General features: G+C 42.9%; 1 protein-coding gene across 1 annotated transcript; it reads left to right on the forward strand.

The window, feature by feature from the left end:
* Positions 1 to 14,799: 14,799 nt before the first annotated feature.
* On the forward strand, positions 14,800 to 200,125 carry LHFPL3 (LHFPL tetraspan subfamily member 3). The gene is made up of 3 exons (XM_072863552.1): positions 14,800 to 15,268; positions 197,179 to 197,415; positions 200,121 to 200,125. The coding sequence occupies exons 1-3, from the start codon at positions 14,800 to 14,802 to the stop codon at positions 200,123 to 200,125; spliced, it is 711 nt and encodes a 236-aa protein (XP_072719653.1).
* Positions 200,126 to 288,358: the final 88,233 nt, after the last annotated feature.

Genomic DNA, 288,358 nt, shown 5'->3' on the forward strand with positions numbered 1-288,358 from the left:
TAAGAAGACTGCAGAGAATGAACTGATCTCCTGCCTGGGAGCTGCTCCCTGCTTTTGTATCAATGAGTCTTTAAAACTTACGGCTGAGTTTGATCAAACGTTTCAAAGTTCAGGGGAGTCGCTGTGAATGTGCCGGAGTGGTACCTGAGAGGCACTGAGAACGTAGTCTAATGTACACAGTCATCCTGGCATTGTTCTTCTTTCCAATTAGAAAGAAATGCATCACTTTTAGAAAAAAAAAGGCTTTTTCAGTCTATAATTGCTATAGACTTGAATTTACTTCTGACTAGCAAATATTATCATGTTTCACTTTCATGTGATATGTAGGAACTAAGAACAGTCTCCTTTTTTTGGTCACTTGTCTAAGTATGTCTTTGAACAGTTGCAGCAGGTATTTTCTCTTCTTTTGGACTCTTACAAAGGAAGAGTTTTTAGGGTTTTACCTTGCTTTGATATAGTTATGTATTAAAAATAAAAAACCTGCAACAATTGTGTTTCAGCAGTCACACTGCACAAAACACAAGTAAGGAGTAACTAGAGGAGATTCAGTAACCTTCTCATGCAAGATGAAATATTTAAACTTCATATCATTCAGGGAACAAGGGCATACTTCACACTGAGAAAAGAGGATGTATCACAGAATCATAGAATCATAGAATGGTTTGTCCACTGCACTCCTGTAGGAAGCATTTAAACCTCTGCTTAAGGGCCAAATAATATCATACACTGTCCATGTAAAAGAGCAAGGAAGAGGCAGTTGACAAAAAGACTTTAAGGAGATTTCTCTGCAGGCAGATTTTTATTTGATCTTCCCTGCTCTGCTCATCTGGACAATAGCAAAAAACCCAAGGGTGGGGAGAAAACTTTTTGCTCAGCTAAAGTTTTCTTGGTTTCAGGGGTTTCAGGGATTTTCTTGGTTTCATCTATGCAGAAAGCCAGCTCAGCAGATCTGCGTGCTCCTGAACACAACTTCTGTGGGCAGCATTAAACCTGGTAAACAACTTCTTTTTCCAGTCCTTTTTCTGTCCTGCGTACCTATGTCACAATCCTGGAGCTGACAGCACGTGAGCTGCTGAGTTCTGAAGCTACCAGAGCTCTGCAAGCACAAGCCACCCACATTTGGGGTTTTGGGTAAGGAAAATGGCCCACATTTGATGTGGCAGCAGCTGGGATTTAGGAGGCATAAGTAGGATGTTTAGCATGGTGAAGATTGGGCTCCACCAGTGGAGGTTTGGGATTTCTGCTTTCTCCTGGAAGGTAAATGCTAGATAAATCACAGCCTGATGAGGTTGGACAGTGGTCTGTTGATAACCACCAGACCATGGACTGTTTCTGAGGCGTCTGCAAAAAGCGACAGAGAAAAGTGAGTCTATCGTCAGTCCGTCAAAACTTGCTATACCAGCTCTGTACCTTCCCTGGGAAACGTTTATGGGTCTGCAAGCTGGAAAAGGCTGGGGTTCTGTGCGTGGCTCTGTCTGGAGCACAGTGACTGTTCTGCGGCAGCACTACTGAGAAAACCACCTCAGGAGTGTGCTTCATTCAGCCTGTGCAGGCAGCAACGAGTAAGGATTCCCCAGCATACGGCAATTCAAGAGCTGGAGGAGAAATGTGTGAAAGCGAGAAGGGAATCAGCCGGTTCTCCAGGTGGCAAAGAAAACCTGACGTGTAACTATTGAACAGTTAGGCAGGTTCAGAGGCACAGCTTGCTCCTTCTCCTGCATAACTAAGGGATAGCTCCGGTTCCGCTTATTATGAGAAGCCTGCAGCCTCCATGTCCTCCCCCAGCTTGCCAACTGCTCTTTCCCAGGACGCTGCCACTGTCACCGGCTGCCACAGAGGCAGCACAGGATATGCCATATGACTCAGGGTGGCAAGTCACCAAGGTGCTTGTTGAGACCAACTGTGGCCTGAGGTGAGGACACCCACTCTTCGGGGAAGCAATTTTGCCGAGCATCCAGATGGCTGGGAGGAAGCTTGGTAGCAGGAAAAGAATACGGAGCAGAAAGTGCAGCCCTGGAAAAGAGAAAAAATACCCTAGAATAAGGAAAAGCAAATGTGCAGACAAGGATACCAACCTAAAACCAACCAAAACCAAAACCCAAAACCAGAAGAGCAGGCTCCAGCTGTCCTGCAGTGCACACCACTGAATACAGAAGAGGGGCCAGAAGCTGCAGTGAAGCTGTCAGCTGGGTCAGGTTCGCCAAACAGAAGGGACAAGGAGTTACCTCGGGCAACAAAACATTCGTAGCTGCTTATGAAGGTGGCTGCATCTTTGCAGCAGGTCTGACAGTCTGCCTGCAGCAATGGCCATCTCTGCTTGGCAGCTCCAAAGGGCAAACTGCTGCTGCCAGCACGGCTCATCAGCCCCAAAGGTAGGGACGGGGCTGAGGGTATGGCAGCGCTCGGCACTGCTGCCCTTTGAACCAACTCAGAGGTGCCAGGATGTATTAGATAAACACCTTCATCCAATTTAAACAAAATAATTTATTCATAAATGTCTCATGAGAAAGGAAGGCACACCTTATTCAATATTTTATGTAGCTGATGTGGTTTGTGAAGGATTTGTAACTTACAGGTTAAGTAAACAACCTTTTTCAAACTCCTGCGGAAGAAGTGGGCAAATGGTTGCGTTCAAATTCCTGCAGAGAACATTGGGACCCCGGACACTGTCATGTCTCCTCCGTTACTTTTAGGAAAAACAGAACATGTTTACAATTTTGCAGAATGTACAGCAAAAGAATAAAAAAGTTAGGAACTGTTTTCTCTAGAAATGCAATTGTGCTGAACTGTGTTAAAGGAGCACACCAATTTCAATTACATTTGAAAGAAAAATTCCTAAAAGTTCAAGGCTGAGATGGAATCTTCCTTATATTTAATTCCTTATAATTATCTTTGCTACTGATATATTTAAATGTTTATATTACACAATTACTATTTTTCTTACTTCATTTTGTGCAAACGAGGCAGTTCAATAAGGTCATGTCAGCATTTATGAACTGAATTATTCTGTGATTGCAAAATTTTCACTTTTGTTACCCCTGGGCACAAAAATCAATCCCATCGTCAATATTGACCTTGGTGGTGGAGGAAACTGTGGATGCAGAGTGCAACCCAAAGCATAGATAGAGAACGTGGTAAGGTCAGGAGAAGATCGTACTGTGGGACTTCACAGTTCCTTATTCCTTGTCATGCATCCGGCATCCCTGGGAGCAGACTGGAAGAGACAAAAAATCAAGCGAGCTCTGTGCAAAAGAGGCTGTCCACAAATAATTGGAAGTCATTTGTACTGAGGTCTTTAATTCCAAGTCTGCCTGCTTTATAGAAGAGTTGGGATTTAATTATACTTGTTGCAAAGCTTTCCCGACATTCTTGAGATTACTGAGCACATACTTAAAGCAGCAAACTCTGCAAACCACTAATGTTAATTTTTCTTTATAGATCCTGGAAAAATGGAAACACTGTTTGAAACTGATGTGGCATTTTTTAATCATGCTAAACGGATGGCCAGCAAATTGTGGGTCAGTCAATGTTACAGTGATTCCTAGCAAAAGAATGGGAAATGGGTTTTTGTTAGATTAGTGTGTCAGGGTGAGAATTCCATACAGCATTTAACCTCCTATTGTGTGACATTTTGATTTAAAAATTAACACTATCCAATATCAATATTGTAAGTACTAAGTGGATTAAAAAGCAACTGGTATGTTTTATGGGGTATTTCTTAAAGAGAATGCTTAATGGAAGAAGGTGTCTCTGAAAAGCTCTGCAGTGACGAGTGCCTGGCCCAGTACTGTTCTTTTTTTTTTTTGGAAACAATATAGGAACTAGCTAATGAAGTTTGCAAAAATTCACACACTAGCAGAATCGTAAATCATGATGAGAACTTACACAACGTGATTCTGAACCACTCTATAAACTCAACACATATTGCAGGGAAAAAACCCAACAACAACAAAACCAAACAAAAAACCCTACTGCAGCCAATGGCAAGATCCTCGCTGCCTTTTGACAGAGACAGGGTTTTACATGACTTGTTTTAACAGAGTCAGACAAAGGTTAACGTATCTGTAAACACAGATTGCAGTTCTGCCTGTGAAGACTGGGGCATTGCATTAGGATAAACAGGACTGAAAATATTCATGGGCCACGATCGATCAGCTGAACAAAAGCACTGATGATAACTCTGCCGCTGCAAGGCTGGACCGGGAAGCAAGAACATTTTAGCCTTGCTACAGTGGAGTCCTTGGTTCGGGAGCATCCACTGTGTTACCAAACAGCTGAGTGGTCCCAGGCCAGATGCTTCACTTTTTCTGTCATTCATTCTGTATTTCCTAGGTAATGATGCTGTGGCCAGCCTGAATGTTTCTTCCATCTCAAAAGTCAAACCATTATTGATAAATTGGCAAAGGTTCAGAAATGAGACAGGCGAGTAATCCAAAATCTGGGAAGTGCATATTACAGTGATTAAGCATCTCTGGCAGCTTGGCTTTTTGAAAGAGTAAGAAGTAACTTGATCAAGGTCTTTAGTTATATATGTGTGAAGAAGATAGCATCTGATACATCAGAGCTCTGTCACGTCATAGACAAAGTACAACAAAGTCTAATACCTGGAAGCTGAGTCTAGACAAACAATTACCATTATATGATATTCTAAATCTTGTTTGGGGTCTTGTCACAGGCTGTCCCTAGACACTTTTCTGGACAAGTAAAGCTGCAAAACAGACCCAATATTCCAGTGTAGCATCTTGATTTCAAGACCCACATTTAGCTTCTGATGAGTTACTGTACTTAGCTCTGGTCTCCGCCGGCCAGGCACAGCAAGGAACACTACAAAGGAAACAACCACATTATTTTTTTACTCAGAATCGTTTTCAGTTACGAGCTGCAACATTTGAAACAGCCAAAGCCTGAAAGCAGCCTCCCTCTGCCGGGTCTCCCCAAGCCCAGGCACGCCAGCCCTTTACATCTCCTTGGCCAGGGCATTTCCCGTGGCGGTGGCAGGCACAGAGGTTCCTGGGTGCCGTGGGATGAGAGCAAGGGCCAGCTTTGGCCTCTGCCCACCACGGGCTTCTGCAGAGAGACATCCCGCATGGCCCTGCGCTAAAAACCTCCCTGGTACAGCAGGGAAGAGCTGTGTGATGCTGATGGCCCTTGACAACTTTGTCCCTTCTTCTCCATCCCTGGTGACTGGCAAGGACCAAGCCAGCGCTGTCAGGTGGGGGCTCCAGCCCACGGTGTCTTCTACAGGACTTTCTCAAGACAAAATGGGATTCGTAGCTGGACACGGAGAGCCCCCAAACTGACAGATGTTTTCCTAAATAGACGCCCTAGATACCAACCACAAGTTTTTGGTGTGGAGGCAGGGCATTCTGGGTGAATTGTTACAACCTGTGTTTTGCAAATGAGTCTATTATATTCATTTCTCAGAAAGACACATTATGAATCAAAAATCAATTCACATGTTGAGAAATTCATTTTGAGTAATAGTACCAGGGGAAAAAAAACAAACCAGAAGTGCTCTGTTTCAATATTTTCAAAATTAAATGGTCTTGGTTTTGTTATCTGATACTGCTTCATTCTAAAATTGATCTAAGTTTAGTTTTAATAAATGATAAAAATATGTGAAAAGCAAGTAATGTATCTGACTGGATATTAGTTTTTCCTAATTTATTTTCGGTTTGGCCACCAAACAGAAAAATCAATTATTCTCACAACTCCATTCACTATAAATAAGTGCCTCTCTTTGAATACACTGCTCTCCACAGTTTTCTCCTATTTTATGGAGACTCTTACTTTGACCAGATATAGTAAACTTGTGGTTTTCCCCAGATGATATCTTCTGATATTTTCATTCATATAAGTTCCCCTTAATTTTTTCTGCTGTAAGTGGTGATTATAACTAGTTAGCCTCTACTGTAAGCTTCATTAACATGATGTTTATTGCTTCCTTCAGATAATGGAGCTATTAATTAAAATTGTATCTAACAAAGATCCACAGGGTATGTGACTAAATACTGCTCCAATGTGGTTAAATGTTGGTTTTGATTATTTTTATTGTCTTTCAAAAGGTTTTCAGTACACATTGTAATGAGCCCATCCAACTCACTTAGAATATTTTGGACAAGATATAAAAAACACAGTATCACGTTCTTCAACGAAATCAGAATGCTATCACCCTTCCCTCCTATTGCCATTTAACTGGCAAGAAGTATGTTGGATAAAACATATACTGTGTAAACTCCTACTGTTTACTGCTCATTGGCTTCATTAGCCTCTTCATTTTAGTGGCCATCTGCATCTATTTTCCCCATCATTGTATGCACACTTATTTTATGCAAAGAGTGTGTAATATTGCCAATTTCCCACTGTGAAACTCTTGATACTTTTTTCAGAGCTATTAAAGTGTTGGCTCCACTCAACAGCTGTTTACCTCAGTACCACCATTAAGATGAGAAATTAGTTTAGAGACATTTTTGAGCCAAAGATCATTTCGGCAGTACACGTGAAGTAAACATTTATTCAAATGACAGCCTGGGGCTAAAAACAAGGAGACATTCCAGAAGTCCGTTAGCATCAGGAGAAAGACCAAAAGAATACAGAAAGTGTTGTTTTACTTCTCGGTGGAAAGGGAAAATTTATAACAGATGACACAAGGACTGAAATTTGGTTATGGTTAACGCCGTTAGCATCATTATAAAGAAGTAAAACTCCAGGTGTGGAATAGGAATAGGAATAGGAATAGGAATAGGAATAGGAATAGGAATAGGTTAAAGGCAACTTAGATGGGTTTGCTGATCAGGGAAATTACTGAAGGAATTGTAAATCTTAAAGGCAAGAGGGTGAGGCAATATCATGGTATGCATGGGGGATGAGAAGTTTTTGAATATTAGAAAGACTATAAAAAGACAAATATGGTGTCTGTGTTTAGAAAAGGATGAAGGAGGAGTATGAACATGGAAAATAGAACTGAAGGAGTTACAGATTGGTCTGCCAAGCTTTAATTCCTAGAATAATATGGAAATAAACAATGTTTTTTATGAATACATGGAAGATAAAACAGGGATGAGTAACACCTAACATGGATTTATCAAGGAACAATCTTGTCAAATTTAATTTATTCTGTTCTATTACAGGATAACTCGCCTTGTAGATAAAGACAAAGATGCAGGTGTCCTATATCTTGACTCTTTTAAGGCTTTTAATGCTCTTTCATGTAATATTTTCATAGCCACGTGAGGAAAGCTGGTATAGATGAAGCTCCTGGAAGGTGAACGCATACGTAAGTGGTAAGGAACACTTTAAAAGAGTAGCTACTCGTAGCTCACTGATATATTGAATGTGTGTATCTTTAGCAGTTCCACAAGAGTCTGCCTTGGGTTTGGTGTTAGTCAATATTGTTATTAATGGCTTGAACAATGAAATGGGTTATATGCTTATTAAATCACTAGATTATATTAACCTAAGTGAGCTGCAAGCACTCTGGAGACTTAAGCAGTTAAGTACATAAGCATGATGCTGTGCCCAGGTTAGTATAACCTGCTTGTCATCAGGGCTAATTAATCATGTTAGCATCTTGCTAATGTGATCACACTGCTTGCGGTAGCTGTGATATCCCTGAATGGTACTGCATTATGCCACAGAGATACTCTGAGAGAGAGAAATTCCATACTTTCTCCATTTAATCTCCTTCCCCAGTCTGCTCCAGGTCAAGATGCTGATTTACTGGCAGGTCATTTAGGCATGTTTAAACATTTTACCGTAAATCCTCCTGAAAACACAGCAGACTTAGTTGTGTGGTGTTGTGTAATGCCAGGGGGAAAGCTCACTTTATGCTAGAACATCATCTTGTTGCAGCATCAAAATCACCCTCTGCAGCTCCCAAGCTTCCCTTGCAGATTCCTCTATCCAAGTATTGATCAGGCCCTGTGTGTTAGGTCTGCATAGTCCCTAATACCTACACTAGAGAAGTGCCAATTTTCCTGTTATTCCTGAAAATACGTTAGATTGCAGGACTGTGATTCTAACAGATCAATGCCAGAGGAGTTAATATCACCTACTTTTGCCTCCCTGCTGTATAGTTCTAAAATTAGAAACAAGCAGAAACACTATGCAGCATCCTAATTGGCTTGTCACTAGGGTAAAGTAACTGGCCAGCTTCTGACTTACTGGAGATCAGAAGGTCCTTCTCTTGCTACATCCTCACTGGTCTGTTGTTTAACCTCTCAGGAAGAAATATTTGAAAGTAAATGTAACATATATTTAATTGGATTAGAATGTTAATCTATTTAAAGCATCATTTTTTATCCAGTGTGATGTAAAATATTTTTAGTCATTCTCCACTGTGAAAAAAATTACCTCTAAACATCATAAGTCACACCCTGACTGCAGTAATATTACCTGGTTAAGGGCAAAGAAGGGACTTCAGCACTGGCAGGTCCAATTTTTGAAAGCCTCATCAATGTTATGTTTAGCATCATATAGTCCTTACTCAAATGACTGAATGCTCATGGTAGTAAAGTTGCAGCCACCTACACGATGCTTGGGGCTCTGGAAAGAAAACCTAAAATGCATCTTGTGGGCAGAAGAGTTTATGTACTTATCTTAAACTAGGCTGGTCTAGAGAAATATAAGTCCTTCTCCATGTGAATTCCAATCTAGGAGACATATCTTAACTAAACTTTTATTATATGAAAAACATGTCTAGACACCAGCCTTAACTGTACAGCTATCTTTGAAGATGTACAGTATATAGCCTGCAGCACAGTATTTCATTGCGTCTTTTGTATTGAATCTACTGACCCTCTGGCAAACAGCTGCCACAGCAAGAGAGGCGAAATTTCCATCATTTCAGGAGGAGTCTCTGATGGTGCCTCTGAACGGCACAACACAGCAAGCCACCTGAAAGCTCTGTCTGGGTTAATTAGCAGCACTGACAAGCAGGCTAGGCTAGTGAGGCAGAGTGCTGCACTGTGTGGTTGCTGTTGGGAGCGAGATGACTTGCTCAGAGAAGCCCTAGACGCTGCACTGGGCCATGCAGAATGCCCTTGGCATTGTAAGATAGCTTAGCAGGCCCCGAGAGGAAGCATTTATTGGTGGGCAGGGACTGGAAAGTTTAGATCCCAAGCTCCCAAGTGGCCTATAAAGTGTTTTATTTTAGCCAGTGTGTTTCAGAGTCATTCTGCAACTCCTCCAAGTTAGAGAGCCTGAGGGAAGGAAGCTGAAGCAGGTCTTAGCTGCGTTGTGTGTCAGAGTGCACTAAGATCTCTTCTTCTTCGCTGTGGATCTCAATAACTATGTTCCCGCTTTCCCTGTACTTAGGTCATCAGGTTCATCTGCACTCCCAGCTGCTTTCCCCTTCAACAGCCACTGTTCATCCTGCTTTTTCGCAAGTGAACCTATCCTGGGTTATGAAGTCCAATCTTCTGCTGTCACTGGGAACTCTGCTACTTAATCCCTTTCCCATGCTTTTCTTTCTTTTAAAGGCTGGTGGGATCTTTTCTTCCTTTCAGTCTCTGCAGCCTGCTTGGGATGTGGCTCCAGCATGGCCACGCTATGCTTCCCAGCTCTGCCCTGCTTTATGGGTGCTCTACGGGACTCCTCCTCTGCTATCACCAGCAAGAGCAGGACTAAGTTCAAGAGAAGTGAGGCAAATCTTCGAAGTTACTCGCTCTCTAATTTTTAAGGTAGGCCTAAATTGGACCATTTCTGACTGAAACAGTGACGGCAACAGCAGTTTCACTGACACTGATAACAGTAATTCTAGCCAGCCCTTTGCTGTGCCTCTCCCACAGTTGTAAACGCTACAGAAATAGAAAGAAATGCCATTTCCCACTCCCCAAGAAGGAACATTTCACCAGTGCAGCCGGGCCCCTGGGGGAAAGGAAGCCAAAATGTGCAGAAACTATAATAAAAAAGACATAATGTAAAAGTTAATGCTTTTTGATAGACAGCAAGAGCTCATCAGTGGCGAGGCTGTGGGTTGCCATGGCGACGGGGCTGCACACCGGGGCTGCCTGGGCTCCCAGCGCTCCCTCCACCGCCCCGGTCTCAGGCTTACAGGGAATCGCCCTGCCGCTGGGTAAACACACCAGCCACTGTTCGCACCTGCTCCAGACAACGTGGGACAAGGGAAAAATTGATCCAGGCTGACGCATGTTTTAAGATGCTACCTACCGGTGCTGGCACCCAGGTAAGCTGTAACCAAGGCAAAAACATGCTTAGGTTATCTCGGTCATCAGTGAAATGGCACAAAAATTCCTGCTTGGCCTTTAGCGTTGTCCCAGCTTCAGCTCACACCGAGCGCAGGAAAGCGGGGAGCAGAGTGGAGACCTTCTGCTTTTTCAGCTTCTGCTTTGGGTGCCCCATATATCCTTGGACACAAGCTGGAACAGCCTCAAGGCTACCATGACTTGCCTTCCTCCTCTTCCAGCCTCAGGATCTAGACGAGTCCAAATTAGAAGAGTTTGTTCTTTGGACATATCTATATCAGTTGTGTTAAAAGGTTATAATGGCTATATGTAGCTATTTAAGTGGGCTCAGAGTGAAATTACCAGTGTTGATAGGCATTGGGTGAACATGATAGCCAGTGATAGCACAGAATCCCAGGAGGAAAGTCCCGGAGAAGTGGAGCAGTTCATGTACTCTTATGTGCAGCAACAGATATGAAAGCCACCTGGCAGCTAGACCCCTCTGTGAAACGGAGGAAAAAGAGCCTCCAAGGCAGAGCTGCATTTTAAGAGGGCTGGACGGGGGAAACTGCTCGGAGGGGTGGGCGAGAGGCAGTCGTGTGCCTGGACGGGGGCATCTCCCTCCCATGGAAGTTTGCGTGTGTCTGTGTGGGCACATTCTCATGCACCCAACAGTTTTTCCCAGTTCTCTCAACTGTCACCCTAGCAGGGTCCAGGACCACCAAAACTGATCATTCATTGTCAGACACCTTTATTGCTATTTATTAACACATAACTTCCTACTACCCCATTCCCTCCTCACAGGCTTCTTTCTTTCCTGTGTAAGTCCTCTCTCTTGCTAACTCTTCTCCAACCATACATTCACTCCTTCTCCCCACTATCTTTCTCTTAGTTTCATACCACATGAATATCAATGAATTCCCAGATGTGCATTTCTTGCCAGACATCGCCCACAGCCCAACAACTGCATTCATCTGTTGTTCTTGCCCACCGTATCCAAGGGTTTCCCCGGCACAACACCACAGTCCTTCCCCATAGCACTCCAAACAAAATGTTTAAGCAGCTCTCCACTGCTGCTCCACCACTGCAAATAATTGACTAGTTCCAAAGAGAAGAGCTGCAAGTGATTAGAAGCATTAACCAAATAACAAGCTTTATTTTGTGTTTTCTGTAATGATTTATATATACAAAAAATGAGCACATTCGTGGTTATATAAAATGATCAATAGGATGGTCCAGGCCAGTTTGGGGCACAAAGTATAGTTCTAAAGATTATATAAATTATCTTTAAACTTGCCTATTGTATAACCACACATGCACACACAAATGTTTTTAAAAACAATATTATGGTTGTAAAATCCGGTACTAAACAGGATGTGCCAAAAAAAGAGCTGTCTGTGCCACTTGATTTACATCCCCTTTGTTCTGTGTTGCATGCTCACATGCTAATTGGTAAACAGGATTGTGCCTTATCAGGTGCGTGAGACAGCATCTGCTGTCTGGAAAGATCAGGATGATGAGAATCCTGTTTCAGCTGTTGAAGCAGCTTTTGGTGAAAATTCTGGCTTAAGATTCCGACTTTTTTAGATGAGACTAGATGGCAGCCACAGGGCAGAGACCCAGTTAATTCCCAGGGAGAAATAGTGAAGGTACAAGAGGTTGTTGGAGAGAAAGGATAATCTTCTGAGGATTAAGACGATGAAAGCTGTCCTGAAGAGCTGGAGACTATCCCCGCTTCTGCCACAGAATTCTTGCATGATGCCAGGCAAGATGCTTAAAACTTTTTATAGATGAGCAGCAACTCAGTATGGCTCCTTCTGAGGCCTCGTTTGCAGAACTGCTGCAACCAAAATCCATGGGAGCTCTGCTTTGAGAAATGAGGTCCCAGCTGCCTTTTAACTGTTCTGTCCAGAATATACCAACCTTCTATCTCATAAAGACATGGTATTTTCTAAGACTATGAAGCACACATAAAAAAGATTCCTAAGCCTGTCTTTGGGTATTCTGAAGAAATTTGTGATACCAAAGAGTGAGACTAGAGGATTCAAAGCTCTAGAGAGGGACACAACCACAGTGATTCAGGTGCCCCCCAAAAATAGACATCTAATACCACTTTCCCATTTTCAGTGCATTAAACTGAAGGACTAGTGGCTATCACTAAGAGTCCATGTGAAATCTGTGCCCTTTTGGTGCCAGAGAGCACATCCTAGGACAACCAAACCGGCCACTGACTGAACACAGACAATCACGTCTCCTTTCCCACACTCTTCTAGTCAGCTTGTCAGCAGAATCCTAGTTTCTTCCTCTGCTTCTTGCCTTTCCCTTTCTTGCCCAGACTGGCTCCCACATTTCCCTACCCCAGTCTGACTCTCTTCCCCCTGGCTTCTCTAATCTGACTATTTCCACCTTCCCAGTTCCCTTGGCCCATCTCTTCTGCAGAGCACCTCATTGCTCCTCTACTGGCTCCTTTCAAGGTCCAAATCTCTTCCTCCTGCCATGCTGATTCCAGGTTTCATTTTCCTTGTGTGCACATTCACAGGTCCACTATCCCTAAACCTCTCATTTGGTCCAGACCCCTTCCCCATTTTCTTTTTGAGCTCTCAGAACTTTTTGCCGAACCCTCACTCCAGCCTCCATCCCTAAATTGTTTGTCTTGGGCCACTTCAAGTCTCCTCCTGCCTTCTAGGTCTGGCTCATACTGTCTTCACCTCCATACCTGATGGCCCCTTAGAGCACAGCAGACAGGCGTCCTGCACCGAGCCCTGGGGCACAGCTAGCCTCAGCCTGGAGAAAACAGGACCGAGCACTGAAGGGAAAGACCATCACTCCTTCTGCCACTCGAGGCTGGAACAAGTTCAGTTACTCTCTGAACGTGGTGTATGAGCAGTCTGGTCACGCATAGCAACTGCAGTAGGAGAAAGATGAGGCAGTGGAGCACACGCGAGCACCTCTGTCAGCATTGGACAAAGCACCCTCGGTGGGAACTGAATCTCCAGGAATTTTAGCTGTAGTTTGCACGCTTGGACCCACCTCCCTAAGAAAGTGAGGCAAGCGTGAGTATTTGGGGTCCACACTGCCCACGCTGCCTGTGTCTGAGCAAGCCCATGCCATGTGTGCCATCCCATTGCCCTCCAAGAGGGGAGCGCTCCCGCGTGCTGGGCAGTAACAGCGTGACTGCGCTGAGGTGGCTCCCCCTGTGCTTCCACCCTTCGGCAACAGCTTTCAAAGCTCTGACTCTGCCCCCGACGTGAGCATGGGGGCCCGAAAACCTGTCAGCAGGTGCTGCCCCTTCCTAGCCCCTCTGCAGCAAACGCGGGAAGGGCTGGCGTGCTCGCTCCGTTGGGCTGTGCCTGTTTTTTGGCAGTCACGGGGCAGAAATCAAACTTTGTCTGAAGCGAATGAAAAATTCTTAATGAGTGCCGGGAGCAATTTCCACACGAGTCTCCCTCCTCCCGGGCGCTGATGAGCGCTAATATTTAATTGAGTGCGGCCCTCTGCCGGCACCGAGCGGCAGCCGCCGCGGCCGCTCTCCCGCCAACCTCCCTCCGCTCCGGCTGCGAGCGCGTCCCGGGAGCGGACAGCCCTCAGAGCTGCGTGTCTGCCGTCATTTACCGTTATTAACTCGGGCTCGGCGCGTAGGTCGGGGACTGCAAATCTAAGTGTCACTAGCGTAGGAATGATTATTACGAGATGCTAATTGCTTATTAATATATGCTAATCACTGCTGTATGCCAACATGCTCAACGCCCCCAGCGCCAGGCCAAAGACGGGAGCGGAGCTGCCCCCCTCCACCGGCGCCACCTCACCCACCCACGCCAAGAGCTGCTGCCACCGTGGCCCCGCGGCTGCTCTGCCTTCACGGCCGCGGTCCTCTCCACGGCCGCCATCCCGCCTCCTGAGGTGAGGAGCAGCCCCTCGTTCCCGCGTTCCCCAGCCCTCGCCCTGGCGGAGGTTGGCCTCAGGCGGGGACAAGCGCCTCCGGGCTCCACCTGTGCCGGGGCAGGAGGCCGCTGCTCACCCCACCACGGCGGATTTAGCAGGTGCAGCCCCCGGCCGAAGACGGGCCGGTGTTTTGTGAGGGAACGGATCACAGAGGTTTCTAAAAGACCCCCCCCCCACGGGTTTTAAACTTTAAAATCCCTTGCCTGAACACGTCTCCCAGGACACGCACCATGAGCAGCTCGGGCAGGCAGGGGCCCAGCGGCCCCTCGCCCCCTCCCCGGCCGCCGCCTCTCCTCACGGACGGCGCCTCAGCCGTGCCCCCAGCCCGCCGGCGCAGCGCAGGGCGGCGGGCCGCCTCCGGCCCCGCGGCGGGCGCTGTGGCGGGTGGCGCCCGGCGCGGCGAGGAGCCGCGGGCGGCGGCGGGAGGGCGGGCTGCGGGGCGGGCAGTGCGCGGCGGCCGGCGGCGCTGAGCCCCGATAGGCGGCGGCGGGCCGTGTTGGTGCTGCCGCCGCCGCCGCCGCTGCTGCTGCTGCTGGCGCGGAGCCGCTGAAGCCCGGCGGAGGGGCTCGTCGGCTCTCGCACGCAGCGGCGGCGGCGGAGCGCGTCGCGTCGAGCGAGCGAGGGGGGAGGAGGAGGAGGAGGAGGAAGGGGAGGGGGGATCTTCTCGGCGAGGATGCCCGGAGCGGCTGCAGGGACGGCGGCGACAGGAGCAGGCTCGTCAGGAGCGGCAGCAGCGGGGATGCTCCCGGCTCAGGAGGCGGCCAAGATCTACCACACCAACTACGTGCGGAACTCGCGGGCCATCGGCGTGCTCTGGGCCATCTTCACCATCTGCTTTGCCATCGTCAACGTGGTGTGCTTCATCCAGCCCTACTGGATCGGGGACGGCGTGGACACCCCGCAGGCAGGCTACTTCGGGCTCTTCCACTACTGCATCGGCAACGGCTTCAGCCGGGAACTCACCTGCCGAGGCAGCTTCACGGACTTCTCCAGCCTGCCCTCGGGAGCCTTCAAAGCTGCCTCCTTCTTCATCGGGCTCTCGATGATGCTCATCATCGCCTGCATCGTCTGCTTCATTCTCTTCTTCTTCTGCAACACAGCCACCGTCTACAAGATCTGTGCCTGGATGCAGCTGACCTCGGGTGAGTGGGGGCGGCGGCCCCGGCCCTGGGGGGGCTCCGCGCCGCCCTGCCCGGCCCTGCCCTCCCCGGCCCCGCGGGGGGCACAGGCGGCTCCGGAGAAACTTGCGGCGCCGGCGGCAGCCCGGGCCGGGAGGGGGCAGGGGGAGCGGCCGGGGGGCGGGCGGCGCGGGCCCGGGGTGCCCCGCCGGGGCGGGCGGGGAGGTGATGCTCGGGGGGGCCGGGACGCGTCAGCAGCGTTGCAGAGCGGTGCCGGTGCCTGCCCCGGGCCGCCCCGCCGCCCGCGTGGGTACCGAGCGTGGGCCGAGGTCGGGCTCAGCCCTCAGCCCCTCGCACCCCCCCCCCAAGGAGTAGGGGTGCCCGGAGCGTTTGTCCGGTTTCGGCCTGTGAACCGACCCGTGAGCATCAAACGGCCCCAGGGAGGGCTGTCGGCCAGCGGCAGCCCCAGGCTGTCCTCCAGCGCTCGGTCTGTCGCTAAAGGTCAGGAGAAAATGGCAGTGGGGGCCGTGGGGACGCCTCGAGCGGGCGACGGTGGGTGAACGCAACTGCCAGCCTGTTGAAGGTTAGTCCTGAGCCCTGGTTTCCACCTGGTCAAGGCAGAGCCCACTTCCGTTCAGCCGGAGGGGATGGTGAGGTCTTCTGCTGGCCAACTGGAAGGGCAGCTGAGGTCATTGGATGTTAGATGCATGAGTTTTTGTTGGGGTCTGTTCCCCCGTTCACAAGGTTTCTTTTCCTCTGTATGTTAGGAGTGTAAAGAAAAAAGATTCATTTCAGTTGCTGGTTTTGACTCAGAAGGTCTCCTGACTTCATTTGACTTTCCCCATCACAGCCAGTGTCTCCCCGGGGGAAAGCGCATGATAAGAAAGAGGGAGAACACCAGGACATCCCTTTCTGCATTTCCAGCACAGCTTTCCTTCTGAGTTAGTAGAGAACTGGTGATTTCTGTGCAGCTGGGAGGCAGAGGAGGAGAAAAGAACGGTCTGTAGAGTTGAGATAGTAATAAAATCAGTTTTAGCGAGATAGAAAAGATCAATTCTTCAATAATTTGGGGAAAAAAGCGCCTAAAATCAAAGCATACCTTCTAGTTGTCCTCCTGACAAAACCCAGAAATTGAGAAGTTTTGGCTTTGTAGGAATAAGCTGTTAGGGAAACAGCAAAATGTCTCCAAAACGGGCTCACAATCACTTTTTCAGTCCCCTTAATTGACCTACATTCATTTCAGTTTCCGAGCAATAATTCTTCTGAGTTGTTTGCTGAGCAGCTTCAGCATTATTCAATTTGCCACCTAGTCCATGAGGCTTAGTGGAAATTTCTGGTTTGTATGAAACAGCTTTAACCATTTCTCTCTGTGGTGCTGTTTTTATGTGTGTTATATATATTTTTATTCTCTTTCTGCCACTTAAGTTTCCATATGGTTTCTTTCACTGGGGGATTGATCTGCAGTCACTTGAGGTTGGTAGATTTTTCCCTGATTCCAGTGAAACTAGGTTTGGGTTCATTATCTCTGCATTGGGAATCCTCTTTGATGCTGGTGGCTACTTTGTTCAGGAATGTGCATTCTGATACAGTCTTATTAATTGTACATGGTCATGTCACTTGGCTCCAGGCAGAGCAAACTGTTTCATCTTTGCACCACTGATGTCTCCTCTGCTCCATTAAGGACTTTTGATTTCAGCTGTCTCCTCTCCTTATGGCTCTGCTGGTAAAAGGTGGCATGAATATTCACTGGTTTGGTGCATCCTCAGCCTGTTTTGTTCATGTCCAGTATGCAGTAGGACAGCACAATTTCCAAATCCCTTACACTTTCCAGCATCAGAGATAATGGTGTTTTCTTTATATGGTTCTACTACTTCATGCCAACAGAAGCTAGTGCAAGGCAGATAAAAATGAATCTGATTCCTTTACTGCATTTCTGCACAGGTGAATAGTAATGTTTAGAAACCACTGCATGCAGCTGATCTACAGGAGCTCAACCAGTCTATACCATGCTGCACATGCGTAGGTGTGACGCCGAAGATATGTTTTCAGGCAAAATAACACAGAATTTTTGTCATCTCCAAAGCTGATAGATGCACTGTTGGCATTAAAAGTCAACAAAAGGAGTTTTACGTCAGCAGCAGAATCACTTCAGACTGCTTACCTGCAAAATTAAAATAATAGCGGAATCATGTATAGCCAAGTGGTTATTGGCCATCTTTCCCGGTTTGTACATGAATGCCCTGGAAGAACTGGTAAAATGTTGGGTGTTGAAAGAGCCTGACTTTGTTGTTCGCTGAATGTTGTACCTTAATTCAGCATTTACCTGACTCTTCATTTCTGTATGACCTGAAAAACATTTCCTCAAAGGGAGAGAGAACTACCAGAAAATCCATATTGGTTCGGGTTGCATCCTTTGAAGAAGAAAGCAATGGTGGTGGGACAGAAGCATAACTTAGAATAAAATGTGCAGGATGAGAGTTATAATGAGTTCTGATAGGTTTTCTATGAGCTATATGACCTACTTCTGTTATTATTTTACTATTTTGAGGGTATAAGTAATAGGCAATAATAAGCTTAAGATGCTTAACTCACAAATAACAATATAGTAATGTCATCTACATATGCATATAGTTCTGCGTAGTACAGAAACAAAATTGAACCTGAAGCAGTAAAATAAACAAGTATGTGAGTATAGCTTTGATTTTGCTTGCTGTTATGTACCTTAGTAGTGTTACCATTCAGTTAGATCATATAATAATACTTAAAATTGAAGTAATTTAAATCTCCTTAGAAGCAGTTTCTCGACCTGGGATCATGCTTGATTTAGGATTGCAAATAAAAGCTTAGGAACTAATTTCTTTAAAAGAAAGATTTTGATCACATTTTGTCCTGCATGAGTCATTATAAATTGTCAGCATGATATAGCTCTTGTTTTGAAGAAGTGTTTTTTAAATAAGGAAAAGATAAACAATATCTTGGACACATGCATTTTCAATCCTTGTTGCTGTCTAATCATGTCTATGACATGATTAAGCAGAAAAATCCTAGGAAAAAAGCTATTTCCTTTGTGTACGTGAGGATGACATATATTAGACTCCCTTATGATTTTGCCATGGCTTAAACTGCTTTTTCTGTTCATGTGCATAATGCTGTCAGGGTACACTTGGTATCTTGAGAGCCAGTGTTGGCAGCCTCGTTATCCATCCCCTAGCCTCCCCCTCTGCAATTTCAAAATTATGTGTACAAACACTTGCGTGTACACGTACCTAAATTGAGCAGCTGCATGAACACAAACACTTAGTGAAAGCATTAGAAATGAGGCATTATCGCTCTGTACTACCCTGCATCTAAAGTTTGCAAGAAACCTCACAAATAAAGATATTTCTTGAGATTTATTCCTTTGTAAGTTAAATAAATTAAACACTTCAGTTCTGTCATTGTGATTTTTTTTCATTATTAGATATTTGTCATGACAGTTTTTCTTTACTAGGATGTTGCAAGTTACAGGAAAGAAAGAAAGTAGAGAAAGCAAAAGAAAGGCATAGAAGTGTCCCATGGACAAGTAGGATGAAACCAATATATATGTTTTTCAGGAGATGCCTAAGCCCATGCCCACAATAAGCGGGCAGTGGAACAAAACAACATAAAACCTCTACTTTGTCAAACCACAGGCCCAGCTAGTCTGGTGATCTCCAACAGTGGTCTGTAACGTGAGCCCACAGGAGCATCAGAGCCGTGAAAGCTCATTTTGCCCTTTGTACTCTCTGTCCTCCAGCACTTGTGTTCAGGGATTTCTTGAGATAAGTCTTGGCATTTAAAAGCTCTTGCTGGAATTTCTTTTTTATGACTTTGGTCACTTTTTGAACCTGTGTAAACTTTTAGCATTTACAGTGCCCCAGAGCAAGGAGTTCCACTGCTTAATATGTGTTGTGTGAAGATTCAGTAGGGTTTTTTATGTTTTAAACCTTGTATCTGCCCATTTCATTTGATTCCCCCCCAGCTCATGTATTGGAAGAGGCTGTGAACAGGGGACTTCAAGACACCTTCCCTGCGCTGGTCCTGATTACACCTTTGCTGTACCCCCTCAGTTACGTGGTTTTGAGACCTGATGTATCTTTGGCTTCTTAGTTATTCCTTAGTTGTCAGGTTGTATCATGCCTGTGTTCAACCCTGCTGCTCTGTCTGAAGCCATTTCCAGTCTACTGTGTCCTTTCAGAGGTGGTGGCACCAGAGCTACACGCAATATTCAAGACAGACAAACTAGCCATTTATACAGAGGCATAATAATATTCTCTCTTTCATTCTTTGTTCCTTTCCTAGTAATTTCTAATACTCACTTTTTCACTGTTAGTGAACAGTGGGCTGATGTTTTCACAGAACTACCTATTATAACCCCAAGATCTCAGTCCTGAAGTGGTAATAGTCACCTTGGAGTACATCATTTTGTGTAGTTAGGTTTTTTCCCTTCAAAGAAATGACTTCATATTTGTTTATCTACATTGACTTTAATTTGCCTTTTTATTGCCTAATCACTCAGTATCGTAAAGTCTTTCTTCACAGTCAGCCCTTATCTTAGCTACCCTGAATGAATATCAGCAGCAAACTTTGTCACCTCACCATTTACCCTGTTTTCCAGATCATTTATAAATAGGTGAGCAGCTCCCAGGTTCCAGCACAGATCCCTGCAGGACTCCACCACTGACCTCTCTCTGCTTGGAAAATTGACAGTATTCTCCTACCATCTGTTTCTAATTATTTATCCTTGCAAGGACATTTATTTTTATCCTCTGGGAGTTTAGGTTTTTTAAGACTTATGAATGACAGATTTATCAAATGTCTTTTGGAAATCCAAGTGGACTTTGTTAATGAAAATTTCCACGGTACGCATTGTTTTTTACTTCTTTGGAGAACTCTAGTAGTTTTGTGAAAACTGACTTAACATAGGCATGCCGGTCCTACCTTACTCACTTCCTTTCATCACACAAATATGCCATGTTTGTGCGTGTGCTGACATACTCTGTTGTCTTTCATAGTTCTTACTGATTTATGTGGTGCAGATATCAGTCTTTCTGTGGTTCCCTAGGTTTTCCCTGGACCTGTTTTAAACCAGTTCTTAAAACTGGTTTCATATCACTCAAATGCCAGTTCTTTGGAGCCAAAGCAGCCATAAGAGAGAGGTTATTACATGCCACAGTTAAAAGCTCATTTAAAACAGGGAATTGTTTCAGAATGAAAAGGTGAAATTCTTCATTGCAGCTGTGTTGTTGTTTGCATTTATACTTGACATTAGTCTGCAGGACCAGGTGACTTTTATATAAGAGTCTTAAAAGGCTTGACCTTGATACTCTGAGCTTTTGTTACTGCTGTTTGTCAGATGTTGGTATAGGGGTAAATTCCAGAATGCTAGAAAAAACCCCAGTCTTGTGCCAGTGTTTGAGCAGGGTGGTGGAGTCAGACAAGGATCTTGTTTGTAGCCTCAGTATCCTTAACAATTAGTTGGGAGAGTAATATACACTTATGGCTGCTGAACTTTGCAGGTGGCACAAAAATTATTTGTTTAATAAATTATAGTTATTTGTTTAATAAATTATAGTAAGGATAGCTATTTCCATAGGCTGATTTGGATGTCATAATAACCTGGGCTTGCTTCAACAGCCTGTATTTTAATACACCAAATGCAGTGTAAGACTTCTGGGGATCAAAATGTAGGAGGCGTCCTACTGATGGGAGAATTATGGAAATTATGTGTTATGGAAAATAGTTATTTAAAAGAGAAGTTAGAAGCTGTGGTAGATGGGCATCTGCATGTGAGCTCTCACTGCAGTGCTGCACTTAAGAAGTCCAGTGTGGTCCCTAAACGTGTATGCAAAAAATGGGACTGCCCTTGCCCACAGGGGTTCCTGTGCCCACTCTGTCCGGGTCAAACATCTGTCAAGACTCCCTTTCAAGTACAAAGTTGAAAGCGTTTCAGGACTGATTTAAATAAATGAAAGAAAAAGAGCTAAAAGGATGAAATTTCTTGCTATTCAAAAGAAGATTAAAAATTGACAGATTATGGTGTGTGAGGACCTACAGGGGAAGATTTCAAGTCATGCAGTGCTCCTTAACTTGACAAATGCTGTGTTTGGAACTGAAGTTACACCAATTTGCATTAGCCATGAGGTATATACATTTGTAACCTGTTAAGTTTCATTTGTTAATTATCTTTACAATGGTTTCTTCTTCACTTAAAGTCTTTACATAAGATTGGGTGCCTCTTTCTAAGAGGCATGGCCTAACTCACCAGAAGCAAAGGACCTTAACCAGCACTGCTGCCAGCTTTTGTTCCCACCATGTACCCCAGTTGTAAAGCAAGAGGCACACGGGAGGCCAAAGGGAGAGGAAGGCAAATCCGGGAACATCGAGCAGGTTTTTGAACTGAGTTTCAGCATTGATGCTGATGTTAGTAAGAGCATTAACACCCCTCACCCCATCCGCAGGGTGAGGTGACTGAGATTATTTAGTGGCCTGTGAGCAGTAGTGGGGGTTGGACCTTCGAGGAGAAAATTCTGAAAAATCGGGGATATTGAGGCTTCTGACCATGGTAAAATGAGGATTGCCTCCGTGTCTTGGGGAAGTGGGGTGCTAGAGCTGTGTGAGCAGGCAGGGAGCAGGGAAAGAGCTGAGTGCTCTGCTTGCCAAAAAATAGACTGTCTCATCAAGCCTATAAGGACATCTCCTAATTCAAGCGGGCCTGGTGCATGTGCTTCTTTTTCCCAGAGGAGAAATCGTGCTGCCAGTATGATTTTCTGTCTGTTCAGCTCCAGAGGAAAGTTTCCCGTCGAGCTTAATAGAGATCCCCAGTGCCTCCCTCATCCTTGGGCTGGGAGTGCCCCATGGTAGCCTCCGCTCTGCTCTGCTGCTGTCACGCTGGCTGTGATGAGTATTGCCATACCGGCTTGGGAAGTGCTCAGATCCTAATGTGAGTCAGAAAGTTAGCTGGGTAGATTGGAAAGATGAAGAACTGAAGGTTTTATTGGGAAGTTGTGGGTGAAACAAGTGATGGGGCTGTGCAGCCTTTTTGGTTTCATTGCTTTGTTTGAAGTAAACATTTTAATGTATTTCATACTTTGGCTATAAAAATGAAAGTAAAAGGTATATCCTGTGAACAGTGGAAATGAGGGAGGAATGCTGTTCCCCAGTGTCCCCTCTCCAAGTAATTTCTTTCCCCAAATACCCTGTGCCCACAACATCACAAGTTCTCTCCTACATCCCATCATCCCCTGCCTTTGGTAGCTAAAGTCTCCAGCTTCTCACAGGCACTTTATCTGTGTGGTTGACGAGGACACAGCATGTGTTATAGCTGGCAGAAAGCTATTTTTGTGTTGATTTGATGTCCTCAAGTTGCTACCTAGACTTGTTGAAGGATAAACTATCCCAGTCTTTCTACTGGTGGGAATTTGGGATCGTTTCTGCTCTGCCTGGGAACCAGCTTTTTCACAAAAGTTGCAGAAATTTCGTATCTTGGAGGCTTGTAGCATCAGTCAAATTTGGTTGAAATTGGTCATCAGGCTCAGAATCACACAGCCACATCAGTCTTGATCCCAGGGGGAACCTGGCTAAAATGTATCATGTAAGAAGTGTATATCATTTATTGGTATGAGTGATTTGAGAGTTTGATAGCAAAACTTGTTTTTGAAGGATAAAGTGTTTTGGGAATGGAGAAGAGATATTTTCTTTTGGTTTAGAGTGTAATAAAAATTTCAGCATCTTATAACTCTCCCAATTGCCTTTTATGAACAACCTGGGGGCTGTGGTCCACCGTTTGAAAAACACTTAAGATAACAGAATAGTAAGATAGAAAAGGAAATGCATGAAGTTATCCAGGCGATTTGAGGACAAATTCCATTTCACTGAAAAAAGATGTATGGGAGGGGAGAAAGGAAGGGAGAAAGAAACTGGGAGAGAATTTGAAAGAGGGGAATTTCACCTATTGAAATGTGGGGAGCTGAGAACTTGAATACTGTTGGGAAAGAGAAATGGGAGTGGAGTTTTTGAAAGCAGCTGGTGTTGGTGCAGCTCTACTTTCTTGCAGCTGAAGGGGCTTCACTGGCATAGGATATGGCTGCTGCTGAATTCTTTCAAAAATTCCTTCTAAAAGTTTAATGAAGGAAATTGCTATATGGGAAAATGAAGCCAGGAAGAGGAGAAGCATATGGATATTATCAGTAGTAGAAGGCATGGAATAAAAGAAGGCTAGATTTCAAACACTAAGGTTATTTTACCTTTTGAGAAGTGAACCTTTTTAGCACCATGGTATAAACAGCATTAGCTTTGATCTTGCAAACATAAAGACAGCAAACATATCGGAACAGAAAATCTGTGGTGTGATCAGACAGCGTGGACTCAATATTTGAAAACTAACAAGATCCAGCTGTGAGGAATGGCAGGGTCACAGTAGTGAGGCATCACAAAGGAAAAAATAAAAACATTTTTGCTCAGAAATGGTGAAATGAAAAAAAAAAAAAAAAAAATGAACAAGCCTAGAGCCTGAGAAGTCCGCAGAATTCGGTAACAACGGTTGCTATCAGCATTGTTAAAAATGCAGTGGCAGCATGACGGAGTGAATATCTAGAATATGCATTACTGTGTGGAACAGTGTGCAAATCCCAATTACTAAGAGAGAATTATGTCTAGAATCCTTAAGAAGGGGAATATAATAGACTTCAAGATCTATCTATTCTAAGAAAGATACTATCCTTCTTCATGTTGGCATTCAAAGATGCAGAAGACTTGAAACAAGCTGGCCTTAGAATGAGAAGGTCATACGTACCAGGGGAAAAGGTTCCTTTATTTTCTCCTTGAGAAGCCAGATGTAAATTTATGAATTTCATTGATTTTAAAAGGTAGCTGATGGCCTCTGTAGAGAGCCTCTTTGACACAAGCACATCATGTGCTATTTCAGAGAATATTATTCAATCAAGTAATTGAGACTGCATCAGAAGGAGAGAGCTACAGAATAAATGGTTAGAAATAAATTATTACAAACAGTTGATGAGTTGTCACACATTCCACTTTCCTTATTTTTCTGGTTATCTTTCAGAAAGGAAAAGTTTATAGAGAAGAAAGCTAGACATGCTGTACTTGCAAGGTCAAAGACAAATATTCTGAGTTGAGAGGTTTAGAAAATGCTACTTGTGAAACCTTGGGAGGTTCTTTTGTTTACTGCTAAAAGTCAAAAGTCATGCGCCTTACTTGTAGAAGTTCATTGAATAAGGTGAGTGATCTCATACCATTAACATGGCCAGAATGTGTCTTGTACTGCAGTGCTAGACTGTTCCTCTGCAACCTCCGCCCCACAGGACTTTATTTGTCGTGATGAACTCGGTGTGCCGCAGAAGTGTGAATAAAATAGGACAAGGTCTCTTAAGATCAGGGAAGATTTTAGCAGGGAGGGGAGGAGGGCAGGCTAGCAGCAGTGTATTTTCCTCCTGTCTGACCTCCTGCCTCTTCCTCTGCAATAACAGGCTTCTGGAGTGGCTGCAGAAAAGCTCCTCAGCTCTTTGTAACATGGAGTCCCTTGATGTGGGCAAGAGGAGTCTTGGAGAGGGTTGTTTTGCAACAGCCCAGGTGACAGCATGTAAGCGTGAAAGACCTACATAAATGATCCTGTGCTTCTCAGAGATTAACAGTCTTCAAAGTTAGGCTTAGACATTTCTGTACCAAGTCATCTTCTCAGCTTGCCACGGCCCACCAGAGGGATGCAGTGGCTATGCCTCTACCTGCAAATTAAGCATGTCCAGAACCACGCTCTGGTGCAGAGTCAGCTGGCACACTGGCTGGTGTCCATACTATTACATTCTTTTACCTTCTAAAACTGGGTCACCGGACTCATACTGCCTATTGGGAACCATTCCTGGCATGTCCTAACTTGCAAACTGTGCCCTGGCAATATTTTGGAAGATTGTTAGTTGGAACAGACTAAAAACACTCCTGTGACACATGCTGTGGGACAATTCTAACAATTTAATAGCGTAGACAGTCGAGTTTCAATGCCTGGGAATGCTCCCTGGCACTGCTTAATTTATCTGTGTAGACATAACCAATATGTAGCAAAGTCTCAAAATGAGGAGCTCAAGAATTATCTGTGCAGGAAAGTTAAGGTGACATAGGATTTAGTCCTTTAATTTAAACCAATTTGTAACTGCAACTCAGTGCCATAGTATTCATTTCTGATTTTCTTTGTTTAAATTACCAATAAAAAATCTGTGGATGAAAAATCTGCATGAAATGTAGTTAGCTTTGAAAATAGACTTAGTAATGACCTTGAAAAACAAAGATGTTTGTAACCTTTGGCAAGAGGAAGAAGTGATCAAAAATGTAGAACAAACCACAAAAAAGTTTTTCACCTAGAGACAGTGGGAGAATGTTACCCATGAGCGTAAAAATCATAAATGAATCTTCTCTCTGATGTAGATTGCGTGTTTCAAAATCAGATTTTCCCCAGGTATCTTCAACTTGGCTAATACATCTTTGAACACTATAAAACTGTTATGCAATGCGTCTTTACTTGAGAGACATTCAGTGTAGCTTCGCAAAGAGTTAATTCAAAGTTTTAAGATTAATTCCGTGAGAGAAGTATTAGACTTTCCATGAAAATAAAATTATTCATCCTTGTAGCTTTATGTTCCTCTAAAGAAAGTTAATTATTACTTGGTTACTGTGTCTTAGTATTTAGCCTTCCTATTACTGGGGAAATTATATTAGAACATCAGTAAAATAAAAAGCTTGAAATTGCAATTCATGGTCATTATACTAGAAAAATATAGTCCAAAATAGTCCAAACATGCTGATGGCTTACCAGCCACAATCACTTGCGTTTAGTTCATGTCAGGCATTTGTATTTGATCGGATTAATCAGTTAGTATGGCATCATTAGCTGGCTCACCAACAGTCATTTCCAAGCTGACACTTCACTGTTTGTCAGCCTTGAGGAGCGAGGTGATAGTGGTGGCATGGGCTCACTGGAGCAGAATGAAAGGCCATGCAGCTGAGGACAGGCAGCAATGAGTGAAGAGAGGACCTGAGTATATCTGTTCACCAAAGGATGGCAATGGGCCATTAATGTGATGCAGCTGTGAAGAGGGCATATGTGATCCTGGCATGTATTTCATGAAGTATTTCCAGCTGATTTAGGGCAATGTTGACATCATTACGTGAGGCACCGTGATATTTCATGTGGGATTCTGGACACTGATGTCCAATTCTGACTGAGACAGCAATAGCTGCAAAAAGGAAAACCAGTGACACTTCTTGCAAGGAGAAAACTAGGAAAGCTTGGTTAGTTTAATGTACAGAGAGGAAGGTTGATAAAATGTCCATGACTGCTGTCTAAAAACATATGGAAGGGCTAAAAAAACAAGAGGAAAGGAAAACTGTTTAAGGCAGTGATTTTCACATTGATTTGATTGCCTAAACTTTCTCCAAAGATGATGCTACATGCCCTGTAGCATTGTTAGAGCAAATTACAGCCTGTTAGGCCTGCTTTGCTTCATGACACTTTAAAAATCTCAGTAGTAGTTTATGAACCCCTCCTGAGTCCATGGACCATAGAGTGAAAACTAATGATTTTAAACTTGTGGCTAATGGTGGGACAAGAACAAATGGATATTATCTGGATATAAATCACTTCAGCCTGGAAATTAAAAGAAGGTTTCTAACTATTAGAGCAGCAAGGTTCTGCAACAACTTTCTAAAGGGAGGAGATTTGGTAAAATACTGAGCTGTACACTGGAAACAGATGAGTGTCTGAAAGAGATTACAGAATGTGATGATGTAACAGCATGCCTTGTTCCTCTCTTTCTCATTTCTCAGAACTGATTCATCTGATTCATTCTCTTTTCTAGTCTACTCCCATTTGCCCTGTTTTTTAAACAGTATCACTCCTATCTTGGTGCCTTCTAGGATTAAAAATAGACCGTGACCAAGATCTGTAGATCTGTCAAGTGGGGCTCCATTCCTGCCTGGCATTCTGACCAAACAAGCAAGGGTGTTCCTTAAATTCCCAACAGAACTGTAAAACAGTGTCAACAACAGCTGCTGCAGTAATGTGCTTCACATTTTCCCTTTGCCTTCAACATTATCATGTGACTTGGATATTTAATTTCCTTTAAGAAAATTTAATTTGTCAGCTAAATACTGATGTCTAAAAGTGGAAGTAGTTGAAAAATAAATCCTTAAAATATTTTAAAATACCAAGGTTTTGGGGAAAAACAGTTTACAAATCATCAGTTCTATGACTAACCTGAGGTCTAGTTTTGCTAAGGATGTTTCCTAAAGAAGTTGTCCCTTGTTATCTCTCCATGCACGTAATTATTTTTTGATGCCATGCTGCTACATAAACAATCTTCCTAAATAGCTAAGAAACATGTAAAATCTCTTCATCTTGTTGATATGCTACTGGATGTTTCATTTTTTGTGTGTATAGGTTTGTGTCAAATGCATTGAATGTTGTAGAAAGAACAGGCTCATCAAGTGGTCTTTGCTCATGCAGGATGGGAAGCAGAGCAATGCGGAGTTCCCTGTTCTGTCCTTGCCTCCTTTCCTGCCTCCTGTGGCAGTTTGAGAGGGAGGGAGAGCAGGGAGCACTTTGTCAATGGGATAAACAAGTGTTCAGTGCATCAAACTGTATATAAGGCACACCTTGAGCTTCAAACTAAACACTTCTAATCTTCTACATTTCTATGAAAGCTATCGCAGGCAGTGTGCATACTCAAAATGTCTGTTTGGGATTTTACACCCTTAAGGACAGATCTGCAGATACAAGTATCTGGGTTTAAATTTAGCCTCACTGAATTCAGTGCATGTCTATGTGAACCTAAGGTGGTATATTTAATAGCCGAATGTTAAACTTAAAACACAACATTTCATTTAGTTTTAATTATATGGTATAGTTGTAGGTTGTCTGGGAAATGGTAACTGCATTTTTGTCTCTTCCCAAGAGGCGTAATTTATTTTATTCCTTGGGGCTGCTTTTTCCCAAATCAAGTCTGAACCAAATGCAAACCATGCTTCTACAGACAGCTTCATTTTACTTTACACTACATCAGGTGATGGGTGAGCATAGATACAACAGCAGGGATGTGCCAGAGAACGTGCAATGAAGTACCTGACTACATAGATCTGGCTTAGCTTGTCAGACTGCAGTAGGCTGGTATCACCATTGGCCTTGGCAGACCTAACTTGGCTCTGGCAAGGCCAGTCAAGTGTTTCTGCAGTGAATCCGGGAGTGTTCAGGGTCTTAGGATATGATGTCAGTCTGTGGAGGCCAACCATCAAGGAGTTGCCTACATCCAGGTGTCTGTGCTTAAAATGCCTCAAGGATCCTGTCTGACCTCTAACTGCTTTTCCAGAAGGACACAGGTCTTCTATGGGTTCTCTGTCATCTACACACGGATCTCTCACAAGTGGTAGAACAGCTCAAGTGGTATTAGGCACCAGCGTGCTGGCAAGTGAATCAAACCCTAGCTTCTACTCTTAACTTGCCTGTAAAACACTTTCATTTAGGTTTCTCAGTCTGGAGTTGAATCCCATTCTCTGTGGTTATGAAGCCAGCCTGGTCTCAGGCACCTAATTAGCCGTGGATATGAGCTGTTCTGAACGGAGCCACCGTGCATGGGTGGCATGGCTGTTCTTTCATCTGGATAAGCCTTCAGATAAGCCTTCAACTCCAATCCTGGAGTTGACCAAGTGCCTATGCAGCCAGCTTCGGCCAGTGGTCTGCAAGGGGACCATCCATGGGGCTGACTGTAAGAGTGTTTTAGTTTTGGTCAGGAGTGCATTTTTAAAGTTAATCTTAGAGTTGTCCCACCTTACTACAATTTAATTCACATTGTGGAGCAGTCTTGGGATATGCAAACTGTGTCTCTTTCTAAATAAACTGAACCAGATGTATGTCCTCCAGGAGTACACCTGATGCACTTCTACCACTAATGTGTGTGCCTTCCACAGGACCAGATGAGGGCTGGTCCAAAGTGAAATGTCTGAAACACAGACGTTGTGGATATTAGGTCCTAAGCACTGTTTCACTTTTTAGATCCTCTCTGTTGCAATACACAACTTGCTAATGTAGACATAGGCTATGCTTTCATACATTGGATTTTATTAAATTAGGCTTGCCTGTGTCTTGGATTTATAACGTTGGGTTTAGAGATGATTAAACAAGTATTTTTTCTAAATTAGCAATATACTGTCAATCATAGTTCCTTCTTGATGTGCTTTTGCTTGGGATTAAAATAAAGCCGCAGTGTCATAAATGGAGGTATCAGAAAAATGATAAAGGAATTTGAATTACCTGATGCTGAAGGAGATTAGTGGATAGTGTATGAAGAGCTGCAAAATAAGTATTGACAATTGCTAAACAAAGCTGTTGTTATTTATTGCTTCCATTTATCATAGTTCTAAAAGTCAGGTTCTAATCATTTAAATACCTCAGTTCTGCTGAGCTTCAGTGATACCTGTCAGAGAGGAATAAATGCAGGTAATAATGCATACCTAACATCATTTTCTAAAAAGTTTTAATAGTCTGAAATGAAATCGCATTAGTATTTTTTGTGTAAATTCTGCAATGCCTTAGTTTTTGATGCTGTATCCTCAACAGACATTGTGATAGGTCATTAATTTGTATGTAGATTTAACCAATTGAGAATAGGAGCAAGGAAAGTCATTGTAAATGAATGCTCATTCTTTCGTTCTGTAAAATAGAGTATTTAAATTGTGATTTCTCAAGCTCTGCTAGAGTACATTATGGTATTATTGTGCTGATCTAGAATCTGTTGGCGTCAGTGAAAAGCTGCCCATTTTTTCAATGGACTCCATCAGCTGAGCAAGGATTTAAGCACATGCTTTGACGGGTTGGAAACATGTTTTAAATGCTTGGGTTAATTGAAATCCAGAAAAAATACCCACCCATCTGAGGTTATGGATGCCAATCAAATATTTCCTGTATACCCTTTTTCATTATTTATACAAATACATGCATTATAATAAATAACAGGGTAGCGGATCCATACCAGAAAACTAAGGGGTTAACTTCTAAGGACCATTCAGCAGTCCTGACTTGGTACTGAGCAGTCTTACTCTTGCAAATAATCCCATTGTGTCTATGCCATTTAGTATTAGAGGAGCTATTAATTCTCATATTGTATGACATTATATCGAAATCTCACTGCACACTTGTAATGTTCAGTATCCTGCTGTATCATCAGATGAAACACAGTGTGACTCCACAAGAAAAGAAAATTTGTCTGTACGATGTAAACATAAAGCGAGCCTTGTGCAATCAGTTTTATACCCAGTTAAGTCTTTTAAAGAGGAATGGCTATATGGTTGTTTGGTACATAACATACTGCTAGCATGGAGCCACATTAGGATGCAGTGACAGACAGTAAGGTGGGAGTTAATACATATTATACTACTGCAGAGCTTAGTAAAAGTTAGCATGAGTGAAATGATTTTGTTAGCTTATAGCTAGTATACCAAATTGTCACATGCTATAAAACGTATAAGCACATATAGTATAAAAAGGTCTACAGCAAGAATTGCCCTAGCAGCAGATTAGAGAGGGAGTTGTAAAATTAAGTATGATATCACTCTTTAGAAAGTACAGTGTAATGTAAGTATGGGGTTAGTGCAGTGTGAGTCAGTCCCCCGAAGAGCCAATAGCAGGATCCAGTTGCTGTCTGGCAATGTAATCAAAGACCATAGGAGTGGAAGTGTTTGTGCAATTAAGATTATGGAGATAAACTGCTACCTAAGTAAGTACACAGGTGGCTGTCAGTAACGTGCTTATATTTCTTACCCACCTAAATAATTTAAGTAATAATAAGCTTCCAAACTTCACAGTTATCCAAAACAATGTGAAGCCTTACATTCACGTTACTGCCTTGTGTCCCTCCCTCTCTCCTTCCCTCCCTTTCATTGCATTTTGTGTTCCCACAGAATTATGTCCCTATTGAGACTGCAAGCCCCCTGGAGCAGGGACTGGGTTTGATTTGATGTTTGAACCGAGCCCAGCATAAGCTGAGTCCTGATTGTGGCCTCCAGCCTTGACTGCCCTGCAAATTGCAGTAAAAGTAATAATTATTGTTTGAATTTTATTTGAGTGGTGTGAGTAGCATGAGCTTGATGAGCTACCCAATTTGCAACAATAGTAACTATGTACTGAACAGAGCCTGCTGTGCGACCTTGGGTAAGTAATTTCACCTTTCTGAGTTTTGGGCTGTAAAATGAGAGTGAGATAATTCCTTAAAAAATGCTCTACGAGCATGGGCTGTTATTACTGCAAAGAACTGATTGTATGCGGATTCTGGGTCTGCTTTGTGCAGTGTGACCCCTCACCCTTAGAAAAACCCAGAGATCTCTCGGCCATCTTAGCAGTAGTCAGTGTAAACAAGGAAAAATGGTAATTACCTATAATAGGAAAAAGCAAAATTAAACATATTTGTGGATGTACATCACTGTGAGCAACCATCTGTAGGACGATAAATAGTGGCATACATATATAAACACACTGGGTTGTCATTCCAAACAACATATTCTGTGTGTTTATCTCTGCATTAATGAGGTACTCAGCTCGGTTTTGACATCTGTCACTTTGCAATCGTGGCAGTGCAGTTCTGAATTTGAGAACAAAATTCATGGGGATTATTTTAGCCTTTCATTCTGTGCACTGGCAATACGTGTGATGCAACACATTTGGCCAAACCAGGTTTTTCCCTTGGATGACAAGACCAAAATGACTGGGTAACGTAAGCAGATGACCTGGCTTGAAATGCATCAGTTGAGGAACCCAAGCAAGTACATGATCATCATGGGCAGGCTTGAGAGGACTGCTGTCATACAGGGAGGAATGACTGACAGATAAGCAAGGTTTAGTTGATCCTATTTATTTGGTCACTTCAGCATTCAGCAGAGTTACACTTCCTTTTTGACTTGCTTTTTCTTTTAGAAAAGAACTGCAGCATATCCAGATATATAGCTCATGGCTCATTTACTCCCAGTGCCAGTGAGTGCCACCACAGTGATTCTCTTTTGAACTTACAGGAGTGACATTGTTCAGACCACTGGTTTTCAGCACCCCCAGCATAGTGGCGTGCAGTAGGGTTTTCTGTTGGCAAGAATTGCTGCAGGGAACGGAAGTACAGTTGATACCCAAGGAGTTACCAAAGATATTCAAGCCCCATCCTGAGACCATGCAGATGAGTGCACTAGCTTTAAGTTCCCACAAGATTTAGCATTTCACTTTTTCCTTCTTCCTATACGTGTTCTGGTTGTTCAGCTATGACTGCTTTGAGTGGATAGATGGTGGCATGCAGGAAAGATGGCATACATAGAGAAGAGGATCTGTTTATGGAGTGACTTAGAGGAACAGCAGCCAACACTGATTTTCTGCAGCTGGGTGGAGAGAGGCAACCTCACCTTGATCAGAAGGACCAAATCTTGGAGACTTTCAGGGTTCTCCACTATAAATCAGAATTTAGTTTAAGTCTTGATGAAGAAGGAAGACTTTCTCCTTCTTCTCTATTGGCTCTACTTACTGAAGTATTTTTCTTAGAAATATATTTGCCCTTTTTGTAAACAGGCTACGCAGTTGAGCTAATTCTTTCACAGGGCATGCTCATGAGAAAATGCAGGTAGCACAGAATTACAGGAATGGCTAATTAGGCGCCCGTTGTCCAGTCATGGTTGATGGCTGCCTAAGTGGGTTCCACTGTAACATTTTAAAAGCAAATGGGTAGTCATTTGTGGTGCATTGCTGCAAGCTAGTTTCCTGGTGTCTGAAGAATAGAGAAAAACCTGCAAATTGTCTCTTAGAAATTCTCAAAGGCTGTTCATGCTATGTATGCTTAGTTGTCACTTTACTTGCGATTCTGACAGAAAAACTGATGTGAGCCTGGAAGTAAAGGGATAATAGTGAAACTCAAGGTAAATAATCCTTGCTATTGTACTACGAGTATATCTGTTTCTTCTCTAATGCTAATACCCATCTGGGAAGAGTTTCCTTCCAAAAAGCACGAAAGCAATAAGAAGATAACAGTTTTCACCCAAGGGTAGTAATCTGGCAAAGATCTGGATACTATTCCTGAGCTGTGAGTTTTAGTGCTACCTGCAGAGATGGTGGATGGATAATTTCAATCACAAACACTTAGAGAAATCTGACGTGGGGCACTGTTCCAGGAAAGCAGTGCCAAGAAGGATAATTTTATTCTTCAATGAGTTTTTGGGTGGTACTTACCTTATGCACTGAGAACCCTTTATAGGTTGTTTCTTGAGCCACATTTTGTCGATGAAACTTCTGCTCCACAGCCAGGGAATGCTTCTGGCTGGGGGGAAAAAAATCCATAGTGTTGGCAGCAAATTTTATGACATATTGGGTGATGTCATTAAGGGAGCTGTTAGCAATCTGTCATTTAAGGAACAGCTTCGGCTAGTCCAACGTAAGGGAAGTGATTTAATTCCGTGTCTGCTTGGATTTCTCCTATATAATCAGTGGAGGCTCAGGAGAATTAGGAGGCATAGCATGATACTCTCCTGATTACTTTGCTGTCATCTCCAATTTATGGCCTAAAATGCATGAGAATAAAGTGTTCATGCCCAGAGGAGCTCATGAGGGCTTGTTACAGGGTGCTCCCCTGATTCATTTAGCTATGGTGACTGTACAGGGTAAGCATACTTGCGCAAGGAGTAACTGGGGTGACTGTAGCATCTAGCTCAGGTTATGCAAACATGGTTGCTGATAAATGGCAGGGGCTACGGAACTCTCCAGGAGCGTCCACGAAGAGGTACATGAGGAAGTGCTCTTCCTGGTCGAGGACTGCACACTAACCCAGCTTGTACCCATCCCCTGAAGTTTATTGTGGCTGTTATAGCTTTCTATCAGCCTTCATTTCACCTCCAGGTGACTTGATCTTGTCTCCTCTGAGTTTTGCTATGAGGCGGGGAAGTGAAGGTATGCATGTCCCACAGAGAGGACAGCTCACTAGGAATGGAAGGAGGGCATGTTGTTATGTTGCCTCTTGGAAAGCTCCTCAGCTCTTCAGTGCAATATTCTGCTTCTGTTTATCTGTGGTTTAGGTCAGAGAACAGAACAGCACAAAATTGTCCCAGATTGTGGTTTGGACATGCTGCATAACACATCCAGCCTCCTCCCGCTTTTACTGTAGGACACAGAAAGCTGGTTCGGGAGTACCACCATCAGGAACCAAGCTGATCCTTCTCCCCATCCCTGCAGGGTGCAGAGCACAGTGCTGTGATGCTGGTGTGAGGATACAGGGTGATAGCTCCAGTTTGTTGCCAAAGGATGTGGAAAGCAGAAGCACAGGTTGCTTCAGAAAGGGATTAGACAATTAAGAGAAGAGATCCAGTGAGGGCTGTTGAACTTACTGGTCTGCATGTTAGTCACTGATGCACCCTCTGGGGAGCAGACTGGTGGGAGTAAGGAGAGTGTGATGGGGGAAAAACAATTCATGTTCGTCTTGCTTCTAAGTGTCTGATATTGTCTGCTCTTGGGAATGTCATTCCAGGCTAGATGAAGCTTTAGCCCACCAAGTTGCCCACCTGTTGTTGTGTATTAATTGCTCCTTTGCAGGTAGGTTTAAGAGAGATTATTTGTTCTTTCTGTGAGCCATGGCATATTCCAGCATGAAGTACCAGTCAGAGGATTGCCAGACCAGTAGCAACCTGGTTTGAATCTTGAAAGCGCTTCAGGAGACTTTTTCTCTTCATAAAATGAATTCACAGATCTACAAACTTTAAGGCTGGACAGGTCCATTAGTCAGCTTTACTGGATAACACACACCATAGAGTTTTACCAAGCTATTGCTGTACAGAGCCCAAGTATGGTAATATTTGTTCCTTTACTCTACTAGAAACTGTAATGAGATGCAGTGAGTGTTTGCTGCCAGAGTCAGGATCATTCTTTTCCATTCCCAAGAGATGGCCACTGAGTTTATCTTCTTCAGATATCCTATGATTTAAAAAATACAGTTGTGGCTGATTTAGTAAATGGTTTGTGCATAACATCTGTGCATGAAAAAGTGCCCTAAAGTAGGAGCGGTATTTAATAATCCATAGTTAGCATTTATATAGTGGCTTTCAACCGTTTCAAAATATTTTGTACATAAGGATAGGCATGGTTATCACTCTCCCAGTTTTTTTGGTCTCAGCAACTGAGGACAAAATGCTTTGCTGTCTGCCCATTCTTGTGTTTGTACATCAGTAGCAGAGCCCAGAATAGAATCCAGACTCTTCCTCTGCTCTGTTGTCATCTGGGTCTAATCAAACTGGTACAATTCAGGCACAGCCTTTTATAGGGCCAGTGATTCTGCAGGTGGTTGAGCTTGAAAGGAGTGGAGGACCATAGTCTCAGTGACTCAACTTCTGAAATGCAACTGTTGTCCTTGCAGTCCCCGGGAGGTGGTGGGAAAGATGTGGTGAGGATGAGAGGTCAGAGGTGGGAGTGGAGCACGCTGCAGTCATGACAGCTGAAGATGTATTGCATAGCAGGAAGCAGAATGGGCAACAAGTGAACTCAGATGCAACTGTTGATGATACTTGAATTCTTAAATCTGATTGTAAACTAACCATGAGTCAAAACCCTCTAGAATCAAAAGTCTGCATAAAAATACAACATCACAAAACCCAAATACATTTGGTAAGGACTAATTGCCATTTAGAGTCATATCCTTTCAGATTCTCATTTCCAGAGTTTGGTCTATAACTTCTGAAGGTTAATGTGACATTCTTGTGTACTCATAGATCTCCAAGAACCAGCTCTTTGATAAATCACAAAATATCTGAGATACTTGGTGAAATTCTGAGGGTGAGCAAAATGACAATTACGCTAGGAACTGCAGCCTGAGCTTCAGTGGTAAACAGTTCCAAATGTACTATTTTAGGGGGGAAGAGTAGTTTTTAACCTAAGTAGGAAAACCAGTTAATGGGAGAAAAAATTGGAAATCTAGGTAAAATGACAGGGCTGGATGATGATCCTATTTAAAAAAAAAGTTTTATGTGGAGGACAGAAAAATGGCAGAAAAGGTAAATGTGTCTACAAGAAAATTTATGACAGTTAAGTGCTAGCATGTAGGGGAGTGTTAGAAATTGGAAAAATACCTGCCTAAGAGAGATAAATTTGACTATGCAATGATTGTCTGTAAAAGCAAAGTTTAGTACAAAAAATCAGCTCTTGTAGGTTTTTTAAATAAATCTTAATTGTATAATTTCTAATAAGCTGCAAGGCTTACATCCTTATCATAAAATTCCTCTAAGCAGGAATTAAAAAAAAAAAAGGCAGAATGAGATTTTTCAGCTTCCAAAAATAGTTTGCCAAGAGTGGAGGTTTTTTCTCCTCCTGATTGCAAGAGAAATCACTCTGCAGTGTTTTATTGAAGAACAAGTGGTATTGAGTAAAAGAATAATTGATAAGTGATTTTTCTCCCTTTCTATTCTCTAAGCTGGATTTTGTTGTGCTGTCTAGCTGAAATATTCATGATGGCACTGACCCCTTTCTTGTGCAATTTGTCCAATGTTTGCTTGGAGATGTTCAGAAGTAGTGGAGCAGAAAATCCCTTGCTACAGCCAGCATTTGCTGGGGATTACTCTTCACACTGGCGTATGTTGAAGGAGATTCACTGGACGAAGTGATGAAACGGCTGTATGGTTTCAAGACTAGAAATCTTTTGTGAGTGTGATCCAGCCAAACACCCTGCCCAAAGATGGAAAGCTGTGTTCTATTTTTATGAAAGGGGTAAAAATACAGAAGATGTTGAACAGTTCTTTGAAGCATGCACATCTGAGCTTCAGGTTAATGAGAGAGGTGAAGATAGTGCTGCCTCTTTGCTTCTTTTCAATTCCTGGGAAGAGTATTTTTGGGGTTGACTGGGCGTCCCCATTTCCTGAAATAGTCCCAAGTGATTTGCTGGTGCATTGTACTTGACTGTACTGACTTCACTGCATCACTGCTGTGAAAGGCATTCTTAAGCATGGGGCTTAAGTCTCAGTTAATTAACTATCAAGATAAGTATATATAGAAATATGTATGTGTCTTGCAGAGTGACCAAGGGATTTGTGTTCTCTCTGTTGATAATTGGCCAATTTTGCTAGAACTCAGACTTGGGAGCTCATCCGAGCAGTGACTTCTCCTGTTTTTTGAGAAGCACATGCTTCTCTTTGGGTACTCAGAGCCATACTGCGAGGGAAACTGTGATCTGAACACTTAATTACTTATTAACTTCTCCTGCCTCTGCAGCCTGTCTCCATTATCATATTGTCGCCTTTTGCTCGTTACAGACAGCTAACGATGGCTGACAGCAGAGCAGGTGCAACCTGCATCCTGAGCGAGCCCCTTGGCTGCTCTGTTCTGCCTGTCGGATGTGTTGCAATGGCCACCTGGCTCCAGTGCTGGCATTTTGGGAGCTGGAAACAACGGTGTTATCCCTTCCAGCCTAAGCAGCTGTGTCAGAGAGGCAGAGACGACAGCATCTCATGTCCTGCTTCCTCTCTGAACTCCTCTTGTGTTCCCTAGATCTCTCATGCCATTTTTATTTCTCTGTACAATCCTTCCCAAAAAGTCTCTTCTCTCTTTTGACTCTGTTCTGCCAATTGGCCAAAAGGATTTGTGGCAAACACCTGGGAGGGCAGGTCTTACTGAATTCAGCACCAGTTACAGGAACTTACTGCCTGGCCGGATAAAGAATGTTTCCTGAGGGGAAGGGTACCCCTTTGGTGATGATGGAGGTCAGGGAAGCTTTCAGTCATAGGCTTGCATCTGCCATGCTGTCCTGGGACTGTAGGCAAGTAACGTTCTGAATTTTATTTCTTACAGTCAGCCAAGCAGAAGAGGCTGTTATTCCAGCAAATTCTCAGTTACACCAGGTAGTGGGGAGGTTGTTGAGATAACCTGGATGAAGCAAAAATACAGATTGTATCAAACATGCAGATAAGGCAGTAGGAACACGCGCATGGAGGAAAAGCAGGCCTGTGATGTTGTGGGTTGCATGGTGGAGTAGTCCCCAAGTGATCTCAGGATAAGTACATAGAGCATGGTCCTGTGTGAACGCATGCTGTTCCTTTTGTGGGATAACCATGGTATGCAGCACAGAAGGTGTCCGGCTGGGATCTGAGCCCTGTTGTGCTGAGCCCTGTCCAGAAGGAGGTACAAAGAGACCACTGTGTCCCCAAAAGTTCCGTGTTCAGAACAGGCAAGGCAGGAAGGGAAGCAGTGGCAGAGAGAAGAGGGATGGCGTAAGCACGGTGTCCCAGAGAGCCGAGAGCACAGTCTCCATCTCCTGGCTCGTGCTGCAGTCCCAGCCACTAAGCTCTGCTGCCCGAAAGTGGTCTTGGGAGGGTTCTTTGGGCTAATGTGCATGGATTGAGCTGAGGTGTTTTTAAAGAATGTTCTACCAAACTTTGCTGAGAGATATTAGCGGTAATTACATAACATCTTGCTCCACGGTCCTCATTTCTAATTTCTTGGTCTCTTTCTCTACATCACTGTAGCACAGCTTGGCTCTGCATCCAGTCCATCTCTGCTCCACTGTATTCATGCCTGCTAGAAGTTTTTGTACTGAATAGCTGCCATAAATGTACAGTATCAGCTTTCCTAACCTGGTTAACTCAGTATTTTTTTCATTATTTGATTATTACAATATCAAAAGGTCTGAGTGCCTTTGTGGATGGATGACTAGAGAATATCTTTTTGTGAAAAGGATCTCATTTTTTTAGTTAGGAAGCAATTCTAAAAATGCCTGAAAAATCCTTAATGATATTTATTCTACTCATCTGACCTAAAAATAGCTAAAGCAATTTGAGTAGGAATGAAAAATCACTTGCATGTGGAGTTTCAGCTCTAAGTGGAAGGCAACCTACTCTCAGATCAAACAGTGAGGTAAAAGTCAGGATTTCCTAGTTTAGAATCGCAATTTTGATACTTTGCGTGGCTTTGAGCACATCATACAGTTTCTCCTTCTTTAAGTCAGGTATACGGATTACTTACTACCTAGGTCTGCTATAGAAACGTGATAGTTAACATTTCTAAAAGTGCTTAGTAAATCATGTTGTGCTACTTTGTAGTTGGGATGCGTTTGGATATAACCTATAGCTTCATTTCATGTAGATCACACCATGTTGGGTGGGTTTCCTTGAGAATTATTGTTGGAGAACAAGAGGTTAATATGTAACCCTCTAAAAGCCTGTTTCGGCCTCAGGAAGAAAAAGTTTTCTCAACCTGTGCTTTGCTCTCTGATCTGAGAGCGTTGGAGCACTTTGCAAACGTCCATGAGCTGAGCCTCTTAACCCCAGCAGGAGAAGGGCAGCTCTGCTGCTACTTAATGAGGGGAAAATTGAGGTTCAGAGAAACTTAGACCAACAGTTTAGACTCAAGAGTCTAAGTCTCAAGATGCTGTTTTTCTGAGACTGGGTCAAGGTCGCTTGGGAAAGATGTGACACGTCCAGGTCCATAGCCTATAGCTCTAGTCTCTTAATAACCAGATTACCCCTGCTATGACTGCCAAACCTTCCTCTAAATGGAGCTTCATGCAGAGTTATAACTGCCTGAACCTGCGAAGACTGACACTGTATTAGCTAGAACACAGCCAGTGACCCTGACATGAAAATACAGCCTAGATTAACCAAAAATTCAGTGCTGTCTTTTCAATGAGGTATTATTTAGTATTGAATGACCTTTTCCATCACTTTCTTTCCATGACTTGTAAGTGGAGATGAACCCAGGTTTGTCTAAGGTCACAGTGCTGTGGTGCAGCTGATGACAATCTTAGAGTAAAACTATGTAATCTTGTGTAAACTACAGTCCTCTTGTGTGCATGCAGGGAGTTGGGGACCCCTGTGTGGTGTGGTCTGTAGGAGTCTGATGCACAGGGGCTAAACAAGCAGCACACTATCTATCTGCAACGCCAGAAGGACTTTACCTTAGCTCAGCGTAAGAGCCTGGAGAATAGCGCAAGGTTGCAGTGAGAAGGGAGAAGTGCCTTCTTTGTGACTAAGACATTGGGCACTGGTCTCCAAGCTGGTCTGTGTGCTAGAATCTGGTCCAGGGAGTGAAGTGCCTTTTCTTTCATCTGGAAATTCCATCTTCGTTGATTTTCACAGACTATAAGGACAAAGGGAACCACTTTGAACACCTGGTCTGACCTTCTGGTTGATGTGGCCCACAGGGCTTCCCAGAATTAATTCAAGTTTGAATTAAAGCAAAAAAAAAAAAAAAAAAAAAGAAAAAAACTAAAAAAAAAAAAAAGGAAACTGGCTTCTCCTGCCAGTCCATCAGATTCCTAACCAACTCGTATTTCAAAACTTTTAATCATACTACTTCTACTGCAGTTACTATTTCTTTTCCAGTTTCTTTCTAGTTAAGACCTGGATTGCAGAATACCGTGAGTGTGTGGTTTTTCCATTCCTACCAAAGGCTTTGCCTAGGCAGGGGGCTGTAAGGAAGGGCTTGTTGCAGAAACACTGGAGGACTGAGTAGGGGCAGGATGAATCTAGTTCACTTTGCTGTCATGTAGCTGGGAGGGTGTAAGGGAGAAAAGGACTGTGAGAAGACAGAGGCCAGGTGTGCTTACAGCGAGATGAGCTAGAATTCCCATCCCTAAGACCTGGAGGTGAAGAAGGAAGCTACATAAGTAGCTTGTCAGCTTAAGATTATTTTTATAAGCTCTGAAGCTAGTCAACAGATGAGAAGGGTTAGGAAAAAGATACTCTATGGTGCAGCACTTGCTGAGTTCTGACCAGAAAAACCAAAGCTCAGGGACCTCAGAACCTACCTATGGCTTCTGCCCTCTTTCTTTGTAGGAGGAATGAGCCAACAGGCAGCTGGACTGTCTGCAAAGTCAGAGGTCTGTTTCCCATTTCTGCTCTTGTCCATCCCTTCTTTTCAGGGGAACATGACTCAGCAGCCCTTCAGGGGCAGGGCTGCACTCAAGCCTGAAGCACAAGGTCAAGACGCCTGGCTTGGCTTGGCTGGGCTGCTGAAAGCAGTACATTCCTCTTGACAGGAAGCAGCAAGGATCAGACTGCACAAAAGTCAGAGTAGTCCGCTCACTATGTGACATAAATGTCTAGGGTAAGTATCTCAACATCTGACTGTTTTTTGCAGTGTGAGCATACTTTAACTGCTATATGTGGGACAGTTTTTTCCCCACTGATGTGTGCTTCCCAGCAGGGAGGAAGAATGCAAAACAAAGTTTTCATAGATGGAAGGATGCTGGGAGCTCCTGCTCTGCCATATCAGTCATAAGAAACTTTTCTCCTCTTATAGTTCAACATATCCTGAAAATGCAGCCTTTTTCTGCACCCTGTTCAGCTGCCAGAATTCTCCAGTCGTCACCCTGGTGCCAAGCCACTCACTCATCCTGACCACGTATCTGATTCACTCTCCTTTCAGTGATGATGATCCATGTCCTCATTCCTGTGTCCGCTGTGGTCAGTGAGCTACCTGGCTGTCAGGTCTGTCCAGCTGAGATGCCAAAGAATCAGTCCAACATTAATTGCTAGTATTTTATAAAAATATCTTACTGTTCAGTGAGTAAGAGTTTTTCTGCAGTTAGCGGCATTTAGAAGTGGTGCATAAAATGCTGGCTTCTAAGGAAGACCTCATTTCCAAACGAAAAATTGATTGGTTTTCCTGACTCTGTTTCCAATATATACATTTCCTGCAAATCCCTAAAGTGATGCAAAGTCATGCAAAAAAGGCCACAGAATATTTACGTTAGGACGTGCATATTATTTTCTTCCTGTTAAATTTTAGAAGTCTCTTTAAAGAAAAAGAAGGCTTTATTGGAAAAAAAAAACCAGAGAGGCTCATGGGTACTCCACTTTGCTGCAGTAGATAACAGAGCACTTGCAAAAGGCACTGACACCTTGGGGCAGATCGCTGGGGGTTAGCAGTGTCGTGACAGAGTCCATCTAACCTCTTAACTGACTGTGCTCTCCAGTCTCCAGCATTGCTAATTACCATGTAGCACAACTAAATAAATAATGCATGCTGCATTCCTCTGAACTTATAAATAGGCGAGTGTTACACAATCATACAGACCTTCCCATTAATGGTGCTCTATAGTGTACTGTCTGCTTGCGTAGAAAGTTGTTAGGGCATCTGTCCTGCTATTTGGTGAGAGACTCTGTAAGAGGTGAAGCTTTTCAGCTTTCTGCATTTCCCAAATACATGCTAGTAATGCTGTGTCTCACATCCCTAATCCATAATGATATGGCTGGGAGCTGTTGATTTACATGAATCACTCACGTTCTGGCTTTGGCCACTATCAGTTCACACTGTAAAAGGTTTGCAATTCCTTCCATGACAAACAGGAATAAGGAGACATTTCCCATGTCTGTTTGTAGAATTTAGTAACAACATTGGTTCAGAAGTAATGTATGCAAAGGCATTTCCAAGTCCATCAAAGGAAACATCCTGGGAGAAACTGGTTCTTTTCTGAGCTAACCTCATGGTGTAATTCCAAGATAATCCATATAGCAGATTAGAAATTTTAACAAAAAGATTTTTCATTAGAAAATGCTGATTTCCAATGATCAAAGTCACATGTAGCACTGTGCCACTTCCAGCAAAACTGAAGGTAATGGGAAATGTGTAATGGGAACACACCTGAGTCTTAGAAATTCCTCCCTGCCCAGGAGGATGCCCGGACAGCCACCCTGTTCTGTCCCAGGATGTCTCTCCCTTTTACGGAAAACTTCAGAAAGGTTTTGGTTGCATCACGATGAGGAGTGGGTGTCCTTCAGGTTTTGCAGAAAAGCCATTCCTTCTCCAGGGTGACACACGAGACCACCCTGCCATGCTAAATGCCAGTGTAAATCATTGCTTCCCCCTTCACCTGCAAAACAGCCACTGGTGGCGGTGCACAGGAGCCTCTGAGATGTCGTTCACTGAGCCCCTGCATGTGCTGTGCTGCTGGGGCAGCGGAGCCCAGCGCAGTGGGGCAGGGTCCCGGGCAGATCTCTGCCCCCGGCCGTGCCACCTCTGGCTGCGCTCCTGCCCCTGCATCGCAGGCAGGGAGCAATCCTGCCTCTCGCTCACCAGTAAGTTGGGAAAGGAGGAGAAGTTTTCTTGCATGCACTTTCCTGCTGTGCGGCTCCACGGAACCAGGCCTTAAGGCTATTGTTGTGTTTGCCCCTTATGGAGGGAATAAATAGACCATATAAATAAATGAAAAAGGCCAAAGGCTTTTTGTCAATGGTTGTTCTTTAATTGTGTTTGGATCCTTTTCCCTCCTGCCTTGTAACTTGCAGGAAGCCCTTTAGTACCAGTTCTCATTAATAAATGAACGAGTCCTTATTAAAGATCATGCATTCCCATACACTTTTCCTGAATTTAATATCTGTCCTTCCTGGCCTTTGTAAGAATTCAAACTATTTCTCGGGGTGTTAGTGTGGTGTATAGCATTGACTTTTTCTGTATGAGGATAATAATGAAAGCTTGCTATAACCCATATTTTGTCTGTCTAAAATCTCATTACTGTTGACTTCTGAAGGAAAAAAAATTGTAATGTGCATACTTTCCTCACTGAAAATTAATTTCCTTGATCACGGAGAGAGAGTAACGTTACCTGTAATTATATGACTAAGAGCTACAGCCTTTAGCCATTTTTGGAAGCTTTTCAGTATCATAACATAGATGGCAATGTAGTCAGATTAACTGTAAAGAGGAATGTTTTATCCTTTATCCTTTTGTGCCTGTGGATGTGTCACAAGGTCACATCCATATTATTAGTATGTTTGGCCTGTGTTTTTCATTAATTAATTCAGTCCTTATTACTCTAACTTGTTTAGATAGTATTTTTTGTTTTAGTCGGTGCTTTCCCATTAACATTAATATCTGTTATATTCCAGATAAAATACTACAATGAGTTTGCTGACATAATAGATGCACTGAGGGTGGCTCTAAGGAGCTCCAAAGTCACAGCTGCCCATCGGCACATGAGTGACTACATTTGGTTTCAGGAATTTTTCTATTTTGTTAATTTGTTATTACTACATATGCTTGATAAATAGATCAGATGGAAGGCTTTAAAAGATGTACAGGATCCTAACAATCCTTAGCAGTTCAGATAATTCTGTTTGGCTGCATACCGATATAGGAAATTTAATTGGAATACTCTCCCATTTCCCAGGCCATTTGAAAACATGATGAATTTGGTGTTCCTATGAATGCTGGCCTGATTATGTGGCCCACATATTAAGCTAACCTTGATGCCACTGAACTGGTAACTGTAGCACATCATCTTCTGTCCTGTGAAGGCAAGTCCTGAAGTTCTTAATGCAGTTCATAAATTCAGCTGACTAGCGACCAACCTGTTGGGTTGCACTGTGCAGACCTGGCGAGGTTTGACATGAGGCAGTTTTATAAAACCCAACGTGGCTGATTAATTTCTTCTGTTTCAGTAGCGCCAGCAGTGTGCTAGGTACTGTACGGGCAGTACCTACCCCAAATAGTTTGCTTTCTTAAGTCAGCAGGTGACAGATAAGGGAGAGGGATAGAATATATTTTCAAGGGTGTCTCTTAAAAATATTTTAATGGTTTCTTTATTTCATCATCATTGCTTGACTATATTTCTTGTATATGTCAGTGTAGAAATGAGTCTAAGGGGGGGCTCAAAGAGTAGATTCTCTGCCTGCTCTGTAAGGATACAATCTGCTATATAGCCAAAGGATGGTGCCTTAATCATAAACATTATGCATAGGATTATTTTTAACTTTCTGTAAAAACTTATGACAGCAGAGCTCTGAGCCATTTGTATTGACTTAAAAAGGGCTAGGCATAACAGCAATAACTGTGTTGCAGAAATGAATCACAAAAGTTTGCTTTTGCAAGTTTCTTTGCTGTGGCTGATCCAGATTCAACAATCTGTCCATGGGCTTGCGTGTGCAGGGTGGGATTCTGTTTGCAAGTTAGGCAAGCTTATAAAGTCTGTCCTCAGGGATGCCTGGGCAAACCTGTGATTTCCTCTTTGTCTCACTCTTATTCAACGTTTATCAAGGGAAATAGTGGCTGCAGTGAAAAGCGATGAGATCCAACTTCATCAGTGTGTAGAGAACCTAAATCTAGCTCTTCCTGTGAACGCAACCATTGTGAGTCTTTGCTTCGTGAGGGAAGTATCACATTTAAGAGAAAACCTCACTGACTGCAAAACTGCTAATGCTTAACTGAGCTCAGCTTTCCAGGGTCCTACATTCACTCTTGGCCACAGTCTATTGCAAAACTTTTACTGTTGGGTTGAAATCTTTGACCAGTTTTGGATCTGGCTGTCTTAGAGACTATCTTTGCCATTAGCTTGCACTGCATCTGCTGTGGTGGGTTGTTGAGAGCACGCAGGCGAAAGGTGCTTGTCCCAGCTTTGCTCATGAGCTGCTGCTGGCTGTTGATAAGGAGCGTTTCCTCCTCAAGCCTTCACTTCTCTCTTGCCCTTTTCTGTCTTCTCCAGACTGTGGGTCCGTTTGCTCTTTGGCTAAGCAACATCTAAGTCGATGAGACCAAAGTCTGGACAGGGACTTTTGAATGTCACATATGTGACCATAAAAACCCAAAATGCACCGATTTATTAATGTGTACATTTCTGTTGTAAATGCTGCAACTTTGCACTTCCCTGCTTATAACTGTTCTTTTCTCCTTTTAATTATTTGTATCTTTTTATATCAAAACAATTTGAATCTATTTCTGTTGCAAGATGGTGTAGGGTAATGATAGGCATTTATGGGTTTCTTTGTTGAGCTGCAGAAAGTGTTTTAAAAGCCTCATAGCTTTATTTTTCTCTTGGAATGTCATGCTACTTGCAAACTAACATCTTCATCAAGGCTCACTTATGAAAGGACAATGCAACTTCCTGTGCTCATTGACAGTCCTTGGAGCTTATTTCACTCCCTGCTTTTTTCCGGAGACTATATTTGAAGTAGGTAAGATCACTGAAACCATGGTGAGATGTGAGACGCTCCAGATAAATTAGATGGCTGAAATAACAGTGATTGCTTTTAACTTGATTTCTCTTTTTCTCTGTTTGCAGGCAGATGGGAGAAAAGGTCTGTACTGCAGTCATTTACATGATTGCCTACTTTATCCCTTGACCTGAGAACATGAGTAGTGGTAGGTAGCATAAGCTCTAGTCAGGCCAAAGTGAACAAGAGGTTTCTTTGTTTAACCCTTCCCTACTGCTTTTACTGAATACAGCTAATTTCCGTCACTTAAAATGTCACAGAGACATTTTAAAGTTGAATAGTGATTAAAGGGGACATTTTAATCTATCCAGATTTCTTTGTGTGAAAGATCTGCATTTAACAGTTGATTTTATTAACAATTCAAATGTAACTGATGAGTTTTCTGTATATTGTGTCAGTCTTAGTGGCAAATAAACATTTATGCAAACACTAAAGATCTCAGAAGGTACATGTGGTGTATGTTTATTACTCATCTGAATTAATCTTTTCTACCTGTAAATGGTGGTGGGTGGGAGTCTTAGAATTGAAAACAAAAGTATTTAGCAAGATAAATTAGAGATGACAGCAACATTCTGGATTAAAAAAAAGAGATACAGAAACAGAAAAATTCAGTGAAGAAGGCTGGGAACAGACTTTGTGGGAACAAGGAAGCTGGAAGAGAATTGGACAGGAAAATCTCTATTTCCCGGAAATCTAGGACAGGTGATGAAGTTGGTTGTGCAAACAAGTGTATTTGATTTCATGCCTAATGCATATACGGAGCAAGGAATGATGGAAGCAGACTGTGTGATGTCAGCCATAGCATCGCTGAGCTGCTGTTCAAAGATGCTGATGATTACAGAGATCAAGCCAGTGAAACAAGGAGCCTACTAGTCAGAAGGGAGCCCACCTGAGGACAGCCACCAAACCCTAAGGGCCATGGAGGGAGAAGTGCACTGATAAACATGCTTTTGGGTGTGTCCCAGATTGACTCTAATGCTCCTGTGTGTAGGAGTAAAGGAGATTAGCTTTGCAGCTACAGACAAGTAATTCAATGGTAGTTATCTTTCCCAGAAAGGTTGTTGAACAGGATTTGTTTTTCTAGCCAAGCCCACAGCTAAGAAGCTAAAAGGCAGGTTGGGTTTTTTTGCCACAGAGCTAGTGATTTGTTGACCACCTTAAAATAAGTTATCTAATAAGGGAAGCCACAGTTTAATTACTTGCTGCTTTTAAAGTGTATGATTTGATCTAATATTAGAAAGGAAAAGATCATTCTAATACTTTATTACAACCTTTAAAATTGCAACCATAATTTCTACTGCTAGGGCCAAATAACTTTCTGCTGCTGGGGTGAGATAACTTAATTAAATACAATTCATGACTTAGGTAATTTTATATAAAAGCAGACATGCTTGAATTTTTAAAAATAATTAGAATAATCTGGAAGATAACAAACAAAATCAATGAGTGTTTTAGATAATGAGCTCCTGTTATTTTAAATCTGAACATAATTCTAAAAGTCCTGGACCAAGTAAGTATTAGACACATGGAACAGATGCATATTTATATAAATCATAATCTTTGTCATAATCTTTTCAGAGTTCAGGTAAAGGTAAGTATCTTTGGTGTCATATCCAAGTACTGTGTAACTATTTTGGGGTAACTTGTAGAAATCTTGACGATTTTTGTTAGGTAGTTTTCTGAAAGCACGTAAAAGGCCTTCAGAATTTACCATCCCTGGGTGCACAAGCACTCTGATGTTTGAGTAAAAAGTTTGGAAGCAGAAATGATTCCTCGCCCTCTTAAAGCCCATGCTCTTTTGCTCATTAGAGTGTTCCATGAAGACATCGTGCAGTTTGCCACATTGCTAATTCCATTTATACAGTTGTCAAACACAATTTATTTCTAAAGATTTTGAAATACCTTGCAAACTGAATGTTCTCTTGCTGACATAGTAAATCTGAAACCTGGAACGGCAGAATCCATACAATGAATGAAGTGAGGATAACCAGGATCAGCCAACCATCAGTAACCACCAGACACATCCATGGTGAGGATGTCACCGAAATCAGGAATCAAACTCCTTAACACCAATGTAGTATTAAGAAGCAGGCATTCTTTATTACAGGGCCGGATCCACGAGGGATCGTTCCACCTAGTGTGCATACCGCAGGTTACATCAACCAAAACTTATATTGTCCGATTACATACATATGCATCAAATTTCCCAGAATGATCATGCATATTCATTCTGTTTCCCAGAACTAATTATCATATTCCTGTGGTCATTACGCATGCGTCCTTGAGCTCCGAGGGGCTTCTGTGGGGATCTCTGGTGGTCCTTGGTGGTCGTACAGGTGGGTCCTTTAGTTGACCCCTTCTCCTGGACATCCGCAATATCACCTTGCTTATGTAACTTGCTTCCCTTCTTCATGGTGCATGGTCCCTAACAATGATTTGGCACCCTTAACATAAACCAATTATTCTAACTACCCTCGACTCGTTGTCAAGATGGGCTGGGGCTGTACTGGGAACATAGCAGCATGACCGTACTACTCCTCGCCCTATTGTCTTTGGGCACAGTAGCATATCCATAGCCATAGATGTACAAACACAACATTAAAGTATTGTCTACCCAGCTCCTATCTCTATGTTGCTTAGTTACAAAAGAACAAACTAATCATTTTGGTTACATCTGGTTACAAGGAGGCAGCTCCAAGGTCAGGTGAGTGAGGGTTGACATGGTACATGGCCAGGCACTCCCATCCATATAGCATAGCCCAGCCATGGCCAAGAGGAGAGGTCTAAGCCCAAACACAGCTCCTGAGGCAAGCCTTCTCAGCTTCTCGACACAGCCCTTTCCCACAGCTGAGCTGTTTTCACAGCAGTCATACCCAGGGTCACATTGCTGGGCTGTGCCAGAGTGGACCTGGAACAGAGCCTCTAAACCCCTGGGAGGAGGAAGAGGGGGCTGCAGAGTCTGTTGGTGCACACAGGCACCCACACGTGTGGCAGATCGTGCTGGTCTGCACGTCCCTGTTTCTAAATCTATCAAACGCAGCTGCAGTTCGCAAGCTGGGCTCCTCAGATAACTCTCCTGTCAGGTGACATCAAGTCTTGGGAGCCCCCAGGGTTACAGTGGAGTTCTGGGATTAGGCTACCCTGCTTTCCTCTCTCCAAACTCCCACCAGTGCCTCCCCTTCACCCCCATTACAGCAGGGCAGCAGCTCTCCACTTGCCTGGCCCCGAAGGCTGCTGCTTGGGGGGCATTCGCAGGTGCTCCCCATCCCCAGAGGAGGCTCCTGCCAGCTGCACCTTCCAGATTGCTATTTAAAAAAAAAAAGGCAATTGATATTTGTGACTGCTGCTGTTTTCCATTGAGAAGACTTGTGTAACCTTAAAATTCTTGCGGGTGTTTTTTGGGAAACTCTAATGGTTTCCAAAGTGCTCTGTGTGCTGGTTGTTACTCACACGAAGTCACTGTTCAGAGAGCTTTTAGTTGCGTCCTCTCTGGAGTACATTTGCTGAAATTCATCTGAGCTGATGCCTATCTCAAGGTACATGCTGGTCAGGAAGATAAAACTGGTCAGTTTGTGGATACATATTTCACACTGGATTTGATAATGATTGTGAATACAGTTTCCATCCTTTTAGTGAAAAGATCTACCTTTCTGAGTAGGCAGAAACTAGAAATGCTAACGGATAAATTATATCCTCAGAAAATAACCTTGACTGTTGTGGATGAAACTTACCTTTAGGGAGCTGATGAATTCAGTTGTTGAAGACTTCTTTAAAGAGCGGATATGCAGAACAGGGATTTTGTTCATTTTATTCTAGAGCATTGCAGTGGTAAAAGGTCAGGTTTCTCAAAAAATGAACAGACCAAACTCAGGGTTCAGTAAAGAGACAAGTGAATAACTGGGCGTAATTCCTTCCACTGCTTTTCTAAGATGCCCTTCTTTATTCGTTTAAAGGAAATCCAAGAGCAAGACCTGTTGATGGGAATCCAACAGATACACCAGGGAAAACCGGATCCTTGCATTTTTGTGAAGTTAAACCTTTTTTTTTTTTTCCGAAGAGGTAGACATAAGATGTTTTGTTTAAGAATTCAAATGTTAAGTAAAACTAAATTGTTTGAGTTCTAACAAGTCTTGGGTTAACAAGAGCAAGATGTAGTGAGATTTGGATGTTGTAAAAATAACAGAACAAAAATTCCATGTACTGGAGCAGTTCTTCTGAGCTGGGAAGGAAAGGATGTGAAGGAAATTATGAATATAAAAATGCTAGCCCTTCAGATCTGAGTACACAGGCAAAATCCAGGATCGAGCAGGTCATTTTCTTCAGTCTGTTTTGGGATGTCTCTCCGCTTCTCCAGCTGAGCTCTCACTTTCTTACTTCCTTATTGCACACATCCCTGTCCAGAACAGTGCTCAGCAGAGCTCTTCCGCCCAGGTCATCCAAGTCCCTGTGTACACCCTTGCAGATGAGCTCATCTGGGCTAGTACTAGCCAATCTCTGCCCTCTGTCTGAAAGGCAAAACAGTGTCTAATTTTGCCACTTTCTGCAAAGTTTAATCCAGGCGTTGTAATTAAGGCTCTACATTTACTTGCCATCATTGCCCGCTGGGCCTGGAAGGGTGATACCATGAACAATTTGCTGAACAGAATACAGAGAAATAGTTCAAAACATGAGAGGTGGAATTAATATGCTGACAGGTTCTGTCTGCCAGATGATTTCTTGTAGTGAACCCAGACAGCTCTAACCACTGAAACCTCTGTAGGTACTTCCAGTCCCTGCTTATTTGTCTTCCAGCCTCCAGAGAAGTGAAAGATTCCATTTCTGGGTCTGGCTGCAGGGCCAGGGGACAGTGTGGTTGTCACAGAGACCATGGTACTTCACTGTAAAAACTGAACCTAGCTAATACAGCTAACGGTGGTCATGGAGACAAAGCATTGGTTTCAGCTTAGGACCCTTGTCCTTTGCAAAACCCTCTTGAATCACCATCTGTGTGTGCATCATTTGGTTTATTTTATCAGAGGCTGTCCTCTCATACAATTCCCTCTAGAAATCTGCAAGTTTTCAGTGGTTTTAAAATTATGAAATACATTCATAGTGTTGTGAGAAGAGAGGAAAGGGTTGCACTTGTATTTTTTCTTATTCTTATGCAGCCCTGAAATTGAAGCCCCTATACATAGGAATCATCTAGCTACTCTGGCATCTGTTCTTCCAGTCCCACTTCATCACCAGTGGATAAATCAGCAATATTTGCCGTTCTGCAGATTACAGGATGAGAGAAGACAATAATTTTTTTCCTGAGTATCTTGCTCCTTTGAGAAATCAGGTTTTAGTTTCCTACTTAGGGCAATGTTTGCAATCTGTCACTTCAACGAGGCTATCTTGACAAGGCATCAACATTGCTTTCTGGTGCCTGTGTGAGGCTGCACAATCACAGTGGTACAGTTTTTCTGACTGTGCAGCAAATTACTCCTCAGATTTGCAGAATCTGTTGGAGGCGTTGTTGGGGTGGATGCTCTGTCTTGGTCAAAAACTGCCTCCTCTACAGGTCAAGCTGCAAACAGTCTCTGACTGCCACTCCTGTCAGGGGTTTGTTGCAGGTTGTACAATGATTTTCCTCCATAGAATTACTCGTTTGCTGTAATGGGTTGCCATCCACTTCAACTCGGCATGTTTTTGTGTCACTAGTTTTCCAAATTGTTGCTAGTTCCCAAACTAAGACTAGTTTATTCCATCCAGTATAAGAATGATAGGAAATATGAGTAAGCCACAGCAGGGACAATCACAGGAGTCCTTGTAAGTCTGAAAGTAGCAAATTGCAGTCTGCTGATGCAGAATCTGTTTCTCACCCAAACCACAGAGAGTTTCGCAATAAAGGTAATTTATTTTTTAAAAAATACTTTTAAAAAATAATAGGAGTAAAGTCCTACAAAACTCTACATATCTGTGAATGTTTGGAGAGCTGTGCAGTTCAGTGCACAGCCTGCTTTCTTTATGGTGATGGAAATTTTTGTTTTGCTGATAACATACCTCCAATAAACTTCCAGGCTTTGGAAACAACTCTCAGTCCTTTGGCTTTAGGTCCAGATTAGCAGTTGTCAGTTTATCTCAGACCAATTTGAAATATTTCAGTTCTTGCAGAAACCTTTTTTAGCTGGCCTTAGGCTATCATTTGCAGGTAACGTAGGAGCTGAGAGAGGTGGACTATGTAATACTCCCTCTGTAAGACTGTCGGATACGGCAGGTACACTGCCCAAGCCTGAAGTGTCACTGTACGTTGCTGCAGTCTGTGTTCAGCTGTGAAAACACTGTTTCCTCTATCCTTTCTGTCCACTTCACCTTGCCAAGACCCATTTTTATATCTCACTGGGCTGAACCTGCTACACAGTTAGGTTATCATCTATCTGCAATAATGGATAAGAATAATTTCAAATTCATTTTCACAGACTCATAGAATAACCCAGGTTGGAAGGGACCTCAAAAGATCATCTGTCCAACTTTCGTAAGGTATCTTCTCTCCACTTCTAATCTGATTTTACCATATTTTTTCTTAACCAGAACTCTAGATGGGCCCAGAGACTGGTTAAACTCAGTTATGCATTTCCTCCGACTGACTAGCAATGCTTTTCCCTCTTGGGTATTGCTGTATGGAAAGGTGGAAGGAGAATGGGTTGATGTCCTCCAGTGTCATTCCCTTGCTGCCCCTCCACAGGCAAGCTGAATGGGATTGGGAGAATGATTCCTGGTTATTAACCAGAAGCATCTTAGACTTCTGTGCTGGAAGAAGCCCTGTAGGTTATGTCTTAAATGACATAGAGAAAGAGCTGTTAGCTCTTGGTGCATATCCTGGCTGCATCTTAAACCTGCACTGGGGTAGGACTCAAGTACCTTGCTTTCCAAGGGAAGGAAATACTGGCACATAAGCCATATGCTCTAGTCAGGCCTCTTATCTGGAAAGCTCATGGACCAGGACCTTTGGACATCACGTGTACTCTTTATGGTCAATATTTAGTCATAAAATCTCTTGAAGCTTAAGCTTCTCCTCTTTATTCCCCATAGTATTCCTTTACACCAATCAGGGCGACTGGTTTGGGTTTTTTCAACTTTTCTTCCATCTTTCATGATCTTTCATAATCTTCTTCACAACAAAAATGTGTCCCTGTTCTGTTCACCTAAAAGGCAGTAGCACCCTCAAACTCCCCAACAGCCTAAGTCCCAAAGCTTCTCTATCCTATCTTTTTTCCTCTGGAAACTATCTAAGTAGTGGATAACTATTACATGGGTTTTTCCCTTGAATGAAGAACAATTTGTTTGCTGACATCCAACTGTGTATAATTTGTTTCATCTGACCCACATCTCTCCTTTCTTTTTTATCTTTTTTTCTTACAATACAAAATAACAACTGTCTAGCTGATTCTCATATATCTCAACTTTGGTGCCCTATCTTCCTCCATTTAACCATCTGCTTCCTGAACAGAAGAGGGACTTTTGCCATAAGCATGTCTCTTTTCTTATGCTTAACTATTCTTATTTTTCTAGCTATTTTTCCACTGTGCAGGCATTAGCTAAATGAGTTCCTATAATTTTTCTACTAGGTCCCTATTCCCTTTGGCTTAGAAACCACTTTTAGCTTCTTTTTTTGTCTACTAAATATCATGAATCTTTCTTTAATCTCATACATATTAAACACAGAACTGTGCTTACAGGGCTTGTGGCAGTTGGTCTTTCTCACCAGTGCTGCCTTCCTATTATGGGATGCTATTACAAGGAAATACTGAATGTCCTCTCGGAGGCCTCCATTGCCTGATACTCACCAGTAAGTCAAAGCCTAGCTGATAAAGTACATGCTGATTCACTGACACTTCATCCTGTAAATTCTCAATGGTGCTGGGAAAGTCTTTTGCATCCTTTAGCCTTTTTAGTTCTCCCTAGACAGTTCTGGTTTAGAGCATTTTTCCCTGTACTTCAAGCTGTCTGGCTGGACGCTGTTCCTCTCACATATGGGAACTAGCTCCATAACTGACAGAAAGGGCAGGATCCCAATCTGCATCGTTCAGTCTCTTCCTAAAGCATAAATCCTTTGAGTGGCCCAGATGGGCATCCAGTGGCTCTCTTCCATTCTTCTCTCTTGCGTATCCTTTGATTTCTTCCCAGAGCTGATGTTTGTGATGTATTTTCTAATATCCTTGCTATAGCTCATCTCTGTATCAAATTCCAAATTGACCAAAGTCATTTTCCATGTACAGGAGGAACTCTTAGCCTGCAGTAGATACACAGATGTCTTTGCTTTGCTTACTGTTCCAGTTGGGAGTTTTTATCAGAGCTCTGCTCTTACTTGCGTTGTCCAACACGGCCATACCCTGGGGTTGTTTCTGTCGGATGTCCTCCTGTTTCTTCACCTATACGGTTTCCCTTAAGCATGCATGGCCATGCAGTCCCACCTACACACGCACACATACCCCCATATATCCCTGCACCCAAAATACTCAGCATTGTTGTTTCTTTCAGAACATATGCACTGTGCTTAGATTTTAACTAGAAATGTGTGTTTCTCTGTCATCTTTAATGATGTGAATGGTGGTAGCTAACCCTACTGATTTCAATGAAGTTTAACCCAATTTGAAAATACTCTTTTCTTTAATTAACTTGAGACAGTCAAACCACATCCTAAAAACAGGCACCACCAACTGTGGCTGTTGGGACAGCCGCATTTCAAGCCTAAGTGTGACTTGACAGGTGGTCAAAATGTCCTCTCCCCAAGTCGAAGGGAAGAAGCATTTTACACTGAGAGTTGCACTGGAAGTGGCAGAGTACCAAGGAGGTGGATGAAGGAGAGGTAAAGGTGTCTAAAGACACCATAGTAGGCTCTGTAGATAATTTTTTCTGGAAGCAGAATAAGGCAGTGACTTGTCTACTGTTTCAAAGATGATAAATGTAAAGAAGTGGGTGGATAGATTTGTTTTAAAATGCAGAGGAAAAGTCAGTTGTACATCAGGATATAAATGAGAAGGTTTGAATATAAATGAGATGGCACAGCAAATGACAAGATGTAAGAAGAGGAAGCTTTTTGCCAACGAAGGTAACATGTTTTGTTCTCTTAGTCTGGAGACTTGAGAGACTGAAAGAACAAAAATGTAAATGAGCACTTGGGGTTTAGTGATGGGTACAAACCACAGGCTGGAGTCTTGCTCAGCCTGGTGTAAAACCAGAGGTACCAAACTGAAATTAGAAAAGCTGCATTAACACAAAGCTGACAAAAGTGATAATCAGGCTCTGTATGAACAATCTGGAGTTCATCATGATAATCTGGGTTCATCATGACAGCTGAAGGGTTCATACTAGACAGGGATATTTCAGGTGGCAATGGAAGCAGTTCAGAAGAGCTGTTTTAGACAAGGAGGAGATAATTTATCTAAACATTGTCATACATTTTCTGGCTTACACTAATGGCTGTAAACATTCCAGTAGTGAGTCAGTAAGTGACTTCCATGGCCAAGTTCATTAATACAGGGATCTGGAACATCTGTTTGCACAGGCAAATTAACACCCCCCCATTGGTCCTACTGAGCTCCATAGAAGTGTTTGCCTGAATCAAAGGCTGGGAAAAGTGGTTTATTTTCTCCCCTCAAGTGTGATTTACCTTGTAGCCTGTTCTATTTAAAAATACTATCCTTTGAAATTCTTTGCCATCTTTTTTCCTTCAGATGTAGTTCATGTGGAAAGACTGGTGGTGGAAGGAAGATGGTATCAGGCATGATACGGCAATGTGACTCTCATGCAAAATTCTGTTACACAAATAATCTATAATCAGGAATTCTGTTATTTCAAAGATTGTGATGAAAAATTTCAGCTTTTCTAAGGGAGGATTCTAATTCTTAGAAGATTTTATAAATTTTTTTGATTACCAGAGCAATTCTGGACAGAAGCAAAAAACAAAGAGAGTAAAGTATGTGAGGTCCTGATTTGTGTGTTTGTGTTGGAAGTGTGGCTATGGGCAGGATGAGTGGAGGTAAAAGTTATTCTCTCCAGCAACAGAATATTCGTTTTCCTTTGTTCCTGAAAAGGTTCTGTTGAGGAAATGGGAACAGAGCAGCCCCTCATGAAATCTCTTAACCTTTTTTTTAATCCTTTCCTCTTCAGTGAGGTTCCTTTTCAGTTAAAGGAGAAATATTGTACTGTTGTGTACAGAATGTGTGACAGAGCAACCTGGAAATGTACTTTTTGAGTATGTTTACAGTCTACTGCAGTGTGGGTGAGTGAGACTTTAATGCACATGCACGAGATAGATTGTCTTTGTATTTCCACGAACATCAAGAGTTATTGTTCCACAAAGACATTATTGACTGCAGGTTGCTTTGGTAAATATTTACCCTGAGGTCAATAAATCCTGATATACACCTCAGCAGAAGTAAATATCTAGTTATTAGTATTATTTTTTTAAAGAAGATTATTGATAAGAATACAAAATAGCCAGGTGTAGGTGACAGGCTGCTGATAAACATCTTGAAGATGTTAAATCAGAATTGTCATGCGATAGAGAGGTAACCTACTAATATCTAGAAGATAAAGTCTAGTTTTTAAAATATATCAAGTACATTTGAATTGTAGTGAACCACAGAACAGAAGTGCTTGCACCTCAGGCATCTGGGAAAAGAGGGAATTACTTAGATATTGTATGTTTACCAAGTAGAAAATTTACATGGAATAGATTTTGAAATTCAGCAAAATAATAATATGTGGGATGGTTCATACATTCAATGGTATTTATTATTGTGCATGCTTCTTATAAAGTAAAGCTAGAGTAGCAAAGAGCCATAAGATCATTAAATATCTTGAACATGTGCTATTTTCCCTGATAATGTGGCAAATACTGTATCCACAGATAGTCAAGAATATTGTGGTTACAGCCAGGAGAAAAAAAGCCTAGAGAACTAAAAATGTCACCTAATGGAGCCTGTTGGCATTTCTTGTGGACTTTTCATTGTTGAAGCTTTCTCAGAAGCAGGATAGAATTTCTAGTCAAAGCAAGGAGAAATAAAGAAAAGGAGAAAAAAAGAAAATAAGCCTACATTTTGCTTTCTTTTCGTCAATGGAGATCAATAAAATGCTTGGTTGGATGAATTTACACACTCTCTCTCTCTCTCTCACTTTTCCTTCAAAGAATTACAGAAAATAAGGCAAATTTTATTTTGATGATTCTTGTTTCTCCTTAATTCTACAGCACAATAGAAACCAGAAATATTTACAAAGCATCCAGATCCATCCTGGACAAAAGGCTGCATGTTGTTTGAATTGGTAATAGTCATATTCCAGGATACCTTTTATGTTTCTAGAGCATGAACATCTATAAGGGAAGTAATAATAGTATTTCATTGTATTATATCCATTTGTTGACTTTTTTGCAAGTCACAAGGGAAAAAAAAATTTAAAATACTGGATTTTTAATGGTGCTATGCTTCTGAAGATAGGAATTCTCAAGAGAAGGGTCCAAAGTGGTAATTGAAGGAAACTACCTCATGATACCTTTGATAATGTAGGAAGGAGGAAAAATCAGATGGAAATAATTATTTGCCTTTAAAAAGACACATAAAGATAGAAGATTCTTCACAAGAATACAGGAATCAAAAGCAGTTCAAGTCACATAAATGTAAAGGAAAAACTTACTATATACTGACTGAAAAGTGCAACAAATAAAACTACCTGAACCACATTTTGTGAAGAGAGTATCAAAGCTGATAAAATTCTAGTTTATCTACCAGGAAGGAGAAATCATGAGGAAGAAATTTGTTAAATAATAACTGAAAGGAATGTAGTAAGACTTTCTAGATCTATTTAAATCTGCCTTTCAGGGTTCCTCACAAATGTGTATGTATCATGAAACAGAAAATCTACTGGAGGATTTAAACAGTAAAAGTTTTGAGTTCTGTCAACGTCAAGAAAGTTGCAGTTGCATTAGAGAAGTCAGTAGCTTAAAGAAACTGAAAGGGTTGTTAACAGTTTAAAAATTGGGGAACGGCCCAGGACAGTACTTCTATACAGTAACAGTCTGTAAAATTACAGACCTAATTACACCAGGTCTTTGTTAATGTTCTGACAAAGACGTTCGCCTAGAAGCATGCACTGACTTACTATCAGATGACTCACAGGAAAATAATGCCACAGATGGGAATGCTTTTTTTATTGCCAGTGTCTCATAAAAAATTAAAAAAAAAGAATTACACTGTATGCTGGAGAGAATGGCCACTGGCCTTGTGAGCGCAATGAGGCAACTTGCATCTTAGGACATCTCCAAGGTAGACGTCTACATCTGAAGCTTCCTTTATAGCTGAGTAAGAGAGAGAAGTTGCTTTGTCCTATTTTCGGATGAGATAAATATCTACTCAGACACCTCAGAAGTGTCTGTTTTTTTCTATTGCCTCCTTTTGTTATTGTCTTTAAACAAAGTCTAAACAGCAAACTCAGATGTACCTATTCACCACCTTGAAGTCTACATTTGAGCGGGTGAATACTCCTCCAAATGCTTTAGACTGCAAACATACTTATTTCTTGGAGCCACTTTTCAGATAATATATAATACATATTGACCTGTAACCTTATAACCAGATCAGAAAAAACAGTTCAGCCTCTGCTTTACTCTCCTGATGCAGTGAGGCCCTCTGACTTAGCCGAGAGGCTGATTTTAAACTTTAAATATTTCTGTCTGTGGCCCCTGGTGTAACAGCAGCTAAATGTTTTATACTCAGTCTGAGATCTAATTTTCCAGCGAAGGGCTACTTTAAAAGGAAAGAGAGTAAAGGTGATCTTTTAAAAACTTTTATTTGCCTAGTTAATAGAGCAACTAGTGGGGAAAAAAAAGACATCTTGTGTGTCTGCAAAATGATCTGAAACTGAAGTGTAACACAAAATGACCTTATACTTAGATGACATTTTACTTCATTTTACGAAAGTTGTATCTTCTGTATCATCTCCTTTCTGGGACAATTTTAGTTTTAGCCAAGTATTGAGCTATAAAGTAGATATTTCTTAGAAATGTTATTGCTTATACTGATGAAAGAGAAAGTCCAAGTTCAAAAGTTTCATCTCATACTACATAAGCCACTACAAAAATTATTTTTTAAGTAGATATGTACATCATTTAACAGACTACTTACTGAGTGTTCCTCCTTTTCTGAAGTGATCACACCAGGGAAACCTACTATCTAGAATAAAACATATATACATTGGCTAGGCAGATAACATACTCTACGTATGAATTATTTGCCTCATGTCTTACACTTTTCCATGTGGTCTTAACACCTCTAAGATTTCTACCTGGAAAGTAGAAAAGGAGGGTGTGAGAAGGAGACTGCAAACTGAATTTAGGATTAATATCTTCTAAGAGTCATGGTTTCTGAAGGAGAGTTTGAAGAATGTTTGTCTGTTTCCAATAAAATAATTCTCCTTTGGTAAGTATTTAACCAGCAATCATTTAAGGCAGATAATCCTTTAAGGACAGAGAACATACACCACCTGGGGAGGAGAGAGTAGGCAGCTGTTTGGTGGTAAAACTTCCAACCTCCCCACTGTGGCACCTCAGTTTTCATAAAACATCTTTTTGAGTCCATGTGTTTACACCATAATTGGCTTAGAGGGGTTGGGTTGCAAAATGACTGGATAGATGGCAGGGTGATAGGTGTGATTTACATGCCACAGCCTTTGAAGTAAATAGCCATATAAATTATGGCATCTGTAGTCATCTCAGGTTAAAGGAGATAATACTGTTGTTTGTTGAGCTCCTTATATTTGTTGTGTTGCTTTAATATAGGCATATGCTGCAACAATCTGCTTAGACATTGCTTTTGAGTAGGTAGGAGCCCAAGCAAAGCTTTTTCTATGTTAAGAACCAAAATGGATGTGCTTTTGCTGAGGCCTGAGGTACTGTGGCACAGTGGATGCTGGAGAGGCTGTGGTGCCCTTAGTTAAAGACTAAGTCAAGACACCTAACAGTGTGTGAGGTTTCCAATTCTGCTCTGCTCTTACGAGTTTCCTGTGCATGATTTTGGTCAAAATCCAGAATAAGTAGGGTTTATTTGTAATTGGGCTTGAAATTTTACCTTGAAAAATTAAGAGGATCAGCCTCAGAAAGCTTCTTCATTGAGTTTACTTCTGGTGGAGTTTCCCTGCGTTGGCGGCTGTGCATGCTGTGGAGCGAACCGAACCACTGGCTGTGCGGTGGCCTCTGCTCACACTGCAGCGGGGTTTCACACGACATTTTGGTTTATTCCCAGCTCAGTCCTTCCAGGTTTCTGAATGTGTTTGTTACAGCCATTACAGCTGATTAAGCCCTCTGCTAAGAACATCAGCTTGGTTACCGATGAGAAACATTCAGCCATGAAGTATGGTACGAGCACTTTCTTTCAGTAGTTTTTTCTACACCTGAGATCGGCCACAGCCAAAAAAAATCAAAGAACTTCCCAGACAAGCTCTTTCTACAATTGTGCAGCTTGTTCTCCTATTCTGATTAACACGGTACAACATTTAGGCCTGTACTTAGCTTAGTAAAACTTGCTATATACATCTGTTGATCATGTCTCTCTGAAGCTTCTGGAGGAGGAAATGCAAACTCTTGCTCTCACTCTTTGAAGACTGACATTTGTAATGGGTTGAGCTACGTCAGTCCTTGTTGACCTATGCAGGAACGGAGGGTTCTGCCCAGCTTGCATCCTGTGCTCACCCACCGGCCTCAAGCAGGCGGAGCGAGTCTCCGCGGACTTCAGAGGCAACGCTGCAAACAGCAAATTTACGTGAGATTAATTACCCTTTTTACAAGGAATACTTGATAGCATCCTAATCTGTACTAGATGCAGGACTGTTGCTGAATATATTCTACTGTTGCTGGATGTTTAATATATCATTATATTTAATGACTGCCATTATTTGTGTTAAAATGGTGCCGAGAAGCTCAAATTGAGTATCTACGCCTATCTTAGTTTTGGCATTTCCTATCTATGGTATGCTTGACTTTGCAAGCCTAAACTTCTTACTTATACATTGGGATAATTAGCATTATATTTCATAAGGGAATACACAAGAATAAAGGATTCAACAGAAACTATTATCTTTAATTAAAATAACAATTTAACTATTGAATACTTTTCCTGTAGCTTTGCTTGCATTAATAATGCTGGTGGGCAATGTTATTGGAGCATAATAGCAATATATACATTGAAATCGCTAAATGAAAATAGATGAGTCAGTTTGAGTTAACTCTACTAAAAGAATTAGCATTTGTTGGAAGAAAAAAGGACAAAAATCAATATGGAAGAAAAATATTTACACCATCCAGAAGGGATTGAAAAATGAAAGGAAAAAAAAAATCTTTAGAAAAATGCACTTTCAAGTGTCTTTGAGAAATGAATAAGAAACAAAGTAAACAGCCATTGAATGTTCAGAAATTCAATGTGGTGAAAGTGAAAATCTTTAGGAATAATTAAGGTGGATAAAATCTCCTTGCATTGCAAACAGTAGAAACAAAACCTTAATCACAGTAGGAGTCAAGCTTGATAAGACAAAGACATCACTAATGGTGTCACAAATAAATCATTACCGGGCTGTGATCTTACTGTCACTCCACAGATCAAATTCTTAATTTTTTTAACTGAGAAATTTGTTTGCATGGGGACTGCACAATTCTGCTGAATGTTTTTAGAGTGTTTTTACTCATGCAAAGTAAGGAACATCTAGAAGCCTGGATGTAAAATAAAACTCAGTGGCATAAATGAAAATATATCAGAGATACCTTAATAGGAATTTACCTTCACCCCCACAGTAACCATTTTGATAAATTTTGGTATGCTGAAGTCAGGGATGGTCTTGAAAAACTTAGCTGAAAATAGTGGGAGTTTGGTGTTTTTTTTAAGAGAATATATTGGGCAAAAAATGTTTCATAGCAATTGTAATGCGTACAGCTCAGGGAATATGTTCCAAAGAAAATCTGTTCAAGTGAGAAGCATCAAAGCATTCAAGCAAGACCTTGAATGAGTTATTAAACAGTAAATAGCCTGGGAATGAAGGTAGAAAAATAGATATGAAAGGGAAGGCAGTGGATGTGATGAGCCTTCTGCAGAAGCTGTTTTTTCCCCTGGCCTGTAATTTAGATGTGAATTTATTCTGCACTGCACATATTTATATCTTTTCTCACCACCTTTTTATCTCATGATTTTGGGTTTGGAGTGACTTTAATGGGAGCAAGGAACAAGACTTAGCATAAAGTAAAGATGTGATCCTGAGAGGCAGGCCAGAGTTTGGCCCCTGTGGGGATCAAGTCCTGAAATATTAAGGGTCATAACAGTTGCTGATTGCCTGCTGGAATTTCCCCTAAATTATTGCCTTAAAATACTCCAAGTTTAAATGGAAAGTGTCATTTTCCTCCAAGTAAGCTATTTCTCTTTAGCTATTAATTGGAGAAAGAATACTGTGAGCCATCTGTTATTCTGCTCAATTTCTGCAGGTTATATAGCAAATTTTAGTGATTTTTTTTTTCCAGTTCACTGATTTCTCTAGTGTTATAATGTTTTGGGGTAATTATTTCAGCTGCTAAAGATCATTTGAAGTATAGGTTTGCTATAAATATACACATGCACAAAAAGCATAGCTTGCTTAGAGGGCAAGTAGAAAGTGTATTGATAAAAAGCATTTAATCCCTAGGTTATCAATATAAATCCGGCCAAGTCCTGTAATAACTTAAAGCTTTAAGATGGGCATTTATCAGCCTATCCAGCCTTGTTTAGGAGAATAGTCTTTTTTTCAAACAGCCTGGGAGGAGGAGTCAGAACTGAGGTCTCTTGTCTACAGCATCCCTTTCTATCCTTTCTCTCTCTGTGAGTCTTGCAGGTTTTGTTCTTGGTAGCCCATTTTCATCAGGACTTTGCAGCCTTGTGGACACTGGGATTCAGAATAATTTGTCTACAACTGGCATCTTAAAACTTTGGGAGTGGGTGAAAAAGAAGGATGTTGAAAAAGAAAAAGAAACTTTTCCAAGAGAAGGAAAACAGAAAAAAAGAACTTTTTTTAAAGGAAATTTATATCACTGTTAACATTTTTGCCTGATAAATAGACACATTCGTAGAGTGGTAGGTTTTCAGGCTCCAAGAACAGCTAATCTAAACCCCTGGATAACACAGGCCACATGTTTTTCTGAAATGAGTTTAGGTTGAAATAGGACATACTTTTCCGAGAAAAATCCTGTGAAATGTTTAGTTTCTAGTGATGTGACATTTGTCACAGGACTGAAAAGGTGTTCTAGTGGTAAATCATCCTCCCTGTACAAAGTATACACCATATATCTGAACGGATGATCCTGACTCAGTTGCTGGTTCTTGGGTCTGTTTGCCAGACTGGGGAACCCTCTAAATCCAGTTTGTGTTCAACATGGGTTCTTGGGCTGTGAGCAGATACTTTTTCTTCTTAAGTACCTTGAACCTTTTCACATGAACCATGTTTTCCAACTCTTTCATCATTCTTTTGGCTCTTTTCTGAACTCCCTCTGTCGACTCAACATCTGTCTTCAACTGTGGGCATCAAAGCTGCACGCAGTATTGCAGGATCAAACACTAAGGTAAAAGCCTGGTACCCCATTCAGCATTTCCACATACAGGGATCACATTTATTGCTTTAGCAGAACATTTTACTCAAATGCCTGTTCAGTTGTAAACCCCTCAGTACCCCCCAGCTCTGTTCAGATTTGTTTTTTTCTGATAATAGAGCCCCCTCTGTTAATAGCGTGGTCTCTGTCTGGCTCCATTGGAGTTGATGTTGGTTCATGCTGGTTCCCAAAGCAATCCAACCCCCTCTATACCACTGGCTCTGTCTCCTCATTATTCAGCCACTCCTCCAACCTTTGTCCCATCTGCCAACTTTATTAGTAATGATTTTATGTTTTCTTGCAGATCAGTGATAAAACATAAAGAAGAGTAGGGCTAAGAACTAATGGCTTTAGGATCCCACTGGAAACACATGTTCAAGAACAATTCCCTAATGAATGATCAATTACTCAGGCTTTAATCCTTTTAATGTATATCATGTTGATTTTTATATCTTTCACATTAATCAAAACATCATGTAGTAAGCACCATCTTAGGAGTCTATTATACCATCATGGTTACTTTTAGCAACTCGAAACTCCATAAAAAAATCAAATTAGTTTGACAAAATCTGCTTGCTATAAGCCTGTGTTGATTGGCAGTAATTATATTAGCCATCTTTATTTCCTTATTAATCAAGTCCCTCTCAGCCATTTCATTATTTTCTCTGGGATCACTGTCAGGCTGACAAGCCTTTAATTACCTGAGCTGCCTGTATACTACCTACTGAAAATACTGGCACAACAGGAGTTTTCTTCTAGTTGTCTGAAAGTTTATGTCATCACGTATGAAGAACAATATTAATGGCACAAGCACCTCTTTTAAAATTCTTTGTTGCATGTGGAGCAGATTATTTAAAATGTTGAAAAAACTAAGAAGGAGAACATATAGCTTTGTTGCTTACAGGGTACATCCTTAGAGGATAACAAAAGTACATAGTGGAGTTCACATTGGATGAGCAAGTAGAAATAATTAGTAGACGTTAGCAATCAGGGCACATTACAGGCAGGCAGAAAGGTAGCATGTGTCTCATATGGAAAACAATTTTCTGATTGCAGAGGGTTTTAATATTACCTCATTCATTTGGAAATATGAGAAACTTGATAAGTGGGGAAATGTTACATGAAAGTAGCATTTATAGGTTATTACTTTCTGAGCATTTCTCTACTTATATCTGGGCCTGTCAATATTTTTTTCTCAGTCAGTCATCAAAAATATAAACAAATTAGAAAATTGCTGGAGTTTTCTGCCAGAGGAACTTTACTAGAAGTCCTTGCTTATATATTCAATTTTTCAAATATCAAAGTCTCTCTCCAAATTAGAAGTTCTTTTTGCTCTCTGATAGAAGTAAAAAATGCAGCTTTAGTTACATTTATTCATAATTAATAGATACAGATTTCCAAACCCAATATCCTCAAGGAGAGATCCCGCTTTCTTCCCTTCCCACTCTCCTGGCTGCAGTGTCCTCATCAGCTGGACGTTGTTAGCAGGGCTCTTTGACAGAGGCACTCACCAGGATTGTGCAAGGTCAGCATCCCACAGGCTGGGCTGTGTTCGTGCTGGTTTTCTCTGGCAGGGGTACTGGCCAGTAGGCAGGTCCCAGACCAGTGCAGGGTGGCAGTTGCTTTGTCTGAGCAGATGCAAATATCAGCTCAAAGCTAGGAGCTTGCCTGCTTTGCTGGAGACTGCGAGCCTACAGGAAAAATGGACGAACAAGGACAGGACCCTGGAGGATGTGTGCTGATCTTCTTGCAGACCCACACAAATGAGGTTAAAATGATGAAAAAGCTCTGCTGTTCTTTGCCCCCAGCTGTGTAGCCATTTACTGAGGACCTTCTCCATGGAAGTCCGCCTGCCAGGGCTGTCCTTGCCTGGCTGCCCAGTGTCCCGGTCAGGGGCAGGACATCAGCCACCTTCAGCCTGCAGACACAGCACGAAGGTGAGGCTGGAGAGAGCCAAAGTAGGAAATTGAGGGGTTTTTTAGAGTCTTCGGTGAATTGTGTCCACCTGTGAGCTGGGGCATGAAGCCGTGCAACAGGAAAGCAAACCCTGCTCTGCTGATGGGAAGGAGATGCAGAGGCAAACCCCTGTGAGGACATCTTCTCTCCTTTTGCTATCTCTGCATGCTGTCCTTTGCAGATAGAGGGGTTTATCTTGGCATTAATTCATTTCCAAAGGAAACCAAATATCAATAAAATAGTTACCCAGTTCTGCTTTAAATGCCCATGGGGACAGTACTATTGCCGCTGCATCTGGAAGCCCCACCGCTGCCAGAGGACATCTGTGCAGCAGGGCTGCGTGACCCGACGCTTCATTAGGGGTGCCAAGCAGTTGGAAAACAGATGCTGGAAAGGAAATTGGTTTTCTGAGACGGCTCCACCTTTTACAATACCAACTGCTGCAACTGGTATTGTAAAAGGTGGAGCCATTGGGGAAGAGTGGCTGGAAAGCTGCTGGGTGGAAAAGGACCTGGGGGTGCTGGTTGACAGACGGCTGAATATGAGCCAGCAGTATGCCCAGGTGGCCAAGAAAGCCAACAGCGTCCTGGCTTGTATCAGGAATAGTGTGGCCAGCAGGACTAGGGAAGTGATCGTGCCCCTGTACTCGGCACTGGTGAGGCCGCACCTCGAATACTGTGTTCAGTTTTGGGCCCCTCACTACAAGAGAGACATTGAGGTCCTGGAGTGCACCCAAAGAAGGGCAACGAAGCTGGTGAAGGGTCTAGAGCACAAGTCTGATGAGGAGCAGCTGAGGGAACTGGGGTTGTTTAGCCTGGAGAAAAGGAGGCTGAGGGGAGACCTTATTGCTCTCTGCAACTACCTGAAAGGAGGTTGTAGCGAGGTGGGTGTCGGTCTCTTCTCCCAAGCAACAAGCAATAGGACAAGAGGAAATGGCCTCAAGTTGCGCCAGAGGAGGTTTAGATTGGATATTAGGAAAAATTTCTATACTGAAAGGGTGGTTGAGCATTGGAACAGGCTGCCCAGAGAGGTGGTGGAGTCACCATCCCTGGAGGAGTTCAAAAAACGTGTAGATGTGGCACTTCAGGACGTGGTTTAGTAGGCATGGAGGTGTTGGGGTGACGGTGGGACTAGATGATCCTAGAGGTTTTTTCCAACCTTAATGATTCTATGATTCTATGAATTAATGCAATGTTTTAGTAATACTCTCATGCAGTTTTAGGATGTTTGAGCTCGAGGAAGGTGCTGCTGAGGAGGTGGCTGCCCTGATATTGCATGTTTGTCTGTTGTTTTCCTTAGCTAATAGCAGGTATTTTCTTGTGCACCAATCTGCCAAGCCACATTGTACTTAGAGGTTCATCATGACACCCTCCTCTGTGGTTGCAATAGCGATCTCCCAGCAGAAAAAAAAATTACTCAGCCAAAGCATGGGAGCAGACTGGCATTAATTATAATCAATTATAGTCTATACGATAAATGTGCCTCAATGTTCTGGCACTTACAAATGTGAAAATATTCATAAAGACACTGAGCTTTAAGAAACAAAAAAGGAGTGGTATTATTTACTCTCAGGTTACTAAAACCTTAGTTTTATAGTATCCTTACTAAAAAGATGTAACTTTAAAACTTCAGTCTTTGGTCTTGACCTTACAGTTGATGGAAGCAGACTGCTGTGCTCCCCTGTGTTGTGTGAACAAACACTTGGTCAAAGTCAGAGGGGGAAAAACCCCTCTCAAAATCATATATTGAAAGTCTTATATTTGCATCAGGACGTGGTGTTATCTTTGTGGTGGGGGATCTTATTGCCACTTCCTGGCCTGTATCACTGCCATTCACTTGCAGCAACTATGACTTAACCATGACATTGAAGAATCGTTCTTGCTTAGGAAGAGGTTTTATCACGAGGATTCTGATTTACAGTGCAAGATTGTCATGCTTTTCCTTGTACTAAACGTGGAAGTATGTATATTTTTAGACACTTTTACTTTAAAATGTTCATTCCTATATAAAACCAAGTTTTAATTCCTAATTACTTCTTAGGTTTTCTCATATCATGCCCATTATTTTTATCTTATAAATAAAATGTGCTCAGGGACAGACGTTTGCCCAGATGGTATATCTTAATGGGCTTTGTACCAGCCTGGTATTAGATACTGTTGCCCATAATAGTTAACTTTCAGTTTTGAAATTCAGAAGTAGTAGCATTTTACCATGGCCGGTCAGATACAGTGACACTGGAATCCTGTAAAGTTTATTATTATACTCACTGCTCTTTATATTAGATTTATTGGTTATGTCATTTGGGGTTTTCGGCTGCCTACTTGACATTTCTTTGTGTATAGCACAAAATGTGCTAATTTTTATATTCATAAAATAAAATGTGCTGAGAATATGACAGGTTCTGTATAGTCATATCTGAACACAGCATTTTTCTTCGTATTTCAAGTGAAGTCAGTACTCAGGCAAAATACTACATTAAGAACCCAATCAAACAGCTTTGGAAATCCATTTGTGGTTTGGATTTCCAGCACCATTCCCTGTATCCCCTGTTCTCCTCTAGCTCACAGGCTGGTACAGCTGGAGGAGTCAGTCCTGCACATCTAGAGTTTGCCCAGAGCTAAAGGAAGAGGAGAGTGATGCTGCTGTGTTCATATCCTAATTCCCCATTGCGTGTCAAGCAAGTATTTCTTCCACTCCATAAATATTCAAAAGCAGAGGGAAACTCCTTATCTTTGAAATTATTTGTCAAGCTGTCAAAATTTACAGAGCGTATGAAGGATTTTTTACAGAAATCGTCTTCTGCATATTTCACCCATTTAATTTATCAGATCAGTCTTACCAGATCTTTCTACTGACTCAGGCTGTGGTGAGCATGTAATCCTATGAAATGTTTACAAAACCCACAGTTTCAGTTTGTTGCAGAGAAATGTACAGAGTATAGTATGTCTGATACAGGGATTGATCACTGTTCTAATAAAAGGAAATCAAACGTTCAATGATTTTTCTTAAGTGCCTATGAAAATGGTTTATTTGACTTGATCAACTACTCTCTGGAACCAAATCCAGTCCATTTTACTGAGTGCTTATTGCAAACAACTCCAGTGAGGTTACCTGTGTAAATGACAGGACATGAAGGAGTTGGCCCTAGATACGAGGAGGAGCCACCATAATTCATTAGCCCTGGGTAATTTCCATCTGCCCCTTCTTTTTTATTTCTTGTACTCCAGAGCAGACACCTGTATGCTCATGTTTCATGCTGATCGGTGCACAAGAGATCCCTTCTTTGGCAGCATTTGCTGTGTTTGGGCAGTGGGTGGCTCTTCGTGGAGAGCAGAATTCCCCCAGCAGTGAACGGGGTCTGACAGCAGCCTCCAGGTCCGCAGTGATTTTCTTGCATTCATGTATATAAGTACCTGCTCCCACAAATGAAGTTGGAGCAATGACTCTGGTGTCCTCACATTCACTGGTGTGGAAATTGGGCTCGTAGCATTCTCCAAGTAATTCTTGTTGAAGACCCCACACTTTTTTACAAGATAAATAAAGTTAACACATTGTGAGGTCAAATGATCAATAAATTATTAATTTTTGCTTTCTTATCAACTTCTGTGGGAGCCAATGAAATACTTTCCTGCAGGTCAGATCTTGACAAGCTATCTTTGATTTCGTTAGGAAAGGATGTGGAGTTTAGAATCCCCAGATGGGCGTCTTTCTGATGATGTTGTACCTGATTTTGGTATCTAGGAAAAGGCTACAAAGGGAAGCAGGCTGGTGTTAGGTCTATCAGGACCATAAACCAGTACTCCTCAAATGAGGAAGAAAAGTATGGTTGGGAAAATATATTTGATTTCTAAGGCTTCTTCAGAAAATATTGAAAATAAAGTGAGGAAATGAACACCAGCCTATTACCATAATGCAGTGTAGCACCGCACCAGGCTTTCATTCATGCGAGTTAATTATTTTGGGAAAACGGGTTTTCACAGACCGGGATTAGTGTGGCTAGCATCTGCAGGTGCAGACTTCTCTTTTTCTCCCCAGCATCACTACAGAGCAGGCAAACACCCCTGTAGCCCTGCTGGCACTAACCTGCTCAGGGGTACACCCCAACACCACGAGGGACGGGTTTGCAAGTCGAGGCACGTGGCAGGTGGTATTCCCTGTTGTGTTTGTCAGTGCACAGATGGGATGTGCTACATTATGGCTGACGGAGCAAGTGCTGTGATGTGTACTTGCAGTGGACTATACCTGTGAGAAATTACGGCAAAATTCATCACGTCCTGTTGCTGCTACTGTCCCTTCACCCAGTGGAGGGTGGCACTTCTCAGGCACAGTTCGGACTGTCACTTGAACGACGACCCTGAGTGCTGCTGATGCACGTGAATAGGTGGCTCAAAGGGATCCCAGCCGGGGGGTCTTTGTGCCGTGATGTGGGGGATGCTGTGCAGAGGGGTGAGGGGGTGCAGGGCTCTGCGCAGGAGGGGGCATTCATCTGGGGGACATCCTCATCCACAGCCTGGTTTGTCTGTGAGTCTGTGGAGGCTGCTCTCCAGGGGTGCTGGCAGGCAGGGAGGAGGTGCCCAGCTTGATTTCAAGGGGTGATAAAGCCAATTGCAGCCAGGATTCTGCTTTTTTTTTTCCATTTGATAAGTGATAGTTGTGTATACCCATCACTGGCTCTGATGAGATCCTTTTTTGTCTTGTTTTCCCTTTGTTGTTTTTCCCTTTATTCTCTCTCTCCTTGGACATACCTTCCAGGATGTTCAGAGAGCAAATGTACTGGCCTGGTTGTCAGCTCCATTCAGTGTTTATTTAATCAGTGATCATCTTGGCTTGAAAAGGTTTAGTTTTCCTGCTCAGGCTCTGTCTAGAGCTTTCTTTCGTTTTATTGATGAATTTCTGTCCGATCCAAGTTTTATACCTGCTTTTGATACAGGATGGGAGGAGTCAGCATTTGTATTTTTAAATATTTGGAGGTGTTTGGCCAGAGGGTAAAATCCTGTTAGTTTTTCTCAGCTGGTGAAGTTCAGGTGCATGGACTGCCCAAGGATGAGGAGCAGGATTTAACGGTGAGCTTGCATATTGTATCAAAAATAACAAGAGTCCATCAGAGAAATCGGTCATAAGTTCCAGAAAATACCATTTAAAATTCAGGGACACCCTCCACAAATCATGTCCTGTGGTCAGCCATCAGAGTGAATTACAGATACCTCCCAGCAGGATCACTCCTCTTTGGTGTACTTTTGTTGACTTTAGAGCTTTTATGATAGAGAGAGATTTTTTCCCCTTTTGAAAGTCTCCAGCTTTGTCTAATGGCTAGGCTCAGAAAATCACAAACTCACTATTTCAGCTGCGGCATCACCCTGTAGAAATGTCTGGCAAAGCAAATGAAGCCAGAGTATTTTTGGTTTTCTTTGGTGAGAGCAGTGGGGCAGTGAGTCTCTCCCACTCTCTGGAGCTGCCCCCCTCTGCCCCTGTACCTCCCGGCTCGCTGGGTGGGACATGCAATCGCGGCCACTTCCCACAGCATCTACCTACACTTGGTTTGATTTATGACAGCAAGGAGCCCAGTATGATTAGTCCTGGTAGTGTTAAGAAGAACAGACTCTGTCATTTGGAAAACTATTGCCAATCCATTGTGCCGAGAAGGCACTTCTGTAGCAAACCTTGTATTTCCAGCAAAGAAAAACCTTTGTGCTCCAGTGGGGGTTACCAAACTTCAGCTCCTCAGCAATCAAAGGGCATGGAAAAAAGTTTTCTTTAATTTGTTAAGAAACTCTCTTCACTTTGTGGTTGCCATTACAAGTCGGAGGCTGCATGGGTTCTCCATGGGGGGAACTGGAGAACTGGGGGGGGTTGTGTGTCAGAGGAGAAAGGGATGGAGAGGTACAGCTTTGTGACCAGAGTCCTCAGACATCTTCGGGCAAGCTGGTGGCACTGCACACCAGCTTCATTTCACTTCACTTCACGTGGACCCTCAAACAAGGAGCAGTGCACCTCAGCGTGGCATTTTGTGTTGAAGAGAGTGTGGCACATGGGACTGGTTCCTCCCTTTGCTACTGCTCACGGTATGAGTCATAATTGCACCTATGTGTAACAGTAATGAAGGACTAAAGTCTGCTTTATTAACATTGTTTTATGGGAGATGGGCATAGACACTGCAGTTCTGGAAAACACTGCATAGGCAATTAGTATTTTTTTTTAACCTCCGGTTCACCTTCCTCCTTCTTAGCGTTTAAGTCTTGCTGCCAACAGATCTAGTTGAATCAAAACCTGTGATGGAAATTAAACATTCAAAATACATGCTGGTCACAGCAAAATAACCATTATCCTTAATGGGAATTGTGCGTGCATATTGAGTGAGGGATTCACTGCTTTGCTTTTAATTCCATGTCATTTAGAATTACCGAATGAATAGGAGTGTATGTATCTGGGCTTGTTTTCATCCCCCTAATGTACAAGAGATCAAATCCTAATTAAGGAGAAATAATTATCAGTCCATCCTCTCGCAGTTCTCCTTTCTGTGTTCCACTGATATGGTTCTGAATACGTAGAAATGGAGTCAAAGATTAGCGGTGGTTTATGGCCAAATTCTGATTTTTAATCTTGCAGCAGGTCTCTCTCGTTCACTGGCGAGCTCATAAAACAGTAAATATGATGGCTCCATAATTAGCCTGGTTTGTAAACACGTACTACTATTTAGCTGGTAGTGAAAAATGCTCTTCAGCAGCGTTCATCAAATAAACACTTACTTGGGTATATCTTTTGAAAAATGTGGATTATTTATCTAACAGCCTGAGATTTCTTGTCAGACCACAGCATGGAGCTAAATTGCTAGCTTGTGTCTTCAAACCACTGCCGCCAGTGAGGGGAAAACGGGGTACCTGAGGGACAGCAGGTCGTTGGAGGGTGCACCTACAAGTACCACATCGTTGTTAGGACACCTCGTTTGCACAGTGCAATGCTCCTGTCTATCCCAGAGCTTATCAGGCATGCTTGTCTGTTCTACAGTCCTTCCATTCTTCAGTCCTCTTGCTTCTTGTCAGCATATGACAATCACAGCGTGAAGCAAAGGCAAGAGGCGTGGGTGCCTCTCCCTTCTCCAGGCACCTACTCACCTGTCTGGGCTTGTGGAAGCAACCACGGCATCTCATTCTGCCCTCGTTCATGTCCGCGCGACAGCACTGACATCAGCTGCCTGTACCACAGCCAGTGATGGAAGTAACGATGATTTACAGCAACTGCTCTGTCTCGCAGCTTTAGGAAGATCATTCCATAACAGGAGCTACAACGCATGAAGCATCTCTTGTCTTGTAGTCACCATACTGGAAGAGTACAAATTGTCCTGAAAAATAGCTTTAAAAAATTGCATCCTCACTGACAATCGTATATGCCAGTTTTAACAAATGTTTGTGAGTGAGCTGGAAGGAGATGTGTGCAACGTGGGCACCTTTAAAGCAGCATCGGCAGGGGTGCGGATGCCCTCAAATGCAGTCAGGATGACCAGAATTACTTTTTCCAGCCTGGAGTATGGCAGTGATTTCTTTTATAAGAGGCAAGTTATTTATTGTTTTAGGAGGAAGGACTGTGTCAGTCTACCTGGAGGAAGAGAGAGGTCAGACCCATGGGATTTCTCTGAGAAACCTCCAAGAGAAGCAGAGGGGGAGAAAGCTCACATTGCCCCTTAAAATTTTGTAGATGGCAGTTCATGGGAGAGAGAGTTCAGCTTGATTCTCAGGTTGCAGTGGGAGCTTGTGAGGTGCAGGATTATGAAAGGAAGTTTGCTTTTGTACTTTGTGAAATGAGCATATTTAAAATGGAAAGAAAAACTTGAAATGCCACAGACCATGAAATGAAAATTTCAAATGATATTTCAGGACAGAATTACGTGTTGGATGCTGTGCAGTCTGGGGATCGTGCTGCTGCCCTTGGTCCCACGGCCCACCTATAGTGGCCACAAGCACTTCTGGGTTTTCCAGCTAGCAAAGACGTTTTGGCTTGTGCCACCGATTTAGTGACCAACCCAAAGAAACCTATGAGTGTATCACCATGAAAGCAGGGGAGCATTACAATGCTTTTGGTTTGTCATTATTTAGGAAACACTGAGAACACTGGTGACGGTGGGCACAGAAAAGCAGGGTCTGGAGGCAGCAGGTTAATGTGGGGTTGTCTGCTGTGTTGGCTCACATGGAGAGGTGAGCAGTGTGGGGCCCAGCAGGATTTCAGTCCTCATACCTGCTGACAGTTGACTCTAGCTGTGGGTACAGCATGTTTTTGTGTTCAGTTAGCTAGCCGGGGCAAAGAGAGCATCTTACACCCATGCACTTCAGCTGCCTTTAACTCATCTACTGTTGGAATGAGAGCAACTAAACAAGATCTTAATGAAAAAAGACTGTTGTCTGAAGGTTGTTCTCTTCCTGTGGGATCCCTTCAGCCTCAGTTATCTTGTGCATCGTAATTAAAAGAGCCCTCTGGAAAAATTAGAAAGAGGTGGAAGCAAAATCTCTACTGGAGCACATCGAAGGCAAGAGCATTTCCTCCCAGTGAGAGTCATGCAAAGGCCAACCCTTAATGTCACAGAGCAGGCTACACATTTGCTACTGCACTAAAAATTATTGCTGAAAGATTTTTTATAGCCTCATTTCCATAATATCCAAGTGCCTTACAATCCTTATTCATCTTCATCCCCAGTTAGTGAAGAACAGAGCAGAGCAGGTTCTGTGTAGACATAGTCAGAAAGATGTAGTAGACTAGAAGACTACTGTAGACAAAAGGTAGATCGCTGAAGGTATTTAAGCACATCATTTTCTTTAGCCTAAGGGATCTCTCTAAGGTCATATGGGATGATTGGGCCGTAGCAGGGAGTTGAATCCAGGTGCACCGAGTCCTCAGTTAACCCCTGGATTATCATGCTGCCAAAGCGGGGAAGTTTAGAAATGCAAAGATAAATGGATGTCTGTGTGATCCTTATCCCAGTTTGATACAGTGAATTTAGAAAAGATGGGGTTTAGGTGCAACCTTTGATTTCATAATGTTGTGATCAGCATATTTAGTACTTCTGATCCATGCTAGTAACACAAGAATGGTATTTCAGAGATGCAGAACAGCGGGCAGAGTTTCTTATTTTCAAGCCATGTTTTATTCTTAATCAAAGCAAGGACAAATAGTCCATCAAAATTCCTGCCCTGCATCATCTGAGCAGAGAAACTGGAATGAATGATGTGCCGATGATGAATAGGCCTATTACCTTGTAAATTGTACTGTATAGTATCTCTCATAACAACACAAGATGCTGATGCATTTTTTTTATTTGATGATTTAATGCCTATTATGTTATTTTAGTTCTCATTCTGGAGGCAATATGGACAGGAAGACATGTAGCTGATATATATTGAAGTTAAAGTTGAAAAGTTTGTTTCATATAACCATGTAAAAAAGAACCATACTTTATATTAGTCATCATAATAATAATATCAGTCTATAAGTTACAATTTTCTGGTACCAAGTTTGGAAAATGTCAAATAAAGCTACTTGTCTTTGTCACTGTGGGATATTGCCTAGTTATAGACAGTGGAGAATTTTGAGGATTATGAAATTAGGATAAAAGTTGATGATCTAAGCTAAAGTTTTGCCATCCCTATGATGTTTGGATACCCTCTGTTCTGGGATACCATTGTTGCAAATAATTCCAGAAAGGAATGCTAAATAATCCTTTCTATAGATAAATTAGTGATATTTTGGTCTACTTAGGTCACCTGGGTGTGAGGTGGAACCAGCTAATTTACTGCATTTGGTGTAGAGAAGAAATTACTACATTGGATAAAATGGCTAAATTTGATGAATTTCTTTCATCAGAAAGCCAGGGTTTCTCCTCCTTCAAAAAAACCCCCTGCAAAACAAGTTATTTGTATGGAATCATAATCAGGGAATTTTTTTAGGTCCAAGTAGCATCTGCAAGAGGTCACATGGGAAAAGTCCCACTGGACATCAGAGCTTTCTGCTCAAGCTCACAGTGGAGCTCAGGCACCAAAAGATGCTCCGAAGGGTCCTCCAGCCCGTACGGTTGCTGGCAGTCATCTCATGCAACTTCTTCCATATCTGTATCACCTTCTGTCTTAGAAGTAGTTAGCTTAGTGGCCTCACTGCTCAGTTTGTATGTTGATTAGAAGTGCCCTTCTTACCTTTGGTATAAATATGTTAGCAATACACCTATACCTGTTTGTTTTCTTAGTGTCCTCTAGCTTTTCCAGCTCTTTTTCCTCCCTGATAATAAATATGCAAATTCTTACTCCACTACTGTATTTATACTGAATAATCATAATCTGCTCTCTACTGCCTCTTGTTATCCAAACAGTGTTCTTTTAGTCTCTTCTTGGAAGTCAAACGACTCAATCTTCCATAGCATCATAAATGCCCCATCTCTCTTCTTGTTCCACTTTGAGATAATCTTTCTTAAACATGTAAGCATGCTGTATTTTCATACACAAGATTGTGGGGAATGTCTCACCATTTCTTTGTGGAATGCTCCTAATGCTTCCCTGTCTCTGTGGAAATACTTCTGATATGTTCTAGGATCTTTTTTGTAATTTCTGCCTCACGTTGGTGGTTTGCAGTGACTCTGTGATCAGCCAGTGCTTCTGGATACCTAGAAGTGTCTGTCTAGACATTGAGCTGTCTGTCCTCTACCACCTCCAGATGATGAGCTCTCTGCTTATACCAGAAGTGCTCATTATTAGTCCCTAGCTGTATGGCCTTGCACTTTGCACAATTGATTTCCATCCGTTTCTATTAGTTCAGACCTCAAGGTCATCTGGTTATTACTGTGTGCAATCCCAGTTCTCTTCTGAATTGACAGAACTCCTCCTAACTAGGGATCATCAGCAAATTATTACCACCCTCTTGCTTTTGGTTACAGTCTTTAATGAGACTGATCCCCAAAATGAATCTTTGAGGAAATCCCCTGGTAACCCAGAGGTTTGCACTCAGGTATCATTGCAAAGGCACAACTGGCATCTGCTGGAATTTATCTGCATCTTTTCAGATATTGCTGTCTGGTTTGTGGCAGTGTCTGATGACAACCAGCTGCCCCTCCTCAGCTCCCCTCTCTGCCACGTTGGCAGTCCACAAAGCGATTTGGGAGGAGGCAATGGGATGCTCCACCCCAACGCGTCCACCCCCAGCCGGGGTTTTCAGGCACCTCCTTCCCTCTTCTGTTTTCCCCTGCAGAATTTGTCCTTAACATAAATACTTACACTCTGTGGTAACTTTTAATTTGCTGTAAATATCAAGATTGACTTAAAGTCAACACATTTTGCCATAAATAGAGTGCATTTCATGACAAGTATGTAATTAGCTTTTTCCTAATTAGTCGTTGGCTGCTTGCCAAATTAATTCAGTCACAATATGTATTATTATTTAGGATGATACCAAGCAAATTACTAGTGTGTCAACTAATTGAAAACGTTCAAATGTCAAAACTTCAGCAGCCTGCAGTTTCCATTCATAGGCAGGTTAGAGTGGTGCTGCAGTAAGTTAAAACAGATGATAGTTTTTTTGTAGTTTTCATGTGAGCACCATTTGTTACCTAGGATTGATGCCATCCTTAGAAGTTACGATCTAAGTCTGTAACTGGGTAAAGCTCAATCCTGGAGTAACTGGTTTCGATGAAGTTAGCTTAAGGGTGAGTTTAGCCTTCGGCTTATATACATAGAGTGCTTCCAGCATGACATGGTAAGCCACACGCTTTTGTGCAGTAATGATTGTTATTACCAGGTGGCAAATGACTGACTTTAGTTAATAAAAAATACAAATTAAATTGGTACATCTCAATTTCATTATTTGAAAATAACAGTTTGATTAGGCTTGGAACAAGCCCCATTCAGTGCTCTGCTGGGAAATACGGGGCTTTCCTTTCCCTGGTTCACTCCTGTACTTCAAACTCCAGCCCCGGCATTCCCGGCTCACGCCACCGTTCCAGCAGGGAAGCGAGGGCACGGATGAGGCATCTGGCTGCATCGTCTTACATTTAGTGACTGGTGACCTTCAGCTGCTAGAGCAATCCCACCCTGCTGTGTTTTCCAGGCGATCTCATCGGCAGCAGGACTGGCGCCCGGCGTGCTGCGGCATTCCTCTCCAGCAAGGCTCGGCGTCATCTCACGTGCTGCTCAGGCAGGGTGATGTGACCTTGGCTTGTTTCTCTCTCACCCCCTGGATGCAGGGGCTGCCAGCAGCCTGCTGCCCCCCCCCCACCTGCTTTCAGTGTGGTACAGGCAAAGGATTTCACATCTAAAGAAAACCTTTTAATGCTTAAACCTTTCTGTGGGGCTTGCAGCAATCACTGTCCTTTAGTTTTCCCATAATCCTGGAGCATTTAGAAAAGGTAATGATGAAAGAGGATTAATGTAGGCAATGCATTGTTGGTATTGATGGGGCAGTTACAGTGATCATTTTTGTTACTTTTGCACATGTTAAATTAGAGGGCAACAGGAAAGAAATGCTACGCACCAGTGATGGACCTGTATTTTCTTCCATTTCCCTCCTTTGCACTTCATCAGCCTGGCGTGTGTTGACGTGGCCACAGTAACAGCCAGCACATGAGACACCTTTCCTTCTCTTTCAGCTTCCAAATCATAATTCTCCGTGTACGGCAGCACCCGGAGCACCTGGTCTCTCTTCGCATGGGCTTGCTCCACACAGGCTGAGCACTCTCGCAGCCACATCTCTGCCAGGCTGGAGGGGAGAAAGGTGCTCTGGGCCATATGACAAATAAGTGTCCCCCTGTCTCCCAGCCCAGCCATTACCTGCCTGGGAACTGGAGGAAGGCAGGCATTAGATAGCCATTAAGTCCAGCGGGCAGCAAGAAATGAAGTTCATAGACGCAACGTGTATTATTTGCCAGTAATTGTCATTTGAGTGAATGCTAGCAAATCAGCCAGAGAGCTCATGTCATTTTCTTAGGAGCTTTGCTGTGTGGTTAGGAAGTTAATAATGGCAGGAGGTAGCAGAAATACTCTGGAAGACCTTAGAAAATGGGCAAAATCCAGGTTGGAGGGAGGAGTCTGAACAGAGGTATGCTGAGCTTAATGTCACTTACAAACCTACACCTTTAATTGCCACTTAATGTAAAAGGGCGGTAAAATCTGAGCAAAGTCTGGCACCACAAGGTGTCTAGAGGATCAGAAATTGTTTAGAAACATTAACCTGAGCCTCACCGCTGACAAGGGGCCTGCACCCCTGCAGTGCAGGAGATGTCCCTGCCGGTATCAGCTGGCTCTGGAAGAGAGGACCTGCCGTGCACTGGGGCTTGAGTTTTTCCTTGACCAGGAGGTATTTTCATGTGACATACTGTCTAATTTTATATTTCAGCTGTAATACCACATAGGTGGTTTTTTTGGTTGAGTTAATCTAAATCTGAATAAACAGACTAAACCACTGAGACCATTATTTGGCTGCAGTAATCTCTGTGTGCAGCAGCCACCCGTCAGAGTTGCAGTGTTGAACCTGCAGGCTTTGTGCTGTTCTGTAAGCAGATCTATTGCAAAGATGAATCGTTTAAAATCTCATCAGTTTAGATGAAGCAAAGAGCATCCCAAAGGGCTGGATTCTGGTCTCTGCTGCCTCAGTGTGGTTTCATAATTGCTCACCGTCCTGGTGTCTCTGGGCTCTAGTTTTCACCCCAGAGTGAAACCATTGATTTCCACTAGCACAAACGAGACCTGTGTCTACACCGGAGGCGAGTGCCCACGCATGTGAGCAAAGCCTGCGCTGACGGAGGACGGCGCTCCCCTCCCCTTGCGTGCCCGTGCAAGGTGCGTTGTGCACCTCTGGGAAGACAGGAGGTCTGGCTGTTAGGGTTGGCAAAAGTAGGGGACTTTGGATTTTCTGCTAAAGATGGCTTTCTGCAAAGCAGAGATCAGATTAACTGCATCCTCAAATTATATTTCTCTCTATTGACTGTATGCAGCCCTAGAGTGATTTACTTGAGTATGGAGTTAGGTGAGGTGAAAATATCCCTGTTTGATATCGGCATTGTGGATATGATAGAAATACCATATCTGCCTTATGTCTCTCTTTTCAAGTATAAATTACAAACTTTTCAGGACAAGGTCCATCTCTTAGGGCCCCATGTACACACCTTGCACAGTGGGTCCCTGAGCTTATCTGAGGTCTCAAAAGGTCACTGTACTGTCTCTTCACCTATTTTATCACTTCTCTATGAAGACTAATATTATCATAATATGATCAGTAGAAGAACTGATACATTACACATTTGCATTCTGTTAATGAACATGTCAGTCTTTAGTCATAAAGAAGTTGGGTTTAAAATGTTTAGCAAATGTTTTTTAAGCTAATGTACTGCAGTGGTCCCTTTTAAGTTAGCCACCATAGTATACATTAAATGTCAAAGTGCTCTGGACTGAACAAAACAATATGTCAACATTATGCAGCAGCTGAATGCTAGATGCATTTTAGATGCCCAGCAAAGGACGAGAGATGCTACATCCCTGGGAATTCTTCGTGACTTTCAATCAAATAGCTGATCTGAAATGCCAAACACAAACTGCATTTCATTTAAAAATGCTGCTAGGTAGTCCTTGATTGAACACTTTGAACCTGATCAGAATCTAATTTGGTTTTGTATTACAAAAGACACTTATATTAGCACCTCTAGGAGATCAATAACAGATTTTAATGCATACTAATAAAAAAGGTCCTAATTTCAAATACAGCTTTAAGTTTCACAAGAGCAACATAGTTCTTGCTAATCAAATATCTTTGTTGAACAAGAAGCAGTGAAATGGAGTACTGTTTTCAGACAAACATCTCAGAATTATACTAACAAATGCCACAAAAGGAAACCACACTAATCTATTTTTCACAGTTGTGAGTGCAATTAAATGGTGCGTTTTAGGGGAAAATGCTTCCTTCCTCATGGGGGAATCCTGACTTCTTCCTGACCGTTAGTGTTGCTGCTCAGTGCGTGCTGCAGTAAAAAGTTTCCCTTTATGACAATAAAAACTGTCATCATCTGTAGAATTAAGAAAATATGGAAGAAATTATGTCCATACATGATTGCTCATACTAGCAAGTAGAGTATTGACTGGCAGAATGATTTTGCTCGAAGGATTTGCCATGGCTGTATAAACTCCATATTCAGCTAATTGATAATGAAGACAAGCCTTCGTCTCTCTCTTCCATCATACTCCAGCCAATGCTTCCTTGGCAGACTGGAGCCCTAGGAGTGCTGCTGCAATAATAACTGTATGTCAATTTAGTAATAATATGTTCATTCAAAATTCTATATAGATAGGATGCAATTTGATTTTTTAGGATTTATTCTTATTTTCTTCATTGCTCTGTTAATTACATTACTGGATTTGGTGAGGAAACACTCAGCCTGTCTCCCAGATTTCAGCAGCTAATGCAAAACTCGAGAAATTGATCTCAGTGGTTTTGTGTAGCACTGCAGGCAATTCACTGGAGGAAGATTTTATTGATCCTGTAATGTCATTCCCCATACTTTTATCCTCCCACTGAACTGACCATTTCTTCTCCGCTGCAATCATCCACGTGTTGCAGAGCCACGCTCCTCTCTCTGGTGTAGCACCAGCCTCTCACAGAAAGACGCTCATGACCCCTCTTCACTTTACTGACCCACATCTATTCCTTGGGTCTTGTATTCTGACTCTGTGTTGTGGCTGGTTGAGGTTTTGGGGTTTTTCTGTGTGCATATAGTCATACTCATTCAAAGTATCCGGGATTATTTTTACTGGGCCTGCAGGAAGAATTACACCTGTATAGTTTATCATAAAAACATCAGGCATGTAAGTCTGTATCTGTTCACCAAAGCAAACAAAATATCCTGAATGCCCAGGATTATATTCATAATAGGACAAGGAGGAGGCAGACTGTGAATATAAATCAGTATTTATACGTTGGAGCCCCTGCTTCTGTAGTTTAAGCTTTTTCATTCTAGAGAAAGCTATAGTGATTTTCAATTAACAAGGCAAAATTATTTCTGCAGTTACATAATTGAACCTCACAGCACGGTCGTGTTTCCATAGACCGGGGCCGTGGCGGGTGGAGCGGTTGTGTCTGAGCTCCACCAGGGAACTGGGGAGGGACAGTCTGGAGTCATTGGGAGATGTCCCCGTCCCGCCACGTGGAGGTTGCTGCTGCGAACGAGGTGATGGGGTATGGGATGCCTTGGGTTTAAAACATTCAACCTTTTCCCTTCAGAAGTAACAAAATGCCCTACCTAATATTGTACCTAGAAAGCAAGCGTCCAGCGTCAGTGTTGTCCTAATGGGGTCATTCCATGAGTGCTCTCCTTCCCTAACTAGACAACACCCTTTCCCTCTTCAGCTGGCACTGGAGGGAGGGGTGCTAGCACCATTTTGAGACAAAAGTTTGCTGCTCAGCTCTTGGCTAGCTTTTGCATGCCATCACCATCAGCTGGCCTGGACTCCACTGGGCGAGACGGCCCTGCTGCCATCAGAAATGGTCTTTGCAGCTGATGCCGCCAAAATGAGCACACAAGGTCCTCCAGGCAGGGAAGCTGCTTACACCTGAAAAAGAGAAAGAAATGGTCCCTAGAGAAGATGTTCCTCAGGTCTGCTTTGGTCTCTCTCCCCACCACCCTTCCGTGCCTGATCTGCCAGGCTGAAGTTACAGTTCCCAAGGCTGAGCATGGCTCTTGCTCCCAGGCTGGCTTGGCAAGCATGTCTCTGGCTCACAGCACACTGGAGGACACCAAGCCCATCCCCACTCCGGGGACAGCTGCTCCGGGGACGAGGTCGGCTGCAGGCTGGGACTACCACATGCAGCACATCCAGCAGTAAAACGCAGCAGGAAGTGTCTGTGGTTTGGTTGGCTTGTAGATTCATGGACATTTTATGTCACAAACCATCGCACATCTTGGCATAACTGAAATGTGGGCTGCTTTTGAAATAGGATGAGCAGATGTAGAAATGGATGGATTTCCCTAACCACAGGTCATTGGCAGTGCTCTACTACAGCCGCCCCTAAAGTTTCCACTCATCTCAAAAGAAGTTCGGTTGCCAAACTGTGTAGAATATTTGCTACTGTGGGATTTGTTCTCCGTACAGGTACTTTTTGTTACTCTATCTTAAAAACCAAAACAAAACAAGGACAATAAACATATTAAACATGTGTAGCTTGTATATGCAATGGGATGGTCAGGATTTTGCTTGAGATTAGAGGCTGCACAAATGGTTACAAATCTGATAAGGAAGTGTCACTGATGGAGTGATGTGTTACTTATGGCCAAATTTGCTTCAATTTCATAATTGTGGATTTCTCAACATTTCTCAACAGTTTTTAATATTATTTGCCTACTGATTTTGTTGTTGTTGTTGTTGTTGTTCAGGAATGCAGTGTCTTTTTTGCATTCATAGTTCATATGAATGAGGGTTTCTCACTTAAACCTTTTTCCCCTTGCTGTTATTTGCTATACTGGAAACTCTATTCTTTGAGAAAAATAGATTTTGGTTATTGTTCATTCTGTAATAGCAAGGTTACTAATGCAAAAAGAAATCTAGATACAGTCCAGAAGTTTTTATTGACATTTTATTTGCTGCTGACTTAAATCTAGAAAGGTTATATCAAGTTTAAACTACATTAGCATTTGTATTGAGCACTAACTATTCCCTAATGCCTTTAGAATTACAGTTTACTGCTGTGAATACTTAATCTTGCTTACTCACTTTTAAATTAGTAGAATAAATGCTGCTAAAAAGAAAAAAAACCAATTCAAGTTGGGTACATGGTGGAGGTTGCAAAACTATACTTTATGATTAAATCTGCCATAGTATTTGAAATTTATTTAGGACTCAAAGGACATACTTATTTTTCATGGAGAACTATATATGGAACATAAATAATTCTAAATACAGTTCACCCATATATAAATCAGTAAGAGGGAGAAGAGGGGGCCCTATATTATATCTCATTGCGTTTTGCTGCCTTCTATATACAAAAAGAAGCACCAAATTTTTAGCTTTTATTATTTCAGGCATATGTGCTGTCTTAGTACCCTGATACCAGGGTTGTCCATGTCCATCTGCAGCTTGGGAGTCTGAATTCATGGAAGGCAATGCCTAATTTCCCCAAGAGAGCATAGCTGTGGTGTTAGAGGTGCATGTTTCACTCTGCTAGCAGTGTATCATCAGGATGACTGTTACCAATTTGTTGCATCCAAGCTACAGAATAGGTTGCTTGAAATCCTACCAGTTTGTTAAACTCAAAATCTTGCTAGGTGCAAAAGGAACCCACGTTAGATGTAAAGCCAATAATTTAGTCTACTTAAAGTCCTTAGAGCCTGATGAAAGAGTTATTATTACTCCAGTTACAATGATCGCAATGAACACAAGTTCAAATTGCTGAAATTATATATATGCGAAACTTTCTAATACCCATCTGTTTCTCTGGTGTTATGTTCATCCTTCCATTGCTCTGCTGGGTCCCACTTTCGGTGGCTTCAGTCTTGGAGTCCTGAGTTGCATGATGTTGATGATTTCCTCCTAGGATCCTCTTGGGATCACTTTTGTCTTTACTAATGTGTACTGCAACTTGCCATTTCTTCACTGGCTTGAAAGTCCACATTAGATCCAAATTTACTATCTTTCTTACATGTGGTGGATATTTGGTCTTTGTTCTTCTTGTTACTCCTAAAACTGGTTTTACTCAGCTCCCAGGTTGCGGTCCTTTGATGACCAGTAATGCTCCACTGGTGAGCTGCTTATAGCCCTGGGGCCACTGGTATCATTGCTGTTCTGAATTTGTGATCATTTAAAGGGATTTTTAAAGAATGTTCTTACTTTTAAGTGAATTTTACTCAGGGGCTGCTGAGAAAACTGATGGGGCTGCTTTGTTAGGCTGAGAGGTCCTAAAACCTAGAATATTTTGAAACTTTAATTGCAAGTAATTCTTCTTGCAATGCTTATCACGTGAATTGTACGTATTATATAACATGAAACACTGCTCTAATCATAGCAGTGATTATTATGCAAAGCCTTTTTCCAAGGCAGGTCTTGAAATGCCCTAAGGACACAACAGGGAAACATTGGGGAATTCAGGATGCGTTTTCACACTTTTCTTCTATTTTATTCCCTCACATTTCACATCACCCCATGCCAATCATTTGTTAATGAAGAACAGGGACTTTCCTTATTGTCATTTGTTCTTGAAATTGTACCTTACCGCTGAGATATACACTGAAGGAAGAACTCACCACTCAGATGTTGCTCTGCTTTCAATCAACCTTTGTAGATCAGATACAAAAAGAAGGTGACCTTGCAATGCAGTGACCTTCTTGGTGCTGCAATCTCAAATCAAAAAACATAGAAGAAAATAATTAGGAACTCTTTTTCAATATCATGGGGCTGTAGTATTCAATTTGCATTTTTTTCCAGTGAAAACATTGAAAATTATGATACAATGATGCTCACATAGAAAAAGCAAGAGTAAGAAGGTACAGGATAATAATACCATTGCCTTCTATGACTAGGCTAGCATCTAGGTTTCACAATAATTGGATTATTCCACAGCGTCGTCACTCTAAGTAGACTATTACCCTATACTAGAAGTGGAAGCCTCCATCACGGCAGCATGCAGTGAAACCCAGCACTGCTCACTGCGGCCAGGCTGTGACTCAGGACAACACAGGTCCTGCTTCCAGCTGCCTCCTGGTACTCAGGAGGACCCCGGTCTTTCCCCTCCACTCACTGTTGCGTGCATTTAATTTTGCTGACTGCAGCAATTCCCAAATTCAGAATATTCTGAATTCTTCCATGACAAATGATTGCACATTTGTACCATAAGAAGGCAGTTTATTCACTTACCCCGTGATGCACCTGGCATAGCAATGGAGTTGGTTCTCTGGCCAGTTATTTAGAGGAGTGGATAGTTAGGTACATAGGGAATGGACTGTCAACCATTAACTCAATGTATTTCCTAGGGCGCATGGTTGGTCAAAGTTCAAAATGTGTGACTTTTTAAATACTGGGAGTTTTTTAAAACCTCATCTCTACTTGTAGGGTTGTTCTTCTCTTTGGTTTAGTTGCTCAGCTGTTGAAATGATAGTATTCAATCCTAAGGTCTTTCTTCAAATCACAGCTGTCGTGCCTTTCAGTTAGTGATGTCTTTTCCTGGAAGAGATAAGTAAATGTGCATCTAAGCATGCAATGTTTTATGGGTGAGAGTTTGAGAGTATAGTAGGTATCCAGTCTGCCTGTGGGGCGATCAGACTCACATTTCTCACCTCCTAGGAAAGCTTCCCACCTCCTTCACTGTGGTTACAGTGATAGAAAGCCTTAGCCCTTGTGGAAAGGTGAGAACTCAGGTCCCCTCCTCCTGGGCAAGCAGAGAGGAAGATATATTTCGTTTTGCTCTCTCTCTCTGTCCAGTTAGTCTCCAGTTACGTTCTGCCAAGTACCAGTGTTTCCCATGGGGCAGAGCACCTCCTGCCTGCTGAGGACTTGATTGCCGTCACCCACACAGGTCTTCCAAATCCTCCACGGCCTGGACTAGTGCTGTCACCCCATGACATTTCAGGATGGGGAAGAGGTCAGGGATGTCCCTGGTCCCACCAACATCAGCCACATTCATGGGGAGGTGTCTGGACACCTCTGCTGTATGGGAATGTCTCCAGGCAGGATGGGTCAGGTGCATCCAGAGAAGTTGTTTGCACCCATCTCCTCCCAGGGCTGGCATGGGAAGGTCTGGCTGAGGCTCTCAGTCACACTTAGGTCCAAAGGAGGCACTAAGCTGTGTAAATCTGCCAGAAGAGCACTCACTGTGTGGGACAACTCCAGATGCAGGCACCTCTTAGGGTTTGGCCTGATGTTGAGTATTGCATCCACGGGCTGAGGCACATAACTTCAACAAAAATCAACTGTAACCACCAAGTCCTTTTGTTGCTGTGGGCCTAATCCATAACAGGGCTTGAGCTTCTAGCTCTCACTGTAACCCCTGACGTCCCACTAACCCCTGTGAAGAAAGCAGGCTGCCCAGGCTGGCATTAGGAACCTGAATACTGTTGTGGTTCGTGGCCCCAGGGAGTTAGCTTCCTACTGGTAAAACAGCAACAGTTGTCCTCCCCTTCCCAGGCATGCACTGACACTGGCTGATCTCTGGAGCATGAGGGCGGACCATATTTCATCCATCTTCCCAATTCTAGATGGGGCAAAAATCTACTCCAACATTGAAAGCCTAAATAAGCACGTTTATCAACAAGACCATGGGCACATCCTTCTTCCTTTGTCATGGTGGAAAATAAGTCTTTTAGATTCCTCAACTCATACTTCGTATTTTTTTAGTAGGTCAGGATTCTCCTTTTGTTTTTAACGTGGACATTTATTTTTGTGCTGTTTCTTTTAGCCATGCGTGCAGGGATGCTGTGGGATGGTAACCATAGTAACTGCAGAACATGGAAAATGTAATTTCACCCCCAAAATGCATATTACTGGGTTTGTATTTGCTGGAAATGAATAGTCTCATTCCCTGAACAATAGGAGGAAGTGAAAAGAACTTATTTGTTTCACAGTGATTAAAGGAGAAACTCAGACAGTTAGCACGCAGTGGGAGAAATATGCATTCGGTGCTGTTCTGGTATGTCCAAGAAGCCAGTATAGACAGATAAGACCAAACAGAAATCTAAGTGTTATTTCCATACAATATTTAATAACAATGCAATAATCTAGTCTGAGGCTTTCTTATCCACACTGGGCATTTCTTCATCTTTGTGAATGCTGTCAGGTGATCTCAGGGGTCTGGTGCAGGGGGCTTCACTGATACGATGCCAAAGCCGTGGTTCTGCGTTACAGGTAATGTGTAACTTGCCCCTCACTCCAAAGCAGATGCACCAAATACAGTAATAATGCAGTGTGGGGCTCAGCCCCTCATCTTTGGTGCCCAGCTTTGAACGTTCATCTGCAGCAGGGGAGCAGGGGTCTCCCAGGGGTTGCCCCCAGGTGATGGAGCTCAGCACTTCAGGAAATGATCCTGAGCACTGAGGCCCCAGGAAGGGGAAGGTGAAGTTGGGGAGTTAGAGCTGGAGTTTGTTTCACGTCATTTAAAACTGCTTGGGAGGACATAAGAGTATGAAATAATACTGGAAAAGCCAAGAAGTGATTCTGCTGTAATGACATCTCCAGCCTGATAAGATTGGCCTGTTGTGTGACAGGTCAGATACGATGTTCTGCGCACGACCAAAACCTGTTTACTTACTTGACAGAGGTCCCCATTTGACCCAGGGTGTTACATGATATTGCTGCAGAATGCTTGTTGCAAAAAATCTAGTGCTTTCTCTCCCACTCCCTTTCTCTGTATAAACAATCCTATTTCTCCTGCGCATGAGTGTCCCAGAAGAGGCAGTACGGGCCCCATGACTGCAGTGGTTTCCATTGCCAGCTACACAACAGACTTTTGTATTTCAGGGACCAAACCAAAATCATGACAGTAGGTAGTAACGTGAGTTGTTATCATCTGTCTTCCCCTTGATAGCACTTAGACAGATAGCTGCATTTATTGTTGAATAAAATCACTTATTATAAAAGCACTTCAGTACTAAATAGTTCTAGGGATTTATTTTTATGTGCATTTGAAAAATTAATGCCTTGATGAATCACACACCAATAAATAGTTTATTTTCCTAGAAATACCTTTGTTCAGGGGACTGCTAAACCCAACCCTGAGGAACTTAAAAAATTACTACACTGCTTAGAGTAATGAGATTATATTTATAATACCAAATTTGTAATAACTTAAAAAATAAATTACCTTTTGCTTTTGAACTGATATTTACTTTTTCTTCCTCTCAGAGGGAAACAAACTTTAAAATGAGAGAAGCTGAGTTTTACAGAATAATGAGACTCCACAAGTCAGATGATAATGAAAAACAATAATGGTGAGAACTGTTGACTTAATAAGAAAAGAAAAATGAGGCAGCTTAGTACTCCTTAGCTGGTCTAACACTGAAATTGGATTTACTTATTTATCTTTTTAGGAACCTCCTCCCATTATGACTTTCCACAGACTTGACTTTGGTATTAGTATTTTCATCATGTGGAAAGACTTGTTTCTCTCCATTACACTCAAAAAATGTTACTTGGGGTCAAACAAGCTTTTTTGCAACAATGGAGAAGAACAAGCAAAGCAACAGACATGTAACAGCAGGCACCTTTCACGGCCACACTTTTTTGCACTTCCACATTGCACTTTTTTGCACTTCCACAGCCTGGATAAGCAAGGGCACCTACAACTCCACAGCGAATGTTTCAGGGTTTTGCATGCTGCATTTCTTCCCTACTTTGATCTGTGGTACACATTGCTCATGAAAATGTTGGTATTTCCCCAGGTTTTGCTCATGGGCCTAAAAACAATGAGCTAATTCTCTGTTATTCAGCAGAGAAAGTGGGAGGATACTGCAACAGCTGCTGCAAATTCAATAATAATAATAATAATAACAACAACAAGAATATGAATGGTTATTCACTTCATAAAACAATTACAATGAAACTGCTAAAATGATTTTTTTGCCTTAAAGAAAAAGAAAAAAACGCATCCCTTAGAAGACTTCCAATGTACAGTAGAGAGTGAACAATGCAACAAAAATATTTAAGAAATATAGCAATAGTTGATGAATAAATTGATTACAAGAAAAAATATGCTTTAAAGATTCATGAATAAATGCAGTTAACTGAATCACTCACCATCACAATTAGCAAACCATGTCTGTGTGAAAAATGTATTGTCAATTAAATGTTTTGTAAGAGAAATCAGTAAAGGAGGCTGGCTCTTGTACAAAAAGGAAAGAGGATTAATTGGTATTTTTAACTGAATTGAAGAATACACTTTGTTCTCTGGAAGAATTTGGTTTCTTACCTCAAGCTTCAGAGCTGTTCCCTTTCAAAAGGTTGTGAAAATATTTTTTCCAGCATTCAAAGGATGTCTTTCCATGTCTCTTCCTCCCAGCAAAAAAATAACAAAAACATCTAAAGTTCAGATGTTTAGAAAAATATTGCCCTGAGGTCTGAAACAGAATACAAGAAATTTCCTGCTGAAAGCATTTATTCTCCCTGCACGGTAGAGGCAGTGACAGGTGTGTTTATTTTAAAGGGAAGGTGCCCCAGCCTGTCTGCAGCACAGCTTGGAAGAAAACCCTGATAACTCCAACTTCAGTAGCTGGGGAGAGGGAGACTTGGCAGTTGAAGTGGCTCCTGTGTAAGGAGTAACGTCACAGGAGTAACATCATAGGCATCCCACAGGTGGATGAGCAGGAGCATAGCAGGTTGGATGTCAGATCTACTGCTGGGTTATTTGGTCCTCTTCCTCAGAGCCTGGCAGTCAACAAGCAGGACCAGCCCTCGCTTTGAAATCTTGGAGGCAGATATTAAATAATCTGCTGATCCGGCTGATGGAGGCATTAGTTTCAGTGGCGTTTGTCTCTTCCTAGATGGCATTGACCCGACATGACCAAAATGGGACCTGGCAGCTGTTTTGTGTTTGCGTTGATTACCGTAATTGCCTACCATACACATCTGCTGAGAATGAGCTGAAGCATGGATGAGCAAATATGTTCTTAGCATGTAATTTCTCATAGTAATTAGAAATATCCCAAAAGCTCCTTGATTTTGTGAGTTGTCCAAGCTCGCCCTCCCTGCTGGTTTAAGACTTCATGTTCAATTTATTTTGGTTTGCAGTGTATCATTTGTGCTGACATGGTTTGACTTGGTTTTGACATTGTGTTATTGTCTTCCCAGCCTTGCACTGCTGGCTGTATGAGTGTCTGATGATACTCAGTGGCATGCAGATAAATAGACAATTACAGCTGGTACAAACATCCATTGTATTTCACAATGTGCAGGCTCCGTAGCTGATTTCCAAACCTAAACGTGTAAGTGGTTTCAATAAGCAGTTTTGTGAAAATACCCATTACTGTCAATCCAGGCTACCCCATGGAAAATATCCTTTTAAAATGTCTTTATTCTGTAGTTAGTGCTTGATCGGCCCAAAGATCTGAGAAGGGTCATGCCTACCTGCTGGGTTGCTGCACTGCTCCTTCAGCATTGCTCTCTCTTTTGGGTGCTTGCCCACAGGCCTAGCTCAAACAACTTTCCATGTTATGTTTCATTTACGTTTAAAAACTTACAATACTTTGGTATGTTTCAACTCATTTATACGGGGAGAATAATCCCAGCTATCCTTCCTCGTATGTCCCAACTGCATATTAGATTATAAGAAATGGAGTTTTTTCAGACTTTAAATATCCAGTCCAACATGCCAACAGGCTTTTGTGTTTTATTACCGCTCTGAAGATGTGGTTCATGCCATGATATTCTCCATGCTGAATATTAGATGGCCTGGATCCATTATACAGGATCTATTTCTCTGCCTCTGTGCAGTGTTGCCTTCAGGCTTAATGAAGGCTCTCCGGAAGGGCTAACCTAGCCCAAACCTTAGTCTGGCTGTCCCTGGAGGAAACTTTCTTCTACATGTTGGTTTTAGTTCCTCCCAAGAATCTTCAGTTTGTTTGGGGGTTTCTTATACGATGTAAAAAAAAAAAAAAAAAAAGGAAGCAGTGAAAGGAAGCAGTGATGACAGAACTGAGAGAACTGGGGAGTCAAGCCTGAGTGACCACTAACACTAGTGGGCTTTCTCTACTCACTGCAAGTAGTTTTCACTCCCACAGTTACTCTCATCCATGCTAACAGTACGTTGTATAGATTAGAAGAGAGTTACTTTATTTCATGGTTGCTTTTGGATCTTTGTCAGGTCATCTCCTGTTTATAAAGTTCCAGGCATCAGAAACAGGAGACTTCCTTTAGTGCTTTCCAGTCCCTCTCAGCATGAGCAGATGCTCAGTTACAGGTGCCACCAGGGAACTGGTCTGCAGCAGCAGCAGCTCAATCCGTCTGAAGGGCCCCTCCATCCAAAGAGGAGCACCTTTGCAGTTTTGGTACAAGCTGGATTTAAATGAAAGGCACTGTGAAACCACAGTGCGGTAGTGTTAAAATGGATAGTCATGTACAAGCACAGCACGATCTTGCACATAGACATCCATGTTTCTTTCCCATTGACCTAAGTTGCAAACAGGAGTGGTAGAATTCACCTCCGTTAGCTGTTTGTGTGGTTGTTACTGCAGGTTGCCAGAGGATGCTGTGTAGAGCGATCAGGTCCTGGGATAAGAAACAACATGATATAATGGTGCTGTTTTCCAGTAGATCCCAGGACTTTTTCCCTGGCAAGAAGTGTAGAGGAGAATCTGACTCTTCTCCATGGACGGTAAAGTTGTTTTAGAGAGCACTGCCAGAAAGTTGTAGTGTTTGGTGGTGAGATTCAGGAGCCAAGCTGTATGAAATTTCAGTGCTATCCACCAGAACTACATGGTACAGCCCATCTTTGCGCTAGTTTTATTCCTGGGCTTAGCGACATTCAGCCAAATCTACTAATAAAACTTAATGGATCAAATTATCTATTCCACATTAAAAAGTTGTGCATGCTCAGAGAGCTAGAAATAGAGCAGTTAAAAAAGACAGTCGACTGAAATGTGGAGTCAAGTGATTGAAGAGCTTTGTAAACACTCAAGTTTCACTTTTCTGGAACACATCATGAGAGAGCTCATCATACATGTCCTCAGGCCTGCAGATCCTGCCGCATGCCCTGTTCTTCCTCTTCTCTTCTCTTCTCTTCTCTTCTCTTCTCTTCTCTTCTCTTCTCTTCTCTTCTCTTCTCTTCTCTTCTCTTCTCTTCTCTTCTCTTCTCTTCTCTTCTCTTCTCTTTTTTTTCTCTTCTCTTCTCTTCTCTTCTCTATTGTAAGTATCTTTTTCATGTGCTGTAAGTAGGATCTTAGCTCATGAAGCTCAGCTTATTGAGCACTTTCCTCCCTAGCTCTCCATCCAGCTCTGCCTGCCCAAGTACAGGAGCTGATCTGCTGATCTGGTAGTCAGTTCGAAGCAGCAATGAGACAGCTGACTGAGACAAATGGCGCTGATTAACTATCAATTGTCTATCACTCAGTAAGCTGAGGTGGAGAATGTATGGAGATGGAACAAAGAGATTTAACATGAAGGCAAAATTCACCTTGAAGAAGCAATTAAAGAAAACTGAAGAAGATTGAGGTTGGCCAGTCAGAGAGAAAGCATTTGCCTCAGAGAAAAACAGTCACAATGGAAAATAAACCTGGTGTGGGCAACTGAAAAAATGATGGAATTGAAGATTTGAATCCAAAGTTGACAATGGGAAGAAAAAAAAGATAGAACCACTGCCAGGTAGTCAAAAACAGAAAGGAAAGATGAAGGAGAGAAACAGAAAAAAGCACGGAAGAAAACTGTAGCCTAATTGAAAGCCTAAGCTGCACTTAATTAATGTCCTAAATTGCTTCACATGTAAAATAAACTGATGGGAACCAGAGTAACATATCCTTACATGGGGATTTGCCTTGGTTTGAGTAAACTGATTTAAACATGCCTCCAGTTAAATTGTCTGAACAGTTTGAACATGGAAGAGTCTCAACAAACAAGAAAGCAACACATGAAGTTGTCCTTAAACCTTCCTCCTGGTTCTGAATCCACTTGTGGTGTCCAGAAGTGCAGTGGGACTGACAGTTTGTAGTGTGAAAGCAATCTTTCAACAAACTAGTTAATTTTAATATTTGGATTTTGAAGTAATGTGTTAAAATCTCCACTGTGCTTCGTCTTAAATTCCCTTCTGTGCAATAGAGTAGCAGAAAACAGGAAAACTCTTCAGCAGAAGTCTCCAAGACTTGAATTCAAACACAACATTTTCATGCTCCTGCACCCTATTCCCTCCCCTTCCAGGTTTTCCAACCCCTAACAGAAAATTTCAATAGTAATAACTGTCCGTATATCAGTCATTAACCACATCAAAGAAATACAGTTTAATACTAAATAGGTGTTAGTTATAGAAAGGTCACCTTGAATAATGAAATCCCAAGCACAGTGGCAGTAACGCTAATCTTCGTTTTGCAAATATTCCCCAAGGCCTTTTTCAGTAAAGGAGCTAAATGCTCTTCTGCAAACATCAGGTCTGCTTTAATTTCTTCCTTCATTTTCCCTTCTGTTTTTATAGCCACCATCTATTTTTTCTTTCCTAACTATGTGCTTAACCTAGCGGTTTTGGTTTGAACTCTTTATGATGGGCTTGCACGGTTAAATTTAGCAATTACAGACCCTGCAGCCCCAGTAATGTTGGTTTGGCTATGTGAATGTACATTTGTGTTTGTTTATGCTGAAAAGGTTAGTTTTTGAAGAAGGAAAATCACTGTTTGACTGCCCAGCAGCTCATTGATTCACTGAGAAATACAAACGGTCATTTGATTTGTCTTTATGTGGTTACAACTCTGCCCCTGCTTCTTGGGGAGGTGTTCAGCAGGGATCTTGGAAGAAGCAGGATCATATACCAACTTCCTTCCCCTTCCATGTGAAGAGTAGTGCTGGCTTTATGGAAATGTGTTTTTTGCAAAGGAGTATGGCTGTGTAATCTTGCTGTGCGTGCTAGAAAATCCAGAATGGCCTTCACGATTGAGTGGATCTGTGTTGCCTAAAACTTGGGGCAGTATCCAAGTCTTAAAATACTTTTGAACATATTTGTAGTCAGAAGCAATATCAAAGGTGTAATATGAGGTTGCAGCCCCTGTTGATAGCTCAGTTTTAAATATCGTAATCTAGAAAAGTAGGCATAATGGTTTGGGTATTTCAATTAGTATTCATATTGGATGGACTTTCTTACTTGATCATAAAGTCACAAATCAAAGCTTATGCATGGTTGCCTTTTGGGATATTGATCCATGTCCATGCAGGCAGCCTGGCAAAGCTTCTGTTAAATTAATGCAGCTCTCAAGAGTGACTGAGCAAAGGATTAATGTAGAAGACTGTTAATCAAATTAAGTGTTTCCTAAAATTCTGTAATACATTTTATGCACAAAGAAAACTTTGGTAAGAACTTGTTATTACAACAGAAATTATGTATTCTATTGTATTTCATAATACCAAATGGAAATTTGTTCTCTTCTTCAATGAAATCTGGTGTTCAAACATTATAGCATGAAGCCTGGAAAAAAGCCTGTATGCATAATGATTTGCAGCAGGAAAAGAGGATGTGCAATATGGAGAAAAAGGTGAAATGGAGGTTCATATCTTGTTCAGTCACTCAGATGTCATAGGGAGAAATTTATGGGCATGTGTCGTTATAGATCTTATAAAGCTGTCTTTGACCTGAATTTCCCAGCACTTTGAACAACTTCAGTGGTTGCTTTGTGCAAGGCAAGCAGGTTCTTGGCCCAAAAGAGTGGACTCTGGTCTGCATGAGTAGGGACAAGAGAGCTGAACCAGCAGTGCTCTCCTCTGTGCAAAGCCCTTGCTACTGCTCTACCCAAGCATCTGAGCTGGGCAGGCATGTGGAAAGGGATGAAGCCAGATTACAGCACAGTGGTGCTACACAGCTGCTCTGCAAAGGCTTGAGCCCATGGGGTAGCCTCCAGGTTCCCAAATTGTACACGTCATATCAGGTGATGACAGCTAGTCTGGTGAACTGTGCTAGTCATATTTGAGAGAGTCGGTTCCGTGCTGCCACGCTGGCAATAACCATAGGAGAGCTTGTGGATTAACAGTTGTCCATGGACCACAGGTTCAGCTGTAGCCCAGCCCTACTAGTGGTCAGCCAGTTCATGAATCATTGGGATGCCCTTGTGCTGGCGAAGGCAACATGGGTTCTGGGCTGTGTTAGTAAGAGCAGAGAGACCTGATTATCACCCTCTATTCAGTGTTCATGAGGCCTCATTTATTACACTGTGTCCAAGGTTGAGCTCCCCAGTGCAAGAGAGATACGCTGGCACTGACATACTAGAGTAAGTTCAGTGGAAGGCCTGCAAGATGGTTAGAGGGCTGGAGCACATGACATCTGAGTAGAGACTAAGGGAGTTGTGTTTGCTCAGGCTGGAGAAGAAAAGGCTAAGTTGAAGACAGATAATTCCTGTCTTCAGCTACCTTCAGGAGGCTGTACAAAGGGCCATATTTTTCTGAGGCACACAGGAAAAGGATGAATGGCAGTGGACACAGTGTGCTCACTGGAGAAATCCAAGAAGATATAAGGAACTAGTTCTTGACAGAGTCGTTGGACATTGGAGCAGGAGCCCAGAAATGTTGTGGAGTCTCCATCCTTGGAGATATATAAGATTTGGCTGTTCAAGGCCTTGAAGAGTTTAACTAAGCTTCAGAGTGGTCCTGCTCTGAGTAGGCGATTGGCTCAGATGACCTCCAGATGTCCATCCCAACCTAAATTATTCTGTGACTCAATATTCCTCTTACTGTTCAACTCTCCTGTGGGGCTGGATGGAGGACTCCGCTGAACAGAGGCATGGACCAACTTCTTCCCCTTCCTTCACAGAGGGGATTGTTATTTTTTCTGTCCCCAAAAATTATTTTGTATATTCACAGAGAAAAGGGATGAATTTTCCTTTTAATGTATAGGGTTCTGGAACAAAGGCAGAGGTCCTTGTTGGTAGCATAAGTATATATCTGTAAATAAGTGAGTAACAGTGTTATTCACCACTACGCTCCTTAAGTTTTTCCACCAAAAATATACCCTTTCTGTTCCCAAGATATTAGCAAGTAATATCTTTTTAAGCCACTGATCAACATTAAAAAGGGCAAACTAGTTCCCATGTAGGCTGAATTTCATAGTCAGTTATGGCACACTTAGAAATCCTTTCTCTAATACAGGCAATGTACAGTGACACTGCCCTGTTGGCAAAGGGGTGATCCACACAGAGATTATCGTGTTTCTTACAGGAGACACACACCTGGCTCCCGCCCTCATGCCTACCTCATGCCCAGGCTGAATGCAAGCATCAAATGAGTGATGGCAAGGGTTTTGGCACCATCATGATTATCTGTCGTTGACAGCAGAGTCACAGTCACCCCTGAGATATGAGTCTCCAAAGTTGCCCTCTGGCAGTCTGAAACCCTCACATATTCTTGAGAGCACTGTGGATCACCTGGATCCCAATGGGCTCTTCCAATTCTGCTTCTCACCTCTTGTGTAATGTTAATGGACTATTGCTGATAATTACGTCCGGATTACCAGAGCTAATAAAGCTCATCTGGTCTGGTGGGTGGATTAATTAAGTAGTGCCTGTAAAGAAATGCAAAAATGAAAATACTATTCAAGTTCTAAATAGTAATAATTATGTTACCAAAATCTTAGGAGGAGTATAATGTTGCAGTGTGTCTGTGTGGGCAGAGACTACCTGCACTGGCCAAAGGGATGATTCCGATATATCACCACTTCTGACTTCACAGAGAGTTCTGGATGTTCACTGCATACATGAGTGAGCTTTTCATGTGTGGCTTGACATATCACAACAGGTTCATCCATTTTTTTTTTATTTCTTCACTCCTAATTTACAACATTTACTCCAAGCCCTGTTTTGATCACTCATGTTCCCAGATTGTACAAAAATACATTGGACTTTAAGAAAAAAATTCAGATACATGGAATCAGTACGCTCTTTGCATATAGGAAACCACATATTAATTTTAAAGGCAGCCATTTGATACATGAAGAGTTTATGATATACATGAAATTTACATAATTTAACAATTACATATATCTGGGTCTATGGTTGACAAGCCTGACTTATTTGGGCTGATAAATTACAGGCTGCATTAAGTAATTGGAATGATTTAAGACTATTCTGCAGAAATGCAGCTGAGGGGCATTACAGTGGGTCTTTTTATTTTTAAAGCGTATATTTTAAGAGCTTAAATTGCTACCAAAAACAATGCTTTAAACTTTAACCATACAAGTAGGTCCGTTTTCAAAGACAGTCATTTATTTGTCTAGCAATAAACAATAATTTATGATACTCAGTGTTGGTTTTCATTGACTCCCCAGCTCTTTGGCAGTGACATAATGCTGTTTAGTTGCTTTTGCGAAAAAGACTACATCATTATCATTTGTGTTATTATGCGAGACAAAAATACTTCCTGTGTTTAAGAAAATAATGATATGAAGGTTGGAGAGAGGCCTGGGATTTATTTCGGTTTGAAAGTCCCTGTCCGTGGCAGAAGTCTGTGGGGAGACTTTCCCCTTCTTACAGGCTGACGGTGGTAATGTGGAGGGCTGGAGGACAGATCCTCCCACTCCTGCAGCGTCTCTGGGGAGATCGGATTAAATCTCAGCTCTTGGGGCAGGTCTTCTCCCAGTCCCACACAAGGAGCATCCAGGGGACAGTGTATGTCTGGGTGTGGTTTCTGAGCGCTCTTTTAATGTCAATGCTAGCATGAGATTTTTTTCTTCGATACATAAACCACCTAATCAATTGCGTCTTGAATGTACGCAGTATTTCTTAAGGTCAAGTTATGCCACTCCCTAATAAAATACAATCAATAACCATTGCGAGAAGCCCGTATGGTAGTGTGTCATTTATCTTGAAACCTTCTGCTCTGAATAAGAATTCTGACTTCACTTTTCAGTATAAATCGTGATCTCTCCTAGCTTCTGCCAGGGATACCATAAAATATGTTGTTATATTAATCAAAGTCCCAGCATCCTGGCATCCAAACTATGAATTATTGCTGTAGTACAAATGCTCAAGAAAGAGTACCACATCTTATCCTAGCCTTGCTGAAAAGCGTAACATTTACAATGTGATGGCAGAGAGGGCAGGAGACTTTGTAGAAATGCTAATTAAACCCTCTCTTTGGAGATTAGATTGATTTGATAAATACACTTTAACACTTATTTATGTCTTTATTACATGCCCATAAACTACCTGTGACCCTTTTTAATGCTTTATAAATAAATTAATGGATTAATTAAATATTTCCTATGTACTTTCAATACAGACTCATGAAACTCTTGAAGTTCACCAGAAAGATTTACGGACCTTGCTGCATAATGCAGTACTTGATGTTATTATTTAAAATTTTTTTCAACACTTGAATAAATGTTCAAAGGAGTTCGGAGGCAAAATCAGAGTTGTAATTTTTGGAGCCAAAGCCTCCTCAGCCTTTGGAAAAGGCTGCTCCAGGATTTTCTGTGAGTGACTGGCCTCACAAATTAAGTCTCAGCTTTTTACTTCATTCGCAGGGAATTATCTTATTTAATTTGTGCAGGGAGCAGCTATGTTAAGCATTTATGTGGAAAGGATCAGAAAAACACAATAATGTGTCTCTGTGTAAATATTTTTATGAACTGCTAGGAGACTGCATTAAAGATTAGGTAGGAAATATTTGGTTAATTCATTTATGTATTTATGAAGTTCTTTCATGTGTTTGGAATGGATTTCAGAGGGGTAATACAGAGTCAGGAAAAAGCCAACATCAATTTGTCTAGAACAAATCATGTCAAAACAAAATAATTCCTTCCTAGGACAAAGGCAGGAGACTTTGTGGACAGAGGGAAAGCAAGGGACATCACATAAGGCTTTCAGTGCCGTCTCGCATGGGGATCTCAAAGCAATCTGGAGAGGGAAATCTCATCTAGGGGAAACTGTGGTAGGGCAGGTGAGCACTGGCTTCGATAACCATGCTCACAGAATGAAGACCATGGTTTAATTTCCAACAAGGTGCTCCACAAGGCTGTCCTGAGCCTGAAACTGCTCAGTGCTTATATTGATGATGTGAATGGGGAACTAAGGAGGGGGCTTATAAAATCTATATGTGATGAAGGAGCTGGAGGACAGGTTTAGAATTCAAAATGATCTTCCAGATTGGGACAAAATTCTGAAATATGTAGCATGCAACTCAGCACGTTTCTGTAACTTTTTCCCCAGCCTCCCTCTCCCATCGGCCGCTGGCTGCACGGCACGTTGCTCACCCTCCAGGCACAGGTGCCTCTTCCAGGTCCTCTTTCTAATTCAGTTCTTCCAGGCAGGGGGCCTGTCTGCTCACAAAAAAACCTGACTTGGCACTGGACCCATCACTTGGATTTCTTTATCCACAAAGCATGGCAAGTGGTGAGCTTGACTCTCTGCAGGAGACTGACCAGAACACGCTGAGCCCAAATGTTCAGCACTCTGAAACAAAACCAGCCCCAGCCACAGCTTTCCTTCCTGTACATCTAAAGAGTTCCACGTATGTCATATCATGCATTTCTCTCATGCGCTTTTAAACCATGTAACTTTGTTATCCATATGCAATGCGTACAATCTCCTACCAGTAGCCACACTATCTGTTTTGCTCATACAGTTTGTCTTCATGTTTAAACATTCCCTAGGTGCATGTCCCTCCATACAGTGGTATATGTGTCTGTGTAAACCTCTGTCAGCGTTTTCATAAGCTACACACATCCAGCTTGTCAGTACATGATCCAGTTGCACAACTACAGTAACGAGCCTGCATATTTTTCAAGCTCCATAGCATTGCTATACACAGCAGCAGCAGCTCTTGCAAAGCAGTGAGCACAGGTAGGATCCTGCTTAACTGTGACTTTGTTACACAAATAGTCCAAAATGCGGCAGCAGAGTCCTCTGGGTGGCAGAAAATGATGTGAGAGATGCAGCGGATCTCAAGCAGAACACAAGTCAGCAGTGTCATCATTCTCCAAAAAAAAGCAACCACCATTGCAGGGTGCAGAGCCATGATACATATAAGACATTAAATAAATAACAAAAGAAATGTGCCACTGAGAACTAGTGAAAACTTAGCTGGAGTAATCACTCCAGATTTGGGCACCACACTTTCAGAAACAAGTGGATATGCTGGAGAGCAACAAAGGCAAACAATAAGACTAATCAGAGATTTAGAAAATGTGGTGTAATAGGAAAGCTTGAGAGAAAACTGGTTGTTTAGTCCAGAGGAGAGATGGCTGATGGAAGCCATGTGTCGCTTCACACCAGAAATCTCCTGTCCCCTTTTCTGCTGCCTCTCTGGGAACAAGAGTCTCCATATCCCCTGTAAGCTGGATAAGAAGCAATTTGCTTAAATGGAAAGACATGGCGAATTAGGTTTTATTTTAAAATACTGAAGCTCTGGAAGAGTTTGCTGAGGAAGATTGTAGTATCTCCATCACTGGACGATCCTGGTAACAAGTCAAAGATCAGCCCATCTCTCAAAGACCTTGCCTTCCTCTCCACAGGAAAACGGGCCTTTATTCCAAGCTAAACACTGGCCATGTTACCAGCACTTACGTTGCTCTCATATGTGTCCTGAGGCTCCTTTTCTTGGAGAAGCAGGTCATCACAAAGCCAACTTTTAGTTTTTAAAAAACTAAGATTTTGTCATTTTTATTTTCAAGGTGGTGCTTAAAAAGTGAACCTAAAAAGTGCAGTTGTCAATAGAAAATTAGCATGTTAAAAGAATCTTTCAAATCTCATAGTTTCCAAGTTGACATTATTATTTTTCATGGGACTTACTCATGTTTTTGAAATGCTTGGAGTTGTCAGGCTGGTAATCTGGTACTTCATACTCACACAAAAAATTCATGGTGCCACTGAAAATTAGAGGCAGTATCACTGAGTAAGAACTTCTTGTGTGTGTGACTTGGGTCTTTGCAGAGTTAAACCCTTCTTTGCAAATTCATGAGAACTGTCATCCATGGACCCCAAAGTAATTTAGAAACATTATTTAATGTTAAAAATCAACTCGACTCAGGCCATAACTGAGTTCAAGCAGCTTTGTGGAGCTGGCTGCTTTCCGATGGAGAAAAATAATCCCTTTAGAAAGCAATTGGGCTGAGTGTTTGTAGTATTTGGTGTGCTAAAAATAATTTAGGGTAGATATTCTTAGATCCACACTGGCAACCATCTAAGCCAATTCACTGATTCAGTGAACCCCGGGTAACCCTGTCAGGGCTTATTACCACAATGTGAAGGGAAGGCTGGGGACAAACAAACTGTAGCTGGTGTAAACTCTTCACTCACTTTTCTGGCTGTAGCTCCCATGCAAAGTGTCCTGTGTTTCCATGCGTAGGAAGCACTCAGCAGTCCTGACAAAGTGGGCCCTAACACGCTTCCCCTTGTTGCCACCTTCCTGCTCTGTCCAAACCACCTAAATTGAATGGTGGTTTGAATCTTTCCAGTCACGTAATAAGGATTCATATCTTCAGATGCGGAGATACTACATTTAGTAGCAATTCATCCAAGAGGATGGATCATAGGATCATTCAGGCTGGAAGGGACCTCAGGAGGTCACTTGTCCTGATTTCGGCTGGGATAGGGTTAATTTTCTTCCTAGTAGCTGATAAAGTGCTGTGCTTTGGATTTTAGTATGAGAATAATATTAATAACACGCTGATGTTTTGGCTGTTGCTAAGTGGTGTTTACACTGGTCAAGGACTTTTCAGCTTCCCCTGCTCTGCCAGGTGCACAAGAAGCTGGGAGGGGGCACAGCCAAACTGGCCAAAGGGCTATTCCGTACCATATGGCGTCATGCTCAGTATAGAAACTGGGGGGAGTTGGCCGGGGGGCAGCAGTCGCTGCTCAGGGACTGGCTGGGTGCTGGTCGGCGGGTGGTGAGCGGTTGTATCACTGGGGTTTTTTTCCCTTGGGTTTTGTTCCTCTCTCACTCTCTTATTGTTTTCCTTCTCATTACAAATTATTATTATTATTATTATTATTATTACTATTGTTTTGTTCCAGTTATTAAACTGTTCTTATCTCAACCCACGAGTTTTCTTACTTTTGCTCTTCCGATCCTCTCCCCCATCCCACCGGGGAGGGGAGGGTGAGCGAGCGCCTGTGTGGTACTGAATTGCTGACTGGGGCTAAACCACAACAGTCCTTTTTGGCGCCCAACGTAGAGCACTGAAAAGGACTGTTGTGGTTTAACCCCAGCCGGCAACTGAGCCCCACGCAGCCGCTTGCTCACTCACCCCCGGTGGGATGGGGGAGAGAATTGGAAGAGTAAAAGTGAGACAACTCGTGGGTTGAGATAAAGACAGTTTAATAGGTAAAGCAAAAGCCACGCACGCAAGCAAAGCAAAGCAAGGAATTCATTCACTCCTTCCCATGGGCAGGCAGATGTTCAGCCATCTCCAGGAAAGCAGGGCTCCATCACGCGTAGTGGTTACTTGGGAAGACAAACGCCATCACTCCTAATGTCCCCCCCTTCCTTCTTCTTCCCCCAGCTTTATATACTGAGCATGTCATATGGTATGGAATAGCCCTTTGGTCAGTTTGGATCAACAATCCTGGCTGTGTCCTCTCCCAGCTTCTTCTGCACCTGGCAGAGCATGGGAAGCTGAAAAGTCCTTGACTAGTGCAGCAACAACTAAAACATCTCTGTGTTATTAACACTGTTTTCAGCACAAATCCAAAACATAGCCCCATACCAGCCACTATAAAGGAAATTAACTCTTTCTCAGCTGAAACCAGGACACTTGTCCAACGTCCTGCTCCAAGCAGGATCAGCTGTATGGTCAGGTGAGGCTGCTCAGGGCTTTATCCAGTCAGGTGTTGAAAACCTCCCACAGACTGTGCGACCTCCCTGGGCAGCCTGCCCTGCTGCTTGACGTCCTCATGGGGAAAAAGTTTCCCTTTATATCTAGTCTGAACTTCTCATGTTTCAGCTTATGCCCATTGTCTCTTGTCTTCCTACCATGCCCCACTGTGCACAGCCTGGCTCTTGTCTCCTCGATGACCTCCTCATAGCTACTTAGGGGCTGCTATCAGGTCCCCTGATGCTGTCTCTTCTTCAAGCTGAACAAGCCCCAGATCCTCAGCTTCTCCTCACAGAGTACTTGTTCCAGCCCTGACCACCTTGGTGGCCCCTGCTGAACTCCATTTTGTCTATGCCATTTTCCTTTTGGGAAGCTTCAAACTGGATTTCATATTCCAGATGCGGTCTGATAAGTGCTGAGCAGAGGGCGATAATCACTTGTTTTACTGGCTGTGCTCCTGTTAATTCAGCCCAGGATGCTTTGGCCTTCTCTGCTGCCACTGGCTCATGTGCAGCTTGCTGTCTGCCAGGACCCTAGGGCCTTTCCCACAGAGCTGCTTCCCAGCCAGTCAGTCCTCAGCTTGTATCACTGCAAGGTTTTCTTCCTTCCCAGATGCAGGACTTCACACTTGTCCAGGTTGCATTTGATAAGGTTCATCTTAGCCCATTCCTCCAGCCTGTTTGGGTCCCTCTGAATGGCAGTTCTGCTTTCAAACATATCAACTGGTCCCCAAGTTTGGTGTCTTCTGCAAATCTGACCAAAGGGCACTCTGTTGCCTCCTTCAGGTCACTGGCAAAGATGTTAAACAGGTTGTGTTCCAGGAAAGACCCCTGTGCTACCCGACTTGTCACAGGTGTCCAGGTAGAGTGCAACTCATTAACTACTGCCCTCTGAGGCCCACCACCCAACCAGTTAGTTGCCTATATCGTTGTCCATCTATCTTGTACCTACTTGGATACAAGAATATTGTGGGAGATGGTGTTGAAAGCTTTGGTGAAGTCAAGGTAAATAGCATCCATTGCTCTCCGCTTGTCCACAAGCCCAGGTATTTTAAGATAGATGGCCATTGGGTTGGTCAGGTATGCTTTACCCTGGGTAAATCGATGCTGGCTGTTCCCAGTCACCACCTTCTTCATGTGCACAGAAATGTTTTCCCAGAGGGCTTGCTTCATGATTTTCCAAAGTGGGGCTAACTGGCCTGTAGTTCCCCACAACGACCTTTGTCTTTTTTGAAAATGTGTGCAATCTGCTTTTCCCCAGTTGTTGGGAACCTCTGCTGATCTCTGCAGCCTTCCAAAGATTATAGATAGCAGCCTTGCAAGGGCATTGGCCAGCTGTGAGCTTCCTTGGGTGCAGGCATAAGGTCCCAATGCACTTGTATGGGTCAAGTTTTCTGAAGTCATCCTGGTCTTAACCCTCACCCACTGCTGGTAGCAGCTCTCTCCTTAAACCCTTTCACTACACAGAGACCTGGGAGACCTTATTGGTGAAGACTGAGTCAAAGAAGGGACTGACTGCCTCAGCCTTACCTCTGTTCACTGTCAGTATATCACCAGAATTTGTAGAATAAATAGTTTCCCTCCATCAATCTCTTGGTTTAGGAACCAAAGATGCTTCTGAGTATGGGTGGGTTGCTGGAATTAATTACTTTTTTTCAGCTAACGGTGGCTATTAGAGGTGTTAGGAGCAAGCCTGACCCAGACCAGGAGTAGTTAGAGAAGTTCACAGGCACTGCTGGGTGCTCTAAAGATTTAGGTACTTTGGATCCAAATTTAAGAGGCCTGATGTGAATTATCTATCTATTTCAGAAGTTTATCCTTCACTGGTGCTATGGGTTTTTATGATTTAAAGGCTGTTGGGAAGGAGGAATATTTAGTTGGTTGGGTTTTTAATGCAAAATAATATACTGAGGCTGCAGTTCACACATTTTGCTTCCCCACTCTATAGGAGGAGAGGTTGGCTCAAGCTTAGCAACAGGGAAATGGAGATAATGCACACTTAGCAAGGAAAAATCTGTGGCTTGCATTAGTGCAACCATGTAAAGCATATGAACTGAGAATGTCACAAGTGTGCACTTGGGGTCTGTATTCAGTATGCTGTGTAGTCCATGTTCCTTTATCTGAGCTCTTAAACAGAGCCAGAAACTACAGTGGTTTTGTTTATACATGGCTAAAAAAAATAGAGGCAGGAAGAATTGTAAGAACTAGGTGTTATCCCAAAATTTACTGTTCCAATATCATCTGGCACGTGCTGTCATGAAACAAATTGAATAGCACAGTGGTGTGGAGCAGATCCTGGAAAATGAATGAAGGGTCTGGAAGTGACTGCCGTGAAGTACAAGCAGGGCACCAAGCACTTGAGGACTGAGAGCATTCCTGGGAAAAAACATGGGAGGAAATTCTGTAATTCTTTTGTATGAAGAATTTACAAAGGAAAACATGGTGAAGGTGTTAACACAGGGAAAGACAAGCTGCACATACAGGTGCAGATACTAACAAAGTACTCTAGGAAGAGGTATGTGCGAGCACTGAGATCCCACCAGAAGAATACCTGCACCAGGAGGATAGGTACGGCATGCCTTCTGACAGTGTTCCTTAGATTAACCAACAGTAAAATGATCCAGGAATATATACAAACTCAGCCCGAAATCCTACAAAATTGCTAGCAGTAAAACATCCCTAAATCAAAACAGATTCAAAAATACCTTTGAAAATGCATTTATAACATCCTGGGAGATAAAAGTAGACAGGAAGATAGGCTGAATGTGATTGCAAAAGTGTGGGTATTTGGATTTCTGTATTATATCCATCACTATTACAAGTTATTAGAAAAACAGGGAAGTCATCAGGGCTTCATGACAGCACTTGTTTGAAATAAAATTATAGTGGTGCTTTTATAACCCCTTCTGAATCTTGTGAAGCATTTTGAGGTGTAAATCTTGGTGTGCCCCTCTTGGTCCAGAGTTTGGTTGCCAGAAGGTCAGCACACCTGGACATGAGTGTCATGCAGGTGTTGATGCGGGGGAAATAACCCCACAGCTTGGTAAGGTACCATCACACTGGTACCGCTCTGTATGTTGGGACTCAGCTTTTCCTAGAAAAAAAAGCTGTTTGCTGAAACCCTGGCTCCACTGTAGTCAAATGACAAAACCCCCACTGATAGCCATGATTTCACCCTCTAGTCTTCCCAAATTGAGCGACTGTCTGCCACACGGAAGATTTCACCCAAAACATCCATCCTGGGCTGCCTTTTTAAAGATCTCTTTAGCTATTATGAATGCTCACTGCCTTCCCTGACATTTCTTCTGGCATTGAGTTAGCGTGGATCGTGATTCCCAGCATGCAGAAATTGGAGAGCTTTTTCTGACCACCTCAAAGACACATTTCTGCTTCAGGATCTGAAAAAAATCTCCATGAAACAGACCTGTCACAGTTAGACCTATTGTGGTCTTCCCACTAGAAACTTTTAGGGTTCCAGGATTAAGCTCACCACAAACCTGACGTACCCTGGCCTTTGTTCTTCAAAAAGCAACTTCCTCGCTAGGTTTAACCTTCTGGTATCTTTGTCAAATATTCCCTCAGATCTATTAAAAGTGAAAGAACATTTCATGCTGTATTGAAATAGAAAATTTTATTTGTTTGTCATTTAGCATCAAGGAAACACTGCAGAGAGTAATCCTACCAAGGATTATAGAGTATTTTGACAAGTAGTAAGCGCTCAGATTCAGCTAAAGCCTGCTCCTTCTCAAGCTCCTCGGTAATCCTGGTTTAGATCAGCAGAATAATTAAGATGTTGCAGGAAAACCAAAGAGTCCTCAAAAGGAAAGATACAGATGAATTTGTAAAGTTCAAGAGCAACTGGACCATGAGAGGTAGCAGAAAATGCAAAAAACAGTGAAAGGCTTGAAGAAATACCATTTGAGGGAGACATTTCAAATTATTTGTTCTGAAAAAATTCTGAAATCCTAAACTTTTTATTAGAGCAACTAATCCTCCTCCACCCCAGCACTAAAATTCCAGGTGTTACATACGATAGCTATTAAAGAAGAAACCACAGTTTATTCTCTACAAAATGCATGTTGTATAAAGGCTGAATGAAGAAACAGGTACCAGCAGAATCATTCTGAGAAAGTTAGTTTGCCTTTATGTTGAAATTTGCCAAAGGAAAACATGCATTTGCAGCTCTTTATCCCCAAGTTCTGGTTATGGTATTCAACCGTTCTTGACACGTTTTGTAGCGGTTATTGCCAAGTGAAAAGATTTGATGCTAGATTCAGCAATAGATTGTTTAGAGTGTAATTACCAGTCTTACAAAAATTTAAACAGGGTTATTGCTTGTGAAGCTGAAATTATGTCTAGCATCTGGACACACTATCCTCATTCCTCTTTTTCCTGCCCTTCCCTATTCTTCAAAGCATCAGTGTCATTATTGTTGTTGGGAATAAAAATGATGAAAATTGGTAAAAGTATTTCCAGAAATGCCTTTCTCTCATTTAAAATTTAAAAAAGCCCAACAAACAAACTGAAAACACCAGATAACACTTAAAAGCTACCAATAGCTTCCACTGGCTTTCATTTGAGGAAAGATCTTTTCTTACTTTTTTCATTACTGCCTATTGACAGTATTTGATAACACAAGGCCAGTCGTCGCTGATGGTATACAACATGCAGAAATGCAGCCAGCTACCTAGTACTGGGGTTTGCTTTCCTACAAAGAATCACACTGAAGTTACATTAGTTTTCCAGAGGACATGTGAAGTGGCTTGCTAGTGCTTTGATTTATTCAGCCTGAAACCATTTATTCAGCCCATTCCTAGTGAACATATGTATGATGCAGATTCAGCAAATGGTCTGTGGTTCTGAGCAACAAATCCTTTGAAATAGATAGTGGTACACCTTGCCAGACCATTATAGAATCATAGTATCATAAGATGGTTTCGGTTGGAATGGACCTTAAAGATCATCTAGTTCCAAGCCCCTGCCATGGGGGGTTCCCTTCCACTAGACCAGGTTGCTCAAAGCCCCATCCAACCTGGCCCTGAACACTTCCAGGGCATGTGCAACTTCTCTGGGCAACCTGTTCCAGTGTCTCACCACCCTCACAGTAAAGAATTTCTTTCTAACATTTAATCTAAACCTGCCCTCTTTCACATTAAAACTGTTACCCCTCCTCCTATCACTACTGATAAAGAGTAGTGATAAAGAGTCCCTCCCCATCTTTCCTGTAGGCCCCCTTCAGGTACTGGAAGACTGCTATAAGGTCTCCCCACAGCCCTCTCCTCTCTCCTCTAGGCTAAACAACCCCAACTCTCTCAGCCCGTCCTCACAGGGGAGATGCTCCAGTCCCCTGATCATCTTCATGGCCCTCCTCTGGACCCACTCGAGCAGGTCCATGTCTTTCTTATGCTGGGGGCTCCAGAGCTGAACACAGGTGGGGTCTCACGAGAGCAGAGTAGATGGGAGAATCACCTCCCTCAACCTGCTAGCCACAGTTGTGCGGTTTCTGCATGGCCCAAGTGTAAGTGGCTCTAGTAGAAGTTGTCCTTACTTGTCCTTGCTTGTCTAAGACGATTGGAGGAAAACCTCACATGAAGGCAGTAAAAATTATAAGGGTGAGTCACAATAGGAGTCACAATAAAAAGGCATAAAATAGGAATAATATCAAGGAGTTGAAATGGCAAGTAGAAGGGCGTAGTCAATGAACCTGAAAGAGGGGGATTCAAAAGAGAAACTAGGAAATACATTATTGCGTTGTAAGTAGTGAGAATTGACATTTCTATGCCATTAAAAATTGTTGAAGCCAAGAGTTTAGTAGGATCCAAAACCAGATTATATATTTATATGGATGAAACTTGGAATAGTAGGGCTTTGTAAGTTAAAGCTAACACAAACTTTTGGGAAACTGCAAATCCTCAAGTTTCAGTACTAGTTTTCAGTACCAGCAGGAAAGTTTCCCAGGAGAAGGAACACTTCATACCAATTTAACATCAGGCCTTCTTGTAGCTTGTCCCAAAACATCCGGTATTTAGCATTACTGGCAACAAGATTTAGATGAAGTGGCCAATAATAGTGTGATGTAATCTGGCAATTTGCATGAAAGGAAGGAAGTCCAAAAAGTATTTGGTCCTATGCACACGATTTCAGTTTTGGTTTCAGATCCCCTGTGTGACTCAGCTTGGCTAGCCAAAGTGATAGGCAAAAAAACCCCAACAAACCCTCAGTAGAGATAAGCAAAGATTTTAATCAGTCTGACTTTATTCTTTAAAAATGTTTTGCAGCAGTATAGCCATACCAACTTTACAAGCCAAACTGCATTCACAAATAGCACAAGGTAACTGTATGGAAAGCATGGTTTGCAGACAAATTCAGAACTATGGGAGAGGCAGAGCAAGCATTTATTGGGAAAACTATTTGATCTTTGCATTATAGTATTTTGCATCTTTGGCAAATGTGGCAATGTGGAGTATTTGGAGTGCTCGTTTCTGGAATGGCCTCAGTCCTTGCCAGTCAGCAGAGCAGTTTCAGTTTACATTCCAAATAACCATGTACCTACTATTTTCTACTTGGTGTATGTTCAGGCAAAGCTTGCTTTGTGAGTAAAACCAATTTTACCTAACCTACTCTTTACCTTTGCTTTTACCCTTTACCTGAGCAAACATAAGAGATCTGAACATAATACAGGTTATAAATACCTGCTCCCACCATTTCCTTAATGCATCCTTTTAGCTTAGGCTGGAGTCCTCTACGATACTTGGGTCCCACTTGTACAGCTTATAGCTTTTTCAGATCACTGGAGTCTCTCATATGCATGTCATCTCCTCAAGCTGGTTCCTTATCCTCTCCTTCTGTGGCCACTGCCCTTTCTCTGTCCAGCAGAAGCTTCTTTTCTCTCACTTTGTGCGTGTCTTAAGGTAATAAGCTTTGCTACGTGTAGATCCACAGTCACATAAAACCCAGAGGCAATTTAGAAAGTTTAGGCAGAATCTTGGTAGGTAGGACCTACCTAGGTCCAAGAGTGTGAATCTCCTCTTCCCGTCTCCTCTTTTTTGTATGGGTCTGTTGACACCTGAGGTTTTAATGCACACATTCCCTGGAGCCAGGAACAACTCCAGAACAGCTTCAGCCATGGCAGGTTAAGCAGTTTGGTGCCCATCTCATGTACAAAATAGGAGACACGCAAAATCTATGTGAAACCAGACCCTGAAGTGACTGCTGGGTTGTACTGCACCTTCATGCGGGCATCTGCTTCTATGGTTTCCCACAGGTCCCGTTTATCTCGGCCATTTTTCCCCTGAGATAGGAGATGGTGCTGCCATCCTTGAATCCAAACACCCAAATGCTCAAGAATATGCCAGAATTTCCAGTGTAGGTGACTTAGTCACAGATTTCTTATCTTCAGGAGGACAGGAGTGAACCACCAACCACAGTCACCGTTGAGGCCATGTTGCTTTACAGCAGTGAAAGGAGAATTTATTTGACCCAAGGGAGGTCCACCATGGCCTGAAGGAGGGAACGCTTGCAGTGCTCTCCACAGGCTGCTGCCATGAAGCAGTCCCTGGATGAAAGGCAGATTTCTGATGTGCTCTACCAGCCAGGTCATACTGCTGTCTGAGAGCCACTCATGGTCATCCCTTTCAAAGGCACGTTTAAAGTGTCCACCTCCCTGCTCCTCAGCATGAGGAGCGTGAAGGGCAAATCTTTGAGGCCTTTGAAATAGCATCAGCACTGACCCATGGGCAGACCTAACACTTATTTTAAAATCTATTTTTATTTTAAGCTTTTAATTGGGTATTTTTGGCACAGTGAAGGCGTATGCTTTACGGGATCACTAACAGAAAATTCAGTCTCTCACCTTTCGCACATGAGCATAATTCATCTTTGAAATTGCCTAGATTGGTTGCCAAAACTCAGGAGGCCTGCCACTCATTAATTACTTTTGCAACACGAAAAAAACACACGGCATTAGAGTAATGCACATCACCACTCTTTAAAGGCTGAATTTTTGCAAGTGATAAATTTTAATCCTAGAATAAACTTTTCCAATACTGGAAGAACCAAGTGTAATGAAGGATTTGGACCAGATCCAGAAAAGAAGGAGGCATCTACCAGTTAAGTGCTGCAGTGCCTACCCATAGGGGTGCCTGATCCTGGCAACTGGGTCCAAAACCCAGAGTCACATAACTCCAGTTCCTCTGCAATGCCTTGCAAAAGACAGGAGGCACAAAGACATACATGCTTATGTATGTCTCATGTACTTATGTACTTATGTACAGACTCAAAACATATTTCATCTGTCCCAAGGAGCTACTTCTCTGTGGAAACTGTCTTTGCTCTGAAATGAAGAGGATGAGAGGACCATAATGTGCAACAGAGAACAGTTTCTCTGTAAGAGGTTGAAATCAGGAAAGACAACATTACTTTCCCTCAAGTTTCCCTCAGCACCACATTTATGTAGAAACCAATTTTTCATCCATTGTATCAGATTCCATCAAATTCCCTTGTAATGTCCTTGTTCTGTGCCAACTTCTTTGCAGGGGCTTTGTTATACTAAGTCTCTATACAAAGAATCGCCCTGAATTTGGATCAAATTTAACGAGCGAAGGCAACTCTGTGCAAGAAGTTGATTCTCCTCCCGGCAGGTATAATCTGTGCTCACAGGGCAGAGGATCATAGCTGGTACCTACTCTCTCTGGTTTTTTAGAAACCTTTTTGCTTTTATGCGGTTTTCCATGGGTCTTAAGCAATCCAGAACTTATCCTATCAAAACCAGTCTGAAATGTATATTTCTTCAAAGTGAATAGAAACCTAAGTTCCCATGGGGCTGTGACACAGGAGTCAGGAGGAAAATGAAAGAGTGAAAAAAGGACATAGCAGCTAATGGAAAATGTTACGAAAACAAGGAGAAACAGCTAAATTGAAGAAGGATCTTGCAAAGGCAAAAGTACAAAGTGAATTTTGTAGGCACACTTAAGTTCCACATCACTGAATTATGATGAGACGTAGATGAAACTTTCCCCTTGATTTCTATCTTGCTGAGTGCCCGTAATGAAATGGTATTCAGGCTTTGGAGACCATTTGATCCTTGCAGAGAGTTTCTGGCTGTTTCCTATAGCCACTCGATCGGCCGTAGCATTACTGCCTGGAAACAGCCTGGGCTGGCTTTCCAGGAGAAATATGAAAACCCTATAATTTTGTGGTTAACTTTTCTGTGTAAGTGTATTGGGTTTGCATGGCAAGGTTTTGGTATTAGGGGGACTACAGGGGTGGCTTCTGTGAGAAGCTGCTAGAAGCTTCCTCTATGTCTGATAGAGCCAATGCCAGCCAGCTCTAAGATGGACCTGCCGCTGGCCAAGGCCGAGCCCAGCAGCGACGGTGGTAGCGCCTCTGTGATAACATAGTTAAGAAGGGGAAAAAAACCTGCACAACGGCAGCTGGAGAGAGGAGTGAGAATATGTGAGAGGAACAGCTCTGCAGACACCAAGGTCAGTGAAGAAGGAGGGGGAGGAGGTGCTCCAGGCGCCAGAGCAGAGATTCCCTGCAGCCGTGGTGCAGACCATGGTGAGGCAGGCTGTCCCTGCAGCCCATGGAGGTTAATGCTGGAGCAGATATCCACTGCAGCCCATGGAGGTTAATGGTGGAGCAGATATCCACTGCAGCCCGTGGAGGTTAATGCTGGAGCAGATATCCACTGCAGCCCATGGAGGTTAATGCTGGAGCAGATATCCACTGCAGCCCGTGGAGGACCCCACACCAGAGTAGGTGGATGCCCGAAGGAGGCTGTGACCCCATGGGAAGCCCACGCTGGAGCAGGCTCCTGGCAGGACCTGTGGACCCGTGGAGAGAGGAGCCCACGCTGGAGCAGGTTTTCTGGCAGGACTTGTGACCCTGTGGGGGACCCACGCGGGAGCAGTCTGTTCCTGAAGGACTGCACCCCGTGGAAGGGACCCACGCTGGAGCAGTTTGTGAAGAACTGCAGCCCATGGGAAGGACTCACTGGAGAAGTTCATGGAGGACTGTCTCCCATGGGAGGGACCCCACGCTGGAGCAGGGGAAGAGTGTGAGGAGTCCTCGCCCTGAGGAGGAAGGAGCGGCAGAGACAACGTGTGATGAACTGACCGCAACCCCCATTCCCCATCCCCCTGTGCTGCTCATGGGGAGGAGGTGGAGAAATTGGGAGTGAAGTTAAACCCGGGAAGAAGAGAGGGGTGGGGGGAAGGTGTTTTAAGATTTAGGGTTTATTTCTCATTATCCTACTCTGCTTTGATTGGTAATAAATTAAATTCATTTCCCCACATCGAGTCTGTTTTGCCCGTGACGGTAATTGGTGAGTGATCTCTCCCTGTCCTTATCTTGACCCACGAGCCTTTTGTTATATTTTCTCTCCCCTGTCCAGCTGAGGAGGGGAGTGATAGAGCGGCTTGGTGGGCACCTGGTGTCCAGACAGGGTCAACCCACCACTATAGGCAGAGCATCCTGACAGCTGAAGCAAAACTTTAGAGCCATTTAGCTTTTTATCTTCAAGAATGACTATGGCAGCACACTATAGCAGTATTTAACTGCAGTTGTGTCATACCCCACTGCACAAAGCTGCTGGACACTTGCTGTCATGGGGGGGGCAAAAAACTGAGGTTTAACACTAGAGGCAAGAGCTGGGGAAGAGTGAGCTGGCAGGGAGCACGGGAAAGAAAAACAAGCAAGGTGGTGCTCATGAAATAGTGCTGGTATTTATGTTGGCATATACAGTTGATATTAAGGGCTAGGCGAAGAAAGCCTGTGCCTTACAATTATTCTTGAATCTTGTTTCTTGTGGTTTGTCTGGTAGTTCTGCAATATGAAATATGCTTTTGAATCTCTGTGTATGTGTTTGCTGCAGGAGTGTGACAAAAAGACAGTGAAATTGGCAGCCCAGCAGGGTCAGAAATGTTCCAGGGCAAATCTAACACTTGAACAACCCAGCTGCAATAAATTGATTTGTGCAGGGTGGAAATGGAAGGAAAACATTGTCCTTTTCAAGGCTTTTGGTAGGGTTTTTTTTTCCATCTGTTCACTCATTCCTGTGACTTACACTCCTAGTTTAAGTTATTTTCCCTTCCCAGAGCCCTGTTTTTCACTTTTCCTTGGGTTTCATTTTACTCTATACTTTACTCTATATTTTACTGTGGTCAGACTTCACCTCCAACCACAGACTTCAATATCAAAGCATTTTTCCAAGAATAAAGCACTTTACAGGGCTGTTCCGAGGCTCAAATAATGTTCAGCTTTCTGATAAAACCCAGCTTACTAACTGCTACTGAGTTAGTACAGAAAAAAGAGTGGTATATTCTGAGAAGTAAAAAAATGAAGTTTATCTCTCTAGAAAAATGAATAATACAGATATGGCCAACTGATAAATTCTGCACTAACAAAAAGTGGACTTGAAAGCATACATAATTTCTCTTTAATACAAATGGATATGGCATACTTCGTAACATTTTAGCTCCAAGTTGACTTTAGAAGTGTAAAGATCAGTTGCATAACTTCAGAGATGCATTTAAGCCCAAAGGATGACAAGTATATCACAACGTCTTAAATCACGAGAAAAGCTCTAGGCTGGCCTGGGACTCCTAAGTTCTCAGACAGAAATTAAAGCTGTAAAGAGAAGTATCAAAATCCTCCTACGCTCTCCAGAAGTCCGCTTTGCTTTCGCACTGCTGTCCAGCCCAGGTGGCAGGGCTCCCGGCAGCAGAAACAGCGAAGACAGCCCCACAGACGTGCTTTAACAGCAAAATCTGTCCCCTTTGTACCTAGCAAGCTAACAGCAAGGGTCAATGTGCCTCGTGCTGTCCTGTCCCTTGGAGCTTTTGAAAGGTGGTTTTAAGGCCTCTGAGCTGTCTGCAGAGAGTTAATCATGCTGTGCTTCTGGGGAGGGCAAAAGTCAGCAACAGGGAGGTTTATACTTAATGCAGGTTCACCCACAGCCTGCAGAGAGCTCAGCTCTATAACATACCTAAAAAGATGCTCCCAGTGATCAGTAATTTCTGCCCTGGTAAAACGGTGTGTTTCTGCCGCAGCCTGTTATTATTTCTTGGCTTTGCTGTTGTTCAGAGGAGCCCCAGTCACATGGCAGGACTGGGTACTGCACAAACACGGAGCATAAAGGCAGCCAGGTGCTGCCTTTACAAGACAGCGGATGAATGTATTCAGAGGTGTACAAAAAGCAGTGAGATAATACAGTTCATCAAATGCCTTACTGCTGTCAAGGTGGATTTTTTTAAGACATCCCGATAAAAGGAAAGATTTGTCTTGCCGGGTTTGGGCTGAACTGGATGTAGTTGTCTAAGTCACCTGCTCTCTGTAATCCATGGGGAGAAATGGGCCAAAGAATAGTAATAATCTCTCTCTGTCCAGTGTCTGGGCTGATCAGGACGTGTCTTGGCCAGGACGAGTCCTTGCCAAGGACTCTGTCTTGGGGTCAGAGACAGGGTTCACCAGGTTTAATTCTCAGCTAAAGTTAAAAAGTGATCTCATACCTGTGGGAAAAATGCAGAGCGTCAGCATAGCCCTGGGCACTGCTGGTAGCAACACCCCCAAAATGTGTCGACTGTCATGTTCTGCAGTCCTGTTCAGTCCTGTCAGTCTGCAATACCCTCTTGGAGCTGCCCAGAGAAGATTTTGTAGCTGTCTTGCCTTCACACCTTCTGGCTGAAGCAAATCTCCTTCCCGAAGGACCTCACACTCTGTGCTTTTATGCTCTGGATAACGGGTTGATGACATGTGCTCCAGATCAACTTCCTAACCATGTTCACTAACCTTAATTGTGTCTTCTGGTCACAGTGGTTTGATCTGTCACCCTTCCCATCTGTGGGGCATTTTGGTATTGGTCTTGGATGCAGAAATCTCAGGACAATTTCAGGAAGTTTCCCTTTCTGAGGGATTCCTGGAGATATGGTGATAAACTCCCAACCGACGCAGCAGAAACTACTCCAACTCATTTTTTAATGAAATACGCAGCAAAGGCACCCTTGCAAAGAGGAGAGTGGATAATTATCTCAGAGCTGAAAGCAAAGAAAGATTGCAGCATTATTCTTCTGAACACAGGCACTCTATGCAGAAAAAATGATGGTTCTTGGCTTTTATCCCTCAAAGACGGTTGAAAAGCCACAAGCTTCTTTCATTATCACTTCTTCAGCTTTGTCTCGGGGAGTGTGATTGAGCGTCCCCACAGACTGCCTGGCGGCACTTGCTGGCCGGCTGCTCCTGGCACCGGGGAGCAGACCTGGGCTCCCCTCCCTGTGCAAAGAGGTAATGCCATCCTGGGTGCAAGAGCCTCATGCCGCAACAAGATCCACCACCCGTCTCCAGCTGTCTTACATCTAACGTGGTAAGAAACCAAATGTCACTAGATCCATGTAGACCCCTATTAAATTCTCCCTTAAACTGAAAATTTTTGCTCTCTGCAGCTGTCCAACCTCCCATCCCAGTGCTTGTTGAAGCAGGGGGGCTGTGAGCTTCCTGGAGGATCCATCCAATTTTTTCTATTTGCAGCTGAATACAGAAACCTGTTCCTTTGCTATCAGGAAATAGCGGGTAAAACAATTTCTTGACCTCTCCTGAGCCGGTGTGAGGCTGTCCTGGTTTCAGCTGGGATAGGGTTAATTTTCTTCCTAGTAGCTGGTAAAGTGCTGTGCTTTGGATTTTAGTATGAGAATAATATTGATAACACGCTGATGTTTTGGCTGTTGCTAAGTGGTGTTTACACTGGTCAAGGACTTTTCAGCTTCCCCTGCTCTGCCAGGTGCACAAGAAACTGGGAGGGGGCCCAGCCAAACTGGCCAAAGGGCTATTCCGTACCATATGGCGTCATGCTCAGTATAGAAACTGGGGGGAGTTGGCCGGGGGGCAGCAGTCGCTGCTCAGGGACTGGCTGGGTGCCGGTCAGCGGGTGGTGAGTGGTTGTATCACTGGGGTTTTTTTCCCTTGGGTTTTGTTCCTCTCTCACTCTCTTATTGTTTTCCTTCTCATTACAATTTGTTGCTATTATTATTATTTTGTTCCAATTATTAAACTGTTCTTATCTCAACCCACGAGTTTTCTTACTTTTGCTCTTCCGATCCTCTCCCCCATCCCACCGGGGAGGGGAGGGTGAGCGAGCGGCTGCGTGGTACTGAATTGCTGACTGGGGCTAAACCACAACAGCGGCTTTCCTCAGCCCTGCACCAGTCTCTGGTGGTGGTTTTCCCTGGGAACAGGGCAAGTTGCTTTTAAAAGCCTTCAAAATGCTCAAGTGACACCTGGGCTGCTTTAGCATATTAGTGGAAGCTGTTTAGGAGATCAGCCAGGAAGAAAATTCAGATTACAGTCAGTCTTTCTGACTAGATATTATTCAGAATATAAAGAATTATTTAAACCCCATCAAAATGCCTTTCCCAGTGAAGATCCCATGCATGATATATAGTGTTGACAGCGTTCTGTCCTCAGTGGATATATACTGCTAATATTATTTTTACATTAAAAGATAAAGTCTACCTTTACAGCACTGCGGGCAGAGCCATTCTCCGCTATGCTGAGGAAGCAGCTGAAGCTGTGGAGGACAACAAGAGTAGGAAGGCATTGCCCTTCAAGGGTGGCATTGGTGCCCTCTTCCAGGAGGTTTTCCAATGTTTTCTGAGGACGGCTTGCATGGAGCAAGAGGAGAAGATTTAATAAGCAAGGGGGAAACCCACTACCGAGCCAGCCAGGCACTGCTGCTAGCCCATGCCTGGTGAAGGTGAACTGGCTACTGCCTGCACTGTGCAGGGTTCAGGGGACGGTATGTCCCAGGGCCAAAGCGGCATCCCTGGCCTGCGCTGTCGAGCTGGTGTGGGCTGAGTGGCTAGGGCAGGATGGTTTCAGCACAGTTTTTGTGCCTTTCCCTCTCCTTGGTTCAGAGAGGAAACCGCGTGAAGGTTGGGCAGGCTGCACTCCCCCTCCAGCCGCCTCGAGCATCCCTGAAAATACGTTTAGTGCCTCTGCACTGGGCTTGAGTGTGGACTGACAGCAGAAGGGACACAGATTGGATGGAGGTGCCCTTTGCCTGCGGTAGTTTTCAGGGCCACAGAAAGCTATTTAGCAGTGTGGCTTCTCTTGCAGTGAAACACAGTTTTTCCTGTGTTATCTCCTGTAACTGAAATGCTGATGGTCCCCTATGAGTGAACAAGATGTCTGTATCAGTAACCCTGCGGCACATGGAACAAGATTGCTGCAGGAGCAGTTTCACACCAAGGCCAGCTACACCGTTTATCTGCACTCACAACTCGCCAGCTTCAGTGGATGGCTCCCTCACAGAAAATTACTGGATATCCAGGTTGTGTTTTCCATGGTTTCTAACTCTGATTAGTTCTTGTGAGGCTGTGACATTATTTTTTTCTGCTCAGTAGCATTTCACTTTGGCATCTCAAGTGTGAAAACATAAACATAAGACATGCCGCACTAGGCAGAAAAGGGGTTCATGTCGCCCTGTCCTCTCAACTCTGTAGTGGCAAAATGACTTGGGGAGAGCACGCAAGTCTGGCCACTTTCTCCAGCCACTGCCTTGCACTCCTCCAGCATCCCCTGCCTACTCCCCTTCCCCATCCACTAATGGCCCTGCCCCATCTCTTCTAAAACTCATTGGTGCTGCCTGCTCCGACAGCCTCCTCTGCATGAAGAGTGCTTGCTTTCACCTCCCAGTGCCTGCACTGGATGTCTTCTGCTGTGGTGGGCTTTGGTAAACAGCAGCTCTGCTTTCATCTTCCCTGCCGCTGTCCCAGTGCCGTGCCACCAGCCTGGGCACAAGAACATATCCCAAAACCTTCCATCCTTTTCTCCCTCAGTCCTTCTCCAGACAGATTGTCCTGAACTTCACCAGCACCTACCTCGTTTCTGCAACTGTCTTAATGGCAACTGAGAACACCCTCAGTGGGAGACGTCTTCAAGGACTTCCCAGTTTGGCCCCATTTTCAGAAGATGATGTGATAAATTCCTTTAGCTAACGTTGTGCTTAAATATCTAATATATCTGAAACTGCTATCTGTGTCAGCCTCTTTATTTTTACAAAAGTTTGATCCTGCAGTAAGAATATTCAGTGGCAACCACCACTAACTAGACGTGTGTAGGAAGTTTTAGCTAGAGTGCAAAACCCAGCTATTTTCCCATTGAGTGATCGTCAAAATAGGCATATTTAAAATTCTGCTCCTCTTGCAAAAACACCAGGATAACAAAGATTACATGAGTTTTAACGCAAGCTGCTCATGTTCTGTATCTGATCCAAGGTATCCATTCAATCTTTAGCTTTGTCAAACTTTGCCAGCCAAGAAAATTTGTGAGCAATCTGAAATAATCTACTAACTGGAGGAAGGAGCTGTTCTCCATATTGCTTCCTGGCCTATAAGCTTATTCGTGGAGCAGCTCATCTGTGCAAGGTTTACAGCAAAAATGAAAGGAGATAAATCCAATAAATTAATCAGGAAGCCTTTTTAAATTATTAAAATATTTTGTTATTTCAATTAACTTCTTAAAATGATTTAAGAGCTGCAGAACATACAAATTAGGAATGCATTTAAATTAAGGCATAATTTTTTTATTTATGCATTCATTTACAAGCTCCCTGATATTGAAGCTTAAGATATTTTCTAGGTTCTTGAATGACTTTTCAATGCTAAAAATATTTTATTGTGTTAGTAATAAATACTTATTTATATACTGGGAATTCACCTGTGTATTTAAATGCTGTCATAAAGATACAATGAATAAAAATACGACTTTTGTGCTTTCCTTTATTGTCAGGAGACTCAGCAAGCTGTTGTGCTTTTCTCAGTGCTGAATAGTAATTTCCATCCTGGCAAAGACTTTGTTAAGGAAAATAAGTTTGGTGTCAGTGCATTGAAAAAGCTGGCAAAATGCTGACAAAGTGGAATGCATTTATCTTTGAAAAGCTACAGATTTTTAGATAATGCCATTATCCTCTGAGGCCCAAAGATTTGGAATCAGGGAACTGTACCTTTGCTATCCTCCTCCTAAGTAAGTATGAAGGGACAACAGTTATTAGATTTAGCCATTAGATTAAGAAATAGCAGTGCACAACTTGTAACTACAACGGAAGATGACAAGATGCAGAACAAAACCAAAGGCAATCCTTTTCTTAAGTTTCTGGAAGAAAGTTCTTGCTCTCAAGAAAGAAAATGCCCTGTTTGGTAAAGCACAATATTATTCAAAGCAACAAAAATATGAAGACGTAGGTGTGACAGCATATGACACCCACGTGTCTACCATCACGTCTTCTCCATCACCTTCACTCCCTCTTTTTCTACTTGCTGGGTTATGTTTGGAACAAACTTTCCCCATGGTCATCATATTTTCTTCATTTTCCTTGTATTTTTGCCAGTTTGTGTATGTATCTAATGTTCAGAAAAGACAGGTTAAGCTTAATAGCATTCTTTACTATGGTGTTGATTAAGAGCTTTTAGCCGTTGTTGGAGCAGTTTGTGGCCCATCAAAATCTCCCTCTGTAGTTAAGATTAAAAAGCTTCCAAGCATTCAAGTGGAATGGAGAGAATCAGCCATCCCGGCAGAGCTAAATGGAGCCCCTTATGTTTTACATTAGATGATGTCTAAACCCAGGCATCCCTTAATGCACCCAAATCCTTACCTGAGGGAACTCTCTGCATATATTTCCGAAGGGTTTGTGTATGAGTTAGGTCAGGGATAAAAATATTTTGGGGTCTAGTCAGCCCCAGTGACTGCCTTGATAAGGTCTCTCTTATGAAGATGAGTTGAAGCTCTTGTTTTCTGAATGCCTAATGCTGAAGGTATTTGTATCCATACCTTACTTTCACAGACTCTGATAGTGAAGTGCAACAAATATCTCCTTGCCTCTTACAGTAGAAGAACTTTCAAAACCAACAGGATGAAAAATAGATCTCGAAAAACAGCGTATTCTGAATATTTCAGTTATTCGTAAAAAATATCACAAATTTTAAAGTGTTGGTCATGGATTAAGATGCTTTGCTAATTAAGACCTGTTCTTGTTTTGTGGCACAATGTAGTTGCTGCATAAACGCTTCGTTACCAACATCTTGCTCATTTTCCTGCTTCTGGCTCTCTCAGCAGTTACATGCATCTCCTTTGTATCCAAACCCACTTAAAAAACTCTTACCTTAGATGAGATTGCTTCCACTTTAAGGGAGATTAGGGTATCTTTAAGGGAGATTAGAGTATCTTACCTCAGGAATCTGGTTTATTTTGCTCTCCCATCTGGACACAAATTTCTGAAAGGGGTTTTTAGTGTCAGTTTTGCATCCCTTAAGTATATGTTAGCTTGGATTTTGGTGTTGCCTGCAAAGTGATCACAAAATACATTAAAAAACATTATGGGTGGTGTGATATTACCATTGCCCAGTCCTTCCCCTACGTATATTCAACACATAATATTAAAACAGGTCTCACTCTTTTATCTTTCATTACAAAAAGCCATGTGTTGTGAATTCCATATTCAAATGTTTTCAAGTTGTATAAATACAGTATTGCAATGCCCATAACTCACAGTACATTAAAAAAAATAATACTCAAAGAGATTTTAAGGCAAGGACTCATTGCCAGCCAGCTGGTGCCAAGGCTGTGGAGAGAATTATAAACTGCCTTTTCTAATCCACACCACGTGGTGACTGGGGGGAAACTGATGCATGGTTAATTTATGTGATGTGTGTTGAGGTAACCCAGTGAGTAGTAAGGGCTTTAGAAACACAGAAAGTGACAGGTGAATTTAAAAGTCTCTGTTCTGATTTACTGGAAAGGAAAGAGACAAAGAGGTGAATATAAGAGAGGGGGTGTGTGCTGTGAGAGGGGAGTAGCTGCAGGGTGGGCTCTGCCATGGCACCGTGGGTCCCACCAGCCCTGTGACGGCAGGACAGCCATGGCTGCGGTGTCTTCTGTAGGCTGCCTTTCTTCTCTGTCCTCCAGCCATCTCGCTCCAGCCTACTCGTAATACAAACCCTTATGAAATGTATATTGGAACCAGCATTTTGCTGTTTCATTTTGAACTTCTTACATTTTCTTTCCCGCTGTGTTCAAGGGAATTCATTGTTTCACTGTAATTTGAGTGCCATTGCAGCTGAAGCTTGCAATAAGAAGTATATATGCGTATATGCAGTTGAACTGGCAAAAAAGGAGACTGACTGGCACTGGAAATAAAAGCTTATTGTTTCCTCTCGTGAATGTATTTCTTGATAAATCAGATCTTAGGAATATCATCCAGAGTTTTTCAGGAGAACTCAAGAGCATCATGTTTCTCAATAAGTTGTATATCCAGTAGGAATGCTACATAGCTCACAGTGTGTATGTTTTAAAAAATTAGGAATTTCAAACAACATTGAAGTTTAATTAAGATAATGATGCTCCATTTGTGCAAATTTGCTGTAGATATTTTTGCCTGTAAATGTCTGACACATTGCTATTTCCAGGACTTGATTGATACAGGAATATGTTACAGAATAATAGAAATGCAGGCCTGGAAAAGACCTAGGTCCATTTCACTGCACTGACACAGAAAATTAATGACTTAAAACATATTAATTAAAAATATATTTTATCAAACAAAGCGTTATTTTTTATCCAAAAATTTGTCTCTGAAGTTTTTTGTCCATTATCTATTATTTCACTATTTAAACTGGTCCAGTCAGGTAGCAAAAATAACACCATGTAGCTTAGATAAGGAGGTACACACAATAATTGAAGTATGATTGTGCATTTAAATACACTGCTTTATGGCAACTGATGTGTTGCCATAAACTTCACGTTTAAGTGAATATTGAGCACAGTTTGAAGCAGGCAGACTCTTTTTTGGAATAGGGCAGAGCAAATGGACGCTGTCTTCTCCTGAGCTGAGACCAAAGCCAGGCTGACCAGTGAGAAATCCTGACTTATTTCTGTAGATCAATTTCTCTGCATTGATCTAACAACAGGACTCATTAGCAGATGTTTAATTGGCTCTATGGCTTGTAGAGAAAACAACCTCAAGAGCAGTTTGAACATACGCAGATCGTAACTAAGGGTGGAGTTGAAGCTGTTTCTGGTGGCCAGCTAGCAAGTGCTCAGAAAGCTCTGAACGTTATTGAACTTGCACTGTCACAGCTTTTTGTGTGGGTCCTGTTTGCTGGAGTGCGACCTTCACATTGCAGACCCACAGGGCAAGTGTCCCAGCATTTAATCGGCCCCGTTACCTTTGTGCTCTGGCAGGTGATCAGCACTTGCTCCCATAGCACTTTTTCCTAGACAAACTGCAGTGGCAGACAATATCATGTGCAAACGTGCTAGTTTTAGAGGAACAAATTATACTCATTATCCCAAAAAGCTAAAATGATAAATTGTGTGCATGAATCCCTGTTATTACTGAATAATTGTTCAACATAAATATGACAACCAGATTTTGGCCTAACTTCCCCCTCCTGGTTCTGTAGCGAAAAAAAAATTGTAAAAAACCCCTTAGAATAAAGTAGAGTAGCATAGCATAGCATAGCATAGCATAGCATAGAATAGAATAGTAAAAGCTGGAAGGAACCTACAACGATCATCTAATCCAACTGCCTGGAATATGGGTATGAACTTATCCTCTGTAAATTGATTTGTCTAGCCCCTTTTCTAATTCATATATTTATCTTTTACAGCATTCTGCAGTGTTGCATTCACAGTTCAATTACTCATTTTGTAGGAGGAAAAAAATCATTCCTTTTATTTGCTATAAACCTCCTGCTTGATGATTTCACTGTATTCTTTGTAGTTGTTGTGTTACTAGAAACAGCAAAAATGCATTCCCAATGCACATTTTTCATGCCCTTCATTGTGATCAGTCTCATCAGCACAGGAGCGTTCCCAGTGTTGTACCCAGCCTAGCTGTGAGATGGGACGGGGGCTCTCCTGCAGTGTAGCTTGGACAGAAACCAAGGGTGCGAGCCTCAGCTTAAATGCAGCTCCTGAGCAAAGCAGAGGGACCTGTGCTAAGGCTTTCCGCAGCTCTCTTCGAGGCTGGACGCCTACAGCCTATCTAACCTGGCTCTGAGCCCAAGCAACCAAACCTCAGGGTAGAAAGGTCCTCAGGGCCCTGACACGGAGAGAGAGGGAGACCAACCCCCAGCTACAGTCCTCTGAAACTCAGTGTCTTGTGTGTTTAATAGTACCACAGCACTTGATAGTATCATGATCCTTTTCTGTTACCTATGCCATGAAAGACTCAAATATGTGTAGATTACTGGACCTCAAACCACTTCATTTCTCTGGGTCTTTTGTTTTTTTTCATGTTTTCTCTGCAGTCCTAGTTGGGGTCTTCAGCATGTAGTTTAAATGCAACTACAGACGTGGTATTTAGAGCTGCCCAATAGTTCTTTCCTAGGACTTTAATTCCATGAAGTGTACTGCAATTTACTGGCAAAACCACAAATTCTGCTAGGCCAAAGGAGCAAGTTTTGGGAAGAAGGAAAGCAGTGGTGTTCAAGAGATGGCCCAATAAAAAAAATGTAATTCATATGGGATACCAGACTGCAAAATCATGAAGCATAGTCTGGGAAGATCTTTCTGATTTTGTCCCTTCAAATGTGATTACCTTTTCCCTTATTGCATCCTCCAATCATTGGATCTGTCTTGGTAACTAAAATGAGCCGAGGACCATTCTGTGGCCATGTGGCGAACTGGCTGGACATGACTTACAAACATATAGCTAATCTACGAGACCCCATCCAACAGCCTACTTGAACCGGTGGTGGCATGCTAAGCCCTGAGCCATTCCAGAGCATTGTATGGGAGAAAAACAGATGGTCATGCCAAAACCATGCCAGGAATTGAACTAACAGTGAGAAATGATGGACAGTAACAAGCCAGTGCGTGTGCCCACAGCCCAGCAGTTTAGTTTACTTGTATCGATGTAGCTTAAAGTATTGTTTCCTCGACTTACATTAATTAGATGTTTCAGTTTAAAAGGTCATTGGAAGTCATTGCAATTAGTAGCCAGAGACTTCATATGAAATAAATACAACAGCAGCACACTCCTCAGAGAGTTGTCTTCTAGCCTGCTGGCCATGTGCTTGTTACAGCTGACTGACATACCGAAAAGTATATTTGCACCTGCAAGATCTACAACCTTAAAAAACAAACTCAAATTCTGAAGGATTCTCTAGGGTAAAAAAAAAACAACATTGCCTCCGTAACCAGCTGCATGCTGAGAAAGATCTACAGCCATTCAACAGTCTGCTCTGTACCACCCTGCTGGAAGAAAGGGTGGTGGCAGAGGGATGGGAGAAGGGCAAGGGAGCACCTTCCAGCCCTTGCAGAAATCCTTCTATGCATGCACAGATAGGGAGATTTTTTTCTGGGGGCTGATCAGACACTTCTGCTCCTGCAGTGGCCACTGCCACTGCCCAGCACCAGCTCATCCTGTTTGTAAGTCTCTTCATTAGCATCTATCACAGTAGAGAATGGGTTTCACTCCCCTATACAACGGAAATTGGGATAAATTTGCACTTCCCTGTGGAGCAGCCATTCCTTCAACTCATCCTTTCTCCAGCAGCTCTGCCTCACTGGCTTAGCAGTTTGTCTTTGGAGCTGCCGTGCTCTGGCATGGGTCAGAAGGATGGTTTCTACAGATGCTGCCTCTACCTTAATGCCTGTTCTTTGGGGCATTTCTATTTTCACAGCCCTTCAATATATGCCATGCAAGGAAGCATGTAGCCCTAATTCCCTACTCTAATCTGTAATTTGAGCCTTTATTAACATTTATGAAATTTTAATGAATATTGCTTTCTACTACCCTTGAAGTAATACACGCAGAAAAGAGCTGGATGCCAGTACAGCTGTCAGACATGCCTACAGAGGAGAAGTTGGAAATCTCTGCTAGAGAATTAGTATCTGCAGTTCCTTACACTGGGTCATTAATGCAACACATTGCTGCTCAGTAACGCTATGCACTGTCTTTTACACCATTACCATCCTCCAGCACTTTTATTTAAGCACGCTAGCATCAGCTATAGGTGACACCAGTCACTGAAAACTGCATTAGCATGCCTCTTTGGTCTCCAAGAAGTTTTGAAGTTAGGTGAAGTCTTTACATGTTGACTATTTTGGCAGGCTACATTGTTCTACAATTTATCAGTTGATAACTTTTGCTGCCTCACAGTCATTGTGTTTTCCCAAGTGAAGAACCTTTGGCTGAGCTCTGGAAATATATGCGTTTCACAGAAATGAAAAGTTATTAAATCAGTACTGCAGGGGAATGCAGAGGAATGATCTGTTTGTAATTCTGGGAAAAAACAATTTAGAACACTGTTTTTAAAGCTTAACGAAATTACTTAAAATCTTTCACAAAAACAACCAACCTTTTTCATCTGGTCTCTAAGGATTTTGTTTATCTTTCAGATCTAGTTGCTGCAAAATACTGATAACACAGAAATTCCATGAGGCGTTAAATCTCCATCTACCAGTGGCTTGCAGAATTAATCAAATTACCTTTTAAAGTTAATGCAGTTGGTGAGAAGAGCTTAATGATATTCAAAACCTTCATGGTAATAATTACAGATGAAGAGGGTCAGTCAGTTGAGAATTAATGCAAAAAGTGCACAGAATGATAATCTGAATTAATGTATCAGACTGTGCAGAAAGCATGGGGAGAGTGAGCCATGAAAATAAAATTCATTTGCTTCCATTCAGAAGAGTGAAATAAACTTGCATGTGTGAGAATTTGAAGTAATGGATGAATTTGAGGCTTGAGCTATGCTAGAGAGGAGGTGTCTGGTTGAGAGAGGTGAAGGAAAGGAAGAAAAGGAAGAGAGAAGATGAGCAGGGATTAATCTGGATTATCTTACAAAGTTTCAAGCTGTCAGTCTCTCTACCATGACTCAAAGACAGAACTTTTGCACAAATTTCTCTCACCCTAAGGCTCCCTCACCTTTTTGATTTTCTCTATTCTGCATGAATATTTTCTCCACAGTTTCAGAAATGATCAAATACTCAGTGAGGACGGTGTTTTAACTCTCCTTTCCCACGCAGTTCATAGTTCTTTCACTAATGAACAAACGGAACAATCCTGAAAGGACTTTCTTAAAAATTAATACAATGTGCCCCCACTTAAGTTGAATCTGGGTAAGCTCAGGCTGCACTCAGGTCTCACAGAAATGGGCAGAAGACCAGCCTGTGTCCCAGCGAACCTGGAGCTGAGAGTGTGAGCAGAGAGCATTGCCTCTGAGCACCTCTTCCTTCTGGTGCCAGGCATCAAAACCTGCTGTCATTGAGGATGTCACGGTTCCTGGGTGCCTGATTTGAGATATCACACAGTGACATTGCTGTCAGAGGAAGGCTACTCAGCGTATTCTGAAAACCAGGCCTGTATTATAACTTGACTACCCCAAATATCTTCAAATTGTAGTCAATTTTTGAAAACCTTGACCATCTTGATCATTTATTTCCTACTTACCATTTTTGTCACATGTCTGTGACTTAAATATACCTGTGTTTTTTCTGTTCCTCTGAGAGACATTGTCAGTTGTTGTCTTTTCCATACAATTAAATCAGCTCAGGGATCATAGTGTAAATGCTCCTAAAAACTGAGGCAGTGTTGCTTTTATGGTTAATTGCATATTGAACTTCCCATGTGCTGTTTTCACATTTCAAGCTTCACTACATATCAGCAGTTCAGATCCTTATTTTGCAGGTATGAACGGATTATCTAGTGTGCCCACTGAGCCCCCTGTGGAGAGCCTCTTTACGTAGCAATGCGATTATGCAATTGGACTATGAGGGTTTAAGTGATGTTTCTGCATGACTATATACTGCACTCTTCAGATCAGCAGTACTCAACCTGCAGCAGCCAGAGAATTGCATTGACATTGGAGATTTTCAGAGACCCAAGTTGATCGTGGATCGATCCTTCAGTGCAATCGTGAAGCCGTATCAACTTGTGATTATGTGCTATCATTGCAACTCGGGTTCATCTCTTGAGGCTGCTTTGTTGTCCACCTGCCTCCCTAGGGGACTGCTCTTCTGCTTCTGGTTTTGTCCTCCAAGCGTATTCCCAAGAGAAATCTCAGGAGCTTCTCCCAACTCTTCCATGAATCTCACGGTGTGGCTGTGCTTTCCTGGGGCTGTTCTTGCTGCTTTATGAAGCAACCGAAGGACAAATTGAGCACATCATACTTTGGCTTTGTGCTGCAGTAGTCCCAAGTAGTGACATAAGGACATACATTGCTGCAAAATCAGAGGTTGAATATGGTTCAGCTTCATTCAGCGGAGCTGACCTTGCAATAACACCTGACATATTTTCCCATTGAGAGTTATAATTTTTAATCAAAGCACTTAAAAATACTGCAACCCTTGTTTTTCTGTTTCATTACAAAGAAATTTGGCACTTTCCTTGCTTTGCTGCAAATATTTTTGTTTGCATGGTTGTCATTTGAGAATTGTAGATAATTGGTTTGGCTGTGTTTGATCTCACAATCTGGCAAAAAAAAAAAAAAATTAAAATTCCTGTGGTGTAAAGGGGTTTTTATGAACTGCTGAGAAGCAAAAATGATGTAATTCTAAAATGTTATAGTTAATCCCTTAGTGATCTTGACATTTGCAAAAGGAAAAAGTGTGCAAATACTCTTGGAAGTCCTCTGATTAGAGAGCATATTCAGCATAGGTAGATAGTTGTTTTAAAAATAAGTATCAGTGTTTTGTGTGACACACAGGTTATATGGGTAGAGGTTAACTCCCTCTTCTGTACTGATTTCATCTGGAAATAAGATTTTCCAAATGAGAATTTTGTTGTTGCAGCTATCAAATCTAAGGATTTGCTTTGAAGGACTCTCTGTAAGACTGGTCAAGATCTTCCTTCAAACCATTTTCCAGTAGCTTTTTACCTAGGCTGAGACTCTGGTGAAAAGTGGCTGTAGACAACATAAAGTTTTCTTTAAAAAACTGAGCATGGAAATAGTTTTAGCCAAAAATTAAAATCAAATCCAGATTTGTGATGCTTCATCCCTAGATATGCTTCAACCCAGTTAGAAATGCCTCCTTCCCCCTTCCTCCTTCCCCACTCCCATCACCTCCTTCCCAGCACTATTTTGCAGCAGTTAAGCAATGGAGGAGACTGTGCTGTAGTGTAGGTGCAGGCTGGTTTGGTGTTCTGGTCCAGATGTTATCACAGGGTGTGAGGTGACCAAATACGAGCATCTCCTGTTGTGTCATTGGCAACAAAGAATTGACCTATGAGAAATTAGGTCTGGGCAGATAGTGCTGATCTTTTATTTACTGCTGCCCAGTCGGTGCTTCCTCTGGAGCAAAGCGCTTCGTGGTGGCGGTGGAGTAACTTGCAAAGAGAAGTCACAGCAGTTGCCATGTAGCCAATAGACTTCCCCTGTTTCATATGTTTCATAGAACCGAAGATCAGATTTACCACCTTTAAAGTAGGTTTCACAGTTCTGTGTTCTTTAATAAATGTCTTCAATGTAACGCCTTTCATTTCTCACCGTTTGTGATAGCAATACATTAAAGTCAGCCTTATACTTTTGTTGAGGAAGTTCACCAGCTCCCACACATAAATTCTCCTCAACAGCCCTTTGTTCTGATCATGGGGAAGAAGAAAACTAACAGTAATTTACTTCCTCCTTAGAAAAAGATGCTACTGATTTGGGTAATAAATAAGCAAAGCTTTCCAAGTTCGCGTTACAGCTTTAACTGCTGACATTGCACGAGATTTTCTATAAAAATGCCAAAGGTAATGATGCCTTTGGCCACGTGTTTCTCACTCGTGCCCTCTCCATCTCTCAGGGAAGAGTCACCGTGCATCCCAGGTGTGTTACAGGGTGGCAAATACCGGTCCTGGCCAGGTCCGTACAGGCAACACACCCCAGGGCTCGCAAGTCCCTGGTGGTACTCAGCTAATTTCCTCCTTGAGCTGGGAATGGAAAAGGGCAGTTAACATCTGTCCTGAGAAAACCCATCCAACTCCAGCCTTAACGGAGTTTAATGGTTAACTGAGAGTTTTCTAGCATGCTTGAAAGTCACTGCCACAGCTGGAAACCTGTGCTCAGCAGAACATTGCAGGGTTATTAAAGTTCAGGTGTGCTGGTAGGGCCCTGAAGGGGAGTTTGTCTGTGCAGACACAGAGCAGGTACACTCGGATTTATTAGTTTCTCAGTTTCATTTCTGACTTGTGCATGGCCATGACAGCATGTACACTTTGTATAACATGATGCAAGTTCTTTTAACACTTACCAGTGCATGTCAGCCTTGCCCAGGGCTGGGCCCGTAATGAAAGCAAAACCCAGAAGCTTTGTACCTTCCCATTTCTCATTTTCAGCGGGTGTTTGATCCCAGCCCTGCACTTTCCCAGTGCCATCTGCAGTGCATGAGCAGCTGCCTCAGCTGCTTTCTCTTTGCTAAACCCAGAAAGTCAGTTTTCATGGCATATGATACATGTACCTCCTGGCATCAATCATAGAATTATAGAATCATAGAATGGTTTGGGTTGGAAGGGACCTTTAAAGGTCATCTAGTGCAACCCCCCTGCAATGAGCAGGGACATCTTCAACTAGATCAGGCTGCTCAGAGCCCCGTCCAACCTGACCTTGAATGTCTCCAGGGATGGGGCATCTACCACCTCTCTGGGCAACCTGTGCCAGTGTTTCACCACCCTCATCATAACAAATGCCTTCCTTATATCTAGTCGGAATCTACGCTCTTTTAATTTAAAACCATTACCCCTTGTCCTATCACTACAGGCCCTACTGAAAAGTCTGTCCCCATCTTTCTATAAGCCCCCTTTAAGTACTGAAAGGCTGCAGTAAGGTCTCCCCAGAGCTTTCTCTTCTCCAGGCAGAACAACCCCAACTCTCTCAGCCTGTCCTGATGGGAGAGGTGTTCCAGCCCTCTGATCATTTTTGTGGCCCTCCTCTGGACCTGCTCCAACAGGTCCATGTCTTTCCTGTGCTGAGGACACCAGAGGTGGATGCAATACTCCAGGTGGGGTCTCATCAGAACGGAGTAGAGGGGCAGAATCACCTCCCTCGACCTGCTGACCATGCTTCTTTTGATGCAGCCCAGGATACAGTTGGCGTTCTGGGCTGTGAGCACACATTGCTGGCTCGTGTCCAGCTTTTCATCCACCAGTACCCCCAAGTCCTTCTTGGCAGGGCTGCTCTCCATCACTTCATCCTCCAGCCTGTATTGATACTGGGGGTTGCCCCAGCCCAGGTGCAGGACCTTGCACTTGGCCTTGTTGAACCTCATGAGGTTCACATGGGCCCACTTCTCCAGCTTGTCCAGGTCCCTCTGGACGGCATCCCATTCCTCAGGTGCATCAACCACACCACTCAGCTTGGTGTCATCTGCAAATGTGCTGAGGGTACGCTCGGTCCCACTGTCTATGTCACTGATGAAGATATTAAATTGTACTGGTCCCAATACAGACTGCTGAGGGACACTACTTGTCACTGATCTCCATCTGGACATTGAGCCGTTGACCACTACCCTGTGGATGCGACCATCCAACCAATTCGTCATCCACTGAATATTCCATCCATCAAATCCATATCTCTCCAATTTAGAGAGAAGGATGTTGTGGGGGACCGTGTCAGAGGCCTTACAAAAGTCCAGATAGATGACATCCGTAGCTCTTCCCTTGTCCACTGATGTAGTCACTCCATCATAGAAGGTCACTAGGTTGGTCAGGCAAGACTTGCCCTAGGTGAAGCCATGCTGGCTGTCCCGAGTCACCTCCCTGTCCTCCATGTGCCTTAGCATAGCTTCCAGGAGGATCTGTTCCATGATCTTCCCAGGCACAGAGGTGAGGCTGACAGGTCAGTAGTTCCCAGGATTCTCCTTTTTACCCTTTTTAAAAATGGGTCCAATGTTTCCCTTTTTACAGTCACCGGGGACCTCACCTGTGTGGTGGCTTGACCCTGGCTGGACAACAGGTGCCCACCAAGCCGCTCTATCACTCCCCTCCTCAGCTGGACAGGGGAGAGAAAATATAACAAAAGGCTCGTGGGTCGAGATAAGGACAGGGAGAGATCACTCACCAATTACCATCATGGGCAAAACAGACTCGATGTGGGGAAATTAATTTAATTTATTACCAATCAAATCAGAGGAGGGTAATGAGAAAACAAAAACCAAATCTTAAAACACCTCCTCCCCCACCCCTCTCTTCTTCCCGGGTTTAACTTCACTCCCAATTTCTCTAGCTCCTCCCTGCCAGTGGCTCAGGGGGACGGGAATGGGGGTTGTGGTCAGTTCATCACACGTTGTCTCTGCCGCTCCTTCCTCCTCAGGGCGAGGACTCCTCACACTCTTCCCATGCTCCAGCGTGGGGTCCCTGCCATGGGAGACAGTCCTCCACAAACTTCTGCAACATGGGTCCTTCCCATGGGCTGCAGTTCTTCACGAACTGCTCCCACGTGGGTCCCTTCCACAGGGTGCAGACCTTCAGGAACAGACTGCTCCAGCGTGAGTCCCCCATGGGGTCACAAGTCCTGCCAGAAAACCTGTTCCAGGTGGGCTTCCCATGGGGTCACAGCCTCCTTTGGCCATCCACCTGCTCCAGCGTGGGGTCCTCCACAGGCTGCAGTGGATATCTGCTCCACCATTAACCTCCATGGGCTGCAGTGGATATCTGCTCCACCATTAACCTCCATGGGCTGCAGGGGGACAGCCTGCCTCACCATGGTCTGCACCACAGCTGCAGGGGAATCTCTGCTCCAGCGCCTGGAGCACCTCCTCCCCTTCCTTCTTCACTGACCTTGGTGTCTGCAGAATTGTTCCTCTGACGTATTCTCACTCCTCTCTTCAGCTGCAGTTGCAGACAGGGCAGAGAAAATATAACTAAAGGCTCGAGGAATTTGAGATAAGGATCGTAACTGGGAGAGGTAATGGGCAAAACATGGGCTGAACACAGCTAGAGAGTGAAAAGTGGAATGACCATGAGGAATTTCTGTTGTTGCAATTGTGGTGAAGGGACAAGGAGTGGACTGTGTGTAAATTGTCCACTTTTGTTCAGTATTGTGATGATGTTATTTTGATTTTGGTGTGGGGAATTCTTTTTTTGTTGATGTGAAGTTTGTGAAGATTGTGGAGATTGTGTGATGAATGTGGATCTTAATGATAATTCTTAAATAAGTGATTCATAGAGGCAAGGGGTGGAATGTATTGGGCTTCCATGGCAAGGTTTTGGTATTAGGGGGGCTACAGGGGTGGCTTCTTTGAGAAGTTGCTAGAAGCTTCCTCTATGTCTGATAGAGCCAATGCCAGCTGGCTCTAAGACGGACCCACCAGTGGCCAAGGCCGAGCCCATCGGCGACGGTGGTAGTGCCTCTGTGATAACGTATTTAAGAAGGGGGGGGGAACTGCTGCACAATAAAAACAGCAGCTACAAGAATGAGAATATGTCCGAGGAACAGCTCTGCAGACACCAAGGTCAGTGAAGAAGGACGGGGAGGAGGTGCTCCAGGCACCGGAGCAGAGATTCCCCACAGCCGTGGTGAAGACCATGGTGAGGCAGGCTGTCCCCCTGCAGGTTTGCTGGCAGGACTTGTGACCCCGTGGGGGACCCACGCGGGAGCAGTCTGTTCCTGAAGGACTGCACCCCGTGGAAGGGACCCACGTGGGAGCAGTTTGTGAAGAACTGCAGCCCATGGGAAGGACTCACATTGGAGAAGTTCATGGAGGACTGTCTCCCATGGGAGGGACCCCACGCTGGAGCAGGGCAAGAGTGTGAGGAGTCCTCGCCCTGAGGAGGAAGGAGCGGCAGAGACAACGTGTGATGAACTGACCACAACCCCCATTCCCGTCCCCCTGAGCCACTGGCAGGGAGGAGCTAGAGAAATTGGGAGTGAAGTTAAACCCGGGAAGAAGAGAGGGGTGGGGGAGGAGGTGTTTTAAGATTTGGTTTTTGTTTTCTCATTACCCTCCTCTGATTTGATTGGTAATAAATTAAATTGATTTTTCCCCAAGTCGAGTCTGTTTTGCCCATGATGGTAATTGGTGAGTGATCTCTCCCTGTCCTTATCTCGACCCACGAGCCTTTTGTTATATTTTCTCTCCCCTGTCCAGCTGAGGAGGGGAGTGATAGAGCGGCTTGGTGGGCACCTGGCATCCAGCCAGGGTCAACCCACCACAACCTGACTGCCATGATTTTTCAAATATCATGGAGAGTGGCTTGGCAGCTACATCGCCAATTCCCTCAGGACTCTGGGATGCAGCTTGTCAGGTCCCATACGCTTATGTATATTCAGGCTCCTGAGCTTCTCTTACAGTGGGAGGCACTTTGCTCCCCGAGTCCCCGCCTTGTGGTCCGTCCACTCGAGAGGTGTGGGAAGAGAGGTTGCCAGTGAAGACTGAGGCAAAAAAGTTGTTGAGTACCTCAGCCTCCTCCTCATCCTTTGTTACCAGTTTGCCATTCTTGTTCATCCGGGTGGGTATGCTGTCTTTGACCTTCCTTTTTGGTTGACATACCTGTAGAAGCCCTTCTTATTATTCTTTGCATCCCTTGCCAAGTTCAGCTCCAGCCACACCTTGGCCTTCCTGACCCCATCCCTACACAACCGGGCAGTGTCCCTATACTCTTCCCAGCATACCTGTCCCTGTTTCCACTGCCTGTACATTTCTTTCTTGCCCTTTAGTCTGACCAGCAGGTCTCGACTCAGCCATGCTGGTCTCTTGCCTTCCTTTGCTGATTTCTTACACCTGGGTATCAAGAGCTCTTGTGCTCTATGGAAAGTGTCCTTAAAGATCTGCCAGCTCTGTTTTGCTCCCTTGTCCCTGAGGGCAGTTTCCTAGGGGGTCCTATTGACTAACTCTTGAACACCTGGAAGCTTGCTTTCCTAAAATTCAGGGTCCTGACTTTACTCGTTGCCTGACCCATACCCCTCAGGACTGCAAACTCCACCAGTGCATGATCACTGCAGCCCAGGTTGCCTCCAATCTTGATGTCACCGATTAGCTCACTTGTGTTGGTGACCAACAGGTCCAGTAACGCATCCCCTCTGGTAGGGCTGTCTATGACCTGGCCTAAGATGTTATCCTCGATGCCCTCCAGGAGTCTCCCGGATTGCCTACAGCTCGCCGTGCTACTTTTCCAGCAGATGTTGGGGTGGTTGAAGTCCCCCAGCAGGACGAGAACCTGCGAGCATGATGCCTCCTGTAGCTGGAGTAAGAAGGCTTCGTCAAAAGGCTCCCCTTGATCAGGCGGCCTGTAGTAAACACCAGCCACAAGGCAACATCCCTTTGTTGCCTCGGTCTCTAATTCTTACCCATAAGCTTTCAACCTGCTCGTGGCTGTTCTTCAGAGACAGCTCTTCACAATCTATCCATTTCTTGATGTAGAGGGCAACCCTGCTGCCCCTCCTTCCTCACCTATCCCTTCTTAAAAAAATAAATCTAACAGAAAACATCAGCTTTCCTGTGCTCCTTGGTTTCTCATGCCACCTGAGGTTGAAATCCAAAACTATGGTCAAGTATTCATATCTAGTTTTGGTGTTTGAGACTTAAGCTTCAAGAAAATCTTAAAGAAAATACTTGATCTATGGAAAACAATACTAAGAAGCACTTATTGATGCACAATATTAACTGAAAAATAGCTTTTGAAGGGAAAAATTTATTTTTTAGGAAAGGGAAAAATATTTTTTAGCCAGTAGTTAACAAAGAAATTGTCCAAGCCTGCCGAAGAAATGATCTGCGGGTATGAGGGATAATTAATTTATACCAGTTCAAAAATCCCTCCTGAGATGTCAGCTGGTGTGCTGCAGTACAGCATGAAATATTTAAACCGTATAGTTTCAAGAACAATCCTAGAAAGTCACAAAGAGTCCTAAGGACAAGATATCTGCTTACTGGGCAGTGCCGTATTTCACTTCATGTCCCAGTTTCTGCAGTGGGAAGAAGATCGTGCTTCTGTGGTGAAGGTGTGGCTGGACTACCCCAGCCACAGAGACCTTTCAGACCAGGCTTGGAGACCTGAGCATGGGGAATGCTTGATGGTGGCCAGGGGCACGAATGTTTCTGCATTGGTCTGAGCTCTGGTGAGGTGCTGGATCTTCCACCGCTGCCCTTGTGCCACCAGGGATGTCTTTGGGACAGCAGGTGGTGGTGGTGGACTTTCAGGTACTACGGCACTTGCCCAAATCTTTTTGCATTTCCAAGGACCCCAGCAGAGCTGCAGGCAGATTTTTTGGGAGGCAGTTTGGACACCCTGGAGCGAAACGCAGTACAGGGTTGAACATCTGCGTGTCTCGGGTTCCTCAGCTGTAAAGCAGGAGAGTATCTCCCTCACGTGGGCAGTTTAAAAAGAATAAAGCTATAACCTATTATAGAAAATCCTTGAATAGACAGTACTATGGAAGTGTGCAAAGTATAGCTTTTCGTGTCTTCATGTCCTTGAGTTGTGCCTTTCCTGACATTAATGCAGGGCAAGTTTGTGGTAGGAAGTCCTCTGTATTTAGAGCTTTGCATTGCATGTCCATGTCTCAACTAGCACCTGCTCCCAGCTTCAGCGGGCAGCTTGCAGTCTTCAGGCCTTCAGAAATAGCTTGTTTTAAAAATTTTCATTCCTATTCCAAATAAGTGTCACCTCTTTCATCCTCTGTGCGGATCCAGCACCTCTCCTGGGGCAATTACAGCAGCTCTGTGTATGGGACATCCCACCTTAGCTACACTGGCTGCTATCCCTCCACTTCAGCACTGGTTCACCTGAGCTATGCAGCTGAAACTAAAAGCATCACGTGCTTTGTCTCTAAACTGAGGCAACATCACCACACTCCTCAACATGTGCATTCCCAAATCTCTATACCTCTATACAAAAATATCAGTATTAATGGGGTTTTTTTGAAGCAGTAGCCTTGCCTGTATTAGGCAAACAAAAGTTGCTGTTTGCAATGTTGTAGCTACTGGACTGCAAAATCCCAAGAGAAGGCGTGGTTTTACAGGTGATGGTGCTCCAAATCTGCTCTCGGGCTTGAGCCTTTCCACCCCCTCGACGGACTGTCCCTAGAGGAGAAGGTTGTAGCAGTCCACCACATTTGCACTGGCAGATTGTGAGTGTGCATGTCACTGGGCTGGACATGAGGCTGCAAGGAGGGGACTCTCTGAACCATGCCCTTGCCTGAAACCAGGGAATATAGACTCTGAGGTCACCATTTTTGCTAGCTAATAGCTTGCTAAGAAAAGGCAAGTTAGATATTAGAGCCTTTTCAAGGTCCCCAAAGACTTGGTGTTTCCTTGTAACTGGTGAGCCTATTACATGGTTGGGCTATTGCATTTCCTAAGGGTGCATGGTAGGGTTTAATTAGTTAGCTGTACCAAATACTGAGAATGTATGATACTCTGGACGTGATACTTGGTACTGATACCAAGTTATATCAATAGGAAAACTTTAAAATCCAGTCAAGAGTGTGAGCTCAAATTTATATATTTTTTGCTTAAATCAAGAATAATTTAGCTCTTTGTTGACCATGCTACAAAACTGAGCACAATAAAAATGCATGCTTGCATAATACTGTACTTTTATCCTCATCTCTGCATATTGAAATTATGGATTAATTAATTCTCCATAGCCTGTTTTTTAATTTATTTTTTGTGAACAATGTATTGCTCTGGAGACGGAAGCCTTTTTAAAGCAGAGAACAGGCAGAGTTTAGCAATGACTGTGTGGATTTCCCAAAAATACACTGACAGTGAATTGTAGCTCCAGTATTTTTGATTAACAGGTTATTTAGCGTTCATGCTTTTTTGATCTTTGGCTCTTCACTGAGATTGTCAGCACAGCTTGCAGGAAAACATGACTTATGGCAGTGTGTTGTCAGGGGACCATTGTATTGGTAGTAAATCATATCTTAAATAAAACCCACCTGAACGTAAATTCTTAAATACTTGGTCCATTTGCTAAAACAACTTATACATCAGAGTAAAGAAAAAAATGTTAGTTCCAGTTCTTGAAGAGAAAAATTGGAATTTGGCTTTGTTTGGGAGAGGAGCTCTGTGTTCAGGGTGGAGATGTACACAGCAAAAGAGAAATGTGGTGGAAATACTTCAATCCCTCCCTAAATCCCTTCTCGTTGACTGGAAGCCAAAGTGCCACCATCCTGGCAACTGAAATAGCAATAGCTACACTATGGTGAGGTTAAGTAGTAAGGGCAAAGATAAAGTAATGAATTTAATCAAGGAAACCACAGCTCCCCTCCAGGGATGAGCACCCAGACCTCAGTACTGTTGAAGTCCTCATTTTTCATGTCCCTGTGTGTTGCATTTTCACACATACACCCTGCACCCTAGGTAACCAGCCTTTGAAGCATCTCTTCCTTCAGGATTGACAAGAAGGAGCCGGCTGTAGGGGAGCAGAAGAAATGCAGGGGAAATACTGGGTGGAAAGTGGGCTCACGGTAAACCTTCCCTTGTGAGACTACACGTAAAACCCCTTTTCTCTGTGAAACTGTAGAGAATCAGTTTTCTCTGCAGATCACTTGTGGTTCGTATGCATGAAAATGCAATATTTCTGCTGCAGTAAAGAGCTTTCCTATGTAGTTTTACAAATTGCTTTGTTGTATTCATGCCTTTTTTATTGCTTTATTCTCTTCTTAGAAGGAGAAATAAGGCAAGTATGACTCCTTATAAGCTGCCCACAGATCACAACCTGCAATCCGTAGAATTATCTCCCTTCGAGTCCTTCATGAATCTCAGTAACTTTGGACTCACGAAGCAGTAGATCTTTCGTATGCAACTCGTTCATAAAAATGTCATGTGATATCCTACCACATCCATTAATCATGTGTTCCTGTGCTATACTACTCTCTCCATTACAAATGCATGAGTTATTTCTAGTTCTGTTTTCACCAAAGATTCATTTTTAGGAACGGAGACCATTTTTTAAAGGAAAAACCCTAGAACTAAAGTACTTGCCTCAAAAAAAAAAAGGATGGGATAAACAACTCTGCATTGTGTGTGTGTCTGGTAGCCTGGATCAGAACAGTCCCATGATCCAGGAGATCCAGGAGACCCAACAGGTACAATAGAAGCACCCATCTGCTCCTCCTCAAAGGAGGAGGAGATGGGTTACATACATTGTGGAGAGCATTCCTCCATTGGGGCCTCCTCACGGGCACGTTTTCTGTGGCTTGTCAGCTCCCAGTGGCAGACATTCAACTTTTGGGGTAGAATCTGCATTTTGCAGCAAATATGTAAATAATATCCAAGCCCTGAAAACATCACCTTTCATGCCTTTGTTATATGTACTTAAATCCATGTTTATTGAAATCTACGATCGTTGAAATACTTTGGTTTATCCAAAAATCCTGACATCCCAGAAACATGCATTGAAATGCATGAACACAGCTGTTATTTGGCTAGACTGACTAATTGCTCGTAAACTACCTGACAACCCCCACTCCCTGCTGAATTCAGGGAAACACATTATTTAGTATAACTAATCCTTTCTCTTTCACAAAAATAGATCAAATAAATTCATACTGTCTCTGTTCAAACATCCCAGTCTCTCTTTGGCCTGGAGGAGGTTGAGTCGTTCTTTGCTGTTAAATGAGGTATTGATTTCCTATTTCTGCTGGCTGACATCCTGTCATATGAAAGACTTTAATCAATAGATCATATGTCAGCTGTAGTTATTTCACATATCATATTATTATTAACATCATCATCATTTTTATTAGTTTACATTTCTGCCTGGGCTGCTCCAGAGTATTAGCGTGTCTTTCCTCTTGTTCCTTCCTCTGATTCCTTTTCAACGTAGGAGACCTCCCAACATAAACTGCCAGAGCCTAAACTTGTGCCTCCTTATGCCAAAAACAGGCAGTAAAATGAGGGATTAAAGAGAAAACTGCCCTTCCCCAAAAGCCTACTGCTGCCCCACCCTTTCTGTGTCATCTTGAGAAAGCTGTTCCATCTTTCCTTGCCTGGTTTTTGCTGTACTAGAGAAGAAATAAGCTTCTCTCCTTCACATTTGTGATTGCAGAACTTCTCCTGGCAAGGTAAGAGCATTGGCCCCGTCCTCTGTGGGACACGAGTTGGGTTCCCCGCTGCTGTCCGTGGCCAGTGCCTGCTTTCCTTTTGCCCATCTTTGCTGCCCAGGGACCACCTGAAGCCCCAGACTTCGATTCACTACAGCATCGTTGTACTGGAGTAACCACTGACGTGGGTCGTCCATATATCTGACAAAGTGCAGTAATTAACAAAAGGACATTGGCCCCTTAATTCTGATCTCATTCCCGCTAGTTTTTCGCACACCTATTGGCCTAAGGAGCAAGACGCTCCTCTGTTACATAAAAATGGTTGAAAGCTGGATCGAGTCTTCATTTCAGGAGAGAGACATTCTGCTGCCCGTATTGTCAATCCACACGCCTCATTTTTCACAGGATCCGCTGGGACTCCAGGCTGCTCAGAATTAGCCCATGTAATTTGTCATATCTCCTTTTCCCAGGCTTTTCTGTAATGATGCGTTTCTGTTGTGTCTAACACATTTCTGTCAACTTTCAGTTCATTATTGGCAAAAGGCACAGCTGGAATCTCTAACAGAGGAATAGCACACAAAAATTCATTTCTGTAGTTGCATCCTTTTTTAGCTATGGTGTCCCTTTGCACATCTAGCACATAATTAATGGCAAGCTATTCTTTTAGAAAGAAGTTAATGGCTGGTTTTGAGCATTTTCAGAAGATAGGGATATTCAGTGAAATTTATTCACCTTGTTTATGAATATATTTTTTTCATGTACAGATACATAATCTTTATTTTGGTCAAGAAAACAGTGACGGCTTATGTTAGAGAAGTAATTGATGAAATATATTTAACTTGTATAATTAAGAATATCTTACGAAAACTTGCATTTCTATTTTAAACATTTTTTGGTGGCTTACATTCAAAATAAATTAGCTGCATAATGAATACATTTTAGGACATCTACTAATGAGTTTTATGAGTCTTTTTCCTATAGAGTCGTAGACATTTTGGCTTTTAATTGATAGCAATTCTACCGTCTCGTACTTCCAAGAGGGCAAAGCATAGTTCTCTGAAATACAAAGAAATACTGTACAACATCTGACCTTCAGGTCTTGCAAGACACAGTTATCCAAAACATAAAGCTTTGCACTAGAACCCAGAGCAATTCTTGTGATGCAGAAGCAAATCCTTTCATTCCACTGCCTGCAGCTGATAGTCTGATGATGAAATATTTTAGTTTCAGGCTGTTTAGAATTCCCATTTAAATGACAGAGAATGTAAGGAGTTTAAATTCTTTGACTTAGGAGGAAAATAGGAGCTAGCAAGATCCTAAGCTATATCCTAAGAAACTTTAATTTAATTGTGTATATCCATAATTTAAATTTTACTTGATATGTGAAACTGTACATTATGTACTCATCCTACATTTTTACAGTTTGTTTTCAAGTTATGACACTGGACTTCCATTTCAATGCAATCATGAAAAAACCTCTATACCTGTAATTTGATGTAATGGGGCTGTGATGGGAGCTAATGGACAGATAAAATACCTTTTGACAGCTTTTCACAATTCATGGGGAAGGGAAAATACCTGTTCTTTTTACGTAATTTAATCTATGACTAACAATTGTGATTATGATACTCATAACTGGGGGAAACATTACCTTATACCAGGATTGCTCCTACTGAGCTGAATGAGGCTACACAAGAAATTAGTCTCCCCAGTCTGAAAAAGGGGTTATCTGACATTTTAGCTTTCCCACTTTCACTTGACCTTCAAAATCATACCCTCATGATTTTTCCTTCTGACTTTGCAATCAACCTCTCCTAATTTCCCTGAAATTCTTCCTTTCTCTCCACAAACTGTTTATTGGTGAAGATGAAACCTTTAATTTCTGTCCTTTCAGAAGGCATCAGTAGTCAGCCAGTGATCAACAGCAAAATCATTGATTATTGATACGAAGCAGTTAAAAATGTTGGCTTTCTGAAGTCAGTAGGAATTTTGTCTTCATTACTATTTTAGGATTTGCACCCAAATAAGTTACGTGCTTTCACAGGGAAGGAATGTCCTTTCAGATAAATCCAAGCCCAATGACAGGTAATACAACTTGTATATTTCTTTGTAAAGTAAGGTCTAAACCTTAACTGTTAATTCAGCCAAAACTCCCCATAACATGAGTAAATCTGTATTTTTTTAAAACTATTTGAGTAGCAACTGGTTTAGGTTATAATTCAAGATTGTAACCTAGTTTAGCAAAACTCTTAAGCACACATTTAAGAACATGCTCATGGGTTTTGATAACATAAACTCGGGACTAAAGTGCCCTGCGCAGTTGCAGAGCTACTAATGCTTTCACTGGCAATTAGTGTTAACCCTTCATAGATGAAACTTCCATTTGAGCCAGCATGGGAAGAAAAGCCAGCTGGGATACCTTGACTAAAGAGTTTAGTCTGCAGTACACCATCAGGAGGAGCATGCAATGCTGGCATTATCACTTTATCCTGTGCATTTTCAGTTACTGTTTTGGTCTGTAGATTCAGGCAGAAAATAAACATTCACACAAAGATTATTAACAACACATAGAGAATGGCTAGAAAACTTAATTTGCTAACAAGCAGTTTTGCAAGCACCTGTTTTAACAAAGCCTAGTTTCCTACAGATTTATGTCTCTTGCTTGATTGGCTTTATGACTCAATTATAGTGAGATTTTCTGTTGTCCCTGCATATATGTACAGTCTCCTCCTGCAGAGTAATTCGACAGCAATGTGCAGGCAACCATTTGACTGCACATCTCAGCTGAGACTCAAAAGTGACTGGGGTAAGCTTGTGGGTATCTGAGCCATAGTGTCTCCTCTGTGTAGCTTGCAACTTTCTATGGAGTCTGTAAGATCTCAATTCTCTTTGAGACCTTTGCTCTTTTGTCCAATATGGTTGAAACTTGCCAATGGATTGGGAAGTTATTTGCAGCAGAGGGAAGATGGGGTCCCATGTAAGTATGCTTTTCAGTGCAGTCCAGAGTGATGTGACAATAAACAGGAGCTAGTCTCCAGAAGGAGTATTTCCCAGATCTGCTGGAAAGTGGAAATATGTAAATAAAATATTCAGGATCACTCAAGTTGTAGAAAACCATGGCACATTTTACCAGGGCAGAGCTGTGTAGCTCCAGCTGAGCCCAACCACGTTTCCTCCTCCAGAGGCTGCTGCTGCTGTTGACTTGGAGGATGATGCTCTGTGGCTGGTGGAGACCCATCTGGCTTTTCTAAGTGATTTGCAGACAGACCCTTTGGAGGCTGTACCTCTAGATACTTTTTTAGCACAGAGGAGATGAGTGACAGGAGGCAGCACTTCACTCAAGCTTGCCCTTCCTTCATATCTCTAGATGTTTTCTACCCCCATCACTCTTTTCCAGGCTGAGGACTTTGAAGGTGTCTCTCCCTCCTGTGAATCTGCTGATGTCTTGTACAATTAGCACTTCAGCTCACTTGCCAGACGTGTTCTGGGTCCTGCTTTCATTCCTCGATGTCAGGGAAGATCAGACTGCAGCTGATAAGCTTCGCCTTAAGATTAATCATCCTTGCTGGATGGTGGCATTTCTTTTCTTAGTCTGAGCCTGGCTGCCCCAGCAGTCCCACAGCTCCTAATTGAGGAGGTACAACTTTATTCATCTGAAGGTTTCTCCCCCATAATGTAGTCAAGGTCTTTCTTCCTCTGGATCACATGGGAGGACCAATGTAATATTCAATTCAATTTAAAAAATGAATCTAGATATTTAAAAACATTATTTAAGAGAATACTCAGTGTAAGCTTTGGATTTTCTTCACGAGTCTGCTTGCAGTAAACCAAGAAGCAGTTTAGATTTTAATTTATTTCTCTCTCCTGGACATCCGTCACTTCACAGGTTTCACCATCAGGATGGGTTTCAGAATTATGTCTGCCATTATTTCAGTGTTGTCTCTGACACTGAATCATACAGTGTATGCAGGATTGTAACTGAACTGTGTGTTGCTTTTTAAGGTTCTCTTTATGACTGTGCTTCAACAGTCTTGCTGCAAAGAGGCAAAACTCTTTCCCAGTTAACATTATAAGGATTTTTTTAATAATAGTCATGCCAGTTATGACAAATCTACCTGAACATACATCAAAATTAAATTACTTCATTGTAATTTTTTCTCCTAGTCAGGGAAGCTGTGGAGGAATGTCAGGGCTACTCAACATCAGTTTTCATCATTTACAATCCCTAACACGTACCTGAGTTTTCTACCTTTGGAAAAAACATCGTAAACCTTCATCTTTCTATGTTGCTACTAATAGCTGTAGGAAAGGCAACAGAAATCTTATCTCAAAGCTAGCTACATCTAATAACTATGGTTTGTTATGTTAGCTCAGACTGGAGCCTTTTACTATTTTAGAGTGAGATTGTTGGGCTAATTTCAGTTAGGTACTCCCATAGGAAGTCCCCTATACATCCTGATTGATGGAAATCTTTTTCCTATGCAAAGAAGGTTGTAAGAATTGCAAATTTCTTGGTCTGTGTCTCTGGAATTTCAATAGTTTCTGGAAGATTTCAGAGGTCCTCACTCCCTGGCTGGCACTCCTGCAAAGATTGTAAACGCTGCAAGCAGAGACCTTCTGGTCCAGGTAGCATATAGAGCTTATAAATTTTATGGCAAGAGGGAGAAGTGCTGGAGGCAGAAGTCGCTCTAGTACTCCAGCTTCATAAATGCCTCAGGTGTCATTAAGCTGTTGGGTATTCTTGATCCTAGGCAAAATAAGATCAAAGAGGGATACCTTTTGATACTTCAATATGAATATATTTTACTCTCTTCTTGGTTTCTCAGCCCTGAACTGTAAAATAAGTGTCAGCTACATTGGAAAAAAGTTCTGTCTTTCTGATTGTCTATACAAAGAGAAGAGATTTCTTGTGAAATCAAAGTAACCCATGAAGAAAACAGCCATTTTTGTAAGAAAATGGTTGTGTACTATATGTGAATATGGATGTGTGTTTTCATACAGCTGCTAAGCAAAGTGGTAAGTTTCTATTTTAAGAAGAAAAGAGACAAAAATAAACGATACAAGATATTCCCCCAAATTGCCAGACTTGTGCAATGCATTTCATTCCTAGTAGCTCAGAGGTTCTTCTACAACATCCTTTTTCTTCGGGTACATTGATGCCATTGTCCCAGCTGCAGATGGGGCCCATTGGGACACACCGGAGCTCGGTCCAACCTACCAGGGGTATTGATGGCAGGGTAGCCACAGGAGCACAGAGGGTAGTGCAGGCTTGAGTATTTTGAGCAAGTTTTGCTTAAATTTGAATTGAAGATTTACAGCAGCCAGTAAAGCTAACCTGGGTATGCCTACAGTAGGGCCGATGGACCCCACCACACAGCTGCAGGGGTGAGGTTTAGTTTGATACAGGTAAGTATATACACAGCAGGCACCTGCGGCTTGAGAAAATCAGAGCATCAGGAACCATGGTAAAAAATGATTGAGGTAGAGACTAGCTTCTTAATTTCACATACATTAATTTCTCAAGCAATAATCAACCAAAACAGATTCACATTTGACAGAATCCATTCAAATGGAGGTTACACATGTTTTGCAGAGTTGAAAGCATTTCATTAGTACTGTTTAGAAAGCAGGATACTATGCTATATAATTTATCAATTTAAAAGGAAGTCGTGCAGCGATCCAAGAAAATTTATTGGCTTCAATAAGGCTGTTAAGGAAGCAAAGAGGTTTTGGCCAAACCAATTGTAACAGCGATTATGACTTTTACTGAGATGGATCCCAAGAAATATAAAAAAAATGTTCCTGGAGATTAATTGTCATTCGTTATGTACGGTGCTATCATCTTCATCTTTCAGACCTCAGATTACATTCTGTTGATATTTTACGTCTCTGGACCATGGTACTTCCTAATTAGTCACACATTGGATTCACTTATTTTCATTGCTACATTGCTCTGCTCTGTTGTACCTGTCCATTTTCAAGCTTTTAAGTAAAATTTCAGGTCTTTCTTACTGCAATGTAGCTGCTGGAACCTCTAAAAAATACTGATATTCTGGAAACTTCAATTAGAGATTCATAATGAATTCTTAGCCCCACACTAATCTAAGCTCCAGCTTCACTGGAGCTAATTCCTACATATGCTATTGTTCCGAAAGAAAATTAATTGCTCCTTGCATTAACAGTCCCAGAACAAAGATTTGCTTCAGTCTTGTGTCTGCCTATATCTAAGCATTGCGTTTGCTGTAGGAGGTTATTTTCCCATCAGTTTTTTTCCCTCAGTGTGCATGCAACACAAGGAACCAGGCAAAGCCAAAAGGAGGGCTCTTGCTTCACCCCCATATGATGTGCCTTTCTGTAGAGCTCTCAGGAGCATTTTGTGGTCAGCCCATCCTTCCTGGCAAACAGGTCCCCTCCTGTGTCCGCAGCATGATGGATGTCAAGTGCACCCATGCCTTGGACCCATGTATCAGCTGCAAAATTATGTGATTCTGTCATCTGCCACTCTTCACCCATCAAGGGCTCTGGGAACATCACCACCACCAGGGAGAGTGGCCAGGGACCCTCAGACCACCTGTATTTCACACCACGACCTGGTACCTTCAGTGAAGAGACATACACCTCTAGCTGGTGTAGCTGCCCTAGAAGCCTCTGGCCACATCTCTGTGCATTCTTTGCGAACGGAGAGTTTTGGAGCGACTCGCCAGGGCACCTGTCTCTCTCCAGGGACTGCAAGGAGAGCACAGGATAACAAAACAACTCACATTGTCACCCCAGGTAGGTGGCTGAGCTCTGCTGCAGGCTTAGCGTCTGCCTCCAGTCACCAGCTAAAGATTGTCCCACCGGTTATCTAGGTGCATAAGTGCAGACTCCTGCAGGTAAGCATCCAGGTGCTGAGAGGGTCACTGCTTCTCCCTGTATACAATTTATCTGCTGCACAAGTAGATAAACATCACTTCAGCTCTCTGCTATGGGCAGGAATGGACTCAGACAGCATCAGCCCCATAATATGCAGTGAATCAAATAAATAATGAGACTAAATAATGATGTGTCACGTCCTCCACTGCTTTCACAGACAACACTATCAGGTCCCACTTGGGTTAGAAATGCCACAGCTGAGGGGCATCTGTCAGGAATAAAGGGAGAGAAACACAAGAGTTTCTGGCAGTGGGTGGTATCAGTTATATCAGGGATGTGTTACAGAAAGCTGCGGGTTTTATACACAGTAAACATACAGAAAATGAGTGTGGAAGCCTATCAGACAAGCAGTCTCTCGTTCTGGCTCCTGCATGACTGATAGAAGCAACTGAAAATACTGGTTTGTAACTGCTGGCTCTAACAGGTGGAGGAGAGGTGAGACTGGAGGTCTTAGAGAAACCATATAACCTGCAACCGTGCCCTGGTCAGGGCCACCTCTTTCTGCTAGGAGATGGCTCCTTAGATTTGTTGGGAGAAAAGAAATCCGTATCTGATATTGTACAAAAATTGCAGGCAAGGTTTCTCGTCACAGGATGATTAGGCAGCATATGAATATGATCCCATACTGTCTCCTTCAGATCAAAGTAATATAACCTGTTCCTCATCCCCATGGAGTCAGGATCAAATGGATCAAGCCGTCACCTGAAACCTCTAACGGGTTCCCTGGTGGGCATCACCAGCAATTCAATAAAATAAATTCAATAAAAATATTCTGAATTGATAATTCAGAATATTATCTGAATTTATTGATTCTGAATTGAATTCTGAATTCATCAGAATTCAATAAAAAAGGTTCTTCATTAAACTGAAAAGCAGATGTGAACCCTTCCAGGAGATACATATTTTTCAAGCTAAAGGGGAAAGGTTCTGTGTTCCTGTCTTCTCCACAGGTCCAAAAAAGGGATGTTTTGAACTTCAACATTTGACACCGTCTCATGCACTGGCAAAAATAGCTAATTTCAGGAGGGAGAGGCCAGGATGAGCTGTAGCCTGGTTTTGAACCGTGCTGCCAGGGGCCGATGACCACGGGAGCACCACATCTTGCTCTCCCCAGGCATGATGCCAGAGGGCAGCCATCCACCAAGGTCAGCATGGCTCCTCCAGCGCAAGGAGCTACCAAAAGAGGAAAATCAGCTACAGGCACGAGATAACTGAGGAAGAGGGCTAAAAATACCGACGGAGTCCCTTGCTATTCCTGCCAGGGTTCAGGTGGCAGAGCTGGTAGTCCCCAGCTGGGTGCCAGGTCTCCCTGGCCCTGGCATAGGTGGGACTCCAGCCCCAGCCCTGACCTTCCTTCGGCTGCGTGAAAGCGGGCTCCTTGTGCTGCAAGTGCTTTTGATCCATCTCCAGCCACGGCCAGATCTCTCTGGGGTTCTCAAACTCACCTTGTTACAAGGTTGCAAACATAGCCTTGCTCGGTTTTTCTTCCCAAAGTCCTTCAGTCTTTTTCAAGCTTCTTTGAATGAAGGACTTTGCTATGCACAGAGGCGTTTCTGGGTCAGCTTTATCAAATAATCCTGGTACTGGAGGAACATTTTATACCAGTAAGATAACTTATATCAGTTTCCCGAATGAAATAAGTTTTAGTAGCAAAGGACTTTTTTTTGGTATAACTATTTCTGACCTTATTTTGTTAATTGTGGGAATAGTTTTCTTTTGCACTGCCAGGTGGGTCATAGAAATAATCATTTGAGCTCAAGTGAGGTAAATAGTCTTTCCATGCTGTTTTTTATGGGAAAGGGCTGCCCTTTGGATATTTGCCAGCAAATATCGCCTACATCTGAAAAAAGAAAATAGAGACCATGCTTCAGAACATGTGTTTCCCCAAACCAGGCTCAGTTATCACAGGGTAATCACATGATTTAATCATCACGATCTTTATCAATTTTCCACATACACAGCTTTTGAATGCACTTGTTTGCTCTCTGTGTATTCTGAAAGCAGGGGATTTTTTTCCTTTCTGCTCCCACCCTCAGGAGCAGAGAGCACAGCATTTCCAGGCATATCCCACTTTTGCTGCATGCGGCAGCCGTGGCGGCGTGGAAACCTAAAAACTTCCAGATTGGTTAAAGGCCAAAAGGGTCTGTGGGTGACTGTGGGGCACTGAGGGGTTGCTGTGTCACTGAAGTCCTAACGATAAAGCCTTTGAGCTACCTCTCAGAAGATTTAACTCATTTCTCCAGACCCATGTAACTGCTTAGCAGCTGAAAGCCCCATCAATATGCTTGCAGCGTTACTGGTGCACTTACAGTGTGCTGTAAAAGAGATGGGAGCCTTCTTCGCTCCCAGGCAGCATTTTCAGACTGCTCCAACGATTGTGTAAAAGTGGGAATTTACATAATTTTCCCATCTGACAGGGAAATGGTACCTGGAGAATCATTTTGAAGGCATAGTTTTTAGACAGGAAAATCTAAAAAGATTTACTTTAAAAAGTAAGGGGGTAACATTCATCTGGATGTGGGTTCCACCAGAAATTTAGGCTTCGATTCTGAATCACAGATGTTCTTCAAAATTGATGTTCACTCCAAATGAAGCCATATCTCCAGCTTAATACATTTTTTGTGGTGAGCTCAACCATCCATCTCGAAAGTTGAATACTCTAATTCAGAGCATTCAAGATTTACTAATGTAGCTCTCAAATTGTAATGCAGATAACAGTGCCTCTCTGTGAAAGCATTCAATTTAGAGATAAAATAGAAAAGGACTCTATTCTGCATTTCAGTATTGATATAATTTAAATGCCGCAGCAGTGCAATTCATTCTTGCATGCCTTTGGCTAACTGCCAGCACAAAAATGGTGTGTGGGGAGAGGGAGAAAAAGAGAAGACATTATAGAAAAATAAAGTATACTGGGAAAAGGGTGATTTTGATGGTAGGAACTGTACCTATGCTATTATTTTTGTTGCACAACTCCAGTAAAGCTCTGCCCATGAATTGTCCATGGGCAGGCTCGACCCATTAAGTGCATCGTTTTTCAAGGTCTGCCAACTATTTTCCTGTTATCAATTTTAGTAATTATTGCATTTGCAAACAAAGAAACAGTAGTTTTGAGAATTGAAGAGCAAGACTCAGAGAGATTTCCTAGGTTCAGAGCTACCTTCAAAAGGCAGCTTAAATGTTCTGACGTGGAGCAGCGCTCAGGGGGCTCTCATCTATGTGTGCTGCAGGGCTGGGAGTAAGGGTGGACCGGCTATTTGAACAGGAGAAGCTGGGGTATTTTGCACTGAGATTTCCCCAGCTGGATTGTTTTAGAATAGTTCATTCACATTAGAGTTAGTGTGAATAAATTATTTTAACTAACTCTAAATATTGTGACACATGCAATGAAAAGAGATGTATACTTGCACTTTAGCAAACCTGGGAACAGTCTCATAAATATTAAAGAGTGGTACACTTAATGCAAAGTCCTTTTAAGTAAGCCTGCCCATTTCCATAGGTCAACCATGTCTCAAGTCTGTTTAAATGAAAATTGGCGATCATGTTTCTTTTAAAATAAAAGGTGGATTAAAAGTTTCTGTCAGAACTCGTTTCCAATGTAACTTGCTCATTCTCAAGCCAATACTGCAGTCCAAAACAAATGTTCAGGTCATCCACAAAGTATATCTGTCAAAACAATGAAACAGCTGTCAGTCTTCACCATCTGTTTTCTTACAGTAATTCTTCTTTTCACTTGAATTCCCATCTTACGAGTCTTTTAGGTTGTCCAGAGACAAGCTGGTTTCTGCAGTGTGCAAATGCTGTGTGGTTCACTTAGAGGAAGCCCCAAGTGCGATCATTTGAAGTTGGCGAGTTTTTAGAACACAGAATTAAATTGCAAAATATTTTGGCTGCATTACAGTGAGAATTGCAGCAATGAGGAGTGCTGTTTATTTTTGATTAGGAAAATAAACAGTAAAGTGAAACAATGGAAGAATGGAGCTAGGGAGTTGGGCTTGTTCTGACTGTGTCCTTAATAGAGTCTGACTGCTGTCTCTGTGTCCAGGGGTAGGGTTACTAGAGACATAGTGTTGATTTCTATTGGAAACAGAGAAAGCATCGTATGAAATAAGGCTAGATGTAAACCTCGTCTGTCAGGTATCCCTGAGTGCATGTGCCTACAGTGAGGTGGAGCGCAGCAGAGAGTTGGTGTGGAGAGGGTGGTGGAGCAGTGCTTGGTGGTCTTCAGTGCTTGCAGCCAGATTCAGCGTGGCCGTGTGAAGCCAGCATTAGCACTCTTTCGTTTAGGCAAAGCACTGCACTGGTGTGGCTGGACCACACCTACATCAAAGACGGTGAAGTCCAGGGAGTGCTGCGCTGCACTGCAGCAGCACAAGTCTCTGCTCATGCAGTCGTGTCTCCGTCATACGCCACTTTGTCATGTATATTCCTAGCAGCCCCTGAAACTGTAAAAATCTTAGCTGTCAGGCTAATGGCTAGCTTAGAAAGATAGATAGAAGTTTATATCTCGGTTTTATTTTACCTAATGTCAGTGTGTGCTACTAGCTCTATAATTGATGTTCTTGTTAACTCTGTAAGGCTCTTCCTTTGTTACTTGATACCTTGAAATAAGGACATCTATGGGTTATTTAGCCATTTTGTTTCTTAATTAAAAAAAAGACATTTCCTCAGATGTAGATAAATGCTGCCTTCCAAATACTTGAAATTTTACTCTGCTTTTGACTTATGACAGGGCAGAGAACAATATTCTTCGATATATCTGATTTTGTTCGCTTATTCTCTAAATAGTCACAGGCTTTTCAGTTTGTCTCTGATGCAGGAATTATTTTCTACCTTTATTGCCCTATGTACATTAGTATTTGCACTATTCCCTTCTGAACTCTTTCTATTTAAACTTTATTCTTTTGAGATATGAAGCTCAGAACAGACGCACTGTTAAAGGCAAGGGTGAGCATTTTGTTTACCTAGGGACCTTATGAGTTAAGAATTGTCTGTCCTGTTCCTTGTGCATCCTAACATTTTGACTGTTTCTGTAAGCAGGGGTTCATACTAAGCACAGACATGGGTCTTTTTCCCTTGTGGCTGCAGTTCCTAGCTAGTAAGGCAGAGGAGTTGTTCAGACCATTTCCTTCGCATTTGTCTGTGTCCTAGCTGTCAAATCACTTTGTCAGGACTCTCTTGAGGAGTTCCTCCTGTTTTTTTCTAGTTTTGATTAATCTAAAGATTTTTTTTATTATTTGTCTATTCTCTAGTTCTTTCAGGTCATGTATAAATATAATTAATACCACTAGTTTCAATCTGGGACTTAAGCGCGCTCGAGTGTAACCTCCGTCATACTGAGAAGCGACCCTTTATTGATGCATCTGTTCCTACAGTGTTTGCAGGCCATGTCACTGCTTATCTTTCACACCATGATTTACTTATCTTCTTGTACAGAACTCTGCCAATGGCTTTTTGAAAGTGCTGCTGAACTACGTCAGCTGCTTCTGTTTCCATCTGCTATCTCATAGGGTGGTGAAAAATGAAGTGATCCCTCCGAGTCCCTCTGTCTGAGCAGCAGTTTAAGGAGTGCAAGAATCATGGTTGTGACCGATCCATTTGCCTTTTGTTCCTCTTACTCCAGAAGAGGACAGCTGAAAAAATCTTCCCTGCTACAACATTTGACTTATGCCTTTCTTGTTGACTGATTCTCACTTTTACAGCCTTGTCTTTCTCTATCTTAAATTAAATCAACTGTAGATGTCATTGAAGCCAGACATCCTTTGAAACTTCATGCTGATAGGCAGAGGCAGATATCAGCTAAGCAGCAGGTATTAAAATACCAGGATCAACTTTAGGAAAGGAAGATATAGCCACTTTACAAATGCATTTTCAATTTTTTTTGTTCTTCCCTGTGCTCCTAAAAGGAAAGCAGCAGCACTCTTTGATCTTAGAAGACTGCAACACATTGAGGAGTGTAAGAAAACTGTTTCCTTGCTTATTATAAGAATCCAAATGTTTTATTCTTTCCCATCATTTTAGTATTAGATTGCCCTGCAAATTGCAGAACAAAGCAGCTGATATTAAAAAGAAATAATTAATCTCTGCTCATTACATGATTCAAAAAGGGACTGGAGAAATGCATGGCATAAAAAATCTGTTGAAGCCATTAGACACTGTCTCTGGCTCAAGAAGTCCCTGACCTGCAACAGCTGCAGAGTAGGGAAATATCCCTATATATTTTCCCTGTTTATGTAGTCTTTCCTTTCTTTCTGTGCTATCTGCTATCGGCAGCTGTTGAAGAAAAGGTACTGGGCAGAATGGAGACCCTCTGCGGGGTCCCACTCTCCTGGGGGATGGAGGAAGGACAGTTATTGAGTGGTGGCACATGTCTGGTTGTGGATGGAAAGCCAGGTTTGTCCTGGAGAGACGAGAGTGAGTCGGTACACCTTGTTGTAAGGCAGTCTGGTCTTCTCTCTTCCCTTACGTGGAGCACGGGAACTGGAGCTGCTGGACAATTATCTGATCCGTTTCCTCCTGAGCAAAAGCAAAAGCTTCCCTAAGAAGGCAGGTGCTTCAATACAAAGAGAGGATATTGTTGCTTTGTGAAATTCTTTAACAAAGATTATAGAGACTGTATTCAGCATCTTTGAAATACGATGTCTTTGATCAGCTGCATGTGCAAAGATGGGCTGAGGTAAAAGACAGGGCGAGAATGCACAGTTCCTTTTAATTAAAATGATTGATTACTACAGTGTGTGATAGTCCGAAACTGATTAATGTTCTTAATGAATTACTTTAATCTATCTGTGGGTTTCTTTTTAAGGCTTTTGTGGATATACATTATCAATACCTTCCTTTGCTAAAGCAAATTAATTTTCCTCTCTTTTTTAGGATGGTTTATCCAGATAGCCACATTCAGAATTACAGATGTTAGAAATCTGAGGTTGCTTATTCATAGGCAGGAGATTTAACTAATTATTATCGAAAACATACGACCTTCTAATAACCTTCCCCAGAAAGGCAAGATACAGAATGAGACAGTAGCAATTAGAGAAGTCACGAATGTCAAATTACGGCTTCTGAATAACAGTTTAATCACTGATTAGTTAATGCTGGTCAGTGTCTTGCCCTTTAGGAGGACAAAGTATAAATCCCAGTTGATTACTGACCATGCTATCCTCCTGCATGATGGGCTCCTTGCCACAGCCTGGTCCTGCCCGAGCATCCCCTGCCTCCTGTGGTGCTGCCCAGGAGGTGATGGTCCTGCATTCGCCCTGGGACTCAGCAGCCCTACTCAGTGGGGGGATGCTAAGGGACCGGGGGCTTTTCAGGGGTTGCTGCTCTCAGCTGAATCAAGAAGAGGTGGTACATCCACACCTAGGGTTTGGCAGAGGTGATGGCAAATTGGTCGCCTGATTGATATTGTTTCTGCTCTATTAGGAAAGCATGAAAACAGCATGTCTTCACTGCAGTCTCTGGTCCCATCGCGCATCCCGTACACAGTGGCAGTGCTGTGCTGAAGGTCCCAGTCTCTCCGGGATTTCTGTCTCTTCTCTTTAATGGAAGTTGCTGGAAGAAAATATCTCTTAAACCTCAAATTTCGTACCTCTGGAACAAGATCTTTGAATCACCCAGCTGCTCAAGACCTGGTTAAACACCGCTCACCTACTTGGCATTAGTTAAATTCACCTTCATTAGGGAGACTTGATGCCAGTGCCACTCTCCCTAAGCTGCAGTCATCACCAGTCATTATTGGTCCCTTTAAAAGATCCCAGGACATGTCTCACCGAAGGGGCTGCCTTGGGTCAGTCATTCCAGGGAGGACAGAGGATCCTATAATTTTTCGTTTATCACTCATCCTTCCTTCCTAAAGCTGAGGCATCTCCTCCTGTGTGGTGCAGAAGCTCATCTGCTTCCTGTAGGTCGTCTTTCTCGTTTCTTTTTAAACATGCCTCTGTGCTTGCAGGAGCCTTTCACAATACAGATGTGTGATGTCTGCGTACCCAGTGTAACTCTGGGATGCTGTGGAGACTTGGCTATGGAAAGAAATACTCATTCTTCCCAGCACAGGGTGGTCTGCTCCTTCCCCATGCCAGCCAATAGAGCAGCGACTGGGAGTTGTTAGATACAGCCACCACTGTCAGAGCTGCCCATGACTTTGGGTGTCTCATTTTACCTGGAGTACTGCGTCCACCTCTGGAGTCCTCAGCACAGGAAAGACATGGACCTGTTGGAGCAGGTCCAGAGGAGGGCCACAAAAATGATCAGAGGGCTGGAACACCTCTCCCATCAGGACAGGCTGAGAGAGTTGGGGTTGTTCTGCCTGGAGAAGAGAAAGCTCTGGGGAGACCTTACTGCAGCCTTTCAGTACTTAAAGGGGGCTTATAGAAAGGTGGGGACAGGCTTTTTAGTAGGGCCTATAGTGATAGGACAAGGGGTAATGGTTTTAAACTAAAAGAGGGTAGATTCAGACTAGATATAAGGAAGGCATTTGTTATGATGAGGGTGGTGAAACACTGGCACAGGTTTCCCAGAGAGATGGTAGATGCCCCATCCCTGGAAACATTCAAGGTCAGGCTCTGAGCAATCTAGTTGAAGATCTAGTTGAAGATGTCCCTGCTCATTGCAGGGGGGTTGGACTAGATGACCTTTAAAGGTCCCTTCCAACCCAAACCATTCTATGATTGCCTCACGCCTCCGACAGAGAACCTCCAGGCAGGTATTCGGTGTTTTGTTGGCTGGAGGAGGACGTGGATCAGCTCCATCCATCCAGAAGCCTTCAGCATTAGATATTTGTCTTCTGCTTTAAATTCAGCCCATGAAGGTGGTAGCCCTACCTAGAAGGGTAGTGCCCATGGCGTGATGAGTGATCGTGTCCGGGGCTGGCAGATCCCCACTGCAGTCACCCATGCTTTGAGAAGGTTAAGGAATATTATACAGTGAGGAAGCAGGCTGCTACACCCCCTCCCCTGCCCCCGCTAAGTTCTCCATGCTCATCAAGTTTGAAAGCCTAGGGCAAGATTAATTAAAATCAATGGAGCAAAGCAAATTAAGCACTTAAAAGTGCTCTTTGGGGGCTATCAAAACCAGAATAATTCAAAATAAATATTCAAATGTCTGGGACTTGTTATGAGACTATTTTATCGTTCAGCCCATTCATACTCTCTCTCTCTCTCCCTTATTTCTTTATCTGCTTTTCACAGGGCTCAGCGGATGCTCTTTCCCAGCGTTTCACACCAGCATGTCTCTGCAATCTCAGGACTCTGCTCCCACACACCTAGAATAAAAATCACACTCCAAACACACAGCCTAATCCAGCGACTCTCACTCACACTAGTAAGCCTTGCAGAGATATAAATAGCACTGTTCAGGTTAATGGGATTGTTTGTGAGAAAAAAGAGTAGACTCACCATTCTAAGTAGCAATTATGGGATGAAAATCTGCATTTTGTTTTGGCTGGAAGAAGCACAATTTTGTATTGTGTATATAAGATTATCAGGAAAAATCCTATGAGTTGCAGGTATCTTCAAATGCCTTAAGCTGTCTCCCCAGTTGTCTTCAGGGTGAGACTCAGCATCCTCCATGCAGGAGGAGTTGTAAGGGTAGATATTCACTCTATGAAATCTACCAGCTCTGTTTGGTTTTTTAATTCAGTCTGTGCTTCTGTGCCACCTGAGTGGTCCTATATGACCCTGTCTGGTAGGAAAATCTGCTGATTAATATACCTGCTTCTGCTTGAGGTCTTAGTGACTCTTTTAAAGTGATTCCAGCCATAGAGTCAGTCACTTGTGGATGGACTTATTCAATACCGTCTAGTATAATTCCAGACGTTATGGGAGGACTGTGAAGGTGATCATTGAAATCTCTAGCGAAATAGTCATTGTCTACTTAGACTGTATTCAGCCTGATTACACAAGGTGAGCAGTGGCATTCAGAACTACATTGCATATTTAGCAAACCTTATACTGAACTTATCACTTGAAGGAATAGGAATCTGGAGATAAATCCTCCACTTTACACTGTGTCTTTGGCTCCATGTGGTAGGAAGAAGACTCTGAATCCCCAGGGCCCTGTCTGCTCTAAACCATGTGCTGCACTGGGCTGTGTATATTCTGAGTGACCAGGCTTCTCTCAATGCTAAAGCAGTAGTATTGCATAATAAGTAGGAAACACAGTTACCTGCAGCCCAAACTACACTCTTCTTATCTTTGTGGTATCAGAAAACGGATCAACACACATCTCAAGCTACCACATAGAGTTGTTACTTCAGATCTTTTTTTTCCCCCCTCCTAAATAATTTTCTAAGTTCCCTCCATTTAGCTGGGTGATTGGAGTGACACTGAAGGGTGCTGCACTTGTGCTAGCCAGAATCAAAACTTGCTTTCAGAAGGCTCCTTTGCTTCCCGAGTGTGAGAGATACTGCTACCCGCAACAGATCTACTGGTCCTCTGGCTCATGTAATAATATTGTAGCCCCTGAATACAATTTTTATTTTGGAAATATTTCTAGGTTTTGTTTGTTTTTCTCTGCTATAGTTAAATCCATGATGGTTTGCTCAAGCCAATGGGGAAACATCATAAAAGTTGTGTGATGTGAGCCACTGCACAGAGAGACTGCACTATGGGGACAGTGCAGCGTTGACCAGGGCTTTGTTATGAGGATACCATAGTTTTGATCCTTACTGAATTTGTCTTTTTCAAATGCAGAGATCTAAAAGTGTGAGGTGCAATTTTGTACGTGAAGCTTGAACAGAAAATAAACTGATGGCTAACGTGTGGCCTGGGTGAATGAATACATACACTAAATTCACTTAGAGACACACCAGTCTAAAAGGTTCAGCTCAATGATCTACAATTAACATTTTCTGGATGAATAAATTTCATCATGAAGCCTGATGGAAGGCCAGCAAAGGTAACACAAGTGCTTCCAGGGACTTAGCAGCTCTGATCGGTTGCTGGATTTTGCAGGTGTAGTTGACAGACAAGAGAAATAAAGGAAAAAAGTAACTAATTCAGATAAAAAACCTTTTCAATGGCAAATTTCACAGCTGTTACTTTACTTTTAGGACATTTTGATAGAAAAATGAACAACTTCATAAAAAAAGTGTATACTTTCAAGGTTTTAGTTGAAAATCTGGAGAATACTGAATCTAAGTCTTCAGAGACCTTTTCCTGTGATTACCTTTACAAATTATTTCAAGGGGTATTGCTAGCAAAGAATACCTGTTAGCTGCCTGCATGGGAGAGAAAAAGACTTTTTGCCACTTCTCACTGCTTTTAAAACACAGGAAGCTAAAAAAAAAGCAGTTTACCTAGATGTATTTCTGCATTAGGGACTAACAAATCTTTCTTAGTTCTAAAGAGCCCTTTCAAGATTTGGGTCTTGTATTGGCGTGTTACCCTTACAAAAACTCAGCTGGATAGGGAAGGGCATACTGAGAATTTGCCTTCCTAAGGAAAGTTTAGATTTATTCCAGTTAATAAAAATTAGTCAAACATTACAGAAAAATTCTTTCTGATCAATTTATACTTTCAAGTAACTAATTCAGTTGGGGCTGACTTGCATCCAGTGTTTGCTTTTCATAAACATTTGAGTCATGAAGTTTCACTGGCATGAATGCTCACAGCAAGTGAATACATACACTAAATATTCAACTAATATTACTTCCTTTCACATAGCGATTAAAGGCCACCACTGGGACTGGAGCCCTCAGGAGCCAGTTTACATGAGGAAATGTCCAAGACCCCATCCTATAATTCATGGCTTCTTTTTCAGGGCCAGGGTCTCTGCCCATCCTCCTTAATTCCTTCTCCCCTCTCTGGTCCCACATTTAAAAAAGGTCCCAGATAAAAAATAAAAAATAAAATCTAAGCTTCTTTCTTCCTATGCCCTGTCCAAAACTTGTTTTGTCCATGTACCTCTTTCTCTATTTTTAATGTTGACACAGACATTTGGTTTCTTTGGAAAATTCTAATTCTGCAAATTTAAATGTTCAGGTATTTGTCGAGGAAAATCTATTTTATCTAGGAAGCATTTGCTCTTCTGCTGTCCTCTGAGGTGATGTAAATATTACAATCATGTACTGACAGGTAGACATACAGCTGCTGTTCTCCCATCTAATAAAGAGGAATATTAAGCAGAAAGGCTTCAGCATATATATTTTATTCTTTAGAAAGGTTACTAAATTATAGACTAGTGGCTTCCTCAGACCACCAAACTGACCAGCCTTGCTCAAATAGCAGCTTTTGGCAAGAAAATGTCACAAAAGGGCAGAGGTAATGCAAAGGCTGTGGGAGCCCTCTGTATAGTCTTGTAAATACTGCATATTTTGGTGCCAGGAACCCCACAAGAAGCTCTGGTTTCTGCCAAACAGCATCAGTTACTGGCAAAAGGCTACTGCTGAGCCCCAGCAGCACATGGGGTCATCGTGCCCAGGTTCAGGTGCCCTCCACAAGCCGATGACTGGGAAGCGTGAAATGGGAGACAGGCAGCCTGTGGTGGGAGGACAGCAGATGTGGACCCCTGGGTCAGCCCTCAGAGAGGCAGAAACTGCTGGGAGGGGTCCGTCTCTCTGTCCCGACGTCAGCAGATCGCTGGGGGAGAACCTGCTTTGTTCGGCAAGAGAATGCTGAAATAATATGCAAACAGTATTCGCTATTTTTCCTAATCTTGCTTTTCTGGTTGTCAAGTTGCTACCGGTGTTGTTGCCTGTGTGCAGGTCTGTCACAGGAGAGCACCGCTAGCTATGGACGGCACTCTCGAAACTGCTGTCAAAGCAGGGCTCCTGTCCTTCCCTGCATTACCAGCTGTAAAAGTGACTACCAAGAACATTTTAAATATATTCTCATGATTCAGTCGTAGTTGACGGTTGCAGAGAGGAAGGAAAATGGCTTGTGGTGGTAATCCTGCCCACAGCCCAGCTCCTGTGTCTGTTAGCAGGGGACTCTGCTGTAAGCATCGTCCCCACGTGCTTGCCAGACAAGAATATCATCCATCATGGTCTGTGACAAAGGCGTTTTCATCTATAGCAAATCTGATCCATTTAGAAACTCTGTACAGCCCTTGCCAAAATACTTGCCTTTGAATACTTCTCTCTAGACACAGAATTCTTCCTCATCACCAAATTAAAAATAATGTTGAAGTTACAATGAACTGCTATTGTTCAAAAGCCAGTATCCTGTAATAATGATATTAATTCTCCCCCCATCCACGCTTAAATGAAAACCTGTCCATGCCACTGTTTGGTTTCCCTGGTTACAGTGACTTTCTGTTATTCAGGTGCGAATTTCTGATGTTAAACACTGTGTCTTATTGCTTTTGAGCTGTGGTAAAGGTTAGAGGGGATGGGTGAGCTTTTTTCTGAGTAAAAACAACATATTCTTATTAACTTACATTAAAATTGTAGCATTTACACTATGTACATATTTGTATTTTTTAAACAATGAGAGGATGTCATGGTTTAACTCTGGCCAGCAACTAAGCGCCTCACAGCTGCTCGCGCACTCCCCCTCCAGTGGGATGGGAGAGAGAATCGGAAGAGTAAAAGTGAGAAAACTCATGGGCTGAGATAAAGACAGTTTAATAGGTAAAGCCAGAGCCATGCATGCAAGCCAAGCAACCCAAGGAATTCATTCACTCCTTCCCATGGGCAGGCAGGTGTTCGGCCATCTCCAGGAAAGCAGGGCTCCATCACGCGTAATGGTTACTTGGGAAGACAAACACCATCACTCCAAATGTCCCCCTTTTCTGCTTCTTCGCCCAGCTTTCTATGCTGAGCATGACGCCATATGGTATGGAATAGCCCTTTGGCCAGTTGGGATCAGCTGTCCTGGCTGTGTCCCCTCCCAACTCCCTGTGCACCCCCAGGCTACTCGCTGGTGGGGTGGGGTGAGAAGCAGAAAAGGCCTTGACTCTGTGTAAGCACTGCTCAGCAGTAATGAAAACATCCCCGTATTATCAACACTGTTTTCAGCACAAATCTGAAACATAGCCCCATACTAGCTACTATGAAGAAAATTAACTCTATCCCAGTCAAAACCAGCACAGAGGAGTACTTCTTAATCAACAGGGGAGTGAAACTGGGAAAACTTTATTGTGCTTGGTTACCAAAGATATAGTTTCTATATAAACTTTGATGAATATTTGATTTACATCTTGTAATCTTAAGCAAAGCAACTGGATATTCTGAATAAGTAGGAAAATTTTACTTTTGGTGGTCATAAGGTACATTCAGTATTGCTGCTTCAGCTTCAGCAATGAATGAAAGGTGGCAGCTTTTTTACCAGTAGCACTGTGGGTTGGGACAGTTAGGGAACAGTTTCAGAATCCCCTTTGCCAGCCATGCGAAAGCAGTGGGGACAGCTTGCAGGATGAAACACTTTCTCACATTTATACTTCCATTCCACCGCCTCTTCCAGTGCTGGTGTGGATGCAATGATTTCTCTTGCCCAGAGGCTGCATTTAGACCATCCCATTTTAGAAGGTTACAGCTGAAAGTATTGCAAATCTCATTCCTTCTTCCCTCTCATAATGTATGCTTAACATACATTGCCTTTCATTCCACTTGGACCCTGAAAATTGGTTACACGGAGAGTTTTGCAACATCTGCTCCAGCACTGGAGGAGAACGGTTGGAAGTAAGCATCCTTAAATGTTGGCACTGTGTGGTTCTTTCCATGATAGCATTGCTTTGGCCAGCAATTTTTTTTTACTTAGAGATTGTTTGTGAATTTGCTTATTTTACAGATATTCCTGCTGTGTAAAAGGGAAAAGGCAGTTTATTATGAGTTTTACCCAATTATGTTACATAAACCCACAAAAGACAGAAATTAGTCTCTTCTGTTTTGTCAACTACTAGATCCTGTTCTGACACCAACATTACCTAACATGTTCTGTCCTGGCATATATCTGTTATAGAAGCACAGAAACTGCCATTTTAGATCAAAACATAATTTCCTTGTGTCTGCTATCCTCTCTTTGACAGCTGGGTGCAGAAAAAGTATCAGTTAAGATGAATGCCTTGTGGTTTGGGGATTTTTTTCTTACCTAAAAGAGTGCAAGGTGAGCTTTCTGGATTAGGAAACAATTTTGGTTTCCCAAAATCCGTGCCTGGCATGGGGTTATTGACTAATGATTGTTTATTTTTAGGCTTAAATAAAAACGTTCCATCCAGAAATAGTAAGGAAGATTTTCTATGTGATGGATCAGGAGTTGATAATCTTTAACTAAGAGATAGCTCCTCTCTCCTAAGCAAAGGGCTAATTTCTCGATACCAAGATACCACAGTGAAAAGTCAACTGCCCATCCTAGCAGTTAAAGCGAAGCCCCTGCTCTGAAGGCAGTCAAAGGGTATGGACATCTTGTGCAAGCACTTCCATCTTACGGACACTCAAGATGGGACACACTCCACACAAGCTCACCTGTACAAACACAGCATGGTGCTGCACAAAGGTAGTGGCTGGCCCTGTAAGTCGTAGCCACGTTAGTACCATGCTATGCCCAGGCTCATCATCTCTGCTCATCATCAGGGCAAAGATCCCTGGACATAGGTCCACACTGACGACCTGTGTTGCTCCCCATCTCAGAGCTTGCTACATCAGCATTGTCTGGGGAAACTCTGCTCTTTCTTGTACATCCGGCGCATACCTTGGGAGAAGTGTGGATGTGCTTCCTGACAAGCAAGCTACAAAGCAGCTGTGCAACATCCCTGACCAGGCCAGTATAAAAAGTGCATCTCCAATTAAGAGTCACTATTTTCCTCCCCAATGCAGTTTGCACAGTGGAATTGGGTAACCCGCATATGCCCAGCCATGCTAGGTTAAATTTCCTTCAGGCATTGCCCAGTTTCTGTGAGGTCTCTGTGGCTGCATGTACTTGTGTTAAGTGCAATGGTGTTAAGAGGAAGCTGCAGCTGGAGAGCTGGAGGGAATGGGAAGAACAAGGAGACGGCAATAGAAACAAAAGAGTCTCTGGGAGCAAAGTCTCATGTCAGTAGCTCATAGTCTTCAAGAGGCATCCAGTGAGTTGTACACACATAGTTGGCAGGATGAGAGCCTTATTGGTAAAAATAACCTCAAAAGTAATACTACAAAAGGTTACACCAAATAAAATTTGATAATGTAGTGTCTTTCTTAACACTTACACAGTCTTCTGTACATTAAAGACACTTTCTAAATATTTAAAATTCAGTCACACAAGTTAATTTGGATGAGATTCCTTTTACCTAATTGTAGCTGTCTAGGTGGCTCTCCCCCAGTAATTACTGGAGGGAGAGAGAAAGGTACTCGCAGGGTGATTCATTCAGACAACCTCTGATTTGGGTTCCCCTACAAATGCCCAGCTAGGCTGTCACATTCAGCTTATCAACATCATACGACCCTGGGAGAAACACATGAAAATCGCCTAGACATGCCACATAAAGCAAGAGGTACAGAGAGCTTTCAGTTTAGCTTTGTGTGATATTTAACAAAAATACCCTATGGACTCTTCTGTATAACAAGATTTTTAGCCTGGTTTCCCCTTGAAATGAGGCATATGCAATCACGCTGTCTTCCTATCTGTCATGTCTTTCTCAGAAATTTTATTATCAATGGGTGTACTTCAGTCAGATCTAACAGAAGAGACCCAAATGTCATATCTTCCTGAGAGGTCTGACACTGACTACTTTGACAAAAGAGTCCCAAATTAGTATATTCACTGGATGAAAAACGGCAACAAGAGCTCAGTGGTTATCGGTTTGACCTCGTGGTTGGCTGGTGACAGCCTATGTACTGACAACTCAATAAACACACATGGAGCTGAGAACCAGTTACAGCATCTGCTGCTTTTTATCTGGTCAGCAGTTAGGGGATAAGGGAGTAAGGAGATATCTTTATGCTTGGGAAATTTGAAGAGGAGGAGTAAGAGACTTGGAGATACTGAGGTATTGCGTCTGAGAGCTAGTGATATAGGACACAAAGTGGTAAAAAGATTGCCTAGTTCTGCTGCTCCCAAAAAAACCTTTTAGCCTGTATTTTTAATGTCATCAGATTAAAGACTAACCAACATTTTCACTTCACAGCACTTACCTTAGAAGTGGCACACAAAATAATGATAGAGTATTCTCAAATTATCCTCTCATGTATCTGTATGCACATTGTTCATGTTGAATTCTCTGAATTCAGCATCCCTCCAGGACATGATTATTTAAAGCACTGCCCATATACCAATTTCTCAGTATAACCTGAATGTTAATATTTTGCAAGTTTGAAATGGTTGAACATCAACACAATTTACAGAGTCTATTTTAATTATCTTGAACAAACAGTTATCATTTCAATTCTGTAACTATGGAAATGAAAAGAATAAGACAGGATGGAAAAATAAACAACAGAATCACCTGCGCAGAGATGATAATACATGGGTTAAATACAGGCCAAGAGAGCAGAACGGTGGAAAGTGCCAAATGGTGACCAAGCTTCCAGAAAGATTCCAGTAAGGGCCATTATTTTGCTGTTCAGTTTGAAATGGGATTCCCCATTGACTTAAAAATTGAGCCATGATATTGCTAGGATATTCCCATTACTGTTTTACTTATCTTTTGCTGTTCTTGAGGAGTACCCCCTTGTTGGCATAATATTTTTTACTGTTTTTCTTTTCTTTCCTCCTCCTGGCTACACTTTCTGAGTTTCTTCTACCAGTCTTCTCTCCAGCAGGTCCTCCTCCGTCAAGACAGCCTCTCATTCCTCCTCCTTCCCACTCTACCCAGTCCAGTCTCTTTTCCAGCAGCCCACTCACTCTTTGCACTCTCAAAGGCCAAAGGGTTTGTCAACAGTTCAGCTTTTCCCTTCCTCACTCAGCACCGTCCTGAGCATTCATTTCTGTCATCTTCCCTATGTAAAGTGAGAGAAATTTAAGCAAACAAATGTGATAATATCTTCATGTCCCACTGAACTATCCCACCCTCATCTTTATTAGCTTTCCCTTCTACCATTTTTCTGCCTTGTCTTGGGTCGTAAACCACATGCAGTCCTAGGCAGCAAACTCTTTGAATCAGCAGAAGTATCTTTCCATTTCAATGCTCTATGACAAGTAATGTAAGTGAGAGTATATTCCATACTGCTAACTACTACATATTTCACAAGCTCTGAATTTGATGGGTCGACAGCAGGGAAACCCACTATTTTTCTGTTCCCTGCACAGTGTGTTTAGATTTTACTGTTTAATCAAGTGACGCTTAGCTCATTTGAACTGACTTATGTACAATTCTAAATTGTCAATTCCCACAATCTAATCAACAGCTTAATAACACGCAGTAAACAGTCATCACACTTGATCCTAGCAGCACACTGTACGTTGAGGCAGTGATCTTGAATTCAAGGACAAAACTCATTCTGGGTCCACACTTGTTGGGCCAGAGACTGATTTTCATTTTCGTTGGCAACCAGGAGGAAAGCTAGTCATACAGTGCGGTAGATGTGTAAAACTGCCCTTTTTTTTTTTTTCAGTCAAAGAGCAAATTTGGCACAGGTTTGTATTTTCTGTACAAAAAAATAGTACCTGGAGGTAGTTAAATGAATGCTAGAGAAAACGGCTGTAGCTCAGTAGGCTTTATGAGTTGTAGAATGTTTGGGCAAAAGCCTGCTTGAAAAGTTCTAATGCAAGTAAATTTAAGAGTGACTTCTGAAGCTGAATGCATCAGTTATTCCCATTAGAGGTCACAAATTGGAAATATATACCATCCTCCTGAAAATACATTATGTAGCTGTTTCTTTCCATTACAGCATTAACTGAAACATCTATATGAAAATATTTCAAATTATTTGTAAGGAATACACAGCTCTTTAATTTGTTCAGACTTCTCATAATCTCACATTATAAGACTAGATGTCTTGAAGAATAAATTCACCAGATAGATATATCAATGACACCAGGATGTACTTTTATGTGTTAAGCTGTAATGGCATCGTTATGCTGTAATGACATCAGCGCCAGTAATATCCCACTAAACAATATTTTTAGTTGAGGAACACTAACTCTGTAAATCTACAGGTTAAATTTACCATTTCAGTCAACATACATCACAGGCAAAGCTATGTGTGTGTGGGTGTGCAGGTGCTATAGGCAAAACACTGCCTGTAGTAACCTGCCTTTAGTAGCTAAAAATCTCTGTGTGTTATGGTTGGTGAGTTAGAGATGTTGCTTGAATTCCATCTTTAATTTTCTAGTTCTGAATTACAGTCAAAATCATAATGTTGCGGTTAATAACTAGCAACAGTTTGACAAACTGGATGACACAGTTTGTTGCTGCGATAAATAATTTCTTCCAGCTGGAAAACAGAACATCACTCATAATCTAAAAGAATTGTGTACAGAAAATGTATCTTTTAATGGGAAAGTGGCACTGATATAATGAGTGTATAATTACATTTTTTTAAATTATTTCCGAAACTGCTCTCAGCAGGGGGACGTCTGCTCAGATTGGCATTTATATGCTTTTTATTGTTTAGGTCCCGCTCCTGGGGGTTACCTTTGCATTGCTGACAGACAAAAATCACTCTCTATTCATAATTTTCCATTCAAAGAAAACAAATTTTGATCAGAGGAAAGTTGTACTTTTTGAGAATGTAAACTCCAAAAGTGTTAGGAAATTTGGTTATGGTCTCCACATCTGGTGTGACCTACCTCCCTTGCAGTTTCAGTGCATTGTGCTTTATTGTTTAAATTTGCTTCAACGTTTGCATGTGATGTGTCTGAGATACCATGAATGGTTTGGTATTAATTAAAGAGAAAACACAGTTATATGAATTACTCTAGGGCAGGGGAGGCAGATGAAAAGAAGGAAAATCCAAAGTTAACAAAATTTTTCACTCCAATTTTGACAGTATTTCTGAATTTGGAATTATCAGACAGAGTGCATTTGCATTGTAAATGTTTGGACACAACTTATCCAGAAGCCAATAGTTATTTGGGGGCCGTATTGAGCATTTTAACAAGGCTGAAGGATAATAGAATAAATCTCACGCTAATATATATCTTACTTAACTCCATCAGGGATAAAAAAAATTGCAAAAACATGGGGCCAATGCCTGTAGTAATATTTTTCTTTTCAGACACACTGTAACAAAACGGTGTTTCTATATTAGAAATATTGGCTTAACCAAATCAAATATTAAAATCTAGTTAAATTGATACCGCTTCCCATGAGCACACCATGTAAACCTATCTATCTAACACGTGAGTATAAGCACACAGTTTATTACACGGCAGATGGTCACGCAGTTTGTGATGGAAAGGTGTGTGTTGCCTAAATCCCTCTAAGATATCTATCTGTAGCTGAAGAGGACTTTGACTAGAAAGAGAAAAATAATTTTTGAGTAAAAGTATCTAAAATATCCCTTGGCTGGATAAGATGAACTGCCATCCTCTATCTCTAAAGCTATCTGTCTTGTAATTCCTTCCAGCCAGATCATTTTTCTGTGGCCCGGATTCTGTTAACATTACATTAAATTTATTGCACATTCATTATTCTATTTAAAATATGAGACTAACTCCAGTGTGACTGCACTGTGTGAGATCAGAATTCCTCTATGGTTGGTGTATAAATGGAAACTCACGTACTTTGGAAATAGATATGCTGAGGGAACTGAAAACTCTAAAGATATAAAGAGAGTTGTATTTAAGAAGGCTTAAGTAGGCTTTACTTTTAATCTTTTTTTAAAAAATAGACATGCTGAACAATTATTCACTCAGAAATGGTAAACCATCAAAAAAGACAATGCTATAGGTAAGGACTATAAATGAAATAAGGCCAAAATCCCTTCTAATATGATTATAGTTACACATTAGGATATTCATGATCTATCCAGAGCATAAGAGCATCCAAACCCTGGCTCATCTATACACAGTTATATTTAACAGAGCAGAGAGAATATTGAACACAGCTGGAGCCAAAATATTTCTTTTCTTTTACAATAGTAAATGTCTACCTTTGCTGCCCAGCTTATTATTTCTATAGAAAAGGAAAATAAATCCCTGGACCGTGGAGTGGGAGACAGAAAAGAGGCATGACAAAACCTGTTAGGGTGATGAATAAATTTCTAATTAAAGACAGAGCTGTTGGTAGTGCATGGGTACTCTGGCCTTCCTCACCTACAGTTAGCACTTTATGGCTTTCTTCATGGCACTTCATGCAGTTTGCATTTACACTGCAGAAACATTATGTTAGACAGACCAGAAGAAAGACTTCAGAAACACTAGTTCAGAAAAAAATGGTAATACACCTTGGAAGAAAATGAAAGTATCTTCCAATTCACTGGCATCTGTATAGTACTTCAAGAAGTCTCTCTAATCAAAAATCACTTGTGACTTGCTTCAGATAATATGCAGGAATGTATTCCAGTTTATCATCTTTTTCTTGACCAAAATTTAGTTTTGTCCCAGACATAGTCAGAACTGTGTTAGTCCCTCATTTGCTTAAATGCCAGTGCTAATAAAACCAGGGGAGATGCACAGGACAGGATTCAGCTTGCGAATTAATACTTCAGTTTAGATGTCTATACGTGGAGGGCTATGTGTGCACTCAGTACCTCCCAGTATAGTTACTGGAGGTGTAGTCAATACAGTCAGTGGAACCTGGAGAGCTATTCTGCTCACCTGGAAGCAGGCACGTACAATTGATGAGTGAATTGCTACCTAGACTCCACTGACTGTATTGACCACATTTCCATGGACTACACTTGGAGTGTAAACAGTTCAATTTAGCTGTCCTAATCTTTGTGTACATTGCCGACGTGAGTGCTGGTTGTTCTTACTCATGTCAGAATGAATTACTGAATGGAGCTAAAAAAATCCTGAATTATGTCGATGTCATTTGGTAATATTATGAGCAAGAACCTCTTACGTAGCTATGGAGTTTGGCTGCTTAACCAGAACTGCCTGAGTGTTTGAAGCACCCAAAACTGATGTGCTTAAAATCACCAGTTGCAATTTTTTATCTTTCCATACCTAATTTCTCATGGGTTTTTAAAGAGCCAAAGGACCATAGCGATCATCTACATTGAGTCTTTGCTGAACACAGATAATTACTGTGTCAGTAGATCAAGGGCAAAGATTTAAAGTCATCATCCCCCCTAGTTTCTCCCCTTAATGCTACTAGATACGGATCCACTCCAGGTCATGGACTAAGGAGGACTCACGCAGCTGCGCAGCCATGTACCTCCCACCATAGGCTATGGCTATAGCCAACCCTCCACGTATGGAACAAATGCATCTCAAAAATTTTTAGTCTCCCTGCACTGGTTTGGGGAGGGCATGAGGAGGGGAATGGCTATGTTCATGTTAGAGCCTTTGAAGCTCTAGTGTTTGAGACAAGGATTGTATTTCTGCAGCTTGAACCTGGATGCTGAAATACCAAAAAATGTCCTACATGTCCCTATGAATAACTGTTCAGTTTGAATATTTTTGAGTGAAGGGACCTAAAAAAATTGTCTCTTGTAACAATTTTTATATGAATTTGATGAAACAAACTCCCTACTTCTTCACAATGTGTGCAGAGGGACTGACCCTGCTGCCATTTAATCAATTTTGCACTTGACTTCAGTAGAAGCAAAGATGGGCCCACAGTGAATGCACATCCAGGGGAAATTACACCCAGGTGCTTTTCAATGAAATGTTTGTCCAATTTAAAATAAATTCCTTATTTTGACAGACAGTACTCTCAGTACTTCAGGCTGGCTTATACATGTTACCTTTCTCTACAATATATTTACGTAGAAAAATCTAAGCTCCGCTGCAGCCTTTGATGTTGAAGGAGGTGTTTATACGTGGCTTTACTTAGTAAATTCCTTCCCAGCCAAGTGTACTGAAGTACTAGAGTGTCACACTGTGAGGCACAGTCTGAGTAGTTAATATTACCTGGAGTGCACAGGGGAAAGAATGTTTTGACGATATTCATGCTTGCAGCTTTTCAGGTCTTGTGCGTATGTATTTACAAACCTTAGATATCTTGCATGTATTTCATCAGTGTCAGCCATAATATAAATCTTCCCTGAGCAAATTATACAATATTATCTACATAGTAAGTAAAATGTACTCATACATCTGAAAGTGTTGCCTGGAGTTTGAAGCTGTTACAAGCATTATGATCCTAGACACTATTATTAACCTACCAGGGTGTTTAAATATGTCAAATTAGAAGTCTGACAGCAGAAGGCTGGTTAACATTGCAGAAAGGAAAAAGGCATGTGTTCAAACATTTCTCCTTACATAAAAGCTTTAGAAACAGTGTTATGTATGGGGCCTGAAATTAGTCTGCTCAGGTCTGGTGTGTTTTAGAAGAACAATGAGTGAATTTCATGTGTTTGAAAGTGAAGCTCTGATAACACTGTTCTTGCTTCCTCTCCTGCAAACCAGCCCTATGTGTGCTGGCACCAGCACGCTTGCACCAGCAGGTCACCACGGTGGTGCAAGGAGGGTCTGCCCACTCTGAGAGAAGGCTATGCCTCCAGGGCTGCTTTTTCCAGGGCAGGGCTGAAGTGCAGTCTTTAGATGATGTGTCTGTGCAGGATCCAGAAAGTTTCCTACCATAAATGTCAGGGTTTGGGGTGCAAAACATGGTGCCCTGAAGGTTTCCCTTTCTACACAAGGGTGGGATTTAGGAACAAGATGTAATATGTAGAGCAGACCTTACAACGTGACCGCCAGGTCCTACCGCCTGGAGAAGGAATGATGCTAACAGTCAGAAGTGCTTTCCTGCTTGTGGTGAGCATCTGGGTTGAACAGGGTCTCTGTGGCTGTGGGAGACCAGGCTGGGCACAGGTTCCTGTGTGCATTGGCCCCGGTGCAGGTCCCAGCAGAAGGCTGAAGTGGTGGATTTGTTTTAACTTACTTTATCAAGTATATACTATATCAAGTAATATCAAGGCAGATATCATGGTGGGAGTCTGTAGCCCACCCAACCAGGATGAAGAGGCAGATGAAATATTCTATAAGCAGCTGGGAGAAGTCTCACAATTGCTAGCCCTTGTTCTGATGGGGGACTTCAACTTACCAGATGTCTGCTGGAAATACAACACAGCAGAGAGGAAACAGTGTAGGAGGTTCCTGGACTGTGTGGAAGATAACTTCCTGACACAGCTGGTGAGTGAGCCAGCTAGGGAAGGTGCCCCGCTGGACCTCTTGTTTGCAAAGAGAGAAGGACTTGTGGCTGATGTGATGGGTGAAGGCCATCTTGGGCACAGCGATCACAAAATGATAGAGTTTTCAATTCTCAGAGAAGTAAGGAGGGGGGTCAGCAGAACTGCTACCTTGGACTTCTGGAGGGCAGACTTTGGCCTGTTTAGGAGACTGGTCAACAGAGTCCCTTAGGAAGCAGTCCTGAAGGGCAAAGGAGTCCAGGAAGGCTGGACATTCTTCAAGAAGGAAATCTTAAAGGTGCAGGAGCAGGCTGTCCCCATGTGCCTGAAGACGAGCCAGAGGGGGAGACCACGGGCCTGGCTGAACAGAGAGCTTTGGCTGGAACTCAGGAAAAAAAGGGGAGTTTATGACCTTTGGAAGAAGGGGCAGGCAACTCAGGAGGACTACAAGGATGTTGTGAGGTTATGCAGGGAGAAAATTAGAAGGGCCAAAGCCCAACTAGAACTTAATCTGGCTACTGCCATAAAAGACAATAAAAAAATATTTTTATAAATGTATTAGCAACAAAAGGAGGGCTAAAGAGAATCTCTCTCCTCTGTTGGATGTGGGGAAAACATAGTGACAAAGGATGAGGAAAAGGCTGAGGTACTTAATGCCTTCTTTGCCTCAGTCTTTAATATTAAGACCAGTTGTTCTCCGGGTACCCAGCCCCCTGAGCTGGAAGACAGGGACAGGGAGCAGAATGAAGCCCCCATAATCCAAGGGGAAATGGTTAACGACCTGCTACACCACTTAGATACACACAAGTCTATGGGGCCAGATGGGATCCACCCAAGGGTACTGAGGGAGCTGGTGGACATGGTCACCAAGCCACTCTCATCCTTTACCAGCAGTCCTGGCTAACCGGGGAGGTCCCAGTTGATTGGAGGTTAGCAAATGTGATGCCCATCTACAAGAAGGGCCAGAAGGAGGATCCGGGGAACTACAGGCCTGTCAGCCTGACCTCAGTGCCGGGGAAGGTTATGGAGCAGATCATCCTGAGTACCATCACACAGCACGTACAGGACAACCAGGTGATCAGGCCCAGTCAGCAGGGGTTTATGAAAGGCAGGTCCTGCTTGACTAACCTGATCTCCTTTTATGACAAGGTGGCCCACTTAATGGATGAGCAAAAGGCTGTGGATGTTGTCTACCTAGACTTTAGTAAAGCCTTTGACACTGTCTCCCACAGGATTCTCCTGGAGAAACTGGCTGCTCATGGCTTGGATGGGCATACTCTTCACTGGGTAAAAAAATGGCTGGATGGCCAGGCCCAAAGAGTTGTGGTGAATGGAGTTAACTCCAGTTGGTGGCCAGTGACAAGTGGTGTTCCCCAGGGCTCAGTATTGGGGCCAGTTCTGTTTAATATCTTTATCAATGATCTGGATGAGGGGATTGAGTGCACCCTCAGTAAGTTTGCAGATGACACCAAGTTGTGCGGGAGTGTTGATCTGCTTGAGGGTAGGAAGGCTCTGCAGAGGGATCTGGACAGGCTGGATCGATGGGCCAAGGTCAATTGTATGAGGTTCAACAAGGCCAAGTGCCGGGTCCTGCACTTGGGTCACAACAACCCCATGCAATGCTACAGGCTTGGGGAAGAGTGGCTGGAAAGCTGCCCGGCAGAAAAGGACCTGGGGGTGTTGGTCGACAGCCGGCTGAATATGAGCCAGCAGTGTGCCCAGGTGGCCAAGAAGGCCAATAGCATCCTGGCTTGTATCAGAAATAGTGTGGCCAGCAGGACTAGGGAAGTGATCGTGCCCCTGTACTCGGCACTGGTGAGGCCGCAGCTCGAATCCTGTGTTCAGTTTTGGGCCCCTCACTACAAGAGAGACATTGAGGTGCTCAAGCGTGTCCAAAGGAGGGCAACGAAGCTGGTGAAGGGTCTAGAGCACAAGTCTGCTGAGGAGCAGCTGAGGGAACTGGGGTTGTTTAGTCTGGAGAAAAGGAGGCTGAGGGGAGACCTTATTGCTCTCTACAACTACCTGAAAGGAGGTTGTAGAGAGGTGGGGGTCAGTCCCTTCTCCCAAGTAACAAGGCATAGGACAAGAGGAAATGGCCTCAAGTTGTGCCAGGGGAGGTTTAGATTGGATATTAGGCAAAATTTCTTTACCAAAAGGGTGGTCAAGCATTGGAACAGGCTGCCCAGGGAAGTGGTTGAGTCACCATCCCTGGAGGTATTTAAAAGGCGTGTAGATGTGGTGCTTAGGGACATGGTTTAGTGGTGGACTTGGCAGTGCTAGGTTAACAGTTAGACTTGATGACCTTAAAGGTCTTTTCCAACCTAAATGATTCTATGATACTATGATAATTATTTTATCTGTATACCACCCTTCAGGTGTACTTTCAATACTTCTTTTTAAGAAAATATCAAAATCTTTCACATTGAGGTAACTATTTAAAAACATTGTAAGATTCACAGTGAAATCATGAGAGCTGACAACACTGCTTGAAATGAAGGCTGCTATCAGACCCTGCAGTGCTATCGCACAACATTCCCACGCATTAGGGGCGGTCAGCCAGAGGCAACATTTGAAGACACTGTGATTATTCTCCAGCAGAAGCAAATACACAGTTTCTCTCATGCTCTAAGATAAAAATTTCACTTATTAATGTGTCTCACAGAATTTTCGACTGCTGCATCAGCAGAGATAAAATGCAGCAATCATGGACTAAGATATTGCATCTCCTGTAACAGGGTTTGGGATAGCAAATTTACTGATTTTTCTTTTCTATGTATCTTGGGAGATGCAAATACTCAACAGCATCTGAGTTTGCAAACCTTTACTATGACCATTCATAAGAGCAAATGGAGCACTGGGCCTTTACCAAGTTCAAATATTTCCTTCAGAATTAGGCCTACAGCTGTAATCTGTGAATGCTGGAGCTTGGGAAAAAAAACAGCTTTAAACCCTGGCAATTTGACTTTGAATTCAAGCATAATGAGGCAGAACAAAAAAAACAGATTTGAGGAACAGCTAGTAGAAGGCATAAAAACTACTAATCCTTCTGGAAAAAACATCAGAAGGAGGAAATCTGCCAGAAGTCCAGGAAGATGATCAAAGTATAAAGTCTCTGAGAAGTCTCTGATAAAAGTCTCAGAGAAGACAGGGATATTCTAGGAAAAGAACCTAAAATAAATTTTCTGTACACACAGTTACTTTGGAGGAGTTTGGAGAGGTTCCCACACTGGAAATCTTCCTTCCAGGAGACTTATCGGGTGCTCTTTTTCAAACTGAAATGGAGATAGCGAAGTTCATGGAATAAATAGACAAAATGAATGATAATGTGTCAGAAGGATCAACAGGAACAGATAGGCCAAAGAGTTTTAAAGGAATTCAAGGATGAAGTATTCAACGTTTCAACAGCAGTCTAACCTCTTGTTTAAAATTGCCTTGGTACCAGAGGCTGGGAGATAGTTAATTTGGTACCAGGTTTCAAAGAGTTCAGAGGAGGAAGAAGGAACTGCAAAAAGTAACTTGATGGCTGTATTGGGCAAAGTGGTAGAAATTTTGAATTAGTGGCCACATTGGAAAACATGACAAACATTGGGAACAGTCAGCACGGATTTTAGAAACAGAAATTATGATTCAGTACAGTAGCTCTGAAAATGCTCAGACAGAAGCAGCAGAGATGAGCAGAGACAGCAAACCTTTGCCATACCAGGACAGACTGAAGAGGCCAGGACTCTCCATCCTTGCAAAGACATGATTCACCAGAGATAAGGGAAGGGTCTATATAAAAGTACGAAGTACATGGGTAAGTCTGGTAGAAGAATATTGTCCACTGTAATTTCCAATACAGGAATTAGGAACCATTAAATGAAGCTAGCAGCTGAAGATTTTGAAACAAAATTATTTCTTTTTTTTTTTATCATCTAATGGATAACTAAGCTGTGGAACTCTTTACCTCAGGACATTGTGGACACTGAAAGTTTACAAGAATCGGCTGGACAAATTAATTGAGGAAGGAAAAATTCATAAAATCTCACTAAGTATAAAGATACCTCCACTGAAATGCAGATTGTTTGAGACTGGTAGAATGTCCTGGGGAAATGCTGCTGCATGTTTGCGTTGTGCTTGCTGTCTTCTGCTGCCCACTGCTGGGGACAGGGTAGGGGGAGGTGGGAATGAGGACAATGATATGGGGTGAAATGGCTGACCTAGTGCACCTGGATTTATATTGTTATATTCTGAGCTTTTTGATTACAATGTCTCCCTCAATTATGCACACACAGATATGTGGAGAACCAGATCAGTAAAGATACTTGTGTTACCCATTCCACTGATTTTCAAAGAAGCTAAACCAGTAAAATAGTGGTAGGCACCTAAATAATATAGACTCATTTACTGTCAAAAGAAATTATTTTCCTTTAAAAAATAGCATCAGCAATGGCATTTATTCAAATGGAAGCTTACAGACCTTATCTCCAAGTGATATAGAGTCTATTACTAAAAAGCTACATGTCAGCAAAGGGCTGATACGTAAAGCAATCAGCAAAAGGCTGTTGCTTCATAGAGGTTAGATGCATTATTGCAAGTGACAGGGCTGTGACAACACAGCACTCCTGCCTACCAGCCCTGGAAGAGGGATGTCCCTGCGGGACCCCTTGTCGCCATCGAGGTGAGTGAGCCAGTGAGGTGTCTCTTGGTTCATGCACTAATATTTTGAAACAAAAAGAATTAAAATGCAATGATAACAGAAACTGTTAGAGAAGTCTTTATCACTTATATTTGTTACTGGTTTGTGAGGATTTTGATGCATTAATAATACATACTAAGGATAGTCCAGGCCCCAAACATATAGGTACGTTAAGCATTCAGATACAGATAAAACCCTGGAAACTCTAAATAAAGCCAACTAAACCCAGGTCCCAACAGGAAGATTTGAGTTTTTGAAAAAATATGCAGCTGCAGCTCACTAGAAAGGGAAAGCAGGAATGTGTCTGACAGACTAACAAGGACCAAGGGAGCGATCAGCCTGCAAATGTTCCTGACGTGTTCAAGGAGGAAGACAACAGGCAGGAGAAGACAGAGAAATACCTGCAGGAGGCACGTGGAAACATTTGACTGAGAAGTGGGGCAATTCATTGCAGAGAGGTTAGAGAGGTAACATTTAAACAGAAAAACAAGAGAACAGAATGGAAGACTGAGAAGAAAGAGAAGAGAGCTCAGGAGCACTTCCCAAAGTTAGGAAGACCATCAGATGCCACCTCTTATCCCACCCTCTCATACTCTAGATTTGTTCACTGTAGTCCCTCTTAAATCTCTTGCATCTTGAGTCCTCACCAGTGCATAGGGATTCACACCAAAACCACGGCAAACTGTTCATTTTTGTGTCCCCATTCAGCTCCTTTGGAGGGGTGGAGATCTCACTGCAATAACTGTGGAAGCCATGGAAGCTGCAGCCAGACAATGCTCCTACCTGCCTAATTCACTATAAGGGCACATTACAATTGCACTTATTGTCTTATGGTGCAGTTTTGGATTAAAATCAAAGTACTCTTGCAATGCTCTGTGGGATACCTGGAGATACCAGGATTTCTGGAGAAATTTCCACCGTAGAGATGGGGACAGTCATCTTCAGCCATCTGGACAGCAGTCAGGCGAATGCTCATCTATCAGTCTTGTCATTGAATGCACTGTTATTCACAGGCAGAACTTTTCTGGTACCGATGTGCTTGTACAGGGAGTGGAAATAGGAGGATCCTGACTCATTGAGTCTAAATCACAGTGTTTTAGCTGGGTAACATCCATGAGACACAAATGAATTGAGTCTTGAGCAGGCATTCATTCACACTGGAGGCTGCATGGGTGTCTTCTCCTTCACAGATATGATACGGGTACCCAAAATATTTAATAGTGGCACACATCTCTGAGAGAGGTTTTCGCACTTCCCCAATTCAGATAAATATGTTGAAAAATGTTGAATCTTGGATATAATCTGTCTGTTGTGTTGCAGACAATGTATAAAACTCATCCATTGTGTGCTGTGTGGAAAAAGGGTTGGCAGACAGAAAAAATACTCCGAGCAACAGATGGTAGGTGACATGATAACTGTCTGAGCAGTGATAACCTTAATCTAATTAGTTTCCTAATCAAGATTAAGAAGACACCAAAGACATGAGAGAAGGTGAAGAAGAAACTTGTAATCTATAAAACAAATACGAGAGGATGAAAGTCATGCTGATGGATAAGATGCAGGAGAGGAGGGAAATGACAAGAAACATTTCCGTATGTCTTGTCAATATGAAAACAAAGTAGTCAGACCTTGCATCAGCAAACATGCACAGAACAAGCAAAAGCAGGCTGTATGACAGACTTTAAAACCATTATATGGATCACTGAGTGACTAGGAAGGGTCAGCAAATTAAGCAAAATTGGTAAGAATAATTTAAAAAGTATATAGGCATTTGATGAGAATGAATGGTGTTACCATTCAAACGCAGTCAGAGATCACCAAGTTTCTGCTGGGGCTATGGGAAATGGAAAGATAAGTGAAAGGAGCGGCTGAGGGATATCCAAATGAAATTTTTGCCCCAAGCCATGCCCGCAATAGAAACTTTAAAGAGGACCATTTCCAGCCTTGCCCTTCCCCTTGGAGCTGTGTACATTTAGCTGCCCTTGCCATACTGGGTTTTTTACACAGAAAGCTGTCCCAGCAAAACTGCTCCATTGGCACCTTGTGAAACCAGGGCTACTGATTAGCTTAAATCTCTGCAGTTGCATCAGCTGAGCTCTCCTTTCTCTCTTATATATGGGACAGATGATCTGTTTTATGCAGCTCCTATAACTGCTACAGCATCTGCTTATGCAGCACTGAGAAGGGGTACAAGCAGAAGGCACAGAGCATGGACGTTGCCAACTTGCTACAGGCATTTGCTTCCCAGCTGCAAGTGCTGGAGTGGAGCACGTGTTTATGGACCAAGCCTCGGCAGGTGGGACCAGGCCAGGGGGCACATCTGGAAGATGCAGCAGGGGCTGCAGAGCATTTGTGTGTGGAAAGTGGCTTTTCTAGAGCCGTGCGCTGGCAAACTTGGCAAGAAAAATCAATTGCAGAGAAACCTCAAATTACATCTTTTCTACCTCTGATGAAAATGCACTTTATTTTCAAGGGATTCTCAATAAAAACAAAGCACTTAGAGTTTTTCTCAGAAATGTTTTCGGGTTATGTTCGGTCGGTAGAGTTCACAATGATCAGCCTGAATATTTGAAATGCTCCCACTGTCCTGCTGCACTCTTTATTGGCAAAAAAAGTTTCAGACAAAATGTTTCACTCAGTACTGCCAAAAATGAGAGGTACTTTGACACTGGTAAGAGGGAAGGCATTAGCTGGCAGCCCTGGCTGACAAAGGATGTAGGGACAGAAAATCTATATTGAGAGAAGCTGAAATCCAAGTAAGTTAGGCCATTAGTGGGTCTTTCTGCACAAAAATTGTGAGTATGGCTTTGCATAGGATCTGCCAGAAAGATCCGCTCACTGTCAGATCAGGCTGGTTAGATTCAGTTGGAATGATACATTTCTTGGGTTTGTTTCTGACTGGCCACAAGGATATTATTACAGAAATAATGGTTTGCTTAAGCAGAAGGAAAAGGCTACTTTTTTTTTGTTGGTAAAACAAGGATAATTATTTGCAATTCTTATCATAGCCCTGCTAGGCAGAAGCAAGGTACCCCAAGCTGGTACAGGGACATCACAGGAGTCCCAACATCACACAAGGGAAAGCTCCAAAGAACCAGTCCTTAATTGTGCCTTTTAATTAATTCATGCATTCATTTTCAGGAGTACATAAGTTAACACATGACAACATAATTCTTGGATACACAAATTACTTCCACCAAATTTATATCAGCACTTTATTATCTTGTTCCCATGGTTACATTAGTAGTACAATTTAACATGGCATTTTCTTGCTAACCAAAAATATTCTAGCAATTAACCCAAATAAAAATACTTTATTGTTATTGTCCAATTTAACCACTGGGCAAGGTCAGTATAACTTCTCTGGTCAGTGAGGTAGCTCTTATATATCAGTATACCAACAGCTGATGTTACTTTCATCTGGCACTGTTTGATGTCCATTTCTCTAGTCTTGGGTTTCTGCAAAGCTGGAAAGAGTTGCATCTGCACAGGGTGAAGAAACATGATGCAATGGATTTATTGGATTGCGGTATGTCATTAGTTACCATTCAAACCGGAATTCCACTCCACATGCACAGACATGTCAACAGGAAACTTTCCTGTTAGTGGATGCATTGGTGAACCAGCACGGATGTTGTATAGGCATGAATGTGCCTCTCCGGAGTGGTCTGGAGAAACCATTTTTAAAAAGGCAGCACTGCAAACAAGAATGTTTCTTCAGAGCAGCATGGTTGGAGTGGGGGTAGCCATACCAGCTGTGCTCCAAGGAGCCCAAGACATTCTTTGCGTCTGTGGCTCGGTCTGCCTTTCAGACTTGACTAAGAATAAAGTTCACTGTTGTCTAAGCAGTTGCATGGATGAATGCTAAATGTGGTTCTCATTAGGCTGAAAACATACAGAGCTGGTAATGTTTTGATGGATGTGAATCAAATATTTATATTATTAAGGCTGTATGGTATATCTTTATGTTGTACTCATGAACCAAGATGGGAAACATTATTCTCATAGTAGAAGGGCTAAGAGGAAAGACTGTCTGATTTTGAGGAGCTCAACACCAAGGTAGCTGAGGTGCTGAGCAGCTGAGTGCCTCACCAGCAGCACCCTCCGTACACTTTGAGTTACTTTGTGCTATTTCTGAATAGACTGTATTTGCCTTGCCTGGGTATTGTAAGGAAACTGTTAGCACATTTTTATGAACCTGATGGACTTATTCAGGGACCTTGAGATGTCAAATGCCAGTTTTCAAGGACAAACATTCTACAACATTTTAAACCATGCAAACTTAAAAAGGCAAAGTGTTGGCTGCTATTCCTGCATGAATTACAGGTTGTCTCTGAAATCTTTATTTTTCTCTTGGGCTTAATGAGAGGTAAATTGTGAGATGGTATTGTGTATCCAATCCCAAAAAGACAGAGTCCATGAAGACTGCTACTGTACAGGTTTTAAGGAATTTTGATCCATGGGTTTTACAGTCCCTGTGTTTGATGTCTAAGGAGTTGCATAGTATCTTGGTGTGCTTTCCTGTGCATTTCTGGAGTCCCTGTGTTTCCCCTGAACCAGGCACTCCAGCCTCTCCTTTCCTCCATACAGCCTGAAATTGGACTTCTGGAGAGAATTACAGAACTGTTTTCCATACATCTATGTCTTCATCATCATGGTCAGGGAGTTGTCAGCAGATTGAAGAAGGTGCCTCCTCAAACTAAAGTTTTCTGAAGAAACTGTCATGAACTCTGAAGTAAATTGGATTTACTTCCAATACACTTGTTTGGAATAGGTCAAAAGCTCTCAGCCCTGTCACTTTGTAGTACCATTTTCCAACGTAAATAGTGCTGTGAGATTGAGAAATGAATTCACAGGTGTCACTGGTAATAGAGGTAGGAATAATGCATTAAAGATTGCTAACTTACTACAGTCAGTGGTGATTCTGATGGGCTGAAGTCTTGAAGTTTATGTTTCCTCTAAACATTTTTTTATAAAAATCAAGTAGTCTGAATGACAAGATACAAGATACATTTACTCAAAGGCTCAAATATATCTTATGCTGTATTTCAACAGCTTGCAATGTAGTGATAGAAACACTTGCTGCCTGATGCATTCAGGAACATTTTGAGTTGCATGTGGAATTTCTTCTCTTTTTTGCTGGTGCCCACCAACAGAGTTAAACTAAACCAACTAGTTCAGAAAACAATTCTATTATACATGTTTTCAGCCATTATTTATTTATAAAGAGAGTACTGGAAAAAGGACATGGGGCTCCAGGACCTATGAACATTTTTGAAAGAAGACACAGTTACTGCAATCCCAGTTAAACTCCTCTTTCCTCTGGCTCCATCTCTGCATCCAGTTGGGTTAGAGTCCTCTTACTCCCTTTGGAAACACCACATCTCCTGGTTCGTCCTCCTTAATTAGCTGGTGGGCAGCATGCACTTCTGGGGTTTCAGAGGTCACCTAGCAAGCCCTCAAGCTTCATACTCAACTTTGCAGGTACCCAGCTGTTCTGGCAGCCCGTGTCAGTCTCCTTTTGGTGGGACTGTCAAATTTTCCCTTTGCCTTGCATTGCTGCTTTGTCTTACATTATTCCAGTCCTTTCACTGTCTGAACAGACATCTTAATTTCTAAGGCACAAATCACCAGCAGTGGTATACTAATAGGCATATGCTAGAAATTTTAAATGGAGGGAGACCTACTTTCTGTGACTTCTGGGCGTCAGTGCTGAAAATCAGCACCAGAGTGGTCATTTGCTGTGTTGGAAGTACTAAGGATTACTTTACTTCAGAGGCATTGCAGCACTAGAACAGTACACGTGCTGGACTTACAAAATGTTCAAAAAGGTATTACAACTTGATATCATAAACCTAGACAGGACCTGAAATTGCATGTGCATGCACACAAGGATTTGCTGACAACTATACTGGTAAACTTTGCTGTATAGTGCAAATCTTGGGGTTAACCAGCAAGACTACAAAAAATAAAGGCACAGAAATGTAATTCTGTAAAACTGAAAATAAATTCCAAAATTAACCCTTCCAGTTAGTAACCGGTAGGAGAATCAGGATTACCAAAGCACCAAGGCAAGGACTGTTGCAGTTACACTGAACAAAATAGGACACATTATTGATCAGACAGACTTGATAGCAAATGGAAGATGAGATGTGCCTGCTAATATAGGTATATTATAATAAGATATTCACAAAATTAATGCAGATTTCTTCCACATTTTTTCAAAGATTTTAAGTTTTCTCAACTCTGGCATGTCAAAAGCAATGAGTTTAGGAGGCTCAGCGATCTCATAGGCATGGTCCTAGGCAAAGGAGTAGTCTTCCCTTTAACAGGAAAAAGGCAAAAGAAAAACATCACCAGTGCTACTGGTCTCATTCTCCAGGGCTCTCTCCCACCATCCAAAGCTCAGATGCTCAGTGGGAGAGACACTGCTGCCCCTGATACCTCTGCTGCTGTTAGCTTCAATGAGACATCAGCTCCTGAAAGGCAGTAAAGTCTCACTGCCAAATGTCAACTTTAATGAAGAAGCAATGCAGCCGAGCGGTCTCAGGGCCTATTGTCCATTTCTCTTTTCTTCTGAGCAAAGCTGTTAGGAGCTCGGGAAGAGCTATAGCAGAGATAAGTGAAGAATAGCACATGACAAGCTGTGCAGGCATAAAGACGTATGTGTGCACCTCAGGGGCACCGAAAGGAACTACACAAAAGTTGATGCCTTTATCATCCATTCAGAACTCGTCTTGCCTCTGTGCCAGTCCATTTGCAATATCGGCTAGCACTGCTCTGGAAATCAGATTTAAATTATTGTAATGACTTTAGTTAAACCTTAACATTTCCAGCTCAAGAACAAGGCTGCCTCCTTCTGCTTCCACCGCTCTCTTTTCAGAGGAGACTGCCCCATATTGCTGCCTCCCAGCTGCCTGTCTCCTCCACATATTAAGGTCCTCCCCTCTGCAGGCCATTAGCTTTGCATTACCCACTTCCGCTTGCCTGCAGCATAAAGGTGCTTCAAACCCTGTCTCACTTTTTTCCTATCCCACAAACAACTCTGAGGTACAAGTGTGGGTCACCTTATTCAGAGGGGATGGGGAGCAGGGTGCAGGCTGGCTTTGGGAAGGCTGCTGATTTTAAAAAGGGGAATGAAACCCGTCTGGAGCTAGATCTTCCCATACAAAGCTAGCTGGAGCTCTCTGGCAGAGTACATTGGGGGGTACCCAGCCCTGAGGAAATTGGTGAATCCTGAACAGATTTTAATACTTGGAGGATGAGTCAATGTCTCAGAGAGGGTGAGTACAGGTCCTGCTTGTCAAGGAAAGCATGGCATTTAGTCAACTGCAGGTAATTTCTATCAAAACATTAATGCTTTACAAAAGACAAGAGGGACAAGAGCCTTCCCCTTTCTCCCCCAATGCACTCAATTGCTTCTTTTTCCCTTGCTCATGACAGAATGTTTCCTTGTCCATCACATCATCTTTCTACTTGATTTCAGTCACTTCCTCTGAAACTTCACTTTCTCCACTAAAGTACATGGGGAACACAAAGCTCTAAGTGAGGGCAAAGGGAATGTGACTGTCATGCTCACAAACAAGGGGTTGAATGCCTATAAATTGTAGATCTTAAAACACTTCTCATTTCAACATTAAATCACATTTCCTTATCATGATGCATTATATTCTGGGAATCATAGCCATGCTTTGGCAGAGAACATAGCAGTGACCGTGAACCTGCATCTCAGCTTACAGCAGAGAAATCTCGCCAGTGGCTATTTATCTTATCCACTGCCAAAGAACTTCTTGAATCTCTCGATCAGCTTCCATAGGAGAGATTTCTCTGGCTGGCCAGTGACCAAGAGCAGGCGCAGGCATCTGCCCAGCAGCTGTTTGTACTGCAGGTGTTTCACTGCTCCCCGTCTGCCACCCGGTGCGTTGAGTCAGTGTTCTGTGCCAGCACCGCGGGGGAGTCCGCAAAGATGGAGGAGAGGCTCAGCACATTTAAGAAAACTTCCCCCCCTGCTTTTATTTCATTTCCTCTTGCAAGTGTTTTTATTGTTCACGTTCCTTTCACGGCATGACAGCCAGTGAAGCAGAGGTCAGATAACAATTGGTTGAATTCTTGGTGGCTATTTTGAAATCGCTCGCTCAGTTGTTGACCACTGACCCATGCTATTTCAGGTACTGGATGGGTGAGTTACTCCATTTTCCAATAATTTCCAGTCATGACTGTCAAATACCCTCAAGTGGTCATGTAAATGAAACTGTGAACACGACCAGGACGTCATAACAGATGTTTCTCTGAAGCAGTAGTCTGTGGGGGCTGATTCTTTAATGCATTACTAATATGCTATTGCTGTTAGTGTGCTCCATGGCACGTACCAGGTGAGATGCAGACAAACCCCTACAGTCGAGGGTTGCAGTAGTGTGGATGGAGTTCAGTAACAGCGTAGGGAAGCCTTGCTGGTTGTGAACTCAATGGTTACGCAGTGTAAGCTGAACTGGTTTCACAGAGTGTAACCGTAGGAGGAAAAACAGTTAGCAAGAAGCTTTGCTGACTACAGTACAGGGCAGGGTTTATCCAGGTAGAGAGTTTTGCTAAATTTATGGTCAAAGGAAAATAAATCTGAAGCTTTTCAGCAAAATGGCCACAGTGCTCAAGCCTGGAGTTTGTCTTCAGTGCTGCTCCTGCCCTGAGGCTCAAACGGGTGCTGTTTGTGTTGTCCTTGTGTCTAGCTCTGCAGCTACTGCAAAGCTCATATGCTGAGAAAAGCGACGATGCCGGGTTTCTGATGTCTGAAGATACATGGTGTAAGAACTTTATGTTCTTGCAGTTATCTTAAAGGCCCATAGTAGCTGAATTTAGCTTCACAGAGAAACGCATCCTAATAATTGTTTAATACACAGATCAAACTCCATCTTTAATAACTATTTAACAGCATCAACTTGGACAACTTAAAACTTTTCGGCCTGGCTACAGCTACTGAGTTTGTGCCAGAACGTCTCCCCCAACAATTCAAAACTGCCTTCTACTTTACAGCCTAAATGTATTCCTGGACAGTTTATATCTGTTTCTTCAGGTGTCAAGACTGCCCTTCCAGTTAAATAGCTCTTCCCCCTCTCTGGGATCCATTCTCTTGTGTTTATACAGAGTAATCATAAAATTCTTCAGTGCACCAGCAACATAAGGCATGCAGATCTGTTTTCTAGGCAACACTACATGATTTTTTAGAGGTTTTCACCTCCTTTTTTGCAAGTGAGTACTTACTGGCTGTGAAGTTGTTAGTTTTCAGGAGCAAAAGACTGAAACAGTGGTATTTATTATGGACTCTGCTATAGACTTAGTTGTAGAAATTCCCTTTTTGTATGAATATCTCTTGCTTCTGCATCTTGCTTCCACCTCAGAAGCCTGCAGAACTTTGCCATGTTTATCCTGAAAACAGTGGCTGGTGCACTCCCAGACTTCCCCACTCACCAGCATGTTTAGATTTGCTTGCAATTGCAGTAGCTTGGGAAACAAGCTGGAGTACAAAACCAGGCTGTTTTAGTTGCTTAATGTTTGGCAGGGAAGTCAGGACAGCTTGGATGAGGATTGGCAAAAAAAGAAAATCACTTTATGCCTCTCCTCTTTCTTTGCCATCACATTTTCAAACCTTTAATAAAGAAGGGAAAGGGCAAATTTCTATAAAGACCACAGTGAGAGAGCCCAATAGTGAGCTCCTTCTTTGCCTCTTACCCCCATTTATTCTGCTAGATTTTCTTCTTGGTTTGATATAGACAACACTATTTCTGATCTTAGCTTTCTGTAGTTCAATCTAGCTCCTAATTCTTTGGCTGCTATTCCCCTTAGATATCTTTCTTTATTAATTTCAAAGATGTTTATCTCTCAGCTTCCTCATAAGAACATAGGCCTGGAAGAGACCTACTAAATAATCAGATCTAGTCCCCTTATCATGGGCAGTTACAGCATCATGCAATACCTTTCCTAAAGTACCACCTTACATATTAAAATAATCTTGCTCTGATTAACTGGTTGTTCCAACTCTTCTAAAGATTAGAAACCACCAGCACCGGATGGCTCTAGTGCTTACATTATGCTGAAAAAATTTTCCCTGGTACTGCCAATGCTCATGTTTACCTTTTTCATGCGTGCTTTTTACTGGTGACTCATGGTCCTCCAAGGGCTGATCAACATACTCATATATTTTCTCTTCTTTTATCATTTGTCCCAATAGTTTTCTGCATTGATAGGGCCTCCCATCAGTGGATATTACTACCAAAACTCTACTCTTGCCGTGGCTCCTATATGAAAACACTAAATAATTGACACCCAGGCTGATCCTTGAGGTGCCCAATGTATCCTCACAACAGCTCGAGACTTTCCCTTCAACCGAAAAAGGTCAGCTCCCCATGAACAAGTACCATAAGCAACTTAAATTCTCATGCTAATCTCTGTATTCTCCAGGTTGATAAATGTTTTTAAATGACACAGTATCAAATGCTTTCTGAAGAGCATGTTACTTAGCTTTCTTTTATAAAGTCACTGTTTCCTAACTGTCAGATAGAACCATGCTAACATCACCCCACTTTGTATTTCTTTCCATGTCTTTAATTATTCTTTCCTTCAATAATTATTCAAAAAACTGAAGTCAAGCTGATGGATAAGTGTTTGCTCCAATTACTTTTCAATTCTCAATTTTGTTCTGTTTTTTCTAAAAATTAGGTAGCACATATGCTGTTCTCCTGTATCTCAACAATAAATTTGTTTAAAAAACCTTCCTACCAGCTTTGCAGTTCAATGTGTTGGTTATTTCAGTATTTGGGGTTGGAGGGTCCATTCCTCCAGCTTGAGAACATAATGATCATTTTAGGTTTGCTATGGGCTTGGAGGCAGGAGTTCCCACTTCTGAATGCTCATGCCCGTCAGCTGTCAGGGCATTGTCCTCCTGTTCTCTGTCATCCTCCTCATTGAAAGATGAGGCAAAGAATTAGGTCCTAGCCCCAGCCTCACTCCATATCTGCTTTTCTTCTTCTTTCTTTGTTAACCTAATTGAAGATTATTGTTTCAATTTATCTTGAAAGATTTAGCACAGCTTGACTTTTGGCAAGCTGTCTTTTAGACCTGCATTATCTAACCTCCAAAATGTGTCTTTCTTTGCTAACTAGTCCCTTTTCCTATCATTTCTAAGGTCTCTGCTCACATCTTCTTTCCTTTTTCCACAGCTTTTGGGGGGGATAGGTAATGAGGGTAGAAGGAAACAGAGTTTGCTACTCATTCAGACGGAGCTGAAAGTACCCCTGGAATTTTATTCATCTTGTCAAGATACTTCAGAATATTTACATCTTTGTCTGAAAGAAATTCAAGGCATTCCCCACAATTAAGTATGGACCTCTTTTGTCTAGTTAACTTGTTAGCTAGTTTCTTTAGCTTATCAAAGTTTGTCCCTCTGAAATACACATTTTTTAAACCCAGTTTCAGGATCATTTTATTCATATTCTCATTTTATTTAAATTGAATTGACTCATGGTCACTGAAAGTAAGATTATTTTCAGCTCTTCCTTCTCTTTACCAAAACCATGTTTAAAATAGCTTCACTACTTGGATCAGTAACTTGTGATGAAACATCAGCTGTATAAATCTCAAGTGATTTCTAGCCTATGCCATTCATAATAGCACCTATTCTCCAGTCTGTCTACTGTAGCCTACACTGTATTTATATTGAGTTTATTCATTAATTAAATCTAGTACATTTCAGTATGCTATGGTTTGATATGGTTTGGCTAAAGACCAGGTTCTACAAAGAAAAGTTAACATTAAATTAGAAAGCTGTAACACTCCTCTGTGACAGCATTCAAAATAAACACTTCCAATAGTAAGTTTTGTTACCAAGTGTATTGGGTTTGCACAGCAAGGTTTTGGTAGCAGGGGGGCTACAGGGGTGGCTTCTGTGAGAAGCTGCTAGGAGCTTCCCCCATGTCCAATGGAGCCAACACCAGCCAGCTCCGAGATGGACCTGCCGCTGGCCAAGGCTGAGCCCATCAGCGACAGTGGTAGTGCCTCTGTAATAACATATTTAAGAATGGGAAAAAATCGCTGCGCAACAGCAACTGCAGCCAGAGAGAGGAGTGAGAATATGTGAGAGGAACAGCTCTGCAGACAGCAAGGTCAGTGAAGAAGGAGGGGGAGGAGGTGCTCCAGGCACCAGAGCAGAGATTCCCTACAGCCGTGGTGCAGACCATGGTGAGGCAGGCTGTCCCTGCAGCCCATGGAGGTTAATGGTGGAGCAGATATCCACTGCAGCCCGTGGAGGTTAATGGTGGAGCAGATATCCACTGCAGCCCGTGGAGGTTAATGGTGGAGCAGATATCCACTGCAGCCCGTGGAGGTTAATGGTGGAGCAGATATCCACTGCAGCCCGTGGAGGTTAATGGTGGAGCAGATATCCACTGCAGCCCGTGGAGGTTAATGGTGGAGCAGATATCCACTGCAGCCCGTGGAGGTTAATGGTGGAGCAGATATCCACTGCAGCCCGTGGAGGACCCCACGCTGGAGCAGGTGGATGCCCAAAGGAGGCTGTGACCCCATGGGAAGCCCACGCTGGAGCAGGCTCCTGGCAGGAGCTGTGGACCCGTGGAGAGAGGAGCCCATGCTGGAGTGGGTTTGCTGGCAGGACTTGTGACCCTGTGGGGGACCCATGCGGGAGCAGTTCGTGAAGAACTGCAGCCCATGGGAAGGACTCATGATGGAGAAGTTCATGGAAGACTGTCTCCCGTGGGAGGGGCCCCACGCTGGAGCAGGGGAAGAGTGTGAGGAGTCCTCGCCCTGAGGAGGAAGGAGCGGCAGAGACAACGTGTGATGAACTGACCGCAACCCCCATTCCCCGTCCCCCTGCGCCGCTCACGGGGAGGAGGTGGAGAAATTGGGAGTGAAGTTAAACCCGGGAAGAAGAGAGGGGTGGGGGGAAGGTGTTTTAAGATTTAGGGTTTATTTCTCATTACCCTACTCTGATTTGATTGGTAATAAATTAAATTCATTTCCCCACATCGAGTCTGTTTTGCCCGTGACGGTAATTGGTGAGTGATCTCTCCCTGTCCTTATCTCGACCCACGAGCCTTTTGTTATATTTTCTCTCCCCTGTCCAGCTGAGGAGGGGAGTGATAGAGTGGCTTGGTGGGCACCTGGTGTCCAGCCAGGGTCAACCCACTACACCAAGCAAACCCAGGCCAAAATTGCATTAAACAGCTGTGATCTGACAAAAAATAAAGATGCAATATAAGCAAGTATTTGCTTATACAGCTTATTTTGCTTTCATTACTTATACAGTTCTTTTTCAGGAGACTCTAGCATGTGAGAAAAGTGGCTTTTGGCTATCCCCACATCATTGAACAACCTGGCTTCATGACAGTTGACTCCCAGGTCATGGCCCTCTGAGCATATGCATTTGCAGGCACCTTTGTCATTCCTGTGATCTCTGGGCATGGACCTTCAGCTGATACACAGAGCTCATAACACATATTCTGTGATACAAAGACATGTTAGAAAAACTCTGGTGGGCTGTGACACAGTTTTCATGTTATTTTAGACACTTTAAACAGGAAAATCAGAAGAAAAAAATTATTAGATCCCAGGGCCAGTGGACACCACAGGAGGTGAAACAGTGTAAGTGTAACTTTTGACATGTACCTTCCTGTGAGCTTCTAGATATACCACCTCCCATACCTGCTTCATTGTAAAGAATTATTTTTATCTCGTCATATATAATTTCAGTTTACCCATTTTTCATCAGTTAGCCATCTACCTCTGCTATAGCTGTTAGCAATTCATTGTCATGACATTTCTAGGGATTTTTTTGCCCACATGGTGATTCAGCCTGCAGCCGTTAATACTCCCCAGGTTCCATATTTTTTCTGGACAAGGCACTATAAATACCTATTGCATATGACATGGTTGGAACACCAGAATTTGTGATCTTTTGCAAGGAGTCATTGGGATGGACCTTGTGAGTCACCTGCCACACACTCATAAAAATCTATGATATTCTTACATTATCTTTATGCTCAACCTAAGATAGTTGTTGTACTAACTAAATTATTCATAGTACTGCATTAATCTCAAACTTTAATTATCATGGCTAATGATCAAAACTTGGAAGTTAAATGCTCCCATGATGATACAACCCCTCACAGAATTTCTCTCTCTATCATATCAAAGAAATCTCTATCCATACGTGAATCCAACACTTGAGGTCTAAAACAGACCCCCTTAGTGCAGTAAAATTTCTCTTACAGTTCTTCCCCCAAGTGATCTTAACTGAAGTAGATTGCACTATCTTTGCTATTCCTTTCTACATATTTACAGGTTAACACATTCCTCACATGTAACGTTACTTCACTTTCCCAGTTGTTTCCATCTTTCTGAACAATTCATGCTCTTTAGTGCTTGTCTGTGGGAATGGCTGTCGGTCAACCATATTTCTGTTATCCGGCTTCACATCTTGCAACAGCTGGTCAAATTCTTCCATTTTGCTGTCTAAGCATAACTAGCAGGCATCAAAATATCTCAGTTATCTGTCAACTCAACCAGGTTATGGCATCTTCTCTCGCTGACTGTAGCACCTACCTCACTACTGCTTTCCACAATATTATTTTCTTTCTCTTTGCTGTCCAGTCACTGAATATTTGGTCTTCTTTTTTCCTTTTCTTAAAATCAGCATGGGAAATACACATATCTCTTGATATGTGTGTATATATATTCTTGTTAGATTTGGCATCAAAAAGTCAGTGCCCTAATAAGTCAAGTGGCCATAGTTGTGTCAGGTCTTTTATCACAGGAATGCAGTGGGAGGTTCTCCTCCTTCTTCTCCCCCTTAGTACTGTCTATAAATGTTCTTAATCCTGTGCAGAGGTTCAGGCTTGTCCACATTACCAAGTAAGATGATGCAAAATAAGAGAATAAGTAGAATAAAGCAGCTACTGCTGAAGCCTCTCACATCCTCATATGTGGTACTAGGGTTTTACTTCAAATGAGAACTAGTCTTGCCTCCTGGACCAAATGCCCCCATTATACATGTTGTTTGAAGCTTTCTGAAGGAATATTAACCCACAAACCTTTGCTCCTTCACTTGTGGGGGGTGGCATCTCTGGGCCTCTCTAGGAAGATCTGCTTTTGTCCATGTCACTTAGATGAAAGTGGCACATCAGTGTCCTGGAGTAATTCCACAGGGCACCTTCCTTGTCCCGCGTGGGAGCCCAGGGCACCAAAGTCCAGATATGATTTTATCATTCCAGCTCTCCAAGAACACTGCCCTTGAATCTTGAATTTCGTGCCACTTTTCTCACTGGCTATTTCATACCCAACAGCAATCATGTGTTTAGCAGCCCTATATGAGCACCATCAAGATATCCTGCTGCCAGAGGAATTTTCAGTCTGCTTAAGGCACAAATTAACAAGCTGTGTCATCCCCTGGGGAGCCAGTTGGCACCTCTGTGAAGAACCTCTCCAAAGCTGAAGACTGGATCTTGCAGTCTTCAAACAAAGCAGCAAATAAGAAGTCTTATATGGCATTTGCCTCTCTGTATTGCACAAGAACCATTTCAGGTGTTAAGGAAGCTTTGCATGGTTCAAGAGCCTTCTCCTAGGCACAGGTTTTGTGGTGATGAAGCCCACACATTGAGTCAGAATTTTAAGGTCCCCATCCAGTATTGAAGAACTTGTGGAAAGGAATTTCTAAGCTCCTCCAAAAATAATCTGTTTTACATGTACCAGAACTGTTTCTGTGAATGGAATCAGTAAATGGAGAGAATCAGGAGATTTGCTTCAAAATTGCACATTTGCTCCAAGCCAGAACACAAATGTAAACACAGAGAATTATTATCCCACTCATTAGTACAGTCCATATCACTCAAGGCAATCTCAGCTGCATGGATGTGCAGCCTCTGTGTTCACTCAGGACTGTATTTGACCCTGTGACTTCAGCCACCTCCCTTCACCCTTTCTTTCTTTCCCAGGTACAAGCTCCTGAAAGACTGTAGTCCTAATGAATGTCCCCTGCCAGAGTCCTCACCTTTCATTTCGCTCTGTCCTAGAAGTTCACTCCACCAACACAGCTGGCAAAAACTCTATTCAATTTATCAGAGTTTAATGGATTGCTGTTTTTGTAAATACCATTTCGAAAAAAATCTGAAAACAAAGAAACTCTCAGTTTTTTGAACCATGGAGGCTTGGAGGCTCTTGCATGTGTGGGTTTGGAAAGAAAATAGCCGGTCAGTGTAATTCCCATTCCATTTTTTTGACTCTTTTATCAGGAAACTTGCCATCATCATACTCTCCATGCAAGCAAATTGGGTATGTTGTCAGGAAAAGAATGAAGATGAGAGAGGAGTCCTGCCAGCGGGAATTTCTCAGCACTGGTTTCCTGTATAACAGTCAGCCTTTTTATAAATAGAACCTCATTCCATGCAATGATATCATATTAATCTGTCACCATATTTGGCACAACCATAGGATCATGAACTACTTGCTTGCTAATTACCATTTGAGCTCATGCACAGAGCGCAGGCTGTGATAATATTAGCTTGGTCAGGGTCACAAGTATGTCAGTGCCAGCAACAATTTAGTGTCTGTTTCCAATCTCCGAAAGTGTCGTATCTGCATCCTTTCATCCCAGGAGGTAAAATCCTGGACTCCCTCTCTTAGTATGAATAATTTGTCTTGTCACTCAGAGCCCTAAAGGAAAACCATGTGACAGTTTCTGTTAGCTGTTCATACAAGAAAAAAGCTTTTAAGAAGAGAAGTAAATGTATATCAGGCATGCTTAACTACTATTTATTAATTATTTTTTAAAAGCTTGAAAAGCTTCACCAGACTCCAATACGTAGGAGAAACAATTTGTTACCCCACATCTTGTAAAAAAATTAGAGGAAGGACCAGAGTAAGCCCAGGGCCATCGTTACAAAGGCACTATTCTTGCCAGGAGCTTTCTTAAGCAACCTAAGGGAAAATGATGTGGATATGATTCTTGTAAGTTTTAAAATTGCCCAAATAGTTCTGAATGGTGTCAGTGACACTAATCAGTCATTTATCAATTTCCCTTGCTGCTTCTCATGAAAGCTTTTGATTAGCTACAGAGGTCCTAGGCTGGGCTGTCTGCAGGCTCTGAAAGATGGTACTAATCCAATGTATTCAGCTCACACACAGAAGACTGCCTTCAAACAATATAGATTTAAATTTCCTTACTTGAATCAAAAAGTCTGTAGGAACTGATGATTTAAGTCTTTTCATTCAATAGGTGAGTTTTCCAAATCCAAAAGTTTCTGAATTTATTAGAACTGGATAGTAGTAAAACAGTAGTAGCCTTTGTTACATCTCCATTTCAGTCACATTGCCATTAGAGACAGCAGAAGTTTAGACAAAGATGTGGGACCCATGTCTGTGTTATAAAGTCATCTCTTAGCAGTTTCACTGAAATTGCATAAAATGGTTTCCATTTTTCAAATTTGTACAAAACTGAAAGTAATTTCCTTCTAGAGAAAAATCTTCTAATCCTCTTTGGCAGGATTAAAATGTAAAAATTTCTAGCAATACAAAGTAGATCTGTAGGTGGATTTTATATCTAGTTTTTTGGTCTTGTAGCTGATAAATGAATCATTACCTCTTTCATATTATTGAGCAAGTCTGTATTCTTAAAGGCATTGGTGCAAAATACTGCCTTAGCAAGTGAAGACTTGAGGTTGACTAATCTTATGTTAACCACCACAGGTAAGGTACGATTCCAACATCTGAAGATGCTGACCAAGCAGTCATCTAGTAAAAAGCTACAGTAAACTGTATAGGCAAAGGAGATAATAATAATATCTTCTCTTTGATATCTGCCTTTATGCAAAGGCACCTAGTCCAGCCACCATTTACCTGTGTGTCTTATTACCAAGCGAAGTCCAACTGCAATCAACAGAATTACTCCAGAAAGTTAAGCAAGTATATCAAAGCATGCAGGAACAGAATTCAGGAAAGATGAGTTAATTGGAAGTCTGAGGAACTTAGCTGGGAAGCTGTGCACTGAGTTCCTGAGATAAGGGCCCATATTTTTAATTACCTAGGTGGAAAAGAACAAAGTTAAATTATCTTTAGGAAGTACTAAGAACATATGTCTGATGTGCTATGTAATAAAAAACCACAGAGATGTCGGTATTGGCTAATTATTCTTGCACCTTAGCAGAAAAATCCCACGTCTATTGATCATTAACTAAGCATTAAGCTTCCCCTCATTTTGAGGATGATTAATAAAAGTAAACTGGCTTTGGTAGTTGCTGTTATATAGTAAACATTTGTCAACATTTACCTGGGTAAATGTGGACATTTTCACTAACACCAGAAGTATGCCGATTTGACGCATTGTTTCAATGAAGTCCCTCACAACTGCGAGGGCAATGCTTATGTGTTGACTGCAAGAAATAATCTTTCTGGAATTGTGTGTAACCAGCTCGAGAAAGAAAATTGTTGTACAGTTTGTCTCTAAAATCTTTGGAAGATCTTATGAAATTGTGCAAATGAATTAAGGCAGGCAATAGGCAACTACAATTTGTCCAACCTGCATGTTCTGACTAAATCAATGCTTATCTAATTGTCCTTGTTTCTAAGCCTAATTGTCCTTGAAAGTATGATAAGCTGTTATATTTTCACACAAATGAACTACTCAGGAAGAATTTGTCAAATGCCTTAGGCGCAGGTTTTATTCTACATCAGATGCTTTCTGCAGACACGCTTTCATGGCTTTGTCTACAGCAATTGTGTAGCTGTCAAAAGGAAAATACCATTCCTGAGCTCTGTTTTCACATCTGTTTTCCAGTATTTCATCATATTGATTCTGTGCAGGTGTGTTTTTGTTTTGTGGGCATTAGAGGTATGTAAAATGACAGTGCTTATGCTTGCCCAGAAAAGCCAAGAACTTGTTGCAATTCCCAAAGCGACGGCAGCTGTTGGTTGCACAAGCTACTCTGTGTATAAACTATGTTTTCCAAACAGAGGTCTGGTTCAGCAACCATTTAAAAGGCTGAAAGCCACACAGTGTGCTCTTTTCAATTAGCACATATGCCTGCAATTTAGAGCACAGTGCACCAATATAATATTAAGACTTATAAAAGATGGTTTAGGATCCATTGTATCTCATCAGCCATACTAAGAAAGAAGGGCTAATGCTGGAAATATGCTTGTTTCCAAGTTAGAAAAGACAGTACAGACAATTACTGAAAGCATATGGATTACCTGATTCTCCTAAATACAATAAAAACTGAGGAATGAACCCATTCAACATAATCTTTATTTTTGAATTTTTCTTATTTTACTTAATTTTTATATCTATCCTCCCCTACTGAAGATGTCCCTGTGCTGTTGCCCTAGCTAGTGCTGCACTCACATTGTTTGCTTCAGTGAAGCCAACAAGTCCATCAGCATGACCAAGGGCTGCAGTTAAGCGTATCCGTGCACTATTCCCATTGCTCTGATAGAAAATGTGCCATGAGTACCCAACTTCTCTGTCCCCTGTTACCAACATGCTGCCTCCCTGCCAAAAATCAGTTGAGGTTGGACAGGACCTCTGGAGACCACCTGGTCCATCACCCCACTCACTGCAGGGCCAACCCACATGGGGTTTCCCAGGGAAAGACATTGTCCAAAAGCAACCGGCAATGCACAAGTCATGCCTGCACTCCACTCCTTCAGCTGTGCCCGGTGGCAGTCCATGCGGGCAGTGGGAAGCCAGGTCCTATGCAGAAGTACATTGAGTCCAGTTCTATGAGACTGGCATATTGGTATGTTCTCTCAGACTATGGATTTTCTCAGCTAGTGACTCAGTGAGGAGAGACCATGTTAGTGAAGGTTCAAGGTATGGGGTTTCTTTTTTGTGTGTGTTTCTGTAATGATGTATCACCACCTCAGGACACATCGTATCCTCTCAGGGGCAGAAGCCCTGCTGCTGCATCCCTGTCATGGTACCCTCCACCACAAGGCACACACTCCAGTAGGAAGAGGGGCAAACAACCTCCAAGGAGGCTGCTCCCCAGTGATCACAAGACGTGTCTGAACAGCAAGTACTGTGCCAGCCCAAGGCTGTGGCCAAACCTGGGCTGGTAAGATGCTGGGGCAAGGGCTGTGACCATGCTCTAGAGCCCAGCAGGACCATGCTTGTGGTCTCCTTGCCCAGGAACACACATGTCCCACCCAAGGTGTGGGTGGCCAAGCACAGGTAGCCATGCATGCTCAGCCCTCACCCTGGCACCGTCCAGGCAAGGGATGTCACAGCAACTGCTGGCCAGTGGGCAAGATTGACTCTGCTTCAGGTGATGGAGCACATTACTTGTGAAAAACCAAACTTGTCACACCATTTTACCTGCTCCACAAGAGCCACATTGGCCCATGACGCTACCTGCTGTCCCACATTGGGACACATTGGGAACCAAGGGTCAAAGCAAATTTCTGCTACTTAAAAATTAAGTTCAGCCTTTTAGCAGTTACCCAGGCTGATGGATGAGGACCCGACCACCCACCCACTGCCTTTGTCTCACCTGCGGTACGGCTGCCCCTACCTGGAGCGGCTGGTGGTCGACGTCAGCTAGCTTTCCAGGCGGGTAGAGGCTTTTCATTTTTCTTGGTGTTAAAAGGATCAGTGCTTTTTTGTGTTTGAGATGTCATGTGGTGATTTCTCAGGTAAACCAGATCAGAGGTTGACAGCAATGTTGACAGCTTATTTTTCCTTGCAGAACAATGTCATTACTTGTGTTTTTGAGGAGTACAAACCTTATGCATAAAACATATTTCAGCTAAAGGGGTTCTGCCAACTGACAAAAAAAAAAAAAACTTTGCTGTTACCTACGTGTGTTACAAGCACTTAGATTACCAGACATGATAGGTAGTTTTCTTCCTCTATTTTTCTCTGGTTTGTTTGCCTGACCATCTGACAGTAATCCAGTGTTTCCTTTGAATATCCAGGTTATTAATAATTTTCCCCTTTTGTTTTGTGTGAGCCTTTCATATTACAATGAAAAAATCAGTCTCACCAGGAAGATGTGATTGTGCTGGTACAAAAACTGGCCAGGGATTCAGGATGTAACTTTTTTTTTAAGCAAGGTGCACAATTGATGTTGTATCTTAGGTTTTTATATTAAGTACTTAATCACCACGTATAATTTTGTGACTTGCCTAGCTTTGAATCTCAGCATGGAAAAGTGTGTTGCTTTAATGATAATTGTGTAGGTTCTCATCAAAACGAAAGTTTGGTCTCATTATCCCATTGTTCTCCTTTTCTTTTTTCTCCAAGCTGCCTGTCTCGTCCTGGGTTGTATGATTTTTCCTGATGGCTGGGATTCAGATGAGGTAAAACGGATGTGTGGTGAAAAGACAGACAAGTACACGCTGGGGGCTTGTTCAGTCCGCTGGGCATATATCCTGGCAATTATTGGAATCTTGGATGCCCTGATCCTCTCATTTCTGGCATTTGTGCTTGGCAACAGACAAGACAGCTTGCTAGCAGAGGAGCTCAAGTTGGAAAACAAAGGTAGGACTGCTTTAGAAACACTATTATCGGGTGGCCTTGAGGGCAATTGCTTAAAAACAATGATTGGTTTCATTTTATTTTATAATGAAAAGTTGGCATGCTGGCTTACTTCCTAAGTTGCTGGGAAAGAGAAAATGGAAGAGATAGAGAACATTTTGCTTTTCAGCCTCCAAAATCTAAGAAAGCTCAAAATTGCCATAATTGCTGCACAATGCATGACTTACCCTTAACAGTTTTTAGAGCTGTAAATGGGATGGTTTTGTGTTACCCACTTGTACATTATTTCATTAGCATTTAAGTTTCACTATCTCTGTCTTTTTCTGTACCCCATGGAAGATTTGTTAATTTGGTTCCTTTAAGATCTTGCATTGTAATATGAATGGCTGTAATATGGCATTCCACTATATGTGTTAGCACAGTACAGTAAGGAGGGAGCATTGGCCTGGGAGATTGGTAATGAGCTGTGTAATGGGACCGCCTATACAGTGAGGCACTGGTGAACTAAGGATCAGAACCAGGAGTGAAGAAGAATCCTAATTCTTGTTTGATTGTGTTGCTTTGAGCTCATTAGTCTGCTCACAGGAATCTAGGATGCTGTAGTAACTGAATATTCATGAAGTGGGTTGGGGATAAAACACATTTCTAGATTAAGAACATGAAACTGGCTCAGTGCAGTAGTTTATCACGCAGTTGCAAGAGGAGAGATGCTGTTCAGTTGAGCACGTGCAAGCCTGGCTGATTTCTGCAGCCCCTTCCCCTCGTACTCCCCCAGCATCCACAGCTGTGTATCTGATGTGACAGATACCGAAGATGGCACATTTCCCTGCCTTGTTTTTTTAATGGGCCTGTTGTCCCGGGATCTGTCTAATCCCTTCTGAACCTGCTGATACTGTCGGCTTCTACAGCACCGTGTGGCAGCGAGTTCCTGAAGCTCACTACTGACTGCTAAAGAAGTACTTTCTTTTATCTGTTTCACATTGATCCCCTACTATTTTCACCAAGTGTCCCCTAGTGCAAGATTCTGCATTCAGCTCATCCACCACCTTTGTAATTTTGTAGGTTGCTTCTAATAATAGCAAAGATATTAGGAGCCCTTCACCACTGGATTGGAAATCAAAAGCTGTTTGGCAGCCTGTGTTGTACAAAAATAGCTTGTCTCGGTCGTGCTCCAGAAGGACCATTATCCATATGTCTGAAAGCACCAGCACACTGGCCCCAGCTTGCTGAATTGCAGAAGTCAGCACACGCAGCCCAAGGATAAATGGACTTGAAGATTGAACTTCACATGCGATTCCAGGCCTGCTTAGAGCCTACTAATGTTGTAGGTTAAGGAAAGTGTATGTTGCTTGCAACTGCATGTGTACATCTGTTCTGCAGGTAAACTGAGGGCATCAGTTTCAAGGACTGTCCCTGTGGCCCTTTTCTGTAAGGATAATATTCATCTGCATTTGAAAATTAAAACACTTATCAAAATAGCATTCACAGATATGCCACAAGTGCTTTTGGCATCAGCACTGTGTCTGATTTGCCTATACCATACAGAGCTCATGAACCCTACAACTGCTTGTATCAAAGAAGTTGGCACCTTATGAGCAAAAAACAGCTTCTGGAGGCTCATCACCTCTCACGTCGCTGGCACAAGCTCCTGCCAGAACATTTGGTCCTCAGCATGTCGGACAAAATCATTCAGCAGCTCATTTTCCTTGGATTAAGCACAGAAATGTACCACATCAGCAGCTTCAAAGGAAACCAGAACTCAACAAAAAGGGACCCACCCCACTTTGTCCTTCACAGTCAAGCCTAATGTTCACCACTCTTTAAACTGTCTTTCAAATGAAAAGAAAAAAAGGCAACTTGTCTTTTAAAAAGGACATCCTCTCCCTACTCATCGCAAAAAAAAGTTTCTGCTAAGCAACAACAGGGCAAGTCTAAATCCCCCTGCAGCTCCTCAGCATTTCCCCACCTGCATGTGTTTCCCCCAGGCACAGCCACAGCCCCGGAGGAGTCCCAGGAGAGCACAGCAGGGGCATGGGTGGACACCACCACCACCCCATCAGTGGTGGGGACGTGGCAGGTACCAGTGCCAGCAGAGCTCCAGCTCTCCACTTTGCCGGCCAGAGATCAGTCCTTCTTCTGGCCTTTTGGATGCCAGGAAACCCTGCCTGCATCCTAGTGAGCAAATATGCTACTGAGACAACAAGGCACGAGCACTTAATTCCCTCCAGTGGTCTCTGATCTCTGTACAAGACAGGCTGCAGCTTGCCATCTCCAACACTGTGCTGATGGAGCAGGGCTCTGGAGCATGGTCCCCGCAGACCAAGGAGAGGTTTCTGCCAAGAAGGCTGCACTCTGAAGCAGGCACTAGGATGTGTAGGTAGTACTCATACATTTTTGCAGCTAGAAGTAATTGAACGGTGTTTAGGAGGAACATTTTGGCTTCATATGGCCAGGATTGTGAGGCAGGTTTTGTAATCCTGGCAGTCACTAGCTGCATGCTCAGGTGACTGGTTTGCAGCAGTGGTCTGGTTAGAGGGGGTGTTGATTACTTACAACATAATGATGAAGAAGCTGGTAGAACATTAGGGCCAACACTTGTCCTTGAGTTGGCACCAAACAACCTCCTGTCTGTACCCCTGGCACGCACTACACATGCATGAGGGCTTTGATGCTTACCCCATAAACTATGTCCCCTTGTCCCCTTTCAGGTTAACAGATACTGGAGAACTACTCACCAGCATTAGTCCACATGCAAAGTATCCATGCGTCTCTTGGAAACGGTCAGGATGCGAAAATACTGAAATAAGCAAATATCACTAGCCTGCCTCCCATGTAAACACAAAGATAAGACTAAGGATATAAGCAATGCCACCTTCAGCCTCCCAAGCTACTCTTAAAATGTGAAGTCAAAGCCCTCATAACAAGTATCCATGAATATTAAACACCCCCTCATCCCTTCTTCCTCCTCCTCATCTACATGAGGTCTGCCTCCAGGCTTGTGCTGGTTCCTGCTTCTACATTAGCAGGTATGGATGAGGAGCATCCCTTTCTCAAGGAGGAGTCCCTGTGCTGCTGCTGTCTTCCAAGAGGTAAAAAACATGGCCGGATGGTCAGGGCTGTCCATTGGGTGGGACCCCAGTGACTCCTTCCCCTTGGTGGTGGTGATGTCCTCTGGTCACAGGCCTGGACATCCCATAGCCAGTGATAAGCAGGATGTCCCCTTAAGGGACAGCTGTGGCTCCATCATGGCTTTTCGGGAGAATGCACCTGGGGAGCAACCAACACTGTACCTGAGAGGAACCTCCACTTGCCCTGTCAGTTCTTCTCTACTGCTGGGGCTTTGCCCAACACGTGTAGAGATCATTACATGGTAGCTCAGCGGAGGAGAAGTGACAGTAAATTAAGTATAACAGTCACAACAGTGTTCATTTATGTGGAAAAACCTTCAAGAGCAAGAAATTATTAGGCTATGATCAGACAGCTGGGCAGCTGTTTTCTTAATCAGGTAATAGTTCTGTCTGGAGGCTTTGTCGCAGATCAGCTCCCACAGGCTCATTCATGGGAGTCTGCGGTGGCTGGCGCCACAGCTGTTTCTGAGCATTGGTGACAAGGAAACAGTTAAAAATATATGAAATGCAACAAGATGGTAAAAAGGTGAGAAGATGACAGAAAAAGAGCAAGCTGTACTTCTCTGTAGACTTACGGTGCTGAATTGTCCACCTGCTCCATGCTTTTGATGACTACAGTTCTGTATATTTACATAGGTTAATGAATGCTCGTTAAGTAAGGAATTTGACTGTTAAAATTATTCTTGGGAGAAGATGGCTGTATTTTTGCCATACGAGAAAGTTTTCTTTTTCACTACGTTATAAAAATAGTGCTTATTCATTCCTTATTTGCTTAGGTGTGAGAGTAAACTGCCGTGCAGTTTACTGAGAAATATAACTCAAGTTTAGCAGACTTTCTTCAGGTTATAGTCTATTTAATGCAGTTTCCTAATCATGCAAATTTTACACAACAATCTGTACTTTTTTCATTTAGAAAACTGCCTTTTTTTAAAAAAAAGGTATTTCTATAAAAGACTTCCACATTATGTTTATGCCATTAGCAAAAGGAGGGGAGAGAACAGTATTACATGGTTTTCTTTAATTTATAGGAATTAATGGTAATGACTTAAAGGCCTGCATGTTATTAAACTAATGGCATGCAGGGTGATAACAAAAATAGTCAGAATTCACCTTAGCTTTAAGCTTCATCAACACCATTTTGAGTGAGCCATCAACAACAGGCATAAACCTTGGTGTGTTGCGTAATGACATAATTTAACATTTTGAACTGTAATGTCTTAATGACATAACATTAAAGTTCTGGCCAAAGGGTGAAGAGACCAAATTAGAAGTTTTCAAAAGAAATTGAGAGTGCAAGGCAATTAGTTTTATGGTAGAAAGTGTTAATATGGTATGCATTACGAGTGATAAATACAAGACCATTCAGAAGAAACTATCCTGTTAAGTAATATCAGTCAGAGCAGGTGGATGATGCACTTTGTGGACAGCTGTGGCTTTTCTGATGGATAGAACAGCTTCACAAGGTGTTTACTTTTATCATTTTACTCATCTTTGGGGCCCGTATGGTCACAGATAAGCAATTTGCACTAAAGATTTCCCAGAGTTACAAGCCTAAGGCTGAAATAGATAAAAGGAGCTGGGAGCTAGACAGGAGATTTGAAGGATTCATCTACCTTGCAGTGACTGCAACGCACACGGACTCAAGCTACACCACATCACTCCCAACAGCCACGTTGCAGAGATCTCGTCACAGAGCTCAGCGCAGGATGCCCAGCCCAGGACTTGCCAGTTGGTTGACACTTACACCCTCGTTATTCTCCATACCAGTGCCATCAGGGCCTGATCCAGGTTGTTGAAGGTTGGCTCCATACATCTGGCTGAGCTGCAGTCACTGCAGAATAAACACCCTTAAAGACAGAAGCTAAGGGGAAGTTGTTTCTTGGTGACAAAGCAGTTTTCTGTAAAAGAAAAAAAATAGTCTTGCATGGAGATTTGCGCACCTTTGGCAAGAGAATCATCTTCTGTAAATAGGAATAGTCTACCCACATGATTGCTGCTGCAACAGAAAACCATGTGCAAAAGGCCTAGTATCTGAAGCTGAGTGGCAGGAGGCTAGCGGTGCACTTGTCCCATCGAGGGACTACATGACAGAGTGCACATCAGCTGTCATTCTTCAAAAGGAAAATAGCTCAGGTCACAACGCATGTGCAAACTGCTATGAAATTGCAAAGCCCTGCTTATCAGCATGTGGTTCTCATGGCATACACTCAGAAACTTTCAGGCTAACTTGTTCAAAATTAGGTGAATAGACATATGAATATTGACACCTGATTTAAGTTTTCATATATAACTACAATGCATAAAAGAATTGCCAACAGCTCCGGTAGTAATAAAGAGTACAGATCCAGTCAGAACACCATGTATACCCCTGTATACCCATGTTCTATATGCCATAGAATTATATAGTCCCTTTTTTGTAAGTTGTGTACCCCCTGACTCCTCCTGATACACGAAAAGTGAGTGTATGCCCCTTTTCATTTCAGTTAGCATGTACTTTTAAAAAATAAAAATACTTTCAAAAATAAAATGCAGGATGTCTGTTACTCTCTTCCCTTTTTTAGACTGGTATTTCTCTTCATGTCTGCTAGTCTCCTCCCATGTCTACCTTTGTAAAGAGTTCAAGAGAGATCCACTTCAGTCTCTTGCTGCTTCGGTGTGTGGCTCCATGTTGAAAGCACTTAAGGTGACTTTGAACTCAGAATCAACTTGGCCACTTGAATTTCCAGTTGAGAAGGGAAACATGGAAAAAATTCATTGGGGAGTGATCTGTGATGGATTGCTATAGACAGCCCACCACATGCACTTGCCAGGCTGCAGCTGGCCAGAGGAATCTGGAACTATGTCAAAATGTTTATGCTCTTCCCTCCTAGGAGAAGTATTTAGGTACCCTGCTTTTCAAAGGCAAAATAGGGCTCTTCTTTGAAGCCCACAGCCATAGGTTCCAGGTTGGGAATTCCTGGCCCTCATTTCTAGCTTCAAAACATGATTCTCTGCCATGTCAGCCAAGAACAAAGTCTTGTCACAGCTGTGAAGAGCTCACATGTTCTCTTTCAGCTTCAACCGACAAGTGGCTTATCTATCATAGCATCACTGCAATTAGCTCCAGTTGTTAATTTCATTCTTTAAATACAACCTATTTTCCTTCAGGTATCACCTCCACAATGAGCTACAAGGAGCTCTGAGTACAAGAACAGTAGGCAAGTAGTACAAGACATATTTCATCTAGAAACCTGCAACTAGAAGCCAAACAGATTTTTTTATAAAATTTTTTCCCCAAAGTTTCCTTCTTTAGATAATGGCAACCATTTGCCTGTGATTTCAGCTATATAAATAATATTTTTAAAAGAGAAAATATAAAGATAAATGTGGAGATTTCATTGTGTTTGGCATCAGAGGGAACTTCATCTCTCCAGAATGAAGATTCTCATAGCACTGCTGTAGGATCTATGCTCAAGGTACGAACTTTCATCCAAGGCCTGTATGAACAGTCATTGGATCCAAATCCAGGACTTTTCTTTGCAGTGCCTTAGTGTTATGCACTGTCTTGCCCAGTGTATGTTGAATTCTGTCACACAAAGCAGGACAGCTCCAGACAGAGGATTTTTGGGCTCCCTCCTCCACAGCAGTCTACAATATGTTGTGTAGGACACTGTTGGTGGAGATCAGAGCTGGAAGTCTGAGAACATCCAACTTGAGGAGAGAACGTCCTCAAACTAAGGCAGGCAGAAAATCAAAGTATTTTGGAGGTTTTAGTAGAAACTGAAGGGAAGAAACTGGGGAGTGAGACCAGAAGTCAAGGTTCTTCAATACAGACTTAGAAGACACTTCCAGGTCTTCCTTTTGAAAATGTCTACTTTTGTGTTTACAAGCATGTGAAAAGCACATGCATATGCATGTGAGAAGCTACTTAGATTTTTGTACTGGTATTCAGTGGCAGTAAGGCAAAAGCTTTGCAGCAGTGTTCAGAATAGCTGAGTTTGATTCCTGGTTCTCTTACTGAGCTTGGATCTATCATTTGATTTCTCCATTTCTCTGTCTTTTAAATAGGGAGGAATGAGACTGACTTTGTTGGTAAGGTGTGTTGTGGCTCAGTAATGAAAGGTAAATTAGAAAAGGTAAATGGTGGTGGAATTATTATTAAAGTGTGTATTCTGAGACTAAGCCCTGATAAAAGTATTTTTTCAGGGATCTACTTTACCAGTGTGCTAAATGATGATACTCTTAAGGGGAGGCAAATGAGGCATCAAAACTAAAAGTCGAAAGCTGATTAAAATACCTTATTAAATAAAGGTCAATCTTGCAGTAGTGCTGATTGATACATCAGCTGATCCAACAGTTCCGTTCCAGCTCTACTTTCTATAATGAGAAAGTAAAATTAGTCCTAAACATATGCATTAATTACTTAACTGAAGAAGCTGGAGACCATGAATAAAGAGTCCTAGTTCCCCACTGATTAATGAAGGAAAAACATGGTGAACTGCTTTCTGTCTCATAGAAAGATGGATCCCACTTGCTGGTACGCTCTGTAAGGAGTCTCATACAATAGCTCAGTTAAAGAAATTATCATTCCATTTAATGAGCTCATGATATGAGGGACCAAGTATGGGGACTTAAAGGCATGCTGGTAGCAAAAAGCTAGGCAGCCTCAAAAAAACGCTTCTTAAACAGTATAGGAAACTCAATGCATTGTATGGGCTCTGTGCTCAGCTGAAAAATTCTGTAGGGCAGCAAGGCACAGAGGGGTTGAGCATTACAAAGTGGAGTGACATGATGCATGGGAATGGGAGATGAAGTCATTAGAAAGAGCTGTTACAAGCTAAAACAAATCTCTGGACTGATCAAGACAAGTCCATACAAAGCCTGGACAGATCTGGAGATCTGTGTTGTTAACTTAAAAGGAAGCCTATGGTTTGTTACAAGCAAGACCATATTTGCTGAGCCAGAAAGTGACAAGTGCCATCAGTAGTAGTTGCATTAGAAATGTTGTTTTGAAGCTTGGGCAAAAAATCAGAGATATTTCACAGCACATAGATATATAAAAGGGAAGTAGCTAGCACATATTTCATTCTGGGTAGGGCTAGTCACACACAAAGATTATCATACCCCACCATCCACAACTTCTTCCCTACTGATAGAAACCACGTTTTTAGGAGGAACAGCAGAGAACGGGAGAGCTCATGACTCAGCTGTTCTTGCATGGATGTTTTGGAGCAAAGTGTTAATGTAGACTAAAAAAATCAAGGCAGGTTTGTGCCAAGAATCTGGACTGTGACTGTGAACAGCTGATCTATGAGGACTTTGCTGCTGCCCAGTCCAGCCCGCCATTTGAGAGAGCTGCCCGGGCAGTCCATATGTTCACACCAGCCCTAATGTCTTGTCCTCGCACACAGAGGAAGCCTGTAGAACTGAGCTGTAATTGTTCCTTCTTGAAGCAGGTTCCAGTAATTTTCTTGGAAATCTTTCTCATGATTTAAGAAGTCATTAGTTTCATTATCTCATTTCCATTGTGAATTGGTTTTGACTCTTCTTCAGCAGTTTCATAAAGCCAGGATGATTTTCTATCTGCAAACAAAACATCTGAAAAAAATGCAGGTAAACTCTCCCTTACTGGGCATAGTGTCAACAGAAACAAAGAATGTTGCCAGTAGCTTTAGAATAAAGGAGCTATCAAAAAATCCAAATGAAAGCAAGGCAAACAGCACTGTTTCCCAAAGTTATATTCAATGAGACATTTAAGTCATACCTAATGAGATATTTGAGATATCTGGCTCTTCCTGGTTTCTGTTACAAGTAATGTCCAAGACCGCTTACTACAGTAACAAGTAAAAGTTGTTGGCAGTGTAGTTTTTCTCTATTTAGCCAGTCATTATAGTGCTTTATTCTAGAACCTTGGAACTGTTCCTGTTATTTCTGGACCACTTCCAGAGTTGATCTGGACTTTCTGTCGAGTCCCTCATCTTCTCCTGAAAGACAAGCTTGTGGACTCCAGTTTGTCGTTCCCCCTGACCTCTCTCCCTCGATGCCTGGGAGCCTGACCCTGGGACAGGCCCAGACTAGGGCCCCCATGTGTTTTAGTTTCTTGTCTCTGGGATGACCCTACTAGGGCCAAGTTTGCTGCGACTGAAAGTTAGGGTTCTGCTCTTGACTGCCAAGATCTTTGTCTGTTGACTTTGATATGTCTGTACAGTTTTACTTCATACAATACCAGAAAACAGCAGTGGAAGAGGAAATGGAGATGTGATATTCATGAGTAATATTCCACTCAAGATTGCTATAGGTGTGTACTAACTTCATTTGCCAGAAAGATATACAATATATAATCCAAAGATATTTTATCAAGGTTTTGCCTATCTCTTGTATCTGGAGAATATTTTTTTATTAATTCACGTTTTTAAATGAAATAAATGATTTTGTTCATAGCACATGGTCCATGTTATTATGTTTAATCTTTCAGGCATTTGGCATGCAAGCACTCCAGCTGTCAGAAATATTTTTATGCACTTACTTCAAGAGCATTTAGCATGAAATGTACTCTATAGACATGGTAAAACTGAAAATAGAGGTTTAGTTGGACTCCCGTTTGACTAAATGTATTTACAACACCACAGCGCATTTGATTTTACAAACAACCTTCACCTTAGTTTTGTAAATCTAAAAATTTTCAGGATCATAATGAGCTGGCATGAGGATGTCATTGCACAAAGTTATTCATCTCAAAATGCTCTTTCATCTCAAAGCACTTTCACCCTTCTAGGTGGCAGCGTTTGACACAAGACAGACCATTGCTCTGATTTCTATATGCTATTTCCCAGTTCCTGCCTTCTGATGTTCCCAACTGATTCTCTCCTAATCACTGAGTGTATTGTTCCTGTCTAGTACATGCACGCTGAAACCAAAACTCACTGCTCTTTGTATAACTCCGTGTCTGATCGGCATGATCAATTAAACTAGTCTCCAATATCACACAGGCTGTAGGATGGCCTGAATACCCTCCAGTTTATTAGCACTGCGTAAACTGTGGAATCAGAGCTGGACACTGTTCCAGGAGTAGTTCTGACTCTGCCATACCCAGAGGTGTTACAACCCCTCTACTTCTGCTCAGCTTTTCCTTGTCTGCACTCAGGATGGTCAGTCGCCCTTCTGTCTGCCAGCACCACCCCAGCCTGTGTTCAGCTGACTTTCCACAAGATCTCTGTCAGTGTGTGGCTGCGTTTCTTGCTCCCTGATGTATCATTTTGCATCAGGCCATGCTTATGGAATCAGCCATTTGGTAACACACATGAAAACTTCTTTGATCCTCTTCACCACGGCAGTTGAGAGAGAGAGCAAATGGACATTGCCACTGGCTCCCAGCAATCTTGAGAAAATCTGGATGTTGTAGGTCTATCTCTTCCTTCTTCCTCACTAGAAGGAGATAAAAGACATGAAGAAGAAGACAAGACCAGGAGCCACCTTCTTTCTTTTCTCATGTGTGCTGAATTCAGACACAAAAGCATCCCAACATAAGCCCTGTTCTCTGAGCTAATAGTGTCGGGGCACTTTGTGCCTCCCTATGGCTTTGTTTGCTTTCCTTCCCCACTCTTCCAAGGGTTTCATAACCTCTCACTGCACTTGGACAGTTCAGTCAATAAAGGTAGATCTTTACAGTATGAATGCTCCCCACTGTCTGGTATAGCTGAAGACCCTGAATGCCCACTGTAGGGTCTAATAGGTGGATAACCATCTTGAAACACTGAGTAAATCCACCAGCGTTGCTACCAGCAATGAGGTGTAAAGGTAGAAAATTTCTTGCTTCCTGAACAAAGAGGCAATAGTTTAGCTGTACTTTTTACATTTCTACCATAATAATATACGTGAAATATAAGTGTACATTGGATAAGAACTGAGAAAAATAGCAGTGTTATGTAAATGCCTGCTAAAATGGATGCATCTGGAATCTCTGCAGAGTACAATACTTCAGTTATTTACTGGTTACTTCAAAAAGAGCACATTCAGAAACCAAATTAGATTGGCATAGCTAAAATGGACTCATTTTATACAAAATGTTTACTACTATTCTTTTTAAGTAGATTATTCAACCAAAATCCTCAAAGCTTTTCTACTGGACATGTTGGACATGATTATGCAGTGGGATTGTTTTCATCCTGTGAAATCAGTAAGAATTTTAGAGGGTGGGAGTAAATTGAACCCATTAGAGCAATTCATACACTTTTTAAATGGTCATGAATCTTACTTATACTAATCCTTGAGCATAGAGTTTCAAGCATTTTTCAGGTGTTTTAATGTTCGATGTGTATCAAATACGTTCACATGTCCTTTGAAGAACTATCATAACGCTCTGACAATAACAACTGGCTGACCCCCTGCAATAAAACTCTGATAAAGCAATAAAGATCAGACATCATATATCCTACAGAGACAAATATTGGTCTACTAGAGAAAGTGGAAGTGTACTAGAAATCATTCAATGTGTTTCAAATGCTAAGGAGAGGAAAACATTGTCAAAGAGTTGATTGGAAATCCGGTACAGAAGCCATGCTGGCAAAGTATAAAAGTGCTGTACTTAGAACAGCCACAAAAACACAGTAGTTGCGTCCTTAATGGAAATGCTGGATTTGGCAACATGGAAAGAAGTAATGCCAAATGGTTAAGGAGCAACTTTGCTTGGGAGAATAAACATTTGTATCAGTGTTAAGGCTGCATTTCTGTGCCCTTTCAGAACTAGCCTGCAGCATCTAATTGTTGAATTTAAAATGATAGCTGAAAGCCTCTGAGCGTTCACTGTTATGGGGCCTCAGCACTTCCAAGCAGAGGCAGTAGCTATCTAAAGAGCAAAACTACCCTCCATCGTTCTGCCTCAGTTTTATAAGTGTGCTCCCTGCTGCTCTGTAGATGTTAATTCTTAGCCCATATGGGCAAAGATGACATGTTATTAAGTACAATAAATCTTCCCATATAACCATCAGCCCAACTATTTTCCTGAATAGGACTGACAAGCTTATCTTAAATAAATCCCTAAAAGGGCTCTGTGAAATTATTAGAAGTTGTATGTTTACAATGATGCCAGAAGATCAGCAGGTTTATACACTGATCAATCATTTATAGACTAGTGAGCAGCTGGCATCCGAGGCTGTGTCTGCTCATCTATCAAGCAGTTCTCACAAAGGTTAGAGGTAGTAAATTTGTACTCAGGCACCAATATACGTATAAAAATGTTCTAAAAATGCTAAGTATTGAGGATTACAGCATGAACTGGTAGGCTTTCATATTTCAGAATAATTTCTATGTAAGATTCTGATCACAAATAATTTGCCAAGGTGTCACCTTCTTCCCCAAGTCCAGCTGAAGCCCATCCATTGCTTCTCAGTGCAGTTAATGTCCTTGTAAATAGATACAGAGTATGTGCTCACCCAACATCAGTCTCAAAAACTTTTGTGGATAGGGTAATATTGACCTTTGCCCTCTGTACTATGGAAAGTGTTTTTTGAACGAACAGCCTGAGAACCTCTGGAGAAGCTGGAGCTGGGTGCAAAGAGGAAGTCCAAAGGCCACTGCTTGGGTCTCTGGCTCTCACAGGGTTCCCACTTTGGAAGGGACCAATTCTCCCAGTTTCTAGGCAAAGACTAGATCTGACTTAGTGAACAAATATGAAGAGAAGTCCAGGAAGGGAAGTTCATGGTGCTGTGAGGTCCAGCAGAAAAACAGAACAACCAACAGTCTGGGTCCTCTTGGTTCACCTGAAAGTGGCATTCTTTCCCTTTCCACCCAAATCCTTACTTTATGCCTATGGATGTGAGCATGCATGCTTTCAACAGTGCCATCTTCTCAGCTTCTGTGCTTTATCAGTTCACAGAGTGCCCTCTTTAGTGTGGTCTTACAAGCCTTGAAGCATATATTTTTGTACGTGTATGAGTATCAGGAACATGCAGGACCCTTCAGAGCACTGGAAGCACAGCAAAAGTTACTATGGCAAGGAAATGGGGTAAGCACTGTAAGAGGTCCTAGTGGCCAGTGACGTTGGTCGCCACCATGGCACAGTATATGCTACTTAGATTCTTTTTTAATATTCTAGAGCTACACCTAAAACCCCTCAGGTTAGTTCAGCACCAGCTAAACCTGCATTACATTTTGTCCCATTATTCTTCAGAATATTCACTAAAGCTCTGCATAGCATTGAAATCACAGTTATCAGCCTACGTTTGTCTACGTTTGTCTAGTTAGGTTGTCTTCTGGCATAAATTAAGGCCCTCATCAAAAAAGTTGTAGAAAGAGAAAGTATAATCTCTTTCAAACTAGGCATTTATAATAAATAATATTAAATCTTCCATTTCCTTTTCCGGTCAAGTTTCCTGGGCTGTGCCTCAGTTACACCTTGGTTCTCCTTTCTTCTTTCTTTTCCCTGCCTTTCTCACCTCTCTTTTCATAGAGCATGTATTTGTATCCCATTTGCTTAGCAAATCTCTTTATTTCACTTTTAATTTAGACCTTCAACTTTCATAATCCCAGGACTAGGTGTTTTCTAAATGTATCTTTTCATAATTATAGAAAAAATATTATATCATAATTTAAGGAGACAAAAAACAAAAGTGAAAGGGAATTTTTCTTTTTTTTTAATGTATATCTAGTATTACTTTCTAACCTCTAACAGTAAAAGCATTATAAATGGTATTGTCATTCTTAGCCTGCTTGGGAAGAGGAGGTGAATGTTATCATATAATAAGTATATGTGGGCTGGTATAGCTATCACTCCGATCAAAGCCTGCTGCATTGACCAATTCCATTTTTTAAGACAAAAAGAATGCAGCAATTCATCACTTGTCCAGTCTAGTTAATGTTTTGTGCCTTTTTTCTAAGAGTGGAATTTGTGAACTGGCTAGCTTTGACAGTTTGAGGTACTTGGTACTTTTCATTTCTAGATCATTGACTCAAGTATAGCACATATTTGATGAAAATTGACCAAAAATTGAATCTGGAGGATGACTGATGGATGAAGTATGTAAAAAAAGGTTGGTTTCTGCTCAGCTGATAGTAGACAGATGCCAATAACAAAAAATATATGCATCTTAACCCTGTACCAACAAATATTCTAACTAGGAAGACTCAGAAATGAATGGAGAACATATCTACCTTTGGATGCCTTCATCATTGGACTTGTAACTTTAGCTATCTAAAGCCTATTTCCAGAATTGGAATTTACCTAGACATGCCTCTCAAATCTCTGAAAATCAGATTGTCATTATCGAAAATCATGCACCCAAAAAGTGAGGTCTCTTCTGAAGAACGGTAACTGCTTGCTCCTGACAGGACTATCCCTGCAGATTGGGTAGGTGATGGAGATGGATGCAGTGTGAATATGTTAGGAGAGAGCTGATGTGTTTTGGCAGGGCTATGTGGTAGAGCCAAAGGTCAACTTTTGATGGCTTGTGTCTGCCTTGCAAAGTACAACAGTCTCTTTTCATTCCCACTCCACCTCAGCATTTGAATCCTATTGAATTAGTAAAGTGAATTAACCTAGTATTTGAGACTTCTTTCTCTAAGTTTCCAAGAAATTTAGTCTCCAGTGATTACAATTTTGCTTTGTCTGCCATTTTCTAGTGACAGATTAGCTCCCAATTCCCAATGAACATAATGAGGTATTTAAGATAAAAATAGTCCTCCTTCTGTGCTCCACTCCACTCTCCCATTTGGATAATCTGATTTTTAACTTGCATTCTCATTTAAAGAAAGAATTTGTGCCTTGTAGCAATGAATGGCTGACCCTCCCATCCTTCCAGGACTGCACTAATATTGTTGCTTTTAAAAAGACGATGACAGGCAAACCAGCCTTGGCACTACCATGGCAGGTCATAGGCTTGCATGCTGCACTACACATTTGGATAACACAAGTAAAGGAACTGTAGTTCCCTATTTAGATTTGCAACATGTCCAAGTTCTGGAGTTAAATTCACATACTTTCAGAGCTGGTAGCAAGGATGACATTTCTGATTGTTATATTTCCCTGTCCTCCAAGAACTAGAAGGACTTTTTCAACGACAATCAATATATTCAGAAATTTGACTTCAGTTTCAACAATGTTGCCATGATTCCTTGGGGCATGATGTGTACCAGCGAGATCTCAAACCAACACAGACCCAATTATGGAGCCTTTTTTGACAAACTGCAATTTCAGTGAGAAATAGTATTTCAAGAAACAAAGCCTTTTAATGGATGGCTGTTGAATTTAATGCTTTGCTTTAGCTGGATTTTGGTTTTTACGCTAGTACATTTTATTGTGATATCTGAAAGCAAAAATTCCTTATTTTCCCATCAAAATAATTTCCTTATGAAATTACACTGCTTATCTGCCCACCTGTTTATCAGTCCCCCTCCCTAATAACTTTTAAACCCATTGTCCAATTTCAACAAAATTTAACAGAAGGCTAACATCTTAAAAATATCAAACTCCCAGAAGTGTTCTCAAGATCAATGCCTGGATAAAAGAAGAGAGCATTAGCTAGTGATCCCACTAAGGGAAAGCCAGGAGATTCAGCACTTAACAGCACTTGGCTGACCAAGTCAGCACAAATCTCATTTCAGATATGCTGCACTGCCTGCCATTTCTTGATCATCTGTCATGCTAAATAAAGTTAGGTAGAGTACATGGGAAACATTGCAAGTATTTCTGTATCTGTGTGTGTGTGTGTATAAAAAATGTAGGGAAAGTGGAATGAAGCCAAAAGTCCTGTAGGAGAGAGGCTGTAAGAGATATTTGGGGCATGTGGGAAGCATGGGAGTTTGGAAAGGTCCGGGGTGTGAAAGGAGCTGGAAGTATGAGTGAAGGTTCTGAGGACGGTTCTTATCCTCTTATCTGAGGATAAGAAAGACGGGTATCATAGACAGAAGGTGCATGGGTGTAAGAGGAAACAGAGCATTGCTATGGAGGTGTCATGGGGCCATGGCAAAGAAGCTGGGTTGTTGTACTCTGGCCATGTAGAAGGAGGACACGTGCTGTTCATTGAAAGCCAGGCTTCACTGATTCCTTGTATCGCTCCTGCAACATTAGGCTCATTTAAAACTGACCAATAAAAAGGTTATTTCAGTATCTAAATAACTCACAAAGTATTTAATGAAATCTTTCGGTTTAACTTTAAAGAAAACGATACAATAGGAAGTAGTGGGAACCCCATTTTTCAAAAGAAACTGTAAAAATTCTGTTTCAGTTCAGCCCCAAACTATTTTTTCCACTGCTTGCTTCCGCCATTGAACTGAAAAATTGGTTATTTACCCAACAGTTATACTTAGAAATATTTGCAACACAGGCATGGCCGGTACCTTTCACTCAGAGCTTTGCTGTGGGGGCAGCTCACAGAAACGTGCCAGGGAACTGGCGCTGCCTATTAAGTTCTGGCCGATAAGATCTCAGGCTGTGCTTTGGAGAATTTGTTCCCTTGTTCAGCCAAAGATAAACAAGGTAGAACCAACCGACCTGCCTCCGCCGATGGTAATCTTCCTAGGAGATACCATCATTTCAGCAGCTGCTGTAAGAAACTTTTCTGAAGGTTGGCGCATACAAAATAATCAATTCTCATCTACAGATCACAATTCAAGTATGCCAAATGCTGCCAGGGCTTATGCTACCGGGTTCGTGAGATGAAGTCCACAATGTTGATTGAAGCCATGATGTTTGCTGCAGCTGACAAACTAAATGGGCCATGGGCTATGCATGGGGAACTTCTTTTAGCTTCCAGAAAATAGATACTAACTATTTCTAATGAGCAGTAGGCAAGCAGTGCCCACAGTATAAGTGGTTTGTAGATAAGCAAAAAGCTATATTCACAAATACTGTCAATCAACACTTTGCAGCAATTTCCTATAAAGAGAAAAAGATAGAGAAGAGCTGGTCTAGGAAATTCAGCATTTTGAAGATGCAGCGTTTCTCTTGTTACAGCTGAGGAAAACGTGAGATAAAAGCAATGCCGTTAGTGTGCAGCCTCACCAGCACTGCACCAGGGTGTGCTGTGTCCAGCAGCTCCGTCCAGGCTTGGGTCACCTTTTAGGCTGAACCCCCACCCAGCACCTCCAACAGACAGTGTGGGGCATAAGTGGGTTTTGCCAGTGGAGTGGACGTCCAGGATAAAACCTCCATCACCTGATTTCTGCTGCAGCTGCAACAAACTACTTCAACCCTTACAGCAGTGTGAGCAAGATCTGAATCAAGCCTGTAATCTTTGTTCTAACAAAGCTGTGAAGACAGTTTTCTTCTCCTGAAACAAAAACCTCATTATCCTCTGTCCAGCTGACTATACCTAGAGATTGACCTGGAGTCAGATTATAACTCCCAGTTCAAAGCATCTAAAAAAAAGATGGCAGAATGCAAAGTCATTGGTATCCAGTGGAAAAATCTTCTTAATTCGATTACTTCGCATGCTGAGACAGTTTTAGGAGAGTGTTAGGTACATCTAAACTTAGCCTGCGGCAGCATATTCTTCCATGCACATGCCTCCCTGAGCCTGAGCAGCGCTGCAGCGATGCGGTGGGGTTTGGAGATGCTGGCCCTTGAGGGACGCTGCTTGCTCCAGGCCTGGAGGCAGCTGCAGCAGCGTGGCTCTGTACCAGTACTGAGCCTGGAGGCGACGCGCCTCAGCACAGCTTTGAGCTGACACAGCTGTATTGGGTTTAGGACCCAGCTAATATCTGCACAGCACCTTCTGCCAAGTGAATGTGCTTTGAGCTGCTGGTTTGGTTTCTGCATTTCAATTTCTGTGTGTCATTTCCCTCCTCCGGATGTTGCCGAGATGCTGTTTCCATCTGGAAAGAAGCATTTCGGATATTTTTGTATTTGGCCATGTGGATATCACCTAACGGAGCACGGTGCACAGATCCCCTAAGCTCACAGCAGCCCACACAGACGCAGGGCAGAGCCTGGCTCAGGTCTTCACGGCCTCATAGCTGTGTTATTGCAATACTGGCTGAGCTAAGAAACCTTGTTGACGTGCAGGATTTATGGGCTTGAGCGGAGTATTAACCCCCTGTCACGGCTTTGTCCCCTTTCAGACACAGGCAGCTGTGCAGGGTCCTCTGAGTTGTGTCATTTTGTGTGATGAACAAACACCAAGTGTCCCCCAGCATCACTGCCCAGTCTGCCTCGTCAAGAGCTTGTCTAGCCCTCTGCAATCAAAAGAAATACAGTTAGGTGCAGGAAAGGGAGAAGTAATTCAGTGCTGGAATAACTACAGTTGCCTGGATTCAAAATGAAAACTGTATTTTTGCTCAAAAGCACCCAAAAAGCAGAACAGGAGGAGGCTGGAATCAGTCCTTGCCTTGAGGCCAGAGCAGAGTGGGCAGTCGAAAGACTGTTTCCAATTCTGTATGACTTTGGGCAAAGCATGTAACTGCTCCATGCCTCAGTTTCCCCTGAGGCTCCAGCACTATTTGCTTGCCTCCAGCATCTTCTGTAAGGATTTTTCAATTAACACTTCTGAAACGGCTGGAGTTCCTCATGAGGAAGATATGATAAAAGTGCATATTACTGTTAAAAACAATTTGCTAAAAATAACTCTCATGAAACATTTGTCAAACAGATAAAGTTGAAACGAGGTGCTGTTTTGTTCAACTAGCGTAAGGGAGAGCCAAAGAGGGAACGGCACAAATCTCATCCTGCTCAAAGGGACAAGGCCAAGCGGCATTGCAGGCATTGCGTCTGCACGGCACGGCTCTACGTCCCAAACAGACCTGTGTTTCTCCAGCAAACGCAGGGGGTGATGTGTGTCTATATATATCGAGCAGGGTAGGATGTGAAGGGAGGACAGCGGTGCCGAGGGGGAGAAGGTGACACCTGCTCCTCGCAGTGCTGAGCGCGCTTGGCAGGCGGCTGCCACGCTCCTGGCTGCCAGGCGGGATCCAGCCAGGGCTGAGCGCTGCTCTCATCAATGCTGTGCTCTCATTAATGCTGTGCCAGGCTCCTCTGCGCTCTGGTCAGCTCAGGGCTTTTGCTTTTTCACTTATGCAAGCAGCAACCCCCGAATCAGTACTGTACAGAGAAAAAACTCTGTGTCTCATTGATCAGCAGGTTCAGCAGGACCCGTGCGCGTTGAGTGATTGCCATGAGAAACTTCAGCTGCTGTAGCAACTGCTCTGGCTGAGCTGCTGGAGATGGGCAGTAAGAAGCGTTCACCAAAATACATACAAATAAAACTCATGCAGTTGCTTTGATATCTCAGCCTTTGTTTGCTACAAGCATTCATATCAGCGATCGGCTAACTCACAGTGAATTCCAAGAAAGAGAAAGTCTGACCAAAAAAGTTGCATGCCGTGCAGAGGTTTTCTCTGTGTGGCTTCACCTCGTTAGTTAGAAATCTTTGATTTTTTTTCTCCTTTCTCCAAAAGTTTCAGATATTTGATCAGGAAGAAGAAAAACACGCCACATGAAGTTAGGAACCATCCTTCCAGAACAAATAAGAGTAGCAAGCAGAAGATGGAGCGGCTCAGAACAGCACAAGCAGAACAAGCAGGTTGAGCTGCGAACAGCAAACGTGCGGAAATCAAATCCCGTTACCACAGAAATCACCAGCAGAAATCATGGAGCTAAATTCAATGAATAAAACATTTGCTCAGAGAAGTTTTCCCCACTCTCCCAATTGAATATAGAGTGGTTTCCATGCAGTTTTCCAGCAGGTGTTTGGTCCAAGACAGCAAAAGGTCGGTTTGTCAGGCAAAGAAATCAGTGGGTTTCTCCACAAGCAGCCGTTTCTGCCCCCAGATCAGTTAGGGATGGAGTTGCAATGTGCCGTTGTGCACCAACATCTACCATCACCCCAGTACTACCCAGACCGCTTTGGCCAGGAGCCGGAAAAGCCAGCTCTGTCTTCAGCAGATAGGTCTTTCCATGATTATGAGGTTGTCATGATAAAAGAGGTGAACTGAGAAGTTTAAGGCATGTTCTAAACAAAATGCTGCCATGTCCATCAGGAGGTGCCTCCAGCCTTGGTGGTTCTCATACTCTGTCGGCAGACAGACGTGTCTCTCACTAACAGAGTTCCCTCCAAACGTATTTACCTGGATTTCACTGCAGGCTGTCTGCATGGCTATTTTAGTAGTACTGGAAAACTCGAGCTTTAAGAGCCTGAAAGAGGATTATAATATGTAACATTCTATCTGCATCTTCTTAAGTAACAAAAAAGTATTGGTTAGAAACCAATCATTTCTGATGTGTGGCAGTCTGGCTTTTCATCTGAACCACTATTATTTTCACTTTGGGGAGAGGAGAAGCAGCTTTTTCCTAACACAGTAGCAGCACAAAAGTAAGATTTTGATTGTAGTAAGTGAACTAAAATGAGAATATTAGATTGTAAGTCTATTTATCTTTTGCAGACACACTTTTAGTCTCCATTAGAATATGTAGGCTTCATTAGCAATGAATGTGTTGTGGCACAGGAGGGTGCTTTGGCTCCTGGATGCTCTTACTAATGATGTGCATTGTATAGGAGCTGATCCAACAGCTCATCACCACCAAACGAAGGAGGTCCAGGTGCCTTCCCCACCTCGAGCCTCTGCCCCCAGGTGCAGGCTCCATCCTCTTGTCTCGTGGCTGCTGGGCTGCACGTTGGAGCTCACAGAGCAAAAAAAGTGAATACATTCCTGTTGTGTTAGTGATTAGATCACCCCACAAGCTCCAGCAGTACATGGACTGTTGTTGCACAACACATGGCCTGCGGGTTCAGGAGGGAGGGGAGGGATGGAGAGCCAAACCTTCTCTTGGTGGCAACAAGCTGTTAGATTGGCATGGCTGCTTGCTGACCTTAAAAGTATCTCAGACCCTTTGGAAAGACTGTCGCATCCTGAAGTGATCTGCCCGTATTGCAAAGGAGGTATTAGCCAGCTGTGTGGTTTCATCTGAGGCACCCTTAGGAGGGGTTTTCCACTCAGGTGACTGCACAGAAGCCTTCCATCATTGGCACTTGTTTGCATTAAACACCGTATTCACAGTAGTTAACTGCAATGCCAATGTGTGAATGAAACTGCATCATGCTTCTGCAAAATCTAAATAAGGCATTATTAACATGTCCATCAGCTATCGAGGATGTGATACATTTTGCAAACTGTTCATTAATTCTGTACAAAACCAGTGACAGATACAGTATTGTTTCCACAGCTGGGGGTGAAGGATGTCTCATATGCAAACCTGCAACATCTGCCTGGTTTGGGGATTTACCATCCTCTTCTTAAAATGAGTAAAATGTAGATGAATGTTGGATACATTCACCTGAACTCCTCAAATCAAGTCAGTAATTACTAACTATTAATCCCATTGTACTTTAATTTTGTGAATTGTAAAACACTTTTCAGCGTCATGGAACAGATGGTCTGATCCACTTGGGAGATGATGAAACTTAACAGCAATGAACTCTTTCTTCTCAACACACATTGCCCTGTCTCAAAAAAGTAGGTGAATCCAAGTGCCTTACGCCCCTGAAACTAAGTCTGACTTTACCAGCGCAGGGGCAGGGGCAAGCAGAATAAGGCCCTGATTTCCCATGGGTACAAGGAGCCTTAAAGCCTTTCACGGAGTGGGATCAGCCTCGCAGGGAGTGTGAGCCTACCCTTCCGAAGACACTGGAAGCTTTTTCACTGGCCTCCAGGAGAGCTGGATCAGGCCAGCATCCATAAGAAAAGGAGAGTTAGGCCACATGAAAAAAGCACTGTTATCCTTTGCAACAAGGGCATCCACGCAGGAATTAAGTGTGCTTTATAATCACATCTTCAGCTAAATTCCCTCATCTTTCCTCAACATCTGCCTTTAGACATGCCCCACCTGAGCACCACCACTTCATGTTGGCACTCCGCAATTTAATGGAGTTGATTTCCAAAAATATTCGGTGTCTCCCCAGCACCCTTACAATAGCATATATTCCTGTATTTAAAATTCCATGATTGCACAAGGAAAACTGAAATATATGTAAGAAAATATTTACAGACACTCTGAGACTCACAGTTACGGTTTTGGAGTTATATGCACGCTTTTTTTTCCTCTCTGTTTAAAAAGGATGTGTATAACAGCACTACAATATTATTACACATTGTAATTACACAGCCTAATTACATGATTATATGTCTTTACACTAATTACACAATTAAAAACCATTATAGAAATGTTGTGAATGTATTTGAATCAATTAAAATATTTTTAAACCCACTGAGGCAACTGACTAACAAAAAACCATCGAGGGGTAGCAGGCAAACCTGCCAAATACATGGTATGCTACCCCATTGGGTCCTATGAGAAACTCTTTGGTGCTGTTTTACTCTCATATGAATGGGAATGTGGAATATCACAGGTAAATGTTAAAAAGAACCATTTTGTGCTCCATGTACCTGGAGCAGAATTTTGTAACACCTTCTAGCATGGTTGCTCTATAGCAAAAGATTTATAGCCAAGCTCTGGTGCCGGTGTCTTGAGAACCTGGAAAAGGCATGTCGTTAATGGCGAGTCAAGCTGCTCATTCACTGGATTGAATCCATCCCTATCTGTCACAGGCTTGAACCAAATAGGATGGTTGTGAACATGTACAGAGAGCAGGGAAATTACAGAGCAGGGCTATACCAAGAGACCTGGACAGAAAACAGTCTGTGGGGTCTGGTGCCACCAGGGAGGACGGGGAAGACAAGAGACAAGGTTGGGCTATGATGTCAGTGGCAGCTCCAGTGCCATCAGGCTTACCAGGGGAAGATGCTGGAGGCCATCACCCAGGCGCAGAGCATGAGCACAGGTATGCACATACATCCTCTCTGTCGTGCAGCGTCTGGGTGCCCTATGGCGAGGAGCATGGCTGCCACCTTGCTCCATTGAGGAGGGTCTGCAGAAGACACAAGGATGTCCCTTCTGCTGTTAACAAGAGGCATGGGAGCCGAGTCTTGCACAGAAAGTCCCATTTTCAAGAGAACATCTGGCAGCCTATTGGTGGGAAATTACAGAGAAATCTGTTTCTACCGGGCATGCTTCTACTCTTTGGAAACAAAGACTTAATTTTTCAGGGCTGTCAATGTAATATTTTCTGTAAGCACCTGAGAACATTCTAAGCCCTGGGACATTTCCAGAGTGAAAGGGAATGCGACCGGCTCATTTATCCCAAACCTTGCCAAGGAACAGTCTCATTATGATCCCTAGCATAGACAATGCATAGAAAACAATAATTTATTGGGTTTGTCTATATCTTGCTTTATTTCTGTCTAAGCACTAAGGCATATTAATGCACGCACAGGATTCGTGTATAGATTTACAGCAGATCAGTAGCCTAATTGATGCAGAATTAGTCGTAGGCTCCCAGCCCTGCCAGCAATGAATGAGTAGGTATTTTTCCGGCATGAGTCTGCTTTGGGGAATCCCACTTCCAGACTTTATGGTTCCTCTTTATATGTGAAAGCAAGACCATTATTTAGGCTTTGATAAGCAATGTCTTCTACCTGCAGCATAGCCATTAGAAGCTCAGCAGATGTGTTTCATGAGATATATAACCCTTTAAATCTCCTTTTTATCCTGAAGGCACAATAAAACCTTCACACAAGATAAAGATAGTGAGTCTAACTTCCCTGGTTTTGTTCAGCTTCATGTAAATTTGTTCTGTTTACAGTTCATTTTGCAGTTTCATTCTCCATTCATTCCATATGGTTATATTAAAATAGCTGTATCAGTGTCTCCCTGTATATATCTCCCACTCCATTCTGGGCTTTACTTTTACTTTCCTGAACAGCAGGGCTGCTCTGTTCAAGAAGCTGTTCCTTTTTCCTCTTCATTTCTCACAGTTCAATCACATTTTAATAAACTTCAGAAGACACTCCTGAATTTTTCTCGCAGCAACCAAGGCACATCCCCCGTAAGTTCAGGCAAGGCTCAGACAGCAGTACCTGACATGATATAGATATGGAGCCCATATGCTGGTTTCAAGCGCATCACACCAGCGAGCCGATTACTGCTGTATGTCTCTTGGCCAACGCTTCACACATCCAGTGCGGCCAGGTCTGCTTCTCTCTCCGTTTGACCTGAGCAGACATACCAAGTTACACGATCACAAGATCTGCATTATGGTTGGAGCCCAGTTCTGCAGGCCAGTCTGGGGACTTCATTTCCACTGCAATTCAGAGATGCAAGCAAACTCTACGAAGAAGGGCCAGAGCTAAAGTCAGGCTTGCTTGTGCAGGCACAGCAATGGAGAAGCAGTAGCACAGGCTAAATGTATCCATAAATAAATGCATCTGGATGCTGGATAATACTGGTGAATGACACCTACATCATTGCACCTGCAACTGCTGTAAGTCTCACAAGGTAGAGGATAGGCCACAGCTATCCTCAATTTTCCTTGATTACAAGCTGCAATCACATTACCAGATAGCTGCAATGCAGACATATCTTCATTTGGTTTTGCCTTGCATCCCCAGTATGTCTCTGCTGCAATAGAATGGCCAGTGACAACACAGCCACTAGCACAGTTCAGGTGGGATTCAGATCCAGAAGAAGACACCAGTATGTAGATGTCTACAGTTGTGAGGTACCTAAGCTCGTGTATCAAGGTAGATCTAGTCAGTACTTGTCAATGGAGAACAGAGTGCAGAGGCAGCTCATCCTTCATGGGATGCACATCAGATGTCCACATTTAAGTGCCCATTGCCATTTGAGATTCCAGAGTGAATTCCACAGCGGTCTGGGGATTAACTACCATCTGGATATACCTGTTTTTATCCACTGGCTTTTAAAGGGGCCTGGAGGGTTGGTTTTGATTAGATTACTGTTTTTTAAACAGTTAATGAACACTGAAACCTTCCTCCCAGTGTAAATGAAACTGAAATACAAAAGCACATCATCCAACTTGTCCATCAGAGAAGGGCAAACACATCTTCCACAGCTAGTTTGGGCTCCCTGGCTACAACTGTATTAATAAACTGTACATGAACAAGGGCTGAAGCACTGTCTCCAGTTGTCCAGGCTGTTAGCATGCTGGTGGTGCATTCCCTGGCCCAGTTTTGACTCATTCTGGATAGTAATGTCTGGGACATTGGGAGATAACATGGCCCAGAGCCTCTAGGCGTTAGGGAGGAGGTCATTTTGGGTGGAGGGGATTGGAGGGATGCAGGGCTGGGGAGGTGAGGATGGATGCATACCGTGCTGTGCCGCTTGCCCTCAGGACTAGAGAGCAGGACTTGGCCTGTTTTCATCCACTGGTGTAGATGTAACGCCAGGCCCCAGCAGGAAGACCTGCTCTGGCAGGTTGTGTGAATGCTCCGTAGGCTGCAGCAGCCGCTGCTACTGGGGCTTTTCCTGCTATCTCTGCTGCCTCTTTACCTGTCCCAGCACCCTCTGGTAAATCTTCCTCCACATCCTCTCGCATCACTCCTGCTCGGTCCCTCCTGACAATGGGAACAGATTTCCATTCTAGCTCTACCTCACTGCAGTAAATACACATTGCATGTGGTCTAAATTCATCCCTCCTGCTGGAATTTACCTTTGTTTACTTAAATAACAGCACAACATAAACCTTAATCTGAAATTCCTCTTGACCTTGGCACTTTTCAGAGACTTTTCCTCTGCAGGGCTCCCAATGAGCCAAAGAAAATAGTCAGCCTTTTGAGCAAGGGCGATAGGCATTGAAAACTGTAAAGTATTAAGTATGTTTAGCAGGCTGGCCTGGATTTGGAAAAACAAATGTGACAAGTAGTTAGAAATTAAGGCAAAGAGCAAGATTTTGTGGTTTCATCTGCCTCACTGAAAGACAAAGACATTTCATAAACATAATGATGACACATGGAAACCAAGAGAAATTAGGCATCAAATACATCTGATAATATATTGTTACAAAGAAAATTGAAAAATGAAAGATTTCAAATGGCAGTTCTTCAAATAAGAAATGGAGTGCTTCATTTTGGGATCCCTGTTTGCCGTGGGGGTTTTTCTCAGGGGCAGGAGAGGGAGCAGGGGAGCTCGTAACACCTTGCAGCCATAACCGAGGGCTCGATCCTGCAGCCCTCATGCAAACTAAATTCCCAGAGCCAATTTTTTAAGTAAACAGAACAGGACCTTTCCTTTAATATCTGCCCTCTGCTGAGTCATCAGTGCTGGAGGATGAGGTCCTCTCTCGGCTCGAATACAGCAATAGGATTAACACCCTGCTTTCAGACCCTCCTGCAGCCTGTTCATCCATCAGTGTCAGTTCTGCTTTTCCCCTAAAATTAGATTAATCTGTCATTCTGGAGGTGATAGCTCAAACTATTTTCATACAGTATTGCTGCAGAGAAAATGCCTGAAGAACTTCTTTCTCCACTGACTTACTGTACATCGTTGCTCTACATAGGTGGCAGCGACTACACCGGGCTGAGACCAGATCAGATCCGTCTGTGCGATTGCACTGATTTCATTAAAACCAGACTCTCGACCATTTTAGTTCCTGAGCACCCCAATACAATTTCTTCAGGGGTTAGATTGTGCCATTTACTAAATATTCCATATCTATAACTACACCAGATAGCAGCTGAACAGCTAAGCCTCCCATAACTTTACAAGGCAAACTTCCTCCCTGGCATCACATCAATCAAATTCCAGAGAAATTGCCCCTGTGATATATCTGACCTCCTAACTAAGGCGATTCAGTACAGCCCTAGTTGATTTAACCTGTGTGTCAGTAGGTGAATAATTTGAAAGGTTCTGACATATGAATAACTTGTGGATAAATTTGGTACATCTTGGTTATGTAACTAAATTTGGAAAATAAGTTTCTCAAACCACATGTCTGGCACTTGGGTTCCCGACTTTGGTTTCGACAGGTTACCTCAAGCAAGGTTCCAGCCACTCCACTGCATGTGATGTGTTTTCTCAGTATGCAACTCTTGTAGAAAGCTCAAAATGGTTGAATGCTTCTGAGGAAATTTGGTACTTGAGCAAGCAGATCATTAAATCATACAGCAGACATCAGCGGGGCTGGCTGACATAGGAGGCAGCCTGCTGCTGACCTTTCTGCGTTTCATTGGTTTTCACGGTTCAACAAGTGTGTTGTATGTGCAGATCATAGATAGCATTGCTTCTAAACATGACTAAAAACGCAGAAAAAATGAAAAAATGATAAGTGGAGACATTTTTTCCTTGTTGGGACTCCTGCCAACTTTGATATAAGCATGGCTGATTTTCTCTTTTCCCCAAATATATTTTTTTCCAGAAGAAACAAAAGAAAAACTTTCATTTCTCTTTCTAAATAAACATAATATCAAGGGGATGGTGCTGTGTAGGCACAGTAAAATAAAATCAAGCTTTACTTTCTATTAGAAAAACAAATAATTTATGACTTGAGGAAGAAAGAGAGTTTTGCAAAGCTCTAACTAATTTGAATAGTACCAACTATTTAAGATTAGAAATGCATTCCTTGCAGAAAGAAAGATTATTTTTGATGGTGGAAAACAAAGACTGCTTACAAATCATGATTGACTTATTGATACAAATGATTTTTCTTTTTTAGACAAAAAGATTTAAATTTAAATTTAGTTCACAATATTTTTCTTGTTTTTAATCCATTCACATACAAAAGCTAACAGCAATCTAGAGGAATATGCATAAAGTTTAGACACCTCAAGGTTATCTTTATGTGTGTATTCTATTATTAATGTACATAATCATTTTGATTTCTTCTAATCTGTCAGCATTCAGGAGAAAATGCTCTGGGACGTAAAAATTCTCCACAATTTGCAGGCAACAAACAACAAGATTTTCTTGACATTAATTTGGGAAGGAGAAAACATCTCTAAATAAATTTTTAATAACCAAAGGGCCAATGCATAGTTTGATCCCCTGTCATTCCTCAGACTGAAGTGAAGCAGAAGTAGCCCCAAGTGTTCATGAGCCTGATCCAGCACTTCGTATTCCAGGAAAATAAAAAAAAACACTTTGTGCTGTCTCCAACGCAAAACTCTAAAAAAAAGCAGAGAAAACATTTTGCTCATCGAGGTCAAATCGGGTAGATCCCAAACCACAGCAGTAAACTTATGGCATTTGGGAGCTGGGGATTTACAGATGCTGACGGCCTGTCCTTAAAGGCTGCTTCCCCATCAGTCTAAAATGAGCATCCAGGATCTCAGCCTTGCCCCTGAGAGGCAGAGCATGCCATCTCCCCTCCAAAAGAAAAAAATAATTGGTAGGCTTAAAAAAATTAAAGAAATATCTACTCCAAAAAGAAAATTGAATGAGGCATTATTTAATGTGAGAAGTACTTAATAAAATGCAAATTCTTTGCATTGGTTAGACACAGAAATCTTACGGCTGGTGTAAGTTATGCTGGCCAAGAAACACAGGGGAGGAGGGAAGGTACAGGAGGGCCTGGCTGTGGGAAGTGACATTTCCATGGCTGCCATCTCCAGATCTCACGCCTTCACCAAATTCCACCCCGCTGTGCACAGGACCGTGCAATGAGGGGGCTGCAGGTACATTGAAGTCTATTTATTTGAGCTCCCTTGGGGCACAATCCTGCCACCTCGGTTCAGAAGAAGGCGCCGTATCAGAGGGGAGGCTGGGGCGTTGGGTTTGTGACCTGGTCCTGTAGGACCCTCGCTGCTTTGTGTCTCAGGCTTGCCAGCTCAGCTGCGCTGTTATGGACGAAATGCACGTTCCCAAAGTCTTACAGTCCACCGCTCTCAAGCGAGCAAGCGAACTCTGCATTTCATCTTGCAAAACGGGGTCAGTAACACCATGGGGGAGAGGAGAAGTCACTGACCCACTGGGAAGTCCTGGAGAGGTGATGGGGCAGGGAGCATAGGGAAGCAATGGGCTGAGGCTGATGGGACCAGGGACCTGCCGGTTACATAGCCAACAGGGAGAGCAAAAACTGAATCAAGCTACAACTTGCTGCCTGGCAGTGAGAGAAACACAGGTTCGCTTCGAAGAAGGCATTTTATTGTTGCTTTGGTATGTGCCAAATGAAGGGCGACCTTCAGAAACCTGACCTAGTGAAAGATGTCCCTGCCCACAGCAGTGGGGTTGAACTAGATGATCTTTGAAGGTCCCTTCCAACCCAAACCCTTATGACTCTAGGGTTCACGAGTCCTTTGCTGATGATGAGCTAGGACATTTCTTCACGCAAAGAATTACAGTGTTACAGTCTCATCCCACTTGTACTGCCGGGCTCCATGTCATGAGAGCAGGGTGAGGGAGTGAGCCACTGGTGCTGGTGACCCAGAGCAGACCACCGCGGCCGCCAGCCCTCGCTGCTCCCGGGGCAGGCGCTGCGGCATGGCTGGGCATGGGCGTGTGCAGATCCGGCATACCCCGGGCCAGAGCTGCAGGAGTGCCTCCCACTTCTCCCTCGATTGAAACCCTTTCACTGCTCCGTAAATGAACTCGCGGCATTGCAGTGAACAGAAATCACCCGACAGCACTAACCTCACCGGGGCTCCACCGCCCCAGCTGTTTGCAAATCCAGATTTTATGAAGCCTGATCACTTCAGTGAACGACCTCTTGACCCTGGTGTCCATCTATCACACAGAGCAATGTGTTTGCCAAAGGAATATCTGGTTGGACAGTCAATCATTTAATAAGCTTTTCTTCCTGCACAGAGTTTATTGATTTTCTCTTTTAGCAAGAGCAAAAGACTATATTGTCAGAGTAGGTGTTCTGCAGCTCTTGCATCCTTTCCTCATGTATCCTTTGTTTTATTTCCCTCTGTATGATTTCCATCATCCCTTATTGCCACAGATATGCTTCCTGTCATCTCTGTGCCCCGAAGCATCTAATTTTCTTTTCACTTGTGCCTTGATTAATGTCTTCATAAGTTTTGCTTTCCTCTGCTTTACTGTGGAGTAGTTGCCCTAGAAGGCTCTTTTCTGTGAAAACCATTGGTTTTTGGTTTTGGGGTTTTTTTTTGTAATTGTCATTAATTTCCACTTCTCCATTTCTCTTTGGCAATTCCAGGTATTTTATCCTGATTTTTCTATTGATTTCTTTATTGTACCAGTTAGCATGGTTTTGTTTAATCATTGTTAAATCAGCCGATTTAAATGTTCATCTCTACCAGCCAGAATGCTATGCTTTTAATTGCCTGCAAATGTGGACTTCGGGGCTAATTTGCCCCTCACTTCTGAGTGTTTAATTAGGACAGTTATAGAAAAGTCAATGGATTATACCACAGCCAAACTGGTGGAGGCTCACAACAGAGACTGCAATCAAGCCTTTCAGTTTTCTGTCAAATAACTCATTCTCTGTCCTTTTGAAAACACGTAACTGACTCATTAGTTTTACTGTTCATTACCCCTCTCTACCTCCTTAAAAAAAGGAAATCAGGAAATATTTCTGTGCTTAACCACACACTAATGAGTGATATTGCTCAAGGAAGAGCTTTTTCCCTTGTAACTCAGCTACCTGCACTCTCCCATCCCAGGAGCAGCTACAGCAGCTGCTTTCCCTGGAAAGTCATGGGAAGGAAATACATGAAGGGTCCTGGAGGAAGGAGTCTGGGCTGGGAAGAGAGCAGGATCTTAAATTTCTTACGATATCATCATGAGACCGTGCAATTGCCTGCTGAGCATCCATGGGTGACTTGCAGCTTGTCAGCGGAAATTACTGTTTGGGAACCATTCATGAGCTGGAGGAAAGCTCTCTCCAAGGGCTGAATCTCTTCCAAGTCCCAGACATGCAGTCTGGGGTAACGCAAGGCACTGCAAATTCAACCACAGCCCGAAAGTCTTTCTTCTCCAAGGGCTGCTCCACCATTGCTAGCACTGTTCAGATTTTCACTCTTCTCTAGTAAGGGTCTGGAGATTTTGATAATTTCTTTAAACACTGAGTAAAGGACTCTCCATCCTCAAAAAGTCTAGAAGCATCACGATAGAGTGTTAGCATTCCCTGCTTATATCCGGCCTAGCTCTCCTCTCGCTGAAGAGATGCATTTTGTCAAAGACAAATTTATGAAAGCCTGAAACATCATTCCATGACGCAGTCACCTTCTTGTTGCAAAGCCAAGCGTGGGAGTTAATTTTTGCCAGCATCTTGCCATGAGACTGACAACTTAAAGGAATAAAAAATAGCTACAGTCAGCTTCAAAGAAGGTGGGGATTATTATTTTGCCGCAGGTGATATCATACCCACCTTATTTTGAGCCTTTTAGCCCTGTTGAGTTCAATCCTGCCGTAGATTGAAAATATTATAATTCTATTAGAAACCGTTTGCTAGATGCAAAGGCACAGCCACAGCACAGCGTGGCTAGTCCAGGCTGCGGGGACTGACTCACAGACAGAGCATGCACAGCTGAGCTCACCAACTAAGTGAGGGTGAAGCTCTCTAATAGGCATTTGAAGGATGTTGTTGCTCCGCTGGGGAAAAAATAATCGTTTATCTCTGTGGAAGATGGGGAGATGGAGAGAGAGAGGGGAAGAAATGTATTTCAGTTAAGAAAAAGTATTGAGTTTTAGATAGAAAACTCTCTCAGAATGAGGAGACAGGTTTTGTTCCCGAATAATCCCCCCGAGGGAGGCATCGCCCGCTGGAGTCGTGTCAGCCTGGCTCAGCGCCCCGAGCTGCCTGCCCTGCTGGGGATGGGTGCGAGCTGACGTGGTCACCCCTGCAATGCCCCACCGTCCCCTCTGCTCCTTAGGAAGAGTTTCAGCAAGGTCGGATGAGCAAGGGGTTTGTTGTGCTGCAAGGCATTTCAGAAACACAGCCAGCCAGGCTTTTAGCAGTAAATCCCAGTGCTGGTTCCTGGCATGACTGTCCTGCTGGAAGGGAAGAGAGAGAAAACAGGGGCCTCTTCTCCCTGCACAGACCCCCAGCTGGCGTGCACACCCCTGTCCCACCTCCAGATGGCTTGTACAGGGTCCCAGAGCTTGAACATGGAAGACACAACTAGATTTTGTTACAGCTCTTAAAATCTCACACAGTTGTGCCCATATTGGGATGGACTGAAACACAGCATGTGTAGAAGAAAATTATCTCGCTCAGAAAAGCATCGTGACATCTTCATCAAGCACTGCGGACTCTTTCCCTTCCCTCAGCAGCTTGTTTCCAACCCTCACTATTAACGTGTTGTGCCTAATTTCCTCTTCAGATATATCTGGTTTCAGCTTTCAACCATTCATCCTTTTGCACCAGATTAAAGAGCTCTTTTCTCCCTGTGAAGATAGTTATTCACTGTAATCAAGACCTTTCAATCGTCTTTTTGATAAGCTAGACAAATAGTGCTTTTTAAATCTCTCTCTCACCATTAGGTGCCTTCTCTAGTTCTTGGCCCACTTTTGCAGTTCTTCTCTGCATCTTCCCCAGTTTTTCAGCGTCCTCAGTGATACACGGATATTAAGACTGCAGATAGCTCACGCACGTCAGCCTCAGATCCTTCCTCTGTCTCAGCATCCCCTGTTTAGCCATCCAAGGTCTCATTAGCCTTCTCAGCTATAAGAGGACTTGAGGTTTCATCTTCTTCTTGTTTGGCCTCTAAATCCTTTAGAGGAAAAATAGCACTTAACTAGAGCAGCTATTATTTCTTCTTCCATGGAGTTTAACTCTGTATTTGGCTGTACTTAAAAACAGCAGATCCGGCTGACCAAGCAACAGGTCTTGTATGGCTGCTTTCTCTTCATCATTTAAACATAACATTGATTCTTGTGCAAGCTACAGATTTTAACAGCCGTGATCTAATGTAGCATCTGCACTGCTGATGAACAGTTTTAGGTCTAGGAACAACCTCTATACATCCCTACTAGGAACACCTCTGTTTAATGATGGTGGCTCATGGTCAGATGGTGTTCAGAGAAAGCAGTTCTTCATCTTTGTTTCCTATGTGCTTTATTAAACCTACATAGTGCTGATGTTATACCCTGCAATATCAAGTCAAACACCTTAGAAAGTCTTTTATATTGCATAAGTCCACATTTTTTATAAGCTAACTTGAAATCTGGGGCGGTAGCAAAATGTTTGTCTACGCTGCGGGCTTCACTACTGCTGTGTTAGTTCGGCAGCTGAAGGCAATCTCCAGCCATAATAGCAGAGAGTGCTGCGTGTGCTTATTTACCCTGGCGCCCTACCTACCTCGTTAGCAGCGCAATTAAAGAGCTAGTTCAAGAGAGAAACTCCTCCACATCAATTCACTGAGAAAGTTATGACAGTGTTAGAGAGAAACAAATGTAATTTGTTAATAAGCATTTTTCTGGGCAAACATAGGCATTTACTCAATGATGATTCCCTTACCCACACGGAGGGAGGACCTACCTGTAGGAGATTTTTATTTAGGAGTGGAAGGGAGACTTGGCAATCTCCAGGGAGTGTTCCCTCCTACCCGAAATCCCAGACAGCACACTACAAATGCCAAGAACCATGTGGCCAAAGGAGGCAGCCTTGGCTAGGAATGAGTACCACAGCCAGGGATCAAGGCTTGGTCCCCTCCTGGCCCTGCGGAGGTCTCCAGGGGAGCTGTGGGGTGTCCCAGCAGACTTTTAATCATCATAGCCACCTGGGAAGATTTAATACAGTAGAAGGGAGGACAAACAATAACTGTCTTCCTGGAATACAAGGGTTGGAAACAGCAGGGGTCCATAGAAATGCTCTTGAGTAGAGGAAGCTCTCCAGCAGCCAGGAAAAGCCGAGCATTTCCTCTGCATTTTGTGCAGAGCTCAGCAGGCTTGCATTTCAAATGCATCCTGGCCTTTATGTTTTCTATCATCTAGCATAGACGGTCCTTCTGCATTGTATTGGCTTTCCCATCTCTCCCCTCACGCTGAAAGCTGCCTACCTATTACATCCTGCTTTGTGAATGCTTGATGATGGTTAGATCCATGCAAGGTGGGTGCTACAGCACCATGGCATGATACTATGACCATTTTGTGAACCTAACCCACAGGGCATGAACAGCCCCGAGCACCCTGCACCAGCACAGCAATGGTGGGATAGGTCTACACTGACATTTAGTTGTCAAGGTCTTTATGAGTGATTTTCACAAACAAAATTCAGAAAATCTCCATCCAAATACCATTTATTTAATATTTGAGTACTACTGTGACAGCCACAGGAAAGCTGATGAATTTTGTCTCCTCTCAGAGTCAGAAACTCCTTAGGCAATGATACAGGTTCTCAAAAACTGCTGAACTGCTGTGCTGAAACTTTAAAGAAAAAAATGCAACCTGAGGCAGAAAGAAGTCACAGAAGATTCCAGGCCAAGTTATTAACATTGGGGGTATTTATTAGCAACTGCAAACAGGAGTGTGCAAAACACTCAGCAAATGGCACAGCAGGCAGCACGGCACTCGGTACAGCTGCCTCCCCTCTGCAGCGGGACGGGGGCTGCAAGGGGGCTGGGGGGCTCCTCCAGCACCCGACTGCTTCCTGCGCTTCCTGGCTGCTGGCCATCACCTTCTGATGATAAAGCAAATTTTAGGAGTCCCTTTGTTTAAAGCAGTTGTTAAGGTTGCATCACTAACTGGCTTTCTGCAAAGAAATAGGTGAAGTCTAGACCTAAGGCGTTCCCACTGAGCTGGATGCAAGTTTTCTTTGGGTTCCTTTGAAATCTTCCTCTTTCATTGCAGAATTTCAGACTAATAGTTCTTCCTTTTTCAGCCTTTCCTGATGGAATAAGGATTTTCTCCCTTCACACGTGTCAGCAACGCAGCTGCTGCGGGGCTGCAAGGAAGAAAGCGGTGCAGGAGGCTGGTGGTGGTTAACCTTTTCAAAAGGACTTTTGGGGGACCCAGTTTGAACTGACTTTCAGAAAGAGAATGTCCAACAAAATCAGTTCCTGTGATGAGAAGTTTAATGTACCCAATATCATTAGCTACTTTTGAGAAACCTGATCCCAGCATTCAGCAGAAGAGAAGGGCAAAGCGCAGCTCTCCCATCCTGCGTGAGCGTCCACCCAGCCCTGGGGTGACCCCCTGGCCTCTGTGTCTGTGCTGAAGGACGATCCCGCCGCCCCACAGACAGGGTTTCTCCCCACATCGCTGTGGCTGTGGCTGTGCCGTCCTGACTGGTTACCTGCCCAGCTGTGCTGGGGTGACCTTTATCGCCCTGCGCTGTGGAAGCTGTTCCACTTTTTATAAATATCTCAAAATTCACTGCATGGGGCTTCCTCCCTCTGATCCAAGGAGTAGGAACGGCTGCTTTGAGTTAGACTCTTTGGTCTGCAGCTGCTGGCTGTTACAAAGAATGATATTTTCCTTCCCCCTTCTGCACACAGGTGGTACTTGGGTTATAGTTTCTCTGAATGCTTTATGTTGCAATTTTGCCTTTGAAATATGCACCGTTTAGAAGTCACTCTAAATTCTGATGATGTCTCTGTTTCTCCTGAGGAGATGAGGGAACACTCTACCTGTGTCCAAATTACAGAGTTAGCTACCCAGGTGCCATGCACAAGCCAAGCAGGATAAATAGTGGGAAGAGGAGCACGGCAGCAGTTCACAGCCATTGCTGTATATTTTACTCCTTGTACTGTTAGTATATTAAATTGCTGCTTGCGGAGAGAGCAGGAATGCCTCTGAAAAAATGCAGACACAAGGATGCCAGGAGGGAGCAGGAGTAGCTGTGACACGCCAGCTGGCCATCAGCTCGTTAGACTCAGCACTCGTTCCTGTCTGCACCAGCCTGCAATTTCAAGGGAGCTGTAGCTGCTCATCCCAGGGTTGAATTTGGGACTTTGAACATTTTTGATGATTGCCTACCACGCTTGCTAATGATAAGTGCTCAACATGGGGGAATTTACAGGCACAATGTTGCTGCAAGTAGAGAAGGAGCTTGGCTGTGACCAAAGAGAGGTAGTCCACATGGTTTCTGGGTCCCCTGGCCCCCTGAAGTGAGAGGCCAGTGCTGAGCAGTGCTGGCAGTTCTCGGCTCCAGCTGAAGAAAGCAGAAGGAAGCCGGTGGCCCTCTGAAATGTAAAGTGCTGGATGGGCCTCCAAGGGACCTGCACTTGGACGGTGCAGGGAAGGCACTCACCCTGTGCAGAGGTGTCCTCCGTTGGCCGTGCCATCCGGAGGAAAAGGACCACAACAGTAATGTCAGCTGGAAGACATGTGTTCTCATGGGGTGGAAACTCTCTTGAAGTTAATTACAATGGCCCTAGTATTACAGTTACACATGGCATTTATCCAATATTCATCTAAATTAGTTTATTCTGGTCCTGCATAACTGTGATTCCCGATTTATACTAGTTTGAGATCTGAATCTGACCCCTAATCTAGTGTGCTGCATACTGATGGTTAGGCAACTTAATTTGTCCTAGAATAGCCTGGTTTTGCAAGAGGACATTGCACTGAGAGCCTTTCCTTGTATAATAATTTTGCTTTAGAAACTGATTACTCACAATTCCTATCAGATCTGAATTGCAGATATCTGGGGGAGTGTAGCACTGGGATATTTTAGATTGAAATTGCTCTGCTATCTGTTCTACTGCAGCTCTCTTCTAAAGTAGACTTTATGTTATAAATTACTTTATAGATTTGTAAAGCATGACATAGAAACATTATATACCCTGTAAGTGCTTTAAAATTAATTTGTTCTTGAACGTGTCCATGTATGAATGAATTTGACATAAGCCTTTCAATTTTATGCTTCACTACAGAAAGTGTACAAAGTACAAACTGTAAATCAACCGCCACACTTGCTGAAATGACTACTCAGCTATGAAAAGAGTCTGCCCAATATTTAAAGAAGATTTAGATACAAAAATAATAATGCGTACAGGAGAGCTGACATACAGCCTTGGGACTTTCTAACCTAAAACAGTAAGATTAGTGAGGTAGCATCAATGTGCAGATCCTTCAGGTTGGGGCTGGCTGGCAGAGTGGCGAGGAGAGTGCAGGGAGGCAGCTGAGACCATGATATTGTCTTGACCACCGTGTTGGTGGAGCTGAAGGATTCACCAGCAGTCCCCCTGCATGTGCAGGTAGAGCTCACAGGCATGGGCTGTCACAGAAAGTGGTGGTTTCAATGTGCGTGATTGATGTTCAGAGGTGGTGAGCAGCATTTAGCAGCAACATTTTTAGTTCTTTTATTAATTAAAAAATGCAATTTGGGGTCATAACAGTGCTTTATGAATATGGGTCAAATTCAGCAATAGTTTTATCTGATAAATAGTTTGGACCTTGGTGGTAGTTTTCCTCTTCCCTCCCAGGTCCACTGATAATGGTGCAGGACGTGTGGCTCCAGCCCTTCCTTCCCAGGGGGAGAGGAGCCACCACTGCCCTCCTTCAGGGCAGCCACTGCTCATCCATCACACCGCCAGGAATCTGGGGGGAATGTGTCTGAAATCTCTTCTTTCAATATGGTTTAATTTGGTGTAAATAGCTTCATGGCCATTTCCACCAAGCTAAAACCCAATGGTGCTGTGGCTCAGCCAAAGGCTGTACCAGGCTGCAGAGTCACTCAAACACATGCTCTTCCCCTCTCAATTGCTGAGCATTTGCACAGTTGCAGTGAAAAGTAAAATAGCCACACCAGGAGAGCTGGAGAACATCTTATTTCAGGTGACCTCTGGCTGGAGCTAGGGAACATCTCTAGTAAAATAAGGGCTTTGGCTCAAATCCCTGCGTGTAGCAGAGTGTGGTTTTGACCTCAGTGAACATCTTTTCCTTTAAGTACCAAGTCAGGGAAGAATAGCTGCCACACCTGGCTCTTCCGCTTTGTGATGCTAGGCTTTTTTGCCTTTACTTTTATACCATGTCCCTCAAATTGTGTATTTTGCTGATCTGAAATTAAATTTTTCAGGATTGTGTTTTGGAAAGTTGATAGAAATCTTCTTTTTTTTTTGGTTCTGCTGCTGAACCAAAAAAATCAATGATTGTTACAGCTGCTGTGGTGAGAACCCTCCACTCACGTTGCCGTGAGTGATGCTGGGAGTCTAGGGAAACCCAAAACAAAAGCAGTGACTTAAAAGGGAAAGAAACTAAAAGGAACCTCACCCAACTGCCATAGAGATAAATACTGAAATTCCTGTTGATTGTAGTGATTCAGCAAAGAGATCTTTGTTCTTAATACCACAGGTGAGTTTACTATATAAGACATACACCTCAGAAGCAAAACCAAACCTTTTGATGGGGGAAATAACTTCAGGAACAGATCTTTTAAAAATCATGCATTGAAGATAATAACATAAAGGGATGAAAACTGAAGGTGTGATTAAACAGATTAAGTCCAAACTTTGTTGCTTCTCTGAGAAGACAATAGAAATAAGCTTCAGTCAGGAAAAGATGTAAAAAGTACAGTTTCTCTTTTCAATGGGGTATTAAATGCTGTGTTCTTATAATAACAGGCACAATGTGGTGCTTTTATTCCACAGTTTAAAGGATGTTTAATAGCTTAGGTAACCGAGGTTCCAGCACACCTGCGTCACACAACTTAGATACCATCCCTAATGTGTTTTGCACACAAAGAGCTACTTAAATGAAAGTATTATTATTACTAGTACCCAATTCCTACTAAAAGCCCAACAATGCTTTTTATGCAAGCAATTATTATTATTACTACTAGTTATCCTAAATACAACTAATATTACCACTACTATTAATAGCTGCCTGCATAAAAAATGTTGTTGAGTTTTTAGGTGTTTCTTTTTTCCAAAGTCAATAGGGAAACCTTTTCTCCAAATGTTTTTGTTAAAAAATATGGCAGAACTACTAAGATGTGGTACACTTCTCAGCTCAGCCTTGCTATTAGGGTGCTCTGGGATCCGGGCAGGTGCTCAGAGCCTCATGCCCAAGTTCCTGCTTTCCTGACAGTGGTGCACTGCCTGCTCTGATACAAAAAACAAGTCAGTGCTCTCTCTGCTTCTCTTGCCCATCCCTTTCCCAGCCAGCATGGGAGAAGGAGAAAAATGCCTTCTCCTCTGCCCTGCTGGCTCCAGCAATGAAGGTAGGTCTGGCTCTAGAGTGCAGGTCTCCATCCAGCAAAGCTTTTAAGCACGTGATTAATCCATCCCCATTTAGAAAAGTGCAGATGCAGCTACATTTTGCCAAGCGAGACCTGGGAGCATGCGCCAATTAGGGCACTTTGGTAAGTGCTTTGGTGGGCAAGGATGGGCAGCTGATAGGGGACCACAGAAGGGCAACAGGGAAGGGGAGAGAGGGAGGGCAGCCCCAGTGGCATTGGGGCAGTGGGAGCGAGGAGGGCTGAGAGTCAGGCCATGACTCAGAAAAGCCCACTTCTATTTCAGTGCCTTTGTTGGCTCCGGTGTCACCTTTTCCAAGTCACTTCACTGTGCCATTAGAGTTAACAGTGACCTCCTTGACAATATCCTTCTGAGATTTACACACACGAAGAGCACATTGTGAAAGCCAAGTGTTAATGATGACATCTTTGGTGAAATTACCTGGCTTCGGTGGTAATTTCCATTATCTGTCTAGAAGTTGCTTGAAGTCCTTGATTCTGACTGTGGGGACACAGCCAGGATCTCATGGGTGTCTTCCACCGCTTCACACATTCACAGTCAGGATCTGCCCCATTGGCTCAGGGACATGGAAGGAGAGACGAGTCAGGGTGAAATGCTCAGCTCACGGGCTTAGACTAACCCTCCAAACACGATGGGCAGATTTAAGGGCAGCCAAGAGAAAGTAAAGCACAGCCTCTCTGCTAGCATCAGGCTGTGCATGTCATGTTCATGTGATCCAACATCAACGCCCACAGGGAAAACAACGGCTTTCAGGCAAGTTATTTTCAAGAATGAAAACAACTGAATGGATGGGAAGGAGGGTGAGATTTCCATTGCTGGGAGAAAAAATGAACACAGTAAATAAAAGACCAGTTTCCAGCTGTGGAAAGATCATGCTGGAGGAGGTGCCAGAAAAAGAGATGAGAGGAAAATGCTCCCATTGGCATGGGGAAATGGAGAGAGAGGAGCACTGGGCTAGGCTGGAGAGGTGCTGAGGAGTGGAGTGAGAGCAGGGAAGGACGTGTTTCACTGGGAACAGAGGGAAGTAATGAAGAAAAAGGGGCAAGGGTTTTTTTCTGAAATTACAGAATATATATATAAAGGCTGCAGCATTCTTAAAGGTGAAAGGGAAGATGCTTATGGAAATTAAAAACAAGTTCACAATCGTTATCAAGAAAATAAGTGCTGGAGCATAAAAATAAGGCTGTTGATCAAATGTGAATAAGTAGTAGTATTCTATTGTGACCAAAGGGACTCATCCCTATGCCAGGTGATTTGAGATTCTTTTGAGATCGGCTGAAGAGCCCGGACTCTTTCAAGAGGCACTCAACACTGCCCAGGGCTGAACTCCAACATGGCAGAAGAGAGCAGGGCATGAATCCAGATGTCCATGTTGTCCCGAATTACACGCCCAGAGTACTCCCCAGTACCCAGGCAGCCTGTCACCGCAACTGCTACTTACCTTTAGTACGTGGGCTGTTAATTCACTGGTACATGTGAAGTGCCTGATGAAAATGTCTCTGATGATCTCAATTTGGAAGCCCTTCTTCTACAAAATGCTTCACAGGAAAGTTTCATTTTAGGAGATGTACATACCCAAAAAGTGCTAAAGACTGTATTGTTCAAGAAAAATGTATGAATTGCTGTCATCTAAAATAAGCAGCTAGTGCAGTTTGATGTACAGCAGAAGCTTTCTGGATGTTATAAAAATAGCCCCTTGTATTAATCTGCCAGGTCTAGCCCCCACAGAGGTGTACAAAGCCTTAGCACTAGCAAATGCCTTCTGATGATGCCTTGCTGAGTCACTACATCACCAGCTCCTGACAGAAAGCCTTCATCTAAATATATGCTATATGCTTCACTAATTGCTGTGATGTATAAAATAGGGCCTGTGAGGATGATACACATTACAGGGGCTGGACTGTTATGTTTAATTATAAGATACAAAATCTCAGCATCATAAAGATTGTTTCCATTAGTGATCTGACACAAGGCTTCTTACATCTTACTTGCAAGATGTCTGTGGCTTTAACTCAGTGAGTGCTTTCCTTTTCCCTCAAGAATAGGAGAATTTCATCTTAAGAAACAAATTAAACGAATACTTTTTATACTAAATATGCTTAACCTAAAGCTTTCTCCCTATTATTTCATAAACACTTTGAGATTACAGAGGCTCAGTAAAGCTTAGTAAAGATGAATTGCATGTGATCCTGGGAAAACAGCCATTGCATTAGTTATTCTTCCTTTCCGTTGCGTTAGGCTTTTTGTAAATAATCTGCATGTTTAATCAATGGAGACTAATTAAGAAGACAGGGCATACTTTATTGTTGTATTAAAACCTGTTCATTGCCATAGGCAAGACATCATCAATATTTCTAGATGAAAATTACTACTTGCAATATACATCATGAAGAATTTTACTGTAACCATTAAAAAAGCTAAAAGAATATTCTGTCACTGGGTACAAACAGCGATATGCAGATTTACAACTGTGTAACCAAATGCATAATTCACCCATGTATATGATATTTTGGAAGAAAGGGATTATAATGAACTTGATTACTTCTTCCTATAGCCCTAAATTCAAGGATCCCAAAAGACAGAAGATTCCCATTAAACTAGCTCCAGAGCACTCTACACATCTAAATAAAACCAGTCAAGTGTTAACATCAGTTATTCCACTGTAAATATGAACTTTCTTCAGTGACTTTAATAGATTTTTTTCCTAAATTCACAGTTGTAACAAAACAGTTACCACTGCCCCAAACAGCTGATTTATATGCCAAATAATATGGTGGAGTAAATGCTGCTTAGGGCCAGATCTATCAACTTTGCTCATACAAACAATCGCATTGATTTAAACAGGATCAATCAAGTCAGCAGGATTCACTCAGGCAACGTCTACGTTAGCAGTAGGAGCAGTGCTGCAGGGTGAAACGGCTTGTGCTGGGGGCCCAATGACCGTGCCAGCAGTGTGGTAGCTCGACATTATTGCAGTCGAGCTCCCACTTGGTCCCACAGTTGCCCATTATCATCTGGAACAAGCACAGTAAATGGGAAATTCACCTCAGAAACGTTCTCCTGATCCCAGCTGAAACATGGATGTGGATACATCCCCAGATGGCCCCAGGCCTGCCAGTATCTCATGCGCATTGTCACAGTTTACCGAGGAAGAGGTTGGTGATTGGTCTTCCCAATTCACCACCAAGTGCTGGGTCATTCCCATGACTGGACTTGTTCAGGAGACATCCACCAGCTATGTACGCTTAACCTGCTTAGAAACCTATATTGTATGTGTTTATTTTGGGGTACAGACTGATGCAGAAAGTAAGGCTCAGTGAAAGGTACACGCCTCAATGGACAAGCTGAGTTCCTGTTCCAAGGATGAACTCAAGGAAGGACAAGAGTTTTACGTCTGACCAAAGGAAAATGTTTATTAACCGGTTAAGGGCCAGAAATTATTCCTACTATGGCTACATAATACTTATGTATATATGGAGGGGAAACAGTCCGTGACCTAGGAGGGTGGCAGAAGAGTCTCCTGCGGAAAGGAGATGTTGCCCAGGACAATAAACATGTGCAGATCCCCCAGGAGACTTGAGCGGTGAGATTGGCTCTACTTATGTATGTTTTATGCTAGCTGGGTGATAACTAAGCCTTCCTCCCCATGGGGATGGTGAGCCTAAACCAAGGCCCACGGGACAGGCAACAAGTGCCCGAGCTCCCCTGGGTCTTCTCCATAGCATCCCAGGGGTGGGACTGAATGTCCCACATCCCTCAGCAGCTGCACGGCCAGCATGTCCAGGGGGAAGGACAGGCAGGGACATCCTTGGGTGATACTGGGGAAAGCTTACGTGTCTGGGGAAAGGCAGAGCATGGGGAGCATGGGAGCCTTCGTCAGTGCTTGAATAGGGTCTCAGTTTTCCTAGGATATTTCCCAAGTGTATCCAATTGGTGTAATGCTGCTGAATTGTAACGACTGCCGCCTAATCAGCATGAAACAGCATTGGTTCCACTTAACTAGGATGTGCCGGAGGGAGGCAGGGAGCCAAGCACAATTACGTTGCTACAAATTCCTGATCGTTGGCTCTCGCAATACAGAAGGATCAAAATAAAATAGGGAAAGAAGAAAAATTATGTCAATATCATTTGTTTAATAAGCTGTTTTACCTCTTTTTTTTTCAGCATTGTAAAAGAGACAGCTGCTTTGCTTTGTATCTCAGTACTCAACCAATGTGCGTATCCTTCAGTACCTCTGTCTGTTCCATGTTTCGTTGCTGAAATAATGGTAGGAGACCAGCCAATGGAGGCACTCCAGTACCAGTATACAAAGAGTCACAGCTTCCACAAAAGACAGAAATCCAGGAAATTCTTTTAAATATATATATATACACACACATACACAGACATTTTTTTTTTCTTACTGCCTGCTGTGAATCTTTAGAAAAGTTAATATATTGATTATTTTCATCAGGGACATGCCAATCAATTAATCAATGCATTTAGATATTTCCAACTACTGTGTCTAATTTCTATGCTGTATTTTACAGTTCTTCTGCATTAGACCCAGCTAGAAAATGCAACTCTGATGTTATTTTGGCTAGTTGTGATTTATATGTCAAATCCACTTTACAATTCTTAAATTCTTTTCAAAACAGTTTTCAAGCAATAGTGGAACCATTGGTCTATGTTCTTAGTTGAGAAATGATTGCCTTAAGATAGTGTCTCAAATTCTATCTATTTTAGCATCTTCTTTGAGGCTCCTCTTGAATAGCAGAAGTTTAGGCCAATTGATTACTCTGCCACTCCCTCAGGAGAGACTCTTGTTTATTCCACGCTTCTTATGGATTTTTAGCTGTTCAGCAGTATAAAATATAGATGTGCAAGTACACAGTTTTTCTTGATACAAATCCTTCAGCTTGTAGGTGACTTTTAGTATCTGTCCTCATCAGACATGAAAGGTTTATACACTTACACAAAGTACTGTAAATTCACAATAAATTGTAGGAGTAGGTGACTGAAGATCCTTTGAGATCCTTTGGATCCTTTGGATCCTTTGAGATCCAAAGTATCTTTAGGTTGCCCTGGGCTTTCTCAGGGCATCATGGGTGCAAGATCTCACTGGAGCAGGCTTCTGTGGGTGCATAATTAAAAGCATAGTGTGTGGCTGTCCTTAAAATCTAAGCCATTAGGAGAGTTTGTGCATATAAGGATTTGATAGGCTGGGTCTTTCAAATGGTACCTATAATTTTGGAAGTGTAATAAAATTTACGAGCAATGTATCAACAAGATCTAGATGTATTATTTTTATTTTATTACTGTAATTTCTCATCTAGAAGAAAGACTTCTGTAGATCTGTACATACTGAGATGATAACTGATGTAGTTTTATCTTTGACCTAATTCATTGTTCTGATTTGTGGTTGTTTGGTTTTTAATTTTGCATCTTTATTCAAATATTTTTAAAGTAGCCAGATTAACATAGTGTTTAAAATTTCCCACTGATGAAAAGGTGTTACTGGGACTTTTGATTCTGTCATGACAGCAAAAAAATGCAATAAGACACAAAACTTCTTCGCTTTTATATGTGTTTCTTTATGTTCTGTCACTATACTTCCTCTGTTAATCCTAGTTTTTTCATCTGCCTCCTTAGTAACCCATTGAATCACTCACCTGGCTTTCAGAAAATTCTCTGTCTGGATAAATTGAGACAGAAGCCTGAACCATTCACACTCTCCACACAACAGCCAATAATGAGATTGTTTACAAATTATACTACGATGTGCAAGATCTCATTTGATTATACCTTAACTATTCTGTTTTTCCCTCCCTACCTCACAGATGATGGAAATGCTTAAAACACATTAAGGTAGTATGACACAGACTAATGTAAGTGTGAGCATGGCATCCAGGGGACAAGCTGTGAAATGTTTGCGCGCTTCTGCCAAAATACATTGCATGGCTTTCTGCTGTTGTCTCGTGTTTCTGATGTTAGGCAGCATGTTCAGCAACATGTAAGCATTTTGTTTGATATTTATATTCCCAGCTTTGGTTTTGTGTAGTCTTAATAACCCGCCTTTTTCAGTAGCTTTTGGCTGCTGCTAGTGGCAAATCTGCAAGCTATGTATGTTATTCTTAAGTAATGTTCAGAAGTACCTACAAGGATCAGGGCCCCATTGGATATGGCTGTTTAGAAATCCACTGTAGAAATGTTGAAGTGTGCAATTCAAATGGGTCAGAAACAGTATCAACACTTCTTCTGTGCTTGCCAGTGGAAAACAGCAGCTCCCAGTTTGCCTTTTCTCGAAGTCAAGCCTGGTACTAGTGCAGCTGGCTGCTGCGTACGGCTCTGCTACCCACATCTGTGCCTTTGCAATGTGAATGCTTTGTGACGACTCTTCTGTTGTCAAACTCTTACTTCGTGTGACAGATGACACATTGGAATTAAAAATGTTATGTTTTCACAGTACTCTGTTAAAAAAAGACTACTATGGGCAAATATGATGTTCTCCTGTGTTTATATACTTGTTTTAATCTTAGTGTATATAATGCTCATGAAGGTGAGACCAGTCACAGTATCTTGAAACATACTTACCCACACAGGTCTTCTGGTGCTGCCTGGTATTGAGAGGCAGAACTCAGTTATTCCCTGCCTGGGTTTCTGTTCACCTGGGATTGCCACTCATATTTTAAGTGCGCTGTGTTTTTTTGTCATGAGGATGGTCAAGTATTGACCAGGTAGCCCAGCAAGGTAGTGTCATCTCTGTCCCTGGAGATACTCAGAACTTGACTGGATATGCCCCTGAGCAACTTGCTCTAGTTCAACCTGCTTTGAGCAGGGAATTGGAATACATGACCTCCAGAAGTCCCTTCCTACTTACAGTTGTCAATGATTCTATGATTTCATGACTGTACAAGTGGGGAGTAGAGTGAAGCCACCAAAATAACTTTTGCTATGCTGTAAGCTGTCATTTGAAATCAGATCACCAGAGATCAGTGCGCTGGTCACTGTTCCACTTTTCTGGATAATAAAATGGAGATTATCAAATGCTGGTTATTACTCTCAGTATACCCAGTTCAGCCACTTGCAACTGAGCTACATGTAGGTATTTGTTGTATTTTCTTATCATGCAACAATAATATCACTTCACTCCATTGCACCCAATATGCGTAATACGTGTGGAGTTACAGCATGTGTTGTGTGAGAACCGGATGACTTATCAGAAACATATCTACTTTTGAATTATTGGAGCTATGCCAGCTGATACTGACAGCTGTCTACATGATGCTTTTATAGCTTTTCTCAAGTTTCCCATGTAAGATCTCTACCTCTGTTCCTAAGACATTAATGATTAGACTGTCAGAGCTGAGAAAATCCACCTGGCAAGCAAGGTCACCTTCGCTGTTCTCAGTAATAAAGGAAAACACCAGGCTAACGAGGCTAAGGAAGTCCTAATTAACGTCAATGGTGAACTCAAAGCTAGGGAAAAATAGGGCTGGCAAAATAAGTCTCTACAGAGGTAAGATTGCTTTTTGAAACCATTGCAAAAGAAGCCTGGAAGCTGTATTTTCAAATATCGTTAGTGCTGGGGATGGGTTGCAGAAAAGAAAGGGAGTCAATAATGGGTTTCTGATTTCCCTGCCTCCTTCTCCTTGCTGAGTTCCCACCAGCAGTCAGAGCCTCTGAGACTCAACCGAAGCCCCAAGGCAGGAGCGCCATAGATCTCTGTTCCTGCCTGCCAAAAAGTCACCGTGCTCCTTCTTCAGCTTGGCCCCTTCGCTCCCCAAGAAATGTGCCTCCTCGGGAAAGCTAGAGCCATGACACACAGGCAGAGCTGGGCCACCCCGCAACCTCCCATCCCCTCCTCTTGCTGGCAGGAGACCCACCTTCCCCCCTCCTGCACAGCAAAACAAAACAACGGCCAACATCTACCCACAGTTGTTGTGCGTGGTAAATGGGTGTCGCACAGACCATTTTTGATAGGAGACAACTCACAGATCTGTCTCTAGCACCACTTAAGGATCCTGAATTTGCCTTTGCACCTTGCTGCACTGTGCCACTGTGACAAGAAATAGTCCGTCCTCCCAAAGCACCCAATTAAGCATTTTTGCTCCCATTTTCTTCCCCTAAACTACTCTTAGTTCAAAGTTCAGATTCCCTGAATTGGGCTAATTCCCCTGGTTGCCGCCTCCCTCGTCTCAGCTCTCTGACCTCCATTGCAGGATTGCTGCAACCAGCCATCTCTCAGACACCCCTATCTGGCAAACTGCTGAGCCATGCAACATTTCAGCCTATTCATTTGTATAATCTGGGTGTTTGACGCTGATCTGCTTACTCAGCTATCTCTGGTTCCTGTGTTAGCCCAGCGCCGCTGGAAGAAGCCCGGTTTCCCCACTGATTTCCCTTGCATGGCAGGGGTGTCTCCAACTCAGTTCTCCTATTTTACAAGTGTGAGGGAGCAGTCCATAAATGAGAGTGAGTATTTTTGGTTTTCAGTGCCCATATGTGGATAACAGCACCTGCAAACATATTTTAAATTCCAGAAAGAAATATTCAAATCAAATATGATGAACAAAAATCCCACAGCCTTTTCAGCAGTGTGGAGAGTGAAGCAGAGGAAACAACTCCCTAAGGGTACTGTGAGCTTCCAGTGTTGGAGAGCCTTAGGGACAAATTATTCAAACACATCAGAAGTGACACTGGTGCAATTAGCCTACCTTGGGACAAGGAGTGGTCTGCATGACCTCATGAAGTTCTCTCTTGCTGTGTTTTTGTATGATTTTGTTATTTTAAATTATAACAGCCTCAGCCACAAAATTTAATCACCATTCTAAATCGCGTGCACGTATAAGTGGCTGACACCAGGACACAAATTTGCCGGTAAGAGAGGACAGACCTGAAGAACCACTGCAGACTCTTGAATGTCACCATCTCTCTCTTGCACATGTACAAGGGTGTAAGTCCACCGCACACTGCTTCTGCCTGTTAGTGTAAGAACAGGCTGATATTACATACTCAGCCAACTCCAGCAGTGTCCACAGAGCCAGCCATCGTGGCCCACTGGATCATGCTGTCATGTGTTCCTCTGCAAACCTGGTTGTCTTGGCTGGCTTCCTCTTTGAGCCTCAGAGCATCCGTCCTTCACCAAATCCTGCGACACAATTACCTTCTCCAGTTACATCATTCTGAGCAAATGACAGGAATAGTTTTTCTAATGACCTACAGCACAGTTTTATCCCTCACATAAAGGTTAAATCCTCAGAAAATTATTCACAGACTGGCATCATTGATCAAAATGGTCTCCTACAATTTCATTGAACCTTCAGCCACACACATCTCTGACCATGTCAGATTAGGAGACTGGTTTCCAACATCTCTCCCAGGTAGCTTCTCTCTGCAGTCTTTCAGTAACAGGAACACATGCCTTGGGATTTACCATGACATCATCTGCGCTTCCCAGGCAGGGACACAGCTCCTCACAGTGATGCCAGGTGGCCATGAATCTGTCAACACTGCTACTGCCTGCCGCTTCATCTGCAACATTAAGCAAAAGCCAGTGCTCTCTGAAATGATCACTGTCCGGTTCACTTGCCTACTGTTTGGTTTCCTCGGTTCCCTGTGTTTAGATATTCTCTGCACCGTGGAGCCAGGCATGCCCTCATCAGGACATTTCTTGTTTTATGCCCTAATCCCTGGCAGTCCTTTGCTGCTAGATACTTATGCTGGGCTCTGTCATCTCCACAAGGTCTTCTATCCCAACATTTCCACTTGACCCATCCTGTCATGCTCGCTCAAGCTGGTGTTGCAGTGTCACGTTTGGGGCTCTGGGATCCATCCATAACAAAAAGGGTAACACACCATATCTTCCTCTGCTCCCACCAGCCATGAACTGATCCCCTCCAGCATTGCCAACTTTGAGATCAAACTCTTATTATTCAGGGAGTAAACAAGAGTACATGTGTTTATCACTGGAACAGCGCGTAGGCACAGCTCTCCTTTTCCTGATGCTCATATTGCTCACAACCCAAAAGAACAGTGCTTTTTAACTTTAAGCAAAAGCATACTCTACTCATTCATTTTTGAAAGTGTGCTTATGACTCAAGCAAGCAGTACAGTCCCGGGCAGTGTCCATAGCCCATCCAGCATATTAATATGACTTCAAGGGGTGTGAAAGGGCTTTACACAAATGGCAATATGAGAGAGATGCTGGACTCAGCCCAGCAAAGCACATTGTTTCCTGGAAGTGAGTAAGGAGCCCTAACGAATTCAGCAGGATGATCCATGGACTGAAAGGTATACTCCTATCTAAGTGCTTTGCTGGCTGAGGGCCACAGACTGACTTGCTCCTGAAAGCCCATGGGACAGCTGGGAAAGTGAAATCTGCCCAGTGGAATACCAATGCCTCCCTTGCCCAAAGACTATCCAACTTCCCAATGTGTCAAAATTGTAGGGTCTTTATCAAAGACATTGAAAAGCTCAGCGTACCTCGAGCTTTCCTTCGTTCAGCAGAGAACAGTTATAATCCTTCATTAGGGCTGGCCAACCTTTCTGCATCATGAGTCCCCAAAATGCCAACCTTTTCCTATGACCAACAGCCACCAGACAGACCATGAAGATCTGAAGCAGGACAAAGATCTTGGAGTTGTTCATAGACAAGAGCAGGGTCCCTCTCCCACACTCACTATGGAAGACAGCTTGGCTGGGCTTGTGTTTGAACCCTGCATGTTCTGGCTGTGCTGGTGTCTGCAACGCCAAAGCCTGCCCTGCCACAGGGACTCCTGTGTCAGGTGGATGCTGTCAGTCCCATGGGAACCACAGTATTTGGGCTGAACCACTCATCAAACATAGCCAACGTATCAGAAGTTATCCGCTGTCTTAAGGGTTGCATTTGTTGTATATTGTTGGCTTCCTTTATGATGGCAGCAAGTGATATCCCTTCTCTGCATTCAGACTACCCAAAGAAGTTTCTGCTACTAGGCAGAAACCTAGACAGACCAGTAGCATCTTACAACCTGGCAATGTATTAACCTGGCAAGTTATTGTACATGAGTTGAGCTAGAACTGGCTGATGCTGTTGCATACACTGCTTTACCTGTCTTCCTGATGAATGGCTATTTTGGATTTTCCAGTCATTCAACATGCTCATCTTTAAGAGCATTTTCTTATTTCTTAAGATATATTTCCCTTTTGTAGTCCTATTGACAATCACGCTAGCACCATGAGACCTCAAGTGCTCATCTCTTAATCACAGCATTTTCAGCAGAAAATGATCCTGTGAAAGACTAGAGACAAAAAAGACTCTATAGTGGTGCCAGTGGAACCAGTTCTTTTCCTGTTCCGCATTTCTGTTTCATATCAAAACATGCACTGGAAACCATACCTCCTGCTGTAGAGAACCATCTTCAACAGACTTGGAGTGGTGTAAGGGGTAATTAATAGGTTATTCCCATCTCTAACCTCTGTGACGCAATTACAAAAATTGCAAAATGCAAGAAACTTTCCCTGCTGGCAAATGAGATCTGTCGTTAATTTTGGTCCTCACTAAAGAGGGAAGGGTTGTTAAAGGCAAGGAGAGCATGTACCTCTGTAGCTCCTTTTGTCAACCAGCAAGAAAAGGCAGCAGGTATTTTTCATGTTTGTATTGGCTCAGGACACACAGAGCACCACCATCTGGATGCCAAGAAAATGCAGAAAAAAAGCAATTTCACTGAAATGAAGACATACAGCTATCTTCAGCCTGTTATATATTAAGGGGAGGGCAGCCATTCTCCAGAATGCCTGAAGCCAGCTCTAAAGGCAGAGCTCATATATTCTCAGAGGTGCTTGAGCTCAGATCAGCTCTGAGGGGGAGAAAATATTGCTTCCATCCAGTTTGTGCCAGAGGAGATCTCAAAAAGTAAATCAAAGGACACTAGGGACAAATCTTTGATAAAAGCGTATCAAAAGTTTGTTTAATTTGTTTGCACTGCTGTTGTAAAGCAGACTCACCGGAGTGGTCTGTGATGGAATGTGTTACTAAATCAAGACACAATTTACTGGAAGGATAAGTAATGATTTCATCTAAGTCATTACATCTCCCTATCAATAGCATATCTCTGTGGGGAACGTGCTTACCTCTGGCTGACTATCATATAATCCCTGTAGGACAGACTTTAGATGCCTGACTCAAGGACATGACAAACCCAACCACCCAAAAATCAGTGGGTCAGATGGTCCCTGGTTGAGGTCAGATGTGCATAGATATGAACAATCAATGGTACGTGCAATATCCAGTATATAATCCCTTCGGTTTGTAAAATTTGCTTCTGCCCAGATATGTGGGAAAGGAACACTTGTTAAGACAGCAGAGAAAGGAAGTGTTTCTCCTGAATACAGGCATGTTCATGGGCACTGCGACCTCTGAGTCTGACACATCCCAGGCACATACTCATGGGACGGTTTGGTGTTTGATACAGATTGGACCAAGTGAGCATGTGTCACGCAGTGGGTGAATCTGCACATGTGCACCTCTAACCTGCTAAACTTCTGGTGCAAATATCCAAAATCCTCAAATGCTGCCCAGGCAACATTTCTGAACAGAGCAAGAGTACATGTACATGGGGGGCTGCACCAGGTTAAAAATCAGGATGTTGGATAGCTTTTCAGACAGCCTTGCCTTCTCCCTGCATCCCTCATCTCTGTTCTTCATACTGCCAAAGTCTATTTTGTGCTCTTCTTCCCTTACCTGTTTTGAAGCAGCTGTTGTCCACACTCTTCCTAAATCCTCCTTCTTAGCAATGTCAGCTTCTGGAAGCTTCCTTCATTCCCCCGGAGTCTCTATCTTTGTCTGTTTTGTTTTTTAAAATACCTCCCTCCCTCTTCTGTAGGCAGGTCTCCACTCTCCAGGGCAGTAATGCCCAATGGTTTCATTTAACTATACCACTATAGCTAAAACTGACCCCCTTATCTTACCTCACATGCCTACCCTGTTTGATTGCAGTTGGGAAACCTATTAGCTTCTGTATCCAAGCAGCACACACCCTCAGTGTTATTTTCAACATTATCACCATCTTCCCTCTTCTCTCCAGACTGATGCTGTCATTTAATCCTGCTGACATTCCCTCAAGAGCGTCCTACAAAAATATCTATTATTATTTGTTCCCACAGTAAGGCCCTGATAGCTTCATCCTCAGTATCCGTGACCTTCTCTGTTCTGGCCCTCTTGATGCTCACCTTGTCTTCCCTCAAAATGTCACAGCTAAAATCGATTCTGTGCTTCAATTCCTTAGCAAACCACACTAAATCCTTTCACTGCTTCACCTTCATCCTCTTTGTCGAGTCTGTGGTCCAACCTTTCAAAAGTTTCCATGGAACTACTCCTATAGCTTTTCCTGCTTATCTCCTCCTTTCCTCCAGACTACCCATTTCCCTTTCCTCTTCATGGTGCCTCCTTCTCCCATCTCAGGCCTCCTGCAACACAAAACCTCCTCCCACAGTGCCACCAAAGAGATTTTCAAACCATACCAATCTTCAAGTTTTCCATAGGTTTGAGCCATTTTCAGGAAATCAGGCTTGTCTGTGCTATTTTCAAGTCATCCTTTGGTCTCCCACCTGCTCCTGCCTCTAGTGTTGAGGTATTGCCTTCGATGAGACACATGCAGTAACTCTCTTGCTCTGTAGTCCTCTGCAGAGACAAAGTATGTGTGGGGCCGCTGGAGGAGAAATCAATGCCATGCTCCTGCCCAGGTTAGCCTTGCTTGAATTTACCTCCGAGTAAACCAGAGTCAGTCTTCACCTGCCATTTGTTTTTGTAGCAGAGGACCTACAGCTCATCCTGAGTTGAAAACACCCTTTTTCTGGGGGGCAGACAGCTGCTGCATGTTTCCTGCCTCCATTCTAAATTATTAGGAATGGAGAGTATTTTAAATGCCTGTAAAAGACCTAGCATTACATTAAAATTATATTGAGGAAAAGATCCCTCTAGAAAGTGAAAAGAAATTTATGAATGAGATTTGGATAGGTAAAGTGTCTCAGGATGTCTATGTCCAGAATTTTTTTTTCCAGGGAAAAAAAATAAAGGAAAGTGACAGTGTGACCACAAGATACTGTCTGAGTAGACTCTATTGTGCAGAGTTTAGCATACTACCCACCATCCCGAGGACATTCATTCACCTCTACCTTGTATTCGGTGCTTGAGCTGGATATGAGGCTTAAAAATATTTACCATAACCCAGACAATTTCCCTGAGCAGCTTATTTCAGCTCTCTGATTTACAAAAAAATTATTTGCCTGACAGCAGCCACCTCTGAAGTAGTTTGTAATTAATATGTGCATTTTCAGATTCCTTAAGACAACGTTCATAACAGATTAGAAAGATCAGAGATGCCACAAAAATTTCTCGATAACAAGAATTAGTTGTGATTAAATAGATCACTGTAGAGTGGTGAATAGACTTCTCAATTACATGTCAAAGTTAATAAACAAAAAAAAAGTACAGCTATTTTATACTGATTATTTAAGAAAGCATGCACAAGAGTAATTCATTCAAGTCTGTGACCAAGTACTTCTAGGTGGCTGGCGATTTTGGGTGCCCTGCACTAGACTTAAAGGGTTAAGTTTTTAGAGCCTGGATATTCAGGCTTTTTTTTGTGAAAGATGAAGATGCCACAAAAATTACATCCAAAATTAGAGGATTTGAAAGGGCTAGTTCCATTTTGCCAATGTCAGCCATGATGGACATTATATCCTGCAGCAAAGATTGTCATTTGCAATAGGTTTTCAATAATGTTGCAAAGTATGTGCAAGTCATAACTTAACTGCATTGCTTGTACATTTTTTGTCTAATTAATTATAGCTTGTATATAATATTATGATGCTCCATTCACATGCTTAGAATTTAATTAATTTGTAGTTTACATGCCCCTAATAATAAGTGTCTCTCCATGATCTTGGGCCAGAGACTTATAAAAGTGCACAGCTTTTCATCAGCTTTAAAGGCAACTCTGTCACTGACAGTGGTAAAGTTTACTGAGTCCTACAAAAACTGGCTCCTTCACATAACCTTTCATGAGCACATTGTATGAAAGGCAACAGGCAGTATTTATGGACTACCTGCGTGAACAAAAGCACAGGTTGCACTCAGACTTCCCTTGAAAAGCCTATGAACCAGGTAGTAACTTGCTGGTGCTGGCCTGGGGATTCATATTAGTGCAGTAAATAGCCAATGTCACTTCCCAGGTAGAAAATTTAACACAAAAAATCATCCAAGTTGGCTGGATATGCTTCATCCTAGTGATGTGCAGGTATGAGTCTCCTCCTTGAGATAGGAGCTGCTTTTCTAATTAGAGCATCCTGAAGACTTATTCCAGCCCCTTTTCAGAAACAGTAAACTCAGTCAGTCAGTCAAATATGTTTTTAAATATTGTCTGATAGAAACGTCTCAGAAAAAACATGAATACTTTGCTCAGAGGAATAAAAATACAGGGACCGTATATTCCTTTGTCAGGATTTGCTAAACACTGTGCCATTATGGAATAATACAGTCATGTTTCTTGCTAAGGATAGCAGCTGTCTTTAGGAACCCAATTAGGTAACTTGGCCATTTACCCAGCTAATCAGAAATCCTCATGTTCTTATTTTTCCTCACCATCAATGATACTACCAGAAGGTGCAGCAAACTGTTTCCGTGATCTGCAGAAAGTCTCCCTCTCTGCTTTACCATGGGGCACACACAAGATCACTGTAAGCCATGCTGTTGGGATTGAGGGACCAGCCTTTTTTTTCTTTTAAACCTGAAGTCACACACACCGCTTGAAAAATTAATGACTGACTGGGTAAATGCTCTCTGCTGGGGAGTTAGAAGTGAGGTCAATGCTGATTCGCCCTCAGGAGAGGAAGGTGGTTTAGTGGTTGACACAGTGCCTTGGGCTGCTGGTTCAGGCCAGGCAAGCAGCAACGTCCTGTGTGACCGGGACTTCACTTGCCCGTAGTTCCCCCTCTGAGACTGTATGTGCTAAAAGGGCTCACAAAACAGCTGGGTATATTCGTGGAAGAAAGACTTGCAAGGCCCTTACATGCAACAATGCCTTTTGCGCCTCCAAAGTCCCCGCGCTGTTAGAGGATGGTACAATGTTTTGGGGAAACATCCCTATGGCTTTGCCTGTTGTTCTGCTCTGCCCCAGGTATCCACTGCTGGCCACTGCCAGAAAAAAGGTTCGGACTGAGCGGACCTCTGATCTGACCGTACACATAAAAGGGGAAAGCGGTGTTTTCCCACCTGCCTGGGGAATGCCTGTTGCCTGGGGAGCACTGCCACCCTGGCTCCTCCGGCTGCTGTGGACCTGACCCTTTGCATGCCCTCATGCTCCCACCGACCCTGTATTTATCTCATTACAGTATCTACACCATTACAGTCAGGCCACCCCATCACAGAGCAGGAGCTCCCAGGAGTGCTGGCTCAGCAGAACATCCTTAATTCAAAAGCTCAGCCCAGGTCACTCTTGCTCCCAGCACTGTGTCACTTCTTTCTCGTGCAGTAGAGATCTCCGTTTTACTGATGTGCGCAACACCCAGATTTATTTGCCAGAGCTACAAAATATATGAGCTGATACAACAACCAGTTTCCACTAAGGCTGCAGGAAAAAAGGTTGTAACTTTCTATCAGAGCCACAGCTCCATCAGAAAACAGGAGGTTTGGCATGAGAGAAGCACAACAGATAACCACTTAATAAAAACAACCCGAGCCCGCCAGGGAACTGGCAGAATTTACAGGTGTTGTGCTGGGAACGGCAATCCAGCCCTCACGGTCAGCACTGCACTGTTAGCAAACACATGGAGTAGTTAATATTTTGAGGTTGTTTTAGCTTCATTTGTGTATCTTGATAGGTGACATTTCCGAGACACTACAAGTCTCTGCTGAGTTCGACCTATTATTAATTGTGAAAATGCAGCTGAACTTTGCAAAATCCTTACATGACAGAGAAATAAAGCAGCAAAGTTCCCAGAGTCATTTATGCAGGGAAGGTTATTCCCCAAGGTTTTTTATCAGCCTTCCAGTCCCATTCAACCAGAGGCAATTGCCTTGTGCTGCTACTACAAAAGTAGATCTGGAAACCTACCTCTGCCTTGACAGGGATCCTGCCCTTTGCCCAAGTCCATTTTCTCATTCATTTCTGTTATTGCAGCTAAACGTGGGTGGGAGTTTTCTCCACGGTGATGTTCCTAGCAGGTATAACCTCGTGTGGGGTTTTGTTCCTTGCTGTCTCACTGGCTGCCCACCTCTCAGCCGTGGGGATGCCCACATGGTCTCTTCCCTGATGGTGCTCCAGCAAGGAGAGCCAAAATCCTGCAGGGCAATCGGCACTGTCCCTTCTTCCAGGCACCCTGCAGATGGCTGTGGGAAAGATGCTAGCCAGAGCCAGGCCTGCAAAGGGATAAATGGAGGACTGTCATTTGAAACACTGATGTCAGGTAGGAGCTTGACAACAGGTTTCATCAGAGTCACGTCTGGAGCTGCTGGCGACTCAGGTGGACGTGCCAACAGTGGCTGTAAGGGGCAGCTGAAAGAGCTCTTGAATAACACCTGTAAGTAAGTGTCTCTGAGACTCCTGCAGACAGTTTAATGTAGGGAACTTCCTGATGGCCACATATGGAAACAACCTTTGGCATTGGATCCCTCCTGAAAAAGTTACCAAGGACAAACTCGCCCCCCCAGCATCATGCTTGCCCAGGAGCCACAAGGAGCACAGGGAAAGCCTTGAGAGGCTTAAAGCTGTTGTTACCCAGAATGAGACAAATGGGGGAAAAAATGTACTATACTAAACAGTTGTTTCAGCAGCTGAGATGACTGTTTTGGTTTCTTAGCAACTGTGGGAAAAGAAGCTGCTTGAGATCTGAGCTGTCTGGTCAAATCCAGCAGGCATCCCTCCGTGGAGGACTGCCCTCCTCCTCTGCTCATCAGCACAGGGAAACAGCACGGCTGGTGGGAAGCCCTCCCTGCACAAGGGAGGATGGCTGTATTGGGTTTGCACGGCAAGGTTTTGGTAGCAGGGGGGCTACAGGGGTGGCTTCTGTCAGAAGCTGCTAGAAGCTTCCCCCATGTCCAATAGAGCCAATGCCAGCTGGCTCCAAGATGGACCCGCCACTGGCCAAGGCCAAGCCCATCGGCGACAGTGGTAGTGCCTCTGTGATAACATATTTAAGAAGGGGAAAAAGTTACTGCGCAACAGCAACTGCAGCCAGAGAGAGGAGTGAGAATATGTGAGAGGAACAGCTCTGCAGACAGCAAGGTCAGTGAAGAAGGAGGGGGAGGAGGTGCTCCAGGCGCTGGAGCAGAGATTCCCTACAGCCGTGGTGCAGACCATGGTGAGGCAGGCTGTCCCTGCAGCCCATGGAGGTTAATGGTGGAGCAGATATCCACTGCAGCCCGTGGAGGTTAATGGTGGAGCAGATATCCACTGCAGCCCGTGGAGGACCCCACGCCAGAGCAGGTGGATGCCCAAAGGAGGCTGTGACCCCATGGGAAGCCCATGCTGGAGCAGGCTCCTGGCAGGACCTGTGGACCTGTGGAGAGAGGAGCCCACGCTGGAGCAGGTTTTCTGGCAGGACTTGTGACCCCATGGGGGACCCACGCTGGAGCAGTCTGTTCCTGAAGGACTGCACCCCATGGAAGGGACCCACGCTGGAGCAGTTCGTGAAGAACTGCAGCCCATGGGAAGGACTCACTGGAGAAGTTCATGGAGGACTGTCTCCGTGGGAGGGGCCCCACGCTGGAGCAGGGGAAGAGTGTGAGGAGTCCTCGCCCTGAGGAGGAAGGAGCAGCAGAGACAACGTGTGATGAACTGACCACAACCCCCATTCCCCATCCCCCTGCACCGCTCAGGGGGAGGAGGTAGAGAAATCGGGAGTGAAGTTAAGCCTGGGAAGAAGGGAGGGGTGGGGGGAAGGTGTTTTAAGATTTGGTTTTATTTCTCATTACCCCACTCTGCTTTGATTGGTAATAAATTAAATTAATTTCCTCAAGTCGAGTCTGTTTTGCGCATGACAGTAATTGGTGAATGATCTCTCCCTGTCCTTATCTTGACCCATGAGTCTTCCATTATATTTTCTCTCCCCTGTCCAGATGAGGAGGGGAGTGATAGAGCGGCTTGGTGGGCACCTGCTGTCCAGCCAGGGTCAACCCACCACTATAGCAAACAAGCCCACCTCTCTCCGCTGAGGGACAAGGGGACAAGTTGCCCATCCATCTGTGGTTTCTCCAGACATGGAAAGGTTGCTTGGGGTTAGACTGCTTTTCATTTTAATGAGCATGAAAAGGATGAGGAAATCTTGCACTAACAGCTGCAATCAGTGACGTTCCCAAGTTGCACTCAAAATAAGAACCGCAGCAGAGGAAAAGTCAGACTGCGGCTCTTCCATGCCTCGGTGGCAGGGCAGGGCCAGAGGGGAGCAGGAGCATACTCCTGTGGCTCTGGCCATCAGCCACGCAAACTCTGCAAACTAAAAATGAGCCTGACGGCTTGGTGCAGCAAGAGCCCAGCGTCCTCCTGTGCAAGGCACTCGCCTCCTCTCCTGGCAATGCAGGTGGCTCAGTTACAGCATCCTCAAAGGTTGCTGTTTTGTGATCACTGCTTTTGAGTGCATGAAAAGCTGTTTATGGCTGTTTTCTCAGTGATCAGCAGTGTCAGTCTCTCACAAGTCCCTTGAGCAAATCCACAGAGAGAAAGGGCTGATTTTTGCCAAACAGTTTCAGATCTCAGTAAGCGTCTGCACTGGAGGAGGTTTCGGCACTGGTCCAGGGTTTGTGTGGGTCTCTGTACTGGACCAGCCATTTCATTGTTTTGGTTTCTCAGGGACAGTGTTTAAATCGTTTAAATTTATGCCTGTTACTGGAATACTGGCCATGCTCATTGCTAATAGCTTATTTCCATCCATACTAACACTATCTCATTCATTCAGATGTAAGTATGAGGATGCTGACCTGTAGTTAATCCTACACATCCCTGACTTTTAATTTAATGACTATTAAATATTAATGGGAGCAGAGAGTGGAAGTCAGATCACCTTTTCAACAGCTTAGTGTCCCCATCACCAGGCTACAATGTCATCCTTGATCTTGCTTTTTTATTCCTTTTCTCCCAGTTTCACTTACAGGAAAAGCAAGCTGCATTTTATAGGAGACTTTGCAGTCAAGCAGCTAGTGCAAGTATTAGAGCTGAACCAGAATCTCCCAGCTCCTGGGTGGACGTTCAAACCACCACGCTGCTGGATAAAAAGGGGGTTGTTTTGTCCAGATCCCGGGAGAGGGCCCTACATCCCAGCCAGAGGCTATGCTAGAGAAGAGGGGAACGCACACAGACACCCGTGACCTAGATCCCCCTCACTGATGTTGTGCAGAAAATAATTCAGTATTCAAGGAGAGATGTGGAAGGCGTCTGGTGGTTACAGCCCTCCCCAGGGCATGGGAGCACTGGTCATGGATCTACCAGAGTCTACCTGTTCATAGTTCATTAAATAAACTACAGTCTAGTGCTGAGGGTGGACCCAGAGGCTCTGGTGCAAACCTTTGCCACTGCAGTGCCATGTGCCCTGTTGTGTTCCCAGCCTGGTGGTGGGAAAACTCTCCCGGCTGGCCTGGGGTACAGGAGTCAGTCCTCCCTACCAGAGGAGAGGGCTGAACATCACCCTTTCAGTTTCATGATGAGTATTATTATAACGTCTTGATTCTCACAGGAAGCACCATCGCTGCTTCTGGTCATGCTTCAACAAAAGAAAGCCATGTCTCCCACATGACCATCCAGAGAACATTTCATTTTCAAGCCTTGAAGTTCTGGGACGGCAGGGGACAGTGGTGGTGGTGGTGTAGGGATCTCTTTCTCTACATCTTCCCATGCCTTTTTTTCTCATGGTCTTTTCTTTGCATCAGGCAGTTGTGACTGCATCCTCACAACAGCCGTATCTAACTGCTGGAGGTATTTGTGCTTAAATCTATGTATCTTCAGATGATGATATTTTTCTGATTATAAAGCTAATGACATAAAGCAGAACTCAATCAAAGCAGCTGGGCTTGAAATGCATTAATACTTAATACTACCTTTTACTATTGTAATTATGACTTATTTACTTTTTAAATTGCTGTCTGGTTTACTTATCTCTATGAGAGATATTTCTCAATAGTATCTTTCTGACTATAGTGTTTTATTTTTGCAGAAAAATGCAGTCATTTAGTGAGATGGAAATTACTTCCTTATTATTTAAAATTAATTCAGCCTGTCAAAATGAGCTCATTGCCATGCACAGTGCTTCCTTTTTAATTCAGTCTCAGTCTTTCTAGCAATTGAAATTCTGTGCTGAGATGATGTACATAGCAGGCTTTTTATACATATTAAACCCTACATATTAGGAGGATTAAGGCTACATATACATTTTAGAATAGGGCACATAATTATGAAACAAGTTTTGCAGCAGGGATAAAAGAATGTCAGTTTTCCATTGGTCTTGTAAACTGCTTTGCTAGCCAGGAATGCAGCTCTGAGGATGCCTGATGGGAATAGAAGGAACTCTGTTGCCTGCTTCTGCAGGACTCTGAATTTTGCTAAATCAGGGCAAAAGTAGGAAAATATTTACATATAAATAATTGGGATGCCAGTGCTCCCTCCTTTTCTTTTCTTGGAATAAAAAGGAAGAGAATGGAAAGCAGAAGAGGACAGAGGAGATTGAAACTTGTGATGGGTATAGGAAGAGAAAACCTCAGTAATGGGAGAAAACTGCCTGTCACCTGCAGAAGGAGCAAAGAATCATAGAGTCATAGAATCACTTAGGTTGGAAAAGACCCTTAAAATCATCAAGCCCAACTGCTAACCTAACACTGCCAAGTCCACCACTACACCACGTCCCTAAGCACCACATCTACACGCCTTTTAAATACCTCCAGGGATGGTGACTCAACCACTTCCCTGGGCAGCCTGTTCCAAGGCTTGACAACCCTTTCGGTGAAGAAATTTTCCCTAATATCCAGTCTAAACCTCTCCTGGTGCAACTTGAGGCCGTTTCCTCTCGTCCTATCACTTGTTACCTGGGAGAAGAGACCGACCCCCACTTCACTACAACCTCCTTTCAGGTAGTTGTAGATAGCAATAAGGTCTCCCCTCAGCCTCCTTTTCTCCAGGCTAAACAACCCCAGTTCCCTCAGCCGCTCCTCATAAGACTTGTGCTCTAGACCCTTCACCAGCTTCATTGCTCTTTTCTGGACACGCTCCACCACTTCAATGTCTTTCTTGTAGTGAGGGGCCCAGAACTGAACACAGTATTCAAGGTGACCATGGGTATGATTTTTCTATTCAGTGACTGAATCAAAAAAGTAATTAAAAATTTTCAATCATCTTGGGCATACCATAGTCATACATTCAGTGTAACTCCTCTCTCCAAGAAGGAAGATGTGGGGAGTGATAGACATGGCAGTGTTACCTCAGTCCCTGCGGAGGTGATGGAGCAAATAATCCTGGAAAACATTTCCAAACACAAAGGACAAGAAGGTGATTGGAAGCAGTCAGCAAGGAATTACAAAGGGGAAATCACACGTCATAAACCTGAAAAACTTGTACAGCAACATGACTGCATCAGTGGTCAAGGGAAAAGCAGTGGACATTGTTTATCTTGACTTTAGCAGGGCTTTTGACACTGTTTGCCATAACAACTTCACAGACAAGCTGATGAATTGTGGGCTAGATAGATAAGTAGACAGTGACATAGTCTGAAAACTGGCTGAACTGCCAGGCTTAAAGGGCTGTGATCAGTGGCATAAAGTCCAGCTGGATGATGGGGCAGATAAAAAACTGGGAGAAGTGGTTGATGCACCACAGGGTTGTGCTGCTATCCGGAGGGACCTCAACAGGCTGGAGAAATGGGTGGAGAGGAACCTCATGAAGTTCAACACAGGGAAACCCCAAGTCCTGCACCTGGGGAGGAACAACGCCATGCACCAGTATATGCTGGGGGCCACCCAGCTGGAAAGCAGCTTGGTAGGAAAGGACCTGGGTTCCTAGTGGACACCAAGCTGACCATGAGCCAGCAATGTGCCCTTGTGGCAAAGCAGGTTCACAGGATCCCCTGCTCAGCACTGGTGAGGCCACACCTGGAGTGCTGTGTCCTGTGTTGGGCTCCTCAGTGCAAGAGAGATGTGGACATACTGGAGAGAGTCCAGTGAAGGGCCACTAAGATGAGGAAGGGACTGGACCATCTCTCCTGAGGAAAGGCTGAGAGAGCTGGGGTTGCTTAACCTGGAATAGAGAAGGCTTAAGGGGGACCTTATCAGTGTGTATACATACCTGATGGAGGGGCCAGTAAAGAAGACATAACCAGAGTCTTCTGGGTGGTGCCCAGGGACAGCATAAGATACAACAGGCACAAACTGACATGCAGGAAATTCCATTTAAACGTAAGAAAAAACTTTTTTATGGTGAGCATGATCAAGCACTGGACCAGGCTGCCCAGAGAGGTGGTGGAGTCTCCAGCCTTGGAGATACTGAAAACCTGACTGGACACAGCCCCGAGCAGCCTGCTGTAGCTACCCTCCTCTGAGCAGTGGGGTAGGACTAGATATCCCAGAGGTCCCTGCTGATCTCTGCCATTTTCTGAGTCTGTGACACTGAGACAAGATAACAGCAGGGAACTGGCAGATGGAAAATATGAATTTTGGTTTAAGGATTTGCAGTAAAAGGCCAGTAAGAAACAACAGGTTGGAGTTGCCAGAGAGATGCAGTGGTGAGCAGGGGTGCAAATAGGTGTCCCCGCAGGATCACCGCTGCAGCAGGGAAGGTGTTGCAGCACACCTGCACCACAGCGGGAGGGTGGCATCTCCCACCAATGCTTAGTCAGTCAATACGAGCTGATGCAAATAAAGCTCTGTAAAATAAAGCCTAGTCACAAGAGCAGCCAGCTTCAAACCCAAGTCTTGGGACCACCCATCCTAAAACCAGCTCCTTTGCCAGTGGGCACCAGTGCTAACACATTCCCCATTCCTGGAATCTAAAACCTTAGAAACTGCAGATGTGCTTTAACTTAAGCTACTTTGGCAGATGTTTCTGGTGAAATGGGCACCAAGGAACTGCTAAAAGTGCCAAAACTGTATGGATAAGAGGCTGTGAGAAGAAATCAGAGATTTCTTTCCTCCCATGTTCAAAGCCTTCTTTGTGCCACCAGCTGTGGCATTCATTCCCCCAGCAGCACATCTGAGGTGGGAAGCACGCTGGGGCTCTCACCTCCCTCTTTGCATTTTGTTTCAGGTGTTTGCGATTAGCTAAGGATCCTGCCACCAAACTATTTTGGGACAGCAAGATGTTGGCTTTTGCAGATTTAACACAAATTAGTGTGAATCATCAGGAGCATTTTATAGATACAGTTTCTGAGGTTAAATAGACTGTGTTTTAATTTAAAGTATTTCATCTGTGCATTGCAAAACAATATAGAAAAAAACCCACATTTTTCAGCTAAACTAGCAGTTTTTAATCTTTTTTTAAATAAAGTCTGGTAACTTCAAAATATTGTTTAGTGAAGGATCCTAAACCCGAGAAGGTATTATTTTTTTTTATTTTGAACATTTAATAACGGTTTCTGGCATATTCTAATTTTACATTGTTTTGAATTATATTACAAGTAATATTCAATTTTCTTAGTAATGCCACTTATTTTGAAATTACCAGTACTGCTGTGAGTGAGCTGGTAACTTTAGGTACAGCACTCCCCTCTAGTGGGTAAAATCAGACCGTCCCGGCTTTGCAGGACTTGCTGCATCCTGCTCGTTAGCACTGTCTGGAAATAAAAGCTTTGCTTTTTCCCCAAATATCCTGAAGACTCTGAGTCGATTTTATCTTTTTATGGTCTGTTATTTATTTATGGTACGTTATTTTTGTTCTGAATTATAACGGGAAGGATAGAGGGGCACTCACGGGAGGTATGCAAGGCTCAGGTTCAGCTCCTGCCTGTGAACCTTGGTTCAGAGCAGTAATTCCCTACATTGCCTAGAAATCCTCCTGCTAAAAGGGCCATCAAAACTAGCAAGTTTTGCTTGAAATACTTCATTTCCACAAAACATTTTGGAAGCTAAAATTATTTTTTAAAAACTCAAAAGGAGACTATGCAATTCATGAAGGACAGGTTCACCACAGATCACTGTCCAGCTCCTGGCTCAGCAGCTCATCTAAACCCACTCAAAATCCTTATGCACTGGCCACAGATATTTGCATGAACCAATTTATCTCTTAAAAATATTTCTTTTAGACTGAAGCATAAATTGACTTTACCCTAATGCACTATATAATGAATTGCATTTGAAATATGTTTATTTTTAGCAAACAAATGCTAATGGGAGCCTGCCATTAAAAATAGACAGTACAGCTGGCACAGAAGTAAGGGCTGGGGAATCTTTCTTTCCCTGATCAGTGGAAATGCCCTCTGTGTAAGTCATCTGGGGAGAAAGCATGATGTCCCTATAGAAGTTAGTCCCTCCACTTGGGGAAATTGCAAACAGCGTCACCACTTGTCACCTGAGCCCTGGCTTACAAAGACCCCCTGCGGTCCATCATCTCCAAGGGGCTGTCATACCTCCTACACGGGTGAGGGGTACAAGATTGAGACAGAGCCTTTTCCTTTTCCTCTCTCCCTGTTGAATGTCTGAGGATGCAATATGGGTTTTTACTGTGCCTCCAGCCATGCTGGGCTGCAGGGAGTGAGGACACTTCGGTGGGGAGACCACCGTGGGGCCCCCAGCATCGCTGGCTCCCACTCCTCCTCTCTCAGCAGCTGCTCCGCTGGCCAACAGGCTTTATCCTAGACAGGCTTTTCCTAACGTCTATGTGAAATTTCCCTGGCTGCACTTTAAGCCCATTACTTGTCACCTCCCCAGAGAGAATGATTTATTCTCTTCCCTTTTGCAGCAGCTTTTTTTATAGTTAAGAGTGTTATGTCCAGTAAGGCTCCTTTCTTCTAGGCTAAACAGCTCAATTGCCCATGTTTTCTCTTACATTAAGATTTCCAAGGCTTCTGACTGCTCTTATTGCTCTGCTCTTGTCTCTACCCAGTAGGTCCACTTCTCTCTTATAGTCTAATGCCAAAAAGCCAACCATGCAGCCGAGGCCTTGCTGAGTAGCCTGGTAAAGTCACCTGGCACATCTTGGCAGATAATATTCCTGCTTACACATAGGGCATTTGTCTTTTTTCACAACAGAAGGGCCCCATGGACTCAGGTAGTCTGTTGGTCCCTAACTTATATTTTGTACAACTCCTCCTTCTGCACATGTACATATTGTTATTGAATTTTGTCCTATTTTTTCACGCTATTTGTCTAATTCATTATAAATGCTGAGTACTATTTCTGTCCTACAACACACTTGCAGCCCCTCCTAGATAACTGTGTTCTGCAAATGGAAGAGGAGATCCTCTGTTCCATTGGAGATCCTCTATACCATTATCAAAATGATTAATGAAAGTATTTTAACAATATCACACCTAAGACAGATTCCCGTGAAACTCTAATAAATGCAGTCCTTCAGCTGGGCAGCAAACCACTGATCAAAACTCAAAGAGCATGTCTTTCCAACAAGTTTTGCATTTATTTTCATAGCAGTTTATCTAAATAATGTTTTCAGATTGTAGCCCCAATGGTGAATACCAGAGACAAGACTTGCAGGGATGGTTCAAGTCTTTTAGTAGACTGGATTATATAAGTGGAAAACAGATAACCTTCCAAGCTGCGCTGGGAATAGTTTCATGGTGCATCATGAAAGAGCTTGCCCATCCCTCCCAAGCCACACGGAGGATATGTCCTTCAGCTTCCAATACAATAGCCTAATGCACATCTGCTCCTCTGCACCATTCATCCCATCTGGAGCAGGGCCCTGGTTTGCCACCTGTGGGTCGGTGGGTTTCCCAGGCATGGGAGTTATGGAGAGCAGGGATCTCCCCCTCAACAGCAGCAAAGACCATGGCAGACTCCAAGACCTCCTACTCCCAGGGCTGAACGTCTGCTAGTCTCCAATGGGTCCTTGCACTGGGGCTCTTCTGGCTCTGGATAATTTTGCATTGAAAGCACACAGTTACACAGTTAGAAAGGGTGCTCGCCACACTAGAAAGGACTCCTTTTAGGAGGGATGATATTAACTTTCCTGTGAGAAGTTTTCAGTCACGGACAGGGAAGTGCTTTAGAAGTGAAGATGTGACACAGGTCTGCTCATACAGACTCAAGTCAGGAGCCTGGCAGCTGCTGCTGTTTCACTGTGGAAGCACTGCGTTTTTTTTCTGGCCCCTAAACTTGTACGAGCTCTGCTCAACAGAGATTACAAATCTAATTTTGAGCATTATTTTCCAGCATTTTTCTTGAAAGATAGATTCAAGTAGGGCCGCATCTCCTTCTTGCTGCCAAAAGATCTTACACACTGAGCTCTAGCCAACAAACGCTGCCTTCATTCGGCAAAAAAGACCCTGTTTTCACAGAGGACCAGACAAGAAAGCCTGATCTCAGTCTTTGCTAGTTGAAAATGACCTAAAAAGCCTAAAAATTAAAAGCTTAACCAGGGAAATTCCAAAATCCTGAAAAATAATCTAGTAAATATGATTTATTTATTTCATATGTAATCAAGAGAAGATTCTTATCTTGGAAAAAAAGTCCTTGATAGATCCACAGTGCTTCTCATTATCGTATGATCTTAAGAGTTGAGTTGGCTCTACTGAGTCAAAAAGAAACCAGAAAGGTCCAAAAGGGTTTCCAGGAGATGTAGACTGTAACAGAAAACATGGCTGGGAGTCTAGATAAAAAGCACTGGTTTAAGAAAAGTAAAACTGATTCCTTATATACAGGCTTTAGCATTTTGTGGGACCAAACCTATTACTTCATAATTCTAGACTGCAACCTAAACTGGGATTATAGCAATCAGAAATTAGGAATCCCAATTAAAGAAGCTTTACCCACAGTGGCATGTCTTTCATTAGCAAGTAACATGAAGAATCAATATTTTATGACCTGTCACATATTTGAGTCATCTGTCATGTTTTATCCTTAGATGTTGAAGTTATTTGACAGCTCTAAAATAGAAAGAAGCAAAACAGGAAATAAGTTTTTTGCTGGTGTCACACTTTCAGACAAATTTAACAGGTAATAGTCTAGAACAAGCAATTAAAACACATTGGTCTCTTATTACAGAACAAATTCTACTCTGTGGGGCCTGAGGGAAAATGCATCTCAAAGAATTTGCTATTTTTATATAAAGAAGACAGCACAAACTATACTTTCCCTGCATGAAAAAAAGCAGAAATGCTGCTACTTAGCAATGCGCAGATGAATACTGATTTTGGCACTTTACATAATAAGGAAGCAGAAAGATCCACCTGCAAAGCCTCAACACTTGTCCTCTGCTGGGGTCCAGCTACTGAGTCCTCAGATACCAGTCTCAGTGGAACCACAGACCTATATAGGAACGTACCCATATGGAAGATACTGCGTATCTATTGTCCAGATAAAAAGCACAACAAACGAAGGAGATTAGATTATATAAAGAGGAGGAAAGGATGAAGATGAAATGCCTGTGCAGTTACCTAAAGGTTTAGAAATGTCATGAATGCTCATGCTACTTTTTTTTCCAAGTTCCAACTCTGAATCAAGTGTTGCACTTGAATCTCAGCTTTCAAAAAAAAAAAAACCCCTTATGTTCCTCATAATTGCAAAGAAAATCCCTAGCTCTTAGGAAACATGACGTAAATGGGAAAGAAATCAGACTTTTCAGAAGCTCATATTTGTACATCTCCCTGGTTTGTGAAGGTTTGTGGCTCATTAAGGCTTTCTGGAAAACAAGGACTTCATTTCATGAGCAGTGTTGACAGGATGGGTCTTTTCTCTTCCGGTGTGGAACAAAAAAGGAGACATTTTCATTTTTATTTGGTTCTGTAGGTAGTTAGTGGAAAAGAGCCAGTTTCCAAAGTAGCCAAGAGCTTGTTTATGAGAGCATTTTGTTTCATTTTCCACATCGCCCTAGAATAACTCCTTTGATGTGATAAAAACAAGAAGGACCCGAGAAAACTTCATCCTCAACAAATTGGTATTTTGCACTGAAAACCACTTCGATATAAAGTTCCTACGGGCAATACCAGGAAAGCCCGGAAGAGTGAAGAAATCTGAATGACTGCTTTTTTTCCTGTCTCCAAGCAACCAATAATCTGAGACTTTGCTAGCAATGGGTTTTGAGAAACACCTTGGAGAAGAAAGAGGAGGGACACACGGTGCTGCAGGGGCTGTAGGAATGACCACCAAGCATATCTCCAGGGTTCGGTGACCCATTACTTTGGGAACACCATAAGACAACCACATTTACCTAACTACAACCATGACCGATGCTTTCCACAGTGTTGCCCATATGGAGTGAGCCACTGCACCACCACAGGTGCTCGGTCCGTGGCACCGGGTGCTCAGCAGCATGTCCCAGCAGCAGCCCAAGATGGGTGCTTAGGCACCAGTCCCTGGTCAGCGGTGGAGGGTCAGCAAGGTAAACGCCAAGCTCTGCACAACTGCCTTGTCAGGCATGTCAGAAAAAAAGGAGATTTTTCTTTGTCCTTGAGTTTCTCCTTACTTTTAAATTCGCCAGGACGGAAGCAGTACCTTGGGTCGCCCTGGCTGCAGGGATTTTGCCACCAGTGATCTCCTGCCCTGCAGTCTCAGAAACCCAGGCAGCCTTTGCTCTTCCCCAGGGCTGGGGTGATATGAGAGGACATGACCGCTAGAAAAGGACTCCAAATGAGGAGATGTTTCAGTGTCTGAAGTGATGAAATATTTAATCCCTGCTCTCTCCAGGATATTCATCATCACAGATTTACTTATCTGCTGCTCGCTGACAGCAGCGGCTGACAAGGACGATGACAGCTGACATACATTAACCCAGCCGCACAACACAAGTTATCACTCCAGAGCAGAAATCCATCATTATTATTTAAGCACCAAGGAGGTGTCTCGGTCGGTGCCGGATACCAAAGGCAGGTGGCACCTGCACTGAAAAGTTGACAGCACCGGGGTCTGTCGGAGGCGAGGGGCTCTCGGCATGACCCTGAGCCCTGTTAGCCCTGAGCAGCCTGGCACCGAGGGCATGCGCAGCATCCCCCATGCTCCCACCGCTGACCTGGCCCATGGTGCTCGCTGCAGGGCCATACCCTGATGGAGGAAAATGAGAAGGAAGGATAGACAAAAATAACTTGTTTTGGGTGGGAGGGTGGAAGCCTTTATTAGAGCTTTGCTAGAGCTACACAGCAGGATAGCGCATTAACCCCCGAACTAAAGGCTGTAGGTAGAGTTAAAGGCGTTATCGCACAGCTCCTCAGGGAGCGCTGCTGCGGATGTAACTGTGCAGACCAGACTCATTCTCTCTTTGTCTGAGCTTCCCCCTTTTTTATTGATGAGCTTCATTTCTGAGCAAATCTATATCAGTGTCTTCTTTATCTATTGGGTTGTTCTGAACTATTACTGTCTCTGTGGAAGGGGTGACTGAGTTTTGAGGAACCCTGGTGAAAACAGGTTTTGGTTTGAGGTGGTGGGGTGAGGCTTTTCCCCTTCCTTGTTAGCGTTTTCCACCAGGCTGGTTGCTTCTTGAGACTGCCCTGCTGTCTCTTGCTGTTACATCGGCATCCTCATGTAGAAAGGTGGCATTTACACAAGCATTGCCTTATGGTCATTGGTGGGAATAGCCAAACTAATGGAAAATTGTCCGTGTGTGTGTGAATCAGGTATAGGGAGGAAGGGGGAAAGAAGCCACCAAGGCTCCTAAGCCCCGGAGCCAATCTTACGCTGTATGAGGTGTAATCCTTCCAGGGAATAAGGTGGGCTATTTACAGCACCACATGGATGCCACATCCGAGTGTTAGAGAAGGCTCTGCTGGAGAGCAGGAGCTTGTAGAAATAGCTGCCCTCAGGCCACTGACGGTATTCTCACTCCTGCAAGAGACACCACAGGTTACGAGTGAAGTTCATACATTAAGGCTTCTGTATTCATGCCGTCATATAGACAGGCCTCAAGGACAAGGCTAGAAAACACTGGATGTATTGAGATGCTTACAGACTGATTACCTGAAGAGTTATTTATTTAGCCTCCGTCATGAAGGCATCGCGTACCAGAGCCATCGCCAGGAGGGACTGTGTGTGGGGAGCATAGCAGCGTGTGGAAATGGGAAGAGCAGAAAACAGCTGTGAGGTGGCACTAGGGAGATGAAGCAATGCTGGGTGCAGAGGATGGCGTACGGGGAACACCTGTGTCTGCAGGGATGCAGGAAGAGGTGGGAGCCAACAGCTTCCCTCCAATGATCAGCTCCCACAGACGGGAGGAAGGCAACTCTAGGCATGATGCTTTTTTCATTGCCATTGCCATTTCGTATGCACAGCAGTTGCTAAGCCTCATATGCCTAAAACTGCAGGGCTTGCTGGATAGACCGGGTTGTCACCTTCCTGTTCTGAACCAGAGGAGAAGGAGCACAACCAGGACACTGTACCACTCCCGTCATTCAGGGCTGCTGCAAATCAGCCTGCTTTCCTGCATGCTTTTCAGCCGGCAATTTCCTAACATAGTCCTCCCCTTCCTTCTCTGTGAAGGGTTTTTTTCTCTGCACTGCTAATCACAGTCTGCCTTCTGTGCTGAAAGCTCTTCAGGGAAGGAATCTCCTCTTTTTCTTTTCAAGAGTGCACTTAACGCTCCTACAGCAACTCAGAAAAATGTTTAAGAGAATAATATAAATTAATAGCAATAATAAATCCTTATGTACTGTCCAAAGCCTGTGTAAATCAGTTTTGCAGCAATCCTGCAGGACAGCTGGAAAGGGAAGATGACTGAAATGATGCCTTCAGGACCATAAGCATCCAACATGCTCCTTGCTGCACATCAGACAGGTTTCCATGATGGATGGTGGACATCAAAAACCTCGCCCTCTCCTTAGACGCTAGCTTTGCCATCTCCCAAATCCAGCCTCTGTTCTAGCTGAATATCACCTAACCACATGGAGATTTTTTTCAGTAGTTTTACATGTAATCTCATAGCTTTGGAAATGTTTGTGGGCCTTAGGCATGGCCCCAAATATTTCCTATTTGCCTAGAGAGTATATAGCCAGTTAATTAATATTCCTGTGCTCAGGTAAGCTAATCATTAAGCCGCAGTTTTGAAACCTCAGACTAAAGCTTCCCAGATCCTTATCTTTCTGTTTTCCATAAACATGTAGCTTGGCAACTGCACCTTTCACAGAGGCAGAAAGGGATCGATGTTTGCAGCTCATTAGCAGGTTTTGATCGAGACCCAACATTACAGCGGCAAATCACTCCGTGAGGAGTTTGTGCTCAGGGTGAAGGACCCACAGCTTTGCCTTGGCGAGCCCCTGCCCCAGAGGTGCTCCGGGTGAAGCCCTCCAGCTGCAGGACCCTTCCCCTCCACGGTGAGCCCCAGCAGCCAGACCCCTGCTCCCAGCCCCGGCCCACCCCGCTCATCAAATTTTCTCTTCCCCCCAGCACAAGTCCCTACAAATATAAAGTTTGGAAAACTTTTGGAAACCCCTGGATGTGCCTTGGCACAGCAGGGAAGCAGGTGCGATTTGTGCCATGCTCCCAGGTCACACAGCTTTGGCACTGGCCAAAGAACAGGGAAATTCATTTCACACAAAGAAAAGAGAGTTTTAAAGTTTTTTATTATTCTGCAGCATTTAAGTTTCACCAGCATTGATATTTTTTACTCTGTTTTCTGAGACATTTAAACTGAGCTTCTTGTAGATGTATTAATTATTATGTTATAGTTAAAAATCAGCAAATTATTTCAGGAAATTTCGTTCACAGAAATGTCATTTTAACATGCCAGAATGGCCAGAGAACTGTCATGGCCCTCCTCCTTTAGGAGGAAAAACTCATTATATGAATTGGGAAATCATGTGGAGAAATCCAGTCTGTTGAGAAAAGAGCAGAGCTCCGTTTCTGTCACAGCACTAAAATAAGCTGCATCGTAGCAGTTTCCTTATGCAGAGATCCTGGCTGTCACCTTCAAGAATCTGCTTCAATATCTTGGCTTTCTCCCAGGGCCAAACTCCTACTCTCTCTCTGCTGCACAGCAATGCAGGCTTCAAACATGAAGCCTGAGCACCACACTTAAATCGGTGACGGACTCTTCCCGAGCTCGGGCTTGCTCACAGCCCCCCACAGCCCGTGCTGGCCCTGGGCACTGCCTTCTGCCCTCCCTGATGGCCGAGCCTGGACAAGTAGAGTTTTGTATCAATGTCAATAAGATTTGTTTTCCCAGACCGAAACGTCAACTGCTGACGTCAACTTCTAACGTTACCCAGCACAGCACAAGAAAACTCCTGGAAGATATAAAGCTAATAAAGTGAGATATAAGCTGTTATTAACAAAATCAAAAAAACCATAAGAATATACAATGACAATCCAAATGTTCAGGCTGATCTGCCCAGGACCTTACAGACATGGCTGGATCCTCAGAGGGGCTCTCAGTAAACAAGTACAGATCAAAGTTCGTAACAGTTTTTAAATAAAGACGATCCAGAGCTTTCTGAGCAGTCTAATCATGCGGCTTGAAGGCTGGCGAAACAAACAAAAATACCTACAGATCTTCTGGGTTCCAGGGGAGAAATTGAAAGACAACTCCATCAAATGTGCAGAATATAAAGAAAGTAAAATATTTTCTCATTAAACAGTTAAAGAACAGGAAGAGTTTAGGAATCACTGTTCAGGGACTCCTGTTTAGTGACAGCAATTTATTTGACCATCTGGGTAAAGAAAGACTGCAGCAAACCACACGGAGGAAATAAAAATAGATGAACAACAAGTAACTGATTTTGCTTGACTCGAGCCTGCAACTCTGCGGAGCAGGAAGCTACTTCACGTGAAAGAGGTTATTGATGAAGGCATTTCAGCCTCTCTCCAGTCCTTCCAACAACATACTAGATCTCCCGTGCCAGCAAACCTGTCTTGAGACGTGACTCCCATCCCAAACTTGCCAGAAACATCACCAAGTACAAAAGACAAATTGATGAGCCTTTTGGAAAGGGACCACTGGAGGAAGGAGCATCTCTGTGATGGTCCGCAGTAAAAGAAAATTCTTTAGGAGAAAGAATAGGAGGCTTTTTGCTGTGTTTGTTCATTATGATAAAAATCTTCCTTTTCTTGACATGCACAGAGCAAATATTGAAATGGAGGAAAACACTGCCCACTGTTCAGCAGGATCTGATCACTATGTCTCAGTGTTTTGGTACCCACCTCGAGCAGACACACAACCTCCTCCCTTGTTCAGGGCATGCTGCGCCATGTGCGATGGTAGCAGAGGGGCGGTCATGCCTGCTTGGGAGGTACCTCGGTGCAGCACCAAGCTGTCCAGCTGAGGGACCCGAAAGCTGCTGGTAACAAGGCGTGGGTAGCAGAGCCATCACCCGAGGGAGCCCTGTTCCCATCAGCCCAGACTGGAGCCGGCAGATGACAGGGATGACAGCTACGACTTGCTCCATCCTTGGATAGGTGTCTCTTCCCTCTGCCTGTCGCTCTCCTCCTGTCTTTCTCACCAACACATATGCATATGTTGTATTCTTGGAGCTGCATTCAAACCAGAGGAAAGCCACCCAAGCCAAGGATTAGACAGGGTGGCGGGGAAGCTTGAAGCTTGCCCATATTCAGGGTTTCGGAGCCTGTCACTGCCACCGGGTTATATTTAGGTGTAGTTGAAGGAGGATCCTTTGGAAATAAGAAAATTGCCAGGGTCTGATGAGGTGCCTTCTTTAAGCTGTTCTAACCCTGTTTCTCAGGATTTGCAGTCAAAATTCACCTGCTCTCCCAGGCACGGCCTCACTGACAAGAGCAGCTAAGCTGACTGCCATACATAGCTTGGCTCATGCCTTCCCACTGGGCTGGCATGCTCCTTGCATTCCTACACCCAGGCTGGTCAGCCTTTAAGGTGTTGAGCTTATCTTACGGAGCCCTCCTGGGCCAGGGGTGAAATCTTAGACCCACCTTCTGCAAAGCCATTTGCTGCCCCATGAAGGCGGTCCTGGTCCACAACTGCACGCCCCAACAGGACTAAAAATACTCGTCCTCAAGCTGTGTTCAGACGAGATCTTTGACAGCCTGTTACAAACAACTAATCCACAACTGCCTAATAATTTGACACTTCAGGCTGAAGATTATCTTCTATGCGTGGGCAGTAGCTTCTCTCTTCATATCTCCATGCGTGCTGTTAATCACTCTGTGCAGTATGATTATAAGTCCAGGATTCACACACCCCACTTTGTCCACCTCAGACTTAGGTCTCCAGGTCTCATCCAGGTCTACGGTCCCACAGCAGCCAACAGCACTCATCCACCCTGGGAACCATCCCGAGATTAAATGAGTCACCCCAGGAAGGCCCTGTCCCTCTCCAAGGACTGCCCAGAGCTGCACACCTGATGCCTGACTCTGAGAGAGCTGATGTTATGTGAGATGCATCTCCAAGCCCACCCTCCATCTTCTCTCTCCTCCCAAAAAACCTCCTCACCTTTCTCAAAATTTCCGTCTGGAAGAGAATAGGAACTTGAAGAAGTCAAGACAACAAATGGGTACACGGTCCTGACAGACTCTGGGCTCCAGGCTTAATTTCCCAATATATCTCTCCTTTCATACTTTGGCACAAGGTGGTCAGACTTAATTGCTCAATCCTTTCTTTTTTTTTAATTAATTTGTCTTGACAACCTCAATTTTCTCTGGGGACTTTTGCTTACTGTCATAACAGCTTCAAAAAACATTCTGTCTGAAGAAATAAAAGAAAATAACGCGGAAAATAATGTTTCCCTGCCATGTCACTCTTCTCCCTCCATAACACACTGCCCACAACCAAACAGCCTCTGAACTGACACCCATTTCCTCCTGCCGTGTGTCAGTCTCCACATATAGCAACAGAAAAAGGGGGGAAAAAGCAATGTAAGAATAAATTGGATTTTAAAACTACAAGAAGTGGCCAGAGTCTGGCAGGGAATGGCAGAACCTGGCCAGCAGGGCAGTCACTGGGAACATTAAGTGTGCAAGGAGTGTAGCTTTAGGTCTGCCAGCGTGCTGTGGTTTTTCTTGTGAATGATGGTATATGAGTTGTTAATGGCAAAGGTCTGTCCAGCTATATGTTGTACACAGATACTCCATACACAGCAACCTGGCAGAATTGATCTGACTGGATCCTTCAGCCATTTTTCTGTTTCTTCTTGGAAACGGATGTCTAATAAAATGGCATTCTGTCTGTTCAGTGGTTAACTCCAACCATCATCACCCCTGTGGCCCTGAAACTGTCTTCTCAGATGCTAGAAATGCCTTGTGCAGTCACGAACTGAGCCTTCTGCCTGCAAAACAACCTGGGTCTCCTTTCAACAGATATTCAGAAAATTCTTGAATGCTCCTGAAACCACTTCCTACAGCCCTTGAAACACTTCCTACAGCCCATGCCCTGGAGTTCAGCTGCTGCCACTAACAGGGTGCACAAAATGCTGCCCAGCGGGTCGAGTAAGTCCTACCTTTCCACTCAGCTCTGGTTTCACAGGGCTCACATGCTGAATCGTTAAAAACCTTTTTGGTTTTTATTGTGATTCGATTCTATTTTATTGCAAGGAAGTGCTGCAGCAAAAGAGCCAGCTCACACGCCTTTCTGCTGAGATGAGCTTCTCCTCTAACGCTGTATGGACAAAACCATCACACAATTTCAATCCCAAAGTTTTGTAGAAGTTTTATAACCCCTCAAGGCTTACTGTGTACTCTCTTTAACCCCTGCCCTCTCAGGTAGGCTTCAGGAGCTGTGGGTGATGGCAGAGCAGGCAGCTGCTAGATCCTGCCTGCTGGTTTGCCAGGAGAAGGAGGAAACGCGCTTAGGTAGCTCTGGTATGGACAGGTCATTTATCATGTTTTGTTGAAAAGATGCTGAACAGTCAAACACTGAAAGAGGGCTGCTAGCAAAATAATTGGGGAATTTCTGTCCATTCTTTCTTCCATTTCCATAGAGCAGCCTTGTTCCCTCCTTACTGTGTCTAAACTGCAGTGCAGGGGTAGGCACCAGAGAGCACAACTCATTCACCTCCTGGCCACACAGCTATTTCCAGGACAATCTGTGGGCAGGATCTCCAAAACACATGCTAGATTTTCTGCTTGGATCACCAGGACTCTTACGAGTTTGGAGAGAACCTGAGTTGGTGCCTGGCTGTTTACTGAGAGCACAGTATTTGCCTAGGGGTACTTCTCAGGGCAATGCATAAGCACCCCCTCAATAAGGCCAGTGCAAAGGATGCTCTGTGCATCAAGGGGGAAAAGGCATCCATAGCAGGTAGGCAAATGGAAACACACATTTAAAGACACCCCTATTCCTCTCTCATCACATGAAAACTAAAATCATTCTCTCAGGCCACCCAAATAGTTTTTGTTATGTGCGTTAAAGGGAGTATCTTCAAAGAAAGAAGAGAAGATGGGACACCAGATGCCCCCTGCAGCTGGGCATCTAGCTGCATTTCATGCATTTTAATTACACACATCTGGGTGTTGCGCAGGCTCTGAATGCATGTCACTATTTTAATTTTGGGGTGCAGTAGCTACAAGTGGAGTTTTAACATGTTTAGCATTGCACCAACCCTGATGTGAACAACAAAACCATCTACCTGTGGTTACGAGGAGCTGACCCAGATCATAAGCAGAAAGGCGAGAACTCAAGCACCTCATTAAAACTGAACTTGTCCAAATTTTTTTGGCCTACTGCCTGGGCAGCAGTGTTATCCAAGGTGCCTCAGCATGTCTATTTTCAATTGCAGACCTTCAGCAGCAATGTTTCTTTCCTCCTTCATCTCCTCCCGTACACCAAACACAGCCCCAGCATTCAAGAGAGATAATGTTGCTCCCTAGGCTGGAAGAAGAAACTGTGAAGGCACTGGGAAGAAATCTCTGGTGCTTCATTAGCCCATGGGCTTCTGCCAGCTGATGCGGTTTTGGAATAGCACCAATTTTGGTGTGACCATGAATGCCAGTTGCTCTTTAGCTCAGTATTTATGTGTGTTTGGAGACAGCAATAAAAGATTAATTCTTGGAAAGGTGTTATTTTCTAGGCAGCAGTCAAATAAATGGCAAGGAAAGTCGTATAAATATGGCTGGTGACAATTAATGGTGTAAAGTATTAAGATTGTTGGAGAAAATATATATTCAGACCTAGAAGGCCTGCCTTTCCCTGTATATTTACTATCCATCTGACTGCCTTTACAGTAACAGCATGAAAGGGACTATCTGGAATTCAGTACGTGCTTTATACCTTGGCAGGGAGCAAGCTGGAAATCTCCCTGTGATTCATCTTCAAAACAAAGAAATATCTGTGGCCTCCATCTGAAAATGTACATAAACATTAAAATGCTGTAAATCCCTCCCATGGTGACTGTACCCCAGCTCTGCAGTCAACAAACGTGACTGCCCTAATTGAATGGGTCAAATATGAATAATAACCATGTTGTGAGGATGTCAGCCTAACAGGCAGCCTTTCAAGACTTTAAATGGAGAATTTAACAGCAGAGCACCTAGGTGGTTTGGGTAATATGGCTTTCACGAAGACTGCTTTCATTAACTGATTTCTAGGCAACAGCACTAGAAAAGGGTTGTAAGTAGCTCTTAAGAAAAGATACTTCAAGGAGTCAAAAGCCTATGATGTGATACAAAGCGGACTGAGGGATGTTGGATGTGAATGACTTATTTCTACCTTATCAACTAGGCACCTCTGGCATTTATTAAATTTCCTTTCCATGTGTATAACACCTGTGTGCAAAATTTGTCAAAAGAACTAATAAAGGTTTTAGTATGTTACAACTGAAACACTGAGTACTGCTGGAAATCCAATAAGCACTGTTAAGGATTTGAATAACACAGGTACATGAAATTATGATTAAAAATAATTGAAAGAAATAGGTCATTCAGTTCTATTAAGTTTAGATTGTTCCTAGGAGTATCAGGGCACGTGCTCCTCACCTTGCAACTTTGGCTTTCCCTGGATTCAAGTTTCACCGACTATGGATTGTTTAAGAGGCTCACAAAATCACATATCTCACTTAGCAAATAAACAGATTGGAGGCTCAAGCACTTTTTCTTTCTTTTATTTTATTTAGTAGTGCTACTTACCTATATTAATAATTACCATATTAATTACATTAATAACCATATTAATAAAATATACCAAAATTCCCGACTCAGACCATTTTGAATAGATTTTATTTATCACAAACATGTGCATTTCTCATCCATTCTTTGTCCTTCATTTTTGCTGCATGTTTTAAAGGGACAAAGGAAGTTCATGGAGCTATCAATGGCGAGTTTTCATTTACAATTGTAAACTACCATCCCCATTACATACTCACGTCATAAAAACCTTTTTACCACAGTGAACACTATATTTCGTATTCATTTTCTGATAAAAGCAAAACTGATCCATTTGTCTTCTGCAGGGCCCTCATAAGCTCACCTTATGTTTCTTGTATAGCTTATTTGCTACTTCCTAGTCTCAGCAACGTCAATTAAAAGTGTCTTCTTTGTAAAATATATCTGAACTACAGATACATGCTGAATACATGGCCTATAACAAATCAGAATTTTTCCTCCAAAACAAACTTTTCTTGAAAAATGTCAATTTGTTGGAAGTTGATGGGGGAAGCAGGCACCCAGGATCCGTGGCAGAAGGACCAGTAGCCACCACCGGGCTCCCTGGTTCGTGGTACCACCATCCCGAGCTCTCAGGTCTGGGCATCCTGCTCTGGGGTGTCACTCTCCCTGGCATTTGTGGGTGAATTAGCAGCAGGCTAAGGTGACTACGAGAGTCAAGGCATGTGAGGAATTGGTGGGAATGGGAAAAGGTGGCTGCTCCATGTAATGTGGAGGGAAATGAAATATTTCAGTCTTCTTACAGCAACATTTTAAAGAGTTTCTAGTTCTGAAACTCTTAGTTCACTGTCATTTCACAATGAAATTCATTCTTTTTCTTTTATTTTCACAAAAATTGTTATTTCCCCAAGTTCTGCATTCCACCAGTCTCCTGCAGAGGCCCCTAAATTACAATGAGGGGAGTGGGGTTGTGATGAAGGTGGCTGTCCTCTCCCCCAGGCTGTGGGCTTGTAGGACCTCTGACCAGTGACCCTTTCACAGGAGGCAATGGGGAGGCTGCCTGCCAAATGACTTCATGGTTTGGTTTGAGTGATCCAGGAGAGTTTAGCTAATGGTGAATTTGCAGAACTCATTTGGTGCAAGAACCTTCTGTTCAATGCCAAACGCTGGAGCAGTCTTGTTTTTATATTTGCATGTACATAGGTACTTGTAAATAGACTTTCTCATTAAGCGCTTGTTGCCATGTGCTGCCTCCCCCGGCACCGACTTACAGGCAGCCACCTCTAGCAAGGAGGGGGGAAGCCTTCATCACCCTGCTCGCAGTGCCACCGCAGCCAGTGTCTGCCCTCCTGCATATGCAGCTCTGTTTACAGTATATGGAAACTGGATGGGTGAGAATAAGTTTTTAAGAGAGAGTTTGGGTTGAAAACACCTCTGTCCTGATTGGGGTCTGCTCCTTCAAAATTTAACACAAGCTATTATTTTATCTTGCTTACGAATCTGGACTGTGTGCGCAGGGGAGTGAAAGAAATTATTGATACAGAACAGAAATGTCAGGATTTTAACTCAATTCATGATATTGATCTAGCAAATGTCATTCTTGTCCCATACATATTGTATCTTTAATTTCATATTGTTCAAACTTTAGATGAAACAATCTATTTTGACTTCCCGTGTTGATTAGCTGATGAAAACTGATTTTTAAGAATTCCAGATTACAAATCCTTGTCATATCTGAAGATTAAACTTGTCATTTTTCATGATAAATGGAAATGCAAATAATGAAGTGCATTAGAATATTGATCAGAGCCTTGCCCTGAGCCAAGCACAGCGTGAACATCTTTATGTTTGCTGGCAGTAAAACAGCTTCTCTCTTCTTTCTGTTTTGCACAGTCCTACTAAGCCAATCCTCACTAGAATGAGCACAAAACAAAATGAATAACAGCTTTTGTACATCAACATTAAAATGGGAAGAAGCTTGGGAAAGGGCCTCCAACAGAGAAGAATGCTGACAAGTGCAAAAATGCCTGATGGGTAAGCACCACCTTCTAAACATAGATCAGCCAGACGTGGAAGTGATTTTCAGAAGAGAAATGCAATCATGGATTACACACCAGCTCATTAGAAACTGTTGCTGAATACAGCATCCAGAAGACATGCATGAAAAGTCACATTTGGGGAATAAATTAAAAGGGGTGTAGTTGTTGCTAGATAAACATATGTATTATATATGCATTGAAGAGGTTTGTAAATGTCATTTTTTTTATTCAGACGGAAAGCAAAAAGCTTTAAAACCTTTCACAGTAGAGAGGCAGTTAACTCCAGACTATTCCTATCCCAGTAGCCAAGAAGCTGATAGGACATCTCTCTTAAATTACCATTTATAAATAGACTCTCTGAATGTTTCCATCACCTAGTGGAAAAAGCATAACTTTTACTGCTACATTGCTGCACTTCATTTACTTCACTGTATAATAAGTTGACTAAAACTGTAAAACTTCTCAATTTTTACTGCATATGTGTTCCAATTAATCTATGTCTGTAACAAACTTAAGACTGAAAAATTATTTCTGACCTATATTCTCGTTCTATGAAGCATATATACTATAAGGTATGTCTGACTGAATATCGTAATACTATAATTTCCCAAGAGACATAGAATTGTTTGTATTTGAAGTGACAAAATAAAAGCACTTGATTTCTTTTTTAATAGGAGAAAGTAATTTACCCCTTAAATGTAACATACAGCTGCTCACTGCAGGGGCATTTCTATTCTTTTCCTTGTTCTGCCATATAACTGCTGAGTGACACTCTCTGGCCCATGCTAATGCCAATCAGGCGAGGTGATCTAATGATCCCTTCTGGCCTTAAACTCAACACATAAATTAAGAGACTAGTAAGCAAATACACATTGAAATATCTATGTGAGGGCTGGGTGCATGGAGCCCCAGGGCACTGCCTCCACAGGGGCTTGGCGGGTCACTCCCCAAAGGGCACCCTCATTTCCAGAAGCCACTGAGCAGTAAAACAAGGGGAGGCACAGGGTATCAAGAAAGACCTCATAGCAAATGGCCTGGATACCAAGCACCAGGCATAGAGCAACGGAGGGAAGCAGGGACCCCCTTTCCTCTGCTCCTCTCCGATACCTCCCAGCATGGCACGCATCTCCTCCTGGCTCAGGACCCGGCAGGAGCACGCTGCTCCCTACATTTCTTCCACCCTCTCCTGCATATTGCAGCTGAATCCAGCCCAAAATGAACACTGCAATGCTAATTTCTTTAAATTTTTAAAAGCTTGTTGCTTCATTCTTTGGCTTTTGGGGGAAATGGCTAAAATAATAATTCATTGCTAATGTTGATCCCAAACAACACAATACACTGAAGACATGAGTAAAACATGACTTAAAACTATTTTCTAACTATTGGCTGCACAACACAAATTATTCCAGAATTTAGTACATGAATTTCAGAAAATTTATTTTCTTTTTGAATGAAAAATTATCTTTAAGCAAATTGTCAATAAATAAATACAGGGAATTAGATAACTCTTCTATCTAACTACTAAGGTACCAGTATGGCACTGCTTGTCTTAGAGTCTGAACGCTGATGTGGACGTCTGCCAAGTAAATTTGTGTGTGAATCTGGGCAGCACTTTTTTAAAAAACATGTTGTTTTAATCCAAATCTGCTCTTGTAACTGCTTGTAGGAGACTCCCTTGATTTCTACAGGACCAGCATTAGAACTGGTCAAAAACCCCACCCAAATCAATCAACCACCATAAACATACTCCCAGTACCTGCTACTGACCTGAAGGGGATGGAAGGTAAAAAACAAGGAGTTTACATATGAGGCTGCATAAACTCATTAAGGTCCCACTTCAGGCAGGTTATTAAATCTGTGATTAGTCCAACCAGAGTCAGCTGGAAAACACACATCCTTACGGGCCGGATGCGTTCAGGAGTCCCTGTTAAATGGTGTCTCGGTGAAGCCCATCCTCATTCGCTGCTCTTGTTGGCTCACAGCCACACTCTCACCTCAAAAGCCTGTGAAAGGGTTTGCTATCTGGATGTGCTATCGTATCACCATCTTCATTTGCTCCTTAGGTTTACCTCTGTCCCACATTATTGCAGTCATGGCACTTTTGCTGCAACAGAAATCACTGAAACAGGGTTTCTCTGTATTATATTATTTTGTTATGGACTACTAAGTTTTGCATCACGGTGACTGTGCAATGTAAAAGCCCTTTCTAAATATATACACATGTTGCAAAAAAAGTGTCATCTCAAGACCTTGCAACCCTGCCAGGGCAGCTCAGTGAATATGTACCATTTGTACACAGTCAAAAGGAGAGATGTACCAGGATGTACATCACTAAATGTTAACTCAGTATGAATAGTATGTTTTATCTTTTCAAATGTTACCGCTTTCCCATCCCACTCCATTGTAACGTGTCAACTGTAATTTTTTTTTAGTCAACAAACTCTGAAGAAAACTGTTGAAATACCTGATTTTCTGTAAAAAGTAATAACAACAATAATTTTTGTTACTTTAAAGTATGCTTGGTATTAAAGTACCTAATAAAGTTCAACAATGAATTTTGTAGCATACTAAAATAAAGTGTGATAGTGCTTTTCTCCAGCTCATCTGTGGTAACGGCTGCTGTTGTTGGGATTACTGTCCTCCTCCTAAACACAAGCCTGGCCACCTCCTACACACCTGTACCTACACAGATCCCTAAGGTATGTAAAGTCCAAGCAAAACCTGATCCCTTGATGAGTGCAGGGATTTGTATGCATGGGTCAAATTCACAGTATAAGAACCTTGTTGGTAAGTCATCTCCACCCTCTGGTACTTGACTATATATACGTGGGCAACAATATAAAGTTCCTGATTACTTTGTTTGGTATAAAACTTAGTTTACAGTAAGAGAAAGGAGAGTGTAAATTATTTAGGAGTTAATTATAGTTAAATAGAGAACTGCCAGCTTTGAAGGATGCTGAAGTCCTGTTCATTTTTATAGGCAATGCATTTCAGTAATTCCTAAATAGATTGGAAATCTCAAACAAGTTCTTTGGAAGACACAATAAAGCTCAGAAATTGATTCCCCCTAATTTCACTACATGAAGTTACACTGGAGCCGTCAGGGGCTGTCACAGATATACATCATCCCAGAGCTTGCACCAACAAGGGGTAAGTACTTTCTTGTCAAATACATGCTGGATTTGCCTCCATGATGCTGATGCAGTGGTATCTGCGTTTCAAGATGATATAGAAATTATTGTGACTGGGGTCTAATTATTCCCAAACTCCCAGGCTCTGCCTTATTCCAATCGGAGTAATGGATCAGCTTCCCTCACACCATCTAGCTTCCCCTGTTGTAGGTAGGAAAATGTAATGCTGGGCTCAGCAGTTTTCTGTCCATTTTCACCCTGCTAGTCTGATGTCATTCAAGCATTTAAAAGTTTTAGTAGTTTCAGCTGATTCTGTAAGGATTTGAAATGGAATAAGAACTAGAAAATTTAAAATTAAAAAATTAAAAATTAAAAATAATAAAAAACAAACAAACAAACAACAAACAAAAAAAACCCAAAAACCAAACATATTTGTCCTGACTAGTTTACACATTGAAAAGCCAGACATATGCTGAGTAGCTTCTGAGGTAGTGCCAGAAAGCAACATTTTTTTTTCCCATGTGCTGAAGTCTAGAGGTTTACACATTTCTCCTTTCCAAGGAGCTCTGCGCAGAAGGGAACAGCTTTGCCTGCTGTTGGAGTAGCTGGCAGTACCTACACACATTAGCCATCCTTGCAGCCATTCAACCTTGATCTGTGATCATCATTGGCTTACATTAATATTTTGAGAAGAGACTTTCATGGAAGACCCACAATTCTGCAGAAAGTAGAATATGTAGTTTAAAAATTAATACTCTTCCCTTTATATCAAACAACGTTAGTCCTGTGCTGCTGAATACACAAAGCCAAGGCTTGCAGTGATCAGATACTGCCGTGACACTTTCTATTACCCATCTGTCTCTCTTAAATTTTTGCTTAGCATTACTTCATACTGCCTTCTGAAATGCCTTTTGCATTTTAAAAAGTAAACTTATATGTCCTTCCCTTCTTCCAGATAGTCTCGTAACACTGCTGTGGGCAGTTACATAGCTTTTCCACTTCACAAGGTGTCGAGGGAAGTATTGACTGTGCAAGAAACAAATTTCTGGGGAATAAAGTATAAGCAGGTACATTGTGCTCACCAACTCCCAAGCGGAGTTGTGGCTCCTAATTGCCTACGAGACACTAAAAAGCTCCTCTCCTTTTGGAGCAGTTCCAAAAGTTGCTGCAAAACACTTCCTGAGACCACCAATGTGAGACCGGCCTCCAAGTTTGAACATCAGCTCAGTCACCTGGGAAAACAGCCTGGAAGGAAAGATGTTCCAAAAGCTACGAGCTGGGACTGAATTTACCTCCACAAATTGGTTTTAAATTAGCATAGCAATATGGATTATTACTCCTGATTTTGTAAAGTGCAAGTTAGCTTTATATTAGCCTAATATAGCTGTAAGAATTATTAATAAGGAAAATTATTTATGTATTAATAATTGTTAATAATAATAATTAATCTATTACCTTACTATTTCTTAGGGAAAAAACTGAAATAAAGATTGTCAGAATCCTATATGCTAGACTGATATCTCTTTGATATGATTACCACATATTTTAAAAAATATTTCCACAGTTTAACAGCAGAAGATGCTCTAGAATATCAGTTACATTACTAGTTACACAGACTCAGGATTTCCCCATCGGGTCTTAGCACAGAAAGGTCAAGTTTTGCTCTGCCATAGAGAAGACCAGGCACCTTATTACTTTGATGATTCTCAAACGTGGCCTTCTCGCAATATATCAGGCAAAGCACTGGGATGTCAGCACAAATGTCAGGCTTAGGGGCATGCAGTTAGCACCTTGATTCTCCTTTATCTGACATTATGCCAACACAATGCAAAATTAGTAATGAGCTAGGTAGGAGACATTTAAGTTTGAAAAAGAAAACTAGCTCTCCCCTCTGTGTGCTTCAATTTTTTTCCATTAATAAAATGCAATTAGTTGGAGTGTCACTGGAATATTCTGAGGCTCAATTAAGTGCCTGCTGTATTTATTGAGTTTCTCAAATGGCAATTGAAAATAATGTAAAATATTATGCTCCTCAGGCAATGAGCTGAGATGGTTGGTGGCATCAAAATGAGGGAGTTTTCTGAAAGAGCTTTAGGCTATAAGCTGCTATACATGTCATCAAGAAAGGAGCTGGTTTAGTCAGTATAGCTGAATTTCATGCATGCTTCAGAAGGATAAGGAATAATCATTTAGAAATTCTGAAAGAGCTTCCAGCTTAATACATACTACCACTGGTTTTTTTAAAATTTTATCTGCTGTAATATAATACGAAATTCCTCATTTACAAGTTTTAATTAATTTTGCATTAAGTAATGTGAAAATTCTTCAGCCACAAGATACCTTGGGGATGCTGAAAGCAATGGAGGGGCTTTCCTAGAGCAGCACCTGGCAGTAATGGATATTGAGTATATCTGTGCTGCCATCTAATGGCCAGCCTCTTCGGGGGGTTATTACTTGGGAGTTGCTTAAAGGCACCTTTGCATTTGTATTCATAGAGATCAAGGTAAAAAAACCAGTGCACACAGGCACCTCCTGTGCCTCCCAGAAACAGGAAAAAAATCAAGAGGCGAAACCGTCAGTGTATTAACTCACACTGGACAGCTATTAAGTTTGAGAACTTCTACATTTTTATTTTAATTTCTGAAGACTGAAGAGAACAAGCTTAATCTCTGTAAATGTGGATGAGAAGTTTGCCTAACATTTTAAAAGCATTTTCCAGTGCTATGCAGCCCAGTGCTTCCCAGGGACAGGTTTCTGCACTTCCTAGATGGGAGAGACACTAATCCTCTATTTACCCTCTCAAGGAACAAGTGGGTGATGATGACATTGTCTTCCCTCTTGGCATATGACTTCAGGCTTTCAGTGACGGTATATATGGCTTCTCTCTCAGTTCACTGTAATTGCATCATTTTATTAGAGAATATTTAGCAGCCTTCTACTTTTTCCAGTTTGTGAATCCCTAAAAGTTTTCCAGATCCCTTTCTCGATTTCATATACACACATGACCCTACAGAATATAAGGACTTGTTTTCAACAAGTGATCTTTTGTATATTCTCCTAAAAGTCATCTGTGCATCCTCAGACTGAAAATCATTGTTCCAGAAACATGCCTTTTGGAACTCAGTGAATTCCTATACCCCCTTTCCCAAGAGCTGTTAATTCCCACTGTTTTCTTTCCTGTCCCTCCCTTTCTCTCAGTTTTTCAGAGATGTTCTGTCCAATCCATTGAATCCCTTACCCAGAAAACATGATGCTTAAAGCTGGTTCAGGCAGAAGGGATGGTCTACAGTGATCATACAGCTTAACATGAAGTAACTGGTAGGAGGATTCTCCATCACCTGAAAAGGCTGGGGGATGCTTTCATGATGGCTAGCTAAGAAGAAACAAATAATCTGTTGATCATATCTGAAAATCTAAATCCTGCAGACCAGAATAATTTGGCCAAAGGCCCCACTCCTCAAGGAACATGATGACTCAGCAGGGTGAAGACCACCTCCGAGAAATAGGCAGGACACCAAAGCTACAGAAATAGCTCAGGGGTTAAGCCCACCCACAGGGCAATGTGAATTAGAGAGAGACATAGCAGAAGAGAGGAATCAGGACCACGAGAGCCGAATGGGAGCCCTGAAGAAGAGAGTCCCCTATTGCCATGCTAGAGAGTCCTTCCTAAATCCCATAGCCTTTCAGACCCACTCTCAGCTCCAGCATAAACTGGGTAGGAGGCCTGTTATGAAGGCTCTGAGTGGTGTTTGGGAGCATGAAATGGAGGGATGGAAGAGCAGAAGTAGCAGGCATCAGAAAGAATGGAAAAGTCAGGTAGCTTAAGTCAAACCTCTGTACCAGAAGATAACCATAACCAGCCAGCATTCCTCCAAATTGCTGTTGTTGAAAGACCAGCGGTTAATGAGGCTACTGAAATAATGAGTCTGAGATTATACTAAACATAGCACTGATGAGCCATGGTCATGCAATAGGAGACTCATGAGTATCTTCAAAGATGACAGAACATGGAAAACTGATGGTCCCTAAAGGAACAGGACATCAGATTTAGGCCATCCTAGATAGTATTTGCTCTGAGCATACTAAAATCTGATTAGATTATGATTACCAGGTTGAAGGCTGGGAGCGGCTAAAGCCCCTAATCCCAGAGGAAGAAAGCAGGGACTCTAGAAGCAATTAATACATTAACCATGAGCAAAAGTGTGCTGTGAGGGTGCAGCAAGACCACCAGGCTGTGGCAAGCATACCAGTAGCAACGAGCCCTTCCTCCCTGGTGAGGCTGTGCCAGCTGTTTCTTCCTGGATATGCTGGGTTTGGCTGGGATAGAGTTTATTTTCTTTATAGTAGCTAGTATGGGGCTATGTTTTGGATTCGTGCTGAAAACAGTGTTGATAATACAGGGATGTTTTAGCTGTTGCTGAGCAGTGCTTATACTAAATCAAGGACTTTTCAGCTTCCCATGCTCTGCCAGGCGCACAAGAAGCTGGGAGGGGGCACAGCTGGGACAGCTGACCCCAACTGACCAAAGAGCTATTCCATACCATATGACGTCATGCTCAGTATGTAAAGCTGGGCAAGAAGAAAGAAGGGGGGGACGTTCAGAGTGATAGCGTTTGTCTTCCCAAGTAACTGTTACGTGTGATGGAGCCCTGCTTTCCTGGAGATGGCTGAACACCTGCCTGCCCATAGGAAGGAGTGAATGAATTCCTTGGTTTGCTTTGCTTGCGTGCGCGGCTTTTGCTTTCTCTATTAAACTGTCTTTATCTCAACCCACGAGTTTTCTCACTTTTACTCTTCTGATTCTCTCCCCCATCCCACCAGGGGTGAGTGAGCAAGCGGCTGTGTGGGGTTTAGTTGCTGGCTGGGGTTAAACCACAACACTGGACTTAAGCAGTCTCTTGAAGGTAATAAGTCTTCTTTCCTGTTTCTCTGATTTTCTTGTCCCACTATCTCCCTTATACTTTCTTAGCAAGAATATTGCCCATTATCCTATTTTTTTTTTTATTGAGAGTTTCTGATAACTGGTGTTATTCTGAAAGCCCAAAGAATTTATTCTGGACTTCTCAATAAAAAGGTAAGGTTGTATTATGTTTGTTTTGTTGCTTTTGTTGTTTTTGTTGGGTTTTTTTTCAATTTTTAAAGTGACTTCTGAGCACTCACAGTCATGATGAAAAGCAGGAAAATACACACATCACATATTCTAAAGGTTTCTAAGCCAGAAGGCAAACAAAAAGAACTCAAAGCTCAACTATACTTAACCTCATTATTTTTAAGCCAATCTCATGCTACTTTGTAGTCTGACTCACTATGTTTTAATGCCAAGTACTGCAGTAACCAGCTAAAAAGAGCACTCTTCCTGGGGTGTGGAAAAGAAAATGCCAGCCAGATGTCGTCCCAGGCCAGAAAATGAAGTAGCACGCAGCAGTGAAAAGAAGCTCCTGGTCCGAGCTGCCTGATGCAGTGCCTGCTGGGCACTGTGCCAGGAAACAACAGCCTGAAGCAGAAGTTTTCCCAGTTCTTGCTTCTCTTCCCTCCTTTTTCAGCATGTTGCTACGTTAGGATTTTACAGATGAGGCTTTTGACCCACTATCCAGCACTCGACTTGTTGTCTTTCCTTTGTCTTCTCCTCTCCCCCAGATGCCAGATGGTTAGTATCAGCAAGAGAGTTTTTAAGCAAAGGAATTTATTGAATACAACAGGAAGCAAAGGGAAACTTTACAGACTGAATAATGATTCCAAAAGGTCAAGGGAGGAGAAGTATTTATGAAGACAGAGTAGACCAGAGACCCTGTACAGTCCAGACCAAGATTAATTGTTTGCAGATTGTGGTAGCTAGATGAGAAGCCCAATGATACCAATGATACCCCAAAGCCAGTCAATGTCAAGTGAAGGGCCAAAGGCACTGATATGCTGCAGTTTTATAAAGATTTAGGGGTCATCACAGAAGGAAGGGACAGAGAATTAATAGGGCTTGAGCACCAAGACCCAGAGCTTCACCGCCTGAGTTAAGGAGCAGACATGTTACTAGAAAAAAATATTTACTTAGTATGCTACAGCTGTGAAAGATCAACATGATCCTTTTCTTGGGACCGGTCGGTAATTTTAACTAGGAGAAGATAAGCAGATGCATTACTCAAACCAGGTGGAATTTCTGTCTCCACATATGCCCAGCCGTGTGGTCTTGGTGATCCTGGTTCTTTCTTGCGGTATGCAGGCATTAGTCCACCCTATGGCCAGGCCAGCTCCATCAGAACTACCAGTTGTCCCAGTATCCCAGTTATGTCCTCTTTACCAGACAGAAGCAGAGCAATTTGTCCACTGGTCTCAGGTCTTTAGCAGCTTCATCAAAGCATGAGCCCCAGCCATAATTTTGCCTGGGCTGTCCAACATGCTAAAATCCCAGACACATCACTGGGAGTGCAGTGTCATGGTTGGCTTATGTCAATCTAAGCATGTGCTACTGTCAAGAGAAGTCCTGCCCTCCCCTCCCTGCTCCCATCACCTCTCCTGTGTCAGTACTAGTGCTTGTGTATCTGCACAGTCAGCTGCACCACTGAGCTCGTTCAACCCACTCTATGGCTGCATGATTATCAGTGCCAAAATGCATTGGGAAGCACCAACATGGGGACTGAAAGGGAAGCCCGCAGTAGATTGACATATTTTGTTCAAGAAACCTACACCATGACTGTGCGTGCAGAGCAAATCTGGTGCGTCCTGATCCCATGATGACACTTACTTACTGTGCGTAAGTCTGAACAACCCACCCACCACTTGCACAAGAGGTCCAAAGCACCCCAGGCGTATCAGACTTGAAGGACACATGCTGTGAAGTCCATCTCTGTGTGACTGCTAAGACTACCTAATATGCACAGACTGCACTGGGCAACTCTAGCCACTTACGCAGGACATGCTGGATGTGCCTAATGCTCCCTAGACACAGCAGGATCACTCATTTATCTATGGGAAGGGCAGTTCCACTTAGGACAACACCACCTCCATCCATACTTCTGCTTGCAGCTTCCCAAATTTCCTACCTTTACTTGACTCTATACTCAGGACTGTCCTGAAAGCAACAGGCTATTGCATCAGGTGAGTCAGACGCAGATGAGTCAGCTGTACATGCTACCCGTGAAAGGGGAGATGACTTTGACTACAGAGTTTTTTAATCAGACAACAAAGTCTTCCATACACTGGGAAGTCGAAGCTATTCAGATAGAGAAATATGACAAAAATGTGTAAGTAGGAGGGTCATCCACTGTTAGTACATGGCGAGCTGCCTCCATTTCAAGTTTTGAATCAAGATCTTCAGCAAAGCAAAGTTTGGCCTTGATCGGGGCATTTCTGTGTACAATGGTATGTGTACGGAGGCAGCGTATTGCTGCATGTAAAACGCAGACAGCCCTGACAGACATGCTTTAGCAAATCTTCCTGCTGTTGTTCAAGGAAGGCTTCTCTCCACCTTGCTGCCAGGGGTTTCTGAGCCCATCATGGGGCTCACAGAAGGGAGTTTGCCATTTACGTATAAAAAGTCGTGTGATTGTCAGAAACTGGCAATTAGAATGAGTATGCATGCAGGACCTGGTCCAGGGGTCATCTAATGATTCCTCTGAGAGCGTTAACATCAGCAGAGGAGTCAGGAAAGAGGGGAAGACTCACAGATGGAGTTAGGAGGGAGGAGAGGAGTCACAGCTT

The sequence above is a fragment of the Ciconia boyciana genome, chromosome 1 (genome assembly GCF_034638445.1).
Source record: "Ciconia boyciana chromosome 1, ASM3463844v1, whole genome shotgun sequence".
In the NCBI taxonomy this organism is placed as follows: domain Eukaryota; kingdom Metazoa; phylum Chordata; class Aves; order Ciconiiformes; family Ciconiidae; genus Ciconia; species Ciconia boyciana.

What these genes read in the sequence shown, in the direction of transcription:
- LHFPL3 (XM_072863552.1), top strand. Translation starts at nt 14,800, where the DNA reads ATGCCCGGAGCGGCTGCAGGGACGGCGGCGACAGGAGCAGGCTCGTCA. An exon ending in CTGGATGCAGCTGACCTCGG is followed by an intron (nt 15,269 to 197,178) that starts GTGAGTGGGGGC and finishes TTTTTCTCCAAG; the next exon opens with CTGCCTGTCTCGTCCTGGGT.